Source organism: Dermacentor andersoni, chromosome 4 (genome assembly GCF_023375885.2).
Source record: "Dermacentor andersoni chromosome 4, qqDerAnde1_hic_scaffold, whole genome shotgun sequence".
Lineage (NCBI taxonomy): Eukaryota > Metazoa > Arthropoda > Arachnida > Ixodida > Ixodidae > Dermacentor > Dermacentor andersoni.
This window is the reverse complement of record NC_092817.1, coordinates 22,701,659-22,946,412: the sequence shown is the minus strand read 5'-3', so window position 1 is coordinate 22,946,412 and position 244,754 is coordinate 22,701,659. Positions and strand designations below refer to the sequence as shown.

The following is a 244,754-nucleotide window of genomic DNA, read 5'->3' as shown; positions in this document are numbered from 1 at the left end:
GTCACGGGATCGAATCCCAGCCACGACGGCCGCATTTCGATGGGGGCGAAATGCTAAAACACCCATGTACTTAGATTTAGGTGCACGTTAAAGAATCCCAAATTTCCGGAGTCCTCCACTACGGCATGCCTCATAATCAGAAAGTGGTTTTGGCACGTAGAACCCCATAATTTACTTTTTTTTTTGGTACGTAACGCCCCATAACTTTTTTAACAGCTCTGAATTCCTCCACAGCTGAGCAAACATCCCTGTGGTAGTTTCCAAGAGAATAGGCTCCTAGAGAAAGAATATTCAGAATAAAAAAGTTTAAGCCAAGTTGTCTGAACATTGATTCTAAAATTTTTTTTTTTTTTTAAGTAGAAATACGGCAGCGGAATAAGAAATAATTTATGGTCTATCCTCTCAACAGATTGGGCACAGATGGGAGGACACTATACCAGCCCTGTGATGATAAAAGTTTAATACTAGTGCTCAACAATGCAACCAGGTAAAAATTTAGTTTTTCTGGTGTAGATATTCTGAAAAATTGGTTATAGCTGGGGTCAAAAAGTCCTGAGCAATTGAGTATCTCCTGAATCTAGCAGTAGTAATAAGTAACCTTATGTAGAAAGTAGAGAGAGAGAGAGATGCAAATGAGAGAAAGGCAGGGAGGTTAACCACAGTTTATTATTTATTTTATTTAATACATACTGCTAGCCTTATATATAAGGCTGTAGCAGGGTTGGGACACAAATACAACTGTGAAAGTGGTATCAAACATGGTTTACAGTTTCTGTTAATAGCAATTCCAACTATTGTGGACAAAGAATAAAGGGCAGTACAGACACTTTCTTGCAAGTGATGTCAATGTATGCAATTCATATACACAAAGGTATTAATAGCACTATAAACATATTTAAAAAAAAAGAAACCTTGCCATGAACTATTACTGACATGGAAAACACTGATACATACATTTAATTTTTCAAGCTAAGGCAGTAGAGAAATATAATTGGTTAGTCTTGAGAGAAACATATCAGTTGAACTACTACCAACGACGTGTTCAGGTAGTGCATTCCATTCTGTTATTGTCCGTGGGAAAAATGAGAACTTAAATGCATCATTGTGGAGTCTATACTCTTTCAACTGTCTACTATGTTTTGTTCTAGTGGGCCTGGTGTCTGAGAACGATAGGAGTTGTCGGCTATTTCCGTTTACTTCATTATTTAAGAGCTGGAATACGAACTTGAGACGTAGAAGCTTTGCATGTTTGTTTATTGTGAAAAGACCTGCTGTCGCAAGAAGTTCAGAAGGCGAATCACGGCATCAATACTTGTTGTACACAAATCTAATTGCTTTCCTTTGTACTGCTTCTAATTTATCTATACATCTTTTCGTGTGCGGAAACCAACCTATAATACCATATTCAAGATTGAGCGAACTAATGATGTATATGCTAATAGCTTTGTGCTTGATGAAGCAGTGCGAAGTGTCACAGTTAAAGCCTTTAATTTGCTACCCTGCACTAGGGGAAGGCAAGGGAAAGGGGAAGTAAAGACGGAAAGAAGAACGGGGATGAAAAGAACAGGATCATTATAGTCTTTCTAATAGGCCACTGCCACGTAAAAAGTCAACAAAGCCTTGACTGACTTTCGGTGCAATGACAGTTCGTGTCGACATTCCAAGACTCTGTTCTGAAAGTGGCCTGTCATCAAGGCATGCCAACGCAGCCACTAGTGACGGCCGGTGCGCGCTGTATCGAGGAGAGTGGCAAAGTATGTGTTCTATAGTCTCCTCGCCACTGCAGTGACTGCAAGCCGCGCTCTCGTCCATACCGACTCGTATGGCAAGAACATCTTGTGAAAGCCACACTAAGCCAAAGTCGGCAAAGTACTGTTGTCTCGAGTTGCGAGAGTCGAGATGGGGGTCGTAGTCGAAGGTACGAGTCCAGTCTGTGCAGACGTGTGTGCTTCAAGCTTGGTGTGTTCCGCGCTGGCTGCCCGCGCGGTGAGGCAGTGGGTGCGGACGCCGCTTGGTGATCGCTGTGTCTGAAGGGACAATTTTCTGACTGGTGTTGTATAAGTCGCGGGTCGCTTTTTTTTCGACGCTACGATATATCGGATTTTTTACAAGCGCTGCTCCAGGAGGGCACGTGTAACCGGCAAACAGAGGCCTCAGGAGAGCACCTGAGGTTATATTAAAGTAGGCGGCGCAGGATCTCCAGGGCGCGTATGGGCGTCTTGCGCTGGAGTTTGAGGTATAGTAGCGGCGCCTGGTGGCGGCGCGGGAAACGTTATCTGGGTAGTACCAGCTTGGGTAGTATTGAGCCCTGGCTGTAGGGAGGCGCGTTTCTAGCCCGAGTTTGCGTCGATTGGCGCTTTTTTTTTTTTTGCCCTTTTGCGAGTGCCAAAAAGCGCGTCACTTCTCACAGACCACGCCGTCCACGCTGCGAGTTCGCCGCAGCCTATAGTTAAACGAAAACGGACTCTATGTGAGGCGTAATGCTGGAAGCAGAAGGAATCGGCGACGCCGATCCGGAGAGACCTAGCTCATGAGCTGCAGCCTCGAAAGAGCGTCACCGTCGTTACTGCTGCGTCGTAGGTTGCCGTGAACAAGAAGGCCAGAATCCCAACATCAGATTCTACCGTTTTCCTTCAAGCCCTCACGAAGCGGAGCATCGTCGCGCTGGTTAAGCGAATCTTCGCGCCGTGCTGACTGCTTCGCCTGTCTTGAAGCTTGCTTATCTGCGTTCTAAAATTCGGTCTTGTGCACCTACAGTCCCGACGGCAGACCGACATAACAGCAGGCAGGGCTGGTGGTTCACGATTCAAGACCGTTGAGCGCTCGTTGAGGCAGGGCAGCAAGGTAGTATTAATTGCCGCACATCGACGTTCAAGCGCTGTCATTGAAAGCTACACCAAGCGAGTAGCGCACGAGCTCGCGCGCTGCAGCGCGATTCGCACGTACGTTACTGCGAGCTCATATGCATGGCATCATTTATTTATCAGTTGCTAAAGAGACAGGTGGCCGCTACTACAGTGCAGGCATAACTACTTGTCGAGCGGCATGCAGTCAGCAAGGATTGTAGGAGGCCCGCCATTTCGCGGCATGTCGAATGACCGCTGCCGTCGCGGCGCGTACGATCGTGCGCTCGAGCAGCTCGTACTTCGCGGCGTGCTGAAAGACCGCTGCCGTCGCTGCGCGTACCGTCGTGCGCTCGAGCAGTTCCGTACACGTGACGTCTGCTTATCGCTGCTGTGAATTCATTTATAGCAAGCATTTCCTCGCGTTTGTGCGCCTGAATTTAGCAGCGTGCAAACATTACCTGAAGTTCAACTTCGTACGCGACTCGCTTCACTTGCGATTGACGCCGCGCTAAAACTTTACGCAGCGTGCCACCCCTGAAAAAATCTTCGGCGCCCGATATTCGCCGCAAGCCGTGATACAACAAAACCCAAAGTGGCGGGTCCATATTGGAAACGTGCTTTCCGAAGCAGACGACCGAACTTGGTACTACCCAGTTCAGGACAGAGGGCGATCTTTAGCACCATTTTCGCAGCGCCCCCTGGGCCATGCAAGGGCCCCATTACCAACTGCTTGTAGGTACAGCGGGGCGCAGCACTTGCGGAGACGACGAACGTTTGCGCGCATGCGCGAGTAAGAGCGGGGGCAAGAGAGGAAATGTGGGGAGTTTTGCTCCTTGAAAATACGACTCTGCCTATACGGAGGAGTTTCTTGGCGCGCGCTGTATGCGCTTGTCCCTAGGCGTGTCGGCAGAAGTCGCGGGGCGCGTTAGTGCTGAACTTGCCGCCGCAAGTTGGCGGCTCGAGGCAATTATATTTATTCGATCATGTTTTTACTAATGAAAACAACGTCATTATTTCGCATTATTGGCGGCGCCTCCAGGACACCAAAGCGGCAACGGGGACATCAAAGCTAGAAGCCGGACTGGTCCGTGGGTTGGGGCTCGCAGAGGCCTGCGCGTGCGGCACGCTTCGGCACCCAAGCAGTAGCGGGGGGATCAAAGCTGGAAGCAGGGCGGCCCGTGGGTTGGGGCCGCAGAGGCCGAAGCGTGCCAGGGGGTCCTAGCATAAAAAATTGGCTGTCCGCGATAGCGGACAGCCAATTTTTTGCAAGTAAAAAGGGAGATAGGAAAGGGTGGGGAACGGTCGGATCGGCCACATCTGGCTGGCATTGAAAAAAATAGAGGAGGCGCTGGCTGTGAGTTTGACAGCAGCCCCACCTACCAACAAGGGTAAGTGCATTGGGGTGGTTAGGAGTGGTGGCGAAATGCGAACTTCAAGAGTTGCTGGACACCACAGAGTCGAATCAAAATGATCAAGGGTTAGAAATATATTTGCATTGCGATTGCGCTAAAGAAATTGGAAACTGGAGGGGTGGGAAACTCGCTCCATAGGCATCCAATCTATCCTTCGTATAGCAACCTCAATAGCAACCAATATGAGGAGTTTACATCTTTCAAGAGCAGAATACGTGCCTAGAGGCAGAGTCGTCTGCAATATTTTGCTGCTGCACAAAAATGTGTCGATTTTCGACATCGGCCACTGCAGTGCTCCACGATAGACGGAAACTGCACGCCCAGTTCCGAGCTTCCTGTCGACAACTCTGTGCTGCTGCAATCTGCAGATCATGGAAGTCGGAAACAAATTCACCAATGATTACGATTCTTCCTGGTGCGAAATTTGAGCGCACCTCTATAAGTGTTCTCATTTCGTTATATATTGGCTGGCGCGGACAATCTGCCTCGTGCGGTACATTGCAAACGGAGTGAAGTGTGGCGCGACTACCTCGCTAATCGGGAGATCGCGAGAGGCAGCGCGTAGGTACCTGACGCGTGGTCGTGAATCATAACAGCTGCCACAGACAGACCTCCGCTCACGCAGCGCTTTGTTTCCATATATGATATCGGCGGACGCGCTCGCCGCATGCCTTGTCAATGGCGTCATCGCTGAAAAGACGACGCGCGCTACTCTGGCGCCATCTCGTAGCGGTCGTCGCCGCAGAGCCCGTCTTGTGTGGCACAATGCTTTCCTTCACATAATTTCACCATACCCTCCCTCCGCTTTCCGCCTCATTGTTCCGCTGCATCCTCCTCCTTCACTTTCCTCCTCGCGCTCTATTCACTATCACCGTTTTTCATCCCCCGCTGGCTCCGCGTTCGCTCTTTCATCCTTCGCTGTGCTCGTTCGCTCGGTTATGCTGAGGACGCCGACGCTCAACGCAGAAACGGGCACCTAAGAGCTGCGCGCTAAAGAGACTAGGAGGTAAAGTCACGTGACAATCTTAAATACTAATAAAAGTATAAAGGAAAGGCTCATGGGAAATAGTCTCTCGCCACGTGGTACGCAAGTGCTATTTTCTAGCCGTCGAGCGCGCAGAGACTAGGGGAGAAAGTATAGAGCAGACAGCGAGTGACGAAGGTCGATTGTGACGAGACCATCACTAGAGCTACCGCGAACCAAACAACGTTTTCAAAGGTTCGGCAACCATGGAGACCCTATTTCTCAAGAGTCAGCGCGCATGCAGATGGGCCACAGAGAGAAGAAGGGGCGGCGACAGGATGTTAGCGTGCCGAAGCTATAGGTGCCTGACGTCACGCTCCCTCCTTGTTTTGAGCCATGCTTATTAAAGGGTTGCAGAAAATAGCGCATCTTGTGTTTTCCGCACCGAAAAATTGCGGAGCATGTGTGCAAAGGTAAACCCAGGTGCCACACAGAAACGAGGCTGTGAAACACAACACAGAAAAACGTTCGTCGACTGCACTAAGGGAGTGGTATATTCTGTTCCACTTCAATGCGGCAGAAACTATATCGGACAGACTGGACGATGTTTGAATGAAAGATCAAAGGAGCACGACTATAACGTTTCAAAAGCAGTCGCCGGACACCTTGGGATACATTGTAGAGATTGCAGATGTCGGCCATTCTTTAAGAAATGCAAGATTGTGAGCAAAGATGGCAGCCAAATGACGCGAGAAATAATAGAAGCCGTTGAGATTACACGTTTGGGAAGTATGTGCGTGAACATGCCATCACTCTCCCTTAGTGCAAAGGAAATAGATTTCCTCACGTGCTAATCTGGAATTTTGTATCGTGGTTCCTTTTTTGCGATGTCAAAAATGATCACATGACAAAGCTGGCTTGGCATTGGTGGATGGCCATGTTTGTAAAAATCTTTTTGTTTTTGTCGTTCCCCCCCCCCCCCCCCGAGTATCTTCCAGTATTTATTCTATTGACAAGGGAATAAAACGATAGTTGCAAGTAGCGCTCTGTGGTGTGTGTTTCTCTTGTGTGTGTGTCGTCCAAATGTTGCGCAATCGAGCCTCTAATATGCTATACCATCACGCCCAGTCTCAACCTTGGCGTAGAAACTAATTGCTTGCTTCTAATGCTCCATTTGTGCTTTTAATAAACATCGCTTCATAATGCACTATTTCATGACAGAAACTTGCGAACTTTAACAATACTGGGATGCGAACATTGTTTGATATTAATTGTTATAACAGTTGTTCAGTATTCGAAAAATATTCGAAAAGTATTCGATATTCGATTTGATACGACTCGCTCATAGCAGTATTCGATTTGGATTGAGGGCGTTGCGTCCCTAGAAAACTTTTGATTGTCATCGCCGCCGTCATCTCCTGTGCCGCGTATAAAATATGTGGTTGGCTTTTCACCATAGCTTAACACCCTTGTAGTCGAGCCCCAATATTGGTAGAAAGACAATAAACGTATGCAGGATTTCTCAACTATCATGCACCAATGTTTTAACATATGCAGATGCCACGTAACTGGACAGAACCAAGGTAATGTTATTTGCTGTCGCTTGGAGATACTCAAATAACTTTTTGCATTCCGCCTAATTACATAGTTAGTCTTAATTAATCAACTTCTCAAATATAATAATTAGATGAAAAGTGTCAATGAGAAAATTGTAGAGCAAGATAAAAAATTCCCGATACAGCTTTCTGCTACTCAATACGTGCTACATAAAAGTGTTTTTCCGAGCGTGAAAGAAACCCGCGAATACACGCAAAGTGCCTCGAGCAGCCAGTCGCGCGGCAATCTTGCGTGTTTCGCCGTCTTCGTTCACACTCAGAAAACTACTTTTATGTGGCACGTCTTGAACAACAGAAATCTGTGTCGGGAGTTTTTCATGTTGCTCTACAATTTTCACGTTGACACTTTTCATCTAAATTAAGTTGAGTTACGTTGTTCGCGAATTATTATACATGTAGCACGCACCATCGCATACATTTTTTGGACATGTATACGTATGTTCTGCCTTGCCGCTGTCATATTACAAAAAACTGAAACGTGCCCATTGGCTGTCGCAGTGTTTTGCTTGCGGCTGTTTCTGTGCAACAATCGCAGGATAAAAAAAAAAAGATCGACGATTTTGATACTCCCTAATGCGAAATTTGAACGCAGCTGTATATACGTGTTTTCATTTCGCGATATATTGGCTGGCGCGGACATTTTGTCCCGCGCGGCACGTTGCAAACGGAACGAAGTGTGGCGCGATTGCCTCGCTAATCGTGACGCGTAGACGCGATTCACAGCAGCCGCCACAGACAGATACTTCCGCTCATGCAGCGCTTTGTTTCCATACAGACGGCGCCCGCTACTCTGGCGCCACCTCGCAGCCATCGTCGCCGCAAAGCCCGTCGTGCGCGGTACTACGTTTTTGATCTCACGCTTTCGCGATACCCTCATCCTCCGCTTTTCACCTCGCGCTCTCTTCGCTATTGCCGTATTTCATCCGCGCTCCACGTTCGCTCTTTCATCCTTGTTGTTGTGCTCGTTCGCTCGGTTACGAGAACGCCGAGGGACGACGCCGACGCTCGCCGCAGCAACGAATGCCTAAATACAGGTGTCAGCGCTGAAGCTAATCTGACCGCGCGGATTATATACAGTACCCCCGACTGCTAAAGATGTCGAAACGGAGGACTCGTCTAAATGTTATCTTGCGATTCTACCGCTCACCCTAGAATTTAGAAGCGCGCGAGCGCGGGCAACGTGTTTCTTTCTTCTTTTATTTTTCGTTTTTAGTTTCTGGAAACTAAAAATAAACGCCTGTGGTATATAGCCTAATTCGTCCTTTTCATGTGGATTACGTGAAGAGACGGACCTCACTTGCACGCGAATTCGCAATTTTCAGTTACTTAATAAAGTTCCTTTGTCCAGCTTTTAATTAAATAGCTCTAGGACGCATATTGACATTACGAAACTGGAGCCGAACAATTGTGCAATCATGTCCGCTTAGCCGAAATTATGAGACCAGCTTCAAGGTAACTGTCTCCAAAATGTATTACTAAGTACATTGGCGTTCCAGGTGGCAAACTTTTACAATCCTCCCTCGCCCATTCCGGGACAATGGTAAATGCAATGCCAATGCATTATTCGGCAGATTTTGCGGACGGGAATCTCGAAACTGGTGCTCGCCTCGGAAGTTATCCACAGTATATATCAATTTATTATTACCCGCATTCATGTCTCCAATCGTAGCATATATGTGCCCTAAAGGGAATAATTAGAAAGGTAGTCAGTGAATATTTCTCATTAGGTACTTGGTCATTGTGATTTACCATGCAAGTGTTGTCTGCCTCTTCCAGTAATCCAGCTGAGAAGGTAGAAAACCGCTGTGAAAGGTGAAAAAATGTACGGCCTAAAAAAAAGATACATCTTTCAATTCTAGGACGAATGATTTGGCTTTGACGAAAGTCTCCTTTGTTCTTCTTCATATATTTTGTGTTCCGAAATCTTTGTTTACAAACAGAAGCACGATTAAGCTGTCTTCTTGACTCAATAAGATAACAGAGCTGAAGTGTGTCTAGACGAGAGGGTCGAGTTGGTAACTTAACACTGCAAAAGACAGCGCTAGAAGGTCTGGACGAAGGTTGCACTTGTGCACTTGACCACGTAGCAGGGGTTTGGTATTCCAGGCGAAGCTTTAGACCGAGAATTTGGGTTCTCTGCTGCATTCAGATGCCCGAAAATTCACCATGGCATCGCGTACTGTGGCAACATCTGACCGGGTCTAGGAAATTGTCAGTTAGGTTATAATATATATAGCTGCAATGCACTCGGAAATAGAAGATCCGGCCAGCTGGCTTTCACAGAATTTTTATGCACACAAATGGTTCTCGCCGATTCTACTCAATGGACGAGGAAGACAGACAAGTTCGGATAATTGGATAATTGAGCGTCTTGTAGGGCTGATTTTCAAGAGATAGTTGGGGTGTGCGAATTTTCGGAACTTTCGAGTAACGGATCGAGTAGTCACTATTCGTAAATGCGAATCTTTTCTTTTTTTTCGAATACATTTTGAATATTTCAAAAGGTCAAGTGCTGCCAGGATGAAAAGCACTAAATTAGAGCAAAAGTATTGTAAACTTTCACCTCCGCGGTCGTACTATAGACTTAAAACATGAGAACTTGCATAGGGAAGCAGGCTACGTCAAGGCTGCACAGCGATCATTCGTACTCTCTGAAGAGTACTGTGCATGCGAAGAAACTGCTTGTTTGCCTTTATTGCTCCATTTATGCTTTTAATAAACAACCCTTCATAAAGTGCTATGTAATCACAGAAACTTACGAACTTTAACAATACTGGGATGTGAACATTGTTCCAAATTATTTGTGATAGCGGCTTTTCATTATTCGTAAACTATTCGAAAAGTATTCGATATCTCATTCCATTCGCTTTCGGCACTATTCGATTCGGCCTGAAAAATCACTATTCGCACTCCTCTAAAAGATAGTTTTGTGTTTGCCTTAATCATCCAGTTTATTCAACAAATGGTCTAGTTCGTATTAGTACGATGAAGTCTGTGACTATATGGGGTTGCCACTTTTCCCGGGAAAAAACTGAAAAAAGGGGAAGGGGCCGTGTTTTTTGTGAAAAGTACTGTAGGCGAAAATGCAAGCAAATTGATAACAGAATGGTGATGCACAGAGCGCACACACGTTACGTGAGTGAGATTTATTGAAAGCCATTATATAGAACTTGGTACACATTTAAAACCTTAACGCTGTTACACATGATTTGTTCGTAAGGCATATCAGTAGCCTACGAACGACCAATCAATATGTATAGAAGTCTAGATGACAACAAATGCTCCCGGTTGGGTTTCACTTTAGATGCATATTTCTCGTTTGATTTAGCTGCTGTATGGAACTGCTGTAAAGAGCTGCTTGTTTTGTTTGACGATCTTTAAGAAATAACTGCAGCTATATTGGAAATTGGAAGATGGGTGAAAGGATCAGTTTCGGAACCTCGGATAGAATTATGGTGAAAATATGCTCTCGGAGTGTAGAAACGCTCTTCCCGACTCTACCTGGGACAAGTGGGAGAAATCCCTCAGAAGCTCACTACTTGCTGACCATACGTGGAAGACGCCCGCTGCGCGCTAAGCTCATCCTGCAGGACCATAATAAAGTTTTTCAGTCCAATATAAAAGAATTGAAAATGAATCTACTGGCGAGAATTCAGCTGTCTGCTATGTATCAATGGGCCCGACAAAGCATTTGCAATGCAGCTCATTATATTGTTCCCACTTAAGGAGTGCCTAAATATTGGCAAATGGCGTGCCGTCGTAGTGGTTGAACCGGCAGCCAGCACAGCGAAGAAAAAAAAAATCATGTGGATCCCACGCACTGTGTGAATCGATGTAGGTGAAGCTTTCTGTGCTGTTTGCATTTATTGACAATAATTAGCGGTGATGTTGCCAGTGAATGTTTAATTTCTGCAGCGTTTAGTGCAATGCGAGAGCAATGAGTTGATGTTAAACGTTACCTTGCGTGCACCACTGCTGTTTGTCTGCCTAGTACACAGAACACGTAGCGAGACGTATTTGCTTGAGGCGTTGTGCGCATTGTTCATAACCTCCGCGAAGGTTAGCAATGTCATTGCCTCACACGACACATCCCATCGTGGCAACAGTGTAAAAGGTTTATTGAATTATTTCTCAGTACGTGACAAAAGCACAATCTGATCGTGAGGCAGGCCGTAGTGGCGTACTCCGGATTAATTTTGGCTTTCTGAGGTCTTTAACCTGCACCTAAATCTATAGTACACGAGTATGTTTGTATTTCGCTCCTGTCGAAATACGGCTGCCGCGATCGAGATCGAAGCCGCGACCTCGAGCAACGCCATAGCTGCAAAGCTGCCGAGACGGGCCCAGAAATGTTGATTTGACGTGCGGCCGCTTCCTTAGTGTGGCCTAGACGGTTGTCCGCTTGACAAATTTGCACGATGTTTATTTTTCAGAAATAGCAGAAACGTACCCTACCGTAACTTGAACCTAAATTTATCCAGTTCGTCGACAACCGTTGTCGTGTCTAGTAGTAGCGTTTCTTTGCCTTCTTACGTCGCATTTTCCATCTTCCACTCTCCCCGCGTGTATGGTTGCTGCGAGCGAACAGTGGTGGTTTGGTGACTGTGCCGGTTCTACCCCCGTTCTCTGCCTCCTCTCCTTAGCTCCTTTCTACCATTCTGTCTATCTCGCCTCTGGAGTGTTGCGCATTAATACAAAGGAAAACACTGCAGTTTTGCATAGCTTTTGCGCGTGGTCACGGATGATTATAGCCGTTGGGAGAGTATTGTGGTGGCGCCTATAGAGAATTTCAGAGGGCATTGGAATGACCGCCGACTGAAAGGTCCAAACGAGCTTCTCGCGTCGAATTTCCTCCTTGCCACGCTCCTACTAAGTATATACACGCTCTGGATCACCCCCCGACCCGGCGTACAAGACATCGACAGCAGTAGCAGCAGCAGCAGCAGCGGAAAAGCTGAAGGAAGAGGCAAAGGAAGCTTCGCCTTACAGTTTAGCTGTGCCTGTAGAAAACCGGCCAGGTAGCAACCATATATGTGACGGCACACAATGACGTTATCGCCGTTGTCACACAAGTGATAAACATATATTAAGTCCTTTAGATGACATTTTTTCTGCTAATGCTAGACTTTTCGCAGTAAAGCGTGGATATGTTGGAAAAGTTTCAATGAGCGAGGTATAGGCTGATTTTCGTGAGATAGTCAGGTATTTACTTTTCCTTTTCTTCCTTCCTTCCTTCTTTCATTCATTCACATTCGTTATCGTCTTTTCAAGATGGCGAACAGTATGTGCAGCGCACCGAGTTTCGCGACCAGCATAATTAAACAGCCCCGCTGTTGACTCCGCTGCTTTCGCCGTGGGCATCGCGTGTCGTCTACTCGCGGCGGTGGCGCCCACGTCGTGCGCCCGCGTGGCGGCGCTGCCGTCATCCGCCGCTGTCTCTCCGGCGTCGCTCCATCCTTCCTCCCGGCATCACCAGGATGAGACGGTCGGTCGCCGCCACTCCTCCCGCCAGGGCCGCCGAATGCCCCCTCCCTGCTTCCCCGTTCCCGATCTCCACCCGCTGTCCCCACACGGTGAGTCAGTCACTTGCGAATATCACCTGTCTGTGTGTCTCATCGCCTCACACTCGCATGTCCTGCAAGCATCGTTTTCAGACACTCTATTGATTCTACGGCTAGCGCGTCGCTCCTCTTTATGTATGAACTATTCTTCGTCATCTGTTCCCTCCGCAGGAGTCGACTCGGGTTGTTAGCACAAACTGATTGCTCCTTGACTCAGCTTTCTTGCAGACAGACGCGCACATTTAGTGATGCGGCCGATGCCATAGCAGCACGGCTGACGCTTGTGTCATCGCATAAATATCAGTTTCTTTGTGAAACATCTATCATTTAAGACGTAAAGATGTAGTACGCAGTATGTTCCTTCTCCATTATAAATTAGATATATTTCAGCAGTAAATAAATCGTTATTTAATGTACACCTATTCGCTCTAACGCATCTAAAATAAAACAATCTAAGTCACTTTGACGGTAGTCGAGCCAGACTCACTAAATAGTATCACGTTTCTTTTTCATTCTTCACGTGTTATGTGAAACATCTGATGCGGTAAATGGGATAAGAGTACCAACTTAGCGTGCGGATTCTGCCGGATTAATTCGTAATACGTTATCGAATGATTGAAACAACTGGGCGAATTTGTGCACCCTTAAATTCAAAAAGGCAGTACATTCCTTAAACGTTCTTGTACAGTATGCTACAAGTTCATTGAAATGTCACGGTTTCACGGGAATCGGAGGAGACAGACTATTTACGTACCATCGTCTTGATCGCTTTAGTAACCTTTTAGTAGTTGAGTTCGGGTTTGTTGTAGACAGCGGATATCTCCATTTTTTAGCTTACTGGTCAATCTTCAAAATCTTCCTGTTTTGGGGATATGACTTGCAGAGCATTGAAAGCTCGTCACCTTGCACCACATCATCCCCGCTAACACGTCGACGGGCCACTCACTTGGAAGTTGTGTCGACTGTGGAAGGAAAGGTGATCGTACTGACGTCCAAGAAACGGCTTGAGCGCGCTTGTTTCACATTGTTTCTGGTAGTTGTGTACTGGAGTCGAAAAAACTAAAACGAACTTCTCGTACTTTGAAAGCGCTCTAGATGTAAATAATAGTTTTTCCCCATTCTGAAACAGAAAATTAGAATGGTTCATTCAGCGTCATTTCTATTGTTGCGGACTTCCCTTCCTCCCTCTCCCGTATCTCTCTCTCTCTCTCTCTCTAGTGCACGATAACTGTTACATGAAGTCAGTATTAATCAGTGACTTCGCCTTGCTGGACAGTCCATCGCAAGCTTAGTCATATGTCCCTCCTGCCGGACCTCTCTCTCTAGCCATACACTTATCGGGATAGAGAAAGCAGAGGTATATAGTTATGAGCGTTTCTTCAGGGTTGGGTTAGATGGACATCTCCTGCGGCGGGCGCTGCGACTGTCTTGCTGCCAAGGCGGACCGCCCACAGCAGCAGGGGCGCTACCAATAGAAAAAACAGCAAACCGCACACATAATCCAATGGTATCAAGCAGCATTATCGCCGCGTTCGTCATGAAGGACTGTAGACCTGAGCAGATATGCCACCTAATTGACAGCCGTTTAAGAGAGAATCCTCTGCGAGCACTGATCCAGAACCTTCTGTTCTGACAAGGGATGACTGCCCAGTCTGTCAAACATGTTTCATGGTGCTTGACTATAAATTGGACAACAGCCCGGCCTGCTGTGACGAGCAGCGCATGTCTGAACAGCGCGTGTCAGAGCATACTTTAAAGTATGCGAAGATCTCGTCAGAGCAGCGCGTGTCACGTGGGGGCTGTCGGCCATTTTAAATTGAAGTGAATACGAGTTAGTAAATGTTACTCCCAGCCGCAGACGGGATATCGTGGACTGTTGTCATCGTGGTAGTTCAAGCGGATGGCGCAATGGTGAATCAGAGGGAGCGAATAGCCGAAGAGAGACCGCGAAAATGTTACAGTACACCACACGGTAGACTTCTGCTTATACAATGATATACGTATATAACGCTAAATTGGGTAATCAAAACCATGAACATTTCCCATTTCAAATTAAACGTGTGTCCTTTCCAACATGTTCGTGCGGCCATGACAACGAGGATGTATGTTACTTACTCCTCGACTGCCCCACGCGCACTACACATAGACAGTGCTTAGAACACCAACTGCATTTAGTTTACTCACATAGGCCTTTTTCATTTGCTAATGTGTTGGGCCCATGCCTATCAAAAGTGAATCACAAAGCAATGAAAGCACTTAAGCGCTTCTTTGAAGACGCTGGCAAATGTGATGAAAATTGACTCCACATGTGTAGGTTAGTGTATCAATCGTGCGTTTGTAATTGCGCCTCATTCGGGCTCCTGAAACTAGCTTATGTAGCTCAACTATACGAGAACGTCAGACCTTTCGAGGGGACTTCTATCTATAGTATCGAACTGTCGACACGAGTTCTTGATTTATTTAATTATTATTCATTGCAAGAATATATATTTGTTTGTTTCTTTATTATTATTGTACTTTATAACCACGTTAGAAAGGGTAGCCTTAGCCAGTGAACGGCAATTCCTCTAAATGAATAATAGAGCTCATAACTGCTTATAACATACCTCTCGTTCAATTCGCAATTGCGCTTCTCTGCAATGCACATCTGCCTAACTAATGGCGGCATTGGTCGGGGCTCAAATGAAGAAATAGCACTCGCTGCGCATGCTTTATGGTTTAATCACTAGAGTCACGTCTTCATTTTCCAAGTCACAAGACAAGCAAATTGCGCGTAGCTATTTTTGCTCAGGGCAAAAAATGACTACGCCGGCCACCAGTTTGCCAAACTTCGCGAGAGCTAGCTTTACGACCATGAAAAGGACCCATTAAGATTATAAACAGTAAGAAAAGATCAACGGACGGATCAAGTATGCAACAAGAGTGCTGCAGCATCTGCTGTTCTTCTCGCGAAGTTTATTCTTATTTATAATCAAAGTTGTTGTTATGATCACTGCCTCACCTCACGCGTTAACGCTGGCTCTTTGTTGGCATGCTTCACTGTACGTAGCTTCTGTGGTGCCGGGCAGGCTCCTTACTCTTCCTTATTTACTCTTCAGCGCTTCCTATATATACTTCGCAGCGATTAGCGGACTTTTTATAACGCACTGCCTTGTGGACAGTAAAGTTTCAATAACCGGAAGGAGTGCGAGGAGCATGAACATCCGGGAAGCGGAAATTGTTCTCAGAGGAAGTAAGATCTTCGGTTGTTTGCCCGCACTTGATGAGCTTAGCGATAAGCTCGCCACAACACGTTTTACGCGCTCTGTGAACCGAAAGAGGTTTGCCCCGTTTTCGATTCGCGCATCGTAGAAAAGAAAAAGTGGCTGGATAAGCTGGCTATACCTCGATTCATTCTTTTCTAATACGTATATGCATACGCGTTGATATGACGGTGTCCAGTTCCTTTGGGATCGAGACGCTGGCTGCTCTTCTTCACGTTGACCTGTGTGAAGGGCAGAAACTCCCGCAAACATCGCAAGCAAAGGAAGAAAAAGAAAATGTCGTTGGAGGACACCGGCATATCGAAAAGCAGGACCTTCAGAAAAGGAACCAGCACACAGCGAATCACCCGGTTCTGAAGTCAGTTACTGCGACAGCAGTAGGCTGTCTCAATGGACACCGTCATCATCTCAAGATACACAATCAGACATCATCACTCAGAGTCTGCGTAGCGCGTAAAAGCATGCACAAATCACCAAGCGCAAGCGCAATAACGCAATGGTTAGCACGCCAGGCTTTCACGTGTACATTGCCGCATTGACATGAGTTGAGAGGTCGGCAAAAGTGTTTATATATATATATATATATATATATATATATATATATATATATATATATATATATATGTATCGCACAGCGTTGTCTTCGCCATATGGTGTGTGTGGGGGGGGGGGGGTCTGATGATGAGGTATCCTGACAGTGGCGACAAGACGACGACGCAGTAACGGACAGGGACAACAGTACAGAACAAATCGAGTTGGTTTCACTTTACCTCTGTTATAGTCTGAAGCAAATCCCGCGCGACTGCTGGAAGGCGTATAAGCCGCTGTATTGGCAGCAAGTGCCAGTATATAGACGGAACAGTAATGACTGCGTTGTCTACTCTCGTCAGCAAAAGTTATGCGACCTCTATTTTTTTTTATATGGTCTTCAGACCATAATACGAAGGAACAAAAACTGGGAGTTGTCAAAGTATCCGGTTAGTTTCACTTTACCTCTGTTATAGTCTGAAGCAAATCCCGCGCGACTGCTGGAAGGCGTATAAGCCGCTGTATTGGCAGCAAGTGCCAGTATATAGACGGAACAGTAATGACTGTGTTGTACTCTCGTCAGCAAAAGTTATGTGACCTCTATTTTTTTTTATATGGTCTTCAGACCATAATACGAAGGAACAAAAACTGGGAGTTGTCAAAGTATCCAGTTGGTTTCACTTTACCTCTGTTATAGTCTGAAGCAAATCCCGCGCGACTGCTGGAAGGCGTATAAGCCGCTGTATTGGCAGCAAGTGCCAGTATATAGACGGAACAGTAATGACTGTGTTGTACTCTCGTCAGCAAAAGTTATGTGACCTCTATTTTTTTTTTATATGGTCTTCAGACCATAATACGAAGGAACAAAAACTGGGAGTTGTCAAAGTATGCGCAAGCATGGTGCCGCTTGCTCCAATCTCCCCGCAGCCCGGTGTCATTATCAATGTTTATGAAACTTGATCCGACCAGGTGCTGCGACGACACGAACTGCTGCCGACGGCGGCGCAAGGTGAATTGATGACGCAAGCGAACTACTGCAGCTGGCGGCGCCAGGTGCGCTGATGACGTTCCGATCATTATAAGCCGTTATCGATCACTATAAGCCGTTATCACTCTTTAGCCCCTTATCCATCAGCGTCGATCCATTATCAACCGTACTCCGGCTGCGGCTTCAAAGGCCTGTGTTCTTGCCGCTTATTTCGCGTTGAAGCGAGGCGTGTGGGCCCCGTCTTGAAAGCGATCTGCGATGGGGACACAGCGCGCCGAGTGCTGATAGCTTCGTGCGCGATGTATTCTCGCCACTTAGTTCCCGTTGAAGCTCCAGGAATCACGAAGGTGAATTCGCTCGCTGCTGCGGGCCCTATTTGAAAACGATCGTTTTACGTCATGGACGGGTGGACGGGTTTCCTGGTTGGGTAGGCGTAGAAATGCTCATGCATTTAAATAGAAAGAAAGCATGTGGCAACATCGATGTTCCACTGCAAATAGGGTAAAAATTTAGCTCAGAACTATTTCCGTGGATGTACAGCGATCATGAATAAAACTGAGCATTGGCACCGCAGTGTTCCCGCGGCGTTCCTGCGGGAACTCGGTGCCAATGGCCTTTTTTAGGCCACCCGTGTAGAATAACGTTCGTCGCGCTGAGTTAGGGTAAAGCTGCTGGAAACGGGATTGCATCGAGGCGCAGGAAATCGTCCGTGTCGCACGGAGACCTTTCCGCTTCAGCTGAAAGGGCCCAACCAGTGGCATGCATTGTAACGAGGGCTTTCGGCTGAAAGAGGAACCCAGTGAAAACAAGGTCGTTGCGAGGGTTGCAACAAGACTCATTTGTGAAAGGGTCTATTGCTTCGCTCGTTTGGACGGCCACGCAAAGCATCGGCTACCAAATATAGGCTCCGAGGCATTCTCTGCCTAGAAAAATTATAGTGTGAAATCGATCGCGTACTGCTCGTTCTTTGAGAGAAGAGTATACACTAATTTATTGTAAAGCGCTTCGTCAGTCTGCAGAGCTATTAATAACTAAATTCTGGGGTTTGTTCGTGCCAGAACCACAATCAGATTATGAGGCATGCCGTATTGGGGAACTCCAGATTAATTTTGACCGCCTGGGTTTCTTTAGCGTGCACCATACTCTTGGTACATGGTTGTTTATGCATTCGACCTCCATCGGAATACGGCCGCCGTGACCGAGATCGAACCCGAAACATCGTGCTCAGCAGAGCCACGTCATTGCCACTGTGCTACGGTGGCGGGTAATGCAGAGCGGCCACGAGCCCACGAGTGATTGTAGTGCGAAAGATATCACAACGCGTGATTTATTGCTGTCACTTGAGCTGCACAGAAAATAAACTTTATTTTTTTCAGAAAGAAGGCTTCAGTTAAAGCAGCAGAGCTACCGTGAGAGAAGTCTTGAATATGCATGAACCTGTATAGGTGCGGCATCGTGCAAGTATTACTCGGCAAAAACAAGAAAAAAGGAAAAGAAGAAACCCTGCAGATCCCATGCCCTGTGGGAATGGATGTTATGCGAAGCAATGTGCGGGGAGCCTACCTAGTTAAGGAAACGACCGTGAGAGCACCAAGACGTAGGCGGTTAGACAGATACCTTTAAAGTGGCAAATGTTCGCGAAGAAATGCTTCGCATTTTAAACCTTGTGCACCGTTGGCGTGCACATTTTGTGACAATTGAGAATACGAACAAGTGCCACCGGACACTTGCAAAGCACTATAAGGTGGCTCGATTCCGCAGCGAACTAATTTTAAGCAGCGCACGAAGATAGAAGTTCGGGGTTTTATGAAAATAGTGTTTTCTTTCATTGTAGCACTGAGCACGTGCTGGCGGGCGAGTTGGTTATGCATGCTTACAACGAAGGCGCCAAATAAAACAACGGACGAAGGAAGGAGACACGAGACCGAGCGCCTACGTGGTTGTCTCGTCTCTTTCCTTCGTCCGTTGTTTTATTTGGCGCCTTCGTTGTAAGCATTCATTGTAGGGGTTCTTGCGCTTAGAAAAGATGATAAAGCGCCAATGCTTACAAATAAACTATTATATGATAAAACGAAAACTTCTAAAGTGCTTATCAGCTTCCTGCGCGTCCCGCAACATCCTCCCAAAGTTTCCGTTCTCGTAACGCATCACAAAATCTATAGTGCACGTGTATGGGGGGGAGGGGGGAGGGGGGGGCGGTCGTATTATGTGATAATTTTTTTCCCTTCGATTCTACCGTACGTCGTACCGGGTGACCCATAATTGGCGATATACGAGAACGAAGCTTCGTGCAACCGAATGTCGAGGGGCGTAAGAAGAATGAAAATGTAACGATCATAAAATACAGAACCAGGTGCGGACAATAACCTGCTCCTGAGGCAAGGCCTTCGTTCAAGCCATGGTTGAGGGATTTCGACAACCACAGACAAACGTCTTTCATATAAGGTGCACGTCTCGGAGATAATATTTTATGATTAAGCGAGCGTCAGTTCGCTGGCTCGACTACGGCACGCCTTGTTTCAGGTCACCGATTGGTTGCACGCGGTTATCTACGTCAGTGTTTGTGTAATCTCGGGAACTTCTAATTTTGAAGGTCTCAGTACGCTGTAAGTATAGACCAGAAATCAAACCCGTCATGAAACGGGCTTAATCCTGACAGTAGACGACGGGGGGTCAAAATTAAGTGCGCGTGTTGTAAACACGTCTGCGAAGATAAAAGGTTCTGGTCTACAGGCCAGAATATAAAGAATCTTTTATTACCTCATACTCGTTGCCAGCGAACACCTCGACCCCAGCGGTCCAGAACTTTTTAATCAAAATTGAATCAAATGCCTCGTCCTACTCTTTGTTACGTTTGATATTGTTTCTTCGGAGTAGCAAAGGTAGCGAATGCATGTGATTTAATCTGCGCTCTTTGCTTACAAACGCGCCTTTTTGGACGAATTAAATCCATCCTATATATATGTACTGCAGGAACGGATATCCTTTTTTTCTCTTTTTTATTCGCTTGTGCACACGGCACGGCATAACGTCAGTATGAAACTAAATGTAAGCATAGGCCCGTTTCATAGAGATACTGCAATAGTGACATATAAAATGTGTTGTCCATAATCCATCGTTCATAGTCCTCAGCTTAATAATAATAATAATAATAATAATAATAATAATAATAATAATAATAATAATAATAATAATAATAATATCAATTGGTGAAATTTCAACCCATTCATTTCATTTATCTGCCAAGAGCAACTCGTTACTTGGTCTTATATCTTTTACATTTCTGCGCCAATTTAACAATATTATGAACTCTTCTGGCAGTGTACTAGACCTATGGTTTAGTAGCGCAGAAGCTGTGAATGTGTCCTGTGGCGACTTTCCCCTTGTTAAGTCCAGATATATATCATCTCCCGCTTCGTATTTCATCACAATTCGCGATACCTAGTAGCAGGAGATTAAAGAATACAGACACACCTTGGTCTTTTAATTTCTCAAGCGGAGATTCCGTGAGCCTTTACCACTATCTTAATAATGAGGACTGGCATTCAATAGTACAACTAAGAGATGTTAGTGACCAAGTCACGGCATTGATGAATATTACTCACGATGGAATGAAGAATTTTGTACCACTAAGGTACTAAACGCTCTAAATTTCCCCACTGATTTTCTGTTGAACTGAAAACAACTTTGAAGCTAAAAGACCGTCTTCACAGGAAGGCACAGCGTACAAATCAGGAACACTGGCATGTACATTTTAATATGTAAAGGGCACTCCCTAAACGCCTTTACAAACGTGATCATTCCATCTATAGAACACATGTGGGAGCTAGTACTTCTAAAAATTCAAAGTATTTTTGGATACACGTTCGTGAACAGTCATCCAGCAATACGAAACAAGATATCTCTCTACTTAGTGGCGACAGCCAACCTGTCCCAGATGTCGCGGACGCCTTCGCCCTACACTTCGGGTCTGCGTACGGTGAAGGGTCGGTGACGGAGTTATAGTGAGCTTTTCAACCACCCTTCCCTGGATTCTAGTTTATCGATCTCAGAGGAACTTGTCTTTAAGAGCATCAAACGTTTAAAACCGTCTTTTTCGTGTGGTCCTGATGACATTCCACCTGCTTTGATTAAGACGTACGGGTCCTTGCTTGTTCCAGTGCTTGCTTGTATTTTTAATTCTACTTTAAAGACGAACACATTCCCAAAGGCTTGGAAAACAGCGCGGGTCGTTCCCGTCTTCAAGTCAGGGGTAAGAACTGCTGCGAGTAACTACAGGCCTATTTCTCTGCTATGCATAGCATCTAAATTATTCAAGTCAACTCTGCACTTAATAAGTTCATCCTGTATTGAAAATACTATAATTCCTCAGGCGCATGAATTCATATCACCCGCCGTGGTTGCTCAGTGGCTATGGTGTTAGGCTGCTGAGCGCGAGGTCGCGGGATCGAATCCCGGCCATGGCGGCCGCATATCGATGGGGGCGAAATGCGAAAACACCCGTGTACTTAGATTTAGGTGCACGTTAAAGAACCCCAGGTGGTCGAAATTTCCGGAGTCCTCCACTAAGGCGTGCCTCATAATCAGAAAGTGGTTTTGGCACGTAAAACCCCATAATTTAATTTAATTAATTCATATCGGGACTCTCCGCAACTACCAACTTTGTTAGCTTCATTATGCAAGCCTCTCAAGCAGTGTATAAGAAAGGACAGCTGGATGTCATTTATTTTGACCTCAGTAAGGCGTTTGATGTCGTATGCCGTAAAATACCCCTTCAAAAGTTGACACAACTTGATCTGCACCACTCTGTCACAGCGCTGGTAAGACGCTACCCACGCGACCGGTGCTGCTACGTTAGCGTAAATGGTCAGTCGTCAGAACTTTATGCGGTTACAATTGGAGTTCCTCAAGGGTTTGTCCTGGGCCCTCTTTCTCGCTGTTCATTAACGACGTTTAGGCAGCCATTAAAAACTCTTCAACTTTGTTATATTCTGATGACTCGAAACTTTTCAAAGCGGTAAAAAATGTTAATGATTTCACCGCTTTCAGAAGGACATTACAAATTTTGCGTCATGGTGCCCTGAAAACAAACTGGTCATAAATGCATCAAAAACGAAAGTTGTAAGCTTCGCTTGGAAGACTTACAGGACTTTATTTCCCTATAGCGTTAAAGACGTTCTCCTGCCAAGAGCTCAGGGAACGAAGGACCTTGGAGTGTGCTTCGATAGCTCTCGGAGTTTCTCGCCCCACGCTCAACAGACGAGGCAGCGTGCACTTCGAACGCTCGGCACAGTATGGCGGGTGACGAGAGACTTCAAACAACCTGGGCCATTTGTAATTTTTTATAAGGGCATATGCCTTCCACTTCTTGAGTACACGTCCGTGGTTTGGGGCGGCACTTGTAGGTCAAATTATGAACTTATCGAAAACTTCCAAAAAGTTCACATATATTTAAGCATCTATTCTGTCAAGAGCCTTTCATCTCCATGGAACTAAGACAGACGGTCACGTTACCTACCCTCACCTGTAGACGCAACAAATCGGATGTTCTTCACAAATTAATTCATGGAAAAATCTGCTGTTCGCACTTGCTTTCTAATGTGCGCTTTTACATTCCGCGCAAGGAAACAGCGCACCTTTCAGCCTTCAGATTTTTGTGACCCTCTAACTAGGGTCCAGGCGACATATAACGCGCATTCAGAGTGCCTGGATATCTTCATGCCTAATTTTAATATTTTCCTGAATGGAGTTGCAGAAGAATTTCAATAACTGAACAAAAAGCTCTCATATCTGTTGTGTGTTCCGTCATTCTGTAACCCTTTTTTCTGTTTCTCCTCTTTTGCTTTGTATTCTCTTCGTGTACGCATTTTATGTTCTGTTAAAATCTTTATTCGCGAAATTGTTATATTTATGTGTGCGCAGGTTTATATGTGTGTATGTGTTTGTGTGAGCTTGCATTGTTCTTCAAGTGCATTGTTTTGCCGAGTGCGCCAGCACCAAGACCCTCGAGGTTGTTCACGGACACTTTAATAAGCACAGTTGATTGATTGATTGATTGATCGATTATTATTATTATTATTATTATTATTATTATTATTATTATTATTATTATTATTATTATTATTATTATTATTATTATTATTATTATTATTCGTTTTGATAACATATACACACTAGACAGAAAAGGGAAAGCGATGAACAGGCTGGCAACCGCCACCGGAAGGAGCATAACGCCTGCCTACTGTTCAGAAAAGGAGGCAGAAAATAGGCTGAATCCGCCGGTGGAGTTTTGACGCCTTGTTGTTGGTTAGTGGTGTATAATTTCATTGTGGCATATTGCCCGATTTCATAGTCACTTCCCGGCAACTGCAGCTTATGTAACCCATAATTTTTACCGGGAAACGCTGGCGGCGTACGCTATGCCCGAAGTCGCGCTTTTTAGTAGAAACGCGGGCTCTTGCGTGGGCCGCGATGAATGGATGGATGTTATAAGCGTCCCCTTTGGAACGGTGCGGTGCGTTGTGCCACCAAGCTCATGCTATTATACTGCCTAACGTCCGAACTAGGTAAAAAAAAAAGAAAAAGAAAGAAGAAAGAAAAGAAAAAAGATGCGGTGCGGTGGAGGCGAGCGCCACCTAGAGGTGTTGGTAAGGAACCATGGCGCTCTGAGATTTGCGCTCGCCGGCGTGCGCATATTTCGGTGGCCATAGCTGCTCTATGAATGGTAGAAATGCTGGAAAAGGGGTTCGTGTTCCGAGTTTCCACGTAACAGAAATATGTTTTCTGGTATCTTCAAATTACAATCCGACGCTATCGTGTCCCTATTTTGTGTTTAGATATAGTGCTTAGGTTGTACTTTACGATTATTCTGACGCATGTTACCTTGAAAAGTTCAGTTCAGTAACGTCTCTGCATCACGCGGAAGGCCTGCATAGTTGTGGTCAGCAATGATTTTTCGCCCAGCGACATCCGACGCCGACATCGGATTCTTTATTTAGATACGGTTCTTGTAGCCAGGCCATCAAAAGTATTCATTGAATGTGCACGGAATGTTGGTGTCCGTGATTTCTGTGTGTGCGTGCTCTCGTATATATGATTATTTTTGTATATAGACATCTCATAGCAGCACTACAAAATTATGTTAAGTGTCTCTGTCACATCATCATTGTATACATAACCATTGCGTACACTGTATGTATTGAACATCATTTTATACATGTGAATGTGACAATTAGTTTATGTGTAACTGTGCTTTTCCGTGGGTCTATATGGTTATATGTTAGTGAGTGAGGTCTCGGACACTAGTTTGAAAAAGTGCCGTGTGTACAACGCTTCGTTTTTTTTTTTGTATATGTTATCGTCTTGGTGGAATTGTGCCGTGATTGTGACTCAGTGTTCGTATCGTCTCTTGTTGAAACTTTTCTAAACATAAGGCTATCGAGCTATTTCGCAGGCTGTCGTTGCTTAATAAGCTCAGAACTGGTGTTGAGCTTTGCGTCCTCTTGTAGTTTTGGTATACGTGTTACAAGCGCTTCTGCAGCGATATCGGATTTCCAAGTTCTGGTGTCACACTGTAGGGAAGCGGAGTAAGTTTCCAGCTCTCGTAATAACATGTAATGCATTTACACAACGAAATTTGTTTCGTTAAACAGTCCGCATTTGGAAAGGGACAAATGTTAATGATCACAGACGACATAATTAACTCAGACGGCATCTTAGTCGGCACTAACAGGCGGCTTTCGCGCGACGATACCGCGTACCGGTACCGTCTCTGCCAGCTGTTAGCCATCGCACGCTTTTGTTAAACCGCGTCTTGCATGCGCACGGCGCAGTTTTGCTTAAGCGTTCAAATATCACAAGTATAGTTGAGACGGCAATGATGGTACGACAGCGCATGCCAACGCCTGCTGTTGTACAGGGTTTATCGCGCATGCATGTTCGGGAGTAAGCTGCAACGGTAAAACCGTGGCTGTAAGTGTTTTGTGGTAGAATGGTAACGCTGTGCTAAAAGGCTCTCTTGTCGATTATCTCCGTACGCGTTTACCACTAAACATCGCCTGGCGTTCAAAAAGTTGCGAAAAATCTGTACGCATGTCAACGTGATCACCTACGAACTTACGATTGTCCACGTAAGAAGTCTTGGTAGAGAGGAATGTCACATGGAGCATCGACGAGAAGATCGTACCGGTGTGACACGCAGTTGATGCGGTGCAGGAATAATTCGCTTCCTGCTTGCATGCAAGGTGTGCGTTCTCCGGCCGAGAACATCGGCAATGTTCCATTGTAAAGCTCTACTCAAGGGCCACTTCAGCGGTGCCGGGGAAAGCAAAAAAGAAAAAAAGGCCAGTGCGAAGGCCCCCGCTCGCCTCTTTAATGCGCGAAGCAGCTGGACACAAACTCAAAAGATTTGCGTGCAGAGAAGTAGGCTTATTTGCTGCCGCGCACTCTCCCAGCTGACAGCTCTGAACGCAGTGACGACTGACGTATGAAAGACCGTCCGCGTGCCAATTTCGTAGGCATGACACAATCTCCACCAATATAGGAATAAAGCGCCGCGACTGTCAGTGTGGGGGCGCATTCAGCTTCCGAGCATCGCGACACTCTCTCTCTCTCTGAACAGAGAGGGGAAAAAAAAAAGCGTCAACGTGTCTAAGTAATACATGCGACGCTGCGAGTATGTCAGTGACGTCGCCGAAAAAAGGAATGATCAAACACAGCACCGTGGTCCACGACGACTGCACATCGTTCCATACATAGCAGGCAACGCTATGGAGGCTAGAGAGACTTCTTGCAGTGCCTTCGTTCGCACGTGGATATAGTTCGATGTTTTTTACAGCAATTGTTTGCAACAGTTTTTTATATATATAGACTCAGTACTGAATGAAACACGCTTTAATCCTTAGAAACAAACACATTGTGGTACAGGGCTGTTAATGCGTTGTTCTAGATCATTTTTATTTTTGTTCTTTTCCAGTTTCTTTATTTGCAACCCGTCGCGAGGAGCATCACATGCATGCTCGCGCGAGCGAACGCTGCTAACGCACAGCGAAGCATGGACGGAACGCCCAGCGAAGCCTACACGGAACGAGCGGAGTGATAACTTTTCTTGACCGAACTTCTTGCGTAGCTTCTACAGCGTTCACTGCTGTGTATGGAACGGAGTGTAAGAGAGACGCAAGTTTTATATGCGCTTCTGTGGCGCTACGTACATAGTTCTCCACTTCTTTTGCACACATTTGCGAAGCTTCTAAATCTCGTTTACGAAGCTTTCATAAAGGTCGTAGACAGCGCAGACACATCGGATACTACCCGCGAGGCCCATTTCTCTAAAAAGGAATAGACAGATTGGAGAAAGAACTGACTGAAAAATTGCCACGTTGCGCGGGGGGGGGGGGGGGGGTGCAACATTCTGGAAAACGCCGCTGGGCTATCCCCGGTCCATTACCGAGACAGGTCATACATCATCGCCGATGGAAATCGCAGAGATCTGGTCCCAACAGCTGGTGTTTCGGAAAGCGAGTCGAGAAAATGAAGCCAGACAAAAAGGAAAGGAGAACGGGGTAAGGGGTATAGGCAGCACCCAAGGGAGCGGCATTGATCAGGAGCGATTCCCATTGTTCGTGACCGGTGTACACTTCCGAAGTGGTCGATGGTGTCCGATTTAATCGATGCGACTCCCGTCACAGCCTTTTGCTGCACGCGAGACATTTACTTCTGTCTTCCCCACTGCCCCCAATCCGCCTTGGAGTCGCGCAGAGCTCCTGGCTGGCTGGCTTCGCCTCATAACGTCCTGCGTCGTGCTTTGCAGCGAAACCCAACCGGCTCAGCGGGCATGCTGGACACGCCGTGTACTACATGAGGTCCCTCCTGCCGAACATGCGCAGAATTCGAGGCATCGTTTGTTTCTCTTTTGTTTGGTTTCTTCTTTCGTTCTTCTGGCGTTCCGCCTTTTTTTTTTTTGCTGTTTATGTACGCTGCGTTTGCTCCATCGCTGCAGCAACTCGGCTGGCTCGTGCTTCCAAACGCGCATATGATGGCCAAGGAAAAAAAAAAGTCAAAAGCAGTCAAGCAAGAAACGGGAGTGCCCCCTGTATACGGCACACCTCACGAGAACCGCGCAGTGTTGCGGAGGTTCGGGTCGGTCGTAATCAGGGGCCTAATTCAAGCTTTTGCATCTGCTTCAAGCCTGTGCTATAGTCGTTTCCGTCTTCCTTACTTTTAATATATATATATATATATATATATATATATATATATTACTGGCACGTCTGCATTGTTCACCCTCGTATATACGTCGAGAGTGTTTCTTGCAATCCATTTCGGTGTCGGCGTCCGGTGTTGGCGTCCCGTGAGCAAAAATTACCGTATATATTTAGGTATATGTATATGTCAGGCCTTGTTACATGACATGCGGTATATGCGCGTTATATTGCCATACATTCTTGCCAAATTTATTCCTCGGAATTTTGAGAATGACAGCCCACAAACAAATGTCATGAAACAATAAAACACACACAGCGCATGCCTTTTATATTAAATATTCTTAGACTGAATTATTAAGAGTGCAAAACAATAACAGAAACTTGACAATTATGTAATTTTCTTGGCGCGGCTTTGCACTATCTCCGGGATCGCTCCACGCAATAGGCCGCGTTTCTACCATCCAGAAAGCTCGCCTTCGTGCATAGCCTTCTCCGGCAGCGTTTCCCGGTAAACATTACGACTACACAAGCTGCAGTTTCCGGGAAGCGTGAGAAGCAGTCAGAGATCTTTGAATGCTATCGCGGTCCACTTTTAAAGGCGAAGATAAGCGTCCTCCAAATTTTTAGTAGCAGCTATTTGTTACAGGCACAATTTTTTCGGTATGGAAGAAAAAAAAATTATGGGGTAATACGTACCAAAACCACTTTCTTATTATGAGGCACGCCGTAGTGGAGGACTCCGGAAATTTCGACCACCTGGAATTCTTTAACGTTCACCTAAATCTAAGTATACACGGATGTTTCCGCATTTCGTCCCCATCGAAATGCGGCCGCTGTGGCTGGGATTCAATCCCGCGACCTCGTGCTCAGCAGCCAAACACCATAGCCACTGAGGAAAAAAAGACAACAAAGCACATTTCATTCATTCAGTCATTTTTCTTTAATTAGTTAGTTCTTTAGTCAGCTAGTTTCTTCATTAATCCATCAGTCAGTCAGTCAGTCAGTCAGTCAGCTAGTAAGTTGGTTGATTTTTAGTTAGTTAGTTAGTTAGTTGGTTAGTTAGTTAGTTAGTTAGTTAGTTAGTTAGTTAGTTAGTTAGTTAGTTAGTTAGTTAGTTAGTTAGTTAGTTAGTTAGTTAGTTAGTTCATTTGGAAACTTATTCGTTTATTCGTACTTTCGTCTATCATGATTAGTCAGCGACCGTGTGCTGTCAAATCCCTTATTGGTTGACGCTAGCTCTAGCTTCTAGAGCACTGCACTGTGGTGTCAAATGTAAGAAAAGATCAGAAAGATACCTAGTGATGTGTACGAATAGCAACTGCCTCCGAGCCGTGTAGATGTGACGTCTTTGCTCCGCCTTATTCTCCATCCGCCATCCCTCGCAAATTGCTCTCCCACTAGTTTACTTTATATTGTCTTTATTTTTTTCGATGGAGACGAAGTTATCGTACGTGACGCCTTCTTCGGCCATTTTCATCTTGCCCGATCGAATCTGTCTCCACCACACCATGGTGCTACGTCCTTTACCCCTTTCAGCCCCGAACCCATCTTTAATCTTTCCTTAGCGGATGGGTTTCAGATTGCAGTTTTTGTTGGACTCTTTGGCTTCCGTTGACTCCTGCATACTAATACAAGATTCTAGAAGAGGCTTGCAAAATGCTGAAGGCGGGATGCTGGACCAACGCAAGAAAATTGTTTGGTATATTCTGCCGTCAGATGGCAGCTAAATAGACGCGTGCCTTCGACGTATGCCAGATCAGAGAATGGCGTTATTCTCTGCCTTTCCCTCTCTCCCGTAGACCTTTAGCTGCCAGCTCTCCGGAGGCCTCCGTTTCTGACGCTTCATATCGTGGAGTTTGGAATGCGCCGCAATTTTCGCATGCGCCGCGTTCCCGAAGACTTTTCAATGACCTGTTATGAACTAGTTTATGAGTTCATTTCTTATTTATATTTCACCGCAAAAGAGGACGAGAAATATTGCTTTTGGCTAGACAGTTAAACGACGTTCATTTGCTAGGTCAAGAGAAATATCGTAAATGAATTGGGTATAACTAACATGTACAATCATCTTTTTTTTTCTATTAAAAGAAAACGTGAATGAAACTTTTGTAATGAAGAAACGATTTATTATTAGCATCTTTCTACCGGCCCGCTTCACCTTTTTGCGCAATTATTTCCCTCGAACTCCTTCTTCGTCATCGGACATTTTCCATGACTATACTCAACGACATTATCGTTTGGAGCTGTTTACTTTGGTAGCAGCAACAGGCCAATTTGCGCTGCACTCCACTAATTCGTTGATGCTTATTAGATTGATAGGGACGGGCCGTCTCTGCTATTTGAACAAGGTACTACCAAGATTCGCCTACACTAGACACCAGACGATGACCACATTAACGAGGGGAACGGATTAACCTATCGACCAAGTTCTTTGTATCCCGTACATACACGCACACTTTGGTATATAAGTTATATGAGCAGGGATAAAGTGCCTCAGAAAGACTGGCCTACGTTTCGAAAGGTGGGCCTATATATTTTTGACAAAGATAGGCCCACCTATCGAAACGTAGGCCAGCCCTTCTGAGGCACTTCATCCCTGTTCATGTAAATTCTATACCACTGTATGCTACTCCATATGTCGACTCCCTTCTTGATTTTGTATATATTTGCAGTAACTCTAATTTTATACGCGCAGCGCCTCCACGACAGCCTTCGGAAAACCACGATCAATATACATGCTGCATTTAATTTTGTCCGAAGATACCCGCTCCCACATCAGAAATTGTCTTTCGACTCCGATGGAAGCATCGGGTCTTGTCCAGTGCCCACTTTCAGATTTGTTCACCCTCAGCCTCATCTCCGCACACCTCTCTTGCCTCCATCAAGACGACGCGGCGAAAACGAGGCAAAGCTGAAGCGGACATTGCGAAAGCCGTAATGTTTAACGTCCGTGCATTGCGCGCGCGAATTAATGTACCAGAGCGAACGATCCTGTGTGCACGTCGCCTAATCTCGGTAAGAACTGCAGCACCCTATCTTTACACGTGTATAGAAACTGTTCACAATGCATATTTAAGAAACATTAGAATTGCAACGTGAGAAGACTCCTAACGTTCTATCGCATGCAGGAACATGGGGACGTGGAAATACCTCGAAAGAGACCACGGGTCACCCCGGTGACGCCGTGTACAGTGCTATGCGTCTGAACAATTGGACACCAACCCAAGTTGTGTCACTTTTCTTCTTTAAAATTTTTCCTTGCCTCCGCAGAGCCACTTGATGCGATAGCGTTTGTGTAAACCCGCAGCTCGGGCCCTTTCGTCGCACATTTGGGATCCGCTAATGTTCATCTGCACTGTCGCGAATAATTTTTTTTTCTGGTTCCACTATATAAACATTCAAGAACGGCTAGAACCCGCTAAATATATTGACACTTTTATGGATATATTTTGTGTTGGTCCTTTTTCGGCTGGCTAGCTCTGTTGTCGCGCTGCAATTTGATGATGATTATTATTATTATTATTATTATTATTATTATTATTATTATTATTATTATTATTATTATTATTATTATTATTATTATGATGATGATGATGATGATGATGATGATGATGATGATGATGGTGATGATGATGATGATGATGATGATCTTAATGCCATTGGCACATACCCACTCATGGGGACTGGAAATTAGTTGCTGTTCCGCGCTCTTGCGTGTACCCGTATCTTGCCTTGCTTCTTCAGTCTCCCGATTTCGACGGTGTCATTCTCATGGAAATGAGCTCTGTTGACTCAAGGGCTCAGGGAGGAGGAGCAAGAGGAAGATGATATTTTAATGAAGAGAACGGAAGAGAGGGCGACGACGCTGCGCTGACGTGGCCTGGTGCCTGAGCTCCCGAACACTGGTTCTGGTCAAGTAGCTGGCGGTTTTCTTTTAATCTGTGTCTTTTACGTAATCGTTTTTGACCTTTTGTTTCAATATCTGTTAACCTTCCAGTGTAATTTCCTATTTCTTTGCAATGTCACTCTCATCGCCAGGCCAGGAGGCTTCCTCCTGGTCGGCTTCTGTTCCTAACTCTGATTTCCCGGTGGAGCTTTTCTTACGCAGTGGGACGAGCAGCGTACCTGTGGTTTTGGTTCCGAGTGATGGCAGGGTGATTCGCATGAAGAATTCCAAAGCAATTCAAACCGAACTCCGGATGGCATCGGCCAATTTTCAGAGGTTCGACAGTTTGACCGAGGGGGCATTCTCTGCTGCTCGTCAGACCAGGCTTGTGTTCAAGATTTACTGAAGTGCGATGTTTTTGCGACACATCCGGTGAGCAGTTTTATTCCTCATCACCTTGCATGTACCAAAGGCCTAGTCCGCGGTGTCGACATAAGTCTATGTCCGGCAGCAATTTTGGAAATGTTTTCAGCGGCAGGCGTGATTTCTGTGTATCGTTGCAGCTGTGTCGTTGATAATAAGCGCATGCCCACTGAAACACACATAGCTACTTTCACTGGAATGAACCACCCATCGGAAATCAAGGCATGGCCGCTGATATACCGAGTTGGGCCTCTATCACCTCGTGTCCTTCAGTGTCTAAAGTGCTGGTGGTTTTTGGCACTCCATAAAAGGCTGCAGGTTTAGCACACGATGCCGAATTTGTGAAGATCATCATTCAAATGACTGTTCTTCCCGAAATGAGTCCTGCTGCCTTTGCAGTGGTCCCCACCCTGCAGATGAACCTAATTACCCTGCAAGGTCAAAAGAAGTACAAATCCTCGAAATAATTGACAGACGTCGATGCTCTCATCGTGAGGCCATTGGAGAAATTATGAGCAGGACTCAAGGATATGCTGGTATAACAGCCCGTCAAACGTTCTCTATGGAGAGCTCAATCTCTGAGGCTGTGGTAGCCTCCGTAGAAAAGGCGTTGGAGAAAGCAATGGAGCGCATCATGACAAATCTCACCGACTCCCTTGTTCAGGTGCTGTCCTCACAACTAACTCCGTGGCTTCAACTAACTAATAAAGCCAATATTGAGGATCCGGTGTCGGGTCTACCGCGGAGCCCACCTATAGAAATATCGACCGCGCAGCCATTCACAAATAACGATTCACCAAAGCCATCAATTCCTGAGAAAGTCGACCAAATCTGTCTCTCCGACACAGATGGGGTGGAAAATCAAGATGTAGATATGGACCCCCGATCTCTTAAACGAACAAGGTCACCGACAGAGAAAAAATCTAGCTCTCCCATCAACTCCAAGGCAAAAAAGTACGTAAGAGAGATTCCGACTAAGAAGGACTTCTTAAAAGAGAACGTTTTAGACCAAGCAGTCTCTGCTGCTCGGATTTATTCACCATAGGAACTTGTAACAGTAATTCAGTGGAACTGTCGTTCCATACTGTGGGCCGCAAAATATTTATTATATCTTATTTCTACATATTCTCCAGATATTATTATTTTACAGGAAACTTGGCTTGCTGCTGGTCAATCTTTTCATCTAAAAAATTTCCGATGTTTTCGATTGGATCGCCTATACCGAGGCGGTGGTTTAGTGTTGTTTGTCTCATCAAAAATCTGCCATAGAGCTACTATAGCATACCAGATAATGTCCCCAGACTGTGAAATCTTAGCACTGGATATAATACTACCTGGTTGCACACCTTTTTTTCTATAATTAACACGTACTTCCTCACTGGAGTGCAAGATACCCGTTATCTAGATACCTCTATTGCTCGCAGTCAGAAGAACATCATATTAGTGGGAGATTTTAATTCTCATCATGTATCGTGGTGTTTCCGAACGGACACTTGTGGCAAACGCTTGTAGGATTGGGTCTTAATGAATCATTTCTCTTGCTTAAATTCGAGAGCACATACTTTCGTTCGTGGTCAGTCACGATCTGCCCTAGGTCTTACGTTTGCTATCCCGAGCATGACTGTCACCGCCTGGAAGACTGCAGATTCCGGAACTCACTGTGATCACCTTCTTGTAATTTTTGAACTGCTTACTCCGTTAACTAGTTTAGATAATAATATGCGCACTTTTGTTAACTACGAAACATTTTTAAATACTTTAAAATTAGCTTTACAAGCCCAGGAGGTCATGGAGAGGGATATTAAAGCAATGACCCTATGTTCAATACTAAAACAGTCATTAAAAAAAGCTCAATTTGCTGTGCAATATTATAAGGGGGGGTCATATTGTCCCTGGTGGAATTCTGAGTGCGAGCGAGGTTTTAGACGTAGAAAAGCTGCATGGAAAAAGCTTTTATACAACCAATGTCCTGTTAATTGGGCTGATTATACATATATAGCTGCCATATTTAAATGAACAGTCTCAAAAGCTAAGGAGGATTACGATTCCAGGCACTACACACACCTTTCGAAGTCTAGCAATAAAAAAGCCCTGTTTAAATTTCTTCGATCTCGCAAAGCTATACCGGCCCCCGTGAACGTCGAATCTGTCGTTCTATCAACAAAAGAATTATCAGAATCACTTGAGAAAATTGCTCAAGGACTTACGCGACGTTTCACACATAAAGTACCGATAGGACTAAAGAAACCTCCCTTGGTAGACGACTTTGTAGCAGTAACAGCGACAGAGCTTGAAGGCATTATTAATTCGTTGCCGGCGTCAGCCCTCGGTCCAGATGAAATTACAACAGGAATGCTAAAAGTTTTATTTGATTATGCGCCTCAGGACCTACTAAACCTAATAAATTTCTCTCTCAAGAATTCACGGGTTCCAAGAGAGTGGAGAGTAGCTAAAATTATCCCACTATTAAAGAAAAAATCATCTGGACTTGACTTAGAAAACATAAGACCAATTTCTCTTACCTCAAATGTCGTCAGATTAATAGAAAGGGTTCTTCACGGCCGTATGACAAATTTTATGCAGGATGATACCCTTCTCAGTCCTTGTCAGATTGGATTTCGTCCGGGCCACTCCATATGGTGCGCCCATGTAGATTTAGAGAGCCGCATTAAACTTGCTCGCCGCAAACGAGAGTACGCAGCTTTGGTGACGCTAGATGTATCGAAAGCATACGACTCTGTAGAACATTGTATTCTATTCGATAAGCTTCACTCTACGAATTTCCCAAAATACATAACCGCTTGGATCTATGAATTTATAAGGGATAGAGAGTTTAATTGTTACCAACACGGTATTTCGATGTCTAAACACAAGCAGACAAGAGGTGTACCACAGGGTTCCGTTCTTTCCCCTATATTATTTAACATTTTGCTAAGCACCATTCCTTCGTTTCCAAAAGTACATGTTTATGTTCATGCGGACGATACCGAATTTTTTTCGTCCACAAGCAATATATATTCTCTACAACAGTCGTTGCAAAATTACTTAGGAATGCTGGAGACATGGCCAGAGAGATTAAGTATGTCATTGAATATTAGCAAAAGTGCGGTCTTAGTATTCCCATTCACTGCAAAGGTACATATATCTTTGCAATACCGACAGGAAATCATTCCTCAAGTTGACGAAGTCAGGCACCTTGGTGTTATTTACGATGGCAAACTCACCTGGCGCAGTCACATTGAACATATTAAAACAAAGGCAGAACGAGCCGTAGCTATGCTTCGCCGGCTCAGCCACCGCCGCTCTGGACTACGCAGGGATACCTTACTGATTATTTATAAAATGTATGTTCGGCCCATATTAGAATTTTGCTGCGTAATATTTTCCGGTGGCCCCGCCTACAAAATTAAACCTTTCATGCTTTTAGAAAGAGAAGCTCTACGGTCATGCCTCGGGTTACCTAGATTTGTTTCCAACGCTGTTTTATATCAGCAAGCTCATATACCCACCCTAGATTGCAGATTCCGCATGCTTACGGCTCAGACATTTTTAAAAATTTATTACTTTTTAAAAAGACGTAAACAATATGCATTTATCACTGAACAATCTGAGTTTTTTCAGGTATCGCGGTCAAGATTCCACAGTCCTCAGACATTATATCTGCAAGCACAGTTACAACAATTGGATGTGTCCATACGACAAGTTTGTCATTCAAATGATGCCTTAACAGACCTCAACATTGAGTTCGAGGACATATTTCCGAATCATGCTAAACTGTTACCAAGGCGAGATTTAATTAATATCTTACATGACCACCTACACCAACTAACCACTGAAAATGTAATAGCTACTGACGCTTCTGTGTGCAATGAGAAGGCAGGAGTGGGTGGTGGGGATCTTCTCTGAATCTCTACAATGGTCTTACTCCCTTCGCCTTCCCGATTTCACACCTATATTTCAAGCAGAATTATTAGCGATTATATTAGCGTTACGAAAACTCCACCAAAACGACCCATTAGCTGTTATTGTGACCGACTCGCTATCTGTATGTATAGCACTAACTGCATCTTTAGATACAAGAACTCAAAGAACGTTTCGTTCGATGGTACCTCCGTACTTACGGAAAGTATGTTTGCTTTGGGTACCGGGACATCATGGGTTACACTTAAATGAAATGGCCGATTCACTCGCACGGGCATCCCTCAACGGCCCTATCATATCTGTTTTGTCAACATCAGCTTATGTCACCGCGGCTAGGTACAGAAATTTCGCTATATCTCAAAACTCTGCAACATCCATGCTAACACCGTCTTCTGATTTCCACCATCTTGGCTTCCCATGGAATAATCATTGGTGTCCTTCAAGACAATTGGAATTTCCTTTACAAAATTGAGATGTCGTATATCTCCTCTAAATTTTTACTTACACAGGTCTGGTCTCGCTATGTCCCCTCTACGTTCTTTTTGCAGTACACCTGAAACTATCGAACATTACTTTCTCTCCTGCCGCCGCTTTCTAAGACAAAGAAAACTATTAGTATACTCATTCACCAAACTTGGGCTATCGCTAACCTCGCCAACCATTCTTTCTTTTGGTGCGACCTCACTGGGATCCAGCCACAGGGATGCTTTTCTTGCAATTTACAATTTTATTAGAGAGACAAGAAGAGTACCTTGCTGAATTTCTAAAATTATCAATATTTTCTATTATTTCATTTATTTACGTTAACTTATTTTATCAAAATTCTTAACAATATTTTCATCACACGTCTAAATTACAGTTCTAGTCCCACGCTGCACTATTTAAATCTAGTTTTGCTTTACTTATAAGCATACGAAAAACCGCCTGCTTCTTGGCCAATCCCCCATAGTGGGTATGCGCCACTGTCTGGGACACAAGACAAGACAAGACAAGAGGTCGGCCTGGAGAGCGTGTCTCCAGCCTACTTCTCCTCACTGGGATAAGGGGAAATGGGAGATTCAGAGAAAGGCAGGTGGCAGGTGTATATGGTACAATGAAGTACTATTTACATGTTGTCCAATACGCGTATACGCGCTTTAGACACAATACACATAGGAACATTCTTGTCTACACAAAACGTTATCGCGCAAACACATTTCGCACCGCCTTCACGTCTCAGTTTCTAGAGACGACCGTCGAAGCCAGTCTCACATAGAAAGTTCAAGAGTGATCTTACGGTGCGTTGGGCATGGTCAACTCTTCACAACGCTAACTAAAATATTTTCTTCCGGAAAGGGGTGGGAGTCCAAGCAGTCAACACTTGACTTAAGTGTCCTTCGCTCGGCCGCATATTGAGGACACACGCAAAGTATATAAGCTATTGTCTCGGGAGTGTGACAGCCGCTACAGTCAGCATCCCGTTTTCGTTCAGTCTTGTGAAGGTACCGAAGAGTGCACGCCACACCGAGTCGTAATCGATGGATGAGTGTTTTCTGGCCTCTCCGCAACCGAAGCGGAAGCCGGAATCGCAAACCAGCGTCAAGAGTATGGAGGCGCTCTTGCAGATGTTCGGGGTTGTCCCATTGCCGCGCCATAGAGGTTTCGATGGACTTGCGGAGCATTGGGTTGATGTCATGCCGTGAAAAGTTAAGTTTTATAACCTTCCCGTCACTGTGTGCCTTTTTTGCCTCCGCGTCAGCCTGTTCGTTTCCAGCTATTCCCCAATGGCTTGGAATCCACTGCAGCACGATGGTATGCCCGGATTGAGCCGCCTCAGCAAGCAGAGCCATGATGTCATAAGCTAGAGGACTATATTTGGTTCTGTGATTATTGTAATTGCTTATGAGTTGCAGTGCCTGTTTTGAGCCACAGAACACTGTCCATTTCTCGAGGCTTTGTTGCGGTATGCAGCGGACTGCTTCTCGTACGCCGGTCAACTCAGCTGCTGTTGACTATGTTTTGTGTCCTATATTGAATCGTTGCGTGATCCCCATTCCAGGTACCATGTAAGCGGCCGCGGAAGAAGTCTGCATCACAAACCCATCTGCAGAAACATGTTCTGTATATCCACACATCTAAGTAATGTAGGATAGCGCGAAATGCTCGAGCCCAGCAAGCGGCATTTTCGACTTCTTCGTTATTCCGGGGATTGAGAGAGTTACCGTCGGCTTTGCTATCGTCCAGAGTAGAATTTCTGGTACGTCATGCGTTGCGAAGTCCGATGGCAGTAGATCTTGTTGCGACAACACGACTTCTGAGTAGGCGGCGTCAGACCGTATGCTTGTTGCGTTCGTCAGCGGATGATTCCGGTCTCTAGTCAGTAGCCTTAGATGCACTTGCAATGGCTCATGTAGATAAACTCGAGTTGGGCAAGCGCGTGCCTCTGCAATAGTGCCCCAAGTAGAAGCACATCGAGGTAGTCCTAGGAAAATTATTAGTGCGCGAGCCTGAGCACTTTCAAGTGTGCGTACGGCAAATGTACTAATCCGAGAAAGTACAGGCGCACTGTAGAGGAGGTATCCAACAAAAAGTGCGTGGTACAGCGGCAGAAGAGACGATTTGGATAACCCCCACAATTTTCCGGACATACGAAGAATATCTTGAGCAAAGCTGTCCAGTCAAGGACTTAGGCGTCCTTCTTTACTGTGCACGCGCTGGTTGGTACGACGAGCTGCCTCCCAATTTCGTTGGCGACGTTCGTTCCTATACGTTAACCACAGTCACGGTGGCATATTTTAGCCAATGTTGGGGAAGCATAAGCTTGCATTCCTGTAGTTTTGTTGTTGCTGTTTATTATTATTATTATTATTATTATTATTATTATTATTATTATTATTATTATTATTATTATTATTATTATTATTATTATTATTATTATTATCATCATCGTCGTCGTCGTCGTCATCATTATCACCATTTATTCATTTACCGACTGAAGGAGTAGAACGAAATTTGGGTGCATACACGTAGGAGGAAGAAGCAGAAATACAACGAGCGCGATATCGTTTAAAGAAAAAAAAGCTTAAAATGTATGCAAACTTAAATAGCTACCGTATTAAGGAATTCAGATGAGAAAAAAGCAGGGGAAGAATTTTTTTAATTGTCTATATATACTTAGTGCGTCGATACTTAGGCGCATTGTCCATCAAGAACAACGTCAAGCCTGCTACCAATAAGTTCGTTGCACTTCTGTGCCGTTTCAGTCATGCACCCTCAACATCGCGCTTGCATCACCTGCATCGTTCAAATAATAAACACAAGTGCCGTTATCTGCGCGTCTGATATTTCAAAACAGAGAGAAAAACATAATTCATGGCGTTGTGTTAGCAAACTTTATTTAACCGAACTTCTGACGCAAATTATATACAAAGTGGTCGCCGAATGCTGTTGGGATTATGCGCAGTAGTCGGGTCACACTCAAATGAGGCACGGACACAAGGTGTCGCGAATCACATTTCTTCTTGTTTCAGATTTTACTAAATTGGCGAGCTGCTTCTTGCGCTTCCTTTATCGAGCTATAGCTTGAGTGTCGGCTTAAGTTGCAAGCAATACCTGCTCACGTTTAATGCGCACACATCTCACTCATTCATTCGCGTTTAAACGTTCGGATCTGTCCCCCTCGCGATATAGTTCTTCTCCGACAAAACACATCCGGAAAGACGTTTATGTCGAAACTATTTGTTGCCTTTCCACCGTTGCACTTAATTACAGCGATGTTCCGCCATCCTTGACAAACCAGGACAGGTATAGGGCGACGACCTCCTCGTGCCCCGTATACACAGAACCCCTCGCTCCGTGCACCGAACTTGGAAGCGCCCACCGCTCCATAGCGCACAATTTCCGGCCGGATCGTTAGCGCCAAGGGCCGCGCTCGCATTTGCGAATTCTTCGCTCGCCGCGCGGCCCGAGGAAGCGCGCGTTCAGGGCGCCGGGTGCACGTCGCGGCCGCTATACGTGCGCCGGATCAATGCGTGCGGCACGAAAAGGAGGAAATAAAAGAGGCGAGGAGGGTGATCGGGAGTGGCTCTCTGACCGGCGCGGACACTGGGCGTTCCTCTTGGGCGTTGGCCCGAAGGGGGGGGGGGGGGAATAAGGCACGTGCTCCCCGCACGCTAGTTCCGGCGTCGCCTTGTGGCATGGCCGTGGCTTGGCAAGGAAATGGTCGTTTTAAGCGCGCTCCGTATAGGAAGGGCGGTCCCCGTTTTTCGAAGGCAACACAAAGCCTGTGCATCCGGAATCGGGAGTACGCGCGGGACGTTGAGGAAGACGTGCTCCCGTAAGCTTTCTTTAAGTTTTTCCCTTTCTTGCGTCAACGTTTCTTGCTTGTTCTGTTGGCAGACAATTCGCGACTGATGTTCGTCGGGCTGTGCATTGCGTCACATCCACATCTCACTCGTCGTCCCTATTCCCCAATGAACGTCCGGTGTATAGGCAGTAAATGTGAGCGCGCGGGCAAAAACGCTTGACAGTGTCAGGCATCGCAATTTCCCTCTATCCCTTTATTTTTCTTTTGAGACGGAACATTTGCGCACCGACAAAGGGCCCTGATCGCAATAAAATACTTGAGGAGCACAAAAACGCGCGGAACAACGCGAGGGCAGGAGCTACGGCCGTTTTCTTTTATTTTCAAGTTGAGCAACAATTGCCCAGATACGGAGATATAACGTTCTGTTGCTGTCGGTCTGGTCTCGCTTCCTCGCGTTGTCATGTTATCGGGCAATAACAACGTTCGAGTTTCTGCATGCCACGGCATCGGACTTGCGGCTTTAGTAGGGCCGTTGTGCAATGTGTGTACACACTCATCCACGCCATCCCTTTTGACGATCATCATCATAAAAAAAATCATCCCTATACTTTGGCCCCCTCCCCTTCCTCGCTTCACCAGTGCATAGTAGCAGGCTCTCTCTCTCTCTCTCTCTATATATATATATATATATATACGTAGAGCGCACCAGCTGAAATCAGCCTCTATGCTTTTCTTGTAAATAAAATATATCCCTCTGATCGAAGCCAAATTCATGAATATCGCCGGCATTCGCGGACAAGATACAAAAAAGAAAGAACATCGTCCTGTACACCCTTGTAATTTTCTAATAGTAATATCGCGTGAGCGCCGACCCAACTAGAGTTACTGTATCGGCTCCCTTTAGGGAGAGCTTGTGTACAGTAACTCTACATATCATATTGACCGCAAATAAAGACAGGGACAGCGGAAGAGAACACAAAAACGACACGGGTGGTATACCGCCCGATACTGCTGATACCACCCGTGTCGTTATTGTGTACTCTTCCGCCGTCCCCGTCTTTACTTGCGGTCAATATAATATGCAGTAAACGCCAACTAGGCCAAACTGAAGTTCTTCTGAAACAAAAACTCTAGACCGCACGGCATATCTGCGCCTCATAACCGCGAGAAACGGCAAGGATATGCGTAAGCACGCAAAACAGTTTCCCTTCAAATGCTCTCTGCTATGCTGTTCGCTTTATGTAGGAGTCCACACGCGCTGCCTTTTTTTACCCAGAAGGCTTCATTGTTGTTGTTTTTTTGTTACAGTACTGACAATACCTCGCACGTGCTCGTAAATGTTATTTCCTCTTATCTTTATTCCCTGGCGCATGCGCGGGCTTCTAATGGTGTTCAGCAAAAAAGTGCGAAGCGCATCGCAGATGGAACATCTACTCCTATTCTCACACCGGCTTTTCACAAACAGGACTGCGCAGATAACCCTGCCAGGGCGTGTGTTCTCCTAATGCGAACAGCGTAGGAAACGATACTCGCACTGGAGAGTGTTTTGTGCGCTTGCGCATGCTGTCGCTGATCTCACCGCTCCGCGCCGTTACAGGGCGTTCCCATGCCGTGCGGTAGACGCTTGCGCGATGTTATTAAAAAATAATAATGAGGGTCTACTACATCAACATGGTCGCGCACACTTGTCCACACAGGTGATCCCGTAGCCGGTGATGCGAAGAGCATGTCTTCCTGGAAACCGATGCCTTGGCCGATACCCCCTAGGCCTCATCGTGGTCGGTGCCCTCGTCCTGGGCGAACTGATCGGCCTGCTGGTGGTCAACCGGCTCGACCCTTCCCCATCGACCCGCAGCGGATCCTCCCCTCCGTCGTCCCCGCAGCAACGACGCGCTGGCTCCGCCGCCCACGAAGACGACGAGGTGACTCCTGCAGGCGGCGCACGCGGCGTTCACATCCTGGACCTGCTCGCGCGGCGGACCCCCTTCAAGTTCGACGAAGACGCGACCGAGCTCGACGCTAGCAGAAAGTACAAAGTCGCGCGCTCCTTCCTCTCCCCCGACGCGGAGTTCGGCTCGCCGGACGCCGGCGAGGTGTGCCTGGCCACGCAGGGCTCGCTCGACCGGCTGCACACGCTCGTCGAACTGGCCCAGCTGTGGAACGGACCCCTGTCCCTGGCCGTGTTCGTGCCGAACGCAGCGCAGTTCCAGGCGCTGCGCGCCTACCTCGCCCTGCTGCGCTCCTGCTCGGAGCCCGTGCGGGCCAACGTGCGCGTGGACCTCGTCTTCCCGGTCGGCGTGAACGTGACGCGCGCCGTCCCCTGGTCGACCCGCGGTAGCGGAGGCGGCCCCGAATTCTCGTGCGCCGGCCACGCCTCGCTGCTGCGCGCGCTGCAGGCTTCGGAGGGCGCCCGCGTGGTCCGCGGCAGCGTCAAGCAGATGCTCTACCCGCAGAACCACCTGCGCAACGTGGCCCGGGACGGCTGCTCGCCGCAGAAACACTTTTTCGTCGTCGACATCGACGTGATGCCCAAGCCGGGCCTGTGGGACGAGCTGTCCGACTTCTTGGCCTCGGCCAACAGTGGCCGCCGGCCTCCGTGTGCCAAGTGCGTGTTTGTGGTGCCCACGTACGAAGCGCGCGAGATGGTGCCCGTGCCGAGGACCAAGCGCGAGTTGCTCGCCATGGTGCGCCGCAGGGAGGCCCGCCCTTTCCACGAGAAGTCTTTCGTCTTCAACCAGTACGCCACCAACCACGCGGCCTGGGAGGCCCTGCCGCACACCGAGGACGGCCTGCACGCCGCCTACCGGGTGCAGCACTACGAGTTCTTCTACGAGCCATTCTACGTGGCCGGCAAGGAGGTGCCCCGCTACGACGAGAGGTTCGTCGGTTACGGATTCACGCGCAACACGCAGGTCAGTGCGCACGTCCTGTACAAACACGGCCAGTTTAGCGCATCGTTCCGTGATCTGGCATTTGAATGCGAATGTAGGTCATTGGGTTGGAAGACTGTGTTTTCAGAACGACCCAGCAGGTGACTGAAGGACTGTTTGAGGAATGGAAATGGGGGAAAGGGGAACTGGGGAAAGCGACGGGGGGAGGGGGGGGGTCTGGCGAATGATGATGATAAGGAAAGGAAGTGCGTATAAACAACTCCACAACGTTGTGGCACCTCTAAAGCCAGGCGTCTAGCCCAGTGGCTGGTAGAAATGCTATAGCGGCACTTGTAATCAAAGTTGCCTTATTTGCATTAAGCCAAGGACCCAAAAGAAACCCGTCTGATAGCGGCTTCTTATCGGCGTTTGCGATGAAAGTGACCAGATTCTGCCGTTCTTGCGCGCATGAAGAACAAATGAAAAAATACGTGAGCAAGTGTTTCTGGCACCTGAGAGCATTCACTATTCGGACAAGCATCACTGCGACTTATGAAGTGTCCATAACGCCTGGCATAACGCCAGTTGAGCTACTGAAGTGTCTGGAATAATTAGAATTAGAAATCACTGATTACCGCACACCAAAGCACAAAATCGTAGACTTTGGTGACCCGCCAAGTGAGCACGACTTTGGCGTAATTCCTGAAAACCCGGAAATAGAAAGCGGAAGTGATGACGTCACTAATGACGTCGCACTTAAGAAGGTGGCATGATATTTAACCGGCTAATTAATGGAAAACAGTTGCCTCTGAGTTCGTTTCGTACGTTACGTTCGCCTAAGATTGACCTAAAGAACACCAACGCCGTGGTGCGAGTGCCACTAAGAGACACCTAAGTCAAAGATTAGGCTCGCCTACCATTTTTTTATTTAAATCGCGAATGGTCCCGTGAGACCAAGCTTTCGACACACTGTGAGGGAAAAGGGCTCTAATTCTCGGTTTATGGAGTAGACGTAGGCCTTCTTGAGCTTGTGAGGCATGCGAAATTTCAGTTATTCGTCCTAATTCTGGTTTTGTGATTAATAAGTGAATTCATTGCTGCCAGTGGAATAAAACCGCTGCCTTCGAACACAGCAGCGCAATGTTTTAACACCATTATAAACAGGCCACGATCGCACGCCTGCTCCTCATGTGCCAAAGCCGACTATATTATAGCTCTTTGAGACGTTTGTCGCGTGCGTCACGTGCCAATTTCTTGCGTTCTTTCCTCATGATCACTCGCGCTTTGGGGCGCTGTGTTAAACTGCACAATCACCGAGGGCGGCCCACATTTCCCAGCACTTTCCTTGTAGCAGTTAGCGCTACCAAAAAAAAAAATTGTGCGACGTTGTACCACCTTCATCATCGGCCCAGGTCAAACAGATTTTGCCGTTTCGTCGCCGGAGGGCAAATGCCATCGTCGTTTTTACATACATCACGTGTAATCGTCACGGGTATACGTACGATTTCATAACACGTAGTCGCTGTTGACGTCACAATTCGCGTCTCTCTCGCTTACGCTCATACAGTACCTGTGTATAACCCAACAATCGGCATGTAGTAAGGTCGCCTCGAAGGACTGGAGCAGAAATCGTGCCGTCGTCGTCGCACGATCGGGGCAACGATCGTCTTGCTGCTCTCTTCAAACGCGCTCTCGCGTCAGACACAGAGCTTCTCGTCTTGCGCGAACACGTTGGTCGGCCTGGTAACGCTTTGCGCAGTCCCAAACGATGCTGGGTAGCCAGCTACCAACAAAATGCTTCGCACAACGTTGATTCCCACAGCGCGTGGTATGTTTGAATTTTATTTTGCTTTGGAAGTATCGGGCGCGATGCTTCACCGGGAGCTTAGTGCCCTTTTCTCGTTACTGCTTAGCAGGATCCTGCCTTCAAATGACGTCACTTTCTCGGGCACGCGCCCTGAGGACTTGGGGAAGATCACGTGCATCACACGCACGTGCATATTTGTGCGTAGATGTCAACGCATTCGCTGGGACCATATGTTCCATGCAATAATTACTAGCGGAAACGCTGGCGCCATAGTGTCTACGGGCACTGCAATCGTCCCAGGACGGTTCCGCCAGCATGGGAATTATGGGAAGTACATGAACTTGCCTTCGTCCTTCTGGCTTCAAACTGCATCGTGACCATGTAAATTCGTAATTTTCAACAAATTACTGTGTAATAAATAGTTAAATGAACATGATTTAAATTCCCCGACGTACGGTAGAATTATAACGCAGCACCTTTAGCACAGAAACCCGATATTAAAATCATTCCACCACGGACGCATTCACCAACATGAGCCATAGAACCCCCTCGTGAATTTCTCGCGAGCAGCGCGTTGACACGATTGGTCCTTTTCGATTTGGCCACCTGGACAGGCTGAACCGCTGCAATTAGTAGCGGCTGTGTGTGTTCGCAGATTATCCTGCACTTGGAAAGGTATTGGTTGCTCTGACATTTAGGAGACTGAAGGCAGATAAAGCGTAATAAACGAAGTCGCAAAAACATTTGAAGCCACAAGCACGAAAATTAGACAAATCCATGTACTTCCCATCATTTCCACGGTGGGTGAACGATAGCAGCGTTCCCTCTAATAATGATTGTAGGAAACTCTGTGGCTGGGACTCCATCTCCCTTTGATTTTGCTTTTTACCTTTGAGTTGGCACCGACTCTGTGCGTGCTAGAATTCGCTGACAGCTGCGCTGTATGCGCACAATAGCTGCGCATACCCGCTCGTTATTGAACGAAAATCACGGTACAAGCCGACTTTGCTTTCCCGAGGACAGAGCTCCAGAATTCCACGCGCCGAGACCACCCTTGTCTCGTTAAGCGTCAGTTCTCAGACAGCTTTGCGTTAATGCTGTCCGATAGGCATCGTAAACGCAACGAAATTTAATGTGTTATTATATGTCCCTAGAAAAACTGCGCTGCATGCTCTTTCGCCATGCAGCGTTACCATGCAGCGTCAACAAATGCTGAGGCCAGGGAGTGCAAGAATGTACGCATCGATACACAGGTTTATATAAATAGGCTCCCCGTTGCTGCACCTGCTCCGCGGGTGGAGTCGTTATTCTTTCACGACACTGCCGGCGCTGCATCTAGGTAACACGGTCGATTGCTCTAAATGAAGGATCGCACTCGGGCTAATGATGTTAACCTTTCAGCATTCTCGCTGTTGTTTTACATTATAGGGCAGCAATCGCCGCTCCTCTTCTTTATATTTAGCTTGCGCAAGTCCTGGCATAGTGCGCAGCGGCCTGGTCACTACGGTGCTAAGGGGGGAAGTATAACCAGTAGAACTTCTCCAACGTGCTCTGGCCACATGCGCCTTGATGCCGTCTCCTTTCGTGCGAAGTGACGGGACGGATAGCCATCATCATGACGACCTCGAAGCGCAACGTGACTTGCAGAAATTCAGTCTTAAAAGCTTTGCAGGTATGGCAGGTTGTGCCGCGGATATTTGCCCATATTCCTCTCTTTTTAGTAGACATGCGAACATCTCTCAAATTTCTCTCGCGAGGGTTGGGTCGAGTCTCGGTGGCGCCACAGATGCTATAGCCGCTTGTTTTTTCGAGCAGCTTCGAGAGCGCCCCTGTTCTGGGCCTACTGAAAAATGCGTCACGAGCAATCGTCCCGGTGTGCGGGTCTAACCCGGCTGTACACGACAGACTTAAAAGTGGTATTGGGCTTAAAAAATAAAGTATAAAAAATAAAAAAAAGTTTAAATTAATTGGACACTATAGCTGGTATCAATTGGAGTATTCTAGCAAAACCTCTCTGGTTTAGAAAAGCCCCGTCTCACTAGCCGCCGCCAATGGTGCACGTGCGCGGCAAGTGAGGAAATGCCTAGCCGTCTTGTGCCAAGCATCTTCCTGTTTACGCGCGCACGCATAAATAAGTAAATAAAGATGCAGCGGCCGTCGCCGCTGCATTTGTCTCGGGGAGCTTTCACTGGAGTTTCAATCGCGATCGACGCACGATTGCACGATCGAGTATTCCGCATTTATTCGTTTTCGAACATGTGCCGTCATATTGTAACTTAACGATTTTCGGCATCATTTTATAAAAAAAAAAAATTATTTAACACAGTAAATGCAAATTTTGCTTTGAGTGCATGTACGCGGTAAAATCTATTCTTACCTAAGTGCAACATTTAAACTTCATTCATATCGATTACGCTGTTGCCCACGGAGACCATTTCTTCACATGCATTTGAACAGGGGAATCGGAGTTACCCGCTAAGCGCGAGGGCGCGGGAACAAATCCCGGCTGCCGCATCTATAGGCGAGCGCGAAGTGCAAAAAAACGCCCTTGAACCGTGCATTGGGTGCACGTTAAAGAACCCCAGGTCGTCCAAATTTCCGTAGTCTCCCACTACGGCGTGCCTCATAATCGGATCGTGGTTTTATCCCGTTAAACCCCTGCATTCAAGTCTGAGTTGTCTCCGAGCTCTATATAGCTTCCTCTAAATCAATCATGCGGTCAAATATTTTCTAAATTCTACTCTCTTCTCTCTCAAGCATTTCTGGTCAGACTTGTGCAACCGCTTGCACGTGTATACGCACGATGAATACAGCTGTCCTCTATTTTTAATAGTCTTACGGGAGCGTCGACCGGCGCTTCGGTCAGCGCCGTGTCGCGAGAGAGAGAGGAAGCGCATGCGCTCAGAGCGTCCTACGCAGCGTCTCCTGCTATTTTCGTGAGCCTGGCCCTTCTGTTTGTCAGCACACGTATCGTTTGCAACCGCTTATTGTAACCGCTGTGCGCATTTGTTTGTGTTGGAAGCGGATAAGCAGCAGAGGCCGTATATATGTGTCTTTTCCAGTGTCTTTCCAGAAATATTATTATTTCATACTATTACATATTATTATCATAATTCTTTGTATTCCTCGATAATGAATTACGGCGCCCTATTCTGGTCCGCGACAACGCTCGAAAATAGACTTCTTCGGCTACAAAAACGAGTCGTTCGTATAGCCTTAAAAGTTTCTCCTTACTCGCACGTACACTGCGCAATTATTTCATAAATTCAGCATTATCAGCGTGAAATCATTGTATCCCTGCAGGTTTGCTTGATATTACAAATCTGACGCATCTGGGCATATTAATACATCGGATAGTTTGGCGGGACTTCAAGAAAACCATCCTTTTTTTATACTAATACACGTAAACCTAAAAAGCGCAAAGTTGGAACATGCCGCACGAACTATGGAAAACAAATGTTGAAATTTTACTTGCCATGTTTGCTAAATGAATTGTCAATTAAGAGATAACATTGATATTTCCGAAATATCGAACAAAATCTTGCGCACAATATACTTGTGATTCTCGCAAGATTCTCTCAGCTTTAGGCACATGCAATGTTGAATCTGGACAAGTGACGCTCTTCTTTCCTTCTTGCTTTACTTATTACCCATATCTTTGTATATCCTAAAGCTATTAACTCTGTATTATAAGCTGATTAGTAAGCTTATTCTTGATTTTGTTAAATATATTCTGTTCAAACTGATACTTGTCAGTGCTTACATATATATTCTATATGGTTGTCTTAATTGTTGTGCTAAACAAACATAATTACTTTCTATGTTCGCTGTTAATACATACGTACTATAAATGTGTAACCTGATTAGTTAGACCACGCTCTTCTCGCTGTGTTCTCTTTCTAAAGGGCACGGACCCAGTCGAGCTTGTAGGCTTTCTGTCCGCGCTCTTAAACATCATGTCGTGTTTGTTTGTTTGAAGCTTAGTTGAATAGCATAGCACACGACGTTTCAGACAAGAGTATGCTCTCTGCGCATGCGCGCATTCCGTCATCACTTTCGTAGCGGCGCTCCGCTAGACGGCGCGGACCTTATAGTGTTGGTCAACGCTCCTGAGATTGTTTAACTCTCGCAGAGCTGTTCCGGCTCCTTTCATTTGCCAAGGCCGTACATGCACGTTGCTTGACAACATGCAGGTGTACGAGACGCACGCAGCCGGCTTCGAGTTCTGGGTGCTGGACGAGGCGTTCGCCCTACACCGAGGCATGCAGAACCACCGGGCCAGGGGCTACTGGCGCGAGCGTCAGAACGCGCTCAACCAGCGGAAGCTGGCGAGCTTTAAGCGAGACGTGAAGAGAAAGTACCAGGTCACCGCCACCAAGACGACACTCCCTCCGGCCACCAAGCCGTTGCTGCTGTGACAAACGTGCATTGTGGTGCTTCCTTTCATTTGGATAGTGACGGCAGCTCGTGCGTGCGACCTTTCGGTGAACAAGCCAGAGTGGAAGGAATTCTCTTTAGGCAGTTGACTCGGCCGGCGAGCGTGCGTGTGTTGTGGCCGACAAGCATCGAACGGGGGTTGGATTATGGGAAAGGTCGTCTGGCTAAGTGATGGAACCGCGAGTGTTTGACATGTTCGCGGGTCGCGTCAAAAAAGAAAGAAAGCAAGAAAGAAAGAAGGAAAGAAAAAAGCCCTTTCCGGAACGCGCTTCCGGGATACGTGCGTACCCCCTTATAAGAACACAGGTAACGGGGAACAAGCAATCCTCGTGATACAGGGATCCACGATCGCCATTATATATTTGTTTTCAAGAGTGATGTGTCTTCCGCGATAGGCAAGGGGAAAGAATGATTCGGGGGTTGACGGATGGGCACCGGCTGCCAGAGACCGGTGGAGGATTCGCCATGTTGTTACGGGGACTTTTGATCGCACCCCACATTGCTTCCACATTTCGCATGAAGCAGTACGAAGCTCTATTCGTAACAGTTTGACGCTCGAGCTGCAGTAAGCGTTGCCGTGGGTGCCGCAGCGAGCCACCAGGCTCCGTACTATGGAGGCCAATGCGCACTACAGGCACGAAATTCCGAAATAAGTGCTTCACCGTGGTAGCTATTTTAAATACTCGAGACGAAGATGAAGGAAGGGTGGTGCTTCTAACGCTTTTAGCCAGCCAATGCGCCGCTTGATGTTCGTACGAACGATGCTCGTGTGCCCCGTAAGGCATCGCACATTTCAATCGGAAGGTTTTTTGCAGGGTTTCGTAGCATTTTGCTTCCGGATAGACTTGCATCGTCGCTGTGTGGCCAATAAGACGTAAATAATTGTTGAACCTTCTCTGTCTACGGGTACGTGCTTACGGGAATATCGAGCCTGCCTATAACGAACCAAAATACTTTGAATTATTCTCTATGCCGAGCAGCAGAAACATCCGTTTGGAAATCCGACGTTGAAGTCTGAGTGATTTGGCCACGCATGTCGAGCTCCGTTCGCCGGCACCGTCGATATATCGAGTCACTCGCTGCCCGCGACCCCGTAAGGTACGCGTTTCCTCCGCACAGCCGTGCACCACACTGATGCTGCCCGAACGATCGACTGCGCCCATTTTTCTCGCCTGCATGACGCTTGACTTAGACGCAACCCGACCGTTCACAACGTAATGTACTGTTTGCAGATGGCTGCTACCCGTTGGTGAGTGAAACATTGATCAGGGTTTATGAAACAAAACCGAACAAGCTTCATTCGGCATCGACAGCCATCGGGTGCCCTGTCGCATATGCCTCGAGCACTGACTGAGAATGTTAATCGGCAACTACTTGTTTAAGTAGTTCATTAGTGATGATCAGTTACTTCAACTGCCCCAAGTAATGCGCTGCCGAAGAAAAACAACCTTATATCTTTGTAAAGGGTCGCCCTTCCCATTTAATTCAGTACACTGACAGGATACGCAGGGTCCCGCCGCTCAAAACGCATTCTGAATGTTCTGTATGCAACGTTTGTAGGGATTGAAATAAGCTGAGACGGGTGAACGCTTTAACCGCATGCTACATCGAATGCGACATGTGCGGGCTCAAGGATATTTGTATTCATGTAAGAAGCAAGCCTCAACTATACGCAGTTACAACGGCGAACCGAAACGGTCTAGTGGCGAGGACTATTCTCTGACGTCGCTGCAGCGTCACCACATTGACTTCGCCGTTGCGCATCTGTGGAGACTTGCTAGTGATTTCACGCCAAGGAGCCTCAGTGCGGTGAGCATGAACTCTTGCATCTTGTCGTATTTCTCGTATTGTTTCGAAACGTATACGTTTTTCTACGGGCGATTTTGCATCGACAAGTGGTATGCTCTTTTGGCTCAACAAAGTGGCCATTTCGTGATCACTCCGGCAGGATTCGTCATTATCGCACTTTATCGACTATAGTGCAGCCCATTGACGAAACATTTTCTTCGCGCCGGTTTCCGTCCTTGCATGCATGATTCTCGGAGACTGGAAGTTTTTTTTTTCGCATTTCTAATTTCTCATGGAAAATTTAACACTTCCTCATTAAATGTGTTCTTGCAATTACACCGAGGCTCCTCCCTGCGTCCTGCGTAATATCTGCAAGTCGTATTTTCCTTGATTGCCGTCAATGTTCCCTCGCTGTTTGCGCATCTCGCATATCCATGCGCCACAAAGAGAGTTCAAACATGTCGTATGTTACGTGCTGCGCGAGAAATTGCGAGAGATATCGACAACGAAAACCCGAAAACGTTCATTGAAAAGAAAAGGAAGAGATGATGTATACGGGTGCACAATTTTTGCGTCGCTTGTAATACTCTTCGAATGCATGTACCAGGTAGCTGCAGATGGTCCATGTTTGCTTGTGGGCCCGTTCATATTTTTGTTCTTATCTCCGTTTTGTAATAATCGCGGCTTTCTTGTCAGGTACGTGTCTGCACAAGTGTGTGCGGAGGCATGTTCTGAACATCTCTAAAAAAACTGATGTGCCTTGCTGACTACATAAGTCTGGGATACGAAGTGTCCCACCGTTTGTAGGCTTGGTAACGAGTGCAGCACAAGTGCGAGATCAGGATAAGTAACAGTGATTAAAGCTACAGCTACAGCGTCGCAGCTTGCCTCTGCTATTATCAGTTGTGCTCCTCGCGACGCTTGCATGCACTGCTCTTGCCAAATTCAAGAACTGTCCTTTTTTGAAACTCGTACGCGCCCGGAATGCACGCGGTGCCGATGACGTCAATTGTAATTTGGCGGACATTATCGTATCGTCGCTTATTCAGAAAGATATTGCACCGCTAGAGCTCCATGAAGTTAACATGTTGATCGTTTGCTTACTTTTGGATGCGATTTATTCAACATGCATCAATAAGCAGTCAATCCACGGGCTGACTGTCAAAATTCGCGGCTTCATGGGGAACTGGTGCTGAATTCAATTTTGCGCTGGTGTCGCCACCTGTGTTTCGTTTGTACGTCATTTACGGCTTACCAAGCCTGTGCTCACGCTATACACACGACAGACTTGCTCGGTAATGCAGATCAATGTATTCGGCCATTCTAGCATATAGTTCAGTATTCATTAATACGGAAATGCCCGGCATTATACACGGCCGAGAGTTTAGCTGTGGGATTTGAAAACCGAACGGTAATTGATTAAGGTGTCTGTGCAACGTTAATTTATTGTAGTGCAAATGATTGCGTTTGATGAGGATAGCTTCCGAGCACTCCTGCGCAGCGCATACTGCGCAATAACTGCCGCCATATCATGAGATTGCAACCAAGTGCCACGGATTTGATTGCTTGCGCCTCTGCCTCCTGTGAAACGGGAACAAAGAAAAAGCAGTACTGCCGTTTGCTACCTAAATTAATTGGTGCCTGGTGCTCTGATGATTGCCTCATGTTTTGACGACGTGGACATGCAGAGGACTGGCCAAGCGTGTCTCGTCTCTCGGCCGTTTTTCTCCATAATTTGTAGGAGTGAAGATGAAGTGTCGAATGGAGCAGGGGGCTGCTGCTTATTTATTGCGCTGTGTACACGCACGTGCTCTCGCAAATTGTCGCTCTCTGAAACGGTATACAAATCGAAACGAAGAGTAAAGATGACGAAACTAATACAAAACAAAGGAAACCCACAAACCGGCTACGTAGCTTATGTATCGATTGCTTCATAGGTGAAATAAAATGTTATTTGTTTACGAGTGCGTACGTTTCACTTACGACGTCCGTATCACCTACAACGGAGAGAGCTGCCAGAGCCCTCGGAGATACGGCATATTGAATTCGCGAAAAACAAGACACCGTCCGCCATACTTAGCAGCTTAAGCAACATTATTTCTGCTCCGTGCGCAAATTTGATCCGACATTGGCTACTGTCGCAGCGGTCGCCTCGTTATCACACCAATCGCTATATATAGCTAATCCTGAGTGGCGGCTAACCGAACGCGGGCCAATTAGGAAACGCTCTTAAGATGAGCTTTCTATTCTGCAAGAACTCGGGACCCAATATAAAATGATGCATAACGTAAATTGTGCAGCCGCATGCCGCGAGTTCATTTTGTTCATCAGAATTCACTGATGATGCATTCCTAAATGCCAGGGATGTCCGAATAGTAAATGTCCAATGAGATCGCGAAATATATACTAGGACAAAATCAAAGGCACAAGAGAAGACACAGCCGCTTACTGGCAACTGATGGTTTATTCGAAAGGATAGAAACTTTAAAAAACGCGAAATGTCATACATCTTCAAAAAGAGCAGGTAAAAACAGATAAAATATTTGGTGTTACGCCCTCTAAAAAATCTGCCACGTGTTAAGACACACCTTTAAAAGCCACTTTAGTATACTGAAGCGCACTGGAGGCGTGGCTGACACACCCGTTCCACTTTTTTCTTTATCTTGTGGGCTTCTATTACCTCTCTTGTCGTTTGATCTTTGTGCTTATATAAGACTGTCGTTTTCCCGCCGTGGTTGCTCAGTGGCTATGGTGTTAGGCTGCTGCGCACGAGGTCGCGGGATCGAAACCCGGCCACGGCAGCCGCATTTCGGTGGGGGTGAAATGCGAAAACACCCGTGTACTTAGATTTAGGTGCACGTTAAAGAACCCCAGGTGGTAGAAATTTCCGGAGTCCTCCACTACGGCGTGCCTCATAATCAGAAAGTGCTTTTGCCACGTAAAACCCTATAATTTAATTTTTAAGATTGTCGTTTTTTTTTTTTTTCCACATAGGGTGCGCACTTATGCGACTTGCAGTCTATCGTATGCGTTGCGAGATGCGTGTGTGCAGTGCCTTTTGCGAAATTCAAATGCTTCTTTAGCCTGGTGTTGAAACATCTGCCGGTTTGGCCAACATATGTGTGCCCGTACGAGATAGGCACGGAACACACTTCTGAAGTTGAGCAAGAAACGAATTTGTTTGCGTGGTTAACACTATAACTGAACCGATTGCTTACATATGTAGTACAGCTGCTCAATCTTTCAACAGCTGTTGAAAGATTGATTTGACAGATTTAGTAGCTGAAAGACGATATCGTCTGCGTACCCGAGTACCTTCCGCACAGTGCCACACAAGTTCGGTACCACACAAGCCCTGTGTACACTGGACAAGAAAATATGCCTAATTGCTGGTGCCAACTGCGACCCAACACATACTCCAGATATCTGGACGAAAACATTGCCATACCAAGCTACTAGCGTGAAGTGAAAATAAAAGCCTAACAGCTCGAGAAAGGGCGCAACAGAGATAACAGAGGCGTTGCGAAAAAGCGGCTCGTCATTATCAACCACTACGCACTCCCGAACGCTCTTTTAACAACTGTGCATGTGGAATCGAGTAATACAGGTCCTCTACGTCGATTCCGGGCTGAAAGCGGTGCAGCTCTGAGGGTTCTGCTTCACTAGATAATGAACAAGGGCACCGGAGCTCAGAATCACAAAAGGGTCGACAACGTGAAGTGAGTCCAGGTGCTTCTGGAGGCAGCTAGAGACGACATAACGCCATGAATCGCGCCTGGAAACAATAGCAGGGAACGGCATGGACGGCTTGTGCGTTTTAACAGCGAAGAAGACATCCAAGGTGGGGCTCTTGGCTTTCTTCACTTTCGCCGACAGGCAAGACAAATTCAGGTCAATGGCCTGCTGTTTAACGAGTGCTAGCCATTTATCGACTGACCGCCTCACAAGCCTTTCCCGCAAAAGTGCCTACGGGCATTATAACGAACAAGCCTTATTAGAAGATTATCTGTCGCAAACTCCGAGGCTCTAACTGTCGTCTCTTGGCCCGAGAGGAGGGGGAGGACGAGAGTTGTTGCGTACAGCAGGCGGACCTAGCATTGCAAAAGGTGTTAAGCTAGCTATCAAACCTGGTACGGTCTGAAACACTTCGCAGTGCAGCTAACAACACCAGGTATCAAAAGCAATATATTGAAGGGGCAGTGCAATATGACGAAGACAGAAGGCAGGAACACACAGGGCAAAAGCAGTTGTATCAAAAGCAAGTTGACACAGAGCCCGATACATTGCGCATTTTCCAACCCATGACGACCCACATGGTTCACCATTTACTTTCCAACCCTTTATCGCGGAGGAACTTCAGGAGGAGCCGAAACACCCATCTCCTAAATACGAGCATATGTACCGTACACTGGGGTGCACGTTAAAGAATCCCACGCGGTCAAAATTAGTCCGGAGTCCCTCACTACGGCGTGCCTCATAATCAAATCGTGGTTATGGCACGTAGGACCTCAGATATCTTTTTTTCCTAAATATCCCATGTCCTCGCGGGAAGAAATTATCACTCGCATTTGACTGTATATAGACGTCTTGCGCTTCAGTACGTCTATTAATCTCGGCCCGGCGTATGGGGCATTATCAAGGTATTTTTTTCGGTGCCTGCCTCACGTGTTACCGTGATTTACGACTTCTTTGTTCGCTTTTGCTTTTCTTGTCACTAACCGGGTGCACGTCATGTGATGTCCAACCCCCGTGTGACATAAAAGTGTGGCGTAAAAGATGAAGCCGCCCTTGCACTTTGCTCTTCCCACGAGCGGATCCCGATTGGCGGCTCCGCAAAGCGCGTTTGTACGTATAGTCACTTCGGCCGCAGGGGAGGGACAGACCGCTTCTGCGCGCGGTATGGCGCATCATTATTTTACGCCGCACTACTAGGTCACAGGAGGGTTGCATCACGAGCCACGCTTTGAGGTGCTGCGTGCGTAATCGCGTAAATTGCACGAATGATTTGACGCTATAGTTATTTCGGTCTGTATACATGGCGATCTTGAAGAGTAAAAGCACAGAAGTAGACTGCTGTGACGCCTACCTTCAGCTTTACAACATAAACATGTGCCGTATTGTTTGTAGCTGAGAAGTAATGCACTTAATTCGTTTGTTTATTGAATAGATTGCTTTTATTTAACAATGTCCGCATGATTTTATACTTCATCTGCATTTACGTGACTCGAATAAATTTTATAGTATTCTTTCTGATTGTTCGAAGTAAAAAAAAAAAAGCGCTGTGTAGGAGCAGTGTAATCTCTAGCAAAGGAAAAACCGTTGCTCAAGGCGATTCGTTCCACATAAGTTATATTTGGAAAACGGAGCTTTCTTGCAAATATGTTCCGCTTACTTATTGCTAGTTATGCGGACGTATCCCCCCCCCCCATATAGGCGAGGGTTTCATTCGCCAATCCACCACACATTGTGTCTTTCCATAGTTGGCGAATTTTCGCGAATGGGCGGCCAGGTTCAGCCCATTACCTAGGTCATTGCTGCTGTTTGCAGTAAAAATATATATTTATTTCATTCGGTTTCCGTCGTGTTATATTAAGATTTATTTAAATATACTGAACGCGCTGTTTGTGAATTAGCAGAACGTCCATGATCACCAGCATCTGGTCGCTTTGCAACGGGAACTTCAGACGCTCTCGCAGGACGAGCAGGCTCCCGTAGACGTATAGTAGTTGCGTATATTCGGCCGAAATCTAATATTCTAAGTAATCAAATATCGTGCTCGCGAGTCAACTACTTTGATACGGAAAGGCAATATTCGATCCGTGTTTGAAATTTAGAATGCTTATGCACGTCTGATTCCTGTAGGTGCCGCTCGTCGCTGAACGTGCGCGACGACGTGGGAAAAGGTCTCGTCAGCGCACCAAGGTTTCATTTCTACGATAACTAACACCTTATATTCTTATCCTGCCACTCTTTTTGGCTTTCTTCTTTGTGTTTCTATCTTGCCGTAAAAAAAAAACAGCTTTGCACTGGAGTGGCATGCAGTGTCGCGACACATTTCCCGCTTGGGTGTCGCATGAGCCGCAGCGCGCACGAATGTCCGCCGTCCTAGCCGCTCTTTTCCACCGGACACCCGAAAGTCGCTTCAGTGCGGTGCCACGCGACGTCCATTTGTGCGCACAGGCTCGGACGTGTTTTAGAGTGTGTGTCTATGGAGCCGGACAAGTGTGTGCCGTGAACGCGCGTGGCTCACTTTGAGAAACGAATGGATCCCCATTATGTGCTCTCTGTGTACCAGCGCTCCCTATATTAGAGCGAAAGGGAAGGGAGGGAGCACTACAGTGTCACGCCACGGCGATGTTCTCGTTCGCCCACTCTGTTTACGCGTTCCCTTCTTTTCTTTCTTTAACGCTCGTATGCGACCGGTTTGTTTAACACGAGAGACCGGTAAGGCCTGTTCCGGTAGTACCGCTGGTATTTTGCCGATTTCAAGACCCACTGCTTTAAAGCAAAGCATTCTTTGCCTCATTCTTGGCAATTTGTGGCAAGTAGGTAGGTAAGTAGGTTCCTGTATCGCCTTGCTTAAACAAAATTAGTGTGCGGCCGATGTGGTATTCGAACTCCTACCGTCGAGCACAGCAGCCTGGCACTCTAACCATTAGGCCACGATGGCTTTTCATTTTTCTTTAGTGCCTTCTTAGCAAAAATACGGACACGCGTACAAAGCAAGTCACTTGGTGGTAAACAATATTAATACATCATTTGGCTAGACTGTACTAAATTAAAAGGCCTTCAAGGAGGCCGCCACAGACACAGAACCGTCAGGCTCCTGAAACTTCACTCTGTCTGTTCAGTCGTGTGCTTTAGGGCCTCATGCGTGCACGCAAGACTTTCAATTAGGTGTTGCGTCGCACAGCTTGCATCTACGCGGACATTTCTGAAATCCACGATGGCACGCAAGCTTCTCTAGTTCCAAAGCTAGCCAGCTCTTTGAAACACTCGGCGCGTTTACCCCGTGCAACTTCGTTGTATCCTTTCCTTATGACAGCTCGCGCTTTGAGGCTATCTCAGGGACCGGCACACTTTGCACAGTACCTTCTATAGCGCCTCGTAGCAGCCAAGGCTACGCAGAAACTGTGCAACGTTGTACAGGCTTCGTGATCACCCAAAGCAGTCAAGTTTTAACTTCTCACCACCGAAGTACAAATTCCATCGTCGTTTCAAAATGCGCCACCTAAAATAGCCATATGTACGTACGTACGACTGTATAACACGTAGTCGCTGATGACGTCACAATCGGAGTATCTCGCTTACGCTCGTCCACTTCCTATGAAGAACCCAACAATCGCCATGCCGTATTGGCTAGAGTCGAATGGTCGGCGTAGATATCTTGCCATCGTCGTCATACGATCACCTACAGCACGATTGTCATCGTGGTGATGTCGTAACGTACACGTACACTTGCGACCCACACACACAACTATATACTCAACTTATACAGGAAGACAATGGTGCAGCTGGTATAGTATTGCGTAAGCACAAACATTGCTGGATAGCCAGGTACCTACAAAATGATTCGCCTAAGTTTCCCGCAGTGCGTGGGATCTGCACAATTCCCGTTTTGTTTTCTTCTCTCAGAAAAGTATCTTATTTCCCTCCTAGTGACGAATGACGGTAATTGTATAGATGTGTGTCGGCGACTGTATTTCATTGACTGGAACCTTTAAATTAGGCTCCTTTACGTAAGCATACGTCATGCCGCCACCGACCAGGTGTTGTCGATAACAGGGAAGGATGGTAAAGGTCCTAATCTTGGGATCATTCTCTTGCTTGTGACGGAGGGTGTTTACAGCGCTCACTTGGTCGAGTTCTCGGCGGACTCACTTGTGTGAATCTGTAAAAGCGAAGCCCGATGCAGAGTACAAGTGAGGCCGTCAAAAACCAAAGTAGTTAAACGCAACGTTGACAATGAGTGAAGCCGATGTCGAAGTAGTTCCTAATTACAAGCGAAAGTTAAAGTACCATGTTAAGATGCTATCGCACTGAAAATTTTTCTAACAGCCAAGAAGTCATGCAGCTTTCTGCTATGGGCATGAAAAAAGGTATACGCGTACTATTTTTTATCGTTTTCTATTTCATGCAGTAAGGATGAAATCTTCTACGAGGTTGCAGGAAAAGGTCTGAAAAAAAAAACGAACCGGTGGAAACCAGGACGAAAACTACTGAAGACACTCTAGACTTTCAACTGAAAGGATGGCATGTGTACTCTCGTTTCTCTTCACTCGCACGCGTATTTCTTTCTTTTCTTCTTCCTGTCTTTCTGCTTCCTCTTTTTCTTTTCGCAGGTACAAGGTTTAGTTCCTACTTCGTCAGTTCTTTTTCTTTCTTTCGACAGACATACACAGACGTCAAAATTCTTTTGCGCTGATGCGGAATGGAGTTTTCTCTCTCAAAAGGGACGCTGGCAAGGATAAAATTGTGCACCGACTCAGATACACTTGCACTCATTGACATCACATAGGTAAAGGGGAAAAAAAGACAAACGAAAAGCAACGACAAGCGAGTACGACACGTGGCCAAAAGAGCACGACCTTTTTTTTTTTTTTTTTTTTTTTTTTTAATCCGCGTGCCTCTTGCTCCTTTGGCTCTTCGGAAATGGGAGGGCGCGATTCGGGCGCCGGAGAAGCCTTTCATCGCTGCCGCCGGCGCAGCTTTCGCCCCGGGATAGGCCATCGCATTCTGAACGCCAGGACGATCTCGGCGTGGAAATGGGAGCCGCGGCTCTATTTCCTCTCCGAAAGGCGACGTAGAGAAAGCCGGTCGGAGATCTTCGCCAGACGAGCCCGCTATCTCGTCGCGCCACGGTGAGGTGTGCTCCTGATCTCTATACGGCATGCCGCCCACCTCTCGCCCCGTCAGTTAATTTCCTTCTGCCTTCCTTTCGGTTCCCGCGGCGAGGCGGAACCGTCTTGCGAAATACAGACGTTCGTGAATCCCGGTGACGCCTCTCTCGCACTCCTCTTTGTGGCGTTCGCTCACTCTCCGGGGCGACCCGCATTGTAGCTTTGCGAACCTGCCGGCTTGGCACCGCACATCTTGGGACCAAGTAAGCTTTCGCAACGACTGAATATACGACGGAGAGCTCTACAACGATTTCAATGGTGTCGTTGCTACCGGTTTTCTGTCCAACAGGCCTAAGTTCCTTTATTGACTCAAGTTAAATGTAATAACTGATGCCAAACATTTAGGGAAGCACTTGTGCGTTTTAGCTCGGGACCGATAAACTAGGATTTTCCTATAAAAATATAAATAGACGCTTAGATCGCACCTGGTGTAAAGGCGGAAGCCACGGCGTAGCACTTGTACGTATTCCTAACGTCTTCATTTCTTTGTCTACACTGGCTGGCAGCGTTTATTCGACTTTCTCTAAGCATGTGAGTATACGCAAAAACGCTCACTCTGGGACACCACTGAACCGCCTTGAACGCAAGTTGTTGAATGTAGGAGACAAAGTAAAATTCTGCCCAACCGTCGAAAGCAATATCTACAGCCTTCACTACTTCTATAAAAAGTTATCCAAAATCGACAAACTAAAAAAAGAGAGAGAAAGCAAGCAAGGAAGGCGAGGAAAGGCAGAAATGTCAACCGGACGAGCGTTCGGTTTGCTACCCTACACTGTGGGCTAGGGAACGGGGAATAGAAAGAGGAAGAGAGAGTGAACACTGTGTGTGCACGCGAATATATATATATATATATATATATATATAAAGAGTCAAAGAGTTTATTCAGACAACGTATGGTACAGTTGCCTAGGGCGCAGACAAAAAGGCAAGTGGATGCCTGACAAGGAGTCTGCGCTATTCTTGCTCCCATTCGAGAGCACAAGACATTCAGCGCATAAAATAAACACTAAACGAGATGGAAATACAGAGTGGTTGGTTAACATTGAAACTGGAGTTCTTTCATATTGAACATTTATGTACAATTGGGAAAATACTGTAAGAAACAACAGAAAAAAAAAAGGAGTGGTCATGCCTGCAGTGACAACAGATACATAGTAATGCTATTTTTGAAAGCTTTGAATGATTTACTTTCCTGGATAATGTTTAGAGCAGGATGGTGATCGTTTAAAGAACTGAAAATTCTGTAGCTTAGTTTCTGGGTGCCGCAGTTCGTACGTATTTTTTCATTATTATAACACAGGTTTCCCCACAACCACAGGAGTTGCAAGTCGGGCTGTCGGCCATTCCAGTACTGCAGGAGTAAGCGTTCGTAAACGCCACTTCCAGTCATAAACACTACAGAAACATTGCTTCGCAGCAGGAAAGGCTAGATTGCACTTGCTGCAATAGTGAGCTTACACATTACACGGCAATTTGAGACTAAAAAAATGAAATGGAAGCACGCTGCTTACAACTGCATAATTCCGCGCTAAAAACGTATTGCAGTTCCGTAAGCTGGATCTACTAGAAATGTTTGAACCAGACAAATATTATGAGGCACTCATTTTTATGTTTATCGTAATTTTAAAAAATCGCGTGTCGCAGATAACGTATAGTTCAAGTCCTTGAGCTGGATTACTCAGAGAGGCGGACATTACTTGCACGAGAAATCGAAGCATATATTGTTCAACTAGTTTAAAATATCACTAATTAACTTATTAATTCATTATTTTATGGCACATGTTGTAATTTACGAATTGTAGCCGGTGAGCTTGCAAGGCGTACACACTTACAATGAATTTCCATAATGGCACCAGTTTGGAGCACGTGCTGGTGGGCGAGTTGGTTATACACGATTACAACGAAGGCGCCAAATAAAACAACGGACGAAGGAAGTCGACACGGGACAACCTTCGTCCGTTGTTTTATTTGGCGCCTTCGTTGTAACTAGTTTGGAGATGTGCGCCATCAAACTCGCCGTAAAAATGAACTCTTGTTCCACTTACCTTTTTTTAGAAAAACGCTGTTTTGTGCATTGAAGCACAAAACTAACTGGAACGCCCATGTATTTCGTACCACACTTTGGGAAACAATACCTGGAAACTAGTATCATCCTGGAAATTCATTTTAAACGGATACATCTTGCAAGCTCACCGCCTGCAATTCGTAAAGTAATTACCGGTGCCGTAAGTTCCGTAAAGTGCCGTAATTAATTAAGAAGTTAATTAGTTGAAATATGTTTCGATTTTGTCCTAGTAATGTCTGCCTCTTCGAGTAACCCAGCTCAAGGGCAAGAATTATACTATCTACCACAGGTGTGTTTTTTTTTAATTCCGGGAAACTTAAAAATTATCACCCGGTATGTCACTTTACAGATTACTTAAAATGTCTACTTTATTTACAGATATACAAAAAGTCGCATCCACATATTAGCGGCAAATTCCAGGCCTGCGTATATTATGTCGATTTTGTCTGCTCTGGAATTCGTAATTTGTGCAGTTCACAGTACTGTGATATCTCATTCCATTGAGGAGTTATGAGGCGGTATTCGTAAATAAGGTACTTGTTTCCTTTTTTTTTTTTTGCATTTTCGGCAATAACAAATCTGCTCCTAACAGCCGGTATATCATAACTTTCTTTTCTGTGTTATAGCAAAGTTAGTCAGAGTCGATTCAGTGGATGCCGAGCAGAACAATCGCTTCGTAATCGCGTATTTGGATAGGAGAGCCCGATGTGAGGCCTCCTTTTAAGCAATGTTCCTTCGTCATCTAGAACGAAATATATACATCGACTAAGTAGACATTTTCTCGACGCGGCGGCTTAGTAGCTACGGCGTTGCGCTGCTGAGCACGAGGTCGAGGGCTCGAGTCCCGGCCGCGGCGTCTGCATATCGATGGGGCTGATGTGCAAGAACGCTCGTTGTACCGTGCATTGGGTGTGTTAAAGAACGCCAGGTGGTTAAAGTTTATCGGGAGTCTCCCACTACGACGTCTCTCATACTCGTATAGCTCCGGCATCGCTTTCGGACGTTAAACTCAATCAATCAATCAATCAATCAATCAATCAATCAATCAATCAATCAATCAATCAATCAATCAATCAATCAATCAATCAATCAATCAATCAATCAAATCAGCGTGTATATTTATACTCAAAGGCCACGACTCCTTCGCTTTGAACTGCCTGTCACAGCCCAAGTCTATTCAACCTGAGCCACCCACCGTCATCAGGTTGAGGACGTTTCACTTCACATCGACAGGCCCGTTCTCCATCCCTGTACAGAGTAGCATGTCAGCGGTTGTATATGCGCCGGCAAAAATATGTTTTTCTAATAAAGAGCATCAGAGCATCAGAGCATCTCTCTCTCTCTCTCTCTCTCTCTCTCTCTCTCTCTCTCTCTCTCTCTCTCTCGCACACACGTCGATGGCGTAAGATCTTGCAGCTCTTCGTGCCGCACTTAGCCTCATCGGTGAAGGACAATCTCGGAGATTGTTAGCGTCCTGTGATTCGAAGGTGGCACTGTTTACTATCAGCCCTGCGGCTAACATCGATATGCTTGAAGTCAATAAACCAAGATGTAAATCAAAAGTTTTGTTTGGTTCGAGGAAAGAATGCGGGTAACGGGAAAAAGCTGCGAAGCCACAGCTAGAATATTCCCAGCTCCCTATATAACGGCAGCGGCCGAATCCGCCAAGCTTTTAGTTCGTGAGGGATTTTTACCATTGGCCGGCCACCTTCGCTAATATTATGTGCGGAATCAAGATTGGCTGGAGCTTTCTCTTACGAACAATTCTCTCGGAATAGCTTTTTATTTAATATATGAGGCCTAGTTCCGCATCGTGCGACACTCACACGCTGCCTATCCCACATGTACAATGCAACTTAAAAAAATTTAAGCAACTGTGGAAACTTAAGAAGGGGAAAGAAATTAAAGGACCGCAAAGCAAGAGCAAATGGTTTAAATGTCACAAAAAGGTAGGACATATAAAGCAAAACAAGAACTAGAAAAATAAATAACAAAAAAGCGACGAGCACAGCCATACAAAGAACAGAAAGAAAAGTAAAATAAGGGAAAACAATAAACGAGTTTAAAACATCAGTTTATGCTTTAGACTATCACTTTGTAAGAATAACAACATCGACAAATAGTGCATACCAACTCTCAAACACTCAAACACCGTCTTCAAAAAGGGAAGGGTGGGATAACGGGAGGCGAGGAATGAAGAAAAGACAGGCATGTTACTTTCGTGGCGAAAGAGATTTCCGTTATTTTGCCCGACAGAAGACCTCATGTCATTTTTCAGAGGCTTCCAGGTGACGGTAGTGCGACATCGTGGAAAGCGAACACAGCTACAACAACATTGCTCGGTCTGCTCAAGACACTACAGAAGAATCGGCCCTTTGTCAAAGACGTACATAACTTCGGAGATTCAATTACCTTTGCAAAATTACTGACGTTAACTGGCCTTGTGCTGACGTCTTATGTCTCCATCTACCTTTTCCTCGCCCTCACTGCATTGTAGACAACAATATCTTCTGTTCGAATTAATATTTGCGGCTGCATTCTTTCTTTCTTTTTTTTTTTCATGTTCTTGTGAGCGCGAGGTCGTCGGGTTGATTATCAGCGGCCACATGCTGGTGAGGGCGGAATGCAAGAACGCTCGACGCAGGGTATCGAAACTATATTGTTTCTGTCTTTCATCGGAACAGAAAATTGGGCGAGTTGGTATAGGTTGACTACGTTTAACTGCTTGCGTGCGTGCGTGAGTGCGTGCGTGCGTGAGTTCACACACACACGTGAACGAACCACATGAAGCGGCGCCAGACAACGCTGAAACTCATTCAACCCGTCCCTTCGCTCAAGGTGGAGCAGGATGCCGCTCTGTTTCCTGCAGGATGCCCACCGCTGCAGTCGCCGGGAAGACGAAATTCCGGAAAGCCAAAAGTCAAACCGAAGCTCGCGCATCTGGCTGCACGCTGCGGAGGCATCGCGTGACGCTTTCCTTTTGACTTTCACTCGATGGCGTTTCCGCTATCCGTCGCGTCAGCGCCCTCTGCATTTGTATACGCATACCTGCTGATCGTCTGGCGTTCAGCGTCGGCGCTAGCGTGGCGGAAGCTCTGTCGCGCCATGCACTCGCGCTTCCGCAGCTTCAATGAACACGGACATATATGTTCCGCGTCGTGCAATGCGAGAGCGGATCGCGCAATGTCCACTTCCGCTCACGCAATCGCAAACTACCGGGAAGGAGGCTGTGACAGGATATTTGAACTCGGAAAGCGAAATTTTATTCGTTGGCGCTCGAGCTCGCTGTTTTATTCCATATTGTACTTCGACCTCCGGTTTTAATGCACCTGACGTCGTTATGACAGGCCGTTTAGCGAAGTAATTGTTCGTACCTCCTTCGTCCCTGACATCGATTTTTCTCTGCACAAAACAATATATTAGAACATAATAATAATGGCCGCCGTTAAACTTTACTTCCGAAGAGCAATTCATTGCGTGAACGAGTTCCCAGTCACCCACGTTCTACCTCAATTACCCAATTTTGCTGATAGCTGGAGAGCGATTTGTCTCGGAGCTAATCAGGTAAATATGTCCGCTTATCTACTCTGACCATGCTAATTTCTTTTGGTGCTTATGTTGTTGTGCAGCTTGGTAATTGCGTTGTTCTTGCTTTTGTGACCTTAAATTTGCGGACGGTTCATGCCTTGACACATGCGGGAAGCACAGGCGAAAGAAAGAAAAAGCGAGAACTGTCGGATTTCTTTTCTTGCTTCTTTTTAATATTGTTTTTCTGCGTTGTTTGAAGCTCGAAGTAAGAGATGGCGAAGCAGGGAGGGGGTGCGTCAGAAATGCCTTAAATATGGGAAGGTGATGGGAAATTCCTAGTCATTTGCCCTCTATTTCAATATTCACGTGTGAAATTGGTCACATAGAATAATCCCGCAGGCTTCGTTCACACGAGCTCGTGTGTGTGTGTGTGTGTGTGTGCGTGCGTGCGTGCGTGCGTGCGTGCGTGTGCGTGTTCGTGTGCGTGTGTGTGTGTGTGTGTGTGTGTGTGTGTGTGTGTGTGTGTGTGTGTGTGTGTGTGTGTGTGTGTGTGTGTGTGCGTGCGTGTGCGTGTGCGTGTGCGTGTGTGTGTGTGTGTGAGAGAGAGAGAGAGACCGGCAAGAGAAGCGATGGTCAATGTTTTCATATACTGATCCGTGCTTCCGATGCATGGTGATGCCCATATAGTGACACTCTTTGTGTGCTGGGACTTGTGTTGACGTATCTATAGTGCCTTATTGATATTTGTTGATGTGGATTCCTTTAAAAATTTTCTTGTTGTTTACTTTCCTTCTTTGTTTATGTCTGAGTAGTGTACTCGAAATATTGGAATAGCCTACCTTAAGGAGGCCCATCTCCCCTGTTCTCGGACGTTTAAAATAATTAAAAATATATATTCATTAGGAATCGAGTATGTTGTACAAAATGATAATATACGTTATCACAATTGCAAAATTCTTGCAATGACGAAAGAAATGTAAGCGTTATGAGAACATTTGAATAGGTTTTTAGCTGGGGTCAACAAATACAAAAGGAAAATTAACTTAGGAGCATGGATTGAAAAGGAGAATACGGCTTTCTTCCACCCACAACTCCCCTTGCCAATATTTAATTATATTTCGGCGACTATGTCCACGTACGATCCTTTTCTGTTGTTTCACACTGCCTTCCGGTTTTCGCCCAGTTGACTACGAAGTATAAACAGCCACACAGCCCTCGGTCCCTATTTCTTGTGTAGTCAGGGACGGAAAAAAAAGAAGAGAATCCTTCCGGGCGAGTATTTCTCATGGCCATCGGCATTAACGACATCAGTGTTGACGTCAACATTTTGGAACAATAATTGGGGTTCCTCAAGGTAATTTAAAGTTTCGTTTAAAGAATTGCGCTGCTGTATTCCGCAGTTAAGTTTTTATATCCAAATGGTATAGCGATGACTCTTATCTTTGCGTTGTTCTTGCAATGCACCTGGATCTACTGAGCATCTATCTATTCAGCCACCGATTTTGAAGACAAAGAATTCCATTTTGCTAATTTGAGCTAACGCTAACTTCGCCAGCCATTCTCTCCTTTGGGACATCTTCATGGGAATTCAATCACAGGGTCGCCTTCGTTGCAACCACTTACTAACTTACTACATTTCCCAAATTATGTAGATTCTTTAATTTTATTTCTTGATCTAATTTATTTTTATTTCAAGATTCATTGTAGCTGTCTTCTCACTGCGTCATTTTTTTTGTTATTGTTGTTGCCAATCATATTCTAATATTCTAAATTTTATTTTGGTCATAAAGGTATTTAAAAAACACACGTTTAAAACCGCCTACTTCTTCGCCAGTCCCCCGCAGTGGGTAAGAACCATTGTTGGGAAACAAATTAAGAAAAGAAAAGAGGGAGAGATGGCCGTATCGAACATGGCGGGTTGTTCCGCCGCTCTAGTGCAATGTACGAAAATTGAGGACGAGTCCAGCTGCGGTGGCGTGGAAGAGGAGGGCGAGTCGCTGGACGTCACCGCTGATCAGGCCGCCCTGGTGAACACGCTGTCCAGCAGCGTTCTCGAGTGCGCCGGGGAACAAACGGCGGCTGATGCTAACACGACGGCGTTGTACAGGACACTGCACGCACTCAGAGTAAGTGGTTCCTTAACCGCATTGTAATTTTCTTTTTTCGTGTATGCCTTTTGTGTAGGCGCTTTTAAATACGTAAACAATTCTATGCATTCCGAACCAGGAAACCTGTGCGTCCGTCCGTCACGTAAGACGAATCGCTGTAGAGAAATTAATGTGTAACACAAAATACACTCGAAAGCAAAAACGTTGGCAGTGGTGAGTTCCGAACCTACGACCGCACGCTTGGAGGCCGAGTGTCTTGCCCAATGGACTAAACACCCACGCTTGCATAACGTTATAAGGTGAAAACACCTGAATCATATGAACGTGTTGTACCGGCGGTACAAAACAAAGGCCAAAGGAAAACAGTTTCTACGAAGGCTTTCTTGAAAGCTTTGGTGATGGGCGAATAAAAGCCATCTCTAGAACCACATGTAGAGCCGACTTAGAGCATTGTAGACGTCAGGAAAATTCCGATTTTTGCGAAAATTTAATGCCAAGCACACCACATCCCCGTTGCGCTTCGGTGGCCGCGGGATGCGCCTTCTGTTGGGACGTTCGTTCACCGACCCAAATGCTACCGATCTCTGAGGGCTCATGCGCTCACGTCGCGCAACACAGACAGATAAGCAGCCAGTGAGTTGATAAGGATGATAAGAAGTGATGAAAGGTTAGATGTGTCTCGTCACGCTTGATAATGGTACGCTACGGATGGATAAGGTGCTAAAAAGAGATAAGGGCTTAAAATCAAGAAGTACGTGTTGCTGTTCTGGTCGGGTCATATCGCCCAGTAGACCATAAGAAATTATAGTCGCTTAGCACAAACAAGAAAGTATGAAAGGGGACAAAAATAGCGACAGGGGGGTTTATAGTGGTCGGAACAATTCTGATAAGGTTAATAAGTGCCTATAATAGTTGATAAGGAACGGATCAAGTCCGATAAGGTTGATAAGAGCCGATAAGTGTTGATAAGGGTCGGAGCATGTACGATAATGGTTAATAAAGATCGAATTGATTGTGATACGGTTTATACCGACCGAGAAGGGTTGATAAGGTTTGGATCGAGTCCGATGTGGTTGATAACGACCGATAAGGGTACCTAAGGGTTTGAACTGGTCAGATCAAGTTTCATAACATTGATAATGGCATCGGGATACGTGGAGATGAGCAAGTGACACAATGCTTGCGCATACTTAGACAACTCGCAAAGGAGTCTCTGCGGGAATCTTTTTCTTTTTTTTTTTTTCATTCGTGGAACGCAAACGCTTTTTTAGCCTATAGGTTTCCCGCCAACTTCCCGTAAAAATTTGCAACGGAAGTTGCATCCTCAGGGGTGCGCATTTGGATCTGTGCTCCCGAGTTTAGTAATACGGCAGGCGCTATCCCAAAATATAACAAAATTTCCCGTGCTCTTGTTGCGACGACATAATATTGCTAGTTTAGAACAAAATGGCCTTGTCGTAACCATATATGCTTGCAGCGCTGCGACGTTAACATAACAGATTGCAATGAAGAAATGACTGTCGCTATGACAGAATTTCTTTATCGCAGCGGCTTACGACAGCCGAAATTTGAAAAAAAAAACATTTCTGCCATTATTACTTCTATGTTTCAGTTGTATGTGCCCCCTGGACCGACACTGTAACGACGCGTCGCCCCTTAAGATAGCGTAGCTTCTGCTTTCAACCGCTTTAACAGGTGGTTTCCAGGCAATGGTTTCGCTAAATGTCAGCGATGGCGTCTCAGTAGTTTCCGACACCATATTGTGCGTATCATTGCTTCGGTGTGCAAATACAAATCAGACGCTCCTACACCTTCTGGTCAATCCATTGGTACTTAATTGCGAATAGGCTTTATAACAAAATATTCGATTGATGTTTTGCGGGTTAAATGACACCAATGTGCTGATTTCCGCTTTCCATCTGTATATTGTACCATTTTTCGTGTAATTGTCCGAAGCTTCCGAATTCACTTCGGATCGCAGCAGGTTGTCGAGTGCATCCATCATCTTCGCTTGCCGGTAGGATGCAGTCACAGACAGCGTAACGTGTAACAATGAATATATACAGGTGCCACTTGATGCACCTGTATATATGGTCTGCCTGTATTTAAACCCTCCCTGTAAGAACCCTCAGCAGAGGGTTGACAGTATGAAGAAATAAATAAATAAATAAATAAAACAAGTCTGAAGTATTTCGACGAAAATGGCGACGTGATATAGTATGTTTCGTAGCCAGGCAGCCGTTTCTTCCTAGGTAAGCATACAATACGAAAGATTAACTGCGTAAGGGAAAGCCTGCCGATTCGTGCCTATATTTATTTATTTTTAGCATGTTGCGGATGGCTCACGATTGATAAGGCCTAAAGCTTTCATCGGCGACCACCCAATTAATGTTTTCTATGCCTCATCACGATGCTCTCCACCCAGGTGGTACCGGCGCCCTTGAAAAAACCTCGACTACCACTCCACCGCCCTCCTCGTGCTTCAGCGTTTTCCGAAGCCGACGGCGCGACGGCGCTTTCCCAAGACCGACAGGTATGCATACATGCAACTGATGTGCACAGGCGCTACTCGAGACATGTACACGCGTCAAACGTATCGCGTGATGTACGCGCATTCTACTTGAGTGTACACGTGGTTCCGCGTGGCTCTGGTCAATAGCGCGGTCATTAGTGGTTCCTCGGTGCACGAGCTGGCGTGCACGCATAGCTCTTGCAACCAACAGAAGCTCCGCGCACACACAGACGTCGTGAGAGAGGGTGGCGAGACTAGTGAATCGACCCTTCCCTGCATGGTGGAACACAGCACGGAGAAAGGGGTACGATTAAGGTAAAGCAAAATGAAAAACGCGGGAACTAGCGGAGCAACATTTCTTCCGTCGCACAGAACATTCTTCGGCTAGCCTTTTCCCTCTTTCTTTATCTTTTTATCGACTTTTCTTTGTCCGTTGCTTTACCCGCGCAGTTCACCTAATGGAACGAAGCTCTGCTTACCGTATGGCTAAGGACAAGCAGGCTAAATGGGACCGTGAGGCACCACTACGTCATTTCTGGAAGCCGAACACAGCAGAAAGAAGGCAGCAGGACCTATTGTGCTGCCATTCTAACGACAGCCATTTTTGCCATATTGTATTTTTATGGGGCACATTGCTCTCACTATGTCAAACACTCTTTTTGTAAGGGCAGAAATACTTTACGCGTTACTTCCTGTCGTCAGACACGGTCTGTTTTGTTGTAGCGAAAGTAGTTTCTGTCCTATTGTCGATATACGACACGGGTGTAGTCCTGTCATCGCGACGAAAAAAAAAATCGACATAAATGTTGGACGTTCTCGAGGCTACTTCCTGTCGCCGTATATAAATCTTGAGCTGGGAACCCACACACTGTAGACGAATGCGAGACTTGCTTGCCAAGTCCAGCCTCCTGCGTCCTGCCAGGTTCAGCTGCGGCCTGCAGCCGTTGGCGACGCTGGTGGTTCTCGGGCCTGTTTGTGGCTGTGCGCTGCTACATCCTTCCTGTGCTTCGCTGCCCTGATCGCTGCAGTGGCCGCGGTGATCTTAAAGAGCTCGGACGAGCTGAATCGAAGCTTTGGCGAAGTCGGACGCGCCTTCAAGGTTGGTGAGATGACACCGTGAATCGCTGTGGTCCCTTCAGGAAGCAAATGCTGCCGCGTATGAAAAATACCACGCCCAAGCGGCTCCTCGAATAAGCTGTGAGCGAGTCAAACGGTTCGCGACGTGATTTGCGTCTCTATAGTCTCGCAGCTACTCGAGTTCTTTCCAAAATGGTGTCTTCCGCCTGGCTCTTCACGCATAGAACGCGCTTGAATCTTTAGGACTGCGATGACTGTTGTTCAGCCGATCTGCGAAGCGAAGGCAGCGCTCACCACGCCAGTTGGGTCATCTCGTCGACATTACGCCACAGCGAGTCCTTGAAATGGCTCGCGGATAACTCGTCGAAGTAATGAATGTTTTGTCATTGCTACGGAAAAAACTACCATAACAGCAGTGAAGGTCGCGACGAAAATATTCCCTCAGTAGTGTACACATAATGGGACTCTGCAAAGACACTTGCAATATTACTTAAATCAATAAGAGGTCTAGTATTTGCCGAAAGCTCCTCTGGTCGGGGATGATCATAACACATTTGTGTAAAACACTACGGATCGCATAAGATAGAAGGTTAAAATACTCAGAGACGTTACAGCCAGAGTTACCTAGAACAAGGCTACCGTGCGGGAGCTTAAACGTCTAGCATCGTTACTTCTTTTAACCTTCTCGCTTTATTTTTATGTGGTATCTCTGCGTTTTTACATAACTGTGCTTAAGCAATAAATGTAATAGAGCGTGGAAAGTATTTACCCTGAAACCATTTGAGTTGCTGGAAGAATGCATATCTCTCTAATTGGGTTATGCTTGCGTGGCTTCACTTCTGCGTGTGTTCGGCCAGTATTGGTCGTGAGCAAGTATCTACGAATCGCATATTTATATCTGATGTCCTGCTGGAAAGATTGCTGCGCACTGCACTCCACAGAAGCAGATCACAATCATATCCAAAGATATGATTACGACTCTCGATTATCAACTCATCCCTCCTCCTCTTTCTACCCTCCGAAAGTTGAAAACTAGAAATTTAGAAAACGAATGAATTGACACATACACTACACGGACCCTCCCTCATTTCACGAGCTTCCCCAAGAGGGAAAACGATAGTCATTCTGGCACCGAATGTAAAGGGCGAACATCGTAGATTCGGCATCTACTGTCGACTTTTCTTGCACTGTTCTTCCTCGACTAAGACCAAGAACGTAACAAAACGTCCTAAATCCAACAAAAAACGCACTTAAATTACCGCCAGCTTCTCTAGGTTTCTATGACTCTTGACTTAAAATGAGCTAACGAGCGCCTTAATTCCCTTAGCAAGTGCCTGAGCTCCCTTAACTGCTGCCGCTCCCCAAACAGCCAGAAGCGTTTTACCTCTCGGCCCACCGCCCGCACGCACGGACGCACTCACTTTGCGGAGCCGTAGCGTATCGGCAGCCTTAAGGCAGCACTACTCATTACGGCATAACCCACTTCTTTAACGTGCACAGCTCACATACTTCATCCAGAAGGCCTGGAGGGGCAGCATGTGGCACTTGGCAGTTTGTTTCGGCCTCTCAAAGGATTCCCTCCCAGCGCCTCGGCGAGCCTTGGACGTTCACCACGTTGCACTGATTATGAATCAGACACGCCTGCACCGTGCGTTAAAGAAGCCACACACCAGTGTCGGAGTCTAAATGACGCGAAGCTTGTTTGAGTTCGCGAGGTAGCAAAAGTAGCGGATGACACATCACAGGGTCTCGTTGCCTGTATACAGCCATTAGCTCTCCGTGTCACGAAGACGAAAGCGCTGCATGGTGCTTGTCGAGGGAAGAATGTTAATGAAAGAGAGAAATGCGACACATACATAAATGCGTTTCAGGCCTTTCAATGCCGATTGCGTCACGGTGGCACATACAGTTAAGGGAAATTGTCGAAGAATTGGGCACACACCCAACGAACCCTTTAATACCATGCGCTATTCCATTAAGAGGTCTGTGTGCTTTAGAGATACCCACGAGTCGACATTAGGTACGAGTTTTGTGTCGGTATTCATTGTTTGGTTACGCCGAAGACAGGTGCGCTCGCTATATAGTACTCTTCTGTCAGTCAACATTCCGGCTTTATTAGGTTTTCTTTTCTCCTTTCTTTTAAATATGTAGAAGTGTATTTGACAACAAAATTGCGTCCTTACGTTACTTAGGTACTTACACTAAACCCCGGCAGGTCGGAGGGAGGGATCCATTGGCAAAGAAAAGTTCGCTTTAACGATACACTGATTTTTCTAAATATAATTTCGTTCGGCTGTCACATAGAACCCGATGTGCACTTCTCCTTTCAGGACGAAATTGCTGCGGCACGGCGAGCGGTGCTTGTACCTTCGACGACACGGGACACAGTGTCGTCGAGCAGGACGACGCCGATAAGCGGCAGTGCTTTCGATGCATCCAAGAGTTCGTTGAACCGAACAGATTTTACATTTAAGGCCGACTGATCGCAACGAAACTCAAGTTGCATATATCTGCTGCTGCAGCCATGCAGGCTGCTTGCGCTGCAATGACCTCTGGTCACCCGGCATTCCTGGAGTGTCACGCGATAATTGGGAACGACGACGACGACCACGACGGACTATTAAACGTTTCTTGAATGTTCAAATTTCGTACAGCTGTGGTGTTTCGGAACAGGCATTCGCAAACGTGCGCGGATCTATTATAATAGTAAACCCGCCGTGGTTGCTTAGCTATGGTGTTGGGCTGCTAAGCACGAGGTCGCGGGATCAAATCACGGCCCCGGCGGCCGCATTTCGATGGGGGCGAAAACACCCGTTGAACGAAAGAACCCCAGGTGGTCCAAATTTCTGGAGTCCCCCACTACGGCGTGCCTCATAATCAGACCGTGGTTTTTGGTACGTAAAGCCCCCTAATTAAATTATTACTTGTAGTAAGAACGCAAAACAAACTGCCGCATGGTATCCATACATCGACCAAGGCGATGAGGTTTAAAGGTCGCGATAATTTTTGTTTTACTTCTTTCGTCGGCTGGCGTCCCGTACAGCACATGCGAAGCTAGTGATACAAACAGTGCGCTGTCGTGACCGGTGCCATTCTTCACGTGATACACGCGTGTGGTTCCAACGCAAATGTGGAGGACATACGTGTGCATATTTTGTCGATGGCGCTTAGGCTACGTAAATGCATGGCGATAGCTGTGTCGTCCGAAGTGCCACGCTGCTGGCCCAGAAATCAAGTACAGTGTTTTTTGATTGTAAAGCGTGAACATTGTGAATTTTCGAGAGAAAGAGAACTGTAACTGAACTAACTCTTAGGAATACTATTTTTATTCATGTACACGGAACTTCTGTATCAATTGTCGTTATTGTCGCTATTTATCTTTCTTTTTGTTCCTTCTCCTGTTGTCATAATGCAGAGAAGTCAGCTAGAACACATTGCTTGGTTCAGGCCTATACCTGTAGTTCCTTCGTAAAAATATACGTCTTTAACGCCTGTGATTTATCGGGAAGTTAGGTATAGACGAAGGCAGTTAAGCTGTACGCGAAAACGTGTCCTGCTGCATAGAGCCAGCGTGCTCGTCCCTACGGTTACCGCCGCTCGCTACTCGTCAGAGAAGTCCTAACAAAAACAAGGAAACTTTGGCCTGAAAGTAACGCTGTTCCTAACGAACGACATGGCGGGTCGTAACTTGCGCCAAAGTTCAAAAAGACCGATGACAGCTGGGCGCAACGCTACAGGCCCGAGAGCCCAGCTGCACCACCCCGAGCACAAGAATGACGCATTGAAAAGACTTATAGGTCTAGCGCTTTTTTTTTTCTTAAATTTTCACGTTAAGCAAACTTGCAACAGCTGCAGGCTTAAAACGCGTACGCTTGCTTCGGCACTTGTCCTGGTCGTTGAGACGCGCACAGACCGCTTGGATGTATAGAACACGTTGGTTCCAGTGGAAGTTCACTATACGATAGCAAATTAAAGTCTATAATAGCATCCTTCATAAACAGGCTGGCTATTCCTCAGCCCAAACTATGGTATACAGATCGACCCCTTTCCCAATAATCGGGCGAAAGAGCCATTCTATTCGAATAAACCGTTTATTTGATCGTTCGTTTATTGATAAATGGGCTCGAATGTACTATGCGCATTCGGGAATTCGCTATTTCGAGCATGCTTCACACACGCCACTTTTACAGAAGGCATTAGGTACGCATCTCTGATAGTCTATTGCGGAATTTGTTAAAAACACCTTGTTGGTTTTCTTGGCGTACCGTGAAAAAAGAAGAAAAAGATAGTACTTATGAAGAACCATATACAAATGTTTAAGTTAGCGTTATCGATTCACTCACTGCGGGACGCTTTCCAGGATAGTTGGTGCAGGCTACACGTGTGCAGCAAATCCAGCAGTATACGGTGACGTATATAAGAGGGGCTCCCAACCTACGATATTCCTGGATACCGTGGCAGAACCGGGCTGCGGTTGCAATGGTGTAGTCTCAAAACGTATTCGTTACCTTCAGTATTATGCAACGCTTACGGAATCAGTGGGCACGACGTGAGCAGGATGCACGGTAAAATAGCTTGATATGGCACGCCCGGTTTCGGGGTATGCGATGCGAAAGGAATCGTACTGGATCTAAGCATAATTAATTCATTCATTCATTAAAACTATCCCTCGATATGCGTTGACATCGAAGCGCGCTTTTAGGAAATGCTGTGGTTCAGCCGCTGATGACAAGGAGAGGCAGCACAACACACAGTGCGGAAAATACAACAATCTGGCTTGTGCTGTTGAACACAAGTAAGGTAGTTGTGTTCTTTTATCGTTGGTTGAAACAAATTGCTCAATTACAGCGAATAGAATGCTTCTTAATTGAAATGCCAGTGGAGCAACCTTGCCGCTTGCGAGATGCCGTAACTATACTGTTAATGTTCTTAAGTTCGCTCTATTCCGGAAATGTGTCGTACTGGGAACTACGGTTCACTTCCTTTACTTTTGCCAAAAAAAGAAAGGCACGCGTGTGCATAACATCATACGCGGACTGACTGCGCGTGATTTGCAGTAGCGTTACTGCCAGCGACCTCTTCGAAGGTCACGGCATCAGCGGCGGTTGCGTTTGTCGTGGAGGCATCAGCTGGTGACGCCGGCCTCGCTATTCTGGCGAGCGTCCAGTTCTCGAAGTGCTCGATGACTCGACCCTGGTGGCCAACGCTCTTGACGGTGCCGTAGGCCAGCATCGCCACGACGACCACGAAGCAGCCGAGGACGGTCGCGGTGCACGCCACTCTCCACCAACGCGTACCGCCGGCGACGACTGTGGCCCGGGGCGCCAGCGTACTCTGGTTATATACGGACAGACAGGGAATGCGAGCGAGTGAGAGCGCCATAGTGAGAAAATCTTATTATGGAACGAATACGTTCTTTTTTTCTTCTGTCTTTTCGTTCTTCTTGCGTGTTTTTCCTTCTTTGCCTAAATATATAAAGCGACGTACTATTGCAAAAATTTACGGAATCCCTTGTAAAAGGTCGGTCCACCGACCGAAACTGTTGGGTAAATAAACCAAAGGTAACCGCGAAGTTCTTGGGGTCATTACAGGGAGGGTGATGTTTCAAGAATACATGATACATAATTTTCATTCTATGTAACATACAAATTCACTGACGCTGTTGGTAGTTAACAACAACGAGAAAAAAAAGCCAAGGAGCAAAGAAAAGTAGTTATACAAAGAAAAGTCAACAAAAATGCTCGTATCAAAATTTAGTATACATCCTCGCAAAACAAAGTAACTGCGCCAAAATTCATTGTACCAACGGACAGAGAAGCGAACGAAAGGAGATGATGCTCCAGTGGGCCCGTTCAATGCTTTCACAATATTTCAGCTGTTTGCAAACTCCGCCGTTGAACTCGGCGTAAGCATGAACCCTTTCTGTTGTGAGTTGCGCACGCCCGGGCCCTGGCAATATTTTAGGCAAGATCCGTCGCGAGCACCGTGACATAGAAGACAACGAATAGAGGCATAGTTGTGCGCGGCCACAAAGATCGAGCGACGCGCGCCATAGAATAAGGGACCACGTTCAGCCGATTAACAGTGATCTCGAAGCGTTGGGGCGGGCCAACAACTGTCTTACGACGTGTCCGGTGGCCATTTCCTCGTCCTCGCTCTGCGGCAGGGCGAGCGGTGTAGGTGCGGGCACGTTCGATGTGGCCAGTGCACCCGGGACCATCAGCGCGACCGGAGTCGGCGTCCTAGAGAGACGCGACCGATGTGTCCTTCGGGTCCTCGGTCGCCCCCGCCGGTCGCCCCGCTGCTCTTTGCTCCTCGGACGAGGGACGGACGCTGGCGCGTTCCCTCCGAATCCCTCGCCCTGCAGCACGCACGCCAAAGTGCGAACGCGATGGACGGAGAGTGCAAGCTCACAGAATCGACTGTCAACCGTAGAGTTGCCGAATTCCGATTGAAGCGGAAGGCAAAGTTGCCCTTGTATACATACTTACTGGACTAAGTTAACAATGCAACGTGGTCGCATAATGCACGACCCTTTACTGCGGAGTCTTTCGATCATAGCCCCCAGGTGGGGCTACTGAAACATAAGACGCCTTCAATTATTTCTGCGTAGGCTCTCCGAAGACCATTCGCTTGCGCTGTCAGGTATTAAGCTGGTGACTCTAGAGGAAATCATGCGCTATTTCGACCCGATATCGTCTGACTGAAATTATGTTGCCGATGTTGACAGAGCTTTTAACTTTATACGCTCATTTAACTCTTTCCCTACCATGGGGAAAATAGTTCTCTTTTCTTTCTTTTCTTTTTTTTTTTGCAGCTTACGCCAGATTTTTTTTCTGAAGGAACAATTCCACTCAATCTTTTATGTAATGCATAAACAAAAAGCAGAATGAAAGCACTTCTTACGCATAAAAGTTTGATTATAACGAGATTTATGTCATAAAAAGATATACATTGTCAGAATCAAGATTGTGAGATAAAAGTGAACAAATTTCGTATAACAAGCTCGTATCTACTAAAAAAAATGTAACAAAACATATGAGATATACAATCTGTATTGCTGTCTATGGTAGGCACTATCTACGGAAAATTAAAAGTGTTTCATTGAATAGGTATTCCGCTACAAACATTTAACTGCGAGCACTACACTTGGGCGTGCCGGGCTTCGGCCGCCGATGCTCCGGGCCGGCTTGCGTCGTCGTCGTTCTCAGAGTCAAATTCCGACGAAAAGGCAGCGTCCCCAGACTCGCTGCTGCTCGATTCGTCAATAAAATGAGCCGGAGAAGCAGCGGGATCGCGAGATCTGCAATCTTTCGAAGAGCGCGCCGCTCCCGGAGGCGGCCATTTCTGCTTTCTACTTTGACGATCGCGACACTTCAGAGTGTGTTCAAAAATTAACGCCTGGCAGAAAAAAGAAAGCGAACTGCTTGGAAAACAAAAATATAGATCTCCTCCACCACGTCCTATGGCGCAGAGTGTCCGTGAGCGGCGCGGAAGATCTCGAAAACGGCGTTTCAAACCATCGTTAGCAGGCTAACGATTACCGATGGGCGCAGTACGGAAAGAGTTAAGGACGCTTATTTAACGTCACCCTTTGTTGCAAAACGAGTTACTTCGCATGGAGGCCCTGTACACGTTGAAGTCGTCAACTTGATAACGTTTCCATCGCGAACGGGACGATGCAAAGACTAGACAAGCGCTCGATCATCGGTCTGTTAGCTCCACTAATCAGGCAGGAGAAAATGGCCTTTTGGATAGGCAACACTTATGCACTGCGATTTACGCAGCGTTTGTCCACAATCACACTCTCTTGTCAAGACACATGTGCAGGGGGAAGATTTTCCCAGAAAGTAAACAACGACCCGGTGAAACAATCGCTCCTCCAAAAGGATGTGACATTGGCCTATATAGTTGGTATTGCATCTTGCTGTGGAAACAGCCTCCGTACTCGCAATTCTCGCGCTGTCCTCATCTACACGCGTCGGTCTTGCGGAACACCACATAAACTATAGCTAGATCTGACGGATACACAGCCCCAACGAATAAGACAAGAAAAAAAAGACTGGCTTGGTCTACGCAACCACGCACTACCGTCAGCGAATATATACGCCCGTTTATTCACGTACCACGCATGCGGTATACCATGAAGACTTGCACCCGCACCAGGGCTCCCCGCCCCCTCTTTGTACTGCATCCTCCCCGCTTCTCGTTTTCGTCGCAATGGCATGTAAAACGGACGCAGATAAGAAAAATATTTATGGACAAAGATTGCTTGAGGGGAAAGCCGGCGCTTGATTTTAACCTCACCGGGCTCCTTCCAGCGAGTATGGGCTCGCAGATATGCGCCGATTGTCTTCTTAGCTCTCTGGTAAATTTTCCTTCACTGACCCTTTCCAGTTAAAACGAATTACAGAAAAAACATCCGGCGTGATATTTTCCTTTAACCGAGAACACTGAAGCCTAGCTATATATAGTCAAACACCGTGATTGTGTATTGAGCGCTTTAGCCGCAGAGCTTCCTTAAGTGTTCCTTAAATTGTATATATATATATATATATATATATATATATATATATATATATATATATATATATATATATATATATATATATATATATATATATATATATATATATATCCATCTACCAAGTGACCGGCTTCCCACACTTCACACAGGTACACTTCCGCTTTGTTCTAATGCTAACACATTAAAAGTTTTACGCGCTCATTCTACGCCAAACTATATGCAACTATTTATAGCTATTCAAAAACTGGTTGCAAACAATGTTCTTCGGTATAAATCGATTCCGCTAAAATCGTCGACACGAGCTCACCGTCCTGGCAGCCTTGGCCGCGACATCAGCCATCTCGACGCGCGGAGGCAGAGCGGTCTTCGAAGTCGCCTCGGGCTCGGCCGAGAGCTCCGCGGGTCCCGGCGGGAGATCGGCTTCCGCATCGGCCGGCGCCTCCTCCGGCCGGGTGGACGTCGTGGCAGCGGGCTCCTCGTCGGTTGCTGTCGGGACACGAGAGTCCTCGGCTTGTGTTGTGGATCTGGCGGTTGCTTCGGCGGAGTCACCGCCAATGGCCGCCTCGTCGACGGTCTGCACTTGGCCCATCGCTTAGTCGTGGCACCCTCCTCCTTCTTTTTCTCCAGACGTACCGTTTGCTTTGCTCCTTATTTCATGGCGCTTACCCACTACGGGAGAATGGCCAAGCAGCCGGCGGTGAACCTTGTGTGTGTGTGTGTGTGTGTGTGTGTGTGTGTGTGTCTATATATATATATATATATATATATATATATATATATATATATATATATATATATATATATATATATATATGTTACGGAGACTAATTTCCGCAATAGAAGGGGCAACATGAGGCAGAACACTGGAAGCGAGCTTCACCCCAAGCCACCTATGGCTTCGTTTGGGACATGTACAGACAGCTCTCGTCGGATGTGTTTGCAGGTGTACATTGCATTTGCTCTACATTACGCGTGTGATGTCACTGCCGCCGGGGAACTTGCATCGGTCTATTTCTCAACTCGTTGTTGTTATCTTCATGCAATACGGCTCATGTCCACTGTGACGGACTGGCCAAGGCTTAATGAATATTGAAGTTAAATTTCACTTGCAAATTTGCAAGAACTTGTTCATTTAATGTGACAGACGCGCCACAATGAATGACGGTAGTCTGAATTGAAATATACTAAAATTGCTTGGCAATCGCTTGAAATCAATAATAAATTGTTGACGAAACCTATCGACAGCTCGAAACGACACGAACGACACAGAAAAAAACACGTGTAAGCGCTGTTCGTGTATTTCTTATCATTCTTTTTTGGTCGCTCGTGTCATTTCGTGCTGACAATAGTTTTCAGTATGAATTACCAACGTGCCCAACGTACCGTCCTTTTGGAATAAATTCTCAGACGGCAACACAAACATCCTTGTGACTTCACCCGAGAACCGAAGCTCCAAATGAAAGTATAACAAGAATTGTGACACCCCGGATACATTTGAGAAAGTGAATTTCGAAGTATGCTTTCAGAAGAATGCGAGTCGCGGGCCCAACTTCTTCATTCTACATTCCATGCTCTAATCCAGCAAGTGCACTCTTGCTGCCCGACGCTAACTGTTGGCCATGGACATTTAGCCAGAAACTCCTCACTAATACCGAAACTCAACAAGAACAAACATTTTTTGTCTGGTGTGTTGCCTGTATAAGCCACACTCGTCCACATTAACGAGAGGAGAGGAGAGAAAACTGTAAAGGGAAAGTATGACAGGAAAAGGTGGAAATTGTTCCACTAATATTGTTAATGTCTTGGCAAGTCAGCTTTGTGGAAGCCCGCAAGGTGGAGGAAAGCTCATAAAAGAAAAATTGTCATCCTTGGTAGCTCGTGCTACAGTCGGGTGGATCACAATTTTCCCTGTTATACTGTTCATCTCTTGTTCTTGTTTCTAAACAGTGATCTCTACTTATTACGTTGCATAATTAAGGAATGCGTACTGTGACCCTTTTCTGTCTCAAATAAATGGCGCGCAAGAGGGCGAAACAAGGACTTCAATCACCACAGCCACGTGAGAAACAGCTGGGAAGACCTGACACAACACTTACGTCTCAACGCTTGCACTGCAACCGCAGACGTCACGTGAGTGTGCATGATTAACACCTACAAGGCCTCGCGACAGTGCCCTCTTTTCATTCTTAGTCTGCCTCACTTCGTGACAAACGTGATTCACCGCAATTTATTGTGTGTGCTTCACAGCATAACACTATTTTATTGCAGCAAAGCCAACTTCAAAAAAGAAAAGTCGCGATCATTATGGAACGCATATAAGACCCCTTGCCCATGAAAATAACAAAGTCGAACGCCTAGGCGAATTTAGATCGACTGAATGGTTGCAAAGGGCCAGCCATAAGTAGACTTCATTCTGCTGCCTGCTCGCGTTTGCACATTGTAAGATGCCAAGTTCAGTGAATCGAAAGACTTGACTGAAGCCAGATTTTCGAAGTGTCGTTCTATAGGAGTTCGTCAACTCACGTTGTTCAATCAGAGATATCGCCAATGGAAAACGACAGCATGAGGACTTCCAGAGAAACTAAGAACCAAGCCACCTACGCGTAGTCAAGGGCAACAAGAAATTTCCTCTATACTTCCCTCAACGAAATGACACCGAAAGCCAAACCAAGCAAGAACGGACCTCACAATAGCGGTCTATGTTAGCGTTACGCCGTTGTCAATTTCAGGGGACAGCTACCGGCAAGATTTTTTTCATCTCCTCCATATAGATTTCGTGCCACAGCAGTGAAAGCTAACGTGAAATTATAGGGTGACGCACATCCAGCCGCCAAGAGGAGGAAGTACGCCGTAGGTGCTGAAGAACGTTGCGCGGATTTGTGAATATCTCTGCTGATGCGTACTTTCGCATCGCGTGAAATCAACGAATAATTATGTTTTGCGGGCCGACTCAAACATCCGCGGTATGACGAGACCAGCTTTCTAAGCCAGCGTTTGCTGAATCTCAGTGAACTGAGAACGCTACCAAACTGTCCCTCGAGATTCATAGGAGATCGGATCCTATGTCCAGCTATAAGTGACGCATGTCGAGCTTGCTGCTCGCAGGAACGAACCTGGAAGTTATTGCACACCGCTTCAAATAAGAAATACATACAAGAAATGAAACGATGCTTGTAATAAGCATTTATGCTCAAGAAGTGACACCTAAAGGCCGGTTTCATACGCTTTAACTGAGGGTGTCTCATTATATTCCACAAATTTATTCTCTTCATTTTTTTGTTTATCTCTCTCTCATAGATTATTATTTTTTATGCCAAGAAACAACAAACCTTGTGTCACTGTAGCTACCCATGAAAAACGAAGAAGTAGCTGGCATGTCCAGTCGCGAGGCCACGAGGAGTTGCACCATTTCTCTGGGGATCAACCAACCAACCAGCTGGTGCCGTTTCATGAACCAGAGGCTCCACCAGCATCGGTGTGTAATTTCACGTGGTTCGCTGGTGCCGCAGCATTTTTGTGATTCAATTCTCACAGCGCAAAAAGCAGCCGGCGCGGTCTACCGATTTCTCTCAGCGGTTCGCTTCGACCCTGCGACTAAGTCATGGAAGACAACGGTGCCTCCGCTGCTCGCAGCAGTCCCTCCCGACGGCGTGGCGACGAAGACGAGTCCATTCTGCGCTACATGATGCACGACCAGAATCTCTGCCTCATGGCGTTGCTCGTCCTTGGTGTGCTCACCGTGACCAGCGCGTGCATCGCCATTGTCGCAGCCGTTGTTGAGCACTATTGGACATCCATCAACGACGCCGACGTACCGCTGGGAGCCGCCCTCGCTGGAAGCTCGGTCGCCCAACAACAGCACGGTAGGTCTGCCGCTCAAATCGCCATGCAACGGCAATCCGACGAGGACGCGAGCCGCGTCGTCCTCTGTTTCGCGAACTACAGCCTCGCGCCCGGCTCCCCGCACCGTTTCGACGTGGACAACGCGTCGGCCATACTTTGCGACGGGCACGTCTTCGTCTCCGTGGGTTTAAGCGTAGAACGGAGAGACCTGCGCTTCAAGCGGCCCACGGAAGACGCGGAGGCACTGCACAAAATGGTCTCGCTCTCGACACCCGCTTGGGCCTGCGTCGGCGGCGAGGCCTCGGACTCGGCCGAATTCCGCGTTCTGATGCGCCAGAGGAGATCGCGGCTAGCGCTCGTGCGCAACGCGGCCTCCTGGTCGCGTCGCAATGGACTCGCCGGCCTGGTTCTCTACTGGAAGTACCCGACCCTCGAGGATCGCACCAATTACAGCACCTTTATCAACACCATGCGCGTTGTTTTCGACCAAGAAGCGCTCCGCGTGAGCGTCGTCATACCGTGGGAGACGGTGAGGCGACGCGACGGTTATCACATCCCCGCGCTCTACAGCCGGCTGGATTTCGTCGTGGTGGACACACACCGGACCGTGAACCCGGCCATGTTCCCGGTCACCACTTGCCAGAGCCCGATGCGAGCCGTCTTCAGGGCACGCCACAACGGTCAGATGGGTCTCTCTTCGGTGCTCGATGAGCTGTCAATGATGACGGAGCACATGCTCGCCAAGACCATGCTGAGCGTCTCGTTCGCCAGCGCAACCTTCACCCTGAAGCGACCCTGGATGAAGAGGTACCGTGTAGGAATGAGCTCCCTCGGTCCCGGCCGGCCCTTTCGACACACAAATAGGTCAGGCCTGGCGAGCTACTATGAGGTGACCGAAGCGTTGATGCGTAACGCCACGAACTGGCGCCGCGAGAAACACGGCTTCTCGCGCTGCTCCATGGCCTACTCGGAGGACCAGTGGGTCGGCTTCGAAGACCGCGCCAGTCTACGCGCCAAGCGGCCTGTCGTGCGCAGGACTTCCGGTCTCGCTGTGTGGGACCTGGCCATGGACGACTTCGCCGGGGACCTGGGTCCTACGTGGCAGCTTCTCCGTGAGGTTCATGACTTGGTGCACGGCTAAGTCCCCAAGATATGAAATAGTGGCGTCGGCGAGCTTTCCTTTTTCCTTTTTTTTCCCTTTAACTGTCCTTTCAGCGTTGCAGGCGTGATGGCAAGCACATTAAAGATGCTTTTGAGAGGTCGTGCAGCAGTGTACGAAACCCGCCAGGATTGCCAGATGGCGTGAAAATGGCGTGTGCAAATTTGCGACCGCTAACCGAATATCCATGGTGAGATGTATGCCCACGCGGTTGTACGGAAATGGGGAGACGTATGGAGATGGTATGGGCCCAATGATTACGCAAGGTTGTCTTGGAGGGAGCTTTGTGGATTCGAAGCGATTCTGAACGACTGTTTGTAGGACGGCAGGAACGTTCAGGGTTGTTAGGGTGGAGCGCTGTTTCAGTGCCCTGTCTGCTATAGGCGGTCTTTGTCTTTCGTTATAGGCGACCCGTACCGACCGAGTTGTGCCTCAGTGGTTTCAAAGGGTCATGCCACGATCCCCCAACTATTCTCAGTTTCTTAATGTAATTGAAAATTGAGGGGCCAATATATGGTCACGCACGCACGCGCGCGCACGTGCACGCACACGCGCGCACACACACACACACACACACACTCACACACACACACACACACACACACACACACACACACACACTCACACACACACACACACACACACACACACACACACACACACACACACACACACACACACACACACACACACACACACACACACACACACACACACACACACACACACACACACACACACACACACACACACACACACACACACACACGCACGCACACACACACACACACACACACACACACACACACACACACGCACGCACACGCATACAATTACAATGAAAATATGGGCTTCCAGCGCACATTTTAACTGGAACCTTCATCTTGGCATCGCTGCCTTTATTTAAGCCGCTCCCACCGATAGCGACCGCCATTCTTGCGCGGATTATGTGATATCCGGAACTGTGGGGCCACCGCTCTGTCGAACTACCAGGAACCACATCGAGCGTCTTGCTCCACACGCTCAGGCACCCGATGGTGAACACTGGAGAACAACCAAAGAATAAGACATGCATTTGCGTGAGCCACAAATTATCACAATAGCAGACCATATCGGAGATCACAATGTTGAGCCTATAATCGGGAGTCTAAATGTGTCGCCCTAAAATTGATAGAAGGGCTTGGTCACGTTTAGGACACACGACCAGCAGGAAATATGTCACCCAGTGTAGCATGGGTTACCTAAACGAAGCAAGCATCTATATGAGGCTAACAGAAAATTAAGCCAAAGTAAGCTAAATGGAAATTTTTGAAGTGAAAGGAGGAGAAGTCGGCCGGGAGAGCGTCTCTATAGCCTGCAACTGGCGTAAGGGCTATAGTGGCAAGGAGTGGGAAAAAAAAGTATGTTTGTGTGAAGTGTGGGAAGCCGGTCACTTAGTAGATGTGGTGATGGCTGGTTCATACGGATATACAGGACAACAACAATGGCTGTTTTCGTTCACCTTCAAAGAGGCCAACAAGTCTCGTGGATATGAGCAACGACAAGTGACTATATTGGAAGCAGAGTATTGATTTCTGGTCTCATTTTCCATTTATTGATCATTCTGCAAATTTATTATTTGAAATGCGGAGAATTGAAAAGATTTAGAGCATGAACTTTAAATCGCTGCAAAACTGCGGACCTTGCAAGAAATACTGTGAATAATGTAGCAATTTTACTCCAACGCTTTTTCTGTTCGCGATCCGTGTCAGTAGTCCGAGAGGGGCTCATGCGTATGTTATCACCGAGATCATGCAGCCAGTCTGGAGCGGTGATAAATGCATAGAGTCGAGCGAATGAATAGAATTATCTCAGCTGCAAGTCAAAAATGACATATTTAGAACCATTTGGCGCCAACTTGGGTCACTATGTATGTGTGACTTGGTATGTGCCGCTCTTTAATTGCAAAAAAAAAATCCTTTAAAATTTATTCTGTACTGGGAGAAATCTAACCCGCAACATACATGTATTGAGGCAATCTTGTCTGCACATATACTCACTCATGTGCCACGCGCATATTTCGTGGCGGCGACACTAGATGGAGCGGCACATTTAGTGCGAAGCGCGAAAGAGAAACCCGGCTGCTTGCATGCCTCATACATATGACGCGTTTGGACGGTGCCAATACGGTGTGTCGCTATATTGCTTCAATGCTGATCGCAATAACATTGACATTCATCTTGAGATGGGTTCAGCCAGAATTTTTTTAGGCAACAGAAAGCAGCAACACAAATAACATCGACATGAATAAAAGAATACAAATCAGTGACTCCCTCAGCCCTTACCCTCGTCCCACTTTCCCGGAATTTACAACCGCGGTTAACCGAGTGAAAGGTAGCCACAGAAGCTTCCAATGACGTTTTCATGTCAGCTTGAAGAAACGGTCATGTTCAAATATTACTTAAAGAGAAGGGGAGCATGGGGTAAATTTTATGGGGTGTTTGTCTCAAAGTATGTTACGAGAACAAGAAAAAAATATACTGCGCAATGACTTACGTAAGTTAATAACCTAATAAAAAATTCGCATTTCCGCCCGAAAGGCGAAGCACCGATGCGATAGCACTTTAGTAGATAGCTGTCCGAAGTAAGGATAGTACTGTTATCGGCCGTATGAACTTGCAACCTTCGCTTACTAACTAAATTATCAATGACAGAATGCGTAAGCATGACTCAACGAGTACATAGAAAGAGACAGACACACAGAGACAGCACCCGTCAACGTGTTTTAACTAAATTAACCAGCACAGTGTCACGCGCGCACAGGTAGAGATGAACACATCTCGCTCGATTACAGCGAAAACTGCCTGTGAAAACGCTGGCGTTAGGAATCGCGGCAGGAGCCGCGAGCCTGTTGACCTCCGTGCATCTGTCGCTTCAACGTGAAGTAAACGTCGAATGCACAGCGCATACGAAGCTACTGGCACTACGCGCGCTCTGCAAACATCGCAGGTCGCTTTGAAGGTGAGGCCCGCGGGGGTGTGTACTTTGGCCATGTCGCAGATCGCTCTCAAGACACACGAGCGCCGGCAAGGCGTCTGTACGGCGTCCGCCAAAGGCGTCTACTACAGCGTCCGCGATTCGTGTGGCTGACGCCGTAGTAGACGCCACGGTTGTCTCCACTCTGTACGAAGCGGCGGGCGAGGAGGACATCGAGGCACCCTAGCAGCCGCCGAAAAAGAACGCCCCTCCTCCCTCGCCTGACCCCTCTGCCTCACGCGCCACAGGAGAGCGCACGCATCTGGGCGGCGTTCCTCGCTCGCACACGCGAGATTGAGCCGCGTTCACCGGCTCACCCTCACACCCTTTCACTCACACAAAACCTCATGGCGATGCGACGCCGACGGCAGAAATGCACCTGGAGTGTCCATATAATTGCTATCGCAATAAGAATATATACAGCTCTGCAGTGTGGTACCAGCTTAATATGGCAAGACAGTTCTGCGGAAGCCCGCGAACGCACGCGCGCGCACATGCACACATTAGTGGTCCGTAATTTCGTCCCGCTATGCTTAATAAATTAAGAATAAAGCAAATATAGTGAAACATTTTCAACAGCGATGCTGTTAAGCTGGTGGTTAGGGCGGCGAACGTGCGCAACAAAGCCTCGCCGAGCGATGACGTCATCGCGCGCGCCGGCACCGCTTCACCCTGGCTAGGGTGGCTACCGTGGCTTCGCCTCGCCGCGCCATATGGAGGCCACGCATGCGCAGATGCGGATATAAGCCATGACGTCACCGCAGGGGTATAAAAGCAGCTTAGTTCCGTCGCCGCCGCGACGGGCCTCCAACGAGGAGTGATGGGACGACAGAGAGGAGCGCCACTCCGCTGCCAGCTGCCACGCCGCTAATCGAGAATGGATGCAACTCGCTGACGTTTCGCCGCCGCTTCACCGGCGCTCGGGATAGGACCGAAGTGGGCGCATCCATTCTCAAGTAGCGGCGCGGCGGCTTTCGCACCGCGCTTCCTTTTCTTCGGGAGTGGCGCACTTCTTCTGTCGCCCCGTCTCTCTTCGTCGGAGACCCAGCTGTCCTGTCGGCGCGGCGGCGGAGCGGAGCTACTTTTATACCCTCGTAAATGCCTGGTTCTATTCATAAATGACATTGTTTTATTCAACAACACTGCAGACGAGTTAAAACAAACGATTGAGGACCTCAACAGGGAGAGGATAAGAGTGGGGTTGAAGATTAATATGCAGAAGACAAAGATAATGATGCATAACCGGGCAAGGTAACAGGAGTTCAGGATCGCTAGTCAACCTTTAGAGTCTGTGAAGGAGTACGTTTACCTAGCTCAATTAATCACAGGGAACCCCGATCATGAGAAGGAAATTAACAGAATAAAAATGGGTTGGATCGCATACGGCAGACACCGTGAGCTCCTGACTGGATGCTTACCGTTATCATTGAAAAGGAAGGTATACAATCAGTGCATTTTACCGGTGCTGACATATGGGACAGAGACTTGGAGACTGACAAAGAATCTTGAGAACAAGTTAAGGACCGCGCAAATAGCGATGGAACGAAGAATGCTAGGCGTAATGTTACGCGACAGAAAGAGAGAGGTTTGGATCAGAGAGCAAACGGGTATAGACGATATTCTAATTGACATTGAGAGAAAAAAATGGCGCTGAGCAGGTCATGTAATGCGCAGATTAGATAACCGTTGGACCATTAGGGTGACAGAATGGATACCAAGGCAAGGGAAGCGCAGTAGAGGACAGCAGAAGGCTATGTGGTGCGATGAAATTAGGAAATTTGCGGGTGCTGTTTGGAATCGGTTGGCGCAGGACAGGGGTGGTTGGAGATCGCAGGGAGAGGCCTTCGTTCTGCAGTGGACATAAAATAGGATGATGATGATGATGATGATGATGATGATGATGATGATGATGATGATGATGAAATGACTGGTACTGACAATAAAACAACGCGTTGTACATACTTTAATGACCGAGTGTTCATTGCTATTTGGGGGGCTAACGATGACACCATGCAGAAAACTTGACCGAGCCTTGAAGCATAACCACGCAGAAAACTTGGCCGAGTCTCCAAGCATAACCACGCATAAACTTAACCGAACCAAGAATAACCTATAGGTGGGGCCGCCAGCTTCGCTGTTTGCCCAGTCTTCACGCCACTAGTGCGAAGCTGCCCCAATTATTTTTTATAATCCGATTTTCAATCATATGACAGAATACAAAAATGTAGGTTGGTCATAAACAGGTAAAATTAACGACGAGACATTCATTTGTGGGATCGCCAGCCATTTGCGCGCCGGCGCGCGTAAGAGCGGGCTTGAGAGAGTATCTGGGGGCTTTTGCTCCTTGAATATATGACTCTGCCTAGGCACTACGGAGGAGGTTTCTTAGCGCGTGTGGTATGTGTTTGTCCCCTAGACATGCCGGCGTTGTGGAGTGTGGTGAGGTAGTGGGCACGGATGCCCCATAAGGTGATCGCTGTGTCTGAAGGCGCAAGGTTCTGACTGGTGTTGTATAAGTCGCGGGTCACTTTTTTCGTCGCGACGATAGATTAGGTTTTTTAGAAGCACAGCTTCAGGAGGGCAGAGGTAACCGGCAAACGGATACCTCAGGGGAGCCCCTGAGGTTATAATAAAGCAGGTGACGCAGGATATCCAGGGCACCCAAGGGGTAGCGGGGAAATCAAAACTGGAAGCAGGGCGGCCCGCGGGTTAGGGCCGCGGAGGCCGAAGCGTGCCAGGGGGTGTTCGCATAAAAAATTGGCTGTCCGCGATAGCGGACAGCCGATCTTATACACCCCTGGCACGCACAGGCCTCGGCTATCCCCAACCCACATGACTAGCAGCTGCAGGTCTGGGTGATAGCTTTGGCGTCCCCGTTGCCGCTTTGGTGTCCTGGAGGCGCCGCCAATAATGCGAAATAATGACACATTGTTACAAGTAGTAAAAAACACGATTGAATAAATATAATTGCGTCCAGCCGCCAACTTGCCGCAGGTGCGAGACAGTCTTTTGAACACAGTGGTCGCCAAATCGAGCGTCAGTGCCTGCTGCTTCACCTATGTTACCGCGCCGGCAGCCAGTGTCCGAGCGTAAACAAACTCGACCCCACTTCACAATGCCGGCACGCCTAGGGACAAACGCCTACAAGAAACCTCCTCTGTAGGGCCTAGGCCGACTCATATTGGAGGCGAGCTCCACCACTGGAAAAGCTGGCGTCACCGTCGGCGTGACGTGGCATGAGGGATCACGTGGACACAGCGGCCGCATCGGCTGCTTCGGAAGCCCCGAAGCGAGCTGAAAACGAAAGTTTTGAAGTCCCACCTGCGCCACGGTTCTGATTAAGTGGTGAGGCTTTACCGCTTTGGGTGTCTGCTTGACAACATTTGAAAGTACTATAATAGGTAGTGGATGCCTTTGGAGGCGTGCAGCATGGTAGGTTCGGTGCCGCAGTGCCGTACGCAACGGAGCCCCGTGTCAGCCTTATTCACACGTAGCTGCAGGACAAGGAGCTGCGTGAAGCTTGGCTGGCGAAACTTAGAACCGGCAGACAGCCATCGGCTACAACTCAGGTATGCAGCAAGCATAGACGCGAGGAAAAGATCTGCTACGGCGCCGGGACTGCGATGTTCTGTGAGTAGCAGAAAACGCGCACTGAGACGCTCGCCCGCGCCCGCTGCCCGGCTAATGTCATGACGGTTTAGTCTATGAAATTGTTGATGCTAGATACTGGCAAGTTCACTGGAACGGAAAGGGAGCGGTAAGACGCACATTAAAAAAAGGCACGGCATATGGTCATGTTTGTGTTATGAATTAATGCACTGGATTACGAAAATCAAGCAGAGCAAAATCGCACGCTGAGAAGACCGATAAACATACAGTGCGACGCAAGTTGAGAAATAATATTGAAATGTCCAAGAATTTAGAAGACAAAAAAAATTGAATCGTCGCGACGGCACATCACACTCGCCGTAGGCGTCGAAGTCTCTATAACGAAATTATTTTTGAACAGTTCTGATAGCGTCCACGCAACAATGGTTGCGATTGAACTGTCAAATGCTCATATGCTGCGGCCCAAAGCTCACGGCACTGTGCGAAAACGCGTTCACAGCGAAAGCAAAACATTGTGTGTGGACATGCATGCAGACGCGCGTTCGGTCGCTGCTAACCCGTGCGATCGCTGTTTTGAGGCTTCATTCCGTTATGCTCCATTTGGTTATACAGACAAACCACTATAAGAACATATTTCACATAGTTTACTCTCAGCGCTTGCCTACCTTTCACGCAAGAAGCCGGTTCGGGAGACTCCATCGCGGCGACCGCGCGCAGTGGCGTTCACGTACTGTATGTATTCGGTAAAGAGATAGCGTCTGTAAACGATTCTGTGCTTTCAGTTTGCCCAAGATTATTATATCGACAGTCAGAAACTTCCCTCGATTTGAGCTTACTTACATAAATGTCCAGGAGGGCTGCCGCGTGGGGTTTTTATTGAGCGCGGTAAGCGAAACCTATGAGGAGCGCGCCGCGTGATCCCTTATACTACGCAAGGGAGGCGCTTCTGACAGATAGCGACTCCGTAAGTCCTCACCCCCAATATTCAAGGAGCAAAAGCCCCCAGATTTTCTCTCTCACGCCCACTCTTACTCGCGCCTACGCACAAACGGCTGGCGATCCCTCAAATGAACGTCTCGTAAATTAAGGGCAATATCTTTATTCTTGAATTTCGCGCCCGGATGGCCGGGGCCGCAGTGCCAATATGCGTTAGTATGAAGTCACGAATTTCACAATATTTCCTCATTCTTAGGACGTTTTTGTGCAACAAAGTTTATTAAGACTCTTAAGAGTGTGTTTGGTTCCAACAGAATTCAATCTAATTCTGTTCTTTGTCGCTGCAAAATTTGTCTAAAATGTCGTGACGTCGCGAGGAGCTAGCGCCACTAGCCGCTGGCTCGGAAACCTGCGGTACATGGCGGCAACTTCTAAGCTCGTTTCTGGCGGTTACGTGGTTTGTACACTGAGCAAGACTCCACTCACGGTACGACTGAAGTTTCTTGTGCTGTAAATGTGTGTTATCAGTTATGATTGACTAAATGAACATCCTTGTTTTGTGTCCCTTTAAATGGGACCGTAAATAAGATAATTAAACTAAAGTGCATTCTTGATGCATATTTTCCGAAGTTTCGGGACGGATTTTACTCGATCGTATCTCGAAACAAAGTCTAGATGCAAAAATACCTCTGCTTGAAAAATCATTCACTGCACCCCAGCAACGAAAAAGGCGCCCTGCGACTTCTACAACACGAGTCATTACCTTGCCAGCTGCACTTCACGCACACAGCCACTTGTTCTTACACGGGCTGTTATTGTGCTGATTGTTCTGGGAAATAAACTGAAATCGATAAATGTAAGCTGATGCTAATAATAACTTTTCAGATGCTGCTGCCAATCATTAATTGCATGGACCATTCACATGAAATGTGTTTTTTGCTGAATAAGCCTGGAAGACAAATGTGCCTGTTTGGTTAAGAAATATTTGTTGACGCTACATTCTGGAATTCTACCTGTAAGCTTGGCACACCTGACCAGTGAGCGATGAGCTAAAGGGTAAAAGTCATTTTCACATTCTGAATTTCACAATTTCCACATATGCATACATCTCTGGGTCGTGCGTTGGCCTTCAAAGATGAGCATTTAACATGGTTTTAACTGCAACTGCTCATGTCAGCTTTGACTAGGACGTTGAACAGAGACTTCGTGAAATGACGTGAGCATCAAAGTATCAATGATGAAAACAGGCATACAGTAACACATGCACTTGCAGACACGCATGCACACAAAATATGTTGCCAATTGTTAGTCACATGCAACGATGCCTGAACATGGTCAGGCCTCAGTGCACCCATGAAGGTATGCTGACTGACAGACAAATTGCGTGGTTCTGGGAAATGAATTGCTGTATTTGAGTACTGCTGATCTCTTCAAGATGTAAATTGTGTACATAGCCTTATTTTTTTATTATTAATTTTTTGTTAACATCAACTTTTATTTCCTTCTAGTAGCTCACAGTCAAAAACCTGTTGCCACTATAGGGATGGGAAATTGCAATAGTGGCATGGATTTCGAAGCTGTAGGCTACATCTCCCAAGATATGTACCAAAAGTCATGTTGACATTATTGACTCCAAAACGATCCCAGTAAATGCTTACCTTTCAGTCGCCTTGACAGCAGCAGTGTGTCAGCCTTTGTCGCTGTCAATGTGGAATTTTTGTGTATCTTGCTTTCCTCATTTGTCATAAAACAAATAGGCCAAATTCCTCATTGATTCCACCTAGTAAGAATATACCAGGGAGTGTCTGCAAAGTATGAAGCTGTTGCTGTCACCGGCTCGCACATGTAGAATACTTACGATGAATTCTTTGTCTACCAGGCATATATTTCTATGTGCGATTTGAATGTGATCCAGTGGTTTGATAGGTTGATGGGAGATGTTTTTTCACCCGTTCAGTATCTTGCCATCTTTCTGTACCAACGTAACACCAACTGCAACTTAATCGCATACATTGCAGTGCATCTTCATATTGTTCAGGATTGTGTTATAGGATCGTCGTATGCTAACTTGATGCACCAAAATTGCTGTCTATGCTGATTTTCACCAGAACATACCATTGTAATATTCAGAAGTTGGTGTCTCTACATGAATGCAACAGTGTTGCTAATGTGATGGATTTTATGCTCAAAGAAACAATCAAGTCGGCAAGCTTTATGCACACAAACAAGAGCAGGAGAGCAGCAAGCGTGATTATGTTCCCTGCTTCTTACTTTTGAGTGTGAGTGCTGCAATGTTAGTAGCAGTATTCAAGATGCATAGAGAGGCCTGCTTCGGGATCTTTGCTTATCATGTGTGGTTTAAGCGCATCCTTTAGAGCAGGCTAGGTTGTAGTGGTAAAGAATTGTTCATTGGTGTCTGGACTGAAAAATTATCCGTTCTTGTGTACCTTCTCACAACTGTGATGCACATAACACAATTCATGAGCAACAAGCTGTTTTATTCAGTTTCTGTTGAGTTTCACTGTAAAAAGAAAAGAAAACATGGCACATGGTAAAGAGGTCAAATGAGAGTGTGCACAGGTAGTCTGAGAACAGCCTTGAGTAATTGGTCTAAAAGCAAAATGTTTCTACCTTCACTTTTCCTTGTCTGCCAATTCCACATGTATAGCATTGCATAAGTCTGCCATTGTGGAACGTAGAGGCACTTTGTTTTGAGACTAGAAGTCAGCAGAATATGGCTTCAGTTTGTGACAAGATACAGAGCTGATTGTCTTGTGCTGCAAATTACTTGGCCTCTTTTTTCTTTTTGAATGCTGTATTTGTCTTGCAGAGCATATGTGAACCTGCAACAAAATATGCTCCAAAACAAACAAATGCTGAGGAAGGTACACAGACACACACACAAAAAAAAAACTGCAAAAAAGGGGCTCTGAAAACAGGAACACGTAGACAAAAACAACACAGGACAAAGTTGAATCAAAGCTTGATATGAGGTATGTGTCGTTAGTTCACAATATGATCAGACAGTGTCCACAAAAACAGGCCCAATAAATTAGGAAATGGCAGTTACGCTTTGGCCTGTACGCCAAGAATAACCAAGACCAGCAACTTTAACAAGTGCTAGGCCATCTACGTATCTCAGCGGCATTGTGGACATTTCCTTTTTTTAACGCGCATTTCATGTGACTAGGTTTCAAGTGTGCACCAGTGTAGCACTGGAGACCAGCTGGGTCAAAAGCACAGCATTAGTTACTCTCTCTTAATGCAATACACTTTTCAAGCTTAAAGCAAACACATGATCCATCCACCATCATTGATGTCTTCTAAGGCAGCCACATTTTGCTATACCCAAACTTTTCACAGGCAACCAAATAATCGCTTGCACTAAAGGATTCATTACTGACAAATATAGTGTACTTTTGTTTTACTCCTTATAATTAATCAAATTTGTGTTTGCCATAAATTTCCGTGAGAGTCAAATACCAAAAGGAAGCTGTTGTTTAGCTGACATAGTGGCAGTGGCATATTAAGGAGCCTGCTTATTAATTATATTCATTTGCATATCCACACATGAAATTCATGCTGTTAAAAACAAGACCCGTAGAGTTCCATGCTAGTATTACTAAAGGACAGTCTGATGCTGCAATCATCCAACCAGCATGGTTATGATAAATGTCCATGCACTTAGCCAGGGAGTGACATTTTTCTATTCTCTCCCTTGATTGAATTTTGTGGTCATCCCATGCTGCAATATAATTCTACAGCATTTAAAATGAATTATATTTAATGTTACACATTTACCCTTGGGATGCCGAATGCATTAAATGATGTTGTGCATGTCTATGTAGCAAAGCCTGAGCAACATTCTTACATTAACACTTGCCATAAGGGAATTGCTCTTCGACGTAATAATTCTGCGGAAAGCCGCAAGGTGGAGAGAAGTAATTAATAAAGGGAAACTCAGACATCCACCCTCAACAATACAATTGCTCTTCGTAACATGTATTTCTTTTCTTTTTTTTCATGCGGGAAATGCTGCGAATAGCCAAACAATAGTGCTCAAAGGTGAAAAAGCTAATAATTGCAATATAGCTCATGTGTAATGACAGGGTAGCTTTGATAAGGTTAATGTGAAATGCCATTAGGAGATACAAGTTTAATCTATTTGCATGCTATGTACTTCCAATCATTCAAATGCTGGTTAACCTGCCATACCAGAATCTTCTGCTAACGTCTAATGCACCAGACTTCCCTTTAGTAATCATTGCATGAAACTATAAGAAAATCGGACTACTCTCAAGTTTGCTTTTGCTTTTTTCAGGAGCAAGCTGCCTGATAACAGTACATGTCCTGACTCACTTCTTTTGGCATCTGTGCATTTTCAACCCAGCTGGTTCCGCTGAGTATTCATGGAGAGCAAGCTCAAACATACTCTTCATTGGGCTTTGGATGCCCAGGTGTAAGTGGGCTGACTGTGTCTGGCAAGTCAGCAATGTCCTTGAACACACCCACCAAGTTCTCAAAGTTCGGTCCCCAATTGAGCAAGCAGTCCCAACCAAGCACTGCACCACTGGGGGGCTTGTAAGAAAGGTGTGAAAGGTCATCATCCGAGGCCACTAAAGTGCTTAGTGACCCCCTGAATGAGTCGAAACCATCATACGTTTTCGATGGGTCCTCGTCATTCTCATTGTCCTCCTCAGCGAGCTTGGAGAAGATCATGTTACCCGGGCCAAAATCACGATGGTGGGCTTTGTCATATCCATTGTCATATTCAAATTCTGAGCAGGTAAATGAGTCGTTTCCACTTTCATCACTTGACGAGTCATGAACTGCAGCAGCATCTAGGAGGGTGGTTGTAGTTGGCCGATCTTCCAGCAACTGAGACAGTTTAGCCTTTGTACCTTCACTTCCAGAAGAAGAAACAGCATCCAGCGTGCTCACCAGGCTGGAGTTACGGGGCCTTGCATTAAGGCACTCAATCTCCTCTGCTGTAAGACCTAGCCCAGAAAGTGGCTGACTACAGTGACTCTCCGCAGCTGGAGCACAAGCTTGCTTGAGTTTGGCTGAGGGAAGGCTTCCAGTGCTTCGACTCAGCTGACTCACAGGGCTGTTGAGACTGCGTTCAGAGTTGGTCAGTGGATCTTTGAAAGGCTTGGAACCGCCACCTGGGTGAGCACTGGCCAAAAGGGCTGTCTGAAGGGGTTTTCCACTTATGTCCTGCAGAGTCAAAATGCGTGGTGTTTGGCGTGACAGCTCACTAGATGGGCTGAGCCTAGCAAGTGGCGTGCTGTGCATCTTCAAAGCTGACGGGCTGTCTCGGGCTGCAGGTCGCAAGAGAAGCTGTTGTCGTGGGCTGTGCCTTGCCTTGGGGCTTGCTGGGCTGTGCCTGTGTGTGCCAGGGTGCTTGTGTACACCCTTGTGCAGCTTGCGTAGCTGGCTGCCATCTCTGAACACTCTGTAATGGTACACAACGTCGATGTCTGAGGGGGCAATGCTGCTTGCATTTTCAAGGTCATAGTGCTCTGGCTCAGCTGAACTGTAGGCAGGCTGTTCCGGGCACCGAGGTCCCGCAAGCGGTGATGAAGCATGCAAAACTTCCCGTTCTATAATGTCCGGCCTCTGTGGAGCACGAACCTGCTGCAAGTCAGCACTGCCTTCCCTTTCCCTTGTCCTCTTTGGCGGTACCAATTCTGGTGCTGATGGTGTGCTGCGTGGATGCTCTTCTGGTGCAGATGGCATGGCTGGTTCAGTGTAATTTGGCTCCTGGTGTGCAGATGCCCTAGTTGCATCTGTGAGTTGGTTGATGACACTGCACCCATTTGACTTTGCTTGGGTGCTACTGGTTGCCGCTTTAGGGCGCTTGAGCTTGCACCGACGAAACACAAGCAGGCTGACCAGGATAACCAGAATGAGAACCACAAAGAAGGCAATGACGAGAATGATGCCGACGCCAAGTGGATCAGCTGCCACATCAAGGCCGAGGGCTTCCTGGTTGCAGCTGCGTCCCACGGTGCCTCTCACCACCAGTTGAAAGTAGTTGTGGCTGGCATTGAGAGACTGCAGCTCGCCATTCACTGCAATCTGCTGAATGCAGCCTTGAAAGGAACCTGCGACAAAAAGAAAGTATTGTGTAATTTTATTAACGTGTTATTTAATGATATCTTATTGCTTCACGAGCACAGAAAGGATCTACCTAGAACATCATGTTCAATAGCAACTGTTTATGGCATTTTGTGTACCAATAAATCGCATCCAAAGCACAGTAAAAGTTATGCCACTGATAATGAAACAGGCATTTCCAAAGTCCACTGGTGTACAGAAATAGCGGGCACGAGAGCAATTGGCTACTGATTGGGTACGCACTGCAGTGGGCATCTCAATCAATAAACCAGCAGGAATCAGTTCCCACTGGTTCTCTGGGTGAATCTATCCCAAGGCACTTTCCCTATTTTATCAGAATCATTTGTTCACCTCCGTCATTAGATTCTCAATGCTTCCGCATTTAAATCTGCTATTGAAGATAACTGTGTGTGCTAACTGCTTATGACATGTTGTTTTCTTTTCTTTTTTCACCACTACCTTCTGTAATGCCTTCAAGCATTTAAGGTATCGAAATAAATAAATAAATAAATACACATTATAGTGAAAACTATTCATGGCCTCACTTGTACATATGCTCTGTTCTATCTCTCTCATGTCTATATGGGTCATGCCCATGAGAAGTTTGCTATAAGAAGTATGAAAGCTGTCTTCTACAATTCTTACAGTAAGATAGCTGTTAAAACTCTCCAGCGTTTCTGAGTACACGTAACCAATATCAGCAGTATTGCGAAAAGGTACAAACAAATACCATGCCAGATATTTTACACATTAAGCTACTCATAAGCACTGAAGAAATATTTTGATGAAGGCATGCAGAACGGCAGTTTTATATTACAGTGTACTAGAGCTTTGTGCCTTCAACTCCCCTTACATGACTACTCAGGAGGACTGGCCGAGTTTGTGCACAGCTGCACAAAAACTATACACTATGATTATATACCATATTTCGTGGGCTTTAAGTTGAATTTTTTTCTCCAATGTTTTCCTCAGTGTGTATTATGCAACAATGCACCTTATACATGCATGCTGGGACGGCCAAGCACGCTGGCACGGCCAATATCAGTGTCTTTTTTTCCTAACACATCGTGCGTCATTAGCAATGCAATCAATGTACCTACAGTGTCTAAAAGTTATTCAAAGACCAACGATGTTGACCCGGTGATGCTGCAGCAAAAGTCGCTTAACTTTCTTTACAGCTTTGGAAGACAGGAGGACGAGGCCTTCAATGGCTTCAAGTGCAATAACTGTTGGTTCTCATTGCCTAAGAGGAATCTTGGTAGAAGTTATTTTCGGTTAGAATTTGTGGGTCATAAAAATTTTTTTTACGGAAACACTTAAGTAAGAAATGGGTAACAGCTAAGTAAGACATTTTGTGATGAGTGTACAAGCATGTATCATTGTGCTTAATCATGCCAACCAAGTTGAAATAGGCACGTTTGTATGCCAGTGTGACTTGTATACCTTTTTTTTTTTTTAGTAACTCTGGGAAAAGTGGGTGTGCGGCTTATAAAAAGGTATGACCTGTAGCTCGAAAAATATGGTAATCACCAATACACGCAAAGATCTAGGCTTTATTCTATATTGAGCAGCAGGGGAATAGTGTTACCTGGAGAATTCTCATCAGTGACTGAGTTCATGTCCCAGTGTCCGCCGATGGTAAAGGAACTCAGGAAAGGGTCAAGGAAGTCATGAAGGCTGCCATCACTTGGAATTTGATGCTCCGCGTCCCCAACAGCGAGCATGACTGCGCCACCAGATTCCAGCTTGCGACTGAGAGTGATGTCTTGCCAGTTGCCATCAGAGATGCGCCTGGGGTGGCGCCACCGCACTGGGTCCTGCTGCTTTGTCTGAGAGATGTACTCCAGATGTCCATCCACAAGCTGCAAACCAGTGCATGTGGTGAGAATCTATGTGTCACTTGAGTAGCAAAAGATTGATAAGTTGATTTGAATGTGCCAAGGCCATAGAAGGGTTATGATTAATATTGACCTACTGAGGTTTGTTACCATGCACCCAAAGCGTGGCACATACAGATCTTCAAATTCTGCCCCCATCACAACGCAGCCGCTGCAGTCGGGAATCTAACCCACGATTTCATGCCCAGCTGCACAAAACCACATCCAAAGCCACTGCGGCAGGTAAGAGTGGCAAAAGGCACATGGCAATTTTTTTAAGCTCAAGAAAACTTATTTTTTGGTGCTGCCAACTGTTCAATTGTTCTATTGGAAAATGATTTCTGACAAGGCACGCGGCATATAAGCAAATGAAGGAAAATTTATTGTGTACCAAGATAGTTTTGTGGGCATGATCGAAGGATGTAGCTAATTGAAATTGTTCTTTCCTTTCCGCTTTCTTTGGAGAAAGCAAAAGGTTGGGGGTGTGTTACTCTTGCACACACGCGTACATATCTGTGCACATTTGTTGTTGTCTTCCCATAGTACATGCACATGATATGTATGTGCATCACTGTATGCTATTAATTTTAACAGTAGCTTGCACATCCCTATCATCTTGCAGTTGGGACTTTTCAGTTTTGGCTCAAGAGACAGTAGTGTGAAACATTGAAGCACTTCAGGCTAATGGAGTATTCCTTCAGTGCTTTTGCTGCATTTTTCTTATGAGGTTGATTGTTAGTGGTGGAGAAAATCAAAGCCAATATTTTCATTCTTGAATCTCATCCAAGACAACACCCATGTTACAATGTGACTTCGTGGATTTTGCAATATTTTTACGTATTTGTTCCATTTGGTCCACATTCGCTATTGATAAACAATTAATTAGACCTGAACAGGCGTTCTGAAGAACTATGGCATCACAAGGAGCTTGTGCAGGAAGGTCAAGGTGGTACCACAATCCTTTTTAATCTTTACAATGTTTCTGCCCTATAACGCTTCTGTTCATGGCGAGATGAGCCTCTTTCTTATTCAACGAATGTAATCTACCAATCTAGCTTAACCTTTTTCTATAGATTTCCTTTGAGGAAAAATTGTGTCAGCAGGTATCTTTGGCACTTAGCTTTGCCGTCATAAAAGTATGAGTGTTAAGCATAGCATTACAGTCACAGAGGATACTGGTACTGTGCAATTTCCATTTGTTGCTGGTTTGTACAGCTGGAAAACAGGTGTTCTGGTGCTAGCATTCTAGCCAACGCTGGCACAGTGGGAGCTTAACATTGCGACCACTAGTGATGCAAGGCTTGGCATGGTTGCAGCATATGCCTTAATAAATGTGACCTGCAAAATCCAATGTGGTACTTTATTAGAGAATTCAAATTAAAAGTGTAAATAGAGTTAGTAGTATGTGGTTTGTTTATAGAATCAATCATAAAGTGTCTGCACTACATCACTAACTTCAAGCATACATGGGTGTCTCTGTTTGCCTGGTTTTCGTGTGTTGCAAGTTATTGGTCATGAAGAAACTAGCACAACAGTAAATTTTTGGTAATACTTACGTACAAGCTAACTGGTCATCAGGTGCTGTGGTGACCAGTTGTTAGGCAATGCAACAAGTCTCGCAATATTTATACTGTGAGTAGCCAAACACAATGTGGCTACATGTGGGGGCTTAACAAAATGCATGAAAGAAACTCCTGTGTACTCCTATGTAAAACGTATCAAAGCCACAATCTGATTATGGGCATGCCGTAGTGGGATTCCAGATTAATTTTGATTACCTGTGGTTCTTTACCATGCATCATAATCTAAGCATATGAGCGTTTTGTGCATCTGACTCCCACTGGAATGCGGCTGCGGTGGCAGCAATCAAACCTGCGACCTCAAGCTCACCAACTTAACGCCATAGCCATTGACTTACCACTACTGTGTGCAATTAAAGCATTGTGTTTTTCACCTGTAGTCTTGTGTAGTCTCTCTCAGTGGCCACTTGCAGAAGTAGACCGACGTCAGTCCTAGTACGAAGCCTGAAGGCCATTGTCTTAAAGCTGGCAGTGCTCCTGACAGTGCGCCGGCCTTGCTGCAAGAGCAGGGCTGCTCGCCTGTGCTTCTCCTGAGGAACAAGTTCCAGGTATGAACCGCTTCCGAGTGAATAGGGCTCCAGGGCTGCAAGAGAGTGTTTCATAACATGTAGGGAATTTGAATGCAGAGTTATAATAACTGGTTGTGCTACTTCAATGAAACGTTTTCTGAGGTGAACTTAACTGGCCTATTCCCAACTGATAGCAGCTGGTTTTTGCTAAATGCCATTGGCCACGAGCGGTAATGGGTGGCAATGACCTAACATTCTGATCAGACCAGCAGGCTTCACTCAAATCGTTTCACCTTGTTTTCTCTATCCTTTGTGCTGCAAGAAGTTTGATAAAGTTGGAACAGCTCTTGCAAAGTCAATTAAAAGTTTCTTTTAAGCACCTACTGCACTAAGTCACCCCCTCTTTGTATTTTTTTTTTTTCTGGAGTGTGGCACTCACACTGTTCCCCAATATATCTGGTTGGTTGTCAGAGGCATGTCTTATTCTCTTTCGCTAAGGTGTTCTAACTTTGCCATTATGGCGAATTTACCTAGTGATTTCAAAGTATTCTCACAAAGGTTGTGTAAGAAAGCAGCTAAGTGTTACTGCAAGCATAAATGGGCTTCAGTGGTGAGGATGAAGTCAAGCTTTCTCTTACTATACCATCGTATTCTCATAATACAGCTTCAAATCTCCCTTCACATATTTCGCAGCATAATAAGAGCGCTCTTAAGTTAACAGTGAAGTAACATAGAACACCGTGGACAGAAGGAAGTGACACTTGTTGCGAGGTGAGTGAGTGGTGCATTTTTCTCTCAAGGGAGAGGTGATGTAATATCCCATCCTCGTCGCCAGTTTGTAGTAGCTCCAATGGGGTGGCCGCACGTTGGACCTACGGCATGAGGCCTAATGGCTGGGGTGCGTTGCACCGCAAATAAGAGCCGGACTGCTCGAGTCTGGGACCAGACAAAGAATGACTTTATCCCAGCGAGGGGGAAATGCAGCAGGTGTACTTACAGCGTTTGGTGCTGAGTGGCGCCCTGACGTAAGCGATTCGAAACCGAAACTGGAAGCCGGCACAGGATATTACAACACTCATAGGATAGTGCTTACTTTTCAGTTTCCTTTCCTTTTGTACCATCTCATGCAACTTCATTCTCACTACTATAACCTTACGGCTCATTCACATTTCAACTCTTGTTTTCCAGTGTTCTAACTCAACTACTTTATCATTCCTGTTGTCTGGCCTGGTATGGAGCTGGTTACTGCTAACAGCAGCGGTGGCAGGAAGGATGCAAGAGGGAGAGGGAGAGATGTGTTCATCCGTGGGAGCTCACCTTCATTGCAGTCATGCGCCAGCAGGCCCCCTCCAGAGCAGGTACACCGGCTTGTAAACCAAAGGTCATGGCAGGGCGCCCCACCCTTGCAACCACCAGCACAGGGGTCACCCCTGCGGCCGCAGGCAACTGTGGTGTACTGTGCTCTGAGGGGAGCATCCAGCGCTAGTGGGTGGCCATCAACTGATACACTGTGCATGCAGCCGACAAAGTCATCGGCTGCCACCTGGCTGGGCCGCTCCAGCAGTGGCTCCACAGATGGCAGCCCGCCCACAAACAGTGGCTGACTGCTAAGGCTCAAAGTCCTGCATGTCAGTGACAAACGTATACATACATGACATTAGAAGGAACACTAGGAAAGCAAATCAGGTACATTATACTAACTCATAAGAATGTGGAGCTAAGCTAACTGGTCTTTATCTTAAACAGTCGGCATGTTCAGCATAAACTAAACACAATATAAGTAGCAGAAATGCAGACAAGGCGCCCTCTTTTCGTTGAAAAGAAAATAAACTTTCACTTTCACAAGGAGACAAAAGTACAGTGCCATATTATTTGCGTTTTGTTGGACTGATTTGCATCAAGCATGTCCAACATTCACGATACACTAAAAGAATTTGCAGCTCAGTGAAGATACGAGACAAGTTACACGAATGATGCACACCTTTCTACGTTACACTGAGTATTTACTGTTTATACTCATGCATTTATAGTACTTCAGTACCAGAATTGCCAACTTAGTCCTACTGAAATCTCTTCTTGTGCTCTGTATGTTATGGTAAGCTCTGCACAGCATTTGTGACTTTTGTGACCTGCCTTAACATATTGTACAAGAAAGCAGTCATACATTGCTCTTGCCTATGGCAGGACACAGCTGCAGAGAGCTGTGAACTTGTTTTTGCATTGACAGACACAAACACATAAATAACTGGCACAGAATACACTAAGCACTTCAATAACCAACTTGCCTAAACTATCACCCTGACTGCAGTGAGTTATGCATGTCAAAGCGCTTCTGAAATATTTTACTATGTGTTCATAGACATCCATCATGCCTCATCTCATTTCTCAGTAGACATGAAATTATTACGTTAGTTCGTAGATGAATTGCATGTTCTGCTGTCCGTGTGACAGACTAGAACCATCAGTTGCTTAACAAGACCTCTTACATTGCGTTGCAGAGGTGCATGAAGGTGACAACAGTGTTGTAATGCCCAACAATGCCGTAAAAGAAGAGTACATATAAGGGAATGCTGTGCAAGCTGAAGTTCAGTCATATTGTTTTTACCTGATCCTGTTTGTATCTTGTAAATATAGTATTGCGTCATTTTAATGTCGCAATACTATATTTGTGTGTAATGTGTGTGTCATCCCCATAATGCACCAGACACAAGACAATGAAGTTTGCACAGTGTTCTCAAACTTCATCTTTATTGCATTGCAGAACACTGCACCACTGTCATGATCTTCACGTGCAAGCATAACATCATACCCTGATTTGCAATGTTAATAGACAACAAATATGGTTTAAGTAGTGAATTGGTATAACAGTATGATGTAGGCAGACTTCAGTCTAGCAGTACCCAAGTGTTCTTAGTATAACTGGACAGCATTAATTGTCTATTATGATAGGCCGATGTCTTCCGTTCAGCTGTGTATTATTACATGGTTGCCACCAAACTTCACCAAAACAATGAAGACACATTTCTAGCGGCTTGACTTTAATAAATGCAGGCTGTAAGGAGTATGTATTGAATTCTTTGGAAGGAAGACACTTTACACTACCACATTCAAGATATTCAATCCAGAATTCTCCAGCACCCTCCGCAGGAGGAGCAAAATGGTGCTAAAGGCTTGTCTGGGTCAAGTATGATGGAGGCAGTACATGTGCTTACTCAGGCATGTCAAACTGTCTGTTTGCACCAAGATCAAGTGTGAGCACATCATCGGCACGAGGAGTTTAGGCTTTACCAGGCGTGTTGCTGTACGTGAATTGATAGCTCAGCTTAATACAGAGTGGGCTATACACCAGGCTTACAGCATATTGAAGAGCACACAGTTTCGGGAATAAACATTCCGAGCTGTTCTACAGTTACATCTGTTATGGCCATTTGCCTGCAGCATTCGGAGTGTCACTGTCACCGTAAAAGTGTTGCACTAGAAGCTCCATTGTCTAATTCTCTGTTTTGAGTCTGAAAGAAATCTATCTCATAGTTTAAGCATCTTTGTATTAAAAGAAAAGTAGGCCAACAAGTATAGGTTGAAAAGCAAACACTTTGCCAGTGCTTTTGCCATAAGCAAACTTCACACAGCAGATGGTGCCTCAGTGCTGTTTGTATGTTGCGACACAGTTGAGGTTTGGGTGAGAGTGCTGTTTTTTGCTTCCCAAATTATTCTTGCTGCTTGGTTTGCACTATATCCTGATGCTTAAAATATGGCGTGCAAGCACAACATTAATTATAGGCTCTGTGTTCGTTCTTTACTCACCCTGCTTGTCCAGTAACCGAAAGTGAGCAGCTTGAGTTGGCATGAGAGCACTCTTCGCAAAATTCTCCATGATCTTGGCAGCTCACGACTGAAAGTGATGCGACCTAAAATGCAAAGCATACTGCAGCATTAATTTTTGGATCTTCACAACATTTATTTAGATGCAGGTACAAGCACAATTGATATCCTTTCATTTGACCCAGCATCACATGCAAAATTGGCTTGAAGTACGTGAGGTTCAAATTAGTATTCTGGAATGTGAGTTCGTTTTGGGTTTAAAGTGCTTAAAAAGAGCATCGAATTCAACTGTATCAAATTAGCCAGTGTTAAATTATCAGATGTCCACTGTTCTAGTATTCTAAGCGAGAGGCAGGGTTTAAAATCCACTCCTTTTTCAGGAAAGTTTAAATTGACTATCCACTTAGGGGACCACAGCCCATTACTCAAAAGGCTTTTATTCACATTAGTTCAACTTACCCGGCCATTGCGAATGACAGTGACTCTGTGCCATCCACCATCAGCAACTTCTTTGTCAACAGAGACTTTGGAAATGGCTGTACGCGACCCACCAAAGGAAAACTGTGCCTTGCCATCCACAATCTCGAGTGCCACAAAATCAGATCGGCCACCATTCTGAACACCAAAGTTGTAGGCAAGCAATGCATCCCTTTGGTTTGTGGAGAACACGATTGAAATGTCATTGGTGCTTGGCTTGAGTGAGGGGAAGGCCATGTACGAATAGGGCTGGAAGCCATAGGTTGACTTTTCACAGTGCTTTCCAAAGTAGTTGGGCTCGCACTGGCAGTGGTAACCTGCATGAAAGAACAAACAATGGTTGCTAAGCGATGCAAACGCTGAAAGACGGTCTTTTGTATGATACAACTGAATCTAGCCCTGAATTAAGTTTCTAGAACATCTTATGGGTGAGTGGTAGTTTCTTTCTGTTTTTTCCGGGGACAGACATTTACCTATACACAATCTCATATAATGTGGTATTAAATCGAAAGTTGAAGCTTGTATTAGCCACCAGGAGTGCAATCATTGGAGTAAGTGTGTCCCTGTGCTAGATTATTGTCAAACATAATAGAGGTGGAAGTCTGATGATCTGTTGACTGCTGTGATCAATGGCTGAATTATCAATTCTGGCTAATAAAGTAAAAGAAATGTGGTTCATGCGAACCATTTTATTTGAGCAGATTGGTCAGTGAGAGCTCCACAATAATGCACATTCTACTTTGCAAGCATGCTAGCATTATCTTTTCTGAACTCCAAATTTAGTGATCTACCTCTCACAGACACTTGGCAGATGTCTTCTTCAGTAACAACAGCTGAATGGTTGAAAGTCCCTGCAGGGGCTGTATAAAATTCATATACATTTTCGTAAGGTATGTTTCATAAGTTTGCTTTGCAAATGCCTCATATATGGTTGCTCTATTTGCAAATTACCGAAAGGTACCTATTTTGGCTACAACTTGACATTTGGGGCATCTATGTTATGGCAAACTTGTGATATGTGAAACCGATTTTGAAGACTTTTTTATGTATGTCTAGAGTGTGTCTGTGGTGGTTGTTACTGTCAAAACAAAAGAATCTCCTTGTGGGCAAGAAAGTGCAAACAACATATCACAAAGAGCATAATAAATGAGTAGCATGCCACAAACCTGCGGGCCCGTCACTGACGCAGGTACCCCCGTTGCGGCACCGACTTGGCCTGCACCCGTCAGCTGCCTGCTCACACAAGCTTCCTTTGAAGCCGAGCCTGCAGAGGCAGAAGAAGGAGCCACCAGGGGCCTCCCTGCAGCTGCCACCATTCTTGCAAGGTGAGCTGGCACAGCTTTCCTGACGTGGGCTTTTGCAGCGTGGGCCTTGCCGGTCAGGTGGACATGTACACCGGAAGCCTGCTTCAATGTCCGGTTGGCAGGGTGCGCCATCTGCACATGGGTTTGGTGAGCACGGATCCAGCTGATCCTGGCACTGGTCTCCAGAAAAGCCACTGGGGCAGGAACAGGCAAACGAGCGACTTGCACGGGGTGACACAAACACGAGCTGGGGTGAATCTAGGATGAGGAGGGACGGCTGCAGGTCAAGGTAGCTGTGGCAGGTGCCACCGTGCTGACAAGGTGAGCTCACGCACGGCTCATAGCCAACTAAGATGGTCTTGGTGAGCATCCCTTGTAGGGAGTCCTTCCTGGCTTCTAGGCGCCGAACCACCTTTTCAGGGGTTACCAGTGCTCCGGATGACCTTTTCACAGCAAGGGCCAGTTGGAGCTGTCCTTGTACATCCGTCATGCTGTAGATGACTGGTATGCCCAAACCCTGCACGAAGTGAATTTTGTGTTGACTTTATTGCAGCCGCTATTGGTTCGGCATAGTTAAATACAAGTTGCTGTCACTGCGTCAAAGTTGTTACCATTAGTGGGAACACACTCTACCCCCCTCCCCCAACTCCACCCTGGTTCTTTTTTTTTTCTCGTTTTTTCTTTCTTTCTTTCTTTATGTGAAATCTTTACGAGGGTTTAGTTGAGTGAAGGTTTGGTTTAGTCTCCCGAACGGCTGATGTATCATTATTCCAATCATTTTTAAAATATGTGGCCTTAAGCCCATAATTTTTCACACAGGAACATTCACAGAATTTATTTATTTAAAAGAAACAATTTATTCATTTAAAAGAAACCGCATACATGCTGTTTGGAGTGACATAGGAACAGATTAATAAAATGGCTTGCACCATCATGCTGAGGCAGCCATTCGTGAGCTTTAGCTACTGGAAATCAAACGAGGCCTGTTTATTTCTGGCACTATATAAGAATTAGGTGCTCACCTCGAGTACATGTCCCAGCAGCCCAAGGAACCGGTCGTAGGTGGAACTCAAGAAGTCATGGGCAGACTGATTGACAATGTTCAGAGAGATGCTGTTTTCTACAGTAGCATTGTCAAAAGCCTTGAACTGCACATTCACAGTTGATGTCACATCTTGGTGATAGCCATCATTTCCACGTACAGTGAGGCTGTAGTTGCTGGGGCTGAGCAGACGAGATGCGTGGAGGTCACAGTAGCTTACAATGCTGAATATCGCATCACGACCTTGCAGGCGACACTGGTATTCACCTGTGGTGTCAGGGTCAAGGGGCCTTACATCTGCAATCTTGCCTCCTGGAAACAGATTTTGGTAGACCCAGACCATAACTGTCACCAAGCGTGGTGCTGAAGGGCTGTCATTTTTGTCAACCAGCATTATGGTAAGGGTGTGCCGTGCTCGCATGGGTGGGGTGCCACTGTCCTGTACTTCAACCAAAAGCTGTATTGATGGGGTTGCCTCTCGGTCAAGGCGCTGTGTGGTCCTTAAGAGTCCAGTGTCACGGTCGAGTTCAAACAAGCTCTTCCTGGCTCCACCAACCAGGGAGTATGTAAAGGGTGCTCCATTAGGTGCTAAGTCAGGGTCCCTGGCAGACAAGGTGATGACACTAGTGTAAGGTGGCTCATCTTCAAGCACGTAGCCCAAAAGATCCGCTGGCTCAAGCTCAGGGCCATTATCATTGACATCATCCAACGTCACACGAACCACTGTTGTTCCTGTTTGCGGTGGACTTCCATGATCAATTGCAGCCACAGTCAAGGAGTAAACTGGAACTGCTTCACGATCCAAAGGCATTGAAGTTTGTAGAAGTCCAGTCTGTGCATCCACACTAAATGATTTGTTGGGGTCACCATCAACAATTGAGTAGAAAAATTGGTGGTTGTTGGGGCGCACGTCCCTGTCCACTGCAGACACTGTCAGTACTGATGAACCCACAGGGGCTGCTTCACTGAGGCGAGCTTCATACAGTGGTTGCAGAAACATTGGTGGGTCATTGCCATCCTGAATGCTTACAACAACTTGAGCTTCATCAGTATCATTGCCACGAATACTTCCTGCATTCTTAGCCATCACAGACAAAACAACTCGAGCTTGGGCTTCACGATCGAGGACACGTGCCACTGTAATTATGCCAGTACTGGGTTGAATGCGAAATCCTCTGTCATTGCTGCTTCCCACAAAAAGGAAATACACATGACCGTCAGGTCCAGAGTCCTCGTCTGTTGCTAGGACACGGCCCACTGCTGTTCCTACTACTGTCGATTCACTCACTGCAAACTGAAATACAGGTTGCACAAATCGAGGGTAGAACTCATTCTTTCCTGTGATGTGGACACGCAGCTGGCAGGAGCTGTACTGCAGTGATCCAGGGTTGCTCGCCACTACTTCAAGAACATATTCGCTGGCTTGTTCATAGTCAAATGTTGTCTTTGTTGTAACTAACCCAGTCTGGCTGTCAATGGCGAAATCAGAAGAACCCACAAGAGCATACTGAATAAGTTTGTTTCGACCTGAGTCTGCATCTGTAGCTATGAGCTGTGTAACAACAGTCCCCGTCAACTCATTTTCTGGCACGTACGCATCAAAAATGGTAGCATTGAATTCTGGAGCACAGTCATTGACGTCAGTCACAATTACAGTCAATGTTGCCCAAGCACACTTGACGTTAAATGCACTGTCACAAGCGCTGACATTGAGTCGGAACTCCGGTGTACTTTCATAGTCCAAGACTCGACGGATGGCCATTGCTCCAGTGTGCGGGTCCATTATGAAGCTGTCGTTGACATTTCCTGACTGAATTGAATAGCGTACCAGTCCATTCAGACCTGCAAGAACAGTGATGCTCTGTATAGTCAAGCACATAAATTATGAAGCTCACAGACCTGCTTTAATACAATAGCAATTAAGACATTACTCTACAGTTACTGTTATCACTTCCTTCTGCTATGACACTGCTCCAGCATGAAGTGCCACAAAAACAAAACATATGTTTCATTTAGCTCTTCCAAAGGCAATCAAAATACACCAGAATTGCTTGCCCTCTCGGCATTCAACTTTTTTGAAGGCACTTTAAGAAAGACATTGAAGGACACACCGAGTTTAATTCTTGGCAAGCAAGAAATTGTATCTAACAATGAAAGAGTCACCACTGACACTTGACATGTGTTGGGAACCAAATAGCTACACTCTTAACTGTGCGATGTTCCTCTCTGAATACCAGCCTGTTTGCCAATAATCAGCAGCAGTGTGGGCTTCACCATGCCAATAATGTGCAATTCGCATGTCACAACTGGAAATGCTTGTGTCTTCTCGACCTCTTTTGTAAAAGCTTGCCTTGTCTGCAATGCAATAAGATTGTTTGGGGCTAGCTGGTTTATTACACGAAAAAAATATAACAGTGGGAAGCGAACCTGAATGATCACAACTAGCACAGAGTTCTAGAAAGTTAGCAGTCTACACTAGTCCCGGTCGATTGTGCTACTTTCTGCTTCATGGCTAACTTCGTGCAGTTGATTTAATTATTTTCCAACGGTACCATAAATAAAAATTGGCATGAAAATGTAGAACAGCTAAGCTGCTTCTGTCACCAGAGTTCACTAGATTGTATGAACCCAACAGTGCAAAAAACATAGAAGGTTACCTGAGTCAGCATCTGTGGCAGAAACGGTAAGCAGCTCAGAGCCAACAGGTTCATTTTCAGGGATGATAATCTGGTAGCTTAGTGCACTGAACACTGGGTTGAACTGGTTCTCTGCTGTGATAAAAATGGACACAACTGCATCAGCTGTTTTGGGCGGCACTCCTTGATCTGTAGCTTTGACCTTCAGGACAAACTTCTGGCCCTGGTATCTTGGCAATGGTTTGGCTACTGTTAACCATCCTGGAATAAAGAAATGAATACAGCACCATGAGATTGCCGTTGCAACTAGAGGTTCGATGACTGTTTAGTATATGAAATATATAGCTGTGTCCCAATGACTGTCTCATTTCCTTATTATCTACAGAATCCTTGCCACAAAGTTCTCATAAAATTTGGAACTGGTTTGAGATCTGCTGCTTATTCGTGTAATTTGAAGTTAATATGTAACTGTAGGCATCATGAACGGCTTAAGGGAAGACGAGGCGCTTCAAAAAAAATTTTTTTTTAAGCAATTTGAATGAAATTGGCACAGTTATTGTATTTTTACGAGCTGATTTAAACATGCAATTCTTTGTTTGGAACCTAATTGGCTAATTAACAGCAACTTACACAGTAACATACAGCACATGGAATTGATTGTGAGTGTTCATAGCGTGTCGTAAGCTATAAATCATTGTTTCAGGCCATTTTGAACCAAAGTTATAGGTTGTCAAAGTTAGTCATAAAAAATGCCTATATTGATATTTTTTTATTATCAAGGTGGGCATTTTTTGAGCTATAGCTGAGTTATTATAGGTGAGTTATAGTCAAGTTATAGGACAACCTATAACTTCGCTTCAAAATGGCCTGAAACAATGATTTATAGCTTATGACACACTATGAACATTCACAATCGATTCCGTTTGCAGTATATTACCGTGCAAGTTGCTGTTCATTAGCTAATTAGGCTACAAACAAAGAACATCCTGTTTTGGATATCATAAAAAATATTAATTATAAAAGCAACAAAATTGCATTTTTAAAATGAGCTGGTACAAACACATTAACTGTGCAAATTTCAGTCAAATTGCTTAAAAAATTTAAAAAAAATTTTTGAAGTGCCTAATCCCTCCTTAATGATGTTGCTTCCTCGAATTTGATTTAGGTTTTGCCGACTACAGCACCTATGCTCATGGCTCTTTTTTAGAAAAGCAATTGATCACAGTTCTCAGAAACCCTATCGTAACAAGACATTAAATTCAGTATCATAATTCCTCTCAAGCAGTAAAAGGAAAATTTAAACTACTGCTAAAGCAGGCTCTCATGCTGCCTTGCCAGCAGCGCAAATTGCCAGCTAAAGGACAAAGTTCGTGTCATTGCTGCTTACAAGCCTGTCGGGTTTATTCAGCTTATTCAGCAGTGATCAACTTGCTTTCACAAACCTGATATCAACAGTAACATGATACAGGCATCCTTGACACTCAAAAAAGGTAACATTTGTGCTCACTTTCTCTCACACATTTCGACGGTGATTAAATCTAGTGGAATGAGAATGAAGGCTGTCAAAAATTCCAAACAGATAAGTTTTGATAAATGCTGATGACTGCCAATCAAATTCACTATAAAAGAAAGGAGATGGCGATAAATGGCTGGCATATCTGAGGAAAAAGATGAAATCCAGCTGTAGGATAAGTACTGTCGTCTCTACTTTGCAGTACTTGAACATGCTATTCCTCTTTGTGATCACAACTTGTACGCAGTGATGGCTAAGTCGCAAGTTTAAACTTGATTCTGACCTTCTCTAAAAGTCAGACCAGCTTTATCACTGCCTTTAATTTCAAGGATGTTTGGTGCAAAAGGAGACCCAAATGCACCAACACGTCTCCACTAAAGAAGAAAAGTAGCAGCTTGAAAAATTACCAGATACCCACTGTGATAGCTCTATGGCTATGGCCTACTGCTACTGAACACAAGGTAATAATAGGCCATGGTGACTGAATTGTGATGGAGGTGGAATGCAAGAATGCTTGTGTACTGTACGTGCAATTTAAAGAGCTCTAGGTGGCCATCTTGAGGACCAAGTACCAGCAGACAAGGGATGATTGAAGAAAATAAAATCCTTTTATGTGGCTTAATTTATCTTTTTAAGAAAATGTAGTGAAAGTGCATGTGCGGTTGTACCTGTATGGCTATATGTGTACTGTTTTCCTTTAATAATTGTTTGGTAGTTACAAGCAGCACTGTTGTTTGTCTTTTCTTCAATCATCACTTGTCTGTTGGCACTTGCTCCTGAAGATGAATGTGTGTCAACGTACCCAGGTTTCAGTTCTTTTGCCCTCCATTAAGCATTCCTTGTAGCTCACTAAGCAGCTTAAAGACTTTAAATCGCCATAAATAAATAATCATAATTACCAGATGATGGATGCACATCAAGAAGACCAGTTCCGTTGCCATCAGTAATGCTGTAAACCAATTCTGCATTGATGCCCACATCTTGTTCATCCCTCGCAGTGACTTGGAGCACAGATAGTCCAACAACAGCGTTGTATGGCAGTGGTGAAAAGTATGCTGCCTTGTCAAATTTGGGCATGTGGTTGTTAGCATCAACAACATTGATGTAAATTGTAGCCTCCGATGACAGTGGTGGCTTCCCATGGTCTGTGGCCACTATGCGAAGGATGTGCTGGTTTTCTGGTGACGCCATCCCCCTTGGAGAACGTCTGTAGCGAAGTGGCTGCTTACTGAGCAGGCCACCAGAGGTAGGGTCCAAGCTGAAGAAGTCAGATGGATGTCGAAGTGCATATGTCACGGCAGCATTGGGGCCAGCTTTGTCTGCGTCCATTGCCGATACATGGCCAATGAAGGCTCCTGCCTGCTGCAGCTCAGCAAGCCTGAACCTGTACACAGGCTGCAGAAACCGTGGTGCATTATCATTCATGTCATGAAGAGAGATAGTCAGTGGTGTCTCTGCTTTCCAAGAACCATCAACAGCGGCTACTTTAAGGAGGTATTCTTCGTGCAGTTCCCTATCCAGCAGGCCTGCAACGGTCACATTTCCTGAGTATGGGTCAATGGCAAATCGCTCGCCGGGGTTCTCTGTGAAACTGTATGTTGCATTTGCATTTTCAGCAGCGTCTCGGTCAGAAGAAGTCACTTGGATGACAAAGGATCCAATGGGAGCATTTTCAGTTACATTAACACTGAAGAGCCTGGTAAAGCGAGGTGGGTTGTCATTCTTGTCTGTCACGGTTACAACAACAGTGGCTGTGCCGGTTAAACTAGGACTCCCATGATCACTGGCTTCCACCAGGAATTGGTAGGAGGCAATCTGCTCGCGGTCCAGGCGAGCTGTTGTGCGCAGTTCACCCGTATTGGCATTTAGTTCAAATGGCAGTGATGCAGTGCTCTCCTTTGCTGTCATGGGCCGCAGTTTGTATCTCACTCTTCCATTCTTGTCACTGTCAGGATCACGTGCGTAGAGTTTTGCAACCAGCTGACCTGGAAGTTGCTCCTCCCTTACTGAGGTATTGTACAGGTCTTGTTCAAACTCTGGGACATTGTCATTCACATCGGTCAGCTCTATGTCGATCCTTGTTGCACTGCTTAGCATTGGGTCATCACTATCACCAGCTGCCAGCCACAGTTGCATTCTGGGCATCGTTTCCAAATCAAGCACTTCACCGTGCACAACTCTGAGGTCTCCAGTCGTCGGATTTAATGCGAATGCGCCACCATTGTTTCCTCCTGCAATGTGGTAGTTGATTCTGGCAGCAGGCCCAGCTTTGGGAGATGTTGCAGATATTGTCGTCAGCACTTGTCCTTTGCTTCCGATTCCACCTTCAGACAATGTAAGCCTGTTCATTGTGCCCGACTGGAACTTGGGGAACAGGTTGCCGCTGGCGATAGATGCACGAACACTGGCGCTAGACGACAGTGGAACTTTGCCTTGATCTGTGGCATGGATTTGAAAGTGGTAGGTGACATCTTTTTTCTGCCCTGCCGGCAACTTCTTGGCCAGTCGCACAATGCCCGTCTCCTGATTGATTTGGAACTTTTCCGCATCTGGTCCAGATAAGTGGAAAATCAGCCGTCCGTTTGCACCAGAGTCCATGTCTTGTGCTTGGGCGCCCAGAATAAAATGACCTGTGACATTAAAACAGTAGACGTTAGCAACTTTTCACTGGCATGCAACTTTTTATAAGCAACAAGAACATTAAAATCTCATGCCTAGCTACATGCTTCTGAATTTACAAAGTACCTTCAAGATCTTCATATGGATGCTAAGAGGCTTCCTTTGCATAAATAAATTCAGGAATAATGCACAAGTATTTTCTGATCTGCAAAATCCTTAAAGAAGCACTTATTCTATAACTTTGATAATTTCAATGGGTGAGGTAAATGTCTAGCTGTACCATAAAAGCATTGAAAATTACAGCCAAGAAAAAATAATTTTCTCGATTTAATTGCTCTTTGCAAGTTCTAATTAAAAACAGTGTAACCAATAAAGTTCCAAACACAACGTTGCAAATAGACTAGGCCACATTATGCTGCCGCCCTCTTTGTTCCTAACAGCAAGCAAATAAATGCAAAATAGAACTTGTCATTGAATATTATGTTCTTAAAGGTTGAGTTACGTTGTGTATATTTTTAATATTATAGGATTTGTGTCTTGCCTGTATCAGATGTGTCCGGAATGACGACTGTCATGTTGTTTTCACTGAAAACTGGCCTGTTGTCATTCTCATCTGTGACAAGGACAATGATCTCTGTAGCTGCCGTGTGACGTTGTGTCAGACCGTGGTCTTCAGCAACAAGTTGAAGCACATAGCGTTCACACTCCTCATGGTCCATAGGGGCCTGGGCTGTAATAATGCCGCTATCCGGCTCCACTCGAAACTGGCTCGCATTCTCACCACGCAGGGAATACCTGAAATCACACATATACAGGCTGTGTTAACACATAATGCAATATTAGCAGCATATTTAGTTGTCTATACTTTAGAATTTGGCATCAGTGCAGTGCAATGAAGAACTGCAACCTGTAATAGCTCTTCATGCTGTTATTGTTCATCAAAAATTAGCATTCTATGTACCGTTCTTGTTTTCTTAATGGTACATATGCAGGCACCAATATAATTGAGCAAGAATTAAAAAGATTCTGTTAAATTTACCTGCACCGTGATTTGGTAGCGATGCCTTTTCGGATGCTAATGCCTTTGGGTGCTTTTCGTGTTCATGAGTGGCTCCGTTCGATGCTCCGCCAGGGGCGGAGTATCTCTTGACCACTCACGAATGCAAAAAGCGCCCAAAGGTATTAGCATCGGAAAAGGCATTGTTAGAAAATCGCGGCCCTGCTTTATTTTGTTCTCCCGCTGAATACAGCTCTGCACACAGCTGACATTAAATGCCTTGGCTTACATCACAAGCTAAACATGCGTGTCATAAAACACAATCAAAGAGTGTAGTAGGCACCATCATGCCCTTCAGTATCTGTCACTAACCTGATCTGGGCATTCCTTCCAGTATCGGCATCAGTGGCCGTGATGGTTGTAAGAGGTGTGTTCACTGGTTGGTTCTCGGGCAGTGTAACAATGTAGCGACTACGTTCAAACCGAGGGGCATTGTCATTGATGTCACTCACAAGAACGTTAACTGTTCCTGTTCCAGTCTGCCTTGGACTGCCTGCAATTCAATGTAAGAAATTGCATTTGTTAGAATAAATGTCAGCGATTCAATGCCGTCTTCGATGCACTAGCATTTCTAGTTCCCACTCTCATTCCACGTTCTGCTCAAAAGCGCATTCCCGTGCACAGCATCATTTTCAAGGCTTAGAGGGACTGGCAATTGATTTCAAAGGCTTGATGGAACATGGTTATAACGGTGCCATGTTCCATCAAGCCAGCAACCAAATAGCCCATCTAACTGCTATGATTTCTAAGGGCCTATTCCATTGTAGTGCACCAAAAAGCTTTTTATATCAAAGCATTCAGACCTAGAGCTGTTACTTTTAAAAGTGCATGAAAAATCACAGAATTTCTCAAAACCAAGTGCCCAGAAGTTGGCAACACTGACTGTTAACAGTAATGATGATGGCACGCAGCAAAATGTGAGAAACTGGAAACAAGTACAGTTAAATCATGGTAAGCAGCAGTTAAAGCAATTTTTGACAGATGGTGTAATTCCAGCCTGGTCAACTGTCTGCAATAAATAACAGGCTGCTGCAATAGCGTCTGTTGTTAATATAAGGCTTTTTTATTGTTGATTGTGATGCATCCTGGTTCCATTTAATGGTGGCACTTTTGAACACTACACTATCATCACCCATTATTTTTTTGATAAAGAAGACAAGATGAGCAAGTAGCAGTAGATAAACCTCAAGGAAATGCAAATGGATGTGCACATGGAAGTAACATGTGATGAGTAGTTGGAGGGGGCATGGCTGAAGTAGTAGAGAAGTGGAGAAGGATAGAAGCAATGGGAGAGAGTGTAAAAGATTGTTGTTAAAGGGCAAATGGAGTTTATGCATTTGGAACGTGCTGAGCATGCTGTGCTGCTAAGTGCGCAACCAAAATTTTAACTCTATCACTGTTAGTGCTAACACATTAGGTAATGTCTCAGGAAAGATCTAAGAAATAATCCATTTTTGTTGTTTCTTTGATGACAAAAGGTGTTCAAAGCATGGTTCGCTGCACCCCCAGTGAAACTTGAAAGCATACAAAAGGATCTATTGGAACAACTGCAGAGGTGCATTGGTGTTGCTCATTATGTATACAAAGCATGTGTGTGGCATAGAATTTGAAAGGTGATCTGTATATCTGTGTGAAGCTGCTGTAACCATGTTAATTTGAAAGCATAAAAATGGGTTGTTGAACTAGACTCAACTGATATCATGTACTGAACCTGAGTTCAGAGCTCTCTTTTCTTGCATGTAACATTGCTTTTCTTGTGTGTCAAATTATGTATGGCATTTAAAGCACTTATACAAATCATGATTATAGCAGCTGCAAATGCAAGATACTTTAGTCACTGTAAACATCACTCTAGGGTCACCTGAATAGCCCACGAGTCGGTGAAAAGTTCCATGATGACCAAAAAATTTGGATACCTGTGATCAATGTTCTGACAAGCTTTTACGTAACAAGATAATGCATTATGCATCTGATTTTCAGAGTATGCCTCCTGAATGTGCTACCTTAGCATCAGGATATTATGCAATATATAGTGTGTTCTGTAACTATATAACAGAATGCCAGCAAATTTGACTGTGACTATGTGATTAGCACATAGTTTCGGACATTTGTTGACACAATGTAAGAATTTGCATCAGTGCAAATTGTTAGTGGTGTATATTATTAAGAGTATGTTCTGTTCTTTCAAGTAAATTATGATTATGAGAAAACAGTTATCCCTTCATCCTACAGTGAAACGACAATTCGACATCTAAGTGTCTTGCATGCATTTTGGTCAGTCAGATTGGAATAATTGGTCATGTTACAGCTGCATTTGCTGTTAAAATATCTGCTAGTCTATCACATTTAATTTCTACCATATAGGGCAGAGTGGAACTCACCAGAGTCCACTGCAAGGACAGTAAGCTGGTATCGGTCCTTGACTTCTCGGTCCAGTGATTGCACGAGCGAGAGCTTACCAGTAGAGCTGTTCACACGAAACAGTCCCTGAGTGCTTTCTTCCAGGCGGTAATAGAGTGGACCACTAGGCACGTGGTCTGCATCGTGTGCACTGAGTGTGAGGAGCACCACAGGCGTAGCTGCATTTTCCACAACATGCAATTCGTAAGGAGAGTCCACAAATGCCGGAGCATTATCGTTCACATCTGTCACAGCTATAGTCACAGTGGCTGTGTCAAAACGCAGCTCTGTGCCTCCAGCACCAGCACAATCTTCCGCCTGGACAGTGAGCAGATATCGTGTCCGGCGCTCGTAGTCAAGGGCCCGGCGTACTCGTAGCACACCAGTGTCCTGGCCGACTTCAAAGTCATGGTTCGGGTCACCCGCGATGATAGAGTAGCGCACCTGACCTGAAGCACCTTCATCTTGATCTGTAGCAGACACTTGAAGCACACTGGTTCCAAGGCTAGCATTCTCAGACACTGCCGCGCTGTACTGTCGTGGGTCAAATACGGGGCTGTTGTCATTTTCGTCAAGCAATATTACTCGTAGCCTCTGGGAGGCAGAGCGTACAGGATGACCCCGGTCTCGAGCTGTCACAAGTAGTTCATAACTGGCCCTCTGTTCCCGGTCCAAGGGACCTTTGACACGAAGCAGGCCATCGACGGGGCCCAGTGAGAAGCTGTGTTCTGGTGACAGACTGTACTCCACGTAACTGTTTCTGCCTTCATCACTGTCCACTGCTTTGACTGCCATGACGATGCTGTTTGCTGGCGCATTCTCTTGCACACTGGTCACATTTGGTGTGACAAACTCGGGCACCATGTCATTGACGTCCTTGAGTACAATGGTCACCTGGACACTGCTTGATAGGCGGCGATGAACTTCTATGGCTTGGTCGGTTGCCCGCACAATAAGGCTGTACAGCGACTTCTTTTCTCGATCCAATGGCATACGTGTTATTATGGTCCCATTTGCTTCGATGGCTAGATGGCCATCGGGGTCGCCCTCGACTATACTGTACACAATACGTCCATTGTCACCTGCACATTAAGACAGACAGCTTAGAATGAGCACACTGAACCTCATAGCATTTGCTGCCTGAAAATTTCACACTTTAGCCACCTTAACAATGCAACAGTAGTGTTATGGCTTTCTTCATAATATTTTCTCTAGCACTATTGCTGCTGACATGACTACTACAATTAGCATGTGTCCTGTCTTATCGTAGACCTAAATTATATTGGCCATGACGTGTTAAAAAAAAGCATTGATAAACTGATCTAGTGGTGATTTCCCAAGCTATCTAATGCTTCCCACCTGCAACAGGCAAGACCACAGTTGCAGCTATTACTGTCTACAGTGAGCCCAACTCATTTGTTTACAGCAAGGCTTCTATTTCCTTACAGTTAACAGCTCCTGCTCAACACTACATTATTGGGACGGAGTTATGGTTTCACTTACACTACTTATGCACACCTGTGCACTTACCTGAATCAAGGTCTGTAGCACTGACACGCAGTAAACTGGATCCGACTGTGACATTTTCAAACACCTCGTCACTGTAGCTCATGGGGTCGAACAAAGGTGCATTGTCATTCAAATCCATCACATTCATGTATACAGTAGCAGTTGAGGACAAGCTCGGTGTGCCAGAATCTTGCGCTTGTACAACCAACACATAGTGCTGGTGCTGAAATAAAAAAAAGATAATAAAAAGTAAGTTGGTAATTCCCTATAAAAAGGTTGCATAAAAGATATCCACCATATAGCGGTGCATCAGTGCTTGATGCCATTTTGTGCTGTGTTCTTCAAGGTGCTTGAAACCATCCCACATAGCGCACAACACATACATATATGCTCTAACATTTGATTTAGCTTCGACACATTATAAGTGAAACTTCATTACTGCGAACACCCCATTAACAAACTTTTCAGGTTAACAAACTTCTCAGAAATCCCCTGCTGAGTTCTTATGGTACCATTGTAAAAAATATTAAATTACTACAAACTTTAGAGTACCGAACTTTTCAGAATAATGATTGTTATTCAGTTTCCATGCCATGTTAATAGCACCTCAGTACTACGAACTAATATTCCAAAATCTGGGGATTCTTAGATTTTGGGTATCCTTCATGGCAGCTGAAACAGTAGGCTAGCAGACGACAAGGCACAGATAGTGGTCATCGCGATGCACGGGTTCGGAAAACCTCAGATGGCACTGAATAAAAAAAACAAAGGATATATATATGTATATATTTTTGAGTCTATTGCGGAGGCGACGACGCATTGGGATTTGCGAGCGAATGCTCCGCCCATGTATGGTCCCTAGAATATTGCCCAGGCAAGTGTCGCCTAGCAAAGGAGGCCCGTCTCTTCGTTCTTTCGCTCTTTTGTCTGTGGCCGTACTAACTTAAGCGCGCGGTGAAATGTCACCTACATACTCGCGGGGATACCACACTGTCACGCTTTGCACTTTCCGGACAGTGTTGTCACACTTTGCACACTTGCGCTTTGGAGCAGTTCAGGTGGCCGGCACGAGTATGACATCTGCAGTATCCGCGGCAAGGAATGTGAAAAACGAACAAAAAACATTGCGCTTTGTTGGCGACATGGAGCTTCCTTTTTTGTCAGTAGTTTTCTTCAGCGTCAGCGTCTGCTTTTCGCACGTCACTTTTACTTATGGTGCTTCGGTGGTGTGTGGCAGCGGAATCTATCAAAAATAGCAATGGCCGAAAAAATAGCGGGGATATAGTGGGCCGAGAGCCAACAGCGACGTTTTCATGAATAGCTCAAATGGTGATGACTTATGAACTGATGTACTGATGGGCGGAATGGTTCATTTTTGGGCTTTCACTACAATGACCTTTCAGAATAATGAAAGATTTTCGGCGGTCCCGTGTGATTCTTTATATAGAGATTTGACTGCTACACGCATAAAAAGCGAGTAATGCCACAACTCCACCTTTTTTTTTCTAATAAATAAATTGCAATTTTGACTGCTAATTGGAAAATGGCAGATTTTGTGTAAGCTGGCATATTCTTGAATGACTCTGGACTTAGGATAAAAACATGTGTACAGAACACACATTTTCTCTCATGTGACCGTGCATGTTTAGAAAAATGTGAGCACATGAACTTTTTATACAACCTCCTGCAATGCGGTTCCTCACCTTCTGCAATGCGGTTCCTCATTAAAAAATTGATAGCCACTTATTTGCAACATTTGGTATGGCGGGAAAAGTTAATGCAGAGTCATAGAGCTGTAGTTGTGGAAAATCTCTCGAATCGTAGATCAACTAATGTGAACAATCGGCAACAATCACTGCACCACAAGCTAACACTCTACCCAGTTAAAACAAATTAAAAGTATTGAAGTTCTGTATAGGCTCGTGTAAGTGCCGCAGCCATGTAAAGGCTGCATGACTTACACGAGCCATGACTAAGTCATGGGTAAGGACCCATGACTTGTCAGCCCTAAAAGTGGGGGAAAAAAACTTTCCAACTGAGAAGCAATCGCTTTCGGTGCTCCGATGCCGAATGCGCGTCGGCGAATTTTCGCGCGCTGTGTACTTCCCTGTACTGTTAATGGATCGCTAGAGCCAGGGTGTGCACAAGATCCGGGGTGTGCAAAAGTCGCCGGAAAGGTTCGGTCCCATGCAAGAGCCGCACCTCGTCAAAATTGTGGAAAAAAATATGCAGCTTTTACATAACTTTGTACGTATTAAGACGCAGCAGGAGGGCAAAAAAATAATGACTCTGATGGCATGTGCCAATGCATCGTTTCAAAGGGGATGCTCATATCATCATTACCAGCTGAAAAATGACTGCCACAGCTGAGAATTTTACACTATGTAAAAGCAAATGTGTATGAACGCTTCTTTTACTATGCCTGCATACCTGTTCATAGTCCAAGTGCGATGTGAGCGTAAAAACGCCAGTCTGAGGGTTCAGGGAAAAGACGTCGTTAGCCCAGTCACTGAGCACCGAGTAGCTGACTTGCCGGTTGAGTCCCATGTCAGTGTCCGTGGCAGACACAGCTCCAACCTGTGCACCCCTCTGTGTGTCCTCCCATAAGTCAAATGAGTAGGCAGCTTCCCCAAACAGTGGCAAGTTGTCATTTGTATCCAGTACCTGCATGAAATACCACAAGATGGCTCTGCTGAGACAACAATGTTACCGTGAAGTGCATACTCAAGGTGTGGGGCAGTCTGTACAAACCCACAAACACTAATTGTTAGCGCCAATTAATGACCTTATTGTTAAGCTTATTCCTTAGGCAAACAGACAAGCAGACAAATAACATCTGCTGTAGCCTTCCAGTTTATTCAAGACAAGAATACAACAAAAAGCTAATTTTCTGCCATACAGACTGATATTTAGATGCTACCTTCCTGGAATATCCTTATCCTTTCTTTAGACACTATCTTAAGCACTTATGAATACCAAGTTAGAAAGAAGACAATATTCGTTGCCTGTGCAAGATGTTTTGGAAAGGTAGGTACCAAGTATGTGCCATGCATTTTTTGCACAGGTTTATATCCCTCTGAAACAGACCACAAACTCATCAATGAATTTTTTCGATATTGTCCAGGTAAGATAGCGTGATGATCCAGCATTGCTTACATGAGCAGCAGTGCATTTCCATTCAGAATCTCTCTATGTCACTGATCACAGTTGCATCATCTACAGATTCACATGGCTGGGCCACTTTGAGGCACTCACACTGCAGATGAACGAGAAGAAAGGGGGTTAACTGAGGGCCCCAATATTTATTAATTATAGCATAAGAAACCAACAAACAAAGACACGAAGGACAACACAGGGCGTAATGCAAAGACGCGAGACCATTCCCCACCTGGCGGCAAGTTGTATTTTCATCCACTTTCATTTCTATTAATTTATTATTGCTTTAATTCAATTAGTAAGTACAATTAATTTGCCCTGTGTTGTTCTTCATGTCTTTATTGGTTGGCTTTTCAAACTGCAGATGTTTGTTTAGATAACTGAGAAATCCAACTAAAGGAAGTGTGTGCAAAACTAGCTTGTGTTACTTTGACTATAGTAAGCCAGTATATGATAGGTGAATTTTCTTTTTACCTCAACAAAATTTTAAATCTAAGTACTTGTTACAATTGTAACTTGTCGAGCCGGATTACTCAAAAATGCAATGTCACTTGCAAGCGAAATCGAAATGTGCAAATGACTAATTAAGAAAGTTCCACTATTTAATTAACAGTCTTATGGATAACATAAGGACACATATTGCAAGTCACAAATTTGAGCTAGTTATTCTCAAGTCATGTGCACTTAAAAAAAATGATACTAGCAGCTGCACTAGCACTAGCTAGAACTGGCACACCGCATTCAGAATAAATACATCGCAACCGCTTGTGTGCGTGACTGTGTGTTTGTGGAGCGAAGTTCTTGCGGTCGACCAACACCTACGAACGCTGCCGCGATTAAACCGCGCTTCCCCCGACGGCTTTTGCGCAAATTCGCCTCGGCAGTCGTCGTCACGAATTTCAGAGGTCAACCCTTGGAGCCAGCTTCTCCGCCAGGCACCTACCGGTTTGACGCCCGCTCGGCCGCCTTTGCCCCGCGAGTCGAGAAAGAAACGCGCACCAATATAAACCAGTGTCACGGCGCCCTCTTCCTGTGAACGGCTGTAAACACGCGTGAAGCAGCTAGCCTCGAGGCACGTGCGCGCTTGTACACCGGTCGTGGAGCCAGTTTCGGGGCTTTGTGCACGGCTCGGTCGGAGAACGCCCAGTTAGTGCGCCTACGGGACTGGAGCAATAAAACGCACACGGGATCGATTTATGGGCTCTGAAAATGAACATCGTGTTGGGACGCTCGCGCAACTCTCCAAAGAGCCTCGCATTTATGCCGAGCAAAAAGGAAGGCGCGCCACCATAGCCGTAGGTAGCCACGTGACAGCCGATCGGACTGCTCTCGAACGGATCGTCGTGACCCAGAGACGATCGCCACGAGTTCGATGCCGCTTGTGCCCGTGCGGCGAGGCGAGTTGGTGGCGCTGGGTTGACAATGAATGCCGCCAGTCGAAAGACGTCGCGGAAAATGGAGCAGGACGCGTGCATTACGTCGGGCGTTTAAATGCACCGATTACTGTTTGGTTCCACTCGAACGGTTCTGGATCGTTAAGCCTAGAGAGCGCGTAATGTATAGCAGCAAACTGCAGGGTTTTAGCGGCAGCACAAAATTTTTTTGGCCGATGTTAACCCGATTTGTGAGTTAATGTGCCTAGTTTTACTGCGTACAGTTAAATGTTTCGGTTCAGATTCTGGGCCGGAGCACCACGCTACAGTGTTTTAATTAAGTTCGCAGTAGTAGAGTAGTAGTAGTAGTATAAGACTTTTATTTAGCCCGAAATTACAGGCCGAGCATATCGGCCGCCTGGGCGGGCAGTCGATGCTGCTCTCCTTCCCCTTCAGCGCCAAGCCAGTCGTGCCGAGTGGTGATGGAAAGGGAAGTTAGTTGGTTAGTTAACCGCAATGGCGTAGCGTCGCCGCTGGAGTATTTATGTTGCAGTTCATGTCTTTCTGTTCATTCTAAACCGGGTGCCCAAAGCAAAAATCTGATGTAGCCGCAGGATGGGCGTTCTAGTCGCACGAACTGTGCCGCAGCCGTCACGTACGAACCGAAAACAATGTGTTCGCAGCATGAGGCGCGAGTACAAGACGACCACGTGCTGGCTAAGTCCAACGCGCTCCACGTATCGTCATCTTGCTTGACGTCAAGCAAGATGCCGGGCTTACGATAGTTGCGCACGATCGAAGACTGTTCAAGTTACTTGAGCAGTCGAATCGCAAGACTTGCCTCGATGGTGACCAAGGCCTCCTGCGACTGGACTCCGTCGGTGGCGGATACGTGGAACTGATGCTGCGCCTGCAGCTCCCGGTCGAGGGGCTCTGCCAGAACCAGGGCACCGCTGAGAGGGTCCACTTCGAAGCGGCCGCTCGAGTCCTGCAGCTGTCCGGCGATGCCGAAGCGCACGCCGCCTTCCAGGTCGGGGTCGCGCGCCTCCAGCACGGCCACCGTGGTGCCCACCGGAGTGTCCTCGGACAGGGACAGCGCGTACGGACCGTTCTGGAACCGCGGCGGGCTGTCGTTGCGGTCCAGCACCGTCACCGTCACCTGTACAGCACAGAGGACATGGATCACGCCGGTGGTCACAGGCAAAGTCAAAAATCGCGTCTGCATATATAGAGCACTATAATACCCACAGCAGTGGCTATGTTCCTTCGGCTTCCGAGCACGAGATTCGTGCTGCGTTCCCGTCCGCACTCCGATGGTAGCGGCCGTGTACCGATCATTGGATGCAACAAAGAAGTTAATTCGGAGAGCTCCAGTATGGCCTCTCTCAAAGTTCCCGGCTGTGTCGCTTGGAACGTTAAAAACTGGCAGGCGCTATGGATGAAATATCTCATCCCTCTTCTTGCGCTCTGCAATTTTGAGAACTTTTGAGGCACAATTCAGTCAAAAAGACAATACCTTATCTGAGCCATTTCGGCGGTTGAATATTACAGCATTCAATCCACCTCGCATATAGGGCATAGAAAACATGTGGAAAACATATACCTAAACATTGGCTGAAGTTACCACAAAACTTCTATCGCAATAAAACGGTCGTGTATTTAGGTGCACTTTAAAGAACTTCAGGCGGTCAACATTAATCCATACGGTGTGCATTATAATCAAATCGTGGGTTTGGCCCGTGGAACCGCAGATTTTAATTAAGTCTTTTAATAATTGATTCTGGAGTCCTGATAGCAGTGCTGGTGAGTGTTTTTGGTGAACGTGGAGCGGCTGACGCGAGAATGCGCACTTGGGAAGGTTCAGCTAGATGAAAAAAAAAAAAAAAGGCTGGCTGAGCAGCACGCCGGGTCTTCGCTATCGGGTGGAATCGATATGAGGCCCTTCGCGGGACTCTCTGACCTCCTGCCAGCCTTTGGGCGTTCGGCTGTACCGCCCAATGTGCGGGGGCCAGAGCTGAGCTGCTTTATAGCTACACAAAGTTTTACGCGATTCAGGGTGTCTTAACGTGGCCAATAGTCCAATCGGAAACTTGGTATGTCATGTCCAAGCGCACAGGTGTCGTGGCCTGGTTTATTATTATTTTTTTTTCGCAAAGCTAGTGTGTTTGCTGTGTTTGTTGATACTCTCGTTGCACGAGCACTGCGCTCTGGTTGAGTAATTATTTAGTGTTTTGTTAGATGCACTTTGTAGCCCACTGCACTCAAGAGCCTTTCGCTCATTTCAGCGATTTTTTTCTCACTCGGAAATAAACACTTACTGGTTTTGGTGCGTATCTTGGCGAGTGTTGTAGGGAAGCGAAGTGACAGAATTTTCAAAACATAACGCTTCTCGCACAGATTTACTTGACCATCGCCTCTGAGATCGGGCGTCGCGGCGCGCGCGACTCAACTTCGGAAGCCATTAGAGGTTGATCGGAGATTAGTGCATCAGTAAAGGGGGATTACACTCCATGAAAACTTAAGCAAATGCGCAACCTGATAACTTTTGGAGGCTTCTAGCGCACGAAGGCCACCAAAATATCCGAAAAAGCCACGAGACCCATGACGTCACAGACGTCGCCGGCTTCGAGCCTAGGCACGAAGTTCAAGAACGGAAGGTCCGACTTCATTTTCACTACTAACAATCAGCATTATCCTGCAGATAAGTGCAAACAGCTTGCTAGAATACCTTCATCAGTCTAAGCTGATGCTGATTACAGAGTCCCTTTAATAGTTCTTACATAACGATTCGTAACAGGACTTAAACCAAGTTATGCTAGTCTGCTCGCCTCATTAGAACCGTATCACATTTTCCTTCCGCCAAAGAAGGACATACTGAGCGTTCCCTATTGTTTTCGTTCAATCCCCGGACCAGCCTTGCACGTTCTGATGTGAATGCCCGGAAGATATTTTGTGACGTCACAGTTTGAGGCAACGACTGAACAATAATTCAGTGTTTGCTATTAGACTGGAATCACGTGCAACTCAAAAGTGAATCGGCGTTTGAAATTAAACCTCTCGTAGACTTTTTTCCTGTTTGAATGGACATAAATTTTTGACGTCACTCAATGATGTACTCGCTGTCGTGGTGTGGGCCATTTTCTGCTCGAATCATCTCGGACGTCCCACCAAACACGGAAGCACGGAAAGTGTAATGTATTAGCCATTCTGGCTTTGTTCAGTCCCTTTTATTTTGTTTCAAAAAACTTACAAATGTTTCTTTATGTAGTGAGTGCAACGCCCCCCCCCCCCCCAGCCTTTCTTTCTTTCTCTTTGTGTGTGTGTGTGTGCGTGCGTGATCAATGAGTGGTTAGTACTCCCAGAAATCGATGACGTAGCAAGTAATCGGTGCGAGTTTCGCACAAGATGGCGCTAGCTGTCCTCTATTTGTGCCTTATTTTCCCGCTCATTCCTGCGTCTGATGTCGGTAAAGTGACACGTATATGACGCCTCTCTCGAGTAACCCACCAAACTAAACTGAATTACTTGTGTTCGTTTTAATCAAGCAGCCATGCATGGCACGCCGGCGGACGGCGCTCACGCGTGGCAATTAACCTTCGCCCCGAAACGCACTGCGCACGACGGCGCGCCCGGCGTTCGATAACGCCAGCAGGAAAGAAAAAAACAAAAACGAAAGATTCCCCCACAGCCGTAATCCACGTATTCCGGGAACCGCGCAGCTACGGCGCGCCATGTGATACGCGTTGCCGTTGCCGTGCGCATATAGCGTGCTCCATTCGCTCAAGCACGCGCACGAATGCGGTGCACGCTCTTCGAGACGAACGTCCGCTTGCGCCTCTTTCCTTTATTATTTTTTCTTCCTTGAAAGGAAGGGAGGGGGGGAGGCGGCCATTCTCACAAAGAAAAAGTGGGGAAATATTTCGTGAAGCGGGGTCCAAGGGCGCTAGTTGCCTCTTCCTCTGGTAACCGTACTTGTTCCGGGAACGACTAGTGATGGACCGGTGCACGAGACGGCATGTGGCCTCCGAGATTGGCGCCGCGCGCATTAGCTGTTCGGCAGTCGGGTGTGTACTACGCGACGTGATATGGCTCGTCGTTGTCGCCTTTATCGCGCGCACATGGCGTGCATTCTTCACTTAAGCGTGAGGAGGAGAATTCGTTGCGAACTTCACAAAACAAAAAGTGTAGACTTCTTTTCTTCTATTTTCTTTTTTTGCTTCTTTTATGCGGGTAAACAAGTATGGGGAAGAGAGTCTGCGCTGGCTGCCTCCTCGTTCGGCGAAGCGATCGATCCTGTTCCGGTAGCACAATAAGCCGACCCTGATTCTCGCCGGTCACGAGAGCGCTTCCTCCCACGGCTTCTCTACCTCTCTCTCCACGGCCATTTTTCTTTTTCTTATCTCATCGCTTGTTCCGAGTGCTGCTTTTCATTCCTTCGTTTTAAACGCACGGGCCTCGGAGGACTCGTCGGACGCCACTTGCGAGCCAACACCCCCTTGGCTTTCATCCATCATCATCGGCAAACGCTCGCACGTGAGAGTGATTGTCTCCCCCACTACCGTCTACTGCACCTCTTCTCTATCTCGCCGACGACTTTCTCTCCCACCAGCACTAAGCTGCTGAACCATTTGTGCACGGTGAACCGGCCTCTCGGGCATTCGCTGACAAAACGCTGCGTTCGGGAGCAACAGCACCGGGTCCCTTTCTGAATACTTCGTTCTATCCAGTTGAAGGGCTTCCTCCAGGAGAATGTGGCTGTCTTTTGCGGTACGCTTGCACAGGTGCGGAATTCGTACAGCGGGGAACCATAGCGCGCATATTCATTGTACGGTTATTGAAGGCAAACAGAATGCTGTCATCGCGCCAGCAACGCGGACTTGCTCTTATTTCTACTCGATTTCGTTTAGCGACAGTCTCGCCATCCATAGAGTCGTTGCAAACCAAGGAGCCTGTGGTGTGGTTGTTGCGGAAAGGACGACAGAACGGTAGTTGCGCTATGTTTACTGTTTATCGGCCATGTCATGCTGTGCACGCCGGCTCTGGCCAGACCACCGAAGCTAAGGAGCATAGGGCTCCATCATTGTACTTGCCAATTATACGAATTTATACCACAAGCAAACATCGAGTGCTAATTCCCTTTTGCAGCAGAAGCGTACAGGTGCCCGTCCTGAACGATACGGTGTCCGCAACAGTAACCCGCTTCTGCCTTTTGTGTTGTTCTTTGTCGCTGGTGGCGTAGGCAGAAATTTTTCCGGGAAGAAGAAGGGGGGTGATGGGCAGGCCGCATATTAAAACAAGCGTTTTGGGAGGCGGGCGTGGGAGGTCACTTCCTTGCTAGGCCACTGTTTGTCACCGTGACGTGTTATTTATAGCTCTTGCGTTGTCGACAGTAAGCTTCTGTAAACACAGTTCCTGAAACCTAACGCACGAGAGCATAAACTTCTGTCAGCGCTGCAAAATAATTGATTTACAGGTTATGCGGTGAATGAACGAAAATTTCCGACATGGCCAATTTCTGGCAAGCAAATGTTTTCTGCGTCGGCAATCTCGGAGGCTGCTTTTGAGCGCGAAACGGAAAGCCTGCTTGTCCTATGCTCTTGCACACACGTGCGGCTCACTTCTGCGGCGATCTCGTAGCCCGCCATTATCCCGTCGCTATACATGGCAGCCACGGACGTCTCGTATAACGTACAGCATAGCAACACTGCGCGGCCGTCCGGTATGTTTGCGGTGCCCCACCACGCCGCTATAATCCTCGAGGCTGGGCCATCGGCCGTTCGCAGCGACTGCTTTTAGCACTTGAAACCGAGGCCTTCATAACACCGCGGGTAAGGGCGTTTGGGAGCGCGTCTGCTGATTCCTTATTCGGAAGCGCGCCTCTGCACGGAACCCTGCTGCCGTTGCTGCCGACTCTAAAGCCACGCGGGGGACCGGTTCGCGAAATCTTCTCGCACCCTGCATCCTCGGTAAGGCACGGCCGCGTGTTCTTCGACCAGGCGCGAAGCCACACCTAGGCAGCTTGGCAAATCCCGACGCGGAGGCGTCTGGGACGACCTGACCGGAGGGGATCTTACGCACACAGGCGCACGTGTGTGCGCGTTCGTATGCGGTGGCCCGTCGGGCACACATCGGAGCCCTCGGCGACTCCCTTTCGAAGCGCAGAATGTGCGCACGACGAGAGGAGCGTACAATACCCCGTCTCGGCAGTACCGTGCAGTATAACGAGAGCTACAACACCGGACAAAGCGGTCACCGTTGCGCGGCAGTCAGCATTGCCGAAATTCGACAGCGCTCGTACTGCGTGTCTGCTGTTATTGAATGTGATCCGGCATTAAGTAACAAAGCGAACAAGATGCGGTCAATGGAGGATTAAATGGGCTGATCAGGCTAGGAAGCTCGTGGGTATTGTTCACGTAGTACAGTAACTGCAGATTTCTGGAAGGCCTTTGTCCCGCAGTGACCTTAATTTGCCTGATGATCAAATTAGACCTGCGCAATGGTGTGCCACCAAAGTGCTTTAGCTACATCGAGGCCGCTTCAGATTCTGTCCTGCTGCCATTACTAGTTTTCGAGCACAGACTTGCGTTAGCGTTACCTATTTTATTGGCACCACTTCTTTCTTTCATCAAAGAATATATCGAGGTTCGCATCCATCGCCCTTCTGAAGAAATTGAATATTGTTATGAATTTTTGATTAATTGGGAGACATTTCCCGTTTATTATTATTATTATTATTATTATTATTATTATTATTATTATTATTATTATTTTCGTCGTCGTTGTTGTTGTAGATAGTAGTAGTAAACAATGGATTTGAAGACCGGCTGCCAACTAGTTTGCACTAGTGAAGAGCACTTTTCAAGAGCAGGGGAGCTCAAAGTACACCTCACGACCCGTGTGTTCTCCTCATCTGTCCACGCGCTGCTCGCTACCAGCTACTTGGTCGGAACAGTGATTTCTCATCACGATCGCCCGCACACATTACTGTGTCTGTTTCTGCCTCTAATTTTCATGACAGATAACAGCCAGTCAAGACACTCATTACAGGACAGTTTGCCCTTGCTGCCACCTTACGCGAACGTATGCGCCGTAGAGAGAACATAGTTCTACGTAGAGAAAATTCGCCATTCGCCAGACTGCAGCAGAACGGTGTAATAGAATGGGTTACTCGGAAAGCAACCTTGGGAGTATATTTAAATGTCCTGTGCGAGATTAGAGGCTCGGACCACTGCTTACGTGCATACCTGCCTACTTGCCAGGGTTAGCCGTTCTACCGCCAAAGCTATAGCTACTAGACGCACAGGTGACTGACTGTCCGAAATACTGGAAGCTATTATATACTATACGAGTTCGGCAGAAATACGCAAGGCGGTGGTTTCGTGAAATGGCCTTGCTGATCGCGCTAAAGCTCATTTGCCGCTCCTGACCGGCCGACGCTACAGCTGCAGCGACATGGCGGGTACGCATGGCCACGCGACAGACGAACTATATACTGTATGCTATAATGTATATTACAGTGTCAAAGACAGGACGGCCGCCGACTCGCAAAGTTCTGTTGAACGCAACACGTGTGAACCCTAGCTCACGCCCTTCGTCGTCCGCATCGTAGGAGTAATCGCCGCGAGCTGTGTCCAACTTGCCCCCCGGCGTCTAACAGTTTCGGCAGGGCTGCACCGTTTTCGCGAGGCACGGGGGCGCGCTGCAGCAGCGGTCATTCCGCGCCTCCCGCGCCATCGTCGTCTTTGGTCGTCGTCGGCGGCCATGACTTGTTTCCTTTCGTGAGCGCGCCCCGCCTTCCAGCCGGCTCCACCTTTGACCCCGCTGTTTCCTGTTTCGGCATCAGCCGCTTTGGCGAGCATGTATACACACACTGCTGCCGCTGCGAGGGTGTGTGTATGTGTCTGCAGCAGCAGTGGGGGCACCGCGGAGACTCCCCATTCTTTTGCCTCCGTTACTGGCGTTTTACTTGAACCCCGAGGCGAATGTTTGCACCGCGAGTTGCGCCGACCCGCACCGTCGGCGCTGCTTTATTGATGCCTGCTGGCTGCTGCTGCTGGTGCTCTCGCCTTGCGTTTTCTTTTTTTATCCGTCTTGTTCGCTCCCCAGTCGGAGGCGGTGGCGGCGGTGGTCGCAGAGGCATTTACACGTGCGAGGTCGCTCGCCCATCAATCAGGCCCTCCTTTCTTCGTTTCGTTTTCGTTATTTCTTGTATTTTTCGCGCAGTTCTCTTTTGTTCTGGCCGCGCCCTGATTAGTCACCCTCGGTGTATAGATGAGAGCGGAGATATGGCGGAGAGGCACCGGAAATTTTAGACTCGTTTGTCCTTATTACCTTCGAGACCATTAACAGCCAAACCCGGACACCGCCGAGACGTTATGAAAAAACGGACCGCAATCCGGAGAGTGAGTCAGTCCACTACCAGGCAGCATGCACATCGCAGTATATCTGACGCTGGCCGTTCCGGGACTTTGGCGCTACTCTAATAATAATAACAAAATAGAAAAAGACAAGTGTTCTTCAACAAAAATAAATAATACGCTTGAATTTAAGTACAGAAGAGCGCGTTGAAAACTTATTTGCGAAAAAGCTTGCATTCTTGCTTTACTCGCGCTACACGCAGTGTTGCGGTGCGCGAACCCTCTCGCTTTATCAGATCCACTTCGCGAGCTTTGGTCAGGCTTTGCTGACGAACTGCTCACGTAGGCACGGCAACCGGGAAACTCGTGAGATTCTCGAGGCTTCTCGCGTTTAAATATAATGTTTTGGCACCGGTGTGTATTAGTCTGCAATGACGTCACACGAAGGAGATGAGAACGGCAGGGAATTCGACCGGAACGGGCCTGCATTTTGACGGGCCTGCATTTTTATTTTTAACTTGTTGTGCTTTTTTTTTTTTTTATCTGCTCTGACTTTCGTGAGCATTCATTCATTCCTGCGTTGTTTTCCCGTGACTTAAATCTATGTTTTCTGTTATTTTCGATTAAATCTTTCAGTTGAGGTTTTGTCACAATCTTTCTTCCCTGCGTTTAGTCTTTTGCGCGCTGTAAGAAGGAGGCGTACAATTCCCCAGAGCCCAGAAAAATTAACGGCTATCATTATCAATGCTATCATCATGATGTCAGGCTCCATGCCAGTGATGAAGTAAACTAATAAATATTGGATGTATTGTTTTCGTGCCGGCTAACGTTGTTGGCCATCTTCCTTTATTGTTTCCTTCCTCTTTCCTTTTATTTTTTCTCTCGATTGCGAATCCAGTCCAACAGTGATGTTTTCGTAATTTGTGATTCCTTGTGCCACTGGAGTGTTATGGCCTGCGCTTTCAATAGTGTAAACAACTCTATGTTTGACCGGCGTTCTTGTCAAGTTTGACCTGTCGAAGACATGCGTATGGCGGGTCGTAGCCGTTTTGCTTGCGGGCCGCGCAAATGTCTGATATGCTACATTACAATTATCTATGAAGTGTCTTTAGACGCTACACAAGGCCGTCACTCGCTTCGGTTCTCGACAAGGCGAATGAATGACCGCAGCTGCGACGACTTCAGTGTTCCGCACAGTCGCGCAAAGCAGGACCGCTATCGAGTGCCTTGAGCGTAGCATGTATACCGATACTCCGTCTTTAGAGCGGGGCGAAACGCCTTCCCGTTTGAAGCGGCAACTCCCACCCCCGTGACTCACGCGCGAGAAAAGCAGCGCGCGGTTCGAAGAACCGTATTAACTCGGTTCCTCGTGAGGGCCAGATTGCCGCGAGCTTTCGCGGACGATCCCTCAGCTTGGCGCCTCCAAGAAGGCAAGCGGTCGAGCGTGAGAATCGTTTCGAGGAATCGTCGCGCGATACCAGCGTCGGAACGATCGCACGGGCAGTTCGTGATCCCGCAAGCAAGCTTTCCCGTAGGGAATTAACGGCTTGCGTTGAGGACCGCTTGCGCGGATTGCTGACGTGATTCTCATGCGATGTCCCGGCGTCCTTGCGATGCTCATTGGGCGTAACGTACACAGAAGAATCAAATGGTTTTGTTCCACGTGTTCAAAGTAAACGCACTTGTACTAATTCGGACTGCAAAGGTCCCCTGCTATTATTAGCAAATCCCACCACCGAAAGCTTTCAAACGGGGCTCTCCAGTGTGCGAGAGGCCTGTCTTCGTCATTGTGCGCTGCAGAGAAGCTTGCTGATGACATTTTGAATGTGTCCTGATATGCTGGGTATGGCGTCCGAGATTGGACAACGCGCGATCTTGGATTGCATGGGCTGGGACTAGTGGATCCTCTTATGGTGTTCGCCTTGGACGCTTCCGGCGGCAGGATATTGCGCGCACGTTTGACAACCCCTTCCACTACTGAATGCGAAAATATGATATATGATAGTGTGACGGAGGCGAGATGTAGGCGAAAGATGTATTTACAGAACAGTTATAAGAAGAAAATGTAGGGCAAGAGGATGGCTGATCCGCCTTACCCGCAAGTGTCTTCATCGCTTTGCCAAGCATCGCGTTCATCCATGTACGGATCGCTCCGTAACATGATCGTGCGGCGGCGGAAGCGCTGTCCTGGCGCTTACTATGAAGACAAGGAGCTAGTAGAGCAACATGACTTGAGCCGGCAAGCATCACAACATCACTATTGGTAGCGAGGAAATCGAAGAAGCAGGGCCCAGGGGTACAATCTCGTAATTGACGTCACCGAGTTGACGCAGTACCTTGTAGGGCCCGGTGTGACGGGAGAGAAGCTCTTCTGATGAACCAACGCAGCGGCATGGCGGCCATAGGAGGAGCAGCACGGCGAGAAGTGCGCGCTTTTGTGTCGGCTGTCGTAACCAAATTTTTTGGGATTCTTGCGAAGCAGACTTTGAGTCGGCCGTGGGCAAGTTGACGAGCTGAACGGGCTCGAGCAACGACGTCACTGGCGTATTCATTAGGTGAGTGTGGAGCCGAAGGAAGTAGAGTCGCGAGTGGCAATGCAGGATGTCGGCCAAACAGTAAATAAGACGGTGAATATCCAGCGGTGTAATGCGATGACGAATTGTACGCACGGGTAGCAAATGGTAACTTGTTGACCCAGTCACGGTGACCAGGTGAAACATACATGACCAGCATCTCAGTTAGCGTTCGGTTCAGGCAATATGACCGAAGGGCGGAGTTAACAGAGAGTAAGTGCTTTCGCCACTATAAACGCTGTCATCTGGTAAATGGAAGCAAATGGCTGTTTTAACCTTTGCGTAAATGATGCGTATCCTGTGTAGTTTGCAAAGTTTGCGAGCATATTCCTTGTCTAGTCGCATTTATTCTGCTATGGTATATCGCAAAACCAACGACGACGTCGGTGTAATTCAGTTTCGAGAGCACAGAACATGACGAAGGCGTGGGCTAAGTTCGGAATGCTTTCTACAAATATTCGCAAATCAAAAGAAATTATTGAATATCTCGCTTTTTGCACGCACAGTCACAAGCCTATTCACTTTAAAAGGATGCAATAGGCGAAGCTCAGTTCCGTTTACGCGTTCTTATTCGCCAAGATGCGCGTTCTATTCCCGCTGGCTCACGTTTCCTTTGGTCGTAATAGGTGCTTTCTTTTACGGTTTACTGCTGTCGGGGATGGCGCCACCGTGGGTGGTGCTTGTAGCGGTTATGGTCCACATTACAGTGACTAACCGAGTAACAGCGTACAGACAAACGCGACGTGACACCCGTAAGCCAGTAAACGCGTGTAATTTTCGGCGTGGTGGAGGCGAACGTAGGCCGGATTCATGCGTGACAACTTGTAATTTTCAGACAAGCGAGCGAAAAGCACGCGACGCTGCGGTTGTCTGCAGACAGCGTTCACAAATTTACATGCCTTGTGGCCGGCTGCTACCACGTAGAAGAGTGCGCGTACTGCGAGTCACGTTCTTAATGTCCTTGTTCAAAAAAAAATTAAGTGGGCATTATAAGCAGTACACTGCGAACGCGAGTTTTACGAAGACGTAAGGCGCGGCGGATAACAAGCAGAAGCAAAGCAAAACACATTTGGGCCAACACAAGAAAACGCGGCCACACCGAAGACAACAGCTCTACTAAGGGTCCCTTCATAATGCCGTAAGGGTAACGAAGAGCGCGGGATTCAGCAACGCTTACACTGATACGAATGGGATCAAGAGGTGAAAGGATATGCGCGTCACTCGAACGAAACAAACGTGATTGTTTACGTAGTGTGAATGCGGAGAACACATGTTCAAAGCGCACCTCGTGCACAGCCGCTAATCAACGAGTCACGATGACTCGACACGCCTCGCACAACGACCCGTGGCAACTCGCGCGCCAGAGAGAAGAGATACGCAGAGAATGGGCCACCGCAACCGGTGGTCCGTGACAGTTCACATCGCCCGGTCTCTCCGCTCGGCCTTCGCAAGAGAGACGGGAGGAAGTGCGCCGATTTTGGGCGTTTCCCCAAAACACAGCCGCCCGGCCCTTTACGCGAGAAAAAGCGGTGCCGGCGCGGCGCCGCTCGATTAATCAGAGCTGTGTGACGCGCGAGTGCGCGGCCACACGTACGGCGTAGGCCGGACACATGGCTGCGCGTAGGAGGAAGAATGGATGGATGCGTGCGCAGCTTCGCGCGTTCCTCCCGAGCGGCTTTTCGTGATTTCCGGTATGACGCCGCCGGCGCATGGACGAGACCCGGGCCTCGACCTGCAGCAGCGACGCCCCAGAAGTAGTCCTGTACGCGCTGCCGCCATGACTTTGTGTGCGTGGGGCCACCCACTCGGTGAGCGCTCACTCGAACGCACTCGGGCAGGCAAGAGCGCCCCCTTCGGTGGCGGCTGAGGGGACGAGGTGGGAGGGGGGGGACTTTAAGAAGAGAAGTGGGGGGGGGGGGGGGCGCCCAGGTGGCCGCTAGCTCCTGCGGCGAGAGCTTCCCCCGCAGCGCTCTCCATCCATCAGGGCTCGCTGCTCGGCCTAAGGGCCGAAGTAACCAACGCGCTCTTCGCAACTTGCCTTATAGTACCGGGGGTTTGTGCTCAAAGAAAAGCGATGAAAGTCTAGGGGAGTGGCTGGATGGCCGGCCTGCCGGCTCCTGCTCGCTGTAAGCAACGGCATGCAGGCGCACCGAAGCAGGCACGCTCTGGCCCGCGGCTACAACGTGTACAGGTCTTCTAGGAACGTTCACCTTTTCCTCGCCCCATGTCAAGTGACGACACGAGAACAAGAATAGGCTTCGAGTTTCTGAAACATTGCACTGATGTAAGAAAAGTCCCCAATGTGAAACTTTCGTTGAGACTTTCGTGCACGTGGCAACTTGACGCAGCGCCCTTGATGGAAAAGGTCGTCCGCGCAACACTCGGCCTCATTTGCACGGTGAATGCGAACACGATCTCCTCCATAAGCTCTGTATGCAAATTATGCGAGCTCATAACGCTTGCCAAATTGTCACGCGCCTTCTCAGCGAACCTGTTGTCGAAAAGTTCCCACGATAACTTCCATAATGTTAGCAGCAAGAGCGCTTGCGTCGTCGTATACCCGGGGCATGCGTGCATGTACGGCATGCGGCGCCCTCGCAAGCAGAGCTGCCGTAGCCGTTTCCAATATTTTGGTAGACAGCACCAAAAGTGGTAGAGACTGTTGGTCTATAGCTGTGTGCACCGTTTTCTCAAACTCGAGATTTAACTCGATGACACTGCTTTTAGAATACCGCTAAGTGTAACGAGTACAGTATAGAATCTCGTTGACACAAACTTCTGCAGATGCGTAGAGTATATGTCGTCGTGAAATGCAAATGTGTACTTGTTTATTTGCTGTTTATCGCGGTCAAGAAATTTTCCGCCTTTGTGAGTTTGTATACACTGTTATAAAGGCAAGTCCACTCTCCAGGCAGCACGCAACCTTTCCTTTCTTTTTTTTTTCTTTTCTTCTTTAATTTTTTAATTCTTCTTTTTTTATTTATTTCAGTTGTGCGCAGTTGACTACAGAGGTATCCAACGAGCTGCGATGCGACAGAGTGACATCGATGGTGAGTAACGTTTGTCGTCGCTTCTCACTATACTCTCTATGACACGCGCCATGCACACATGTATATGCATAAATACTGTGCATGTGAATATTGTGTGTGTTAGAGAGGGGGGTAGGGAGAAGGAATGAGGGTTGCAACCTGGCGTGGTACCTATAGATGATAGCGACATATGAACAAAAAGCTGATTGGCTTGTTCGTATGAACCGTCACGGTTTGTCAGAACATTCACATCACGCCGAAACGTCGTCAGTTGGACACGTGAGATTCGTGCCAATTACTTTTAAAAAAATACTTTTGATCCGGAAAGCCGTAGTAGCCGTGACGGTGTAATTGTACACTTTTCACGTCTGGTCCATGGCCACCAACCGTGCGTTGATTTCGTCCGAGTGCGCAGGCAACGCGTCACGGCCGCATCATCCTGTAGGCTCGCAACGCGAAGTCTCGGCTGCCATATAGACTATACGAAGAAGCGCATAGAGTGGCGCGAGCGGGTTTCTGAACGCCGCGGACGGCTGGAATCCGTTGTGTGGGGATGGAAGGTCGTTCCCGCGGGCGCATTGAAGAGAAAACGTGAAAACTGGGGCGCCTATCTGCACGTTTGCAGTGCGACCGACGCTGATGACGCAAAAGTGGGAATAGCTTCAACCGGTCCAGCCATCGAAGAGCGATGAAAGGCTCGAGGGCGCCCTGGCATCGTATACCTCCCCCTCTGGTTCCCCCCATTTACCTTCACGGGCTGCTGCCCCGTCCCTGGCCAGACGATGTGCTGCGACCGCGTGGCGGGCAGAAATTGACGGGTGCTTTCGCGCCGTTCGCGCCATTGTGACCTCATTTGTTGGCGCACACACATGCGCCGATGTGTAAGGAGGGCGACCGTATGTAGTTTTGAAGACGGCGAACCGAATCTTATGTAAGCTGAAAATGCCCGCACATTCTTTTGTTTTCGCTGTTTCTTTTCATTACTTCAATCATTTCCGGCCCCGCCGAAATCCGTGATGATGTTTGTGCGGCAGTGTTCCGACCTACTGCTCGACAGCGTGGTGTCCGTATTTCGTTGTCGTTGTGGGCTGCATAAAGGAACAAACGGGTACCGAGGACACGAGAGTTCCTTGCAGAATAAATAAATAAATAAAACTATATGGGGGCACCTAAGCGATTCTTATGATGCTTAAATGCGGGAGCATTACTTGTCGGCCGTGTTCAAAGTCAGGGGGAGGCCTTGGTGAGGGCGGGAGGGGGGGGGGGGCGCTCCCACTTCATTCTTTAAAAGAGGGTTCACCTTGGTTTCTATAGGTTGCCCGTTAATTATTCATTTAGTTGTGCGCTATAAGTGCTGTGGTATGCCAAAGACGCCTGCATTTTGTCCACTTTTGTAGCGGTAAGTAGTTGTGAAACCATAAAATTGTTGTTGTAGTGCCTGAGGGTGTCAATTAAACAAGGCAACTAATGCCCTGTGTTACAACTAGACTTATATGCTTTGAGTTCACGTATCTTGAATCCTTTACCTCGCGAGTTATTTCCGAAAGAAAAAAATGTTTACATTTCTTCCTAAACGCTTCATTGAATCGGCACTATAAACAAGTGCCCGAAATACGCTCGTAATATATTTATTGGCAGAACACCCACAAAATTTGTTTAATTCTAGAGCAAGTTGGCTTTACTACATTGCTTGAAATTGGGTTTTATTCTTTGCTTATCCCTGCTTCTATTCTATACTATTCTACATATATATGAGCGCGTATGAGTGTGCGTGCGTTATACTGGTCGCCGCCCTATGAGAGCCTCCCCTCCACGGAAGGGAGACATTTTTAAGGCCTGCTTGTCATTGAGTGTGTCGCTTAGTTTAGTGTTGCTGCATTACGTTCCCGGCAGAGAGAAAATGATAAATGAAAGGTAAGAAGGTTAAGCAGAACCTAGCCCGGTTGGCTACCCTACACTGGGTGAAGGGAAAATGGGAAATAAAGATTAAGAGAAGAGAAAGTCCACTGTGGATATTGTCGACGTGGTAACAGTTTTCTGCTCTATATACAGTGACGGTCGCTCAGTCCGGATCATAGACAGTCGCCCAATCCGGTAGCTTTCAAAAATCGCAGCAGCGCTTTTGTGGCCTTTTGTAGCTGCGATATGCGAGGCCATGGTCCCAAGATCTTGTTCAAGGTGAGCGGTTTTTTGTCTAACTAATTCAGAGCTGTGCAGAGGTCAGGTCAGTTTCAAAAGTTGGGCAGAAGCACAGTAGATGTTCTGTAGTCTCCTTGACACCGCAGGCATTGCACTCGACGCCATCAGCCATTCTAATCAAACACGTTTGCGAGTGTAATGTTGCTGCTTATTAGGTCACAACAGCGCAAGACGACAAACCGGCCATATTGCGATCTCTCAGTTTTATTTGCGGAGTTCTCATTAAAGTAGTGTAATTCACGCACATTTCGTTGAGTGTTCTTTCTCGATGACACCACTTTTTGGCACGATGGCACCGCTTTGCCGAGCGATGACAGCACTTTCCCGAGCGGCACCATGGTGTTGACGCTACATTTAACCATCGGGTTCGTAGGCGAACTCCACCTCATACTCTCGGGTAATGTATAGTCGTCGTCCGACAGGTACCTAAAGCGCGTTGCATCTTATTCGTCGTCGACGACCATGGACTCCGGTGACGGCGTCTGCGAGCCCCCGACAACGCGAAAAGCAGAGCGAGCGGCTGCAGCTCGCCGTCTCGACTCGACGGCCATGGACGGTGAGGATGGAATGCTCACCGTGGCCGCTTTTTCGCGCGCGTGCGTGCGTGCGTGTGCGTGTGTTGCCACGGCTTTCCGATGACAGTTCACGTTGGAATAGGTTTGGGCATGTTGGTTATTTATCGTAATGCCATATCATAAGAAGCCAACAAACACTGACACCAAGGACAACATAGGGGAAATTACTTGTGCTTAATAAATGGAAGAATGAAACGATAAATTAATGGAAATTAAAGTGGATGAAAAACCAACTTGCCGCAGGTGGGAACCGAACCCACAACCTTCGCATTTCGCGTGCGATGCTCTACCAATTGAGCTACCGCGGCGCTGTTTCCCCATCCACTTTCTTGGGTATTTAGCATCGCACGCGAAATGCAAAGGTTGTGGGTTCGGTTCCCACCTGCGGCAAGTTGGTTTTTCATCCACTTTAATTTCCATTAATTTATCGTTTCATTATTCCATTTATTAAGCACAAGTAATTTCCCCTATGTTGTCCTTGGTGTCAGTGTTTGTTGGCTTCTTATGATATGACTAATAAAAATCGGGCCCCTCGGTTAACCCCCTTTCTTCTCGTTTATCGTAATGCCAGTAACATAGCGCAGTAAGGGCGAGGGACAAGTCGAGACAGAAAGAGCGCTAACTTTCAACTAAGATTTCATTGCGGATCCTGAGCATAATATATACACCCATCCGGATCCGCGGAAAAGACGAAGGTACACTGCCACGTGCAGCCTATATCAAGAATTCAAGCTATTTCTTTGATAAAGCCATATAGCGCTTGTCTTGTCTCGACTTGTCCCTTGTCCTTACTGCGCTATATGTTGCTTGCATTTATGATGACGGCGGTGTCGCACAATGAGCCAAGTAATGCTCTCGCATTAATAAAGTGGGAAGAAGCATTTTCAGGTGCGACAGCCCTAGATGGCCTCACAAAGCCTCTAATATACACGCCACTCGGTCCACCGATGGTGCATTCCCTGCACGCCGCTCCTAAGATGAATCGAACTACCACGTGCTCAGCTTTAGTGCCGGTTTGCGAGATGATTCATGCGCCGTGGAGCATCGAGGTGCGAGCAAAGGGGCCTGTGATTAGTAGCGCCGCGCAGACAGCGAATCGCCGATGTGGCGTGGGTGCTTTGTGGCCTGAAAAATATGTAAGTAGGACGCGCCGTTCTTGCTGGTGTTGCTGATGGCCGCGCGCTCACAGGGCACATGGTGGGCGCGTACTGTTCCGGAACCGAAGGATCAAACGTAAAACGGAGCTGCAGCCAGAGGTCGCCGATGCCTTCTTGCTCTCACAACGCGTTCTTGGATTTCGGAGATAAATGTAGACAAGACGAGGTAGGCGAGTTCGGCAAGGGTGGTTGCACATAGCTACAAGAAACAGCTATAGCCGTCTTTTGGGGCCACTCCTTTCTTGAGCGTATAGGCTCGCATAACCCCTCGCGGCAAGAGCTAAAGGGGTAGCAACCCTGTCTCTTACGCGCACAAGCATCGATGCTCCTTCGCCACCACGGTTGTAGACACGCGGTGTTAGCGAGGTTTCTGGAGCTCGGGTATCAGCTGATCACCGGGTACACGATACGGGGGAAAAGGAGGCGGGTGGAGGAAGGGACCGCTAATGTAGCAACTTCGAGGTTACACCGTCAACTCGCCACAGCGTTGCGGATGCTACCCCACACCCATCCGAGTCTCTTACCCAGTGCAAGCTCATTGGACACACAGACGCGCATCCAGCACATCGGTGCGCGCACCCACCCCCACACGCCGAGGCAACCCTTTCGGGGTCGGCCCGAAGAATGCACACCGCACACTGCGGCGGTGTCCTGGAGGCGGCATCGCGGCCGCATACATATGCAGTTCAGCCGGCGCGCGAACGAGCGAGCAGTTCCGCCATCGCAATGGCCCATTGCGGCGCCTTCTATCCTCGCCTGCTGCGGCAGTATTGAAGGAAAAGAGGAGAGCTCGATCCTCACTCACAAAAGGCGTTCCTCCCCGGACGTGGGAATCGTTCGCAAAGCGGAGCGTCGTCGTCTCGTTCGCTCCCAAACAGCGACGGCGTCCGGCCTTTAGCCTGGCCCGGCGCGCTCGGCGCTCAACGTTGAACGCTCGGAAACGCACGCACGCACGCGCTCCGGCCTGCCGTCGGTTCGCGAGCGGTCGTGTGGAGCGGGGAAAGGTTGTGTGTGCGGCAGTCGTTTGGGGGGGAAGGGGGCGAGCGCTCGTCTGTTGCCGCCGCGAGGTGCGCGCCCCGCCCAGGCCGGACGCATTGCGGGAGGCGTAGCTGCCGGACGCGCCCGCTGTGCGAATCGGCCCGGCGTGCAATCTCGGCCCTGATTGGATTCCTCGGCCGCTAGCGAGCCGCGCCGCCCCCTCCACCACGACGCCCACGCGCGCCAACAGGTGGGCCCCGGGGAATCGGGACACCGGGCGCGCGGTTTTTCGCGCACACGTGCTCCGGGAGCGCCGAAGAGAGTGGCGCAAATGGCGCGAAAGTTGTCAGGGATGTCTCACCCACTGTGCCATATTTCGTATCTAGCTCGAGTGCCCTGGACCTGGATTGTGAGGTTGGATAATAAGAAAATCTAATCGAGCGAGAGGAACCCTTACTCGTCCGGATATTTCGATGTATGCCTTAGTTTAATCCAACATTCGAGAACGCTAACAATCTTGCATAGAGCAATGATCACCGATGTGAAACTATGAGGTTTAACGTCTCGAAATAAAACCTGTGTAGCCTCTGAGACGCAGTAATGGATGGCTCCGGGTTAACTTTGACCACCGGTTAACGTGCAACAAAAATAAGCGTACGAGAGTTTGAAATTCGAAACCGAAGGGCATATTTGTCGGTAATCGAACCTGCACCCTCGTGCTCAGCTGCAGGACGCCACAGCACTGAGCCACCGCGGCCGGGTATACACAGTGAGGAAAGTAGTGTATACACTCTATATGCAGCATTCAAATGACTCCACGTGTACTACACTTGAGAAATATGCACTCTTCAGGATTGTAGCGACACCTGCCTGGTGGCATTCGAGAGGCACCTGGGCGCGCGTGACTATAGAGATCAGCTGTTGCCTCCATATACCGCATCATATGTCATATCACCTTTGTGGATCATTTGAAATAGGCGGAACCTCGCTGCATGCATGACCGGAAAGGTTTATACGAGAAACATAGCGGCACTGAGGAAATGCATAACTCTACTCAGTCCGGCCTCCAATGCACGTGTATAGTCTGTGTACCAGTTTCGTTGTTTTATTGTTTTTATTTGTTGGTCGCATGCAGTCACGGAGGCGATTGCCGATAATTCGCGCTGCACGCTTCGTTAACCGATGCATGCAACTTTCCCTACCATGGTTAGCACGGAGTAGCAAGGAGAACAAGGAAATTCGTTTGCTACCGAATATCTTGGGCATTTTCGCTGTATATAGGCAAACAGAAATAAAAAAAAAGAAAGTACACAAAATTACACTACGTAAGTCGTCAGCGTCGTATTGCGTCACTTCGCATCCGTTGTTTATGTGTACGTATCGGTTACTGATTCTCCAAGGAACCGCGACTATAGCACAAATGTCTACACTGTTACAAATCTTCTGACGTTCTTCCTGCAGCATGTGTATATAGCAAGCACATCACAATCTGCGTATACGTACCCGCGGAGTGCGCGCGCGCACAACGATGCCACATACGAGACGACACGCTGTTCCCACCAACGTTTATATATTTGTTCCCGCAGCTGACGTGTTCGAATTGCTCAACAGAATTTCATATGTAAGCATCGTACATAATCTTAACGATGTAAGAATACCCTTAGTACAAGCAGTATTTAAAGAATAGAAGCTCTTTGTGCATAACTGCATTTAGTGGATTTAGTGGACGTCCGTCTCCTGTCGTATGGATCCGCTTTGCTCTAAAACTGTGAAGAGGGTTTTCGTTCTACAGAACTTAAAAGCACTACAGGGGCGCGACATGATGCAACCTACAGCTACTCAACAAAGCTCACGCACCTGCATGTGGCTTCGTTTATTTTTTGATGGAGTTCGTATATGTTGTGATGGAGACAAAAGGTAAACGAGGCAGTTATATTTGCAAGCTGTATATATTTGCAGAAGTCGCGTATGGCTTAAGGGCCACACGCTCACGCTTGCTTGCTTGTCGAAAACCTTATTCGTATTTGCACTCACTCACTCCGTATTATATGTGTGTTCTTATATATATGATCTATCTTGCCACGAGGTAGCATTACGGCTGGCCAGTTGCCTGCACGCATATTCGGCATCCACCGCCATGGCTGTGAGTGGCGCGTGCGCCCGGCTAGACCTACATAGTGCACATGCACAAATATACTCGAGAAAGTGGACGGGAGCATGGCTGTTGCGGTAGTTCAATAGTACATCGTCAAACGAAAGCGTAATGCGCAATATGTGCGTTCGGCTACCACCTGCGCCAATTTAGTCCTTTTGTCCGCTTTCATTTCATTGTTCCTCTCTGTCTCTATATACACTGCAATTGAAGCCAACTGTATATTTCGCCTATGCTTTCCTTGCCTTCACTTTCTGTCGGCTTCATGCGGTTGTTACGAACAAGAAATTTGAGCCTCTCGGCTCGCTTTGTTCTTCCCGCTGTTCTCATAGATTTGCGTCTTACACGCTTTTGTCAACTTGTTTGTAATACTTTCGTTTTCGACGCAATAAAAGCAATATAATAATGAAGAACCGCACTGGCCTCCACTTTATAAACTTCAGCTACATGGCTGCCAGCCCCGTTCGATTCAACCTCATGCGCTGTACGTGGCGGTGTTGCCGAAACTCGCGCGATCGCTGCCCCGTTAGAGACCGCCGTGTGTATGACGCGAGCGCCATTATGCATGCCCACACCCACAGGCAGTTAGCGTGGTGCGTTTTGTACGACTGGCGAAGTCCGACTGGCTCGGTGCCTTGGCCGGCAGGTGAAGGCGCTCCTCGTTGCAAATGGACCCGCTTCCACGGAGGAGAGAAGAAGGTAAGAAAGAAGCCTGCAAAGCTGTGGACGACGCGCTGCTGCCGCAATTTCCGGCGCATTACAGACACCACAGACGTATTTGTAATGCGCGGCGGGAAAGAAGTAATGGACGCCAGTTCAACGGTCGCCGGTTCGCGAAGCGCCGATTGTGTGTGTGTGCAAGTGGCCTGTTCACCTTGCAGCAGCAGGGGTCAGTTTTTCTTTGTTTTTGTTCTGAAAATAGCACGCGCGGCCTGGTGGCGATATGCCTGGGTTTCGCGCTAGCTGCGCATTTTCGCGCTTCGCAAATCATCGTTTCCTGCACCAAATCCGGTGATTTTTTGTGCAGGATCATATTTGAGACAATCTCCAAGTGAGTTTGGGTAAATATATGTTCCAGAATTTGCTGCAAAAGGAAACACTGCAGCAGATGTAATGTGTGCCTATTTAGAATCCATTTCGTTGTTTGTATACATTCCACTTTGTCGCTTGTTTGACTAGAAATTCGCGAAAAGCGTTGTTTCGATCATCGTCTGTCAGTTCGCTACCGCTATAAGAGGTGCTGATTGTGATTAATTTTTTTCCGTCATTCTAATGCGCTGCAGCCCTTGTAACGACTAATGCATACGAAAAAAGCTGCGTCTTTCTTTGTCTCCTTGTTGTTCCTATATCTTATATATGTATATCCTATATATCGATGGTGGCATTGCCATTCGGTGGGCACCGCGGATCAGCAGCCGTGCGACTGCCAGTTTGTAACGGCGCCCGCACGTGTTTCACGTCTCTTTGCGCACTTATAAGCTGTCGTTGTTTCAAGGCGACAACACCCATGGCCATGACCGCTATTTGTGTGAACATGTATTTATAACCGGCGCTGCGGTGCGGCGGCGAGGTTCGCAGTCCGCTGCATCGGGCATCTCGACGCAAGGCACACAGAAAGTCGCGTTCGGGATAGCTCACTACATCAAAATGAGATGTACTTACGAAGCCGTATAGACAAGAGTATTTCTTGTCTAGCTTCGTAGCCCAAAAACAAACTCTCCTTAAGTATTTCATGGTCGACTGCTTCCGCACGCAAGTGCACGTGTAAGTGCATATTCGTGCACGCGAAGACTTTATATTGCAACCTGTTAATTGGCGCTAACGAAGTAACAACATTACTTGGAACAACAAGCCTACGGATGAACAGGCCCTTGGCCTGTTCATCCATAGTCTCAACGAAGCGAGTATACTTCATTAGACGCTTTTAGAATTTTCGTTAACACAAACTTAAATCTATAAGGCCGTGAACGGACATACTTAACACGGACACGGACGTTCATACAGTCGCATATCGTCATCATCACTCCGGATACGTACACCCTTATTTTTCTCCTCTAAGCAGAGGACTTCAGCCCGACCTCCCGGCGTTTACTCTAGTTATCCTCCCTTTCCCTTGTCATTGAAGGGCTGGAGAGGAACGTTGCAGATCTGTAACAAACAATCGACACGCTTCTGGTGTTGCGCCCGAGCTATCCCGACGACTCGTCTCATGCATGCGGCAAGCCTCATCTCGTAAGTGCAACGGAAATATAAATATAGGAACAAACAATACGTGCGCTCGTCTCCTTTGATTGTTTGTCTTTCACGAAGTCACCTCATTAATCACGCGAAATCAACTGTAGCACAACGTCACATGTAAACGTCGCATTGGGTTTTTAAAGCTGGTGGCTCGCAGCTACATTTCGGTAATAATGTCGTATATCATAGCGGAGAAGTAGCGTATAGGCGTCATGCCAGAAGACGTGGCATAAGACAGTGGACGCGATGATGGTGATAATGATGAAATGTAGCTATGACATTTGCATCGGGCAGGCATTTGGAAATGGTCTAGCGAAAGAAAAAGGAATATTAATAATAATAAAAAAAAAGCTTTCCCTGAAGCGACCAGTTCTGTTTCACTTGCCTATGCTGGCGTAAGCGTGTCGGCATCAACATACTCATCCCGAAAGCACCTTCCTTTTTCCTTTGTTTGGTTAAGCGCCTTGCTAACACAAGAACGCTTATATAGCTCACTGCAGTCAATTACAGCGTGGCAAGACGTTGCCACCAGCGCTGCTCTTGTCGGACAACACGTCCTCCGGCATATGTGAAAGCTACAGTAAATCTCTGCTATACGCTAAAGCTCTCTAAAGGCAGCACTCGAGAGCCGGGTTAGGCGCGCTGCCCGAAGAAGCGCTGCGTTCGGGTTGGTCGAGTGAAGAAAGGAGCGTGCGCAGTCCGGATGTCGGCCGCTCAGCGTGTACAGTGTAGGGCGGATAACGCGGCAGGTGCTCGCGAGGAACACAGAAAGCGAAGCAGACAGGAGGGCCTCTCCCGCGTGTAATGGCTGCGCTGCTGCTTGCTCGTTGCTGCTGCCCGGCCAGTTCCGTGGTGCGCCCTCGAGCAGGGCGCAGCAGCCGCGCTCCTTTTGCATGTGATGCGGGCCGCCGCCGCCGCTGCGCCCTTGGGGCGGCCGCTCCCAGCTAGGGGTCTGGAGACGAGTCCGCCGGCCGGCCAGGGCGTTGCACGCTGCCCAGCCCACAAGGGTGCGGCCCGGACGGCGCCGCACGCAGCCGCTCCCGCGCCGTCCGCGAGGACGGTATAGCGCGGCCTCAAGCCGCCATTAGAGAGAAGAGGTCGCTATCAGAGCGGGGGAATTCCTCCGCCGGTGCAGTTCCCTTATGAGCTATGCTAAACGAAGCGCCGCGCGCTCCCCGAAACAACACCGGCGCCAACAGAAAAGTGGCCCGTGGAAGCGAGCGCTGCTGCGAAACGCGGAGTGCGCGCCCGCGCGTGTACACACACATACAGCAGACGCGAGGCAATCGCGGCCGTCTCCGGCCGCGGGAAGAAGATTCACGGCGATTAAAGTAAAGCCGAGGTTGGCGCGGTACCGAATCGGCTCGCGTGGTATACCGTGCTCGTGTATGCCTTCTTATCACGTGGTCCGGCTGCTCGCGCTCCGCATTTAGCCGCGCCGCGGATATCTTGCCGAACGTCTCGAGCTGATTGCACTCGCGCCGCTCTTGGGGAGCAAGGAAGGCATTTGCCGAGTCTTTGAAAGCCGAAAGCCGCTGCGGCAACAACCGCCCCCGTTCTGTGCTGGAGATCGCAGACATCTCAGCACCATCGCGCGCTCTTGGTGGCGGAGGCTGCAGGCATGTTTACACACACACTATACGCGGAACTGTATATGCTTCAGGCGTTGGGACGACTGAGCTCGCGGATGTGTAACCGCCCAACGGCACCGGCGCTCCCCTACGGCGGCGGCACTAAGTACGGGCGCTCAGGTCGCGCGCGTCCTGCACTGCACCCGTCCCGAACCCCACGCTGTATGCAGCTGAGCAGTATTACGCGCTCAAGATTGTGCACAATTATACAGGAAACGAGAACGCTCGAAGGTTGTCCGAAAGAGCCTCGACCTCTTGCAGGAAGAACGATCGCGCATATACAAACGGTATATACACCGAGGGCACGATCTACGGCGTCTCGTGAGGTTTCTGACCCGGTCGCCGCCTGTTGGAGGAAGCCAATACAGACACGCTATACATGTACAGTGAGAAACTCGCGTATGCCGCAATTGCGGTAAAAAAAAAAAAAAAAAAAAAGTGGAAGGTTTCGCCCAAACTGCGGAACCGTAAACAGGTTGCGGCACGATAGAATGTGTTAGCTTATAGTTCTTAATTGGGCTTGTGTGTGTGTGTGTGTGTGTGTGGTGTGTGCGTGTGCAAGAGTCGTTTGACGAGACTGCCGATAGTTTTGGACTAATATGCGAACAGAGACGCAGTCTATGCAGCGAAATTTACCGAGGTGACTTATAGTCTTGTGACTCGAGGTTTAATTTTTCATGCGCAGTAGCAATTCCAATCAGGTTTTATGAACTCATCCTATTGTTGCGAAGTGTCTGCATGTTGAAGTTCTGCAATGATAATTGATACTATGCATTTATGAGCGAAATGACTTAGGTTTGAATCGCCCAGTCTTCATGACGTTTTTGTATATTCTAGTTAACGGGAAGCTCGCTCATTGCAATCGACCAACATCACACCGCCACAAACATTGTAAAGAGTCCTTCATATAACGTCATCGCTAGAAGAATAATGTTGACAACCTTTTGACGCAGCCAGCTGCGAGGACGTGACCGGCGAGAATCTCTGTTGAGAGTCTGCATTTACGCGGCGCGTGCGAAGAACTCCCTCAATCTACTTCTATCTTCCACAGATGTGCGTCTCAGTCGCGCTATGCAACCCAATGCGACGATCATCGGCCGTACCACTGAAGACGTCGGTTCTCGCGACATCCCTGAAGCTAAGCAGCATTATAGCTCGGTTATAGTCGTTGGAAGGGATACGATCTGGATACGTCTAGCTCTCGTGGCTGCACTTCTGGCGCAGGAGAGTTCATATCAGGGTTGCCAGGTTTGGCTACTTTTGAAGGCTGGTGGCGGGAAAATTTTCGAGTTGGCTACCTTTAATATCAACAACTATCGACAAACCAGACAAATACACAGTATATTACAATTACACGGTATAATTCGCTGTTCTACGCCTCTTATGATACACACGATGTGCAACGGCCACCCTCACCATGTGTATTTGCAAGGGAGGATGCAACCTCCATCTTGCAACCGACGAAATTCATTCAACAGGAACACCTGGCTCATTCCATGGAACGTCTCCTTTTATATTTCATTGCTCAGAAAAGTTATAAGGTGGAAGCAGATGTTTTATTGCGGTTCTATGATGACTTAGAGTAAAGTCATGTGAGAATAACACATCGATATGTAACTATAAAAACTATTAGAAAAATACTTTTCTCAAGTGATAAGAAATCCTGAATAGTATATTGTATCCCCTTGCAAAATTGAGCTATGACACAGGGATACATTGACGAATGGCTAAAGAGCGAGAATCGTTCGCACGACATATTCGCCATGGTACTAGAGTTCAGTGACAACTATGTGCGTTTACCTAATTATTTATGCAGGGATAACAATTCCCGAACACGAATACGGAACCACCAGTTCTAACTTGATCCCCAATGTCACGTTTCAAGTAAGTCGAAGGACAATAAACATAACAGCTCCAAAAGGAGCACTTCTTAATCGGCTAAAGCAATGTTTTCTTTTTAAGTGATTAGCCCTGGCGGCAGCCTTGACACTTTCTTGGCTACATTTTAGGCATCTCCAATGAACTGGCTACTTCTTGCGATTTCCTGGCTACTTTTCATTTTTTTGGACCTGGCAACCATGGTTCATGTGTCCGTGGCAGTTCGAGTATTCTGTCGCGTCTGTCAGAAATGTTTCGAAACTACTGTGGAGCTAGAACTTTCCCGGAACCAGCCCAAAGTACATTCCGAAGAACAGCGAAGCTAGTCACTCTCCCGAGTTCCGCGGTGCCGCGCGCGCTTCAGCAGCCCTCTCGCGGGGAACGGACACAGATCTTATCTTTCGCAGACTGGGGTCCTCGGAACTTCTGACAAAGAGTCTCCACCTCGCCGTAATTGAACTATACAGCGCAAGACACACCTGTTCGTGCACGGGACAGGCACATGTCCCTCCCTGTTTGCGCTCCTCCCTCATAGTTGCGCCACAAGAGCTACAAATTTGTATCCGGTGCTCGTGCGCTCAATAATTCGCACTGAAACGGGGGGGAAGCTAGATCCAGACAGCCAAAGCAGGACGCCACCTCCTCGGTGTGCGTGTGTCGCCGTCGCTGACCCGGCTGCCAGCGGCGCGCGCGCACTGAACTTGTCCAACGGCGCGCGCGTTCCTGCGACGGGTTGGAGAGGAGGCGGCGGCGCGGCATCATCTCGCCCCGATGGCCTCGGGTCCGTCCGTCGCGCGAGGCGCGATGGCATGCCGCGGCGGCAGCCGACCCTCTGTCCCTTTTCTTTTTTTTTCTCCCGTTGCCTCTCGAGCGGCAGCGGCGCTTCTCTCGCTTTCTGGTATTTGTTTACATGGGGGCAGCACCGCGGGAAGCAGCAGCGCAGTCGGCACACTCAGGTCGTCCGTCCTACGGCGGCGGCAGCTGCGTGGCTTTCCTCTTGCTGCTCGGCCCTTGGGAAAGGAGCGGCAGCCGTCCGAGAGCTCCCGCAGAGAAAGCGAGGGTAGGGGCCTCGAGGGGAGGGCCGCTGCCTCCATTCCCCCCTTGCCCCTCTGCTGCTCTGCTCCTGCGACGCACGACGCTCCTCCGTCGTCGTCGCAGCGGTGCGAGCCTTCCTCCTCTACTTGAGGACCAAGGGTAGGTACGCTTCGCAAGTGCGCACACACGGGAGAGAGAGAGAGAGAGGAAGCGTCGGCTGCTTGAGGGGCGGCGACGACGTACGGTCGCGCAGCATCCAGCCGGCCGATGCTGCGCGCACACGCAAACGTGCAAAAGCTAAAAAGGAAGCGCGCACAGGACGCGCGGTAGTGCGGGTCTCCTCCTCGACTACCCTCCTCCTCAGCCCAGCGCCAACTGGCGCTTCTGCCCGGTCCGGCCGATTCAGCGAACGACGCTGCTTTCGCGCTTTTCTTCCTCCTCGCATTCTCCTTTCCTATTCATTTCCTCCGCGCCTGCCTGCTGGCCGCCGTCGCCTCCATCAACAGGCAGCAGCAGCAGTAGGAAGGACCAACTTTTCCAGAATAGATAGATGAGGAGGACAGCCTCCCAATTGGAAGGAGGAGGCAACCGAGGCTGCACTGGAAGTTGAGGGGAAGGAGGAGTGTAGAAGGTCGGCAACTCAAGGCGAAGCACAACTAAGCGTCTCCCGGGGTAGTTTATTGACGACGTCGGGTAGCAGGAGCGACAAGACCGAAGAGCAGAAGACAGAAAAATATAAAAAGAGCGAAAGGGAAGGCCCCGCGATTCCTTCTCGTCAAAGGAGGACCCTCCAGCGGCAAGCAGCAGGCGGGCCCTGAACAGTTCTTTTCTTTTTTTTCCTTGCAGAGAATAGGCAGTACACTGCCGCGCAGGAGGCGCGTGAAGCAGCACGGTTTCGGCGACCGGCTACGCGGCGTCGGAAACCAATTTCACGGGTGTCTCGTGGATGCCCCCCTCTCGCTCCCTGCCGCGATCGGACCCTCTTTTGCTCTTCTTGTACTCTTTCGTCCTTTCGGGGGTGTGTGTCACGCGCGTCGTTCGTTCGACGGAGACATGGGACTGAGAGGACAACAGTGCACAAAGCTCGGCAGCTCAAGATAACGCGCAAGGAGAAGTCACCGGGTGTAGCTAGCTCGTCAACCGAAGATCCCCGTTGCCCCCCCCCCCCCCACCCTTCCTCCTCTGCGTCAGCCGCATGCACCGTCGTGTTCCCGGACCCGCCTGCATTTTCGGACGCTTCACGCACTTTTGTTTCTTCTGACTGTCGAGTCATCCCGAACGTCAGATACCGCCTGCGAAGGAAGCGACGTTTTCTTCTTTTTTAACCTTGCGTTACTGTCAACCAGCAAACACGTACGAATGGCCCTCATGTAAGCGACGGAATATACCGTTCCATAAGAGGAAGCAAGAATTAACGAGAGGCATGACGTGCCGCAAAAGCTAATAAATGCCGACTACAGTCGGTAATTAAACGATGCTTCTGTGAAATGCAAAGGAAAACAGCGATCGGTGATCACGGTGGTTATGCGGTCACAAAAACAAAACGATTCGAGATTTCAGTTGTTTTTCCCGATTTATCCGCGCCAAAAGTGGCCTTTCATCGCCCACATTTTTGCGTTGTACGCCTACTTCCTGTGTGATTCAGGAATCAATCAACGCAGTTGGCAACAGCCCGGTTAAGGGATAAATTTTTTTTTTTTATTAATAGCCATAGTGCATCGGTCGGTAACACTGCCCCCAACCTCGCATTCTCTCGTGCCGTATTTAGTATCCGATTATGGCATCCTATCCCGAGTGCTCAATTCTTATTGGAGTTGCAGTCCATAATTTAAGCAAATAATTTCGTTGGCTACTACTCATCTAGTGAGGCGCGCCGTATAAAAGCCTATACGTTGAGTTAGTTCCGTCCAACCGGTTGTCGTTCTTAAGTCCTCGCCCTCGTCGAAGTCCCGCAAATAGGAGCTGCAATACCCGGCACTCAAGCGCAAATAATCTGCAGCCGCATACGGCGGCGGCGACTTGAGCACTAATTTCGTTACGGTGGCCCTGCTTTTTTTTCTTTTTTTTTTCCAGCTTGGCGAAGGGTGGTGCTTGCTTTTTGGCAATCGGGAAAATTAGGCAGCGCTGTGGTACTTCTGTACCACTGCTCGGTGTAGTTCGATTTCATTTTGGTCCGGGCATCATTCATCTCAGCCAGACCGCAGAAAGGAAGTGTTTAAAAAAGAAAGGAAGTGTTTAAGAAGCCACATGTAGGAGCACGCCGGTGAAGTTCGGACTCTCGCGCGAGTGAGCGGAGGGTGTTACTGGAGGAAGGCGCGGTGGGAGGGAGGCGAAAAGGGGTATGGCAGACTTGTATTGGAAGCATTCTGTCAAGGAGCGGAGGTGGCACGCGGAAAGCGAAAGGCGCGCCTGCCTCGCGCTTTTGGTCCTATAGCTCGGCCTCCTTCCCATGCGCCGTTTTTCCCACCCAGTAATTGGCGCCAGGCGGGGGGGACAAGGCATCGTTGCGAGAAGGCCGCGACCTGAGGACCTGAGCTTTACCGTGCACTCTCTTCGCTGTTCATTTTTCCCGCCCTCCTTCCTTCTCTGCGCACCACAGCGGCGTCGGTGTTCGGTTTCCGGGCGGCTCGTCCGACGCGAAGAACGCCCACCCGTTGGCGGTGAGCTGCGCCCCGAACCCGCCTCGCCGGCCCGACCGTTCTCCTTCCGGCAGAGAAGCCCGGCATTAACCGGGCGTTCTCGGTGACAAGAGCGCGCGGCACGTTTGCGAAAAAGGGTCCCGCGGCGGCCGATCGTTAATGTCCGTAACCGCGACGAACGTGCGCGTATGGTTCTCCGTCAATAATGGCAGCACCGTTCGCTCACCGGGCGCTTGGCTTCGAAGCGCTCGAGGGGGAGATCAGTCCACGCGGTCAACCCGTTCTTTCCTTTCACCCGTTCCGGCTTGCGGCGCTATACTCTGCAACAAAGCCGGCACTCTCAAACACACGCATCGCCCGAGTGCATTCATTCCGTATAGCGTACGCTCTGCATGAGCGTACCAACACTGAAGCGTGCAGTTGGAGAGCGTTAACCAGTGGGTTATAGTTATGTCTTGGTGTAACGCCCGCTTCGAGGAGCAATGCGAAAGTACGCTGTTATATAGGCTACCGATAGGTCGAAAGGAAAGTCGCTAGATGGATAGCCATTTCCGAACGAGTTACAGTCATCTTATTCCACAGTTCGACACGGCTGGTTGGCTGTTACCTGGCGCCCGCCATTGCCATACCATTATTAGCGCGCTCCGGGCACTCCAATGCCATGCGACGCATCGTTAACGGCTGCATTGTGTGGAACAGTTCTCTCGTGTCAGCGGAAGCGCCTGTAAATGTGCTGGCGGAATAAAACATTGCTCTTAAGTCTCCCGAAGCTGCTCTTGGAGCAGACTCGATAAATTGTAGAAAACACGCTTTAAGTATATGTATATACCGGGACGGTTATACGAGCGCTGAGGTTAGCGCATAATATATTGCTCGAACCAGGTTTCACTTCATCGTCCCGGCTCGCAAACTAAGGGCGGGCGAACGAGAGCGTAAGACGAAGAAAATGCCGAAGGGGGAAAGGGCGGCCTCCTAATGGGAGATAGTCAAGCGGAGACCTAATCACACCGAGGGCATGGAGCGCGATGCCGCCGAAAGCGCTTCCGCTGTAATGCGACAGTCGCGTGATAGGCTGCAACCTCCTGGCAGAAACGGAACGACCGGACCCGGCGTGGCATTTTAAGATACGACGGCGCGCGTGCACGTAATCTCGCAGCGGAAGCATCGGTGCGTCTCGCTCGCACGCCGCCGCGACGAGGTATATACGCAATGTGCTCGGCGCTATATACGCGGCGGAATGCCGCCGCCGCCTGCGTGGTGCACTATTATTTGAGCGGGGACGCTTTCCTCCCGCGGAGCCTCGGCGACTATATATATGTATGCAGATTGGTGCGCCTTAACCAGCTACGCCTGATTACAGGGGGCGCGGTCGGCTCAATAAATTTTGCCGCGCGCGGCAAGCCGGAGTGGCGGAAGAGTGAGGGGGGAGGTCTCTGGAAGGCCGGGAGAGATAACCCGTTGTCTTCCTTAATCGCGCTCTAGAGTAAGCAAGTGGGGACGCCGAAAGTAGCAAGAAAGCTATGCGCGACGAAAGGAACGAGGTTCTGGACGAGTGTATAAGGGTCGGTACGCCTTTTGACGAGAGACGCACGAGGTGGCTGCAGTGGACGGGGTGGCTATTGTAACCCGTCACCTGCACGAAAGTAGACACGTAGATGGGGTGATATCTAACCATTTGAATGTAGCTTAGCACCACGTTAAGATGGATGCCAACTTGCACTTTCGTGGTGATATTCGGTGGATCAGCAAAGGCATCAGCGGTTGTAAGCCTTCTTCTTGTTTTTTTCATTTGCTCTTGCTCACGTGGCAACTACCTCACGCACCGTCTGAGCCAATTCGTACAAGTTCTAAAAGCAAAAAAGGAACAGCTCACTAGAAGCTCGGGTGTTGATGTGCAGCGTGAAAGACAGTGGCCGATTAATTCGTTAGTTTGTTTAACCGCGCTTAAATTCTTCCCGTGCCAACTTTGTTTGCTTTAAATGACCAATATTTCACGGTATCTATATGACTGATTTATTTTGAACAATTATTGCAATATCAGTAGTTCATTTGTTATTTTCTGTCGTATATTACTGTCAGCTATTTCTTTTTTTATGTTCTCGAGTTGCAGATAAGGCAAGCCAACAGAAACATTCTTAATGAAGCGCGATATTTCTTGGAGCAGAAGCGATAATTCATCATGTCCCTATGTACTCCTGCTTCACTCTCGAATAATCGGCGAACCGCATGCGAAGTATTCCTTATACACTAAGCACGCAGCAGCTCAGCATCTTCCACTGCGGATTGCTTGCCTTCGATTTTCTGACTTACTTAGCCTTCCAAACTGACACTATTTTCGCCTCGAAGTGGAAGATGCTTTTCACTTGGACGCCACCTACTATTCCAAACGGTTGAGATCGAGGACGACGAGTTGACCCGGCTACTCGGCGCCCTTTTCTCGGCTTACCATGATCTTAGCCGCGTCGTATTTACGACAAAGGATATCGCGGGGGTAGTATATATCATGCATTACAAGAAGAATTAAGGAAGACAAGCAGAAAGAAAAAAAAAAACACAGACAAGAAATTTGCCGGGAAGAAAGGAACGAAGCGGTGCATTTCCACAACAACAACGACAATGAACAGCGACGCCCTCCAGAGGTCTAGCCTCACATTCCAGCCAGCGCGGAACTCAGGCGCTTGCATCGAAAAGAACGAAGCAAATGAAAGGGTCCGCGGGGGGAGACGCTTTCACAGCGGACGGGACCGAAGGCATCGGAACAAGGCGGCGAGGTTGGGGCTGGCAGAGAAAACCAGTATGCTGCATAGACGCTGCTGCTGCTCCAGACGTCGAAGCAGCTGCAGAAATACGACGACGCCGAAGGCAGCAAGCAGCAGCATGGCGCACGCGCTGTTGTCTCCGGCACTAGCCGCCGCAGATCTGAAGCTTTCGCGGCTTCCAACACTGCCACTCCGGTGGAGCGAGCCTTGGCGAAACAGAGGTACGGCGTAGAACGACAGGCGGTTACGCTATATGGTATCGCGCAGTGCAGCAGAGGCTTGATGATCCGTGCGCGGGAGCACAGTTTCTCGCCCTAGTCGGTACAGTTGTAAAGGCCGTAACTAAGGTACTTGACGCACGCACTACTTTGAAATTATCTCTGAAATGGCGGTGTCAGCGAAGAGAAACTGCAGGAAAAAGGCGGATCTTCGGCTTCCTCTTCTTGTTCTACGAGGGCTACGTGCCGGGCAAGCTGGTACGTAATCGACTTCGACAAAAACGAGTAATAAAACTCGGAAATAAAAAAAAAATATAGCGAAAACGCGCAGGCAATGGGGCGGGAGGGGAAGAGAAGAGAGAGTTCTTGTTTTAGCACCAGCAAGAACACTACGAGACTTAGGGTCGTGTGAGGTCGCGGATTGCGACGGAGACTGGGAAAAGCAGGCTGCTTCATCCGCCGACGTTTCCTTGTAACTTCCTGAATAGCAACCTGCGGTCAGTGTCCGCCGTAGGACACGCCTTCCACTACGAGGTCACTCTCTGGTGATCACGTGTGTTCTCAAAAAGACAACCGAAAAAGATATGCGATATCCAGATCGCGAACTTACGAACCCAAGACAAACCGCGCGGAGGGCAACGTCTGGGACCTTCTGGACAGGTTATAATAGCAGATAGCGCATAAAAAAAGAGAGATAAAAAAAAGAGAGAGCGCATAAAAAAGAAAGAGCACGGTGCCACGCAGACACAAGGCCGTTGAATCTCGTCCGTCTTTCGCGTATATGTATTGGAGCGCCACTGGCTTCCTCTATGCACAGTGCCAAACTGCACTGGCAGCGCTCGATGCCTCGACCGTGCGACGCACCTGCATACCTCAGCAGTCGAAGTACAGGAGGAGGACCTGGGGGAAACAAAACGCGGAGGCCGTGCATTGTGTGCGCGACAAAGGACGCGATTGAGGCTGCCTGCGCCGCAGGTGTGCACGGTCCTCTCGCGGCAGCAGCACCACTAATAACAACAACGCGGCGTCTGCCTTCTCTCGCGGTAGTTGGCGAGGAGGCTATAGGAAGGGTGGCGGTCCCTCCTCACCAGCAAGTCTCCCCTCTCCCGTTTTATGCCACCCGGTAAACGTCTTCAGCGGCCAATAAATCTGCGGCCCGCGCTCGGGCTCGAAGCCTGCGGCTGACGGCTCGGCTAAGTTGTGTTTATGGGCGCACAGTGGGGGCCCCGCATTCAGCGATTCAGCGCGACTGTCACACGGCCACCACCACCGTGGGAGGGTCCCGTGCGTGGCGGCGGCGCGGTTGCTGGGGCGGCGATCAGGAATGCGTGCCGCCGCCGTTGCTTTGCGCACTCGCATTTGTCGCCACGCATTGCACCCAGATGCAATTAGTTTCGCACCTGCCGCCGCTAGTGACGCTGCGTCGAAGAAGGCGAAGCGGCGGAAGGCACGAATCCACACTGGCCGCAAGTGTACAGTTCGAAAGGTTGCGGACCGCGAGGGCTATACGAAAAACCAAATTTTCTTGTGGTATAAAAGCGGAAGCGCATTATGAAGTTTGGCGTACGGGCACTGTACTGCATGCATGCGTACTCCGAATTTCTAGGCTGCGCAGCTAACTTTCTCGTGTTTGATCTTTGTGCCTCATTAAAATTTGCGCGTCTTCTTCCTCTAAATTTTAACCGCGACTTAGCTGCATCATCTTTATTAAGCGAAAATGCTGAGATTCAGATGCACATATAGTGAGCATTTTTACTAATGAAATTGGGACAACAGCGACTATATACAATTCTTTTCCCGCTCAGAGACTGAAAATCGGAGCATCCGTGGTAGCAGCAGGTTATAAAAGTCGCTGTCTGAATTAACGCTTCTTGCTTTACCATTCTTCGTTGATGTGTATCAGTGCACGATGCTAATCTAAAGTTTCAACTGTGCGGAGAACTGAAACGTAAAACTCGTTTGCCCTTAGCAAGCATAAAAAGTTTTGCGATTAACCATGTGAAGGAATGAGGCTGACTATGGCACAGCTACGGCCAGCAGCTCGCACTATCGAACGCTTAATCAAGGTAGCGAGGAAGTAACACCTTCGCTGTTATTGCAAAGAATGGGAACGAATAACGAGAAGGTATCCCCACAGAAAGAGATAACAAGAGTGGCACCTCTTGGCCAAGCGCGCGCACGCTCCACGAGCGGACTGTAAATGCCTGGCACAGCATGGACGACCTATATGCATTAATTGAACTCGCTCATCTATCACTTAGTTACATTCTTTCCTCGTAGCAACGTCACTTACTAGAGAATAGACCGGCAGCAGTGGGAGTGCGTTGAAACTGGGTCACAGGTGTTGCGTACCAGACTCACGTTTCCGGACTTTTTACAGGCTAAGACTACATATAGGTTTTTTTTTTTTTTTAGCTGCACCAAATTTTTAAAATTGGAAAAATATAAATCACGGTAATGTTTACCATTAGAGTCTACAGATTGGCGCCCTCTAGATCCAGAGCAATTGCCGCACTTACGTGCGTAATTAGCGATGTTAAGGTAATTAACTTTCTAATTAACAATATGTGGCTACAGCAAATGAGTACTTTGGGGCCCGTCCCTGACATTACCTATCCCAACGATCCCACACGAAATACGCTATTCTAAATGTGATCGTTGGGATAGGTAATGTCGAGGACGGGCCCTAAAGTACCAATTTGCTGTAGCCACCTATTGTTGATAATTAGAAAGTTAATTGCTCTGTATCTACAGACTGCCTATCCGTACACGCGAATGGTAAACATAACGTTACCGTGATTTATATTTTTCTAATTTTAAAAAATTGGTGCAGTTAAAAAGAAACACTCTGTACATATTCCGTTCTTTTTGCATTTTTTGTAAAGATCGCAAGGTGGACCAGTGTAAATGAAACGACATAACAAGTAGAGATACTTCCTGCGTCTAAACAGAGAGCAAAGAGAAGATCCTATAGTGCGTCTAGACTCGACAATATAATCTCGCAGATGCCTCTCTCCAAGGGGAACTCCACTGACGTCTTCGTGATGCCCAGCATCTCGACGCAGGAGATCAGTGGTATCGCTATAGACAAGAGGGGCGGGTAGTTAGTCGCACAAACTCCACGTATATAACTGCCCCCCCGCCCCCCCGTTGCCGAAATTCTCACGTTGCCATGTGTGTCCACTGGGAGAGAACTAAAGCAACCCCGCACCCCCTCCCCATTACTCGCCTACATCCTCGGAAATAAATCCCGACCACGGCGCTGCGGTAGATTGGAGGCGTGCCTTAAAGCCGAAAGCAGGTTTTGGCCATAACCGCACGCGTTTCCTCCAGCATACGCCTGTCTTGGCTACTTTCATCAACGGCAGACCATTGACCTTCAGTAAAGAAATTTCGTTTGCCAAATGTCATTTAGCTTCTGTGTGAGCACTTGTTCAGCTAATTGTGAAGAACACTTGTCACTTAAGAAAGTAAACTACAAGAACAGGTGCAGCCGCTTAGCGAAACTGGCGTCTATTAGTCATTCTACTTTTAAAAGAAAGCCTCGCTTTTCATAAAAAGTAAAACGTCGCCATTCTCCTTACCGGTGAAGTAAGCACCAAGTACGATATATTTAACACGCTGCAATTAGATGCAGGTAACAATTTTTGTATGATAAATAAGGCCTGAAGATACGAGTCTGTATCTGGAATGTGTTAGCGCGAACTGGACCTGTGTCGTGCGTCGCAATTTTGAGTTCCCCAAGGTGGACCGTTATGGCAAAGAGAAGAGGAAAACGGAGTAAGCTACGTACCATAAGCCAACATGTTATTTCCTACATTTGGACAACACACACATGCGAAAGGTGTGCACTACTGCAGTTGAGAATAAACATAATCGCGGTTGACTCATTCGGCATTGCGGGAGGTACAGTGCAGGAGCTTTTCTCGCCGACCACCGGTCATTTCCGCCGTTAAGAAGCAAACAATGTGTTCACTCACCGAAGCCTTGGCAGTCCTGGGTACCTTGGCTGACGCGTCGATGGCGAGCAGCTCCAGCTGGAAGACGTCGCTGCCGGCTTCCCGATCGAGCGGCGCCGCCGTGGTCACAAGTCCAGAGTCGCGGTGCACGGTGAACCGGCGGCCAGCCAGCGCTCCGGAGGCCGCCGCACGCACGGAGGTAAGAAAGTACTGCACGCGACCCTGCGGTGTTCCCTGCGCCCGCACCGAAAGCACGCTGGTGCCTGCCGGCTGGTTCTCGGGAACCGTGGCCGAATAGTGGGGTGCCGAGAAGGCGGGCAGTGGTTGCGAACGCTTGTTGGCGCCGAGCACGGTCAGGTGAACGCGCGAGGACTTGCGCTGCGACGGCACCGCCTGGTCCGAAGCCTGGACGGCCAGCGAATAGGACACAGCCGGCCGGCTCACGGCGCGCAGCAGGGACAGGTCCCCCGTGGTGCGGTCAACGGCGAAGAGGCTCTTGTCACCGTCGACCAGTTCGTACGTGACTTGACCGTTGGCGTTGGCGTCCGCGTCCACGGCCTCCAGCTTCATGACGACGTGGCCCTTCTCGGAGTCCTCCGGCAGGATGCCGGCGTCGACTGATACGAAGGTCGGCGCATTGTCGTTGACGTCCTCCACAATGATGGTAACCGTCTTGTGAGACGAGAGGCTCGGGCTGCCCTGGTCGGTGGCCGTCAGCGTGAGCCGGAAGGTGTCGCTGAACTCGCGATCGATCTCGGCCGCCGTGAAGACCACACCGGAGTCCTGGCGCACGCTGAAGTGCGCGCCCGGTGGCTCCTGCGACGTGATGGCGTACGTCAGCTTGCCGTTGGCGCCGGCGTCGCGGTCCACGGCGGTGACCGTAACGACCGGCGTGTGCAGGGGCAGGCCTTCTTCGATCTGGCGGACGATGGCGACGTTGGCGAATTGTGGCGGGTTGTCGTTCACGTCGAGCACGCGCACGGTGAAAGCCACGGACACCGCCTGGCGCGGCGAGCCCCCGTCGCTGGCGCTCACGTTGAGCTGGTAGACACTCTGCTGCTCGAAGTCCAATGGTCGGTCCAGAAAAAGTGCGCCCGTAACGCTATCCACTTTGAAGGCCTCCTTTACGTTGCCCGAGGCGATGGAAAAGGACACTTCTCCGTTGAGGCCCAAGTCGCGGTCGGTCGCCGAGAACCGGTGCAGCTCGTAGCCGATCGGAGTGGTCTCCGGCACGTCCGCCTGGGCGAAAACATTGGCGCATATGAGGCACTGTGACGGAATCGTAAGCTATGCACCTTCAAGAGCTTGATAGGCAAATGCTCCAGGGTTGGAAGATTTCGCATAAGGAAAGTATGATTCTGCTTTGGGGAGACGTGTGGTATCAGTGTACAAAATCATGTAATATACATCACAAATGTATAGTAAATAACAGTGCTTTATGCACAAGAGGCGACCGCGCAGCGCCCTGTCTGCCTCGTTTCTGCGGTCGTTTCTTGTCTATAACGCGCTGTGATTTACCTATATCATGAAATAGAAGAAAGACGAACAGCAAGTACGTTTCTGAAGTGGAAGGCGCGCAATTCCTGCAGATTTGCAACGTGAAGCATACATGGACGAGAAAGATCGCCGTATGATGCATTCTTGCGTTCTTTCGCATGCGTATACGTTACGCATAGGCTGTATGTACCTTGAGTATTTCGCATTACATAAGTATGCATTACGTAAGCCGCACAATTCCCGCCACCCCTTTTCATTTTTCAACGAAGATTTATCACGATATCTGCAATGACGCCTGTATCTAGACAACGTTCGGTCTTGGCGCGTCGTTCAAAACAGTGTTCTTGGAGCCAAAGACGTGTTCCTGTTTGCTACAATGACCACAGCTACAACAGCGGTCTCAAACATGCGGCTCAGTAACCGTGTGTATACACTCAAGGCTTTTCTGGACATTTAACTTCCCCATCATTGTTTCCCCTAAGCATTTAAAAAATACTGTAATCCGCTCCTGGATATCAATCAACGTTTCTAGAGGATATCCTTGTACAACGTATACGCAGTCCAATTTCTTAAGCGAGTTTGATGCCTCTTAACTGTGAAATCTTGAAAACTGTGAAAACTGTGAGAGGAACTGACAACTGGCCAGTATATGTTATGCGACGTTGATGGAAATGAAATGACCATGATTTATAGGGATATAATCCAGCACGCTGTTCGCGATTTAAGTAGGAATTATAATTTTAAGTTGGCAAAGAAAGTCTCAAAAACCAGTAAGTGTTGAGGCCTGGCGGGGAAATCTTGGTACCTCGGATGTAGTCTATCAGATTACTGTACGTAAGTCGGCTGTTTTTGAACACAATTGCATTTGCTATATTATTAGACACTTGCGCTTGATTCTGTGCTTCGGAAATCAAAAGCGCGCGCATGGCTACGGCAACACGCTGAACTGAGCATCACGTGTAAAAGCGTCGTTTCGTTTTCGACCCGATTAATTCCGTTTTTACTGGTTAAATACCAAAGCAGTTGGATAGGAAACCACGAAAACACATAGCTCTTATCGAAGAAATACTTTAACACTTCGGAAAACTTGAATCGCAGGGACATCGACTTCATAACCAAAATAATACTTTCGCGCAGTTACGGCCGCACTTGTGTGCCTCCTACTAATGCCGGCGTACAATCACTATCGCACTCACCTACCACTTTTAGCATGCTTCCAGTGAACGACTACGTCCTCACTGCAGATCGAAAAATTCTGATAAAAAATGTTCCACGGCGTTTTCTGCGTTACTACTTCATGATTAGACACTCTGACCGGTAAGCTTTCCATCGAATTAAAAAAAAAATAGGTACCATGAAAATTGGTTGTCAGTCCCTTTAACTGTGAAGCTCGAGGGCTTTACCCAAGAGAAGTCTAAGAGCTGTCAAGGTATACGAACCGATCAGACAGACCGGTTCGTAGCTTTGGCTCTTAATGCTTACCGTCCATAAGCATTGGCTCATGGACGGTAAGTTCGCCAAGCCACTATACTGTAATTTACACATAACGAGGGCCTCCACGCTCTTGTTTAAATACACACACGAAAGGAACTGCATGCTCCAAGTGTTCCGACAGCACGTCGATTCTCACTCTGAGGGCTCCCAGCGCGAACTCCGGCGCATTGTCGTTCTCGTCGAGGACCTGCACGAGCACCGTGGCTGTGGCCGTGTGCTGCAGCTCGGCCCCGGTGTCCCTGGCGATGACCAGGAGCGTGTAGGCTCCTGCCGCCTCGCGGTCCAGCGGCGCCGCCAGGCTGAGCTGGCCCGAGGCCTCGTCGATGCCGAACGCGCCGGCCTCGTTGCCCGCGGCGATGGCGTACAGCAGCTCGCCGTTGCGTCCTTCGTCGGCGTCCGTGGCGCTCACGCGGGCCACCGTGGTGCCCGGCGCGGCCGCCTCGGACACGCTGGCCCGGTAGCTGGGCCGCGAGAACACCGGCGCGTTGTCGTTCACGTCCGTGATGCGCACCACCACCTGCGCGGGACCCGGCGATGTACAGATGGCGCACTTCGGCCTCGAGGGCTGGAACAGAACTCTGTAACCAGTCTATATATTCAGGTCAGAGTCGAACGAAAAAGCCAACGCGAAGAAGCTGCTCCTTTGAACGCCGATGAGTAGCGCGGACAGAACCATAGTTGTATGTGTAAGCTTTTTGCCTGGAGGGACTCCAACTTATTTGTCGGAGATAAAAGTGGTTTGGTTTATAGTGTATATATAGCGAAAACACAGGATGGACTGGCGAGGCGAAACAGAACTAGCCCTGCGTGCTGCCCTAAATAAAACTTGCACGAGCTAACCCACTATATATATATACGCGATCACCACTTTCTATGGTGAACTCCCTTTATAGTTTGCATGGTTCCAACAACGTCAACCACGTATATCTTTAGGTGTTTAAATTGTCTGCCTGTCTTCTTTGCGTACTTCTTTTTTATTTGCTGTATTCTGTCCCCACTGAACATGTAAACACAACAGGCTGACCAAGGAACATTACTAATCTAGATTAGTCATAGGCGCTTGCTTGCTGTTTAATGTATGGTCAGGAGCGACGCTGAAAGTCTAAGCTATAAGAACACATTAAACCTTTTGATCGTATGTACACTGGCGTAATAGCCACGAAAGGCTGAAAAAACCCGCCGCTTCTAAATTACTCAAAGCACGGAGACGCTGGATTAGGCTTTATGTTCTGCGCTTTGTCTCACTTCATCGAAATAACGGTTCGCATCCCCCTATAGAAGTCGCGACACTTTCATTAATCTGTACTTTCCTTGGCTAAAGGTAAGCGTGATATGTACAGACGGGAGCAAAAGTCTAGAGAACGTGCCATCAGCAAAACGTTAAGAAATTTTCTACCACAGCTGCGCATCGTGGAATTATCTCAGTGTATTTGTCGAACAGGCGCAAGTGGGCTGAAGTACTTGATTTCACACTGGATGCCTAGGCTGGAGAGAGAGAGAGAACAAAAAAGAAAAAAAAGAAGAAAAGAAGAGGGAAAGAGAAAAGAAAAAGAAATCGCGGAATCTACTGTCTCTAGATTTTTGCTCACGTCTGTACCACTTTGCTTGATAAGGCCTTCACCTGCGCCCATATTCATAAGAACCTCTTACGCTAGAATTGTTCTTAAGACAAAATTCAAGCCACTTCTGATGCTGGACATATTAGCGGGAGCGGACAACCAAAGGCAAGCTAGCAGCACTTACAGAGAGCTTTGTGAATACGGGCCCTGGCTAACTATGCAGGATGCCCCGAGTTTCTCGCTCGCCTGAGTTGGTTAGACGGCAGTCCGTGAAGAAATACAGCGCGGAACGTGCGAAAGTAGCAGACAATAAGATATCGAGATAAAGCCACGTATATCGACACGAGCGCACCCTGCGCACGCCACTTCCGCCATTTCAGACGCAGAAGACTGGGCAATGTTACGTGCCGCGCCGCTTGTCGTTATCAACACAGTATCGCAAACCGTGACTGTCCCGCTATCTATCTACACACTCGCGTAGGCCGCTTGCCATGGCTTTCGGGGACACAGCGCGGGCATGTCTCCTCTTTCGGACAATATCTGTCTATATCCACCTGTCTCTCGCGGTACAAGACATATTGTAATAAACTGAAAATTATTTTAAAGCATATTTAGTGCCCACCTTGCACATATTGAAATGCTTATAAACTGCCATAAAGTGCGTAATAAAAATACAACAGAAAACATTTTTTTTTGCAATAGCTTACTTGCACAGGTAATGCACTGGGTGGAACGATAAACAAATGAAACAAGGCACCGACGATTTGACCTCGTGACTCCTTGTTTTTCGACCGCCCATGAGGTGACGCCCATGTGATGATAACCTAAGAGTGAATCTACATAAGCCAATAAAAGAGGAGGCGTGCCGAGGATTGAATTTTATGTCTTGATGCCATTATAGCTCATTCATATTATAGGGCGTCACCACAGAGCGGAGATCCCGAACTTTGTCGAACTCCGGCCTCCCTGCATTGTACCCCATGAGGCCTAATTCACCAAGCTTTTCGTTCGTATGTGCTGTTTGCTCAGAAGCGTGGCAGTTTGGGCGAGTTGGTATGTCATGACTGTTTTAGGCTTGTAGCGCAGCTCAGGAAGCGCAAAAAAGGAAGGAGGTAGGGGTAATCAAAGGGAACGGAAAACAGAGTGAGCGCTAACTTCCAACTGATGGTTTATTTCGTGACACAAGACTACTTATACACTCGGCAAACCATATGACATACAAGAGATAACAAAGAAACCAAGCAACAAAACCGATAGTAACCAAGCGGTAACATATTCAGACAGCCTGTGGCTGCAGTCGGAGATACGCGAATTCATTGCTTAATAATGATAATGAAGGTGAGCTTACACATGCATGGCCCAGACCAATGATAGCCTTTGCATCGATAATTTCTCTTGTGAGCTGATTACGACTGCGACCAAGAATGACGCATTCCTCTAAGACAGGTTCGCAACCACACGTTTTGCAGTGCTGCGCAAGAAACCCCCCAGCTGTAATACAATTCTTGGCATTGTAACCATGTTCGCGCAGCCTGTCATTCAGACGTCGGCCAGTTTGACCAACGTAACGTTTTCCGCACTTGAGTGGAAAACAATAAACAACACCAAGTGCGCAATTAACAAACTTATTTTTGTGGTTCTTGTCACAGGAAAGAGGAGCTACCTTATTGGGATTAGTGAGTTTGCAAATCCTCATTGCATAGCCGCTTTCGTTTAGAGCAGTGTTATATTACATATATGCCACCAACGACTATTTATTATCGATTATCGATTTTCTGCTGACGGTTCCAAATTTCTGGCGCACGCATCGAAGGTGAAAAAGGCTGAACTTCCTGCCAGACCAGCACGAGCAACCGCTGGCTTCAGCCAGCTTCTGCTAAAGATGGCAAACCAGAGTGCGCTCCTGAGGGAGGCGGGCAACCGCACACAATAAGCTGCGACACGAAAATGATCGCGAAGTCAGCTTCTGCAGTCGAATTCGACTGACCAAATGCTTTTTTGAGTTCAAGAGTAAACAGGTAAACACAAGAAATGCGCGGTGTGACACTTAGTGTGCATTGCCATGCACCTATCAAGGTTGAAATGCGTGCGCGCTTGGGTTTCATCCCAAAGGATAGCAGCACACCCGTAAGAGTTAAGAGGAAGGGCAATTCAGGCTAAGCCTCCAGGTGTGTTATTTGTTTCGCTGCCGTGCGTGTCGTCTAGTTCTTTCCTTTGTCCCACTAGTGCGATGCAAAGCAAGCAAACTTCAAACGCCCCTTAAGTGGTTGCCTGACGTGGATACTAGAAAAAAAAAGGCAAAAGGGCTGACGCCGGGAACGAGAGCAAATAAGAAGCACAAGCTACGTATATGTCTGATCGGGAAGGCACTGCACTCTGGCTTCTTCGAAAGACAGCAGGGAACAGTTTGCAGAGCACTTCACATCTAGACCACCCAAGGTCCTTGCGAGCAAAAATTTGAACGGGTCTGTTGCGTTGCCTTCGGCTATTTGCGGCGCTTACAATAACCGTGCGCCGCCAAGGCCCAAAGACAATCGGCCATTTAATGAACCAGCAAAGCTTCGGTTAAGGAGTGCACCGTCTGACATCGGTGACACCAATGTTGGTGCGCACTCCAATATGCAAGGAAATGAATTTTCAGTGTGCACGCTAGCTGGCTCTTTAGTTGGAAGAAAACAAGGGGGGGGGGGGAGGGGGTATAACCGCGAGGTACAGACGATAAGAGACTCGCAACACGCGTCTGACAAGGAAGGCCCCACAGCGGCGTGTACTGAAGACAGCGAAAGAACAGTGGCTGGACAGCTGCTGACAAGACCACCCAAGACCCTCACGAGGTCACACACAAGCCCTGTCACAAGCGTCTCTATTTCTGGTGTCATCGTCACGGTTGTCGTGCGCTCTTCACTTACTGCCGCACGGTGGGACAAGTCTTGTACGTACGTGACAGGAAACATATTCCACAGAGTCGCCATGCACAAGCACATTAGCGCAGTCAAGCATCGAAGGAAAAGCGAGTGCGTGACACGCTCAGCTGAGGAATACAATGCAAGCTGCAAAAACAACGGGAACAAAAATGAATAAACAAATGAGCTGCGCGGCGGGGCGGAAATCGCCGCGGATGCGTACCGAAGTGGCTGTTTAGGGAACACAAAGCAACCAGAGAGAACGCTATTAGATAACATCCCCTTCCTTTCCTGTTCTTTTTACTCGTGCTTTTCTTACTTTTTTTTATTTGAGACCCGAACAGCGAGTGACAGCATTGGACCTGCCAATTTTCTCCTGCGTGTGTGATTCCCCGGCTTGATATTTCTTTTCTCCGGTTCCTGCCTATCATGCTCTCTGAAAGGGTATCATTAGTGGAAGGGCCGGGTCGAGGGGAGTTGGCCCATACCGGTGCGGGATAGCCGTGCGTGTGTGTGTGTGTGTGTGTATACGACCCCGCGTGCGGCTATCTGACTGATGTGGCTAGGCGAAGGGCGCACGAAAGCCAGTCGCGCGCAGCAGAGCTCGGCCGGTGGAATCGCCTACGATATACACCGCGGCGGCGACAGTGCAGCGCGTCTGTTTGCCGCCGCGATCCCGTGCACAAGACAATTTGGAACGGGCGTTGACGCGAGTGCGCGCACTCGTCACGACCGCCGCGGTGGGACGCGGTGTCCTGCCCCTTCCGTGGAGTAAGCGAGAGAGGAGCGCCGTCGGTCGGTCCATGAACCGTCGTCGGCGCTCCGTAGTCGACAAAGAAGGCTAGGCGGCGCAGTGCGCATGCAGCCCACCATTCTCTGGTTCCTTTCCTCCGCCGCCATCCACTTCCCCTCCACCAAACCTCATCGCAGTCGAGAGAATGGAGCCGCGCACACATATGGTCGGTCGCCCGTCCTGTGCGAGATGGGCTTTTTTCCTTCCTTCTCTCCCGCCGCCGTGGTGGTGGTTTGCGGTGATGTCTTTGTCCCCGCGGGGAGAAGTGGAGATGCGGAATTACGCGCTGTTTTGCGCAACACTGGCTCTACCGAAGGCGCGGGCAGTGCTACGAAGCCAGGCAGAAACACCATGCTTTGCTCAAATTCCGAGTCTGATGTTCATCGGGTGGATACATATCCGGGGCGATCTATATTTGGGTCCACACTGAGTGAACTGGCTATCACTGGCTAGATGGTACATACGATAGCTCGGCTTGCAGTCGCTGTCTCTCAATATGCAGCCGTCTGTACTGCGAAGAGGTACCAATATGCGATCACCCTGATAAAAGTAGAAGTTGCTCGCGCAGTCATAGTTTCGAGTTATACGTTGATCGTCATGAATTAGGCTCTGCCACACTGCTCAAGAGCTTGAGGCAGGTTACGCGCGACGCAATGGGAAACAAAGTCGCCAGTGCTCCCACAGGCTTTGCAGTCAACACTCACCTTTGCTTCACCGCGCAGCCTGGTGATGCCGGAGTCGAGCACCACGGCGTCCATGGTGATGGAGTCGTGGCCCGTCAGTGCGAGCAGCTTCTCGCGGTCGAAGTAGCGCAGCGAGCGCACGAAGCCCGTGCGCGGATCGACAACAAAGTCGTTCTCGTTGGACGCCAGCGAGAAACTCAGTTCCGCGTTGCGCCCCCGGTCGCCGTCCTCTGCAGTCAGCTTGCCGACGTGCGTGTCTGGCGGCTCGTTCTCGGCCAGCGAGAAGGTGAACGTGGCGTTGTCGAACGCCGGCGCGTTGTCGTTCTCGTCGAGCACGTGCACGAGCAGCGAGACGGCGGACGAGCGCGGCGGCTCGCCGTGGTCTCGCGCCACAACCGTGAGCGCGTACAGGTCGCGCCACTCGCGGTCCAGCGCCTTTTTCACGTACACGGTGCCATCGGGGAACACTCCGAAGCGGCCTTCGTCGTTGCCCTCCGAGATTTTGTACGAGACGCGTCCATTATCGCCATGGTCGGCGTCCCAGGCGTGCAGCGCGAAGAACCGCTCGTTGACGCTCGTCAACTCGAGCAACGACGTCTCGTACGAGGGCCGCTCGAACGTCGGTGTGTGGTCATTCACGTCCTGCACCGTCACCACGAGCTTCTGACGCGACGTGAGCCGAGGCTGGCCTCGGTCGCTCACCGTCATCTCGAGGGCGAACTCCTTGCCGGCCTGCAGCCTGACGGGCTGCAAAAGCCGCAGCATGCCGCTGCCGTGCTCCACGGCAAACAGGGCCGCGGGCCCCGAGGCGAGTGCGTACTCGAGCTCGGCGTTTACCCCGTCGTCGGCGTCGCTCGCGTCGGGCACGTACAGTTCGAGGCCTGGTGGCCAGCTCTCGGGGACGCCTAGGCGCACCAGGGCCTGGGCGAAGCGCGGCGCGTTGTCGTTCACGTCGCGCAGCGTGACCACGACACTGGTGCGGGCGAAGAAGGACAGAGTGTTGGCAACGACGCCCAGAGTGAGCCGCTGGCTCCGCTCTCGGTCCAGGGGCGCGGCCGTGCTGAGGACTCCGGTGAGCGGGTCCAGCCGGAACCAGCCCTGCGGGTCTCCGTCCACGATGGAGAACCGGGCGCGGTCAACCTGGTCCGAGCGCTCCAGCGACAGGCGGCCCAGCTCTCGCCCCAGGCTCGGTTGGGCGCCGTCTTCGTCGATGGAGAAGCTGTAACCCTCGGCCGGGGACCGAAAGCGTAGCGGCGCCGCGCGACCAGCCTCCCGTACGAAGACCACCACGAGCGCCGTGTCTTGGCCCTCGCTGTCGTGGCTGTTCGGATGCCGAGCCGCCACCTGCGCAATAGTTACGCTGAACATTAGTCTCTCTTTGGCAACAGTGAGAATACACACCACTACAATCCCACGCGTTCGCAGCCATCAACACATCCTCATGGGCATGGCGACGTGTAGCATTTCGAAGGAAAGATAAACGCATGATAAGCAAACTGAAACAAGTAACAGAATAATTGAACGTAAAATGTCACATTCATTGATAATGAATATTCATACGTGGTAGAAATTAGGTGACGTATTCTCGCAGAATGTTCCGACGTGTACCAGAAATGAAAATGCCACTTTCACTCGAAGAAATCGACGCTGCATTGGCGACTTTGTTCTTCGTCACCATGGACCAGATTCACAATTCAAGTCACAAGCTTCCTGGAGTTCAAGTGCCTTCAATTGCGGATTGCATAAGCTGGATCCCTTGCTACAACTGCCATCTAGCCTTTGCCGCGGCGAACCAACTTTACTGTCCCGCTTGTGGCTGGGAGTGTCGTATAGGAATGGCCGAGAGCCCGATATGCGACTCCCGCAGGTGCGAGGAAACGATCCAGCGCCTATTGTGTATCTGCCCTCGATAGACAACGTACAACACTTCTTTTTGCGAACAACTTTAAGCTGACTGGACTCGAGACCGTTCTCTTGAGACAAAGATGCTATGACCGTGGCCACGTCAGTCACTGGCACAAAAAGCGATTTGTGCTCTAGTACAGTACTTGAAGTGCACCGGTTTGAGAGAACGCTTATAGTGTCCCTGTGGATCCTCCCACGTACATGCACTCAGTGCTCACTCTCTTCCTCTTTCTATTCCTTCTTTCCCTTACCCCCAGTGTAGGGTAGCAAACCACACGCATATCTGGTTGGCCTCGCTGCTTTTCCTCTCTTTGCTTTCTGTCTATTTCTCTCTCTTTCGACGACAGGGTGATTGTGGAGATTTGCATGCACTGTCAAATCCATGTCAGCTATAAGTGTACGATGCACTTTCGTTGCCGGAATATATCCGAATCATCCGCACATGAGTATTATAAGAACGCATGAAGCGGCATACTTGCAAAAAACTAAGAGAAAAACATCTGTGCACACTTACGGATGACATGCTATATAAATAGGAAGTAAAGAGTAGTCTTTTATTGTTTATGAGTATCGCCGCCACATATATATATATTATATTTATTGATCCATACGCTTCCACGTTCCATGCGCCTGTTCTGAAGAAAGTTACTTTATGCTCGAGGTTTGTCGATTTTATCCTCGTGACCCTCCCTTTTTATCGTCCAATCGACATGGCCCGATGTCCTCAGTTTATAATTGGAGCGTTATTCAGGGCCGTCATTGGCCAGCGGTGGTATAGTATTGAGAGGACAACCGCGCATTACTCATGCAGGTATACGTTGTTTCAAAACATGCAGTAAATAGCACGACTCATTGAACACTCTCCTTAGTGCCAGTAATTTAGGTGAAAGGCATAGGGAGTGAATGGGAGCATGAGAAAGCGCCGAAGCTTACATTATGTGCCACATGTGTGGAGCGAGGCGTTTATGCAAATCATACATCTGTAAGACAGAGAAAGTAGAAACGAGGCCACACGTTTTCCTTCGACCTTTCCGTGACGGCGCATATGGCAGACCTGTCATCAGCGACGACGAACGGACCCATTTCAGCCACCCGAACGAGGAAAAACGCCACATATACTGCAGGGCGCGCGAGACGTATTGCCACGAATGAACAATCACCGCCTGTGCGAGTTCGAATGGTTTGGAATCGGTTCAAATGACACACCCTAATGCCACATTGCCGCAGTGTTGTAGTACAATGCAGGGCGGGCGGAAAGTATTCTCGGCACTCATAATAGAGGTAGCGCTGGCTTTTTGCGTTTGTGGGGCACGAACGCGCACACACACTCACGCACAACTCTATCTCGTTCTTCCTTTCAAGCATACATGCATGCACGCTCACACGCGCAAGACCGAGGTTACACACACAAACACACGCGTGCACTTAAAGGGACAACGAAGAACAACACACAGACGTGTACGCTAGCACGGTGTGTCCGTGTATATGCATGCACATAGCGGGCGCGCACCCTTCGTATACCCGTGCAGCAAGAGACGCGCACGGCGGAGTGTCAGCGCCCTCTCCTCCGGAACAGAGGAAGAAACAAACGGCAAGAGAGGCGGTCCCCTCGCTTCTTATGAGCACGCGTACAGTACACGCATTACGCGCGCACATACAATTACTACGCTCGCGGCGCACGGGTTTCGCTCGGGCGCGCAGCGCGGCGCCGGCGCGGCGACTACCACCACCGCCGCGACCGCCGCGCGCCGATGAGTGACAGGTGTTCATCAGAGACGGCATGTCTCGTGCCTCGGCACCACCGCCACCACTCCGCTCCTCCCAAAGCCCGACCTGCCGGTAAACCCAGGCTTGCCGCCGCTAGTGGGCAGCGAGAGAGACGCCGAGCCTCGGCTGGTTGCGTGGCCCGAGCTGGTCACGACATTGCCGATGCAAAGCGATCTCATGATTGCCCAAACACGCATTGCCGCCACCGCCGCGCGGGCTCTCCCGCCTAAAAGGATGTCTGTAGACCCGTACTCCTCCTCCTCTGCACGTAACTCCGAACACGTGTTTAGGAAACGCGCGTGGGTGATTTCTAACCTTCCCCGATTTTGTTCTTGGTCCGAGTTTTCTTTGTTTAGCTTGCTCCTTCGTTCAGGAAATTGCGGGCATGTTTTACAAGACGGCATGACGAAAAAAAAGGGGGTCGAAGGCTATCCCAGCTGCGTGAGCGAAAAGAATGCGCCCAGGAAGTTAGTTGAACTGATGACGAAGGAGCGTGTCTTTTGTTGTTGTTGTTGTTGTTGTTGTTGTTGTTGTTGTTGTTGTTGTTGTTGTTGTTGTTGTTGTTGTTGTTGTGTGTGTGTGTGTGTGTGTGTGTGTGTGTGTGTGTGTGTGTGTGTGTGTGTGTGTGTGTGTGTGTGTGTGTGTGTGTGTGTGTGTGTGTGTGTGTGTGTGTGTGTGTGTGTGTGTGTGTGTGTGTGTGTGTGTGTGTGTGTGTGTGTGTGTGTGTGTGTGTGTGTGTGTGTGTGTGTGTGTGTGTGTGTGTGTGTGTGTGTGTGTGTGTGTGTGTGTGTGTGTGTGTGTGTGTGTGTGTGTGTGTGTGTGTGTGTGTGTGTGTGTGTGTGTGTGTGTGTGTGTGTGTGTGTGTGTGTGTGTGTGTGTGTGTGTGTGTGTGTGTGTGTGTGTGTGTGTGTGTGTGTGTGTGTGTGTGTGTGTGTGTGTGTGTGTGTGTGTGTGTGTGTGTGTGTGTGTGTGTGTGTGTGTGTGTGTGTGTGTGTGTGTGTGTGTGTGTGTGTGTGTGTGTGTGTGTGTGTGTGTGTGTGTGTGTGTGTGTGTGTGTGTGTGTGTGTGTGTGTGTGTGTGTGTGTGTGTGTGTGTGTGTGTGTGTGTGTGTGTGTGTGTGTGTGTGTGTGTGTGTGTGTGTGTGTGTGTGTGTGTGTGTGTGTGTGTGTGTGTGTGTGTGTGTGTGTGTGTGTGTGTGTGTGTGTGTGTGTGTGTGTGTCGGAGTGTCCTAGACTTTTTACAAAGCGAAAATTTTTGTTTGGCGCACTCCAGTGTCTATATAGGCTCTCTACACGACATGGCGTTTACGCGTGGACACTTTCGCGTGGCCGCGCGCATCCTTAAATATATACACATTGCGACGAAACCATGGCGCACATTGAGTATACATATATGGCAGAATTATTTTTATATTCTCAGCGCATTTTCCTTCAATTTACCTTTGCTCCGTTCGAGTATAGTTACCCAGAGCGAGAATCGTTACGAGTGTCAATGTAGCCGCCTCCCTGTCGTGGAATGAGCCTCGTCATTCTTAAGTGAATGCTTTCCCATCACTCTTTAAGGCGACTTTAGTTGCTGTCAAGTGAAAGCAAGTGCAGTGACATCGCATCAGTAGCTGCACACAGACGTCGTGTCTCTCCCTCATTATACATCATTAGTAGCAGACTATACCCGCGACAGCTATACCTCACAGCGGGGACGTCGAAACGACATCTGGGAATGCTCAATATGAGTTATATTATCGTGGCGCAGTGATATCACATGAAAGGTGCGCTGCGAATTGTGCAAGCGGCTCAACGCGCAGACCAATATGTGTGCAACTTTGCACACAAACTTTGCGTGTATCCTTTGACTCGGTCGGTTCCCGCACTGTAGCCTTCTACAATGAAGCCCGCATCGTGGATTTACTGCATAGGCTCTAGCGCATCATGCGGATTAGCGACACCACGTGGTGCAACACGCGGAGACAGCGTCCGACGCCCCAGAGGGCGGTCAGGCGACCCAGGCGGGGGTCGCCTGACCCCCGCCTGACCCTCCCTGACCCCAGGGAGGTTCAGGCGACCCTCCGAGAACTGGCGGCGCGCGCCCGTGCGCGCCACCAGATCTCGGAGGCCAAGCCCTGGGTTTTTCTTGATCGCCTGAGCTCCATTTCCCAGCGTATTCATGCCGCAGCTGACAACCTGCGAGTTTCTCGCAGGCACTATGGGTTTACAAGAGAGTTGAGTTAACAGGATGCTCCATGCAACGAAACAACCGCACAGAACCGTCGCGACAGAAACCGCATTAGTGGCGCGTTTCCTTTTCAAAATGAGCGCGCGCGCGCAGTGTTCGGTCGCGAATTTCTGACTGAGCGGCTGAAAGTCAGTTACGAGGCACTGCGGCTGGTTTGTTAAACCTTGGGCATGGCAGGCAGCGCACGTGCGGCGCCCCTTGTCGCCGCGTCTCCGCGCGTTTTACTGTCGGCCGTCGAGCAGCAGACAGGCGGAGCGGGCGCGTCGCACACAGCGGGTCCTGAAAAACTGGTCTGGATCCCAACTGCTCTTGTGCAGCGAGTGACTTAACCGAGGCGTTTGCTGCTCGCGGAAGATTTGCAGCGCGTCTGTCTGCGGTGTCGCCCTCCGCGCAGTTCTCGCCGCACTCTCACGGTGCGAAGACGTCGAGAGCACACACACACACACACACGCACACACACACACACACACACATATATATATATATATATATATACACACACACAGTTGTATTTACGTACGACGAAGACAAGACCCCCCCCCCCCCCCCTCAACCTCCCTGTACACCGAGAACGCGAACAATAGCAAAACAGCGACGGAAGCGACTAGACGTCCTCAGACGTCTGAAAAGAACGAGCCGCCAAGGCTTCGGTGTGCGAGTGTCCAAACATCTGCTCCGTCACGGCCGCCGACGGTATGCATTGCCAGTGAGCGAGTCCTGCTGGCCATAGCGTGTGCTTGAACAGGCCGCGCCGGGACGGGCATCTTTCGTCTAGGAGGAGGAGCACGTGCGGTCGAAATTCAATCCGCTCGGTGGAGTTCGGCCTCCCAAGCTATAGCCTTGCAAACACGTCACGGCGCGCCTGACTCGGTTGTGTAAACATCCTGAGGTGCTGCTGCAAATACGTGTCGGCTCCTGGCACATGCAAGCAGACGGGGATTAGTGCCGTGTGGCACCGTGCCGTGTACGCAAGCGAGGTGAGGATCGACCGGTGCGAACAGCGAGGCGACGCGAAGACGCGCGCGTGGTCCTTTGTGTGGTATTGTCTAAGAAGCCCCGCCATATTGAAAACTGGTCTTTCACACCATAACCACCCGTGTTGTGGCGTGCTCAAGCTGGAAGTTGACGTTGATACGTCCACAAAACTCCGGTGTTTAAATCTTGGGGTTCCCGAATCTGAACAGCCGGCTGTATATGAGCGTATATATATTGCTGAGGGCTCCAAAATAATTTCGACCATTTAGGGTTCTTTAACGTGCACCTAAATCCAAGTGCACACGAGCGTATTTTGCTTTCGAGCCCATATAAATGCGGACGCTGTAGCCACTGAACCATCGCGGCGGGCACACTGTAAAATAATTTACACCCTTAAAAGTGAATAAGGGTGCAAATCGGCCTATAACTCGCACCCTTACTTCCTCTTTGGGTGTTTTAGATAGTTTTGCAGTCTTCGTCGGTATTGCTGTTCTCAAACTGCTCGTAAGCACGCGCATTTTAGGCGTGTACAGCACAGCCAAAACAGAGGGAGAAGACGGGGACGTCAACCAGAGAAGCGGCTGATTGGCTATCACAGCTTTCGCTGGGGGAGTGACAATGAAAGTGTCGGCAAACCAACCTGGTCTCGCACTCACAGACATTTCAAGTGGGCAACGCACTGTTCACATGACACATGGTGCGCCAGATTCCCAGTGTGGCGTCACCAGTCGCGCCTTTTGCTTTTGCGCCCATACTGGCTTGCCAGGCTTCTGCACAGCGAGGCTTACTTATATTTTGTGTTCAAGTTGGGCATGCAATCAACCACTCTTGCTTTTTTTTTTCTGTACGCTTGCAAAAAGCTGCGCAGCCGATCGAGCTTATAACGGGATCTTTTATCGCTCCTTGTATACATTATACCGTGTGAGGCGTAGCGCGCAGTGCACGAGAAAAGACGTTCTCCGATAGGACACAGCTGAGGGACCGGTCTATGCGAGCGGCCAACAACGAGAGCAAATTATCTACCGTGACCCAGCGTGTCGGCACTGCTATAAGTGGAGCTATGCGGCGGTCACGCGCCAGCGTTCCTGTGCGTTGCTCCGGCCGGGCATCTGTTGATCTTTCTGGATTGTTGGGTGCGCGATTGCGCCGCGGCTGAGGTCCCGATGTATGCACGCGGATGCTCGCAACGGCATCGGCAACTGCGCGTGCAGTGCGATGAAACCACGACGCCGTTTAATTAGTCAACTTACTTTACTTACACGTTTAGCGCCACCCTCGTGGAAACAAAATTCACTCATTCATTCATCAAAGATACATTTATAACCTCTGACAGCAGATGCGGTAGGAATGAGGGTAATATAATATACGTGTATACAACTACTGACAAATGGAACCATCGGGAGATTCCAATATATGCACTGCTCTGAATACGTGCCCACAGGTGCAATGCCGATAGGATGCAGTGATAAATTCGAGTCCGGGCAAGACGGAAATTCAGCTAGAAACCTTGACAACTGAAGTACGCAATAGTAAGATATTTCACGAATGAAAGAAACCGGACGCAACCGGAACAGATTGCGGCAGAAGAAATTTTCCAGTCAACAGGTCAACGAGAAGAGATTTTCTTTAATTGCATAATTTAAACGCCGTAAGTATAACTGGCTAGAACGTGGAGACCCGCCGTGATGGCGTAGTCGCTATGGCGTCGTGCTAATATAGGCCCGAGAGCGCGGGATCGAATCCCGGCCGCGGCGGCCACATTTTGATGGATGTTAACTGCGAAAACGTCCATGTACCGTGAATTGGGTGCACGTTAAAGAACCCCAGGTGGACAAAATTAATCCGGGGTCCCTCACTACGGCGTGCCTTATAATCAAATCGTGGTATTGGCACGTAAAACCCCAGAAATTTTTTTTAGATTGTGGAGCGAGGCGCGCTCCGGGAAGGGCTGTCACCAAAATTTTTGGGTAGCTAATTGCAATCTAAATGACCATTTGCGTAAAGAACAAGAACATAAAGTTGTCGCTATATATCAACGTTCTGCGAGGTGTCCAACGTGTGTAGTATGAGTATTTCCAGTGTTAAAGCACGACAAACATTTTTGCCACCAATTCGTGTATAGTCTATTTTATACAAAAAAAAAGTTTTAGACACAGAAACCTGTAGGCATTATGTAGTTATTTAACGCAATTCGGACGGCACACAAGGGCTGTCATCAGAACCACGAAAGAAGTGTTTCGGGAGCTGTCCGAGTGACCGAAAGGCAGCCGCTAGTTTGAAGTGCAAATTGTGGAAGGGAGCGATACAACCAGATGTACTTTGTGGATCTTGAAATAGAACAACGCGAAATAACTACAGACACGCGGTCAAAGATGGAAACAATGGTTCTATATTTGCGAAGAGGCTGCGTTACATACGCGATACATATTATCGCAGTAATTCGTTTAGCGCTACAGCAAATAAAAAAGAAGAGTTAACCATGGTACGGTGTAATATACGTATACGTTAAGGAGACTCACCTGCATTGAGCTATACGGCCGTACATTTGGATAATAAAGAACCGAGTAGAAAAGGACCGGCGTCGGAAGACCGCATCTGAGCAACGAGCGGGTAATTATTCCCAGCTTTGTAAACACCGGAAATAGGCGTATGTAAATTTAGGTAATTGTTTTTTTTTTAAATGAGGGCAAATATTCACGATGAAGTGAGCATTATAATTATTAAAATTGCTTCTGCGTGCGCTCGTCCGGAACGATTTCAGTCATATTTTTCTCAATTTGTCCAGCTTATTGTACAAATATTTGAAGGCGGAGGTACGTACATGCAGGCCACACGAAAATGGGACTTTACCACGAACTTGTTTGCTTAGATGCGACCTCACGAACGCTTGGCGAAGACGATAGCGGGTTGCACTCGCTCACTCGGCGACTACTCGTGTGGTCGCTGCGCAGTATGCACCGATCGCTTCGCTTGAATGCGCGAGCAAATTACCACAGAGAGTCGAAAACAAATAAAAAAAAGTTGCTAGGTTTCAATTATACGCGGGCCACACTGGACTTCCTTATGAAGCTCTGATGATGGGACCGATCCACCGACCAGCTCAAGTCGCTTCCTGTCGAGGACCTCGCCTAACCTAGCGAGAACCTACCTGCTGAAACAGGCATAGCATACTGTATCCGATGAAGCCAGAAATATACTATAATAAGAGTGCTTCAACAACGTATTTTCGGGCTCTGCAGCAGTTGCCACATTTCGTGGAGTAAGCGTCACAGGCTTCATACTGGCGAGTACTACCGTATCGCCGGCAGCACACAGGGTTTCTTGAGCGTAGGACTCACGTGGTCCAGTCTCAAAACACTTGGGACAGCGAAAAGGTCGTGACACGTGTGATCGAACTGAGTGGACCGTATACCGTGTGTTCGCCCTGAATACATGCGCGGCCAACAGACGTCGGCGACTGCTCTTGCCCGTCTCGACAACCTGCGGTTCTCAGAGAAAATTATTCTGGGTCAGACGGCGAGTCCAGTTTGCTAGCTATACAGACCTCATTTTATTTCTGAAGGAACATGAGTTCAAACTCTGTGGACTTTTGAGTCGACCAGCTCGCCGTATGCTTCGCCTGTTTCTTCTGTCCTCGTCGTCACCCATAATACCTCTCAATCTCGCTTCCCTTTTCCCCAGTGTGGACTATTATATAGCTGGGCAGAGGAATGCATCAGGCCGGCCTTTCTGTCCTTATTTATCACTAAACATTATCTCGCTCTTCAACATCTCACATTATATGAACTCTCCGGACTTTTTTCTATCCCTTCCTTGTCACTGGCTTTCAATCCCTTGTCCGCGACATTCACATATTCGCTACGATTATACACTGATTTCTCACAGTGGATTGCCTGAAAGAGTTCTGAACGGCGATTTATTCATACACGCGCTGCACGCCCTATACACTCCGCATCACACCAAGCTTTCTGTCTTATTATTATTTTTTTACTGGTCTTCGGAACTAACGCAGTTCGCATCCTCTGTCCGTCTGTCGGGCAAATCCGTGTGTGTCTTTGTCGGCGTGGCACATATATAACGATCACAACTTCGCGAATGCAATCTTTTCCTCTCTGGGTCCTTGCGTAACGTACTTACGACCCAGATCCTGTCTTTTCGTGTGCCCTATAGTGAGGTGCTGTTCCGTCCCATCGCTCTCTCGTTGACGGGCAGTGTGCTCGCGCGACTTTTTCTCGAGGTCTGTTTTGTTAGAGTTACTGTATGTGCTACCGCAGGTAGCTACCTACGGTAGCATATACAGTAACTCTATGTTTTGTCGGTGCGCCCTTTCGTCGGTGTTGTTCCAACAGGTGCCTGCCTTACCCACGACCCCGTGTGCGTCAGGCTGCATGAAAGGCTACTTAGCGCGAACCGTCTGCACCTTATACGCTCGCGCGCTATGCAACCTCTCACTCTCCACTATATGTTCCCTTCTCCTCGCCGTGGTATCCCCGGCGGCCGGGCCGGACAGCCGCTCCTTTGAGAGGAGCGAAGGCGCTCGGACGCGCGCGCTATAGCTCGCTGCAGGGCCGCGAGGCGTAATTGCCTCCTTCTTTGGTCAATTTCGAGTCTCTAATAAACCCTAGATGTAAGAACAAACAAAGCCGAGATAAGCAGCAGCCGCGGTGAAGTAAAAATGCATAAATAAAGAAACAATCAGGTATCCGGCGAGATTAAAGTGGAATACGAGCGGCGCAGTGAGAGAGGAGGCAAGAAAGAGAGAGGGGGGTTGCCTCGGCGCGTCCCACCATCAGTCATCTGAACCGCAGTCATCCATTAACTTCTTGTCCTCCTGATAAACTTTGTTCTCCCTCGGTTCTCCCAAATTGGAAGTCACAAGTTGTTTTTTTTTTTTTCTCCCTTTTTTTTTTCTCCCCCTCCCTCCCCACTCGGCTTGCGTGCGGCCCGCAACACGCGCCCTCCCGCCTCGAGCTTCTACCTCCTCCTCCGTTATTTCCTTCGTTCGCAGATTCAACAACCTACGCGTTCAGAAAAAAGAAAGAAAATTGCTGTCTCTACTGTAATCGAGAGTAGATGTAAGCATGAAATGGCAACCGGCAAAGCAGATTGGTTGGAGATGATACTATAGCCACAATCTTAAAATGGGTGTAGTGCATGTTCGCCACGGCACACCCCACCATACCACACCGCACTACGCCACACTGTGTACTGGTCTACATGGACGCTGCCCAGCTAGAAGAAGAAAACCGGCTGAAGACCGCATGACAGGCAGGCAAAGACGTCAGGGAGACAGAGCGCACTGCGCCCAGCTAGAAGAAGAATGATTTGAATTCTGGGGTTTTACGTGCCAAAACAACGATTTGATTATGAAGCATGCCGTAGTGGGGGACTCCGGATTAATTTTCACCACCAGGGCATCTTTTACATGCCTACAATGCCCGGGACCACGGGCGTCCTAGCATTTCGCCTCCATCGAAATGCGGCCGCCGCGGCCGGGATCCAATCCCGCGACCTCGTGCTTAGCAGGGCGACATAACCGCTAAGCCACCTCGGCGGGCAGAAGCGCCTGAAGGAGGCTCCACGCAGCGTGGCGTCATCTCTCGAGGCGACGCAGAACCCGCGACGCGAACTCGCGGATCGCTGGCTTTCAGCGATCAGCGCCAAAAGATGACAAGGAAGCCTTTTGAACGTCGCTATTGGAAAGGACAACTAAAGCTTAAGCGTACTAGAAGTTACAGCTTGAGTGATATTGTGAGCAAACATTAGGGAGAACTCGGAAGCAATATTGTTTTTAACTTGCTTGGGCGGTAACTATCGTGTGTACAAAGTACAAAGGATTGGGGGCCAGAGAACGCATTTTTCAAAGTTTTGACTGGTTGGCCGAATGAACTCGTTTTGTTCTCGCAACTTGTCGTTTGAGTGCCCGGATAACGGCTTTGACTTCTGGCTAAAGGTCACTTGAAAGCCGCCGTCAACGGGAGCTAAAAACATAGCATGCATAAAAAAAAAAAAGAGAGAGAGAGAGACGCCAGCATGGCGACGGAGAGCGCGTGTTAATAAGCTCACGGAAGAGAGCCCACTCTTGCCTTCCCTAATACGTGCAGCTCAGTGGGAGTTTGAGCTGGCCTGTTGCAAAAAGTTCAGCCCCTTAGAAGTTTTATACAAAGTTTCTTTTCAAATTTCATATGGGGCATATATACTTACGATTCACGAGGTATCCTAAAAAAATGTGTGAGCTATAAGTCCCTGCGAGGTTGGAAGCCCATGCACTGTTGTCTATTGAGTCTGTAGGCATACGGTACTGCAACATTTAATCAACTACCGGCTACAGGATGCCTTATGCATGACAAAAAAAACCATCAATCAAGAACCAATCAATCAACCAATCAATCAGTCAATCAATCAAGTAGTCAACAGAACGTCTGTAGATAGCTTGATTCTATGTCTGTAGACAATTTGCCTGAACAAATGCTGATAGCGATTATTCGTTTAAGCAGCAGCAGTATTATTTGCGACCTCTGGCGTAGCCAGATTTTTCTTTTTCTTCTTTTTTTCTTTTTTTTTTCGGAGAGGGCACTTATTTGGACCGGGCCCGGCGGGGAGAGAGAGGAAAGAGGGAGGAGGACCTGGGAAGGTCGCATACTAACAGATAAATGGAGGGGGGGGGGGTGGAAGGCTCGTGCTTGCTATGTCCGATCATTATACGCCGATCTATAAGCCAGCGGTGACGTTCTGCAAGTAATAGAGAGGTAGTAGTAGCAGAGTATAGCAGTGAGATTGGAAAGACAGGGACGTTAACCAAACGCACGCCCGGTTTGCTATCCTGCACTGGGGTAAGGAGATAAACGAACTAAAAGATAAAGAAAAGGAATGAAGGAGCACTCATGAATAGCGCGCACAAGTACGCGAAGATACCCAGCAACTCAATAAACGGTCGCGCAGATAGTTGCTTTCTGCACTAGCGACGCGCACGGCTGCAGTCCAAGGGTCTTCGTTACCGAAAACACTCTCGAGTCTAACGGGTTTAATGCTCTCCGAGAGGTTCACGCTCGATATCGCACCAGGGACAAGTAAGTGCATGAGACGTGGTCAATAGCATCTTTGCTTCCGCAAGAGTCACGCATAGACGGGTTGCCCATTCCAATTCAGAAAGAAAAACTTGTAAACTCATTGGGTACGGGGTGAACGCAGTTAAGTGGTAGCATTCTAAATATTTTGTTAATAATCGCTTTGATCTGAGGGCACTTATTAGCGCTAGACCGGCTCGCGCTGCACTTAACTCTGTGGCATGTTCATATCCCCGCATTTCAAGAGGAGACGTTCACGCGGAGCGATAGTCGACGTGCCTTTGCAAGGCTACATTCACCCGTAGCCAGCACCATACTCTCATGGCCTGACATGCTACGCCAAGCGCTGGGTGAGAATTACGGTGTGCACATTGATCACAGAAATCAGTTTGTTATGCGACCAGTAAAAGGTGTATAACGCGCGTGATAGATATATATATATATATATATATATATATATATATATATATAAACACTGACACCAAGGACAACGTAGGGGACCTAAGCATCCCTAAGCATTTCTCGTTTGCAATCCAGCGCACTGAGGCGCTCGGTGCGTTTTATTGCAAATCAGTTATACGAACACTCCATGATCTTTCGCCTTCGTCGATAACATACACATAAAAATACAGTTTTCTTTAGTTTAAATGCGCTTTCTGAATGACACTACTGACATTAACAGTGCGCTTTTCCCTTTGTGTCAGAATTTAAACGCGGGTAAAGAAGTATGTCTAGGCGTGTTCGTGTTCCAATCATACAGACTTATGCACAGAAGCCGCTGCATTCTAAGGCCTCAGGTTGGATAGCTTTGCTTTCTGGAGCGAATTGTAACCCAGCTATGCCGACCCTGCCAGCTTGTGCCATCGTTTTCGCACACGTAGATAGCCGCATAGCAATGCCTGTCAGAGCGTGGTTCCTGCAGCGAAGCACCGCGTCCTTCGCAACGCGCAAACACGCGTCTCCCCGCGGTAATTGTCAGGAGGCTAGCCGAGAAGCGCCCCGTGAAACGTTAATCGCACCGAAGCAAGGAGGGCCCGCATATGCGTCTGGACCACGGCCGTGATCCAGGCGCAGGAAGAACGTGCAGCTGCGTGTGCGGCACACGCTGCAGCTCAGCGCCGGCAGCGCCCAGACGAGGCGCTGCGGAAACTTGGAGGCGAAGCGACAACGCCGACAGAACCCTGCAGTTCGAAAAGCGCGAAGCGGACGCACATCGTGTCCGCCGTGAGCATGCCGCTGTACTGGAATGCGAGGCCGACATAAGGGGAGACAAGTAGTTCTAGTCGATGGTGCTCGCGGTCGTCGGGTTGTTTCTGTCCATATGTGTCTGCGCAACGTCACGTCATGCGTCTTAGCCAGCTTATGTTTACTGCGATTCATACTGCCACTATAATAAGGCTTCGTGTAATATTCCAACATGTTGCTGTCGCACTTGTTTCGCCCTGATGGCGAAATTGTGGTCTCTTCAATAAATTAATAAAATTGTCCTACGGCCGGATTCGAACAGCGGGCATCTAGCTAGCACAGAAGCCTGATACTGTAACCGTTACGACACGGACGCTTTTGCCCCCAGATCGACTTTTCTCGTAATCGCATCACAGCCCTGACACGTTAAGTCCCGGCAATTATTTCAAATTATTTAACACATCATCCTACCTCAAAAATGTGGGCCGACCCGGAAAGATAGTGCAGTAAAAAAAGATTGAGTCCGACGCTGCACCTACTCCCGTGAGGTGATGAAGTCGGTGCGCAGTGACTCAGCCCCAACTCGCTCAGGAAAACTTTGTCTTTCATCGACTTCTGCTGGAGGTTGAATCGCCTTCCACCCCCACCCCCTCTCCCTCCCCCTTTTTTCTTCTTCTTTAGCATGCTGAGACTCGTTTAGTGCATACGCAGCCCGTTTGCGTCCGCTATTTGCAAAACTTTATCTGCCTTACACATCGTCCCAACCTGTACAAGCAACAATACTTGAAATAATTGATAACGAGCTCGTAATGAGCTCTGGTTGATTGTACAAGCCTATGTGTCAACAGTGCTTGAAATTGAGCTAGTCGGTGACATTCCGCATCATTGCTCTGTATATTGGGAACACATGCTCACGGACATAGACGTCCCTATCACATGTCCAGTAGCTTAGGGTTCGAGTTCAAGAAGAGGCAGATAAAGGGAGAGACTCCAATGAGAGTTGGAGATGTCAGCCTATATAACCTGGGATGCTTTTCCAGATGATTACGGCATAAGATGGAAATGGAACGAGAAAAAAAAGAAATTCTAACACGAAACGAAACTAATATAACGGGAACTAACATGCCCCGAAATAAAATGGTGGCTACGGCACTGCCACGCACCGCGAAATCACGTGCGGGCTTCGATTAGGTGACGCCAGCTCTCGCTTCCACAATACTGCACGGTTCTGAGCGACGCACAGGTACGGCTCCTCCTGCGCAGAAGCACGGAGGGAAGGGGATAGCTGGGGCACCGAAGGTATACTCTGCTGGGACAATGGATCTCTCTGGCATGGCGCCCTGTTATGGATCATCCTTTCCCCGCCACCAGCGAGCGAGAGACGACGGAGCGCCGTGCGACCTCTCGGCCGAACCGAGCTGGCGCCGTGGACGCTGCCGGAGGTTTGTCGGCTATACACCGCGGGGAGGGAGGGAGGCACGCGTGGACTTGAATCCGGAATGGGGCTCATCAACAACTGGCGAGTCATGCAGATGCGCCGTACGCAATCCGTTTCAGGGGTTCCGCCAAACGTATAGAAGCTGCCTGTACCGACCGACCGATCGACCGAGCGACCCTGATGCTATTTCTCTGTATTTTTGCTTTCATCGATCTTCACGCGGGTATACCTGTGCTCGCCGACTGGAAGGAGTAGACGACTTATACGCATACCTGAGGGAATATGAATTTCTCGTGATACGGATCAACCGACTAGCCTTCTTCGCTTGTTACAGTTCAATGTTTATCGCCAAAGCCCCTTCAACCTTGTGCGAGTCGTAGAAATTACACGAACCAATCAGCGGTGTCCCTCTCAGAAGCGATGTGAACTATAAGTAAGGCGCGTGAGAAGAGGCTCTATCACGACATGCGCGCTTCCCTGCTGTTAGCAGGATGTCCAGTAGGCAAAAATAGGGCCGCAGAACAGCTCCGAGACAGTGTGGGACCACGGCCTCCTGAGATTATGTTCTGCTCCCCTGAATTGATGTTCTTCATCGCTTCCCGACGGCAGAATCGTTAGTAAGTATAAAACGCTTCAAAGCGCGTCATATTATTTTATGCCTCAGTTTTCATAAGATCTGACTGTAAGGAGGTAAGCGAAGTTTGTCGGTAGCTTGCCGCGAACTTGGAACTCAATTCACAAATCTTTTCGTTTGTAAGAGCCGTCTGTCATTGTCCGACCGCATCTCCTAAAAACAATGCCCAAACTTAGAATCGGCTGCCATTTGCTCACACGAACGCTCATATCACAAGAACGTGTTTGTGTGTATTGGCCCTGATGCTGCTACATGTTGCGCTCACAAGTGCTCAATCGATACAGAGGCCAACTTGCGGGGCATTTTGATACGAATGGTCGCGCATTTCCAAAACCGGTGCTGCCGAAAACACGACAAATATAACACATCGAATCGAATATGTAGTAGAATCCACTTCCTTAGTTCGAAAAACCATAACAACGCGCACTGAGCGGGGACTGAACATTCAACCGACCATCACTCGCGTGGCGCCACGAGCTGGTTGCAGTGAACGCGCAAGCAACGGTATTGCAACATATCGGCGTAAACAATGCAACATTAGAAGTAACTTTCAAAACAACAGTGTAAAATAAAACACTTATGTAATATGTCACATAACACACAATGCGCGATCACATACATGAAAACCACTCTTATGAGCAAAGCAATTCTTTACCATTAATTTTGTAGAAGAGGATCGTATAATGTGTCGCCATGCGCAGATAGTGCCCAAATAATGGTCCTGTCTTCTAAAAGATGCTAGAACATACTTCTACATGGGCGCTTGTAGCCATGGGTCGCATGACCTCTTCAAACTGAAAGGCCTGCGATCTATCTAATGCCACCGTTACTGATTTTAGTCGGTGTTTTGGTGCATTCTAGTGAGGGCACTCTATAAGATGTTGCGCAACGCGCTTGAGGTACACGACTGTTTGGTTGCAGGTGAAGGCACCCTCCATTTAATAGAATTCCCTCGTAATTACAGATAAGCCTGGTTACTTCAAGACGTACGACCACTCGGATATATGCATTCAACGAGGGTCGTATACACCGCAGGCCGAGAAGGCGTTAGCGCCTCAGTAGCGACGTGCGTTGTACAAGGAAAAAAACAGGGCACTCCAGTAGCATGCTCAAGTGCCTGTAAATGAGCTAAACATTCAGCCTAGCAAGTTTCGAGAACTGTTTTTTTCTGCGCCAAAATGGTCACAATGCGAAAATGCTAGGGACGCCCCAATATTCGAAACTGCCGAATAACGAATCGAACAGTGACTTGTTCGATTCGGTCTTCGAATCGAATACCGACTCGCTATTGGATTCAGTATTCGATCGTATACTGAACCACTATTCAACTGAATCGAATAGTGAGTATTCGTAAATGCGAATATTTTTCGAACATACATTCGAATATTTCTGAACGTTAACTGTGCCCGAATAAAGGTAAGATTGGCGCAAAAGTATGGTGAATGTTCACTTTCGCGAGCACAGTATAGACTTAAAACATGAGAACTTCCGTAGGAGCAGGCTACGTCACTTCGGTAGCCCTATACTTTACAGGCTGCACAGCAATCAGTCGCACTCTCCGAAGAGCCCTGCGCATGCGAAGAAACCACTTGTTTGCTCTTAATGCTTCATCTGTGCTTTTAATAAACAATTCTTCATAAAGTACTATGTCATTACAAAAACTTGCAAATTTTAACAATACTGGGATGTGAACACGGTTTCATATTAATTGTGATAACGGCTATATTCATTATACGAAAATTATTCGACGTATTCGATATCCGATTCGATTCGCTTCTGGCACTATTCGATTCGTATTTGATTCGGTCTCAGAATTCACTATTCACACGTCCGTAGAAAATGCACTTCGAAATCCGTGACGTCACACTGCCATAGCGGCGCTGAGGCTATACGTCGCAACATTTTGTCGCTATACTATAATCAGTCCCTAACCGTGAAATGAATGTAAACGGAATTTTGAGAGGATACTGCCACGGCTGTTTGAAAACGATCATTTTGGTGGCTTCCTCAGATGAAGATTAAGGTAAAGAGGGGCATACACATAATTATATGGCGAATTCGCCAAATCGCACTGGGGCGCCTCAATGCGCTGTTTCATCCAATCATCGTCGCCCCAGGGCGCCCTGGTTCGATTTGCCGAATTCGCCAATAGTTGTTTTTTTAGCGTCCATTTATGATGGCCGGCGAAATGAACAAACCAGGCGCGACTACAATTTAGGATTTGTATTTCGACATCCACGGCGCGTCGTGTGATCCGCTATTGCGCGTCATGCTCTTACGTGCTCCGCGCCACGATGCCATCACGCACTCGCCTATAACACAGCCGATAGCGGTACGGCAATCAGCGTCAATGCCATCGCCTCGACACAAAGGAATGTCGCGTCGCGTCTGCTGTCACTTCTTCACGGGGCCGTCCGCCTCTTAGGTAAAAAAGAAATGCGAACGGCCGAGCGAAGCCGGCTCGAAAACGGGGCTTCTTATTGGGCCAACTGGTCGGCGGCTGTCTTTCGGCGCGATGCGTGCACGGTGAAGTCGTGCTGCTGCATCGAGACAGGCGCCACCGCGCTGTCCGGCCCAGGTAAATAGGTGCAGCGTGGAGGAAAGCGCAGAAATGGCGTCAAGAGATAATCAGGGGCCGAACTCGTAAACATGTTCGCACGTAATTAAGCACGATTCGTGACTGGGCCGCAGTGCCCGCGCGTTGGCTAATCACGACAGTTGGCGATATGATAACGAAGGTGCCGGACAGTGACGAACTGTTATTCGCGTGTAAATAACCTTTCGTTTTTTATTCTTTTTCAGAGTTGGGTTCCTCATCAGCTCGCGCGTCACGCGCTTCTTCGGCGCTGCACTGTTTTAGTGAGACGAGATTATATAGATCCGATGGAGAGGTTGCAAGAATGCGCATCCAGTGTGGCTGTAAACGTGGCGCCACGAAAGAACAGGAAAAGTTGAAGACGGACACGGAGGAGACTGGTGCAGACTGGACAAGGGGCTGTCCCGAGGCATCTAGATGCTAGACAGAGTCATCGCTGTTGGACGAACAAAGAGGGGCTGTTGCGAACAAGGGGATGGCCAGCTTAAAGCCGGAGCTTGAGAGAGGTTGAAGGAGGAGAGGAGGCGGTCGTCCCCATGAAGAACGCTTCCTCGAAACTGGTTCATTGCGTGAAACAGTCGGGGAGACAGCACCGTGCGGAGGCTACTGTCAGCGCAGTAACTGGGCGCCTTCCCCCCTCCTTCTGACAGCGTTCGACGAGGTGTCACGAAAAGAGAGTCGAAAAAGCGCACCGGCGCACTATATCGCCCCGCCGGGGTGACCGAGAGCGCGCGGCCCCGGCTGGAGATGGCCCATCCAAATCCCGCAACAACCTCTAGGTTCGCTCACGTCGCCGACGAGCGAGCCCGCATCAGAGGCAAGCAGGAAGGAAGCAAGGGGGGAGGGGGTCAAGATGAGGAGGAAGGCCTCAAACTCGTTCCGCGAGGAGGGGGCGAAGTGAGAATGCCGGCCGGCGGCGCGCTTCTTGATCTTTACGACGTTTCTCGGGCAGGGCCAATGAAGGGCTCCCTCGGACCCTATCAGCGCCGGTGGGGCCCGATAGCGATCGGGAACACCGGGGACATGCTCTGGCCGCGCACCGATGTCATGCTCATGCATTGCATTTGCCACCGGCAGCCCTATGGGGCAAGCCTGCTGCTGCTGCTGCCTTGGGGCCAGATAGCGACCATTGTTGCGTCGGCCGCCGCTGGTCAACAACCCGTGGGCCGCTGCCACCGCCGCCACTCGGGATTAGCTGGGGCCCCGGACCGGTCCCCCGCCTCCGGTCCCGTCGCCGCCGCGGCGCGCGGATTAGCTCGCGCCGCGCTCCCGTGACAACCCTGCCACGTCACCGACGGTGTGCCCGCTTATTGCGCCTCCTCGATTATACGCGTCTTCGGCAGGAGCGCCTCCTCCCCCGACCGCTCCTGCCGCCGCCGCCGTCGTGGTAATTAACTCCACTGGTCATGCACCCCGCGGTGCTAGAGACGCGTTCGCTCGCACAACGCGGCGTGCATGGGCGCGTGAGCGACTCCGATACACACGGGCAGCGCGCGCCGCTACCGTCTTGCGCGGCGCTGATGGGGCCTCCTCCGCATTAGCGCCGATTACCGTCGCTCGATGGCGAGCGAGCGAGGCAGCGCGCGCTCCAGCGCGCACGCGGGACGTTGTGTGTTTTGCCGCCACGACGACGTGTGTGTGCACACGACGAGGTCCCTTCTCCCCTGCGCTGCACTGTGCCCTGCAGTGCGGAGCCGAGAAATGAGCGCGAAGATGCGAGAACGCACGCAGTTCGGCGGCGGTGTCCGTTTCCAGGCGACACAGTCGAAGCGGAAGAGGGAACCCGCCGGCCGGACTCGGCACGACAGCGAAACAGGTCCGGCCGGGCGCTCACTGGGTTCCATTCCACATGTAATAATTACGGGCCATTATCTCGACCGACGCGAATCTGATTGCGAGAGGTAAATACGCTCGGAGTCGCTGCCCACTGCTGCCGCACGTAAACTTGTGTGTGTGTGCCCAGGGAGGTCTGTGCTATGTTCGCGCAACACGTATACGACGCCGATTTGGACGCCAACGAGCACCGGCAGGTGTCCGTCCCTGTAGCACCGCCATAGACTCCAGCAGCGCGCGCTATACGCGTCGGGCTCAAGTGTTGACCCACACTCGGTCGACTCCTCCTGCCATGCCAGTCCTTTAACTGTGTGTGTGCGACGAGCATGCGTAATGCGCACCCTGGGCCACAAATAAGCGGCCAGGAGAAATTAAGGATAATGGCAGAAAAGGAAGGAAAAGAATTAAGCGAGATGTGTGGCCAAACGGTAGACCACGTGCATCGTCGTGCGGTTGCACGACATCCTTTTACAGCTGCTGGAACTAAGAGAAGCCTTTGCAGAATTTAAGCTAATGCACACCGAGGCCAGGCGTCCATACTTTAGTCTGTGCGCAATGGCGTTTCGACATAATAAGCAACGAACGCCACTTAGGTCTGTTTTGGGCTTGGCGCTGCTACAATGCAAAAATTAAGCAGAAGACAGCGACAGAATCACTCAGGTTAACAATGCTTTCATTAAAGCGGTAGACGGCTTATCGCCGTGATAGCGAAGGCGCTGGTCAACGAAAAACGCTTCTTACCAACTACCTCTACATATGTGTACTTATCCAATCTTATGCATTTCGAACGAGAAATTAAGGAGTTTTTTTCTCAGTTGGAAGACCTGACTTCAGCGACTGTCAGCTTTCATTGCCATTATACTAACTTGTCCTTCCTTGTATGCGGATAATCACTTAGCCAGTTAGAATTGTATAAGCGTGCACGCGTCAAGCAGTGACCGCTTCCATGGCAGGTATGTGAAAAACTGGCCGCTGCTAGTAAGTGTTATTTTCGTCCCTCGACAGAGAGAGAGAGATCAAGAGGAAAGGCAGGGAGGTTCACCAGATATCAGTGTCCAGTTTGCTACCCTACACTGGGGATTGGAGATAGGGGTTACAAAGATGACAGAGAGGAAAACGCTAAAAAAAAAAAAAACACGCACACAAAAGGCGTTCCAGTTAAAGACGTTCACAAAGGCCGGTAGATTGCAAAAAGCGCAATAGCGCTTGCACAGCCTTCTTCTGTGACGTTAGGTCCTTTCGATGGTGTAGAATTATTTTTTCCGATAGCGGTTGGTTGTCCAGCTGGTCAAGTTCGTGGCGAAGGCATTCCGTCTGTGGACTGTACTGCGGGCAGGCGCACAAAATATGGTCAGTCGATTCTTCGTGGCGGCAGTGGTCACAGGTTGCGCTGTCGGTCATGCCTATGCGGAACGCATAGACTTTGGTAAAGGCAACGCCCAGCCACAGTCGATGCAAAAGCATGCCGTCTCCACGGCGAAGCTGGAATGGCGCTGTATAGGTATGTACTATAGTTTTAGCTGCAGGCAGCAACAGGGCAGTGCCCCATTTCTCACGCAGTGCAAGCCACGGCTTGATGTTTTCTTGAAGCCCTATAGCTATGGTCAGGCACTCACGTTAAGCCTGTCGAAAGTGCCTCCAATTCGGGTGCTAATGCGGAAAAGTCAGCGGTCCTTCTGGTTGCTCTCCAGTGACACTCTTTTAAGCTCCGACGTTTTAAAGCGGTGCGCGGACGGCTGTGATTGTCTTAAACACCTACATGGCGCTATAATAATGTACCGTGACCAGGAGCCGCACCAAAAATATAACGACTATACTCTATAGGTATACGTTCCAGCGTGAACCAATTCCGACTCTAATTTAATATTCTTTTCCCCGCTACCGCTTCCTCAACGCAGAACAGCAGGGTCGATCGCAGGCGGACCTCTCTGCCTCTTCTCTCGCCTGCCCTCACGCACCTGGTCATCCACTTCGTCAGGCAGCAAAGTCAACGCGAAGGCGCCCTGCCGCGACGTGCTGTAAGAATGCGGACGATGGGCATCTCCACGGTACTAGATATCGGGCTCTGGGCCTGGTCTGCTCTAACTGTATGGGCCCGCTGCGATAGCGTGCGTATAGCAGGCTAATTAAGCAAGCATCTGCACCTCAACTTTCACTGCGGTTTACCGCTCCTTCACGTTGCGTGCGGGCCGATGTATGCCTTTATTTAGTATTGCGAAGGAAGGATGCCGCATCACGCGATGTGCAAAAAGCCACACATATCGCTCAAGAGGCACAGTATATATATAAAAGAGCACAACAGCGACAAACGTCAGGAAACGGGCATTATACACACACGGACCCAGAAGCGCTTCATGTATGTATGTATGTATGTATGTATGTATGTATGTATGTATGTATGTATGTATGTATGTATGTATGTATGTATGTATGTATGTATGTATGTATGTATGTATGTATGTGTGTGTGTATGTATGTATGTACGTACGTGCGTACGTACGTATACACTGGTGGAACAAAGAACGTAACTAAATGTGCACGAAAGCTTCTTGCGAAACGCCAAGTCGTCGCACGGTGATCAAATCGGGACGACCAGCTGTGCTATAGCAGTGGAAGAAAGTAACGAAAAACACATAAATAAAAGGCGCGTTTTCTTGCTCTCATCAGCTTTGACAATTGGGCACGCGGAGTTTATACCGCGATTTATCATCCCGTCGAGAACAAAGGAGCCCATTGTTTCCGCAGCGCGTGCCTGATTCCGAGGCCCCCGGAGCGCGAGTCCTGCGAGCGCATAGCTCGCTCAGGAGCGCTGCGTGAACGTGACCCGCACCTCTCGGCTTCCCTTATCCGTTATCCGTGAGTGAGCGTCGACGCGGTTATAATGCTGACAGCCCGTCCCACACCTTCCTCTGTTGACGTGCGCGGGATGCGTAACCATAACCGGTGTTCTTAACGCGCTGACAGGACTGTTACGCTATCGCTTAAGGATGCGCATGAAACACGTGTTTGTGCTGAGGGCCGACATGCGTCTCCCCTTTGCTACGGTGCATGGTGTTACGTGTACAGGTGCCGAGTGGGACCCCGAGATCGAAGGCATGCGTGCATGAGGTCGGTCAGTACCCGGACACGACGCTGGGCATGGCATTAAAGTAAATGAAGACTTGCCTCAGAGTGAACATACCACATTATAGTGTTTTAAGAGAAATATATATTAAAACGCAGTGTGTTTAGTCGACGCATATTACGACAACCGCAGGTCGAGCGCTTTCTGCTGATGCAATACCCTAAAGTACATATTCGGTCCTTTGCTTCGCTATGGCAAAGCTCGTCAGGTAGGAGTGGAATGGATCGAATTAAAGGAAACCATTAAAAGGGAAAAACAAATAAAACTCACTACTTTCAACATATACCTGAATATACTCAAGAAGGTGGTTTTCTGCGCTCCTTGTATACTTTCTATTTCGCAGGAATCGCCACGTGTTGTAACTCATTAGAGGAATTAAATTTTAGCGTGAAGAGCCAGGTCATGCAAATAACTGCCGAAGAGACTTTTTGTCTCGGGCCAATTCTGTGTTACGTATGGAAAAGGGATTGAAAAATGAAATAAAAATTATCGTTTCATAAGACCTCGTTCATATTTTTCAGATTGGTCAGCTCGCCATCTGAGAACTGTATGTGCCTTTTCACAGGTGGTAATTGTTCCACGGCAACGCTCCTGCCCCCTCCTTTCCTTCCGTCCTGCCTGCCTGCCTTCCTTCCTTCCTTCCCTCCTTCCTTCCTTCCTTCCTTCCTTCCTTCCTTCCTTCCTTCCTTCCATCCATTCATCCATCCACCCATAGCTTATATAGAGGAGGAAAAGAAGCACATTTGAGCATGATGATATGAGTGAGAATGATTCTTGGTACTTAACTACCTGCATCAGCACTGTGAGCTGTGGAGGACGCAGTATATTGTGGATACTTCCGGAGTACTTTGAGTTCTCTTGGCCACCCGGGGTTCCTTAAATGTGCCGCAGATAAATCTTAGTACACGGACACTTTTGCCATTCGCCCACAGCCAAATGCGATTGCCGAGCCAGGGATTCAGTTCCACGACCTCATGTTCAGCCGTGTCGAACGCCGTAGCCACTTAAGCCACTGAGTGACATGCAGAGTAAAAATAAATGCCAGGAAAGTGCACTGAATGTAAGCACTGAGTACTGGACTAAGCATCTACGAGACTTCAGTGACAGGCAGGCTGTACTTTCTTGCACTTTGTATCAGTTTACAGTTATCGTAGACGACGCAGGGGAAGATGTGTAGTTCATGTTTCTGTTTGCTTTATTTACACCGTGCTTGACCCTGCGGCACGCAAGGTCACGTACTCTAAACGAACCTGACGGGCAGGCATGGGGACGAAGCTTCAGTGACAGCTGCACCCCGTGACGGTCGTCTATAGAAGCATGCATCCTTTCGTGAGACCGCTGTGGCCGGTGCAGAGCGTCTCATACGAGCATTCCGCGGTCACACTAGGCAGCAGTATTTCCGGAAGTGCTGCACTGCTGTACTCCATGGGCATCTTTTGGTAATACCGGAATATACAGCTTTAGTACAGAACTTTATCTCTGCTGCGTTATTGCATTGCCGGCGTGGTAATGCGACAAATTGCTTCAGCTTTTGTGTTGCCCGGAGGAAATATTTATTTAATGCGTGGCCAACTGGGTTTCCGTACAGTGTAATGGGACTGCCATGGCTGTGCCTTAATTCTGCAAACACCTGCATCGTAAAATACGACTAAATCGCTGAAATTTGCTTGTTAAAGGGACACTAAAGCGAAACAACAAATCAGTTTAGGGTAATAAAACATTGTTTGAGAACACTGCAGGCAGTCATTTCAAAATCATAATTCGATTATTAGATGAGGAAATGGATGTCAAAGTATCAGTATTTGCATTTCGCGCCGAAACCCCGACATCGGTACGTCAGTGTGACGTCAGGGATTCCAAAGTATGTTTTCGCATTTGGGCCGCGTTGGCTGAGTAAAAGTTCCCCAAACTGGCCATGTTTAATATTTGATTCCTTTAGAACACAATGTAGTCAATCTGTACCGCTATATAATTAAGTAGGCCGTAGAAGATGCCATCAGAATCCATGACGTCACAGAGACCAGGTGCGGGAACTTCAAGGAGGCGTCGCCACCCGTCGTTCGTTCTTGCGCTTTTTCTGGCTTACCAAGCGTCTTACCATAGTAAGAGTGGTGTGGGTATCCTAGAAAGGTAACTTACTGATGCAGAAGAAATCATTTTTCTCTTTAGTGTCCCTTTAAATCCACACGTAATTGTCGTGGTAGCCATATTGGGGACAGCTCAGAGTGGGGACAAGAGGTCAGTGCACTCCACCTCTCCTTCTCCTCCCTCAAGCACGCTTAAGGGGACGAATATTTCCTTCGTATGACTCCTTGCGGAATTCGCAGATGGATGGATGGATGGATGGATGGATGGATGGATGGATGGATGGATGGATGGATGGATGGACGGATGGATGGATGGATGGATGGATGGATGGATGGATGGATGGATGGATGGATGGATGGATGAAAAACTTTATTAGGGTCCTTTAGGGCGCGCACGAGCGCGCAGCGGGCCGCTCCCACATAGGGACAGAGGCCGAGCTTCTCCGCCGCGTCGCGGGCCCGTTGGACAGCCCATAACTGTTCTTCGAGGTTGGGGCTGTGTAGGACCGCATCCCAGCGTGAAGAAGTGTTGCTTTCATCGCCGCGTAACGCGGGACATCGCCAGAGCATGTGTGGTAAGTTCGCTAAGTCATTGCATAGTGCACATGCATTTGTTGTCTGAATTTCGGGGCACATCTTGTGAAGAAGTAGGGGGTTTGGGTATGCCCCCGTCTGTAGAAGCCTTAGTGTCAAAGCCTGAGGGTCTATTGAGTTTGCAATGTGGGAGAGGATAGATCCTCCGAGCCAAGTAAAAGTGCTTAGTAATTTCGGTGTACGAGGAAGGAGAGTCCCGATTGTCAGTACCCCCATCGTCACGCTGCCCGGTAGCTACGCGGTTGATGATCCCTCGCGCAGCTCCGTGTGCCGACTCATTAAGGTTGGGCGGGGCACCCTCGATCTGTCCCATGTGGGCTGGAAACCACATGGGACAATGTGCGTGGCTTGATCTCCTTGCTTTCTAGTATCCCTAGGGCCAGCTCGGATATGGTTCCTTTGGCAAATGCCCTAACAGCTGATATCTGCCTATGAAAAATATGTGATTCGGAGTGATGTGTCATGTGTTATAATGAAGTTATGAGGACGCAGAATAAAGAGTGCGAGTTTTCTGCCATGTCATTTCTGATTAAATATTCGTAAATTAGTCTATTTGAGGTACTTGGGAACTTTGCAGCTAGCTGTAGCATGAAGCTATGAGCCGCAGTGAAGGCGCTGATGATATCTTGCGAAAAAACAGCAGATGGAATCTCTGCAAGCAAAAATGGAATCTCTGCAAGCAAAAATGGCGACGCTGCTGTTCGCTTGACCTGAAGTCAGCAGTTTCCATAAGTTTCGTTATCAGAACTGCAGCGCTCTGTCCGGTCAGATTGGGTAACTTAAGCATAATTATGGAGGACAGTTACCACGCTTTTTAAAACCCACTCGGGTACGCACATTCTTTTAACCATCTCGTAAACACAAATGTAGTCCGGGCACTCGCAAGTAAAATTTAAGAAATCGAGGTAACGTTGCCCACCTGTAGTATCGACCGGATGACCGTTTCCAACTTTTATTAAACAACACGAAGAGGCGCGGCGAAAATGTGTGCGCATAAATATATATATATATATATATATATATATATATATATATATATATATATATATATATATATATATATATATATATATATATATAGTTTGGGGCATACAAATGTGTCCCGATTCGCGCCTTCAGCCTTGTGGCATGCCCGGACCGTGGGTAAACACAACGTGTGTTGTTCTGAGGACAACAGAGCTCGAATTGAATTGTACTCTGGGGTATTATTTGTCAAGATCACGATTTCGTTATGAGGCACGCCGTAGTCGAGGACGCCGGATTAATTTTGACCACCAGTGGATCTTTAACGTGGCCCCAATGCACGGGACAAGTTTTTCTTTTTTTTTTTCATTTCACCCTCATCGAAATGCGGCCACCGCGGCCGGGATTTGATCCCGCGACCTCGTGCTCAACAGAGAAACACCACAACCGCTAATCCACCGCGGCGGGTAAGCAACAGAGCTGAATGAGACAAATTATAGTTACGTTTAATTGTGTGAGCGTTTTCTCCCCTGCATGCTGTGAATGCGTTCAGTAGGCGTGTACCGCTTGATACTTCGTCCATTTTTTTTTTTTTTTCATCAGAAGCAGCGCTGCATGACAAGGCTGTGGCACGACAGACCTCTGCAGCTTCCATTATAGCCTAACGCCTCTCTCCCTCTCTCTAAAAGCTTCGCACAAGATGAATGACGGGGCAATGGGTCAGCGCAATATGCCATACTAAAGGTTTCATAATTAATTCGTACAGACAGACAGAGAAAGAGAGGGAGAAAAGAAACACGTGCGCACTTTTCGTGAAGAAGCCCTCGTGCTTTCGTTCCTCGCAAGTGAGGCTGCTTTAATTCGCAACTTTCTGGATGGAAAGCTGCGCTATCTGCTGTTTGCTTTGTTTCTTGCTTTGCACATTCGCCTGAGTTTGGCAACTGCCAGGATGCATTGTTTTGGTTCGAAAAACAAAATGCAGCAGTGGCTGACACAATTGGAATGGAGGTCTTTGTTATTCGACGTGATCTCTCTCTCTCTCTCTCTCTCTCTCTCTCTATATATATATATATATATATATATATATATATATATATATATGAACAGGATTGACGTTTCTTTGCTGCTGTTTGTAATGCACGGTAATGACGTGCAGGCAGGCGGCATATCGCTTCTAACCTCATTTCCTGCAGAAACATCGTATCGAATAATCAGCGATGTCAAGCTCCCCTTATGTTCAAATAGATGAATGAGTGAATGAATGAATGAATTTATTATTTTTTGTTTGTTTTGTTAGTTTGTTTGTTAAATATTGTGCTGCTTGGTCGGCGATGCAATAGGATGAATGTATGGGTGCACGTAACGAAGACGCACCAGAGTGTGTATAACGACCTCATCCGACGGAAAATCAAACTCTCTCGCATTGCAGCGAAGCGTGTAGAGCTCGGGAGGTAAGACCGCCTGTTTGGATATATGGTCGGAGGAGAGACGAGACCAATCCTCGACTGTACAATTCAAGAAAACGAACTTGTTTCCCATATTTTGAGGCAATAAATGTTGGAGGGAGGCCGCACAGTGAGCAAATCATAACGCAGTGTTAACAAAAGTCTTAAAAAGAAGAAACAGAGCCGCCACAATAAATAAAAAAGATATATCCCGTCAGAAAGCCAGCCCGGATGCCTACAGGTGTTTTGGGCTCGAACCACGGGGAATCGCGTCGGGCTCTCGAGAATGAACTAATAAGGCTATCTTCATTTATGCATCTGTAATGTGCCCCCGCGCCGGCTACAGTAACCTACACAGTCAAGCGATCGCAAAGCGTTACTGCACGTGGATGGCTCTGTATTTACGACCAAGCTTGACGCCAGCTGAATTTCGTCGTGAGTGATGCGGCCTAACAGCGAAATATATACAGCCGGTCAGACACACACACACACACACACACACACACACACACACACACACACACACACACTATATATATATATATATATATATATATATATATATATATATATATATATATATATATATATATATATATATATATATATATATATATATATAGATATCCCAGAAACTGCTAGGTGGCCCGATGACGACGACGAGCTCAGTGGGGCGTTTTTCTTAAATCTATACGCAACGCTTTCTTTTTTTTTCCTTCAGTGTTTAGTACCCATTCTTCGTTGTCGGGACGACAAGATGAGAATGCATTTCTGGCACGGCCAATGAACGGCCTCATCAAAAACCTAAACAACCCATAGCAGCCGTTGTTGTAAAAAAGAAAATTAAATCGGTTCTAACAAGCCCATATTTCGCGCGTAATGGCGCGCGCCACGCTGAGGGACGCGCGCGTGCGCTCGGGACGGCGGCTGCGAAATAGATTCGGTTAATGTACTTTAAATACATCCGCTGCGTATCGCGCGAGGGCACAGTATTCTCGCGCGTCTATGGAGGGAAATAAAGGGGCATTATAGCATTACGGCTTCCAACCCTCCCAGTCTTCGGCATTCCTCGCCTTCATTGACGGAGGGGAAGCGACGGCACCGGCGCCTTTTCTAGGAAAAGAATAACAACAAACAAACAAAGTTGTGCCTCGCCGCCCCGGCAGCCGGCAGCAGCGCGGCGCGATTAGGCAGGTTTGATTTACGCGCGACATCGCCGTAACCCGTTTGCAGGGGTTCTCTCTATACATCGACCTGCCCCCTCCTTCTTTCGTAGCGCAACAACCTGTTATATATATATATATATATATATATATATATATATATATATATATATATATAGGGTGGCGCTGGCACGAGCAACCTCACGACGCATTGTTTAGAGGCACCGCACACAACCAGCGGTGGACCGTGCTTTATTTCGCGGTTTTCTCTCGCGAACTACGTGACCGTGACGTTGACGCCTCTTCAGTTGTTTTTTTTCCCCTTTCCGCGGCGAGAAAACGCCTTCCGACGATCGCGACGCCTCGATGCTCTTTTTCGTTCTCGCTTCTTCTGGTTCCTCGGGCCTTCCCCGGCGATAAAAACGATATCGCGATGAGGCCCTTTCTCCTTCGGCCGCTTTTGTTACGGACACCGTGGAAATGGGACCACGGTCGCTGCCGGAGCGAGGTTTTGTTTTTGCCGGACATCTTATGCGCGCGTGTACAGGTTTTGTCTTGCCTGATATACGAGAGCCGTTCTTTCTGGAAGCGGAATTCCGAAACTGTTGGGATGGGGTGGAAATGCCGGATGCACGAGTATAGTATATATGGTACGGCGTCATGGTGCACTCTTAAACAAATGTACACCCGTTGGGTCGTATGTTGCCACACAACGATAATCGTCATCTGTATTGCTTACGTTTCCTTTCTTGAAAATGCTACCCTCGCTACTTTCCTGTCGAGAATGTTCTGTCGTGCTGATAACGCGCATGCCGTTCGTGACTTGGAAGTACCGGGCTCCAGCGTTAAAGAAAGGAAATACGGACGAGATAGATGACGAGTATTGTTGTGTGGCAAGATACGACCCAAACAGTGTAATTTTGCTTAAGAGTATGTGCGTTTTCTCCGCTATGCTCAATGCGCATGAGCGGCTTAACGTTTCACTGCCTGTTTTGAGCATTGGGTGGGGTGGGGTGGAGTCGACTTGGATGGAGGCTTCGCGGTCGCGGCAGTGAAAAGACGTGACGCGTACGCAGTGGCGTCGACCTTTGTGGACAACACGTGCGGCGTGTTCAAGGTGTGAATTCGGGGAAACACGGTTGTACAAGTCGAGACGCAGTGTGCCCTCCTGTAACATCCGGTAATGACGGCCGAGGAAGCAGTGACACCTACACTGCAGCGCCGAGAAATAGTTGTACACTGAGAATACGAAGCTGTAGACATCGCGAAACGCCGGTTGGTAGAACCTATACGAGTAAACTATGTGACACCTAATGAAAAGATGACGAGGTTAGATCGCTGTAGGAAAGCAGATTTTGGCCCGACGCAGTAACTACTCTGACTGCCCGATGTGAGTGGCATCGGCCAATGTAAACTCTTGGCCAACCTCCGTTGTGGGTATGTACGTGTGATAGTATGGAAATCATCATTATAATCAACATGCGGGCTCTTTTATTGGCTGATTCCACGTTGCGGGTATATCCCATAGTATGGGGATCATAATCACACCAACACGTAGCGATCGTCGCAAAGAGCTAATGCACATCTAAAGCACTCGGTGGACTTTACCTTAAGTGAAGCTTTCGTGAAGCATTAATGAAATGCTATAAATTTGAGCTTTTCATTCCTGTGTCTTTGGCCTAAAGGTAACTGGCCCACCCGCCGTGGTTGCTCAGTGGCTGTGGTGTTGGGCTGCTGAGCACGAGGTCGCGGGATCGAATCCCGGCCACGGCGGCCGCATTTCGATGGGGGCGAAATGCGAGAACACCCGTGTACTTAGATTTAGCTGCACGTTAAAGAACCCCAGGTGGTCGAAATTTCCGGAGTCCCCCACTTCGGCGTGCCTCATAATCAGAAAGTGGTTTTGGCACGTAAAACCCGATAATTTAATTTAATTTTTAACTGGCCCGAGCATGTGCTCTTGCATACCCGTGTCATGCAATCTGACAAGTCTTATATAGGCTTCAGCCACTGCGACAGGTTCTTCCCCTGCTGACTCTATCCTATTGTTTTCCTTTGACGTCCCAAGACAAACTGAAAGGCCACAGACGTCGTAATCTCTAGGAGCAAGCTATGGAGCCGAGTACCGTTAAGTGGTATTTTGTCTTAAGTTCCATTACCCCACTTGGTCAGCGTTACATCTGCAAACGGTCGAGGTGTCATGGGGAATCTGGGCTACGGTAGTTTGTCTGCTGGCTTGATATAAAGGTATGGAAACGCAACACAAGTGTGCTTGTAAAGTATCCTGTCGGCTGCTCTCCCTTCGGTATCTCATTGCAAACTGAGTCAGTTGGCATCACGCATTCGAGAAAACATTCGAAAACAAAGCTAGCGACTAATGACAGCGTGGTGTTTCTTATTCTCTCTGGCATCTTTTAAGAGCCGCTTTGTTGAGGTCGCTGGATGATGGGTTTATTGATATCGTTCGAAACGAGTGATGCTCGCCAATAAGAAGCGCGAGTCTCACACTCTCCCGAAATTTGTTTTTAATAAGACTAAATTAAGGGAATGGTTAGAGGCGATAACTCGACGGCCTTTCGTGCAGTTAAATGGACACATCAAACCAGTCGAGACTATTAAGTATTCTTCAAAACTCTATTTTCGTTATTGTCGCGGTAAGAGCTGGATTATTAAAGAATGTATATAAGCTAAACTTCTTTTTCTTTCAATCTTGCGCGGAAACCACAGCGTCGGTATGTCGGTGTGGCGTCGTGTATTTCAGAGTATTTTATTTCTTGTATTTGGACAGGTGTAGCGCAGTAAAGCTTATCATAACCTGATAAGTTCAGTATCTCCTTAAGAATGTAATGTATTGCACTTTTACCTATATAAAAAAAAAAATTAGCTGCGCCCGTGCAGACGCCATCAAAATCACTGACGTCATGGCGAGCTGTTGCGGTAACTTCAAGGCGGCGGCGCCGCTTGTCTTTCCGTTTTGCGTCTTTTCTCGCTTTTCAAGCGTATGGCAGGAGTGTCTTTCATGACATTGTATGGAAACGTATTTCAATAATAGCAGTCAACTTAATTCCTCTTCGTTGTCCCTTTAACCGATTTATGCCAGTTATGTAGGTTTCGTTACAGTAGTCGACGTCGCGGTCGTATACGCGTATGGTAGTCTCAAGAAGTCACGCATTCCGCCACGACCTAGTGCACAAATTACATTAATTGTTGCAACAATTGCGGCAGTTGTCGTTAATCGTTGATGACATTGCCCGTCCTCTAAATGGCTTCATCCGTGGTTTAGGCCTGCCGGTAGCGCGAGATGAAGGCAACGCGCGCGGCCACAGGCACACGCGGCGGCACACAATGCGAGCTATACGTGCGGCACGCCAATTTTCACTGAGCTAGTCGGGCGCGCAGGCCGCGTCCATTAATCACGCAGGCCGCGCGTATTTCCACTGCAGCCGCTGGTGCATGTGCGCGCTGCGTGACGAAAGGGAACAGCTCACTCTAATTGGGACTCGTGGCATTCTGCTACGCACTGCGAACCGGTTGACTCACAAATTCGGCTACTAACGCGAGCGGGCTGCCATCTGTCATGACTTCTGCTGCCAACACGGCCCCGGTATTTCGAAACACGTGATACCGCGCGCTCAGCGTCCCAGAAACAATTACACGGCCATCGCCGACTTTGTTGCCTTCCTTTTGTCTCTCTAACTTCTTTGCCAGACCGCTTTTCTGAAGGGGGAGCTGCTCGGCAGATTGAAAGTTCTGGCGTACAGAGATGCGAAAGATTGCCAGCGAAGCATGACGGAGAGATCTTCAGACTGAGCGTAAGTCAGTGCGCGCTCAAATTTCGGTTCGCCGAAATAGTGAGAGGTGTTTGCGCGTTGTGCTCTTAATAATTAGCTCACTAAGCCGCGAAACTCGCCGCATTGTTCGCCGTAGTGGAGTCAAGCTATCAGCCGCATACACTAATGCGGATACCAAAGCGCTTCCACAGCGGCTTTTAGTAACGGGATGCACTGATTTTCTTCTTTTGTTATTGTTGTTGTCGTCGTCGTCGTAATTGTTTATAAAGAAGGCACGAGTTTTGTCAGTTATGGGGATTACTATGACAGGCTCAGCACAGAGAGAGAGAGAGAGAGAGAGTGAAAGGTAAAGACAGGGAGGTTAACCAGAGATTATCTCCGGTTGGTTACCCTGTACTGGAGGAGGGGCAAGGGTAATGCGTCCATTTGCATGACGCTCTTTCTCTATACATGGCCCTTGCGCCAATAAACTCCATTAACCATCACTCAATGTGTCTGGGCAAGCTACAAAGTTTACGATTACGTGCAACACCTTGACGCGTTAAAAAGCAGCGGAGCACCGGCATTTTTATCCGGTACATGTAGCTGACTGCAAGTTTCCGTTCGGTACAGTAAGACGCGTGTTCGTGTCGTCACTATACAGACATTTTATCGTTACTCATAGAATGGAGGCTGGGTAAAATATTGAAGAAAACGCTTAAGCAAACAAGAAACTACGACAGACGCTTAAAAAGTTTAGGACATCAAAACCAAACTACGTCAGAAGGTGCAGGTAGTTGAAACATTTGAAGGCATTGTCACTTTCGCGAGCATAATCTTATTATTCTGTAATTCACTCATAGTACGTTGCACGCATGCCCGTGATTGGTTTCACCGAACGCTACACAGCATGCGCTTTTCAGTTTCTGCAAGAGAATGACGAGCGAGTTCTGCTTGAGAGTTTGGAAGAAATCATTGCGGACCACACTCCCAAGTGCGTACAGCATTGCTCTTTAAAAACACTGGCCTTAATTCCCCGTGACACTGAGCTGCGTTTTATGTAGAGGCAAGCGTCTATGGGCGCTATAACGTAATATTTTCCCAATATGTTTCTATTCCAATCTCCTGACGTCAAATTTGCGTAACCGCCGACGCAAGCACCGGCCGGTCACCCGCGGGGTTGTCTGAACAGGCCAATCAAACGCTACCCTCGTTCATAGGAGGTCACTTTTGTTTGCTTGAAAAACGAATAAGATTGCCTACACTGAGCGGCTTGTCTTATCTAATTGGCTGACGAGAGGCGAGGAGCACGCTCAAGTGGAGAGGAATTATACCCCTGTCAAGCGGGCAAGTTAAGTGCACTTACGTTGAGTGCACTTCGGGACCTTGAGTCACACTTTAGGCAACGCGCTTCTTAACGGGAAAACAGAGTGCACTCGCAGTAAAAAAAAAAAAGAAAAAAGATGGCGACAGACTAAGAGCGCGTTCTTAAAGATGTAAATTAACAAGAGAAAGCTGCTAAAAAGCGATTGTTTTAAGTTGAATTATATATAAAAACAAACTTCATCTATTTGTCTCAACAAAAAACGAGGATGTTTTTATTATAAGTGTGTTGCAAGTCAATGCTGGCCAAGACGAATGCCTAGCCAATCCAAAACAACACGGCGGTGTGCGGCAGTTGATCCTGCTCATGATCCTGCTAGAACAGAATATGAGCGAGTATATATGAGCAAAGACGGCGAGTTCGATATTTAGCTACACTGCAAAATGCCACGCACACGGATCAAAGCACGACTAACGTGGTCAGCACGCTTTCACACCAAAATAAACACGAACTGAATGAACATGGCGGCGCCGCCGTGCCGCATCATTCTGGCGCCGTTAGTTGCGTACATGATAAATTCGTTTCTTTATTGTGCTGTTTCGCTTCTCGCTAAACACAAATTATATTGTTAAAAGCTGTCCAATAACTGAAATGAACTTTTGTGTCCTTTTTCTATGCATTACATTTTGCGTCGTTGAAAGCGTTGGTGGCGAGGCTACGCACTCGGCCAGCAAAGTGCGTTCCGTGAACGTACTCCGACTTGAGTGCACTCATCTGAGAGTACACTCCGCTGCGACGTTAAGATTTGGGAAAGTGCACTTAAAAACCGAGTGCACTCGCCGTAAGTGCACTTAACTTGCCCGCTTGACAGGGGTATAGGGCCGAGCCACTACACTGAAAGTCGATAACCGGATGAAGAAGGTGGTACCCGCGTGTGCGATTGGTCCGCTTGCCCTTACTTAGCTTGCGCTGGCTGGTCGAAAAGCGCGGCGGCATGCAACGGAAGCTTAAGAATGACGCAAAAACCCGAAGTACTAAAGTACGAAGTACTAAAACCCGAAGTAAAAACCCAAAGCAAAGAAGAGTTTGCAGAATGAGGTCTTAAACGTGCCGAAAGTGCTCGAAAACGTTACACGGACACGCAAAAAGTTTTATTATACGCAAATAAACCTATGCTCTCCGGCAGGTGCGAGTACCCAGCGCCTGAGCGATCGGCGGCAGCCATCTTTTAATCCTTTCGGAACGGGGCAACCTGCGGCTATTCAGAAGAAAATTCAGTTTTGTTCGGCATATTAATGCATCTTTAACGCGTACACGTCACTTTGACGCAGTGAGCTTTTACGGTTTTGTGACATCGCGTGACAGGCAGGTGAAGTGGGTGCAGCCCGAAAACTTTTGACCAACAGCCGGGAGCTAATGGCGAAAAGGCGTCGAATCAGAAATAACTATTTTTCCCTTTTCGGTCAAATAATGCATAATCAGTGTGTACCCGCCATATCAGATGGGGAGCTATCGCGGTTTTTGTGACGCTGCTTGACAGACAGGTGAAGTGGGAGTGGCAAAATATTTTTTGACCAATTGCGGAGAGCTGATTACAGAATTGGAATAGAAAGGTTTGGAATAGTTTACGTTATAGCGCTCTATCTCACGTATACTATGTGGAAAGGACTCGCGGTTTCTGTCGGTCGACGAACTTCCACTACCACTATTTTTGCTTGCTCTTTTCAATGTTGCTGTCTCGAGCTGAAAATTCCATGCACGCCGTTAGCAAGACTTCTTGGAGCCGCGGCTCGCTATAGCATACGAGCTGTGTATTCACGTTAAGGCGGTTAAAGGAACGGCAACATGACACTATAAGAAGAAGCCGGAAATCGTACAAGTCCAGGACTTCCGCCGAATATGACCAGGGATAGCAAAAAATAAAGCGATTAAGAACTGGGAGAGGAGAACATACCTGTATTTCGTAACGGGCCTGGTGTTCCAGTCGTAGCTCCTGCGTGGTTTCCAACGTTCCCGACGTGGCGTCGATGCAGAATTTCCCCTGAGCTCCGGCCAGAATGGAGTAAGCCACCCGGGCGTTGTTCCCGTCGTCCTGGTCCGTCGCGGTGACGGTGCTCACGAAGCTTCCCGGCGGTGCTCCGTCGGCAAGCTCCACAAAGTACTGCGTCGGGTAGAACTGCGGTCGGTGATCGTCGACGTCCAGGACCGAGAGCTCGACGGTGGCTGTCGAAGACTGCGCGGGATTGCCCTGATCACGGGCTACCACGATCACGCTGTACGCGTCCTGCCGCTCGCGGTCGAGGCTCTGCTTGGCGATGAGCCTACCGTGAACTTCGTCCAAGTGAAACATGCCCGGGTACATGAGCTCGACTTCAGGCGCCAGGCTGTACGCGACGCTGCCGTTGGAACCGAGGTCTCCGTCGGCCGCCGATAAGACGGTGACAAGCGACCCTGGCTCCGCGTTCTCTGGTATGGAAGCCTTGAACGAAGTCAGCGCGAATGCCGGCGCTTGGTCGTTCTCATCCAGTAGCTGGACGCGTAGAATAGCGTGCGCCCAGCGCGGATTCGGACCGCCGTCCTTGGCTGAAATCTTAAGTTCGATAAGATCCTGCTGCTCGCGGTCTATAGACCGAGCAGTGGTCACGAGCCCCGTCGCAGGGTCTATGCGGAACCACAACTTTTCATTGCCCGATGATATGGCGTAGGACAGCCGCGCATTTATCCCCGTGTCTCGATCCGTAGCTGTGACCGCTGCCACGAAGCTACCCGCAGGCGCTAGCTCACTGAGCTGCGAGGAATACTCCGACTGCTCGAACACTGGCTCGTGATCGTTGACGTCGTTAACGAGGATCAGGAGAAATGCTGTCGACGACCGGGGCGGAGAACCTCGGTCAGTTGCGACCACTGTGAGGTTGTACCTGCTGACCTTCTCGCGATCCAGAATTCCGTTCACGCGCACTATGTCGAAACTGGGCGTGGGCTCCAGTCGAAAATGGCCCAGCTCGTTGCCACCTCGGATCTCGACGACAGTGTCGCCGTTGGGGCCCTCGTCGTGGTCGATCACGCTCACCGCAGCCACCACAGAGCCGTTCTGCGCGTTCTCGTCCACAGTGGCGTAGCTGTCCGGCGCCGTAAACACACGGAAGCGAATCACAGGTTCGTGGTCATTGGCATCGACCAGACTGACGGTCACGTAGGCTCGTCCATCCTGACGCGGCGATCCGTGGTCGTGCGCGAACACAGTGAACACACAACTGCGCGGCGCGTCGGGTCGGCTGCGCTTGCAGCGGGGCGGCCCCGTCGACGCTGTCCGCAACACACCGGTGTCCGCGTCGATGGCGAAATCCGCCTGCACAGCGGGGTCGAGGAAATAAGAGAGCTGCGCGTTGACCCCGGCGTCAGCGTCCGTGGCGCGTACTTGAAGCACGCTGGCGCCCGCGGGGAGGCTCTCGTTGATGCTCACAAAGTAGTCGCTGTGATCGAACATGGGCGGGTTGTCGTTCACATCGACCACGGTCACATTCACCTGAAGGTGTCCCAGACGCGGAGGCGTGCCCCCGTCGCGAGCCGACACGTTGAGCGTGTACGAATCGCGCGCCTCGCGGTCCAGCCGACCCGTGGTTTCCAGGTGCAGGAAGGGCGTCTCTCCGCTTGGGTTCGTGGTGACCACCAACCGAAACTTGGCGTCCTCGTTGCCCCCCACGATGCGGTAGTCAGTGCTGAGACCGTTGGCGCCAGCGTCCCCGTCACTGGCCGTGTCGAGGATGACGCGAGTGCCCACATTCGCACTCTCGGAAAACGCCACGTTCAAGCTCGACTCGGGGAACTCGGGCGCGTTGTCGTTCACGTCGAGCACCCGCAGGCGTACCTCGATCGGGTATGTCGGCTGGCTGCTGAGCACGACCAGGTCGAAGCGGTCGCTGGCCAGCTGCTCGCGGTCGATCTCCACCGCCGTCCGGATGGCGCCCGACTCTGGGTCAAGGGTGAACTCGGCCGGCTGCTCGTTGAAGCGGTACGTGAAGTTAGCGCGCACAGGTATGTATCCGACCAGCGTGCCCGCGGGCTGTCCCTCCTCCAGTTCAAGCAGCACCCGCGTGTCAGCCTGCCGCGAGCGCATGGCCGGCAGCGCCTCGGACGGCTCCGTGTTGACGGTCAGGCAGGCCGCCGGCGCCACCGCAGCGAGTAGCTGCAGCAGCGGGAGAAACAGCAGCGGACGACGCGCCATTAGCCACCGGCGGCGCGGCATCGGCCGCCGTTCTGCAGACGCCATCAGGGCAGTGCTGCCGCTGGGTCCCGGCCTGGCTGGGGCCACGGGCGCTCGGTGGCCGGTGTCCCAGCCGATGGTTGGGCTCCTGGCCTCATGTCGGCGGCGTCGGCAGCGCGGCTTTCTCTGGCCTCTGCGCCAGCAGGCTGCTCCGCTGCTGCCTCGCGGGCCCCCCTCCGCGGGAAACCTGCTCCTGCGAGACGGCATTCCAGCGTCCGGGAAAGGGGGGCCCGTGACGTCATGTCCCCCTCTTGCGAGGAGCAGCGGTGGTGGCAGGACCCCCCCAGAAAAAAGAAATGTGAGAGGAGGTAGGGGGGGTGGGTTCCTCCTCGCCTCGCCGCTGGAATGTGCAGCCTGATGCTGCTGCTCCTCCGGCAGCCGCTCCTTCTTCGGACGGCGCTGTGTCGGCCGGAGCTCGGAAGCGGCGGCTGAGAGGACCGCGCGAGGCGGCGCACTGCGCACGCGGGTGCTTACCGAAGCAAGACCGGGAGGAATGCGCGTCGCCAGTGGCCGTCCACGCGACGATTATCCCGCGCTTTTCTCTTTTCTTGGCCCGCTGCTCTCTCACCTGGCGGTGAATTGGACGGGGGGGGTGAGGAACGCTGCTGCCGCCGCCGCACCGCTTATGTGCGCGTTCATAAGCCGCGCGTGAGATGTCTTTTCACTGGCGCATGAGCGGCTGGTTAAGATTCCGGGCACAGCGCCTTTAGAAGAGAGACAAAAAAACCTGGCGAGAAAGAGAGTTCGAGGATTGTGTTGATCACCGAAAAGGGTGGACACGGCACAGCGGCGACGGTTTAGTCCGTCTTGCCGGTCTGGCAGCTCCACACAAAGGCCATTCATTTCGGTTGTGCTCCCCGACGACGTATTACACAGTGTCCTCAGGTCGGTCCTGATGCGCTCCTTTCAATGACACGTACGCACGATCTGTGCTTATCTCTCCTCTTCTGTCTTCATGTAACGTTACGCTTTCTGGGATGCGAGACGCAATGAATAAGTTCATGGAGCCTATTGAGCGGAAATATCGTTAATCCTTGAGGCTGCTTCGATACAACTTCGATTATTCTGTCGAAGAGAAGTGAATCGGGAACGTAGATGGTTCAGCGTACTCAGCTCCACATTTTCATTTTAGTGCCTGAGGGCCCCAAACAAGTTTATGAATAAGAAGCTGCGAACCTGGGCAGTCGTCCTTCCGCTACTCATACACCTCATAATAAAGGTTTGAAAAATAACATAGCCCGTTAAGCTATGTTTCATTGTGACGAGGAACTGGAGTACGAGCTGCAGTTGGTGTCGTCTAATCAAGAGCGCGGTCAGGCAAAGGCACGCGTTACTGCATACGCCGTGTCGTCTGCTTAGTCTCGAGCGCCAGAACATCTCGCTAGCTTGCGCTCTAGTGCCTAATTATTTTGAAAGAGAGTACAGTATCAATATGAATGCTCTTAATTATGCACGTTTCTATTTGTGTCACGGGGCAGCATCGCAATGAATATGTATATACATATATTCTGTGGCGTTTCGTTGATTAGACATGAATGCACGCACGTACAAATGAAAATACACTTCGAACGAGAACTTGATTTTACTCGCGACTAACGAAAACTAGATTTCGATGCCTCTCCCGTAACGACGCCCACTGCGGCGTATGCCCAGGTCACAGCATAAATCAGTAAGGCGACGGGCATTAAATTACGTCCCGCGCTACAAGAAAAGCTTTTCAGTAAAGATTGGGACGGGAGAATGAGTCCACCTTAGGGCAGCATGCCTCAGAGCCAATCAGCGACGGAAGATGCGAGCGCGCTCCGCCGGGGTGCAATTTAAGGGCGACCCCATCGGCAGGTATACGTATAGCAGCGTCGACATGACAATGCTACCGAACTCGTCGGCGGGACGCGCCCATGGCTCAGGGCAAAGCCGGATTTGCGGTTAATTAAGCCTTGTGCGCACAGATTGCCAATCTCCCACGGGGCGACCAATCATACGGATTAGACAGAAGCATCCCCCCCCCCTTCCCCCCACCTCATCGCCGGGACGCTGGGGCACATGTGACGCGAGCTAGCGTGCGTGATCACCTAATATAAGGGGCACCGGTGCACGGGCTCTGGAGTCAACGCGCCGCAGAGACCAGCAAAGTCCTTCCGCCGGCCATCAGTTAGCCCGTCCTTCGCTGGCCGTCGTCGTGGTCGTCATGATGGGTGGTGCCCTGGTGCCGGCTCGCCTGCGATCTTCATCGCTCGTGCTGGTGGCTCTGGCGCCACTGGTGGCTCTCGCGGCGGTAGTGGCACCCCCCGACTGGACCGCCGCCCTCGAAAACATGGAGAGACGGGTGAGCGAGCTCTGTGCTCGAGTAGCGACGAGTGCTCTCCGGCGAACGGTATTATACGATGTGAACGCGCGTCTTGGCGAACACGAAAGACTCCATAAGTTGGTTCAGTCTTTCTTTCTTCTATTTTTATTTTTCTAGCTGAATCGGCGTCGGCGCGCGTCTTGTTGAATCTGCACACGATGCCTCTGTGCGGACTGCGACGTGGACACAGGCTGATGCTTAACGAAATTACAGTAGTGCACTTGTACGCGCTAGCAAGAGTGATAATATCGTGCCGAGTTTCGCTTATTTCGTTGTTGTTTTTTCTTCTTCCAGCTGCTAGTGGTCAGCTGCATATCAATTGTAGTGATTATATGGGCGCAACTGGAGCCGACATCCTTGTCGAGCTCAGTGATAGAAGCGTTGGCCGCGGCTCTTGGCTTTATGGATAGCCGGCTAGAATACAATTAGAAACGCCTTAATGTGGCGCCCAATGTCGCGGCGTTTTAAATTGCTAGCCGCGCCTGTTAATATATGGAAGACAAAAAAAAAAAAAAAAAACGTACCGTGATGTCAGTGAAGGATGAACCGGGTTACAGCCACAGGCACGTTTGTCAGGCCTTCTGCAACTTTCTGCGCGAGACGAAATGACTTGCTTGCTAAAATTGATCTTTTTACTTCTTATGCTCACATAAATTTTGCCTTATGCTTAGATATTTGATCATTCATAGATGTAACATTAAACATTTTAGGTAATATTTGCAAGATATTTCTTTTCGCCGTACTTTCTCCAAAATAAATCGAGAATAACAGCCTTTTCACCGCCCGATACATGGCTGATCTCTCAGAGTGAGTTTCGCCATTTCGCTAACGAACAGGAACAAGGCTAAGAAATTCAGCTGGTCTTCCACCATTACGGCATCGCTCACAATTCGTATTTTAATTTCAATATTGCCATCAATTACGGTGCCCTTTTCTCATCATAAATTGCGTTCCGTCTTATGTATATACAAGTCTCTTCTGTTTAAGAGTTATGAAATTTTTGAAAACCGCTTGTGGCACATAACCCAGTCTAGCGCCTTAAGCTGGAAATTTCAAAAAGGGGGACAATATTTGCATGAGAAATCGCAGCATAATCGATTAAATAACAAAATCTCACCAATTATGTTTTAGCTAAACCATTTAGCACATATAGTTAAATCAATTTAGGAAGGCTTACCAGGTCACGTTCGCTTTGAACGAATTTCGAAACAAGCCCTAGTTAATAAGTGTCGCCGAAATTTCCATGACTTGCACTGCTGGTCCACTTGTTTTAACAAAACGCGTCCTTAAGCAGTCTATAACAAATGTAACTGGAACACCAAGGTATTTCATCGCACAATTTGTGAGCGTATATATAGACCTCGAAACTGGTGCAGGCTTCAAGTTTCCTTTTTGCATATCCCTTGCGAACTAACCGGCTGAGTTCCTAAATTGCACTCTAAACTGATTATTTGAAATCACTTCTGCAAATTATTCAAAATTTGTTCGAAGTGAGTGTGCCTCTAGAGCTCACCGGCTACATTTAGTAAATTGCGATGTGCGTTAAAGTGATGAGGTAAAATGTCTTTGAGTAATCCAGTTCAAGCAATTTAATTACGTTACTTGCCACACGCAATTTTTTAAGCATTCTGTTACGATTTAAATAAGGTGCCCTATAAACATTCCGCGAGGGTATCTCATTTTTCGATGCGGCCCCGCGTATACCGTAAGATTACAGAGAAGCAGTTTATGAAATCCACGGACCTCGGTGACAGAGTGCGGGCGTTGTGAGTAAGCCCAGGCGTCTGCGTTACTAGCGTCTCTCTTTCTTCTTGCTTTTCATCCCCCTGCGTGGGGTAGCAAACCAGACGCGCCGTCTCGCTCACCTCCCTATTTTTCTTTTCCTCCCACTCCCTCACGAGAGCAAAGTGAACTAAGTGATGCTAAAATGCAAAGCCGGCCCTGACAGAAAAGAGTATTGAATTTCCGTTGACGATTTGTTGAAGTATTTTTGACTCAAGTGAAATTCAATAGAACTCCCAACTCTCAGTGGGCCAGCACAATGAGCTTTCAATAACACTTACGTTGTGCATTGCTCAACAAGTTTTCCGTTGACAACGTTCCATTGATTTCTCGTTGAATTTCTCACATAAGTAGCGCGATCGAATGAAGTAAGCCGGGCAGCCGAACTAACTGTCAGCGGTATACGTTCTGATTTTCGCTGCCATCAGAGGCCGAAGATTCACATTTTTGAAATTTGAAGGTCCCTGTCCCACCTCCCCTAATCTCCCTCCAGAAAAGAGACCCTACAAGAAATCACTGACAGCGTTCGTGTAATCACTCCGCGCACGTGTAGCCTTCCGCTGTTAAGTGCATATTTTAGGATGACGCACCAACTAGCTCAAGCTTACGCTTTCGTCTGTCCACGAACTATCCACTGTGCGTGCCTTTGTTGCGCTAATACCCCTCATCAGTTACCCTGGCTGGCATCAGCAGACTTTCATGCCTTGGTCAATGCAAGCAGAAGCAGACGTGGTACTCACAGTTGACCGGTTTCTGAACTTGTGTTTCGAACCTATCGGTACGTCGATGCGCGGATCCTACTGGTGCTTACCAAACTGTATATTATACGTGGATGGCATCGCAAGCTATCACGCCGATACAGAGCCTGCGGAAAGGTGACCTGGCGTAAACTTACAATGTTACGTTATGGCAAAAAATGCAACAAAATGCTGTGTAAGCTTCATTCGTCTGCGGAACTGTGTGAATACTACGGATGCGGCGAACTATACGTACTTCAACTCTGCATAACGTGGCATTTAACTCAACGTTTACCCTTGCGCCATTAAACACAACACATCATCAACTCAACGTCTTCACTCTCGGTCGTCAGTATAAGCGGGGGCGGTAAACCTGCGAAAACGAAGAAAGAGAGAGAAGGGCAGCTGACGGTGTTCGAGCAATGCTTTCAAAAGCTTGCACGGTGTCCTGGCCTTTCCGTGCTGACCATTAATCACGGGAGAAGAGGCCAAGGCAATTAAAACCTCGGAATTCTTCCTGGAATAAATTGCTTTCAAGGTTGCGCCGGGCTCTGTGCACTAGCTTTTTGTTCTCAGCTCATGTTTCGCGGTTTTTAGCTGTGTATGAATACATTTTACCATCTTCTTGTGGGAGTGTCCCGACGCGGATTTTTAGACATAATTTTTCTCGCGAACTGTGCTAATTGAGAATGCTATTCCAAAGTCTTGGATGAGGTTGAGGATAGGTGGTGCTAATGGAGATAGCGATACGACGCTTATACTCGCGTTAGGAAAGGGAGGAAAATACGCCTCTTAGCATTTCTTGCTCACCACGCGTTTACCGCGCACAATATGGAGGGAGAAAATGTCCTGTAAATTCGCATCCCGAGCGCTGTATGGGTGCTTTCGTCTGTGGGCGTGAACTTTCTGGTTGTTATTAAAATATGGTACATGCGTCCAACCATTGTTATACTGTGCCGCGACGTATTCCGATATTTGTATGCAGCATGCATGACATGGTGCGTGTCTCGCGGGATGGCAGTATCCATGCACTGGTCTAAATCTAGCAATAAAGACGTTAAGCCGGGTTAAGTAACGTTTCGGTCGGCCGTGCTACGTATAATTGCGCAAATTGCGTTTTCTTTTTCCTGTATCATATGCGCACGCTAATGTGCTAGCTGATCTCTGACGCAGCTGACATTTTTTGCTATATCGCTCACGTGACCTCTGACGCTGCTGACATAGTTTGATACATTGCTCACGGTCGGGATGTGTTTTGGCGGCATAGAAACCACAATGCCACTGCTCGTACCATGACGATGAAACGCTGGAGCCGCACGCTTCCCGCATGCAGAGATAAGACGCCATTAAACGAGCTGTATTAGGTACAACAAGTACTCTTTATCGCAAGACTCTAACGGGCAAGTGACTTCGTTATTAGCGGTACTTCGTTATATTTGGAAGTGTTCTAAAGGAGTCATATAGACAGGGAACTCTGACAGCGCATTTATAAGTGCGCACGGTAATGGCTAGATGACAACGAAAAAAAAAAAAAAAGAAATCCTCACCCCCCCTTCCCCATGCAGCTGCCTCATCCACGTCAGTCAGTCCTAAACAGAGATGCCACCGATTGGCGCAATAGCCTTCGCAGTGCTCTTTGTTTCTCCAAATTGACACGAAGAAAACCAAAGTGGTCACCGTCCTTGTTGAATCGAACCACGCGTGCGAACCTCCCGCTTAGCACTTCGTACTATATAAGCGGAGTCCGGCACCACAACAGTTCGAATAAGCCGGTCTATGCATCTCCTGCATTCGGGACCACGAACAAAAAAAAAAAATCGAATAAAGCGAATTTCTTATAACGAGGGTTTACTTACATTCCACTTCAGGGCGGCTGAAAAGTGTTTGACCTGTAGACCTGACGAAGTGAGAGCAACACTCATACCGTGCTCCTATGTGTCTCGGCCGTCCGTCATGGTCCTTCCGCGCACTGTCGTTATATTTCGCTTCCTTAAAGAGATTCGCAGGTGTCATGCATTCGTCACTGAGCCGGCCCCCAGTATACGCAGTATCACATGCGCCACAGTATACTGCGGGCCACGTTTTAATTCAAACACCAGCCATTTCATAGTCACGTTCAGGTATGGCACTCGCCGTGGTCGCGTAGCCGCTATGGCGTGGCGCTACTAAGCCCGAGGACACGGGTTCAAATCTCGACCGCGGCGGCTGCATTTTGATGTGGGTGAAATGCAGAAAAGCCGGCGCACCATGCATTTGATGTACGTTAAAGAAACACAGGCGGCCGAAATTAATCCGCGTTCCCCCACTAGGGCGTACCTCTTAACCATATCGGTGAATATGGACTACATTGTATTCTAAAGGAGTAAAAGATTCAGCAAGGTTGGAGAACCTTTCCTGTGCCACAATGGTTCAATTAAGTCAAAGAAGATACATTGAAATCCGTGACGTCACAATGACGCACCGATCCGGTAGTTCTGGCACGAAATATTAAAACGGAAGGAAGTTTGGCCTTCATTTTCTATGTTGTAGTGTCGCGATGCAGAACACGACGTGTAGACAAGAGACGATGACGAAGAAGTGCTGCTGGGGCGCTTCGGCCGTCGATCATCGTGTCAGGGCTCACGCAGCGACTGTTGCGGAGCTCCATGATGGTGTATACCCAGCACCTCCACCGAAATGTCGCGAGGTGGAGACAAGCACGAATGTTGTTTATGCAAGCGAATGCTGAAGGCACCAGCTGACACTAGAACATAGCGGCCGAAGCGCCCCAGCAACAACACTTCTTCGTCATCGTCTCTTGTCTGCATGTCCTGTTCAGCATCGCGACCATATTAAACAACCTCTTACCGCGAAATTAAGAATAAAAGAGTTTCTAAAGAATGATCATCAGTCTACTTTGATTTAGTCTTTCGCCTTAGTGTCCCTTTAAAGGGTTCTTATGAAGAGGAACACTAAGTTAAGCTTGATGGGTAAATTCCACTTCTGGGACGCATAGAATGTCGGTTTTAACGTGCGCGGAGACATGGATATGCCAGAAATGAAGCAGCAAGAAAATACTGCCAGCGACGCCACCTTGTAGTTAACGCGCTGTACACACAGCTCTCTGCAAAGTCATTAATTTGGCAGCGTCTGCTGGGGACTGGTTGAGCGAGAGAGAGAGAATAACCTTTATTAAAAGAGCACACGGCATATATTACCGATAAAATAAGGGTTGTACGTTGCTTTCCAGAGGATCGAACCAAAGGTTCCACCTAGCGAGCTTTTATAAAATTTGGTGCAGAAGAAACGACCCTGACACGCGAAAGTCCATTGAAATTTATGACGTGCATAGTGACGTTCCGAAGCTGCGATGGCGTAATTTAAAAAAGGACATTTCGACGTTTGATTTCATCGGTATACTAACCATGCTTTTCCCGTGAAATAACTGAAAATGGACACTGGAAAGAGACCCCGTCTAAATATATTTCACCCGTCTAAATATATTTAATGTTGCTCTTTGTGTCCCCTTAAGTACCTATATTTAGCGTAGTAAGAAAGTTGCGAGGAAACTCAATAGAGGACGGCGTCAATGCTGAGATGAGCTTGGATTGCAGGCGATCTCTTGGGGCTCTGCAGCAGGTCGCATTTTTAGCCCTGGTGGCAGGTCCCATATACAGGTAGAAGGTGGCGGTATAGGTCATCCATCGTAGCTGCGGCCGCAGGAAACACGTGACCCGAGAACCAAATGCGATCCGTGCCCCCACCGTGCTGGCTCCTCGCTGGTTTCGCGGAAAAGACCCCGGCTCTCGCGGTGCCTGCGGGTTAATCTCCACGCCCACCGGAAACTCGACGGCGGTGTGTGTGTGTGTGTGTGGGGGGGGGGGGGGGGGGGGGGTGTAAGCGCATGCATTTCGCTTGCCCCGTTAGTTCGTCCTAACACTTTGACGGGCCTGGTCAGCTTCCCTTCTGTTACTGATTAGAAGAGCGCCGTATATAGTTCTGTTAAATGTAGTCATCGCCATTTTTGTTCTACACCTCCTCCTGGTGGTTCAGCTGTACGGCGTCGTCCGTTTCACGAGGAATGCACATAGTTAACATGGTGATGTGGAAAACCTTTTTTAATGCAATTAGGAATTCTTAGAACACTTCACGAACTTTAAGAGATTTACATATACCGAGTGTCCCAGCTAACGTTAGTTAATTGTTCAACGAGGAAAAAAAGAGGAAAAAGAGGGGGATAAATTATAAAATATGCGCTGTTCGGTTTTCAGAGGTCTGGCGGCCGAACACTGTATACAAGTCTTAGGATCAGTCAAACTTTGTCTTCCACAAGACATTGGGGAAGATGAAGGCTTGAAAAAAAGTGGACATATACAGTTGAGGAGTTTCGAACCCCCGTTCACTTGACAGTCAGGGTAATATTGACATACCTTGATCGTACAGTGCGTAAAATAACAGTCAATGGATATCTATACAGTGTTACATGACATAATTTTCCAATATTATACGGGGTGATCATTTTTAAGTTTTACGGAATTTTAAAGCATCGCCTGTTGCCGGTAGCATAATTCGTGTCCTTGAGCTGTGTTAGTCAAAGAGGCAGACTTTACTTGCACGGAAAATCAAAACACATATTGAACGGATTAACAATGATTCGCTAATTAACTTCTTAATTCATTACTTCGCGGCACATATTGCAATTTAAGGATTGCAGCTGGTGAGTTTTGAGATATTCGCCATCAAACTCGCCTTAAAAATGCACTGTTGTTCCACTAATAAAATCTAAAGCTCCAGTGATATAAACCCTGAGAGTTTGATTAATATTTAATTTAAGAGCGTTATATGAATGGCTGCGAAATAATAGGGTTTTGTCATCAGCGTGGCTAGGTTACGTACCTAGCATTAATGCTGGTGTTTGTGATAACGTTAACGTCAAAGTTAAAAAGGAGCGGCCCAAGTATGCTTCCTTGAGGAACACCTGTATTAACCGGTTTATACGTGGATGCGTTGCCGTGTACGTTGCATTCTTTATTGGAGATAAGATGTTGTTAGTGCTAGAGACGTATGTCTCGATTACTGTATGATTCAAGTTTATGTGATTTATACTATTGAATGCTTTTGAAAACTCAATATGTATATATACCTGCATTTAGTATGTTATCTTCAAAAGCTTTAAAGGTTACTTCTTTTTGTGCAAGACGGGCGAGTTCTGTCGATGTTCCTTAACGGAATACAAATTGTGTAGGGCTCAGCAAACTGTACTTATTTGCGAACTTCCTTATGCGGCTGTGAATTAGTTTCTCTATACCTTTAGAGAAATCTGGTAGTAACAAAATCGGACACTCAATCGCTAAATTATTTTTGTCCCCTCCCTTATGGATAGCGACATCTTTTGAGATTTACAGTTTCTTTTTAAACACACCTGTAGAAAGTATGAAACTCTATATGTGTGTGTTAGCTGTAGGCACAATTAAATCAAGAGCGTATACTTAACTGGTCTAATCTGCACGTTGTGGATGTTGCATGCAAGGCTATTTCTGAGGGAATGGTGGCATGTTGAATGCCTCACTCTCATCGTTGGGATTGAGATATAAGCTGTCAAAATTACTGTCGATCCCGTATCTAGATATCTCCGAATGTCCGTATCTAATCTCTTTCGAGCCAACGTGGGTCACTTGGTGTGTGCCGGTCACCAATCACAAAAAAAATCCCTTAAAAGTTATCCGGTGCTGTGCGGAATTGAACCCGCCGCATACATATTCAGATAATCTTGTTTGTATGCATATATTCAGACGCGCGCGGACTTGGCGGCGGCGCCCCCAGATGGCGCAGCGTTTTCAGAGGGAAGCGCGATGAGATCGAGGGGGCCTGGTTGCTGTACGCGCCTTACACGGGACTCGTTTTCGGCGGTGCGATACGGTGTGCCGCTACATTGCTTCAACGCTAATCGTATTAACGCCGACTGGTCATCTTAAGATTGTTTCGGCAGTATTTTCTTTTTTATGCGAGAGAAACAATGAGACCTGCTAGTTTATGTGGAGAAAAGTAAGATTGGGGAGAATAGAGAGCATCAGCGTTATCCGCACTCGACATGTGGTGACATGAGAAGCGTATAGCGGAGCCGCTGAAGTCATCGGACAGCATCAGCAACGGAAGCTTCTGCGTTCGATTCCCGACTCGGCAATCGTGCAGGGTTGTCGGCGCATTGACGTTCCCTTGCTTTTGCAGCATCATAGTTGTTCATGAATGATGTCTGGCAACAGCGTACTAAATGCGTGAACGGTGTTTGGGGCTACCATGCGAAATATAAGCAGACCCCATAGGAGGGCTTCTGTGAAACCTGGTTAGCACCAGGTCTCACCAGGTTAGCTACAAGTCTCTTGCATCGCGGGTGAAGTGATGATGCGTCTTGCGGGTGCGTACCGACATCGACGTATACATACCAGGGTGCTTCACGGTGCCACTCGCGTAGCACGCCGAAAGCGTCCACGAGGTGCTCCACGCTCAAACGCGCGCTCGTTTGATGCCGCGGTGCGACGGATCGCGCAGCCGTGACGGCGTGCGTGACGTTGTCCCTATTACGGGGCATAAGCAGCAGCCTCCCTCCGCTGCTTGGGCGCCGGAGGGACGCAGTGAAAAACGTGACTTTTTCGTGATGTTTACCATCCCTGCGTCACTTTGTTTTCGTCTATGCCGGCTGCGCTTGAGTTGAGCTGCGAGAGTGAGATTGGGAGCAAGGGGTGCCTTCGACTTCTCTCGGCTTGCAGTGCTTGCAGAGCTACCGGCCCCCTCCTCTTTCTGTCTTCTTCCTTTTTTTGCAAAGGTAATTGGTCGAGTGGCTGTGCGCGTCATGGTCCCGTGGTTGCGCGTGCTCCAGAGAGGGAGCAAACCAGACTAAGCTGCGTTGCATGCAAGGAGAGCTCGCCCGTTTTGGATCGCTCGCTTTCTTTTTCGGCCGAGGCGAGACGAGATGCGCTTTCCTCCCTCAGAGCGGCTCCGATTTCGCGGTGGCGACGTTTTTCTGGCGCTGCACAGCGAGCTGGGACATGCAGGTTTGCGTGGTGGGCGGTGCATGGAGGGTGACCACGGGCGCTCCTCTTCTGCCTTTCTTTGTTCCTTTCCGTCGTCTCGCGGAACGGCGTGGACAAACCAAGTGTTCGCTGCGCACGTTTCCCCGTTGGAAGTAACGATAATGCGCTGGGAGCGAAAGACAGCGTGGATCGATGATGCAGGGCATTACCTCATGTTAAGAACGACCGCGCATGATTCAATGATCGAGTTTGTTTGATGGCATTGGAAAAGTTGACCACCGTGGTTATAACATATGATTGCCATATGGACAGATATCAACAAATGAAAGACAGTACAACAAATGAAAGACAGACGGCGACACATTAAGCGCGGGATGCAAATGAAGCAAAACCTATCTCTCTCTCTGTCTCTCTCTCACACACACCTATATATATATATATATATATATATATATATATATATATATATATATATATATATATATATATATATATAGTTGAAAGATAGCAATTCCTGGCAACCGTACAGGTATTTGAAGAAATCCACATTGATAAACACAACAAACTTACTTTAGAAGTTTCGGCCACGGACCGGCCTTTATTAATAAATAAATAAATAAATAAATAAATAAATAAATAAATAAATAAATCAGTCACTCAGTCAGTCAATCTTGTCGTTCGGAATCTTCTATGGTCCGGCGACCGTCTAGGCGACCGTCATGTTGAACTTGCGACTTCCTTGTTATGTCCAGGTACGCAGCTTAACGAAGGTCGTTGGAATTGTCCCTGAAAACCGGACAGTCGCTTCCAACAATTACTTTGTTATGGGTTATAAGCATCTGCTCCGGCCTCAAGGTCATTTTCTATTTCCATTAATTATTAACTACGGTTGGGAAAGCCCAACGAGATGGCTTAATCACCTCACTGTAATTGCTGACTGCAATCAACATTCCACAGCATCGGTGAAAGCGTTTAACTAGGTCGCACGGCGGAGGGCTTACGGCAGACCTAATCGTCTCTCAGCGAGGAGCTGTGGAAAGACAATGAGTACCGACCACATATTTAGTGAAGTAATCAAATGGTATACCCTATCTATACACGGCATTGACTACACGTTCTATTTGCACTATTTGTCTTCGACGTGATTATGAAGGTGAAGCTGTGTAAGAACCGCGGTTGAATGAGAAGCGATGACCGGTATGAACATACGACGTGAATGTCGCACCAGCAAGCCGTGCTTGCTATAAAATGTCGCCATTTAGAGCAGCGCGCCGCAGTTAATATGTAGTACGTCATGCGTCGTGCACCGCGTGTAATTTATTGCGCATTGGTCACAGGCCACGTGATTCACAGTTCCTCTATCGGCAATAGAGGACGACGTGTCAGCCGCTTACTGCGAATGCGGCTTATACCTTTGGATTTGCATCAGTTTGGCACATAAACGCTAAGGTTCCACTTGGATAAGGATGTCTTATTAACGTGCACGCAGTCATTGACTTGCCGGTCAGTTCAACCATGCATGTGCGCTGACTGGATTACTGCAATTCTCGGCCTCACATCAGCGCCCAAGGACTAGCGTCGGTCAGTAAGGATTGTGAAAGCGTTTGCGAGTAACTAAAACAACTGAGGTCATTGAGAATTCGACCCCAGACGTCCACGCTTACGGCGAACCCGACTTAATACAGTAGGCTGCGAAGCTTCGCATGTGGCTGCGTATGTGCCTTACAGTCCTTATCGCAGACATGTGCGAAGCAATAAACGAAGTGAGTACATGCGTGCCACGTAGAACGACATCTTTGCCTTCGTGTATAAGCACTATAACACTCAATATACACCTTGCCACTGATAAAAGCGCTCTCTCTCAGACCTCTAGTAAACAATACCATGGCTGGTCACTCTCGACAGAATGCCCTGATCAAACAAAGAAGAGATCCCTATCCTGCTCGAAAGCGTTCTCACGCGGCAGGTGACAACAGAACCGCCTGAGCGCGACTTCTCCGAGCTGGGGAAAAAAAGAAGAGAGAGAGAAGTGGAAGACGCACAGGCGCTTGCCTGCAGCGGCGGTGACACCTCCCATAAAAACGGCGCTCGTAAAACATAAAGCACGTTCGCGTCAAAAAGCCGCGCAGGGCGAAGAGCAGGCGGTGTGCGCGGAGGCGCCCCGAAAAGGGCGCCTATCGCGGGCCCCAATCTCTGTACACGACCGCGGTGCGGTAAGAAGAGGCGTAAAAATCTCGCGCCGGATCACGGCGCGCGCATTGCACGCCGCGGGACCCGTTAGAGCCGGGGCACGCACGAGTAAGTAGTAGTGCGATGCGGCGCCGGCCAGCACACCGCCGGCCGACTGGCCAGTGTCCATACAGGCTGCTGCTGCTGCGGCACCGTCGTCGTGCAAGCACACCACCGGCCGCGGGAAACAACGGCTGCGTTCGCGCGCGCGGCATGCCGGCACGCCGCGCAATCGCTGCTGCTGCTGCTGGCGCGCGCCGTTGCACGTTCCTGCACGGCTGCAGCGCCAACACCGGCGGCGCAGGCAGCACGCGTCGGCGCCTTGGCGTGCGTGAGGCGAGCGCGCGCGCGCGCGGCTGCAGGGAGATAAGCACGCAAATGAGGCGGCGCGCCGAGCGGTTGCTCCAGTGAAGCGTGATGCTTCGCTATCGGTTCCATTGGGCTTATTTGGAAACTGGATAATGGCTCCGAGGACGAGGAGGAAGGAACGAGTGAGACCCCGCGCGGCGCTGCTCGCCGAACAAGAAAGAGCGTTTTGTTTTGGCTGGAGGAAAGAGAGCTTCTCCTAGGCATCGTGGGGCTGCTAATATAGTGACCTTGCGAGCCGCAATCAGAGTTCTTTAATTTCTTAATTTATTTTGACGTGCACGTATTCCGACCGGCAAGTGAGCAGTCATTTTTCCCCGAGATTCCGGCCCAACTGCGTCAGCGCTTTTATGTTGCTGCTGTCGCTTTCATCGCGTTGTTGTTCTCGTTACCCTCGAGTGATCTTCCTTTCCCCCTGCACAGCCGAGGGAGATTAAGGATTTCTGTTCTTTCTTTGCGCGTATATAACATGCACACACTATATATAAGCTGCGCTTTTGGGCATTCGCCCGTGCGATGTCGTAAACAAGGGACGAGTTTCAAAGGCATCTGTGAGAACTGCCCGGGATACTGCTCGAACTTTGCGAGGTTAGTGCCACGGGTTCTGTGCAGTAAACTGAGTCTTGCAGTTCGCTCTAAGTGAAATGCGTAGCAGGTAGGCCGGTACTGGGCTCAGCTTGGCCCGTGGCTTCATATTCAGAGGCGTGTATGCATGCTGCAGTCGACTCGTCCACGTAAACCATATGCTGAACTTCGAGAAAACAAAGAAGGGAGAAATGCTGTGAAGTAACCGACTAACCGGTGTACCCATGCAGGTATTCCCTTGAGATATTAGTGATTTTGGCACGTTGCTTTCTCTCTCTCTCGACTACAGTACCGCAGCCAGTTCGACTTGTATAAACACATACACGATCTCGCTATGATCTCTTGGCACTGAAGTGCTGGCACAGAAGCCCCGTGCAGTAACGGGCTTTTTTTTTTCTTTTTTTACTTGGAAGCTGGAAGCGTGAACACGTTGCACTTTGACAGAGCGGTTAAGGTCTAGCTGAGGGGCTAGTTTCGTGAGGTGTACGGAGCCAAGATTTTCTCGTTGTAGGTGTTCAAATTTGCACCTGATTGACCGGTGCATAGAGAAATCGCTTAATACTCCCACTGAGGCCCTGCAACGCGTTCTGTTTAATTATGCGGACGCAGTTAGAATGTGGTCGACCGCGGTAGAGGATTAGGTGATGAGATTAGATCATGTGCAAGATATACGGCAGGATCATTTTTATGTTTTATGGAATTCTTTAATATCGCCTGTGGCAGATAGCATAATTCCTGTCCTTGAGCTTGATTATGCGAAGAGGCGTACGTTGCTAGCATATTCAACTAATTAATAAAATCACTAATTCGCTTCTCAATTAATTACTGCACATGTTGCAATTTACGAAATGTAGCCGGCGAGCTTACAAGACGTAGGCACTTGAAATGAATTTCTAGGATGACACCAGTTTCGAGACAATATTTCCCAAAGTGTAGAATGAAATACGTGGCCGTTCGAGTTCCTTTTGGGCTTCAATGCATAAAAGAGCGTTTTGTTAAAAAAGTAAGTGAAACAACAGTGCATTTTAAGGGCAAGTTTAATGGCGTATATCTCCAAATTGGTCACATTCTGGAAATTCACTCCAATGGTATACGCCTTGCAAACTCACCGGCTTCAGTTCGTAAATTGCATTATGTGTCGTAAAGTAATTAGATCAGAAGATAATTAGTGGATTTTCGTTAATTAGTTGAAAATGTGTTTCGATTTCTCGTGCAAGTGATGTCCGCCTCTGAATAACCCATCTCAAGGAATAGAATTACGTTATCTGCAACAGGATATGTATATATTATTTAATTACATAAAACTTAAATATGGTCACCCTGTAGATTACAGTCGACTGAGGCAGTACGCGTCTAATTCGAGGTCGCTGGAACGGGCCTCCGTCCTTCAGTGGGCGTACAATAGGTTGCTGCTACCGATGATGATGACCGTTGACATTCTGATCGTTCTCACCTTAATTCTCTGTCACTGCCTGTCTCTATTATACTAATGCAGATTAGTATCAATCAATCAATCAATCAATCAATCAATCAATCAATCAATCAATCAATCAATCAATCAATCAGTCAGTCAGTCAGTCAGTCAGTCAGTCAGTCAGTCAGTCAGTCAGTCCGTCCGTCCGTCCGTCCGTCCGTCCGTCCGTCCGTCCGTCCGTCCCTGATACGTGCTATTCCCGCCCGGGCCGCACGTATCAGACTTGACACCATCTAACTTTGCGGCCTATTGAAACCCGATGTCGGTGAAAGCTAGGCGCTATTGAACTTTCTACGTTCCAGCAGTTTATGTTAGTAGACTGGCAGTTCCGTCTCCCTATCTCTCTCTTTCTTCGAGCGTTTGCTTTCCTTCCGCCATTCTTGACCTCCCTACCCCTTCCCTATGTAGAGTAGCACTCCAATAGCCTCTATTCAGGTTAACCTCCCAGCCTTTCCCATCTGATTTCTATCTTTCTCTCTCAGGCTCACTCCATCTGACTAAATGACCTTATAGCGTTAGGTCTGCTCCCTTTTCCGCCTCGTTTCATCTCGAACGTACCGCAATGGGATCCGGCGGATCTTTGCACCACGACCCGATACCGGAATTGAGTTTCAGACACGTGAACAAGGAACTTTTTGCATATGCTCTCGCTCCAGTTCTACGCCCAGGCTGGCCTGCTTTTTGTGAAGCGAGTGTGGACTCAACTTCCCAAGTCTGTGATAGATCGGGGACGGGAATAGCGCATCTCCAATTCGCAAGCCGGCGAAGCGAAGTGCATGCACGGCCGAGTGCGCTATTCGGCATCGCTGTGTCTGATGGCCATGGAGTTGAACAGCTTGAGCGAGCCTGGGAATAGAACGGACATTCGAATCGTTCTTACGCACAGACCGCTTGTAAACATGCGTGTGCGTGCGCATAACTCACCCCCGCGTGTGACGGCAGTGACGTAGCCAGGACTCTTGCTGAATTTCATTGGCAGATTCGGAGCACTTCTAAAATATCTTCTTTGCCTTTTCTTTTGGAGCAAATTTTACAATCCTAGATCGACAGCAGATTCACCCTGCGGAGCAGCCGCGGAACCCCTTCACCGAAATGAATGAATGAAATCTGAAGTTTAACGTGCCAAAACCACGATTTGATCATGAGGCACGCCGTATAGCGGGGAACTCCGGGTAATTTTGACCACGAGTGGATCTTTAACGTGCCCCCAAGGCACGGTACACGGGCGTATTTGCATTTCGCCCCCATCGAAATGCGGCCACCGCGACCGGGGTTTGATCCCGCAACCTCGTGCTTAGCAGCGCAACACCGTAGCCGCTAAGCCACCACGGCGAGTTTCACCAAAGTCAGGGGACTCAACGTAAAAAAGCATTTCTTCAGCAGCTATTCACCGGGATGTATACTGCGTGCAGTCAGAGAACCACAGCACTTGACAGCGGGCGGGCGCTTCGTTGTTCTGCTCTGCTATATACAAATAAATAATTATTCACGTCGCTCTTTTGTACCAAGTTTCGTTCATGGGAAAGTTGCGACTAAAAAAGCATTCTCTCTGGATCAATTAAGCATCGAGAAATCCGGCTGAGAGCTTGAAAACGCCCTTTAAACCACCTCTTAGGTGCCCCAGCCAAGCAACAAGAAGTTGTAGGTCTCACTTAGGGAATCTTTCACCGCCACCCAGCTAAATAAAAGAAATTGCAGCAGATCCAACAAGCCGGAATACAGCGTAGCTTTGTGTGAGTGCATAAAAAGTCGAAGTACGAGTTTGTGTTTACTGAATGTTCGCACAAAGTGACACGGAAAAAAGGCTTTATTTACCTTCATTATTCAGGCATTGTAGGAGGCTAATCCAATGCCGTTGCCGTGGATGCGCGAAGACGAGCTTTCTGGTTGTTTATTCTTTCCCCCGCGCGGTCGCCGCGGTTGCGCGGGGGCGAGCGCCATCTGGTGGTGGTGCAAGAAACCCAGCAGCGATGTCGCGAGCGTCCTCCGCTGTGATTGGTTGGCATATTCGGCTAGAAACAGCCACGCGGCACCCACGGTCACGAAAACGCGGCGACGTTCGCAAAGAAAGGTTCGCTTTTAAAGGCTACAGACAAGTCACTCATCGATAACATAATTTTTTTTTGTCACAGCTGCCGCCAGATATTTTTATTCATCGAAATGCGACTGGAATTCGGCAGTCAATTTAGCATCCCACGACAGTGCACGGCCACGCGCTTGTATTGAGCACTATCCGATGACCAGGTTTGCTGCGTATCCGAAAAGCTTGTTTCAAAAAGCACACAAGTGCTGGTGCAACGTGATGAATCATTGCTGGGTAGTCTTCGCATCTGGCTGGGCAATATCGACCCCGCTTGTTCTGGCTGGAGCGGTTTTAAACAAAGACACTAGAGGCAAAATCAAATATGGCTGAAGAGCGATTTTTCCAAACGAAGATTTGTATAGTCACGCAGGAGATCGACGCCCTGTTGCAGCGCTTGTTTGATGCTGGGAATTTTTTGTCTATTTAAAGAATAAAATAGCCAAGGCATTAAACAAAATAAGAAGATGAGCTCGATGGCGCAGCACACACCGCCCCAAGTTCAACGGGGACGCTCATAGCATCCATCCATCCATCCATGCCGATCTGCATGCGATCTTTGCAATTCCTGCATTATGTGATTTCGAGGGCTGTATACGCGAAAGAGCTCGGCCCGCTGTTTAATTCATATTATGTTGACCGCCTGCTCTATAGACTGCGTCTCATTGCCTATCACAGGGATTAGTACAATTCCAGAGGGTGTTTCAGAGACTTTCGTCCATCGCTTTTTCGCGTCGTTTCGGCGTAAAATACGTATACGTTATAACTCAACGCCTTCACCGCTAAAGTTGGAACCGTCGGCGCGGGCTGTCAGTATGTACGCACGAAAGACCCCGATAAGAGCCCAAGGTATCTCGTGAAAAAAAAAAAAAAGTCGAGGCAGTCACGAGGCACTCGCATCCATCTGGCTCTGAACGTTGAGGGAAACGGTCCACATTCTGTGCACTGCTCGACTGTGTGCAAAGGTAGCGCGAAGTAAAAGAAGAAGGCTGGGCAGCCTTTTTGAGACTGCCAGAGCGCGTTCGGGTTTGAGAAGCAGTAAGGCGTGTAGTGGGCGAGGATGACGCGTAGATGAAGAACACAGCGGTGGAAACTGGAGGAGCAGGGGCGTGGAGGCGTCTTCCTCGTGCCACACACGGCGTGCGGAGAGCGTCAGCGCGCGGACGCGCGAAACGCGTCAAATGATATAAAGAAAGCGGCTGGCAGCGGGAGGAAAAGAGAAGACGCGGCTGCATGAGCGCGAGATCGTTTTCGGTTGCTGGAGTGCGACGGACAAAAAATGAAAAGGAAAAAAACGAAAAGCGAAGCGACTACCATGGGATAAATAGGTTCGCGAAAAAAAGAGCGAGTACGACAGACCAAACGAACGAATACGCCGTGGTTGCAGTATTCTCGAAGGGATACCTTTTTTCCCCCCTCATTTTCTCCGCTCTGCTTCTATAGCTTGTGGGATTCTCACCCGTGCTCTTGGGACAAAGAAACGACAGCACAGTAGTGCAAACAATCACAAGGGCATTTATTGCATCTTTCATAGATCGATGCCTGCTAGCCGAGTTGCTATCCACAAAACATGTCGATGGGCGCGACAAATCGCGAAAATCCGACTCACCGCGACCGGATAACGAGCGAATATGTTCGCCCCATGATGGACACCAACGCCTGGTCGTTCGCGCGTACGGTCACGCGAACGGTGGCGCGTTTGAACGATCGTGTTCGTCCATTCCGGGGGTAGGCTTCGCGAGACGGCTTCGCAGAAGCATGGATCGGCAGTATATATCCTATGTATACGGCTACAGGAATCTTCTCCGAGGTTCCCTTATATACTGCCCCTGCAGCCCTTGGTAATATACGTCTTCGCTCTATTAAGAGGAAGCTTTAGCTCGGGTACTATAAATACATATAAAAGGGGAATTCGTTTTTCTCGGGTACCACAGCGCCAAATTTGACGAGGTTTGTTGCATTTAAAAGGCGAACTTAAAGCCTAGTGACCGTTGGTTTCGAAGTGTTGATTTAGGTCGTCAGGTCCTTATGAAAAAGTGGCAGAAATCGAAAATTTTCAGAAAACTATTAAGTTTGCAACTCTGTAACTGAGCATTGAGAAACATTACCACTATTCTGCGAATTGCATCTAAAGCGGACAAAGTTGATATCTTACACATGAATCGCGAAAAATTCAATAATATGAAAATACAGCTTTTGCAGAACTCTTGTACACAACGTAAGACAAAAAATGACACATCGAATTTGTACGCTTTCAGTGACCTAATGGGGGCCGTTTACAGAACCGCGATATCTCTTTGTGATGCAGAATTATGAATTTGTAAACTTCGTGTTCCTATCTTTCCGAACATTCGAATTTTTGAAAATCTTTTTAACAAAACTCAGGCCCTAAATAGAAATTACGCTTCCAAGAGTCACTAGAATTTAACTTTCTCTCTTAAATGCAACGAACTTCACTAAAATCGGTCCAGTGGTTATCTCAGAAAAACGTTTTTGCGTTTTACATGCACTTGAATAGGCCGCGTCGGAATTGGGCCCGAGCTAAAGCTTCCTCCTAAGGTAGTCGTCTGACCGTTAACGACGGGGCCAAGTTCACGGGAGTTCTCTTCTGGGCTAGCACGTTTTCCTTCAAAGCAGCGAACAACGCAGATGACGAGGAAATAATTGTATACGGATAGGAGAGATGTGTTGTGTCCTTCTCGTATATATTTCTTGTTCCGTCGTCTGCGTTGTTCTGCACGTGCAACTTCTCCACTCAAGATGAAAAAAAAAAAAACGGTATCTCTTTGTGGCCGATCTGACGGATGCACTCCTGTCTCCGGTTGTGCAGGGCGGCAGCCTGAGCAACCCGAAGCTGCAGTCCTGGCCTCTGCTGTCGCTGATGCCCCGCGAAGGGGCCCTGGAATCCCTGCACCTTCGCTCGCGCCAGCGGCCCCACGCCGCCTCGTACAGCGTGGAAGGGGACGACGATGGAGGGCTGGACTCGCAGGACGAGTCCCGCCGGGCAAAGCTCAGGGGAAGTGAGTATATACGCGCGCTTCTTAGATGCACCTTCCGGTAATGATCCTCTCTCCATAATAGACGCGCACGACTTCTCGCTGGCTTTAGATGACTTCAGTGATTCAGAAAGCTTTTATTTTGTCTCCTTGCTTTCGTGCAGCGGTGGCGTAGAGGTAGAGTATTCGCCCCGCGTGCAAGAGGACCGTGGTTCGAATCCTGGTGCCGCGCAATTTTCCACCGGATTTTAAAAAAAGAAAATAAGAAAATCCGCGTGTTGATAAAAATGCATGAACAGGCCTGGAGTGCGGCCTGATCCCGGTGACCAGAACCGGTAACGCACTCCCTCCCCAGAGCAGGATTGGCCACCATAGTGCAGTACTTGGCCACAACGTCCTATATGAATACAACAATCAAACCCCGGCCCTCAGTCCCCAGCAGCTGCGAAGCTGCTGGGGACTGGGGACCGCTGCCGTGGTCTGACCACGGCGGCGGTCAGACCTGTGACGCAGCAGAGGGTGCTAAGAATATCTGGGTCCGAACAGCCCGCCATTGGAATCTGAACCTGGCAACGTTTAACGCTAGAACGTTATCTAATAAGGCGAGTCTAGCAGTGCTATTGGGGGAATTAGAGGGCAGTAAATGGGAATAATAGGGCTCAGTGAAGTTAGAAGGACAAAAGAAGCATATACAGTGCTGAAAAGCTGGCACGTCCTGTGCTACCGGGGCTTAGCAGAGAGACGAGAACTAGGAGTCGGATTCCTCATTAATAAGGATATAGCTGGTAACATACAGGAACTCTATAGCATTAACGAGAGGGTGGCAGGTCTTGTTGTGGAACTAAATGAGAGGTACAAATTGAAGGTCGTACAGGTCTACTACGCCCCTACATCCATTCATGATGACCAGGAAGTCGAAAGCTTCTATGAAGACGTGGAATCGGTGATGGGTAAAGTCAAAACAAAATGCACTGTACTGATGGGCGACCACAATGCCAGGGTAGGCAAGAAGCAGGCTGGAGACAAGTCAGTGGGGGAATATGGCATAGGCTCTAGGAATAGCAGGGGAGAGTTATTAGTACAGCTTGCAGAACAGAATAATATGCGGATAATGAATACCTTCTTCCACAAGCGGGATAGCCGAAAGTGGACGTGGAGGAGCCCGAATGGTGAGACTAGAAATGAAATCGACTTCATACTCTGCGCGAACCCTGGCATCATACAAGATGTACACGTGCTCGTCAAGGTGCGCTGCAGTGACCATAGGATGGTAAGAACTCGAATTAGCCTATACTTGAGGAGGGAGCGGAAGAAACTGGTACATAAGAAGCCGATGAATGAGTTAGCGGTAAGAGGGAAAACAAAGGAATTCCGGATCAAGCTACAGAACAGGTATTCGGCTTTAACTCAGGAAGAGGACCATAGTGTTGAAGCGATGAACGACAATCTTATGGGCATCATTGAGGAGTGTACAATAGAAGTCGGTGGTAAATCCGTTAGACAGGATACCAGTAAGCTATCGCAGGAAACGAAAGATCTGATCAAGAAACGCCAATGTATGAAACCCTCTAACCCTACAGCTAAAATAGAACTGGCAGAACTTCCCAACTTAATCAACAAGCGTAATACAGCTGACATAAGGAAGTATAATATGGACGGAATTGAACATGCTCTCAGGAACGGAGGAAACCTAAATACAGTGAAGAAAAAACTAGGAATAGGCAAGAATGAGATGCATGCGTTAAGAGACAAAACCGGCAATATCATTACTAATATGGATGAGATAGTTAAAGTGGCTGAGGAGTTCTATAGAGATTTATACAGTACCAGTGGCACCCACGACGATAACGGAAGAGAGAATAGGCAAGAGGAATTTGAAATCCCACAAGTAACGCCGGAAGAAGTAAAGAAAGCCTTGGGAGCTATTTAAAGAGGGAAGGCAGTTGGGGAGGATCAGGTGACAGCAGATTTGTTGAAGGATGGTGGGCAGATTGTTCCAGAAAAACTGGCCACCCTGTATACGCAATGTCTCATGACCTCGAGTGTACCGGAATCTTGGAAGAACGCTAACATAATCCTAATCTTTAAGAAAGGGGACGCCGAAGACTTGAAAAATTATAGACCGATCAGCTTGCTGTCCATTTCCTACAAAGTATTTACTAAGGTAATCGCAAATAGAACCAGGAACACCTTAGACTTCTGTCAACCAGAGGACCAGGCAGGATTCCGTAAATGCTACAATAGACCATATTCACACTATCAATCAGGTGATAGCGAAATGTGCGGAATATAACTAACCCTTATATATAGCTTTCATTGATTACGAGAAAGCGTTTGATTCAGTCGAAACCTCAGCAGTCATGGAGGCATTACGGAATCAGGGTGTAGACGAGCCGTATGTAAACATATTGAAAGATATCTATAGCGGCTCCACAGTCACCGTAGTCCTCCATAAAGAAATCAACAAAATCCCAATAAAAGAAGGCGTCAGGCAGGGAGATACGATCTCTCCAATGCTATTCACAGCGTTTACAGGAGGTATTCAGAGAGCTGGATTGGGAAGAACTGGGGATAAGAGTTAATGGAGAATGCCTTAGTAACTTTAGATTCACTGATGATATTGCCTTGCTTAGTAACTCAGGGGACCAATTGCAAGGCATGCCCACTGACCTGGAGAGGCAACGTACAAGGGTGGGTCTAAAAATTAATATGCAGAAAACTAAAGTAATGGTTAATAGTCTCGGACGAGAACAGCAGTTTACGATAGGTAGCGAGGCACTGGAAGTGCTAAGGGACTACATCTACTTAGGGCAGGTAGTGACCGCGGATCCGGATCATGAGACTGAAATAATCAGAAGAATAAGAATGGGCTGGGGTGCGTTTGGCAGGCATTCTCAGATCATGAACAGCAAGTTCCCATTATCCCTCAAGAGAAAAGTGTATAACAGCTGTGTCTTACCAGTACTCACGTACGGGGCAGAAAGCTGGAGGCTTACGAAAAGGGTTCTACTTAAATTGAGGACGACGCAACGAGCTATGGACAGAAGAATGATGGGTGTAACGTTAAGGGATAAGAAAAGAGCAGATTGGGTGAGGGAACAAACGCGAGTTAATGACATCTTAGTTGAAATGAAGAAGAAGAAATGGGCATGGGCAGGACATGTAATGAGGAGGGAAGATAACCGATGGTCATTAAGGGTTACGGACTGGATTCCAAGGGAAGGGAAGCGTAGCAGGGGGCGGCAGAAAGTTAGGTGGGCGAATGAGATTAAGAAATTTGCAGAGACAACATGGCCACAATTAGTACATGACCGGGGTAGTTGGAGAAGTATGGGAGATGCCTTTGCCCTGCAGTGGGCATAATGATGATGTAATGGGCATAATGATGATGCAATGATGTAAGTGGGCATAATGATAATGTAAGCTGATGATGATGATGATGCTTTCGTCAGTAAGGCGTTATAGCACATACTGTCTATCAATTCCGCGCCTGGCATTGAAACTGTTTTGGGGAGCAATCGTTTACACAAAACGTATGCAGATAACTTAGCAGGTTAAAAATAACTTGCTGCGGTGGTGCAGGGGCTATATGGCGTTCTACTGCTGAGCACGAGGTCGCGGGTTCAATTCCAAGCCCCAGTGGTGCGAATCGGGGCGAATTCCAGAAACGTTCGTGCTCGTTGAAGAACTCGAGGTGGTCAGGACTAATCCGCAGCTCTCCACTGCAGCGTCTCTCATAGCCCCAATGTTGCTACGGGACAATAAAATCAGTCAATCAATCAATCAATCAATCAATCAATCAATCAATCAATCAATCAATCAATCAATCAATCAATCAATCAATCAATCTACAAATAATTAATTATTTAATTATGAAATCAGCCTAAGAAAAACGCGTGTGGCCATGTCATTCCGTGATGAACATTTAATACGGAACCAACTGAAGCGCAGACCGCATCGTTATGGCTAAATTTTCTGCTGGATCCAATGCTCTCAGCTGGAGCAAAATTAGATATGTAATGAAGCAACCAGTAGATGCTTGGTAAGTGAAAACGGGGACGCCGTATACCAGTTGAAAAGGCGCATCAGTGTTTGCAAAACGTGGGCTATTTCTGGGACGTCAATGATCGACTTTATGATAAGTACATCCTTGCGACGTTCCAGCTATAGCCGTTCGAGCACTCGTGCTGAGGTATTTGTTTGTTTTAGCGAGCGTCGCTGACGTTTGCGTTCAACACGGGATTAAGCAGCTGATAGACTGTAAGGCCAGCGAATGCACCCGCGACTTACGTATAGACCGCCCGCGTTGCGCTATTAGGCTGTTTACATATGCAGGACATTGAAAAAGACAAACGTATAGATATATAGCTATAGCTGCCTCTGTTTGCAGCGTCGTGCACGGTCACGCCGATCATCCACCGATGACTATGTGCTTGACACTGAAGGTGATAACGATGTGACCTCGCATTGCTTTCCCGCACGGCGTGAACTTATATTGAAGGTGCGAGGAAGGACGGTACACGGAAATGACAGACAAAGGCGGAGGAAATATAAAGAGCCAAAGTATGTACCTCTAGAACCGCTGTGTTGAGGACTATTGCATAACTGTTAATTTGCGTACAAAGCAGTGCGGTGTAACTCTGTATAGTCCGCATGACTATTGTATATAGAAAATGGCACTGTTATTGCATGAAGGACCCGAACATTCCACATCATTCAGGACATAATTAGATGTATCCGATTGAGGCTCCAAGAGTTCTAGAATAGCGCAAGCAAATGTTAACTGCTTGCGTATGTACGCAAAGAAATAGAGTTGTCCTCCCTGCGCACATATGCTTCGTTCACTCTTGTTTTTCTATATGGCTTGTAAGATGTTATGCGAGTTTAACGTGTGTAATGTTTACGTACGCTAAGAGGTATAGTGCTGTCAAGCATGGTGGTATCCGGCCGTGTCTCTTGCTCCAGTGTGAATTTTCCTGGATGGTTGATCTGACGCTGTCGTTGATAATAAATGGTGAAATTAGTTTTTGCTTTCTCTCAGCCTACCTGAAAGAAAGCTATGAGTGGATAACGCGCTTAATTTCTGAGATCGTTAGGCGATTCTAGCGTCCATAAACCTGACGAAAACCGTACGCATAAAAACGGCAGGACGTGTGAATTGCCTTGGCTTTGAAAAGTTCGACACGAGCAACCTGATGGCATTCTTTCTTCTAACGTTTTCACTACGTTTCTGTACGTTAAAGTCTCATCAGACGCTTAGCTTTAAACACGACACACTTCGTTTCAAGTCTGTAAAGGCGGTATTACTGATGAACAATCTCTTGCTGATAAGCTCTCAAGACGAGCGAGACCACGCGTCACGTGGTCCAAGCAAGATGGCGCACTTCGCGCTTTAAACGGAAGCAAGCTGCGCGTTTTGGTGCCGCCGTCGCTTGCCTATACTTCTGGAGCTTTGGCTCGAGACCCTCAACTTCAATAGCACAGCAAGGCGATGTCAGTCATCTTTGTATGTATGGGCGAAGACGTCAGACGAGTGTTTGTACTTCACTTTGCCTTCTGATGGCGCTTCTGTTCCTTATGGCGACGTTGTTGCTTTTATCGGATATGCATATCTTTTTTTTTTCTTTTTCAGAGGCCTGCTACTTCAAGATCTGCCCTTTCAACACTCGATCTTTGTATAGCAGCGCCGGGGCGAATATGTAACTCATACGCCATTATGATCCTTGTCATGGAATAAATAAGCTGCCGTGTGATCACAGCACGTCACCGTGACACTTCCGTAACAGGTCTTCGTGTCTTCATTAGCAGGCACTGCGCACCTGCGCTGATGTGCGCCGCCTCATGGAGGCTGGCGAACACGCATGGTATGGTATGAAGAACTGTATTTAGGTCGTGAGGGACCAGTCTGGGACTGATGCGGGCCGCTCCCACGTCGGTACAGAGAGGCCGATCCCCTCTGCCGTCACACGGGCCCTCTGGACAGCCCTGAGTTGGTCCGCCAGCACTTCACTGTGCAGCATCCGCTTCCACCCCTGTTCACCTCGAGAACCATCACCGGCCAACGCCAAGCAGCGCCATGCCTGTACGTTTATTCTGCTTGCACGGAAGAGAGATACGCGCACGACCTCTGCAGCGTCTATTTCAAACAAGACGTACCGTTGGTATGTTGTGCTCACTTACCTTCAGTGATATGACATAACTACAGCATTGGCGTTCCTTGTGAAACATCGTTCAAGGCCATAATTTTCCTACGCTGCATGATGCTTGCACCGTCGGTTCATTTATGCCCCGGGAAATCGACTTCTTTCTCGACACTGTTTTCGTGACTTTCGGGAACGCACTGCTCCCAACACGCTACGCCCTCTGTTCTTGGCTTCTCCACACCACAGCACACATCGAAGCGTTCGCACTCGACTGCACGCCAGTGCCTGTGCGTACGTTAGTATGACGTAATGGACTTCAAAGTTTTTCCACATTGGAAAAGAATCTGCCATAGCACTTGCAATTGCAAGTACTTCAGCCAAAATTATAGTCAGTCACTCTAAGGTTGCGGTGATGAACTTTGCCAGAGGCAGAATTTCTCCCGAGGCGAACAGAATCCTGCAGACCTGCAGAGATAGCAGGAAAATTGAAATAATCTGGGCACCTGCGCACGCCTCCCTCGCTTGGAACGAGGCGGCCCACGAATTAGCTCGAGGACTTACATTCCGGGCTGGTGGGCTAGCCGAAGGCTTCACGGGGCGAGACCGCTTAGTGTGTTACAGAGAGATCACACAACACTACAGACTAGGGCGGGTTAAATATCCTCCGGCTGATATATCCTTAAACAAGAGCCAGGCCTCCACTTGGCGTCGCCTGCAAACCAACTCGTTTCCAAGCCCGGTGTCGTGCAGCCTCTACTACCCGGGTCAGTAGTCCAGCCAGTGTAAGCTATGTGAAGCCAGGGCTAATCTTAATCACATTCTGTGGGAATGCCCACAGGCTCCCTCTAAGGGAAGAATCAAGTCTTTAGACCTTTAGACCTTATTACTCAGCTCCGATCCGGAGATTCAACTGAAGACCGTCCGACTGGCCGAAACCGCCGCTAGGGTCCAAGGACTCCTGGCCGTCGTCTAGGTGGGAAGGCTTAAAGCCTTCCCTACATCTGTTGGACAAATAAAGTTTTACAATCCAAAAAAAAAAATCCGCATGTCCGGGCATTTTGCTTCACAAAACATGTTCAGAACGCGCTAGCTTGAATTCATTTCCTTTAGCCTGCAACACGTAATCCTCGTTTATTGATAACTATCAACCAGTCGTGAGCGGACGCTTTCCGAACCTCATGGCGTCACGAAGAGTAACGCGCGAACATCTGTTTTCCTTTAGTGATGGCATATATACCATGTAGACAGATGCCCAATATTGGAAGGTAGGCCAAGATTTAGATAGAATTAATAGACATTCAGATCTGACAAGTTGAACCCGGTCTAACTTCGTTTTTGTGCCTTTCTGTCTTGCAAGTGTGATTTACCCATTCAGCTTAACTTAATTCAGTGTCGGGCCTTTAAAGCAAATGCCTCGACGGAGTGCGGTTAGTCTGGCAGCGGAATGACAGAAAATTTTGTGCCCTGAACCTGACAGACAAGTAACTTGAAAGAAACATGGCGCGGAGTGTGAAAAAAAAAAATATTAATAAGTAAGTTTAGAACAATTGGCCCGAAAACTATATTTCGAAAGGCGGATGAGATAAGCGCATTGTCGTTAAAAACGAACGACTATAGCCTTTTTCGAGCCATCTCGGACACTCTTAACATATATGCGGATCGAAAGAGGCATTTCTTGCTGTTATAGAGGAATTATGCATATACTGCGTGAAACTTTATACAGGATGTACTACATAGCTTACACTAATAACGAGCCTAACAGACGGTATACACACGGCAGTTCCACTTGTTCAATTTTGGGCACAGGCGCGGTGTCCGCGTTCGGTGTATAACCAGGTTTCATTGCATAAGAACTAACGCCGCTGAAAGTGCTTAGATGTTTATGAACGTTTGAATTCACAAATACGTTGACCTTTATACGTACCGTTGACGCACCGACGCGCATAGATAGACAGCAGATATTTTGTTAGTGAGCCGTTTTCCTTTCCTTATATATATATTTTTTATTTTTCGATATCGTTTATGTATGTACCAACTCTCCGAGCACGCTATTGTAATACCATTCACTTATATGTTCTGGCTCCTTTTTTGTTCAACTGCCATGTATCCAAGGTTCAGTGGGTCGAAAGTCGTCCTGCCACCGCTGAAGACTGAACGCACTTACGTTTTAAGCCGGTGTCTATAATACTCCACTTCTCACTTCGATTGCGACGCGTTGCTGATATCTTTTATCACCGATCATTTTTTTTTTTGTTTTTGTTTCTAAGAGTGTACATGGGAGAAGTACAATTGAACATTATTAAAAAAAAAAGACCTAAATACATAATGGGAATGTGACTATGGCCTTGAGACTGTCGGAGATTCTGTGCATCTGCAAAACATATATAAAAGAAAAAAAAATTAATAATAGAATACATAAAAGTATGACAAATAACGAGAAACACAAGCAGTGGCGTCTAAAGTGTGGGAGGGGGGTGCGGACCACTTCGGGTGCAGCGCTCAGGTTGGTGTAGGCGGTGCAGAGGGGTGCTGATATGGCGAATAATTATTCGTTAAAGAAACGAAGAGGATCCAGGCGCCTTTTGCTGAGTGGAAGAGTGAAACTATGCATTGACTATGTCGCCCTTGAGACGTCGTTTCGCAGATACACCTGCGTAGCGCTAGTTGTAACTGCTGTAGAGATACTTCCTTACCGATGACGACTGCGCTAGCGGACAGTGGAAGATTAGCATAAATCTGTTCTTTAGTTTCCTCACGAAAGCTCCTTTAAAATACCACACGTTTTACTGAAACTGTATTCTTCTTCGGCTAGTAGCCTACTATTTCCGGCTCTTCATTTTCCTCTTCTTTTGAAGTTTCCGCCTTTCGAAGTGCTTAATGCAGCTTCACCTAAGTATGCGGATAATGTATTCTTGTATATACCTATGCGGCTACGTATCCAATGTGCACCGCACGTGGCTATGCGTACGCTGTGCATACACATTTATAAGCACATCGCTACAGGTGTTTCTATACATGCTCAAAGATTCCATTTCTTGTTTTATGTGCACGTTTATTTTTATAATGTTAAGCTTAGCACACTGTCCGCTCCGTACAATTATCTCTTAGAAGTATTCTTTCTTTAAATAATTTTAAAAATGCACACTCCCGTTTTTCTGCTTGTTAATACAAAATAAACACGTAAATATGCGCTTACGATTGATATCGTGTTGAATTGGAGGTTGTGTGGTGCACATTGTTACTTTGGACATTTCAAAAAGAAACAAAATATAACTAGTTGTTAGCTAAAAAACAAACTAAGAACAAGCTCTACGCTGAAGCAAGCCACGAGGATCAAATTGTGCTTCGTTGCTTGAAAATGAGAGAGCAAGGCGTGTCGCGGCGGGCCACCGCCACGGGTCCACTGAACACACGTACGTTTCCGCGACAGTACTCACGGTAGGTCCACGCGTATATAAACACTGCCATAAGCGAAACTGAAGGGGCTTCCAACAGTATGTATGCAGTTAGCACAGTTCACAAATAAACAGAAACGCAACAAGCAGTGGGGAACGTTTCGGTACGCAAAATAGCGGTGGCGCCGGTATTTTGCAGCTTTCTTGATATCTTCCCATTCAGCAGAGTTCTAATGACGAGGGCACCAGGACACACAACACGTATACAGGCTGTTGATTCAGCTGCTCTATTTGTGGTGTATTACGTTGCTGCATGACGAACGGCACTAGAATGACACGCCAGAGCAAACTAGTTCGTTCCATCCAACGTTTTTCTGAAGCCAAGTATCTTGCTCCGTGGCCGCAGGCTAATCGGTTGAATTAGTAAAGGCAAGGCGCATAAGACCAGGACTCAAAAAGAACACAAACGATGTTCTTCCCGAGTCCTGGTCTTCTGGGTCTTGCCTTTACTAATTCAAGCATGAACGAACTAGCCCAAGCAAGTTTTACTTGAGGCTAATCGGACCGAATATTTATTTCGCTCCATATTTATTTATTTCAAATTTCTCTCTGTGCGATTGCGTGATCTAACGTTAAGTGCATAAAATAAGGAACGCAAAATGTAAAACGGAGAGGTGCAAAACCTTCACACCGTTTGCTCCTGTCCAGACAATCCACTTTCTCAGTTCGCCACTGCTGCACTCTTGCATTGATACAACGTACCAGCCGCTGTGTGGATGAGCGTCGCATCTCCAGATGGCAGCACCAGCACCAAACAAGTCGTGTGGCATGCGGGGCCGCGATTTTCATTTGGCGTTGCTGCAGCCGTTGCAATGCCAGTCACCAACAACGTTGAATCACAGAATAAAGAACCAGCTTGTTGAATCGTTGCCATTATTTGCTCCGGCCAATCCGCTCGCCAGTGCTACCCTCTTGCTTTCATACAATGTACTAGCCGCAGTGTGGATGAGCGTCGCATCTTCAGATGGCAGCACCAGCACCAAACAAGTCTTGCGGAGCCACAATTTTCATCCGTTGCTGCAGCCGTTGCAATGCCAATCACCAACAATGTTGAATTGTTGCCATTATACAAAGAAAGTAACGAGAGTCACGGGAGAACAAAAAAGAAAAGAAAGAAAAAAAAAACGCAGAACTGAGCGTGACGTGTACCGATCAGCGTCGACGCACTGAGTAACCACGAAGAGGTTCAAATCTTGTAAACACAACACGAAAGAAGGAAATGAAATGAACTCTCACACGTGGTTTGGAGACGTCCTTTGGCACATACGCACTTTGTACGCGTTTGGCCGATATACTTGGAGCAAGAATTAAGAAATTAGAATGGAGTATGTATATGACATAGAAACAAAACACAGTTCATAGCAATGTCCACGAGCACCTCCTGGCTTTATTCATTTTTTATAGGTTCGGTAAATCCTCGTTATAACGAAATCACTGTATTCCAAATTTTTCAAGATTCTGAGTGCACTGCATGCATTTCGTAGCGGATTATTTGTAGTGCATCATACGTGATGAGATGACGCTTTCCTTCTGCTTTATATTTTTTTAATGAACTTGGAGAGGCAAAAGTCACTACGAAGCCGCTCTGCCACGTGGCAACAACTTTTTTGGGACTGCGTCAGGTGATGATAGTCGACAAACGAGGCAGCTACTTGCAGGTGTCAGTAGAACTTCTGCACTGTCGTATCGCCGCTATCGAGTGCGGTTTTGTTTAACGAAAGTTTCACGAACTCCCTCGCGTTTAAAGATTCTTTACTTTTAACTAAAACTCGCTTGTTACGAGGTTCGTTTCCCATTATGCGGCGACT

At 47.9% G+C, this 244,754-nt stretch overlaps 6 protein-coding genes across 6 annotated transcripts; 4 read left to right on the top strand and 2 right to left on the bottom strand.

Annotated features, from left to right (window-relative positions):
- Positions 1-12,308: 12,308 nt before the first annotated feature.
- On the top strand, positions 12,309-52,758 carry LOC126535855 (beta-1,4-glucuronyltransferase 1-like). The gene is made up of 3 exons (XM_050182693.2): positions 12,309-12,411; positions 41,593-42,807; positions 48,766-52,758. Exons 2-3 carry the CDS (start codon positions 41,611-41,613, stop codon positions 48,988-48,990), a joined length of 1,422 nt encoding a protein of 473 aa, XP_050038650.1. The 5' UTR covers positions 12,309-12,411; positions 41,593-41,610; the 3' UTR covers positions 48,991-52,758.
- Positions 52,759-67,162: 14,404 nt separating this feature from the next.
- On the top strand, positions 67,163-73,622 carry LOC129386124 (uncharacterized). The gene is made up of 4 exons (XM_055073496.2): positions 67,163-67,416; positions 69,824-69,931; positions 70,833-71,009; positions 73,318-73,622. The coding sequence occupies exons 1-4, from the start codon at positions 67,186-67,188 to the stop codon at positions 73,468-73,470; spliced, it is 669 nt and encodes a 222-aa protein (XP_054929471.1). The 5' UTR covers positions 67,163-67,185; the 3' UTR covers positions 73,471-73,622.
- A 3,074-nt stretch (positions 73,623-76,696) lies between these two features.
- Positions 76,697-80,204, bottom strand: LOC129386140 (uncharacterized). The gene is made up of 2 exons (XM_055073529.2): positions 79,822-80,204; positions 76,697-77,348 (listed from the first exon to the last, which is right to left on the bottom strand). The coding sequence occupies exons 1-2, from the start codon at positions 80,101-80,103 to the stop codon at positions 77,058-77,060; spliced, it is 573 nt and encodes a 190-aa protein (XP_054929504.1). The 5' UTR covers positions 80,104-80,204; the 3' UTR covers positions 76,697-77,057.
- Positions 80,205-83,115: 2,911 nt separating this feature from the next.
- Positions 83,116-84,498, top strand: LOC126536066 (chitinase-3-like protein 1). Its single transcript, XM_050182959.1, has one exon. The coding sequence runs from the start codon at positions 83,116-83,118 to the stop codon at positions 84,496-84,498; it is 1,383 nt and encodes a 460-aa protein (XP_050038916.1).
- Positions 84,499-94,553: 10,055 nt separating this feature from the next.
- Positions 94,554-211,716, bottom strand: ft (cadherin-related tumor suppressor fat). Its single transcript, XM_072287500.1, has 21 exons — positions 209,433-211,716; positions 177,091-177,228; positions 171,398-172,720; positions 165,575-165,955; positions 162,469-163,686; positions 125,885-126,229; positions 122,972-123,205; positions 120,563-120,764; positions 119,014-120,114; positions 116,945-117,125; positions 116,117-116,370; positions 113,856-115,586; positions 111,465-111,704; positions 108,788-110,649; positions 107,628-108,282; positions 106,444-106,778; positions 105,967-106,070; positions 103,480-103,784; positions 102,028-102,236; positions 99,785-100,058; positions 94,554-98,183 (listed from the first exon to the last, which is right to left on the bottom strand). The coding sequence occupies exons 1-21, from the start codon at positions 211,701-211,703 to the stop codon at positions 96,499-96,501; spliced, it is 15,048 nt and encodes a 5,015-aa protein (XP_072143601.1). The 5' UTR covers positions 211,704-211,716; the 3' UTR covers positions 94,554-96,498.
- A 2,116-nt stretch (positions 211,717-213,832) lies between these two features.
- On the top strand, positions 213,833-239,131 carry LOC126535856 (uncharacterized). Its single transcript, XM_050182695.3, has 3 exons — positions 213,833-214,068; positions 233,183-233,372; positions 238,981-239,131. Exons 1-3 carry the CDS (start codon positions 213,931-213,933, stop codon positions 239,049-239,051), a joined length of 399 nt encoding a protein of 132 aa, XP_050038652.1. The 5' UTR covers positions 213,833-213,930; the 3' UTR covers positions 239,052-239,131.
- The last annotated feature ends 5,623 nt before the right edge of the window (positions 239,132-244,754 follow it).

Coding starts and splice junctions, on each gene's coding strand:
- LOC126535855 (XM_050182693.2), top strand. CDS start 41,611: ATGCGAAGAGCATGTCTTCCTGGAAACCGATGCCTTGGCCGATACCCC. Junction 42,808..48,765: donor GATTCACGCGCAACACGCAG/GTCAGTGCGCAC, acceptor GACAACATGCAG/GTGTACGAGACGCACGCAGC.
- LOC129386124 (XM_055073496.2), top strand. CDS start 67,186: ATGGCCGTATCGAACATGGCGGGTTGTTCCGCCGCTCTAGTGCAATGT. Junction 69,932..70,832: donor CGCTTTCCCAAGACCGACAG/GTATGCATACAT, acceptor GCGTCCTGCCAG/GTTCAGCTGCGGCCTGCAGC. Junction 71,010..73,317: donor AAGTCGGACGCGCCTTCAAG/GTTGGTGAGATG, acceptor TTCTCCTTTCAG/GACGAAATTGCTGCGGCACG.
- LOC129386140 (XM_055073529.2), bottom strand. CDS start 80,103: ATGGGCCAAGTGCAGACCGTCGACGAGGCGGCCATTGGCGGTGACTCC. Junction 77,349..79,821: donor CGGCCAAGGCTGCCAGGACG/GTGAGCTCGTGT, acceptor TGCGTGCTGCAG/GGCGAGGGATTCGGAGGGAA.
- LOC126536066 (XM_050182959.1), top strand. CDS start 83,116: ATGGAAGACAACGGTGCCTCCGCTGCTCGCAGCAGTCCCTCCCGACGG.
- ft (XM_072287500.1), bottom strand. CDS start 211,703: ATGGCGCGTCGTCCGCTGCTGTTTCTCCCGCTGCTGCAGCTACTCGCT. Junction 172,721..177,090: donor GTCGCCTGAACCTCCCTGGG/GTCAGGGAGGGT, acceptor ACTATTGCGCAG/GTGGCGGCTCGGCATCCGAA. Junction 115,587..116,116: donor TCCGGACACATCTGATACAG/GCAAGACACAAA, acceptor TTAATGTCACAG/GTCATTTTATTCTGGGCGCC.
- LOC126535856 (XM_050182695.3), top strand. CDS start 213,931: ATGATGGGTGGTGCCCTGGTGCCGGCTCGCCTGCGATCTTCATCGCTC. Junction 214,069..233,182: donor TCGAAAACATGGAGAGACGG/GTGAGCGAGCTC, acceptor CCGGTTGTGCAG/GGCGGCAGCCTGAGCAACCC. Junction 233,373..238,980: donor CCGGGCAAAGCTCAGGGGAA/GTGAGTATATAC, acceptor TTTCTTTTTCAG/AGGCCTGCTACTTCAAGATC.